Genomic DNA, 288358 nt, shown 5'->3' on the forward strand with positions numbered 1-288358 from the left:
AGCCTTTACTATGTCCCAAGTTGTGTGGTAAGCTTTCATGACCAAAACACGTTACTTCCCTCAAGAATTATTTAGCCAAAAGAAACAAAATCATTACCTTGAAAAAGAGATTGTGCCCATCCTTGTTCATTGTAGCATTAGTCACAAAAGCCAAGACATAGATACATGTCTTGTGTCTATCAACTGATGAATGGCTAAAGACAATGTGATATATGTATATATATATATATATATATATATATATATATATATATATAACACATAATATATACATATTATATATATTATGTAATATATGTACATATATAATATATATCTCCCATTTATCACATATATATGTATTGCTTTAGTGTTCTTCTTCCTGCATACATATATACAATAGAATATTATTCAGCTATAATGCGTAGGAAATTCTGCCATTTGTGAAAACATGGATGGACCTTGAAGGAATTATGCTAAATGAAATAAGTCAGACAGAGAAAGACAAATACTGTATGATCTCACTTATATATGGACTCTAAAAACATTGAACTCATAGAAACAGAGAGTAGAATGGTGATCATATGTGTGGATTCTGATTCTTCCAGGTTTTTTAAAGTTTCTCTTTTTTTGGTTGTTCTAATTATTATCATTCAAATTAGAGTGTTGACTTTAAGAAATGTTTGACTATGACTTTCAGTAAAGGAGAACTGACTCTGGGTGGTGAACATACAATTAGATATATAGATGATGTAATACAGAATTAAACACTTGAAACCTATGTAACTTTACTAACCATTTTCAAAGAGTACTTTTTATATCAGGACCCATTACAAATCACACTCATACAGAGCCACAGACACAAATACCCACTTTCACATGTCCAGGATTAGAAATTCATATAGTAGTACTTAACCTTACTTTGTGAACTATCAGACATCGGATAATCTATGGTTTAAAGACCTGATTGAGAGCTCTGCCTGCATAGGTAGGCGTTATTGACTGTGGGTTTCTCTAAATTGGCCTGGCTGGGCCATTCAGTTGATGATACTTCAATGTTGATATCATTATGTCTTTCCTCTTAGGCTGAGTAGATTCTTTGAGAGGTTGCTATGCATTTCCTGTCTGGAAGGTCAAGGCACTGGCCTAGTTGCCAGCATTGGGACTGAGTCAGGGAAGGGTACTCGGGGTCTCAGCATCCCAATGCATGTTTATTTCCTTTGCAATGCAGTATATCAAGCCTCAGTTCAATCTGGTCTGTCATTACAAAGACTCTGTTGTTACATTTCCAGAAAGTAAATTTTCAGTCTTTTGCCAGAGGAAAGGAGGGAGTAGTCACCTGGTTGCATGGTGTCCTGTAAGGGACATGATGTTTGATAACTGATTCCTAAACAGATTTTCCACCAGTCTTCCTGACTTAGCCCCTGTGTGCCCCGTTTCTCAGAGTACTGTTGTTTCCAGTTCCTGAGCCTTTTGAGGATTCTGCAGATTCAAGTTGATTAGGTTCTCAGCTTTAAAACTCCTGCCAGCCTATGACTCAGTATTCTCAACTCTCCTAAATTATTTAGCCCTCATCCATCTGCTTTTTAGATTCTATAATTTTGTTGCTGATGTCCCCTCTAATTTTCTCCCCATCCTTTGTGTTTAAGCTTAAAAAATCCTTTATTGTTAGTTCCATGGAGTTTTGGAAGGAGTTGAAAGTTAATATGTATGGTCATCTCACCATCTTTACTTGAAAATCGTGACTTCATTTTCTATTTTTATACTTTAGTAACTATGAGTCTTTGAGCAAGAACATACTGACAATGTTAAGACCCTGTGAAATAATGAGATAACTTCTTTGGATATGAAAAGCACCTTGCTGAGTTCCTGGAATAGTAAAGACAGAGGTGATATTCCAAACAATAAATATTACAGTGTGGACACTGGCGACCTAGCTTCTCCATGATTTTTGTTTCCTTTATTTCTAGACTGGTAAGGTCTTAGGCGTAAGGAATTTATTTTATGTTTCCTGTTTTTTCCCCTTCCTACAAGGCCAAATTTCAATACTTATATGAATCTCACAGATATATGACTTCTCACTAATGCTTCTTGATAATTCCTATAGATTTATACTTAAAAAAAATAGTATCCTAATTCAATTTGGACTCTGTCACCATGGTTGTGATTTTTTAAATGCCAGACTCCTACACTGCTACCCCATTAGGATGGGTGGCCGAGTTAGAAAGCAACAGAAACATTTTGGGATCACTGAGGTTTCTTCTCCCCAACTGGAGACCTGAGAGTGAGACTCTCCTTCCGTTGGGGCAGATGGAGATCACTCTTTCTCCAAATGAACTGAAGAAGTGAGTGAATTGGACCAGGAGGAAATGTGGCCACTTCTCTGCCCTTCCATAAAGAGTGCAAGTTTTAAAAGAGTGTTAATGAGAAATAAGAAAGAAACAGAAAAACATCTCAGGCAATGCTGGTCATCTACACCACAGCTTTGAGCTTTTCCTTAAAATCTTTTCTGGATAGAGCAGGATACTACCGTATTTCCCCAAAAATAAGACCAGGCCGGACCATCAGCTCTAATGCATCTTTTGGAGCAAAAATTAATATAAGACCGGTCTTATTTTAATATAATATAAGACTGGGTATAATATAATATAATATAATATAATATAATATAATATAATATAATATAATATAATATAATATAATATAATACTGGGTCTTATAATAAATTTTGCTCCAAACGACACATTAGAGCTGATGGTCCAGCTTGGTCTTATTTTCGGGGAAACACGGTGTATTCCCTTTAAGTGGTACTTTCTGGTCTAGTTATGTTTTTCTTTTTCTTTACCACATTCACAGTTGTACAAGTACCTTATGCATTTTGGTGAATTGTTGCTTAGTATAGATCAATAATATCAGTTTGAGTACTGAGTTTCTCTAAGCGCGTAGTCCTTTAAAACCACCTGGTGAACAATTCCATATAAGCCTTATTTAAGAGTCCCTTGAAACTTAAGTATTCTATAGGGATGGTGTCTAATCAGTTTTCTACAACAAATCAGCGCCCTCAGACGTTGGGCAAGTGTTGGAGCTTGCTATAATAATGTGAAATGTGAGCCCTTAGGGTAAATGGTTGTGGGTGGGAAGAAAGTTCAGAGGTGCTGACCTGAGTTGGAAAATGCTACCTAATTCATCCTCCCCAATAGTATGTCAGCATGGAAGCTCTCATAGTGGTAACAGAGATCATTGTAATGCTTGATTTCTTCTTTTGATGAAAACTCCAGAGCCTTTAATTCACATTTTCTTGATATTTTCTCTTCAAGAAGAGAATTCTAGTAGATATTTAAAGAAAATGTAAGCTATTTTTTTTTTCTTTACAACAAAAGTACATACTCATTATACTCATGAAAAAAAAAAAAAAAAAGATTGTAATGGCCAAAAGAAGTAGGGAAATCACCTTCCTTCCATGTTCTTAACCCAGAGAAATAATCATTGTTGTGTGTATGCATTTTTTGGTCTTTTTTTCCTCCAAATGTAATTTTTGAATATTTGAAAAAAACATAGCTATAATCCTGTTGTTTCTATAATTTAATTGCTTACTCCCCCCCCACATTTATTGTAAGATAAAAACATTTTTAATAATATTGCAATTAATTATAAATATCATATTTAATTACAGCTTTATATGATATTCAGTAGATGATTTAATTATCTTTTACTGTGGGATCTTCAAATTATTTCCAATTTCCAATTTAGAATATACCAAAGGCAGTTCTTTGTTGTACTGGGGAACAAAAAAGACTACTCTCAACACCATCCTCTCATAAGTCAGAGTGCACTTCCACCTTATTTCTAAATAAATTTCAGATGGATTGAAGAGTTAATATTTAAATGGTATAATAAAAGGACTAGGAGAATATAAGGGTGAAGATTTAAATAATCTTGGTGTAGAAGGATCTTTCTAAACAAGAAAACAAAGCAGAAACCACAGACAAATAATTGGTAGACATAAAGGAAAAATAAGAAAAAAAATTACCTAAAAATCTCTTAGAAATCAATGATAGGACAAAAAAAGTATAAAAATGGTCGAAATTTGATGTACAGATGATTCACTACAGGAAAAAAAGACAGATTTATTTAAAATATTCATATAGACTATTAATAAAAGATATGTAAGCTAAAATAATGATATATCATTTACCCTGTCATACTTAGAAATCTTAAAATATTTAGAACACCTTATGTCATCATGTACAGGCAAATAGGCACTTCCAAACACAGAGCGGAATTGTAAATTGGTACAACTTCCCTAGAAGATATTTTGACAATATGTCATGGATGCCAAAAAAAAAGTACACATTTTAAGAGATGTTATCTATGTATTACTTTTCGAAGTTGTATTGAATTGCATTAGCAATGTGTGGTATGATGTTCGCTCAAAAGATGGCATTAATCATATGAATGCTTGTGTCATTCATTGTATTATGACTTTAATAGTTTTTTTTCCCTTTCTTAAAATGTGCATAAATTTTTTGGCACCCTCGGTATATCAAAGACCCCAAATATTGAATACTTTCAAGAAATTCTTAGGATTTATTCTAAGGATATTATTAATTAAGTGTCCATAGATATGTGTGCATAAATATTCATTTCAGTGCTCTAAATAATAATGAACAATTGAAAGCAACCCAAATGTTAACAACAATGGGTTGTTAAAAACATTTTGGCATGATCATACAATAGAAAGCCATGTGATTCCCAAATAAAATGATGTAAATTTATACATAGTGTTATAGAGTTGAGGACAATTATCTATTAAATGGAAAAGGCAATACTGAATAACATATATGGCATTCTGTTTTTGCATGTATGTATTTATGTTTCTGATTACTTGGGGGGAAAATCTGGAAGACTAGGCAAGAAAATGTTAGCAGTAGTTATTTCTGGGTCTATATTTCCTATTAGAATCATGTACTTCTTAGTCTGTACTTTTTAAATAATAAAACATGTAAATAATATTTTGATAAGTACTTAAATCCATATATCCTCACGTGCATTTATTATTTTTTCCCTTAGGGTATATGACTAGAAATAGGACAATTAGTTCAAAAGATGTATATATTTTTGAAACTCTTGACATAGCTTGCAAATTGCCTTGTATTAACATGACATCCCCGTGGGCATTAACATAAAGGTGCCATTTTTACCATATTCTAATCATCATTGGTGAAGTGATTACTTGTAAGAGTACATTTCTAAATTTTATATATTTGTTAATCTGTTGAATTTTCACTTTTGGAAATTTTTTCTTTGAGAGCATATTTTATTTGTTTGTTTGTTTATTGAGGGCAGATTTTTAAAAACATAACAACAGAGCTTGTATTGCAGGCAATGGGTTTTCAGATAATCATGGAAACAAACTGGCTTTTCACAGGCTACAAAAATGCTACAGGAGTACTATGACTGTTTTTTGCTAAGAGGACAGGTGGTACACATATTCACTAATATTGATCATTTTCTTATTGTCTGCTTTTTGCAGTTCAGCAGGGCCCATTGAAGGATCTTATGCCCTTTTGATCTTCAGTCCAAAGAATGAGTCAAGATAAAGGTAAAGCATATTTTACTGCATCCTATTTCTAGGGCATGGTGTTTTCACTGTACTAAAGAAAGGAGTTTAAGATTCTGGACACTGGAAGCAATTGTCTATTTTGTTCATTCTTTCCTCTTTAAATCACTCTCATACAGCCAGTGGAAGATATGGGAGGAATTATATGAGGTGTCTATTAGCTCTAGTCACTGAGACAAATGTTTTTTCTTCCTCTCCCTCCATCCACCTCCAGCCCCCCTTCTTCCCTTTCTCCCCCTCTCTCTGCAAAAGTTTCAAAGCCCTATAAAGCATGCATTTTACCAAGCCTTGTCTTTTGGGCAGGATACTTCACAGGAATCTTGGGATTATTGGGCTCTGCTGTTTTAGTAGAGAATTCTAGCTGCTTGCAAAGACTGGTACTCTTCTCTTCTTCTTGGGCACAAAGTTAGACTATACTTCCCAGCTTTCTTTATAGTGAGCGGTGGTCTTATGACTGAGTTCCAGCTACAGCAATGTGATTGGAGTGATTAGTGTCACTCCTAGGGCATGCCATAAAATACTCCTGTATATGATTCTTCCAGTTGTCAGGATTGGACACATCACTCATGGAGACACTGGGATCCATGAATTCATGGTGCTGTAACCTCTAAGTTAGATAAAGAGTGTTTATCAATGCAGGAACACTTTCACATGATATAAGATTTAATATCTGGTCATAGATCCTGGCGGATGTTTCTAACATGCTGCTAGGATGGCTCTTGAAAGTCTGGAGAAGGCAATGGCCTGCAGTAAGTGGAAAAGAAAGGCTGGTGGAAAGGGATATACAAAGTTTCAGTAAACTGTGCATGCCAGAGTGACTATAAGGTTGGAAGATCCACCAGCCAACCATGATGAGTGGGAGAGTCCAGAGTCTACTCCATTTATGCAGGTGAGAGGATCACCAACATCACTGAGCAACTCAGTGTTGCTTATTCTTCGAGGATGAAAACTGACCCCAGGAGAAGTTATTTCAGAACTGGCTTCTCTATAGCAGTGGAGATAATAGGACCTCAAAATAATAGAGACCAGGTGGAGGCATTTAATCATCAGATAAATCATCAATTATCATAATAATTGGATGGTCAGAGTAACATAGAAAGGGGCCCGATCTGCAAGGAGCTGTAGCAATGACTAATAGAACATGGCAACTCTAAGGGTAAATAGATGGGCTGTCAATAAAGGGGTTGCTCAATTTACTCAAACAAAAGAAATCAAGGATGGGTGATCAGGAGGCTGAAGTCACAATCTCGTGTATGTTTTCTGGACATGAACCTTCTTTTAAACCTGTAACTCAGTGACTGAAGGAGATTCTGAATCTCCAAGAAGAAGAACCCTGCAAAATCACAGATTTTCTCTGCCCTTCCTCAAAGTGACCTACTGTCATTTACTTAGGTATCCATATTCTGAGGCAAAGGGTAATATCTAGCCATTTCAAGAACTACTGGACATAGAGTCCAAGCTGATATTGGTACCTAGGTATACATGCCACTATGGGAATATATAGTGTCCAGGAAAAAAATGGACCCCTGGTCCAGGACCTGTTCACAGTGGATGCACTTGTTCCATAGATCCACATAGTGCTTAATTCTCTGTCCCAGAATGAATATCAGAATGAACATACTTAGTCGTTGGCAGAATTCCCACATTGTTTCTTGGCCTGTGGAGTAAGAGCTATTCTATAGGGGAAATTCAAATAGAAGGCTCTGGAACTCCCCCATTCCAAGGAAAGAATAAAAAAACAAACACAACTTCATCCTGCAGAAGAATGGTAGAAATAGTGCCTACTTTAAAGCCTTTATGGTTTGCAGGGATGGCGGTCCCATTATATTCACCAATTAGTTCACCGTTCTCACCATGATGATGCAGACAGGCCCTAGAGGATGCTAGTGAACTATCATAAATTTAAATAAGTACTAGTCTTAATTGCAGTTGCTGTGCCATATGTGGTATATTTGCGAGAGCAAAAATTAACACTGCCTAAAGATATGTAATGTGTCTACTGATCTTGCAAATACATTCTTTTCCACTTCTACTCAGATGAAGGAATAAAACCAATTTGCATTCACATGTGCTGGACAACATTTTACATTTATGATTTTTGTCCCAGGACTGTGCTAACTTACTGGATCTGACATAGTATAATCCAGTGGGAGCTGGAATGTCTGAACATTTCTCAGAATACCAATTTTAGCTGAACCAGTGTTATCATAGTTATAGGATCAGATAGGAAACATATGGGAAGTACATTAGAAGCATTGCTCTATGTAAGAAGAGGGTGGACGATAAATCTTATGAAGTTTTGTTGTCCTGCCAATCAGTGAAGTTTTTAGAGGTTCACTATTTTGTGGCATGCCAGAATATTCTCTATATATTAAGGACAAAATGTTTTATTTTGGACTTCCCACCACTAAGAAGGAAGTATAACACTTGGTAGATATCTCTGCATTATGGAAGCATGTATTCCACACATACAGCTGTAACCCATTTGCCGTGTGATTAGAAAGACTACTAGCTAAATGTTAATGAGCACAGAGCAGTAAAGCTTTCTGTATGCTATCCAGGCTACAATGGAGGCAGCCCTGGAATTTTGGCCATTATTGGACAGTTCCTATAGTGTGATAGATTCTCTGCATGGGAAAAAAAAAGATGCTGTGTGGAGTTTTTGGCAAGCTACAGTAGAAACATCACAACATAGACCTCCAGTGTTCTGAAGCAAGGTCAAGCTCTGTGTAGCAGTGAATTGCATACCATGTAATAAAGCGCTCGTGCCATGCTACTGGGCACTGATAAAGATGGTGCTCCACCATGAGCTATTAAGCAACCCTGTGGACAGAACTGCTCATTATAAGTTGGGTTCTGTCAGATCCATGAAGTTACATGTTTGGACAGATCTAACCAGGGATAGAGTCATTCTGATGAGTACCACGCAAGATCCCAGGAGTCACGTTGGAACACAAGACTAAGAAAGACTGGCCGGAGCTGGCCAGTTAACTGACTGAGTGGGGCCATTTTCTAGTCACGCTCCTTGTCCTCAAAGAGTTCTATTGTAAAATGAGTTGTACATTGTCCTGCAAATGTTTGGGAATTACTGCCAAACTTCTAATATTCAAATGGTTAGGGTCATGTTTCTGTAAGTGCTTTGAGACTCAATATTTTAAGTAACTGTATACATCATGAAACTGACTTTCAGTTAAATTCTAGAGCTTTCATAAATGCTAGAATGATGCTGACATTGAAAACATTAGCAACATTCCTCACCTCCAGTATTCTTTATCTACTTTCTTCTTTAATTTTTCCACCACAATTTTCATGTAACACATTATATAGTAATATTTTGTCTTGTTTATTGTCTCTTTCCTGCACTGGAATGTAAACTCAATAAGAATAGTAGTTTTTGTCTATTCTGGTCACTGCTATTCCTATCCCTAGATATCCCTAGAACATAAGACTGTGCCTGACATTTTATATATATATATATATATATATATATATATATATATATACATATATATACATATATATACATAGTTGTATATGCATATATATATACATATACAACTACTTTATATATATATATATATATATATATATATATATATATATATATATAAAGTAGTTGTCCAATAAATATTTTATGAATGAATGAATGATACATAGGAGTCTAGTGCAGTATCCTATTTCTGTTGTCTTTGGTTAGTGAAGGTACATTAGTACACTGAACTTGGAATGAAACAGAATGGCTACTCCAGTTATAGCAACAGTGAGGAGATGTGGGGAAGCCACTTTATAAAGCTGGGATTATTTCCTGACTATTCCTTTGTACCCTACCTTGTGAGGGAATATCAGCCGTACTAGTTAACCATACACCCAGCTCTAAAAAATTTGTCTAAATAGAAGGAAAAAAACAAACATAGGAAAATGCTGGTCTCTAGGGATATTTTTAAATTGTTCATTTGGTGAAGGCATACCTGTGAAGAGGATATACCTAATGGCTTGTGGGCTGCCCCTTTGAAAAACTTGGATGGACAGCCCAGACTTGCTCCACTCTGGGTATTGTGAAATTCTCTCTTACTCTTGCTTCTTCTTCCCTTGTGTTTCTATCTTCTTTGAACTAGAATAGCCTTGCCCTCAGAGTGATAGTTTCAGTGGGTCAACGTTTATGGTGGATAAATAGGAATTTATAGTTTGGTTAGCCTATGAGCATGCCAAAAACAGCATGTGGATTTAACTCAACCCACTAGCAGATACAATGCAGAATGGGAATGAGGAAATTAGCTTTTATGTCCAACAGCATGCCTAACGGCAAAATAGTTTATTTTGATGGTGAGACTATAAATGTCTCAGAGAACAGGGAGTTAACATTGATGCCTCTGTACTCTTAGAATCAGACTTGAATTCAGTGGTTCCTGAAGATTCCAACAGCCACTTCTCATCAACATTCAAATTGAATTCATATCTGCATCAAGATAAGAAAAAGTATATCTGACAATTTATTCCTACAAACTATCACATATCTACTTTCTATCTTAGGGAATTTATCACCTAAAACTCCCATGTAACACATGGCAAGTCATACAACGCAAGAATCAGAGAACCCTTGCCTTGGCACAGCAGTGGAAGCATATTTAGGAGAATTTTGAGCTAATGTTGTGTTCCAGTCCCAAGTGAAAAAAAAATAATAATTTAAATTGACCCAAGTTCTTGATAACCTCTTCAATGTGCTTGCATAAACCTCTGTACTGTTCCATTAGAGTATAATCACTTGAAATTCATTTTCTGTTGAGGGTTCATTATAAATGATGAAATTATGCCCAAGTACTATCACTAGAGTGAACTATAAAATGAATTTCTGAAGCTTCAGTGTCTACAATAAATATATTTTTTTCAAATCTGTCAAAATGACAGGGGTTTATAGAATAACACTTGAAGGAGGCTGTCTTGCATCCTTTGGATTTTAGCTGAATGTGCAGAGTGCCTTAAGGAAGTCCCATGTGCTCTGAATTGCACTGCATTCCATCCCAGTTCCAGCTACCTTTGCTTACTGAGTGACCTGACGCCAGTAACCACATTGACACATTGACAACAATAGCTGCTACAGGACTGATGGCTATTTATTGAAAGTCAGGAACTTAATGAGGTGATATATATATATATATATATATATATATATATATATATATATACAAATTAATTAATTTATTCCTCATAAATTCTACTATGGATACACCTATGGACTGTTGCTATTGGAATCTCCATGTTACAGGTGAGAGAACTAAGGCTCAATGAATTTAAATAATTTTATCCCAAATGTTATGCAGTTAGTAAGTGTGATTGGCACATATTCCAAAGCAGATTTTCTCAACCACAAAGCCCATGCTTACCGCCGTTATGTTGGCTGAATATTGCTATCGTTGGGATATCTTCTGACATCCATACCATTGTTTAATGTTTACCTGGAACTATCTGAAAAGGTGGTAGAAAGATACCCAATTACTGTCCTGTTTCTTTTTTAACAAAGCCTCTCTCTATCCTATGAGCTAAATAGTTTTTTTTAAAGGTGTAAACGATGAAAGCAAGTATTTGTTTAAGATATACTATATACAAAGAAAGAACTATGTTCACTTGAGAGACAGCATAGCATATCAGAATACCAGGTCTAGATGTGACCTAGGAGGTATGCATGCCTGAGTGCCAATCATGGGTTTGCTACTTACTGGCTGAGCCCTTCGTTGGTATTCTGGTCAGTTGCCCATTTGCTCTTAGAGCCATTCCTCGTGGTTCCCTTGTTCCTTTCTGTATTGCAGGGCCCTAATTTCAACAAGTGCATTCTGCATGTTCTTTTGCCAGTTGGACTCTAGCTAAGACCAGCTAATGGAAGTCATTGGGAGAAGACTGGAACTGAGAGGAAGCAGGTTCTTTCTCTCCTGCTTTCTCTACTTTAGTAGGACATCATCGGTGGTTTCATCTCCTTTATAGTTCCCAGTTCCTGCAGGATAGTGGTTCTAGCTTATACTAGGCCACTCTGGTAACACCACCTACTCTTTATCCTGCGTGTCCTAGGGCTGGTGGTGGCCTCCTGCTATTCCTGAGCTCTGGATTTCTTCACTGTCCCCTGTTTGCCCTTTCAGATCCTCCGTCACCTTAGTGAATAGTTTTGCATGGTAATTATCCCTTATTGAACAACTTAATGTTCCGTTTGGTTAACTGAACATGACTCATATAGTATGACCAAATATTTAAATTCATGGGGATTCCATTTCCTTATTTACAAAACAAGGATGAAAATAACTACTTGCAAGTTATTTAAATTGTCAGTGCTCCAGTTTATCATTTGTGAAAAGTGGATAAGAATACTATTTACCTGGGAAATAAATAAGCTAATTGCTAAAAGAAATAAACCATTTAAATTCAGTAGGTTAGCCTACCAGGTGAGCAGTCTAAGGCAACACAGGGTAGAAATAGGGGTTGGGGTCAAGTCTGTAGTTCACAGTCATTCAGCATCTCAAGCTGGTGACAACTTTGGTGTCTCCAATACATAGCTTCCAAGGTTGCCTGGGAACATTCCAAGATGTTCATCCCACTAACCAGAACAATGAGAGAATCATAGGGTGACTCTTACGGGCTCAGCCTGGAAGTGGTTCTCATCACCTCCAGGGAGACGGGGAATCCAGTCATGGTAAGTGTCAAGGAGGGAAAGAAAATGGTTTTGATGATCAGCTAACAATTTCTGCCACAGCTTCATAGGGATCTTATGAGGATTGAATTAGTTAATAATCTAGACTATTTAGAACAGTGCTTAGCACATAACTAGCATTATGTAAGTATAAGGTATTACAGTTATTATCACTATTAAGTGAGATAATGTTTATACAGAGTTTAGCAGAGTCTGACACACATAAAATGATAAAGACATACAATAAACATAATATACCATCAGCAGCATCACCAATATAACCATCATCCTAGAATTGAGATCTGAAAATTAAATTTGGTTTACCACTATCTTGGGCAATAATTTTCTTTTTAATTTACAGTTTTGCATCTGCAAAATATAAATGTCAGTATTTTTATTGATGATGAAAAGGATGATAATAAATTATAGGTGGCTAGGACTATATTAAATGACTTTGGATATGAACTTGCCTACTGCAATATTTAGTACATGATTTATACTAAAAAAATGATTAAGTCTCATCTCCTTCCATAGATTCCAAGGATAAGAGGAAGGTGGAAAAGACCCAAAGATCAATAAAAATAGTTATTGTCCATAAAGCCAGATATAATCTGGAGGAAGAAAAGAAATATATCACACAATATTCTAGGTACTTTGGATTTCATGGATGATAACATTCTAGTTGTGAAACAAATGATAAAAAAGTAAATAAATAAATATGTGTACGTGTGTATGTGTACCCACTCATATGTTCAGATAGAAGTGCTACAAAAAAATAAAATAAAATAAAATAATATAAAAAAGGAGAGAGAAGATATATGGAGTACTGGTGGCAGTGGGTCTTATTTAAGGCTTTCTGTAAAGAGGTATTTGAGTAGAGATATAAAGTGTGTAATGGAGTTGGTAATGAGGGGAAAGGAAAGTGCAGTGTCAGCTAATATAACATATGGCCTCAGGATGAAAACTGGAATATAGGTTTGATGGGATGTCCTGATTTTAATTTTTAGACAACCAGTGTTTATTATCAGATAATCTTTCCCATGATTAGAGAAGGGAAAAGAGGCCAAATACAAGGAACTGTTGTAAAAATAACGTAAAGAGTTGGTCAGTAGTAGGGATCATTCTTGGGATTAGAGGGAGAGCAGTACTGAGAGATTCTACCCCAGGTTAGTCCCTTGGCGAGACTCTTCCTAGCATATGGGGAATGACAACACTGAGTCAACTGTACATGTTCTGGTGTAGACAATTTGAACCAAGGGCATCAAAAGGAAAAAATAAAAGAGATGGTGTATGGTGAGGTGTGTTCTGGAAATCTGCCTATATAGTGAATTGAAAAGAATCATGTCTTGGATCCCCTACTTGACATGAGCCAGTCAGAATTTTATATGAATTGTGAGGGCCATGTGGGAAAGAATGACAACGACGATAGACCTTATGTGGTGTAGTGCTCAAAGTCGTGGACCAAAAAGTGGACTGTGTCCTTGTCTCACCTCTTACTGGTTTAGTTGGTGATATTGTATTTCTCCATCTGCAAATACTTTCTGACCCACAGTGCTGACCTCTGGTGACGTGAAATTCAATTCAACAAATATTTGTTGACCTTTCTAATGTGCCAGGTGGTAGTATACTTCTGGGTATACAGCAAGGAGATTATGTTTTAGTGAGCAGTCAGACAATACAAAACACATATATGAGTAGCAAGAATAGTACATTAGATGGTGTTAAGAATTACATAAAAATAAATAAATAGGGAGTGTCAAGGAAGGGTCATATTTTAAGTAAGATGGTCAGGGAAGGCCTCAAAGAAAACATGAAATATATGTAGAGAAGCTAAGAAAATGAGGAAAGCAGTTGGCTTTCTAGGGATCGATTATTTTAACAGAGGAAGCAGGTTGAGTAAGTGTCCTGGTGAATGTATGTACTTGGCGTGTTTATGGAACAAGAAAGCCAGCATGTGAGTGAGGAGAGGATAGGGGATGATTCAGAGAAGTAATGGGATAGGATGGGTGGAGCAGACCAAGGGATGGAACCAGGTCTGTAGAACCTTGGAGACCACTGCTTTTAGTTAGAATGAAATTCAAAGCCATTCCAATGTATTGAAAAGAGGAATTATATAATCCGATCTATGTTTCAACATGACGCCTTAGTTATTATTCATTGATAGAATTAAATTGGGCAAGGGCAGGAGGAAGGAAACCATTTAGGAGTTCACACCGTCTGCTTACCAAATCCTGGGATGTCTGGGAAACAAATTAGAAGTAAGAAGACTGTTTATAAATATGAAATCAGAACAAAAGAAAATAGCTGGATACGGATGGCACAGGCCATGTGGACCCCAGAGCATGGTCATTATTGCAGAGTACACCAGTTTGGTGAGCCAAATGCAAATTTTCCATATAATATCTCTCTCTTCCACCCTCTTTTCTTCCCTCCATCCCATCTTTCCTCCCTCCCTCCCTCTCCTTTTCACTCTCTGTGTCTTCCTCTCTTTTTATGTGACTATATGCTCTGACAAATGTTGCCTTCTAGTCTCTGGTGTCTCATTTCTAAAAACACATGCTAATCAACATCTTATATCTAGTTACAAAATTTCTTTATGATAGGCATTTCAGGTTTTTGGGTTTGTTTCGTTTTAAATGGCTAGCTTTCTTTTTAGGAGCTCACATGTGTCCTTGCCAATCTGAAGAAAGCATCCCAACTTGTCAGGCATACACTTATGATCATATCTTATTTCTTGGAAAATCCTCTATTATTTCTCCTGGAAGGAAGATTAATGCTATTTACTTTGTCTTTCATTATATTACCTTACAGTCAGAAAGCATCATTTTCTGTCCTGCCTTTTGACTCCAGCAGTTTTCCTGATAAGAGTCCTGCTAACCTATATTACCTGCTTAAAAATCTCTGTTCTTTGGAAACTATTTAATGCTTTATCTTAGAAAAGGCCCACTAATGAACTAAAGATTGACATAGTAATTGTTGTTCCAAAGGGAAAACATTCAGGGAGTGAGGAGTATGGTATTCTTTGGTTTCATTTCAATGGTAGCAATCAAACTTCTAATTAAAATTAGTCACTCAATTGCTTTCTAAATGATTCTGGTGACTTCATTAATCTGCAGTGATGAGCTACCTCTGTAATATTTAATATCCTGACAAGACAAGCCACATATTATCAAGTACAAGTGAATTCTCAGTCAGCTTTCTGATATTTCTGAACACTGGGAATGTATTGCTTCTCTTGTATGATGAGGACATCTTTTCAGACATAGTGCGTGTCCTAAACTGACTGAACACTTGTCTAACATTGTAAACTCCCAGAGGGCAGACACGAGTGGCAGCTATAATGCATTTTAGCTCACTTGAAGGAGTACGAAGAAGAGGTGATAAAGCTGCTCGTCCACTCTCTCAGTCATCGGCTGGAACTCCCTTGGTATTGAGGGTGAAGAGGCGACTCTCAGAGGTGAACGATATCTCTGCTATCTCTGAGCCAGAGATGCACTCTTGTAAGCACGTAACATGTCCAGAAGTTGCTTTTCTTACATCACTCTGTCCCTAGTGCATACCCATCATGTTCCTCATCTTTATTTCCAGTCCCATCTCTTGTGATCCAGACTCAACTATCCAACTAATTTCTGTGTGTCACTTGCATAATTAAGAGTCAGAGCCACTTAACATGTTCGAAAGTTAACTTACTAGTTTTACTTCAAAATATGCTTGTCCTCCAGGGATCCCAGTTATCTGTGTCACAAAGTTGAGAATCCCTCCTCAATCCCTTTCTTCACTTCCCTTATTCAATCAATGACCAAATCTTAATCCTTCCATTTCTAACATTTTTCCATCCTCTCCTTTTCTTCATTCCTGACACTTCTTTTATTCAGGCCATCACTGCCCCAGGCTGGTCTGGATGGCTGCCTCCTAAACACTCTTCTCCCCTTCCTGATAGTAATCTAAATCTTGTTTATATATACATGCCACCTCTACGTGGTCTGAGTGATTCAGGGAAAGCTGATCCAATTCCCAGCTTCTGGGATAGGTCTGATTAGTCCAATGGTAATTCTATACTCTTACCCCAGTGATTGGTTTGGGAACCTAGGTTTCCACATTCTGTGGGTAAAAGGTTGAATCAATAGCACATGATCCATTTTGCTATTGAGATGCATGGGGATGATTTCTGGGGCGTTGTAGTGATGATATGAAATGAAGCCTGGATCCGTTTACCAGCATAAGGAAAACCAGCCAGAGGATGAAGCATAGCCAAGGGAAAAGAAAACAAATGGATGTGGAGAAACTGCATTAAGTCGTACTTGAAGCTCACCCCGCTTCATTAATTTCATTCCATGAGCCAATAAGTGTACATATTGATAAACTGAATTTGACTAGGAGCGTCTCTCATTTGCAACATAGAATTCCTAACTGACACATCTTCTCTTGCCAGACTTACCACAATGGTCTGGCAACTCATTTCTCTATCTATGGTATATACCACTCCAGTTCACCACCCACTTTCCTGACAGAGCAACCTTTCAAAAAAGCCCCATAGAGCTATGCATGTGCTTCCCATTTAATCACCTACCATGGTAACCTATTATCTTCAGAATAAATTAAACCTCATCAGCATGACACACAAGGTCCTACATTATTGGATTTTTTTTTTCCTGCCTCCCCAGCCTCATATCTCATTTCTTCCCAAAGTGAATTTTATGCACAACTCTGCTTAACTAATTTTGGCTCCTAGAATAGAAAGTCTTTACCACTCACCTCTCTGTCTCTGTGTGTGCAGCTTCCTCATGTTAGAATTCAGCTAATTCCAGTCTATTCAGCCACCACGTACTTCGAACCTACAGTGTACCTACATATGTGCAGTGTGCTGGCGAAGCTCCTCCCCTCGCTGTTTACCTGGGCAGGTTCTGCTGCAAAGCCTATCTGCTCTCTCCCTTGTTTTGTGTCTCCCTTCCTGCCTTCCTGTTAGCACACATCACTGTCTGTTTCACTGGTGTGCTATAATTGGTCTCTCCTTGGTTCCTCCCTTGAAGGCAAGAGCTATTTCTTAGTTATCTCCATATCCCCAGTTCCTAGTATTGAGGTTGGCATAATAACTTTTTCATGGATTTAAGTAAGCAGAAAGCCAGGTTATTCAAATTGTGTGGTATATTAAATATCAGCTAATCCTAAAGTTCAGTGAAGGAGGTGACCTATGATGAAGAACGGCAACTGATACTTGGTTTCCATGCAAGAAAGGTCATAGCAAGTAAAGGGGCCAAGAGTGACTGGCAAGCACATGCAGATGCAAGGGGCATCGTGTCTCAGCTCAGCCCATCGTCGTCCGGGAGAAAAATGGGGCCTGCATTGCTAACACTTCTGACATATGATCACGGAAGAAAAGAAACCTGCCATGCAGGCTAATACAGTAGGAGGATCTCGCATCTGTGAGCTAGATATGCCCATGCCTGGTAGTCAGCATTCTTGGATTTATTCCAACTCCTTAATTTTACAGGTGAGGAACCAAAAGCAGGACCAAAACAGTATCCCCTGAGAGATCCTTAATCCAGGGTATGCGCCTCTTCTGTATGCTCGCATGGCCCCCTTAGAGCATGCTATGTCTCCCTCCTCTGTTACAGTGCATGTTCTCTGAGTACAGAGAATGCCGTTTCATCCTTCATAGGACCAGGTACTGAGTAAGTGTTCAGTGGCTGCTCCTTGAAGGGACACTGAATGGAAACCATGGACAGCATTTGACTCTTGACGTCACCACCACCTTTAACAAGTAGATTTGTTGATTCACCTCACAGGATGTTGACTAAAGCTGTCTGTGCTGAGCCCTTGGACGTTGGTAGAGTTATGCAGATAACAGCTCTACTGCAAGACAAAGGTCAAATAGAAGGATGATGTGTTGTGTGAGGCAAAGAGGAAGGAGTGTTAGTAATGGAGGGGCGTGCGGGAAGCTGTCTAAATGGAATGACCAGAGATACGTAAGATTTTGACAGGTAGAGAATTAGCTGTTGGCCTGGGGAGTCGGTGTGCAGTCTCCAGCGATCCCTGGACATGCACGCACAGTGTCTGCCTCTATGAGCCCCTCTGTACTGGTGCCTTCATGAAGTGGCGTTCTTCAGGGTCTAGAGCAACACCTTAAAGCAAATGCTCTCCAGATAGAGCCAGTTTATTTCCTGTCTGTGGTTTTGGACCTGAGAGGATACAGTCAAAACAAAGCAAAAAATACAAATAAAACAAACAAAAATACTATCAACAAAATGAAAGTCCCTGGAGATTTTAGGGGAGTTTTGAAGCCACTTGCTGATTATGTGTAACCCAGTGGAATTGTGCCTCCAGGTGAATCCCAGACAATCGTAAAATGAGGCCACTCCTTTCCGTAGGCGCAGGTTCTTGTCATCGAATGGAGAATTCTGCCTGTTTGGAACTTCTGAAGAAGCTTGCTCTACTTGCATATTTGCCAAAAACTCTTTCAATGTAAGACTTGGTGCCATCCTTCCAGAGGTTATGCATCCAGCTGGTTTTTCATGCAATAATAACTGGATACCATTATTGTGCACCTACTGAGTGCCAGGATGCTTCTGTCGTGATCACTATTTCACCTAACAAGCTTTCAGAGTAGGTGTTCTTGCTTTCCATTTACAAATGAAAAACAAAGACTCAGAGAGGTTGAGCCACACAGCCAGAATGTGGAGGAGCTGCAAATTGAATCCAGCTGTAAATGACTTTTTAAAACTGGAGTTCTTTTTATTTCATTTGGTGTGGGGGATGTGTACAAAGACTCAAGGTCAAAATCTCAGGGCTTGAGAAGACTTTGTCATTTATTAAAAGTGAAACTTTGCTCACGACGCTTATTTTCTCTGATCCTAATACCTGAAATGGAGATAATAATAATAATAATCCTTCTGCTATCCACTTTACTTTGTTCTTGTTTTGCTCAAATAAGAACATATAATGTCAGATTAGCAACTTAAATATTAAGCATTTAGTTATTTGGAGGGAATGGACCTGGTGGAAATCATAACAACCATTCTTAGTCATTTCCTTTGGAAGATAAAGACCTGATATTTTTGCAGTAGTCTGGTATAACGTGATGGTTAAAAGTGCAGCTTTTAGAATCAGGTATATTGTGGTTCCAATTCATGCTGTATCCATTTCATATTAGCTGTGATAGGCAGAATAGCGGCCTTACAAGGATGTCCATATGCTAACCCCCAGAACCTGGAATATGTCAGATTACATGGCAAAGGGGAGTTAAGGTTGCAGATGAAATTATGTTTGGTAATTTGCTGATTTTCTTTTTTTTTTTTTCCAACTAATATGTTTACTCTATTCCTATCAGTAAAAATGATTAATTTTCTAATTTTCAATTACAGTTGACATTCAATATTATATTAGTTTCAGGTGTACAGCATTATGATTATACATTTATATATAACATACAAAGTGATCCCCCTGATGAATCTTGGACCCGTCTGACAACATATATAGTTATAACAATATTATTGACTATCTTCCATAGCTGTAGTTTATATCCCCATGACTGTTTTGTAACTGCCAATTTGTACTTTTTAATCCCTTTACCCTATTCACCCAGCCTCCCAACCTCCCTCCCATCTGGCAAGCATCTGTTTGTTCTCTGTATCTATGAGTTTGTTTTGTTTTGTTTGTTCATTTTTTTGTTTTTTAGATTCAATATATAAGTGAAATCGTATGGCATTTGTTTTTCTCTGTCTAACTTATTTCACTTAACATAATACCCTCTAGGTCCATCTTCGTTGTTACAAATGGTAAGATTCCATTGTATGTTTGTACCACTCCTTCTTTTGCCATTCACCTTTTGATTGGAGCATTTAATCCCTGTACATTTAAAGTAATTATTGATAGGTATGTAGTTATTGCCTTTTTATTGTTTTCTGATTGTTTTTGTAGCTCTTCTTTGTTCCTTTCTTATTGTCTTGCTCTCTTCTCTTGTATGTTGTTTTCTGTAGTGTTATGTTTGAATTCCTTCCTCTTTACTTCTTGTATCTCCCTTGTTGATTTTTGGTTTGTGTTTACCATGTGCTTCATATATACCAAGCTATGTTTATAGCAGTCTATTTTAAGTTGATCGTTGCTTAAGTTCAAACACATTCTAAAATCACTACCATTTTTACTCACCCACACCACGTTTATGTTTTTGTCATTTTTTTATTTCTTTTGTGTGTGTGTTTGTATGTGTCCCTTTATTTACTACTGTAATTACACATGATCTTCCTACTTTTTTTAAATTAAAGTTTATTGGGGTGACAATTGTTAGTAAAGTTACATAGATTTCAGGTATACAATTCTGTATTACATCATCTATAAATCCCATTGTGTGTTCACTACCCAGAGTCAGTTCTCTTTCCATCACCATATATTTGACCCGTTTACCCTCTTCTAGAGCCTCCCTCCCCCCTTACCCTCTGGTAACCACTAAACTATTGTCTGTGTCTATGAGTTTTTGTTCCTTCATTTGTTTGTCTTGTTCTTTCATTGTTTTCAGTTTTATATACCACATATCAGTGAAATCACATGGTTCTCTGCTTTTTCTGTCTGACTTATTTCGCTTAGCATTATACTCTCAAGATCTATCCATGTTATCACAAATGGTGCTATTTCATCCTTTCTTACTGTTGAATGGTATTACATTGAGTATATATATCACGACTTCTTTATCCATTCATCTACTGAAGGATATTTTATTTTTTTTCCATATCTTGGCCACCGTAAATAAAGCTGCAATGAACATTGGAGCACACATGTCTTTATGGATAAATGTTTTCATATTTTTTGGGGGTAAATACCCAGGAGAGGGGTTGCTGGGTCATATGGTAATTCTATTCTTAGTTTTTTGAGGAACCTCCTTGAGGAATGTGGAGAGCTTCTGAAGTTCCAAAGCTCTTCCTGCATCAGATTCAGTGCCCGTGTGTTTCAGCAGCTCTGTTCACTCCTGCAGGGATCTGCCCAGATATGTGGGTACAAAGGCGGGGTGGGTTGTGAGAGGTGGCCTAGAGCAATGGCGGTGACCATCACCACAGCCAGTCCTCCTTCCACAGCTCCCTCCTCTTTGCGGAACTAGTTGGGCTGCAAATCTGTCTGCGGACCACAGTTCTCAGAACTGCAAATATTCTGTTCTTTTGATCTGACTGCTACTGTTCCACTTCTAGCATTGAGCAGTGTTGCCACACAGCAGCTTAACCATTTGTTTCCTTTTATCTACCCCCAAAGAAAAGAGAGTCTGTAAGACGGATCCTTTCAGGGACTTTGCTAAACCTTTGTGTTTGCAACTTATATCTCCCTGTTTGGTCCCAGAAAGATGACTGGACAGTCAATGACGAGTAAGATTCCTCACAGAAGGACCAACTCAAACCAGGCACAGTAGTGTGGGGACCAACAGGAGAACCCACAGGGTTCACAGGGGTGGACACAGCCCCCCACTTTCCTCAGGCTAAGGAGAGCCTCAGCCTCTGTGGCTGCATTCCTTCCCAGAACCTGCAAGGGAAGTGATTTAGTGATGTGCTCTCCTTCTATTCCTATGCATATAGGTTTTTGTCTCTTGGGAAAGTTGAGACTTACAGTCCAGCTGCCTGCAGGCAAGGGTGATTGACTTAAATGGCTTCTTATGATGCATAAAATTCACAGATCTTGAGATTGTCACACTTTATCTCCTTTGCTTCCCCACTGAACTAATAAAAGCTTATGTGAGGCCTGATTTGGGGCATCCAGTCCTTGAGACTGGAGGTCCCTTGGTCTGCTTAAACTCTAATCATGACTACTGTCTTTTGTTAACCCTGCGCCGCCCTCCTCGCTCCCCACAACTCTCATCGCGTGGGACGCTACAGGGCCGGTGGTGGCAGGGTCTTTCATCTTCTTAAAGAAGTCCCTCCAACATTACTTATAATACTGGTTTGGTGGTGATGAAGTCTTTCAAGCTTTTTCTTGTCTGGGAAGCTATCTGTCCTTCAATTCTAAATGATAGCCTTACTGGGTAGAGTAATCTTGGTTGTAGATCTTTGCTTTTCATCACTTTGAATATTTTGTGCCATCCCTATTATAGCTTGCAAAGTTTCGGTTGAGAAATCAGCTGATTGATTTATGGGAGTTTCATTGTAGGTAACTAACTGCTTTTCTCTTGCTGCTTTTAAGATTCTCTCTTTGTCTTTAAGCTTTGGCATTTTAATTCTGTTGTGTCTTGGTATGGGCCTGTTTGGGTTCATCTTGTTTGGGACACTCTGTGCTTCCTATACTTATATGTCTATATCCTTTGCGAAGTTAGAGAAGTTTCCTGTCATTGTTTCTTCAAATAGGTTTTCAACCCCTTGCTCTCCCTCTTCTCCTTCTGATACTCCTATGATGCGAATGTTGTTATGCCTGATGTTGTCCCAGAACCCCCTTAAACTATCCTCATATTTTTTTTCCTTTTTCCTTTTTTGTTTTGTTTTGCTGTTCTGACTGGGTGTTTTCTGCTATCTTATCTTCCAAATTGCTGATTCAGTCCTCACTTTGTCTAATCTGCTCTTGATTCTATCTAATGTATTCTTCATTCCAGTTATTGTATTCTTCATTTCTGACTGGTTCTTTTTTATGTTTATCTCCATTTTTATGTTTCCTATCTCTTTCTTGAAGTTCTTACTGAGATCATCTGTTCTACCCCTAATTTCATTGAACATGCTTATAACTAGTGTTTTGAACTCTGCATCTGGTAGATTTCTTATCCCCATGTTGTTCTTTTTCTGAAGTTTTGTCCAATTCTTTCATTTGGAATATGTTTCTTTGTCTTCCCATTTTGGCTGAGCCCTGTATTTGTTTCTATGTATTTAGTAGATCTGCTGTATCTCCCAATTTTAGCAGAGTGGCCTTAGGTAGTAAGTGTCCTGTGGAACCCAGTTGTTCAGTCTCTTGTTCTCCTGAGCCAGTTGCTCCAGGTGTGTCCCTTGTGTGTGTTGTGTGTGCTCTCCTGTTGTAACTGAGCCTTGATTGCTGTTGTCATTTCAGTTTGTGGGATTGACCCTCAGGCTGACTGGCTGTGAGGACTGGCTCTGACTACAGCAGACAAGCTGTTGTGTGGGGATTGACCTCATGGAGCAGGATTCACTTTAGCCGGGCTCTGGTCCCCCCATGCCAAGTCTACCCTTTGGGTGTGTGATTTGTGGTGCTAATTGGGTGGTACTTTGGTGTGGTCTGAGGCTGTCCACCAGGTGTGTTAGTTCTGAGGCCCCTTGGGATGGCCTCCACTGCAGACTAAGGTCAGCTGCTACCTTTGTCCAGCGAGGGCCACTTGATAGAGCTACTAAGTGATCTGTGCTTCATAGCTGCCTGTGCTGGCCTTGGAGGCACCTGGGAGAGGCTGTGTTGCAAACTGAGGCTGGCTGCCACTAGCTCTAGGCTTAGAGCTACTTAGCAAGAGATATAAGGCATGCTGGGATAGCCGCTGCTTATTTGGGGTTTGTGGACCTTTGAGTGATTTCAGGAGAGTCCACAGCATGGGCCCAGGCTGGCCACTCGTGTGGATCAACCTCTGAAAGATGTTCCTGCCCTTGTGGGAATTGAGTGGGGCAGAGTGTCAGAGAATAACTAGGGTAGGGCAAGCAGTGTTAGCCTGTTTGATGAAGATTCAGATTTGGTGCCTGCCTATGCTTGCAGACTTGGTGTGGGGAGGATTCAACAAAGGAAAAATGGTCCCCACTGACACTTTAGTTGTGAAGAGCTGCCCCTCCAGCTCCTAAAACCAGAAAATTCAGTTGCTCCCCATATGTCCCTAGTGCTTTTCAAGCAGCTTCACTGGAGCTTATAACAAGTAAATGAGCTTGTGAATGAGTGAATCTGTGCTTGGCCCTTTAAGAGGACAGCCCTCTTAAAGCACTCTATAGCAGCCCTCTGTCTCGCCTGGACTAAGTCCTTGCTGATTTTTACAGCCAGCTGTTGTGGAGACTCTGCTTCCCAGCACTGGTGCTCTGGGCTGGGGAATCTGGTATGGGACAGGGACCCCTCATTCCTCCACAGCTGAGCTATCTCTCCCATCCACCATATGTGGATGTGGGACCAGCCCATTTCACGTCTCTGTCCCTCCTATCAGTCTTGACATAGCTTCTTCTTTATATCTTTAATTATAGGAGCTCTGATCAGCTAATCTTCAGGTGGTTTTCAACAGTGTTGTTCTATAATTTAGTTGTAGTTTTGATACGGTCGTGGAAGTAGGTGAGCCCAAATGTAGGCTGTTTATCGTAGCCACAGCCAGTTTACCTGCTTGGCCATCTAGTAGACCAGAAGTCCACTAACCTGCTGATTTTAAAATGCAGATGTTATCCTGGATTATCCAGGTAGGACCAATGTAATCATAAGGATCCTTATAAAGTGGAAGAAGGAGGCAGAAGAGCCAGAGTCAGAGAAAAAGATGTGACCACGAAAGCTGAGGTCAGAATGATGAAATTGCTGCCTTTGAAGACTGGGAAAGGTTAACATGAGCCAAGGTATATAGGCAGCCTCAAAAAGGTGGAAAAAACAAGGAAATGGGTTCCTAAAGTTTCCAGAAAGAAATACAACAGCCCTGTTGACTTCATGATTTTAACTATGAAACTTCCGGACTTCTCATCTCCAGATCGTTAAGAAAATAAATTAGTGTTGTTGTTGTTTTTATTGTTTTTTATCACATTGCTAAAACACATTACTACAAGGTTAGTAGCTTTTATCACAAAGGTATTAAGTTTGTTATTGCAGCCTTTGAAAACTAATACACTAGCTATGTTACTTTGGGCAAATTACCTACCTCTTTGAGCCTTACCTGTATGATAGAGTAGGTAACCAACAAATGACAAGTAACTTCACTATTATGCCTAATATATAGATCACACTACTGGAATAACAATAATTTTAACGGGGAATAAGACCCTGTCTTTATCATAATTATGGTCAACCTTGATTTTCCTTTTTACATGGCTTTATCAACCCTGAAAATCTCTGGGCAGAGAAATCTGGCTGACTCATCGCAAGCATAGCTGAACACCCACTGCACTGCACGTTGCCACATTAACTGACTGAGGTTTGTGCCAGAAATATCGGTTGCCTAGTTAAGGGAGTGTTCCTTTCTTTGGAAGCCTAGGCAACTGCATATGTGAAAGTTTCTGGTTTCCTGGGACTGCAAATTAAATGTCACAGAAGATAGAAATGCTGTAAAAGGATTCTAAGAAGCACTGCAATGAATTAGATAAGGAGAAAGAACCTTGTTTGGCTCAGGAAGCCCTTTCATAGAAGCCATTAATGGATAAGCTTTAGGTGACGGCATTCTCCTCAGCCCCAGTTCCTTACATATCATGATAAAATTGGAATTTGTGCTGGATGGAAGCCATGCACCCCTTCTCTCCTGCATAAGATCAGGTGTCAGAATAGCCTGAGTTTGTGCTGTTGGTGAGCTACTAACTTCTCTTTAAGATTTTATTTCCTCTTCTGTTCATTCATGGTGTGAGCAGAGTAATAAAAAGCCCTGTGAATTGTAAACATGCTAATGATAACAAATATTTATTGATTGCTTTCTATATTGAATTTATTGGTTGCTTTCTACAAGGAATTATTCTAAGTACTTTACATGTAAATCTCATTTAGCCTCCACAGCAACACTACACGATTATCCAATTTCATAGATGAGAAAGCTGAGGCATAGGGAGATTCATTTCCCAAGGTCACACAGCTAGTAAGTGGTGAAAGCACTTAGCCAATGTGCTCAAATGGCTCTCTAAGACTTGGTACATGACATGGTAATAGCTCAGTAAATGTGAACTGTTGTTAATATATATCTACCTTGCAGTATAATTGTTAGGATTAAAAAGAAGTCTTTAGAAATAAACAAAAAAATAGCATGTGAATAGGTTATATAAGTGATGTGCTATTGTTTCTTCCTCTTTCACAGACTGCTAAGTTGCCTTGGTTTTGGCCTCCTAACTATTCTTCCTCCAGTGTGTTCCCTGACCTCGCAGTGCCATGATAATGGGCCCTCTAAAACACCAACTGGAGGATGACATTACCTATCTGAAAACATATATGCAATGCGTTCAAGTCTTATACAGTATGTCATAAAAGCCTTTCAACATGATGCGGTAAATGCCCATCTTTCCAATCCCATCCAGAGCCCCAGGTGCACAAATCAAGGCTTTGTTGAAATATTTGCTGTTCCCTTGTCATGTCTCATTACCCATTAGCTGTGCACATTTGCACATGTTATACCTGGAATACCCTTATTCCTGTTTCCTGCCAGGTACATTCATGCTCACCTTCAAAATTTAGTGCCTGGACTGGTATACAATTTTAAATGAGTATTATATATACCTTGTAAAATTCCTGTTCTCCAAATAACATCTTTACAGAAAGGAAACATTTCAACTTTTGTTCAGTGTTCCTATTTAGTTCTCTGGATCATCCAAATTTCCTCACTCCACTCCTTGTCCCCTGCTTTATTCATGCAACCTCCCTTGGCCACTTCCTATGTCATCTTTATCTTTCTGCTTGGTACACAGTTCAGGTTCTCCTGACTCTGAGGTCCAGCTTCCTTCCCAGGTCCATCACTGTTCTCCTCATTCGTGGTCAATCATCATGATAACATCTTTCCAGGCGTCCCATGGCCTCAGGACCTTCCCTTCCCAAATGCTGGAGCTTAGGACCTGGCATCAAGGGTAACCTTCTTTGGAGAAGCCTTTTCTGACCTCCCCAACAGTCACTGTGCTCTCTTCTCCTACCTCCTATAGAGCTGGTTGACTACTTTTTTGTGGTGTCTGCCTTGTTGGGGTGACTATTATGCACTGAACTCATTTTTTTTAAATTTTAAAATTTTAGTTTCTTCTCCTTCTTCTTCTTCTTCTTCTTCTTCTTCTTCCTCTTCTCCTCCTCCTCCTCCTCCTCCTCCTCCTCCTCCTCCTCCTCCTCCTCCTCCTCCTCCTCCTCCTCCTCCTCCTCCTCCTCCTCCTCCTCCTCCTCCTCCTCCTCCTCCTCCTCCTCCTCCTCCTCCTCCTCCTTCTTCTTCTTCTTTTATCTAGAGTAAACTAGGCCTCTGGACAGTGGGAATAATGTTCCAGTTGCTCCTGTTCCAGGCCTTGCCAGACTGATGACAAGGAGTCAGATTCCTGAATGAACCATTTAACCCTCTCTTCATTTTACTTTTCTAAACTAACAATGGGTAAAATAATTATTCCGCAGAGTTATGCAGATCAGGGATAGAGTCTAAAAGGGGTCCAGCACAGTGTCTGGTACATAGTGAGAACAAATACTTGGTAGCAAATATTACTATCTCAACTGATAGAGAGACTGGACAATTTGCTCAAGTGGAGATGAAGAGGAGGAAAGCATCAGCTTTTGCTTTCTCCAGCTCATCCAGGGATTGCAACTAATTCAGCATTAGCTGTGGCATTGGCCCCAACTGCCATGGTAAGGGGTAAATGTTCAGGTTGTAAACCTGTGTCTTTGTCATTGAGTCCACTATCTGGTGTGTCTGGAGTGGGTCCTGGGCACCTATTGATCCATCCATGTTCGGCCTTCCCTAGTTCACATTTGTGGTGGTAACTGCTCACTCTTCTGTCTGATTGGCTCTCCCGGCCATCCACCAACCTCGTCTATGTTCTTACCTGTACCCCAGTTGATACGTGATTTGGAAATTGCCAACTTTCTTCTTTGAGGGCCAGATCTCTTCTTGGCAGAGGTCTCCCAAACATCTGTTTTTACTCTGTCCCTTGAACACCATTGGTTGGATGACTGCCTGTGGAGAACACAGCCCTACAACCCTCTTTGGTCTCCCAACCTGGGCTTCCTCCCACTACTCACCTATCAGCACTTCTAATATTCTGGAATTGCTTGCAACTCAGCGTTCCCATGAGTTAGGCAAGGGAATGACTCACATTTTTTTCAAGGGTAGAAAGACTGATGACAAGAAGCTAGAGTCTGATGTTATATTCTATTCTTTCTAAGCCAATTTATGAATGTGGGTGATGCACTTATTGGTAAAGATTCTACCCTCACTTTAATAAGCCTTTTTTTGTATGAGCTCAGAGACCATCACTAAACCTTGCAAGAAGGGAAACAGTTTGAGCTCCTCAGATTGCTTCGTTTCTTCAAATGTCTTTTAAACAATTTAGAGAAGAAAATGTGTTTTCTCTGAAACTTAGATATTGATACAAGTTATTAGTTTAAAAATAACTTATAACAAGTACTGTTCATTAATACCATCCTTAAAGTCCACCTGGCACCTAAATTCCTACTGTTAAATGAGGTTTTTTGGCAGAAAAATTTCTAAAAAGAGCCTTTATGTAATAGAAAGGGGTGTAACTATTAAATCAAAAGCAGTGAGTGTTCGCCCATGCCCGCCTTTTCTTTTTAAAGTTATCTTTGAATGAAACAGAAGAATTCACCTTTTACCATACTTTTCAATGCATAGATTACCCCTTTCCACTGTGCCAAATAGCAAACCTCAAGGCAGGGACCAGATCTCATCAGTAGAAATCACATTCCTCCTTCATTTGTAAGTCAGTTGAGAATGCAAAGGAAGTTTTTTTTTTTCTTTTCTTTCTGAGCACTGAATTCACAAAAGACTTTAAAAGCTAGCTCCTTGAAAGTCTTCCTAGTGAATTAAATTGGGAACTGGACTGTGTGACTTACCATTGTGCGAACAGTTCAACTTGTGTCCCTCTTGATAAGAACTAATGGAAGCTATGAATCATAAACAAAACAAAAGAACTGACTGAAGAATGAAGTATCCAAGTATAAGAACAGGGATGGGTAGTCATGCAGTCTTGTATGGATTTGTAAGACTGTAGCAGGGAACTCTTCCTCTATGCAGTGACCTTTTCACACTTATTCTGGTCTTTAAATATTGTTGGATGCTTTTTCCCCCTGAAACTTAATTCTCTTTTGGATGTTTGAACTCATGTTATCATTTCTCACCTTTAAACTAGTTTATCTTTCTTGATGCCCTTGATTTCCTGATTGCCGGGAAATCAGGATTATCTTCAACTCTTACTTTTTCTGTGTTTTACAGTCAATCAACAAGTCCTGACAGGTTTGCATTTGAAATGTTTTTCTGGTTTAGAGCCACCCGTACCATGGCAAGACGTGTAGGCTCTTCCAATGGCATTGCCAGTGTTGTAGTTTAGGGGTCAGGAAACAGCTGCCTGTGGGCCATATCCGGCCTGCCACCTCTTTTGATTGATATAAGTTTTATTGGAACATGGCTGTGTTCATTTCTTTATGCACGATCTGTGGCTGCTTTTGTGCTTCAGTGGCAGAGCTGAGTAGTTTCAGCGCCTAAAATATTTACTATCTGGTCTTTTACAGAAAATGTTTGCTGGCCCCTGTTCTTGCTCATGCTCACGTCATCTTTCACCGGAATAATTGTAAACAGCCCTCTAAGTGGTTTCCTTGCTGCTAGTCCTTCTATCACCAGTCAGTCTACTATGTTTATACCAAAGTCCCATTCAATCTCAAAGCCTAGCAAATGCTTCCTACTCCTTCAAGGCTTAGTTTACTTGTAACCAATCTTTTACTCTTGCACAACTTTAGGCCATGGAGATAAAATAATGAGCAAGATAAGCCAGATCCTTGCCCTTACAGCATTTGTTCTTTATTCTAGAAGAACAGATAGACAATTAACCAGCAATGATGTAACAGTGACATCAGCACTGTCACAGGTATGCTAATCTAAACAAACTGTCTAGATTTACATACTAGTTCCATTCCACACTACCTGTGTGACCATAATACACTTACTAATGTTCAGCCTCACTTTTTGTATCTCTGCTGTCTGGTGATCACATGAGATAACCCACGTCGAGCTCATGGCCTTGCATTAGGTTTGTACTCAATAATTTTAAATAATAATTCCTGAGAAAGTATAGCTCTTTGGGAGTATTGAGCAGGAAAATTTAAGCTAATCTTGAATATCAGGGATGGGCTGGTCTGTCTAATGTTTATACTGAGAGCTCAAGGCTGTTAACAATAAGAAGAGGGGCAGTTTCTGATATAGGGAATGATGGCACATTTAAAGAACTGGAGGGGGGCATTTTCCTAATTCCTGAATGCTCAACAGTCACTGTCATGTCTGTGTTTCCCAAAGTACTTTGTTTATACTGCTAATATAGCTATCGTCACAACATATTACACTTGTGTTCTTGAGGGTCGAAGCTATACTGATGTTTTCATCTTTACATTCCCAACACTTAGGAGCGGCCTAACACACTACAGAAGTGCTCAAAAAAGATTGTTTCATGGGAAACCACGTAGCTGAGTCAAGTAACATGATTTTTGGAATCAAAAAAAGCCGATGCTTAATGCCATTTATGCTATGAAAGAGGTGGATGATCTTGGACATGTTAAATTTCTTCTCTGACCCCCAATTTAGTTCTCAAATGTGGAAAAGAATACCTGCCATATAGATTTGTAAGGTTTCATTAGAGAGCATAAGTAAAACTGTTGTTGTGTCTATGTCGTAGCTTTTTGATAAATGACAGCTGTTATTGATACTGAGGCTTTTTATTAATTCTGACCCAGGGTATTATCACAAGTCTTTTAAGATAAATGAATTGAACAGCTGAGAAATAACACAAATCTTATTCCATGAGATCCAAGAAAAATATCCAGGTTTCATGCCTGCTCCTTATTATTTCATCCAACAAATATTTATTGAATTTCTACTATGTGATGGCTACTGAGCAAGATGCCAGAAAATTTACTTTGAGTAAGAGCCCAGCCTCTGCCTCTTGGTGCATATAATTTAAAACAACGTGATTGTTCAGCATATCATGCATTTTGTCCCACAGTATTTTTTCAGAGAGAATGTGTGTTGGTGAGTAGCTGCATATATTCCCTATAAAAGTAAGCTCTTTCTAAGTGTCTTTCATTTAGACCTTGGATGGAACCAGATCTGACATGTTTTATTAAACTGGGCCAACAAGAGTGAACATCTGTTTTGTTTTTTGCTTTTCCTGTTTATATTCCCAGGAGCAGCCCATTCTAATATGGTTATTACTAACTTCTGGCATCGTTCCCACCAAGTAACCTTATTGAAGGCAGCTTCTATTCCCATACATACGTTTCTATTTCTCTTTACCACTTTTTTCTACATCTGATAATCAACTATTTAATACATGTTTATTACTTAGTTAATATATGTCCTGGAAAAGAAGGTAGAGATCAAACAAAATAGCACATTATAACATTAAATAAGATTGATAATGGCTACTTGAGTTTCTTTCTACCATGATCGAGGCATTTTATATTACTTGTAGTCCTCAGGACAAATCTTACAAGTTAGGAATTATCAAATTTATTTTTCAATGGAAAACTAAGACTCAGAGAGGTTAAGCTATCTGTAGCCAAGCTCATTCAGTTGCTAAGAGGCTGTACTGGGATGCTAATATAGACCCACCCGACACTGAAGCCTACACTTTCCATTGTGCAATACTTTCTCTGGGAGGCAGAATAATGCACTACCCCCTACCCTCCACATACTAATTCCCAGGACTTGTACATATGTTACCATACATGGCAAAAGAGAATTAGTTTTTTTCAGATGAAATTATCTTGATTATCTGGGTAGCCTGGTAAATTCACACAGTCCTTTAATAGTGGACAAGGGAGACCGAAGAGTAGGTCAGAGTAATGTGCTGTGAGAAGGACGCAACCCAGTTTTGCTGCATTTGAAGATGGAAGGAAAAGCTGCAAGACAAGGAAAGCAGGCGGCCTGTAGAATTTGGAAAAGGCAAGGAAACAGAGTCCTCTCCACAGCCTCCTGAAAAGAACCCATCACTGCAGACACCTGGAGTTTAGCCAGTGAAATCCACGTCAGACATCTGGCCTATCGATGATATCAGATAATAAATTTATATTGTTTAAGTCACTAAACAGTAATACTGTATGACAGCAATAGAAAACTAATACATTACTTCTCTAGGCACAACATGACTTCAAAATTTATTCAAGTAAATGATTAAAGGATATATTTTATCATCCTACTGGAAAGCACTTTAGAATATCAGAACTTAGAACAAGATACATTCAGTGTCAATTTTGGTATATGAGTAAGACTTCATGTAAAAGTGAAACATTGTGATGGTGAATCTAATCGGGGCTTATTGTGATTGCATATTATGGCTGGGGGTTATCTCATGACTTAAAGAAGAAAGGGAAGGAGGAAAGAGATAAAAAAAGGAAAAGGAAGAAAAAAAACCCTTTAGACTGTGTATTATTAAAGAAGAAAGATCAGATTTAAATATTTTAGTTTTTTAATTATTGAGAAGGAAGCAGCCTGAAAACAAAAATAATCAAGCAGGAAGCGTCTTTTATCATTTCTTTCAATTCTCAATCTTTGCATTAAATTAATTCAATGGGGAAGTTTTTCTTCCCTCTGTGCCTTATCTAAGCAATCATTTCAGCTTTTTTAAAAAAATAAATAATACAAATATGCTTCATGGAGGTCTTGCATTCATTCATGAAAATAATAGACAGAACTGAATTATTTATAAAGCCAATTATTTTTACAAAGACATTGAATGACAAGTAATGGTGATGGAGTGCTTTACTGGTAATTTAATTTAGCAACAAAAAAAAATTGTGAAGAAATCTGTGCCAGGTTTGAAAATTTAACAATAAATCTGCAGTGGATTAACAGAAATTCTTAAAAAGAACCTGTCTGGTTGTGACTTTTATCAAACTTGAAAAGCTGCAGGCAAACCCAATATCACAAGATTACCTGCACGAGGCCATGTTTTATTGTTTGTTTGTCTGTTTTTTTCCAATGGAAATTTGGTGTGTAAAATCATTCATATCCTAGAAAGTTTAAGCAGGGACACATATTCTTTTCCTTGGAAAAGATGAAGTTCCACCAAACAACGAGAGTGGGTCGGGTAGAAAAGAGGTGAGTTTCTGTTGGCATCTTAATATTGGATCACAACAGGCAAAAAGCGAAAACGTGCTTCCCATGAGCTGGTCCTGCCTGGCCCACATTAGACAGATTAGCACTAATGTTCAAAAGAGGTCAGAGTAGCTAAGAAATTTGTAGCAACCTCCTCTTGCTCTTTCTCTTCTTCCTTTTCTTTACTAAAGAAAAAAAAATGCAAAAGACTTACTTAATAATTTTTCTCAAAATATACATCCTATGTGTATGACCATACTTACAGCGTAAATAATTCCAGATGAGGGGTTGAAGGTAGTAGAACGGTTTTTGTTGTTGTTGTTGTTTGTTTGTTTGTTTGTTTTTTGCCTGCAGCGGTTCCTTTTGGACTTTTGCATGAAAACCAGGAGAAGAGCTGAGTCCCAAAGCTCAGAGTTAGAAGACCTTACATAAGGTCACCAAACTCTTAAGGTTTACTGGTTTTCCAGAATTCCAAAGGGATAGAATTTCTCAGTTGAAACATTCCACAGGCTGTCTCATCTTTGTTAGAGACAATTCTTTCTGAATTTAAGAATAAAAGAATTTGATTACATTGTTTTGATAACAGCTTTTTTCACTCTCTATATCAATTGAAAACTTTGATTGATTGGGTGCTGATTTTTTTTTTTAATTCAAACTAAAGCAAGCACGGGGGAAGGGAACTATCAGTATAAAAGCATATGAGTATTCAGTGAAAATTAATTCTCTACCATTCCAGACTACTACCGGTAGCCCACCTTCTAGTGGCAACCACTATTACTAGTTTCTTAATCAGCCTCCTAGAAGTAGTGTGCTTATACTTGAACCACATATCCATTTTTTTACACATTATTTAAAAATGGTCAGTATTCTGAACCTTGCTTTTCTTATTTAACAATGCGCTTCAGAGATAGACATCAGCACCTATAGATTTTACCTTATACTTCTCAGCAGAGGCCAATTATTCCATTGACTAGATGTATCATAATATAGTTAACTGATTCTCTGTTGATGGGCATTTATATTATTTCCAGGCTTTTACGTCACAAACAATTCTGCAGTGAATGAACATACTTAAGCATGTGTTTCTGCACACATGTGAATATATCTGTCAAATACATTCTTAGAAGTAGATCAATATGATTAAGTGGGGAACATGTGTTTAAATTTTTAATAGAGATTTCAATATTGTTCTTCAATAAGAATACCAATTTACACTCCCTCCAATGGTAAATGAGGGTGTGGTTTTACGACTCTCTAACATAGTATTATCAATCTTTCTGATCATTGTCAATGTGATGGGGGTAGTGGAGACTCATTGTTTTAATATATGTTTGTTTAATTAGGCATTTATTCAACAAATGCTTTTGAACAAATATATTTTTCAAGAAAAACAATTAAGAGAGAGATTGTCCCGGGTATTTATTGCTGTGAACAAATTATCCCAAGAACTTAGTAGCTTAAAACATTTTATTTCTATTTTATCTCCTGATTCTGTGGGTTAGGAATTCTCACAGAACATAATGGGAATAGCCTGTCTCTCTGTTCCATGATCTCTGGGGCCTCAGCTGAATTAATGCTAATGGTTGGGGACTGAAATAATGAGTTGGCCAGAGAGTTCTTAGTATCTGTCTGTCTGTCTGTCTCTCTTTCCTCTTTTGCACACTAAAAAGCTCTCCATTTGGCTAGCTTGGGCTTTCATACAAAGTTGGAAAGAAGCAAAAAAGGTCTAGCGGTTAAGAACTTTCTCCATTGTGCTTCACAGAATATCTCTTTTGACAACATACATTTAAAAATCTTCATAAATTGTGTTAATTTCTAGATTTGTCAAACATTTTATTTATTGTATGGGGTCTTACTGTATGATTAGCAAATATAGAGGACTATGACAGTTCTCAAATGGAATCCTTTGTTTTCCACTGAGGTTTTAATGAATTAGAGTGACTAGTTTTTCCCAGATTCTTTCCTTTCCTCAAATTCTGTACAACCATTAGTAATAGAGAAAGTCATTTTTTGATGAAATGCAAGCCACAGTTTATATATCAAACTGAATTTAATATGATTTTTTTCCAGCAGATGCTAATACTTTACTTCCCAACAAATCCATTTCTTATCTTCACTGGATTTGTGTTCGGATAAGATCACAGAGATTAGTTAATAATTACATGAGACTTTGTAATTACAATTACAAACTGTGCTAAGTGCGATGAAATGGATAATATAAGATCCTTATGTGGTTTTGGGGCTTCGGGGAAGGTTTCCTTGAGGAAGTGAACTTTGAAATGAGATCAGAAAAAAGAAGAGGAATTAAATAGGTAAAGAGCACCATTATAGGAAGTGGGGCTACAGGAAGAGGGTGGAGTGGGAGCAGGGCATGCATTTCAGGAAAAGGCCAGAGCACTTAAAAATTCCTTGAAGTGGGAGGGAACATGATGGCTCAAGGACCTGAAACCAAGTCATATGGCTACAGGACAGAGCAGGGATAACAGGCACACCATCAGGCTGAATCGTAGCTTTTCTTATGGGCCGTATTAAGGACTTAGTTCTTTATCCTGAGATCAATAGATAATAAATAACCAGAAAATGCCTCTCCACACCAGGCTGCAGGTTCATTGCTGTGCCCAGATCCAGCCCCCAGGCTTTCTACAAATTCAGCCAGAGACCAGAAGGAGGAAAGAAAGCGACATTGTCCCTGGATGGAGTCTTTGGGGCTGGGAAAGAAAGTCTGGGGGTTTGAAAGAAAAGATTTTAGATCTGAAAGCTTGCACTTTCAACTGGTGATTGTATTCGGAGTTAGTGCAGGAAACAGAAACAATACTTTGTTTTGTCTAGAAGGAAGGGATTTTATGTAAGTAAAATTAGGTGCTTACAAAATGATTGTCAGAATGTAGAGGAATAAAAGTCAGGAATTCTACTGGACTACTGATTTCTAGATCTACCTCCTATTATTTATTGCAAACCAGACACCAGGATGCTCGCTGCCTATGACCATGGTCACGAGTACTTCATGTTCACGTAGCTGGTGACAAGACACTGAAACAAGGAGTCCAGCCACCTTAAACATGGACATCTGTTGGAACTTTAGGAAAATGGCCCCTACCTCCTTTGCACCTCCCAATTCTTGAATTAGTGCATCTTGTTGACAGAAACCAAACTGCATATATACCCCTGTTTGCAAGACAGCTGGGATGAAGTTGTGTTCAGGCTTATAATTGCTACAATATATAAAGGCAGTGGGAAAAGATGAGTTAATAGATAATATCCACTAACGGAACCTAACATTCTGAGAATCAGTGACAAATAAGCCAGGCATGAGAAGTGAAGAATAAGCCATAGCAAACTCTCAGAGATCCAACAATCATTGATGGCTATGATCTGAGGAGTTAAAAATACAAAATTTCTGAATCTGTGTTGGCCATTAAATATATATTTCTTGGATGGGTACCCCCAATAGACAGTACCTTGTTTCCCTAATCTATTGGTGAAGAAGTTGAAAAAAATTCTAAAGAGTAAATATGGAGGTTAAAATGTTTCACTCACTGATCATTAAATATGAACTTTTATGTGTAGGATATTTTTACAGTTTAAAGTGTGTTATGTATGACAGGTCTTTCAATAATGACCAGAGTTTTGATTCAATATTATCTTAAAAGTAATATAGGTTGCCTTACATGGTTTTAAGAACTGGTGTAAATTGCCTACAACTGGATATATCATAGTGGAGAAAACATGGTAATTAGCATTAAAAAATGTGTATTCTAGTTCTTGTTTCTCCTTGGAAAAGTTACAATGTCTTGGTGTCTCAGTTTCCTCAGATATAAAGTTAGGAGTTTGATATTAAGAAATTTACCAACTGCCTTATGCTCTAAAATTCTACTTTATTATTTTATACATGGACTAACTTCAGTTGTATGCAGATATAACCACACTGACCCTCAAAAAGATGATGTATCAAATGACTTATACTCTTCCGTTTAGTTTGAAGTCTAGAGATTGCTTAGAAACTTCGATGTATTTTTCTCTCGTTGCTTTAAAGAGACAAGCCTTTATGGGGCTGCTTTTCTCTCCACATCTCACCTCACAGATTCCTTTTCATTCCTGAGGTAAAAAAACAATCAGCACAATGTACCTATTTTTCAAGAAGAAAGTTTGCAGTCATGGAAACATCCCTTTAAATCACTCTCTGTGACCTTTTATGATGAGCAGAATGTCTAACAATTCAGCATCCACAGCACAATCTGTTGAAAATCTGTCACTGGTAGTTTCCAAATACCATGGGAGCAGCTGAGGGCCAGGTCCTCACTGGAGACTATGTAACCATTTTGACCTGCAGAGGACTCCATCCACTTCCATCCATTCAACATTCTCAGGAGCCCCTGTGCTGCTGCCAAGGGAGTGTGCTCTTCCCTGAGATGTGGGTCTTCTTATTAGAAAAACCAGTTTCATAAACAATACAATTTCACTTTTTTTTTTTTTTTTTGGTGCTTGCCGAATGCAATTGCTTGAGATTGATGCTGGGTTTTCATGAGCTGCTTTTTGAAATGTAAAGAACAAAAGCCTCCCAGCCTTTTCCGGAGATGCCAGCTGTAGCCTTGCTATGAGGACTTGTAAAATGCTGGCTTATTCCATAAAAGAAAGTGGAAAATTTGAATTTGTTTTGGGCATTTTCCCCTTCCAGCTGCAGAGTTATCTTATTTTTTTTTCTTTCCTAATGCAAAGACATTTTACTTACACCAATGCTTCTTCTATCCTTTTTTGGCCATTGGAGCAATTTATTGAATGCAAGCTTTCTAGAAAGATCTGTCTCTCCAGAATTAACATGCTGAGTCAGAAAATGCTCCATAAATCCACCAAGCAAAAGGATCAAAACTCCTGATTACATCAAGCTTGCCCTGTAAGAGGAAGATGTGGGCCTAGAATGCCTACCGATAGTCTTAACTCCCTTCAAAGAAACTAAGTGGGTATCTTATTTTTCGGCTTGATAGCATTACTGAAATAAGGAAACACAATGGGATCCAGGGATAGACTTGGAAGGGTTGAAGAGAGAGTGTTTCAGTTAAAGGGGAAGTAAAACCGATAAGAGAGAGAAGTAATCAGAGAGGCCATGGGACAAAGAGAGTTTCCTGTAGATATGGAAGGATGCATACTTTCCCTCTACGTTTCTCCTTCTACCTCCTCCTAACTCAATCCGTGTTTGACTTAGTACTTCTAGCAGTCCCCTGATTAAACCCCCTACTCAGATGTCTAAGGCCATATGGCATTACTAATCCCACCCTTAAAAACAGTTCCAAAGTAACTTACTAGGAAAGTGGAGGAGAACCTGAAGGAGTCAGACAGATTGGTGACTACTGAAAATATTCCCTAGAAACTGTTCATTTTTTTGATCTCATGTTCCATGTTATGCTCTACCTACACCAGAAGCTGGGATACAAAGATAAAGACTGACCTTCAGAAGCTCACCATGTAGTGGGCAAGTGAACAGGCTATTTCCGTAGAATGAAATAAGTGCTAAATTGGAGGGATGCACCAGGTGTTTGGGGAATAAGGAATGGTTGGCTTAAAGAATAAATAACAGGTGACATTTGTGCTGAATATTTGAAGGAGTACTGTTGGTTTATCAAGAGATCAAAAGCATAACAAAGGAAAGATGTGATGGGGTCAAGGATAGAGAATTCAGCTGAGGGGGGTAGGGTATGCAAAACTATGGAGAAGTACATCCTGGGAGAGCTATTATTGGTTTGGCATGGTAGAACACCCAGTTGAAGAGATGAGTGGTGTTTTTAGGATGAGTTATAGGATGAAGTAAATATGTATCAGAATAGTGGAATTTTCCCTCATTGCTTCAGTAGCTATAATGGTTCTTGTCTAATTGAAGGCTTTCCCTTTTTTCTTCCACTTATTTTTCTTCCCAAATCATTGATACAATCATAAGGTTCTTAGAAGTCCTCATGTTTAACGTTGATTTTCAAGTAGATCTTCAAAACCTTGGTTTGTTAAGGTGGATGAGGTGATGATAAGTGCTTTTAAAGGTAAGACAACACATGTCATTCTGACAGACTGTGGGGAAAAAGGCCCAGGTGGGGTGGAGTGGGTATTGAGAAAGAGTATCTAAAAAGGAGCCAGAAGTGAGTCTTTATGCAAAGTATGGAGGTGCCCTGGAGCTGCCTAAAATGCGCATAAGACTAATAGGGAAACAAACTAAGATCTTCTCTTCCTACTGGATGGTGATATTGTGCATTTGGAGCTATAGAGACAGAATAGGAAACATGTATGAGGATTGAGCATCGGTAGATTCATGGACTAAAGCAGAAGTTCATGCCTTCATGGAAGTAGGGAAGGGATAAATGGGGGAGGATTCGGAGCTGAGTAATGAATGAGTAAAGCTTAAGGAGAGGTTCAAGCTCAGGAGGAGATAAAGGTTGGAGTAAGGCCCAAAGTTGGTTAAGTGCTCAGAGATGGAGTGAGGAATAGGTATAAAAATCAGGGCTGTCTGTGTCCTGGCTTGGTAATATGGGGCTGTTGTAGTGTGTCCATAGCAAAATTGCTGCCTTCAAATGTTGCATTGGCATGTTCTTTGAGCTAAGAAATATCAGTGCTGAGGCAGGGGATGGTGTTGGGATCAGAGAATATTTTCAGCCTAGAATCAAAGTTCAATATATGTTTTCTGTGTGTGTGTGTGGGAAACATCAGTTACCTCAGAATTCTGGCAAAGGAAAGAATTTAGCATATGTACTGGAACCCTGGGAAACTAAAGGAAGTAGATCTCAAATTTCCATCTAAGAAAACATAAGTATTTTCAGGATAGATGATTAGTTTTATAGTCTGGGGATCATCAGGAATTCTTAACACCGAAATACAGTCTAAATATTGAGTGTTGATAAATGTGCTCTGGAGCATTTCTGCTAGTTAGATATAAATTTATGTTAAGAGTACTTACCAGGTATGTCCGATATTCCCAGGAGTTCTGGCAAATGATGAGATGGAATGCCATCCCCACTTACACATGAAAATACTTGCATAGAAAATTCATGAAGAATTTCATTATTGAAAATGCTATAGAACGTTAGTTTCATTGTGAGCAAGTATGCCCTATTCATATGGTTGTGAGCAGACAAGTGTTTTGTACAAGCAGGAAATCATGCAATAACAGTTGCAGAAAATTTATGTTTTAGTCCTACGAGATTTAGCAGAGTTCACGGCTAATGGATCAGTAATGGGAAATCTGAAGAAGAATTAGCACTATGGGTTACAAAAGGGTAACATGGAAACCAGAGTTCTTGGTAGAACGAACTTCTCATATCCCAGCAGAGCAAGAAAATACCTGAACTTAAGAGAAAGATACCTGAGTGGATACCTGAAAGCAGTTGGCATGGCTGATTCCAAGATAATAAAATTGAAGGCATAAACCAACATCCATTGCAGAGAAGAGCAGGACAAGAGGCATGAGCTTTGACCCATTCCGGCAAATGTGCTGTTATCATTCTAGCTTGATTTTAACGCCTCTGAAAGCAACTGAAATGTAGCACAGAGCTTTGTACTCCAAACTGTTTATGCCTTTATGCAGCCTTCTTGAAGGATCCATTCAACAAAGAGAACCAACCTTAGGCAAGTTCTCCATGGACATGCCTCTAGGTATCTTCATGGGTAACACGGAGGCAAGGCCAAAGATCTCTTGATCATAAACCTATGGATCACCCGCCAAATGGGCAAGGTGGCGTGTGCCCTGGAGAAGAACTAGGAAGAATGGGCACGCTGATTCTTAACTACAACCTGTCAATGTCAGATGAGCACAGATGAACTGAGAACTTCCATTTAAAATTTCATGGGGAACATAACGTGAAGCAATTCAGGTTTTATCTATTTTTTAAATGTTATCTCATCACATATGTATAAGGAGGAAAAACATTTCAGATGTAGTAAACAATAAAAATGTGACAGGCTCTTGAAGACATTAACCGGTCTCACATAGCAATAGCTCTTAAACATTAACACTGCAAATGCCTGGCCAAAAAGTACTTCATCACCTGGAGGAGGATTTTTAAGCTTGGCATCTCCACTGACACTCTGCTTTGATTAGGGCTTCTGCCAATAGAGTTGATCAATGTTCGGCTTGCCTGGTGGAACCTCCTAAATTCTCATTTCTGCTGTCACTTTTCAGGGACTTGCAAACTCTCAGATCATTAAAGAGTGTGCCACGTGACTCGGATTTGACAGACAATGGCTTACTAAAAATATCTGTCCCGATCAGTGCTGATGTTGTAAAGGGATATTTTCAGCTTCTTGTTCTCTCTCCCTCTCTGAGCTGACACTGTACCCAGAGAGTTGAAAGCAGCAGAAGAAATAGCATTATACAAGGCAGCAGGTATTGCGGTGTGCAGCCTGCCAATGGGATTTGGGTCAGAAGCAGGAACCCACGCAATCCTCCGAGGGTCGAATGTCTGCTGATCCCTGTAGAACATACATCTGTCACTGCACACTCCCATGCATCTCAGACATCCATAACTCTTCTCTCCAAATGCCCTTTAATTAGAACTGCTGTCCCTGTTGTGTGGTTCGGTAGGTTAGATCTGACTTTGTTCGAGGCCATTATTATTTCTCTCGGTTCATGCTCAATTGGTGTGTCAGAAATGAAGGCCTCGCATGATTTCTCACATTGACAAGTAGTGATGGTTATGGGCTAAGAAAGCTAGATACATTGTGAGAAATGGATCTCAAAAGACATAATTGCAAGGTTAATCTATGGTCGCCTCAATTCCTCTTTGCACACTCGTATGCCTTAAGTTTTTAAACAGGGTAACACACAGCAAGGGAGAAATTCGCCTTTTAAACGGCATTCTTTTGTGAATTCTGCCCACTCTGGGTTTTGGAATTTTACTGCAATTGCCATTGGGATTTATCCCCTCCAGTGGATATCTTCATTCCTGGAGAGGTTGCTTTATAAACATTCCTGACATTTCTGTTGAAAAATACCTCTTTTCCAGCTGAGTATCACCTCAATGAAGACTCCCCAGCTGAATAGAAATAAGTTGTTACTTTTCCTTATGTCACATTTTCAAAGATTCTTCTTTTTACTCCAACTGCAGATGCCGAAGTTTGTGCTGTAAATATTTCACCCTCGTTATGTGCGTGTTATATTTGCTGACAGTTGTTTTTACCAAATACTTATTGCAATTGAACAGAATGAAAATGTAATTGTTATTATTATTTTTTTCCTTCTGCCTGTGACTTCTCCAGGCTTCTAGAGTTGGACTGAATGATGAGCTCTACCAGTAAGTCAGGGCCCAAAGACCACCCAGATTTATGAGCTAATTGAGGCAGGGACAGAGAAAATATAATTAGAAGTATTGGTGTTGCAATATGATTGGGTTTGGATTGAAGGTTTGCTTTTCATTGACCCGCTACCTGATGGGTTACAGGTAAGGCCTATGAATCATCTCTTGAGTTAAAGAATCCTCCTACGTGCACTCCCTCTCTTCAGGTTCATGTCTAGGAGTGTAATTTCAAATTGGATTCTTTGCCCCGAACTCCACATGAACTAGAACACTTCCTGAAATCTCATGTCTGTGCATGGGAACTTCTGTGTGGCTCATGTCTACTCCTTTCCTTCAGGATTTGTATTCTGCTTTTGATTGCTCTATGACAGCTGAATCTTTACCCAAATAGTCTGTAAGTTCTCTCCACAATATCCTTTCATGAAATTAAGTTCCATCAACTCTCTCCTGCCACCGACAAAGGCCCAGTCCTATAGCCTGTTTACTCCAGCCCATCCAGTAATCTGTAGTGACTGAGGCTATATCTAACCCTAGAGTCCTCTGCTCCCCATTGGCTAGTTGTGCTAAGGTTCTAGGATGCTTCATAGGCAAACCTCCTGTCTTTATAATCTATTACTGGTAATACCAACAATGCTATAGGATTTGAGAAAAATGAAAGGGTTATTTAGTAGCATTCTGGAAAAGATGTTTAAAATTCTTTTGCAGAGCTGTATTAAAATCTATCTATCTATCTATCTATCTATCTATCTATCTATCTATCTATCTATCTATCTATATATACACACACACATATATATTTCAGCTTTCTGGTTTTCAAAGTTTTAAATTTTTATTTAAGTAATGCATGCGTATTATTAAAATATCAGTTAATTCTCTAAGGCTTATAATTGAAAATCAGGAGTTTCTTTCTGCAATTTGCCTTTCACCTGATTTTACAACCCCTTTAAGTTCCATTAGCTGTTTCTTCGGTATTTAATACCATATTTCTAAAATAATGTGTATATTATCATTTCTTGGGTTATTTTTTCAGTGTTTGCTATTATCAAACTTATGGAAGATAAGGCTTACCATTTTCACTCCTCTCCCCTCGCTGTATACCCATGCAAATTTTTTTCTACATATCCTCTGAATATATCTATATCACCATTTAGATTAGATAAAAATTTAGTGTTCATTTTATTTTTACTACTGACTCTGTTCATAGTTCAGCTATGGGGTATATTATGATTATGTTTTCTTTAACTTTTAATTTTCTCTGGAGTTATCAATTCTCCATTTTTTTTTTGTTCACTTTGTTTTCTGTTTATATATCACCTATTCATCTGTCAAATCTTCAGCACAGCTACGAAACTTCTCACAATACTGTCAAATCAGTTGAGAAATTTCTCCTTCTCCTTCTTCCTTCCTCTTTTCTCTTTCCTCCTTCCTCCTTCCTCCTCCTCCTTCCTCCTCCTCCTTCCTCCTCCTCCTTCCCTTTTTTTTTTTTTTTTTATGGCGATATCTCCCCAGGAGCCCTCTCTGCTCCTCTTCCAATCTATCTGGACCATTTTCTCTCTGGGTTTGCTGCAAAGCTGTCACCCTGAAATTTCCTTTAACCTTCCTTCTAGGATTCCCCTCACTAACTTCCTGTTTCCAGGATTCTATAGTTTCATCTTTTTTAGTTTAGTCCATTCGTTTTGATAAAACATATTTGTGGCGGGAGAATCTAAGGCTACCACTATGATCCCCACATCCTGGTATCCATGCCTGTATGTGGAGGGTTGGAGAGTAGTCTAACGGCTTGCTCTTAGGTAATAGAATATGGCAAGGGTAATGCGTTGTGGGTTCCGTGATTATATTACATAAGGTTGGGATTCTGGTCTTTCTAGGAAGACTCTTTCCCTTACTGGCTTTAAAAAAAACAACAAGCTGCCATATTGAGCTGTACTATAGAGAGGACCACATGGAAAGGAACTGAAAACAGCTTCTGGCTGATAGTCAGCAAGAAATTGCGGTCCTCATTTGGCATCCTGCAAGGAACTGAATGCTGCCAACAAACAAGTGAGCTTGAGAGGAAATCCTTCCCTAGCTAAACCTTCAGATGAAAAGCCAGTTCTGGCCATCACCTTGATTGTAGCCTTGCAGAAGACACAGCCACCTATGTCATGCCCTCAGATTCCTGACCTAAAGAACATGTGCATTAAATGTGTGCAGGTTTAAGCCACTCCATTTGTGATAATATTATTGCACAGTAATAGAAAATGAATATGCGTTTGGGTACCTGGAAATGAAATGCTGTTGTAACAAATACTTTAAAATGTGGGAACAACTTTGGAATGAGGCAGTGAATGACGCCCGGTAGAATTTTGAGGAGAATGATAGAGAAAGCTTAAATTGCCTGACAGACAGTTAGGAGAAACCTAGTCTTTAAGGACATTGCCATTGAGGACTCCAGGGTAATGAGTAACATCATTGGGAACTAGACGAAGGGGCATCTCTATGTGTAGCAGCAGAAAGCTTAGTGAAATTGTCACCTGCAGTTATGTGAAGAACAGAACACGTAAGTGATAATCTGATTTAGCTAAGGAGATTTCCAAGTGAAGTGTTGACTAAGGTTTGGCTTAGTTTCTTCTTGTTGCTTATGGAAAAATGTGTGAGAAGAGACACACATTGAGGGAAGAACTGTTAAACAAAGATGAACCGGAATTGATAATTTTGAAAAATGTCAGCCTCTCCACATGGAAAAAGACAGGAAAACTAGGAGATGGCTTTTGAGCACTGTCAGAAAAGTGTATGATCTAGAGAAAAAGTCAAGGGGTGTGACTGTACAAAATTTTGTTAAAAATTCGAAAAGATTAGAGACCAGAGTAGTATTTAGTGACACAGGGAGCCATTGAAAGATATGAAGAGTATGTTTCGTAGACTCTCTCAATCAAACTGTGGGGCCTCTAGGAAGAATAAGGGTGTTGTCCTTCAGCTTACTGACCCTTTGGATGTCCTTCAGCCAGAGCCCAAGGAGAGAAGAATTTATCTTAAAAAAAAAAAAAAAAAAAAAGGTTGCGTTTGTTTAGTGGAATGAACCATGAAAGAGCCACAAAGTTTTCGAGAAAGCTATTTCAACAAAAGCATGCATTATAGAATTGTACACTTGAAACCTTTGTAGTTTTGTTGACCATTGTCACCCCAATAAATTTTAATAATCAGAAAAAAAGCACCGTCAGCTTAAACTGAAAGGTATAGTGAGAATGTTCAATGAAGAGAGGATATCAGCCTTCAAATTTTACTGGCTGGAAATAGGCTGATATAACTACTCAGCAGCTAACACATATTACTTTTCATCACTCAGAGTGTGGAACCAAACAACAGCCAGGGAAAATTATTCCTAGATCTTGAAAGCTAATCAAGGAACTCTCAACATTTGCCCAGCTGGATTTTAGAATTGCTATGGACCAGTGATTTCTCTACACCTTCCATTTTTTCTTTTTCTTGAATGAAAATGTCCCTAGCTGGTGTCTCATACCTGTCCCACCATTGTATGTAGGTTTTATGTGGGCAGACACTTGTCTCTTTAGTTTTACAGATCAATGTATCAAGAGAAACTATCCATAAGGAACATCATCGATACCTGGACTTAATTTAGATGATGAGATACTGGACTTTGAATAGATGCTGTGATGAGAAGAGACTTTTAGAGACCTTGGGAGGGGGTGAAGGTATTTTTCACGTGGACGGGGAATAGACTCACTAGGTCCAGAAGGTGGAGAGTGGCAGACAGATTCTAAGATGGTCCAATGGTCCCCACCTCCTGAGATCCATGCCTTCTATAACCCCCTTCCCTTATCCAATAAAATACAACAAGAGGGACAAGGTGTCCCTTTTGTGATTATATTACAGAAGGTTGTAATGCCTGTCTTGCTAGCAGGCTCTCTTCTTTTCTGGCTTTAAAGAAAAATGCTATATAAGCTGTGAACTGTCCCATGAAGAGAGGCCTGTGATAATGAACTGAGGACAGCTTCTGGCCAAAAGTCAGCAAGAAATTAATGCCTTCAGTCTGGCATCCTGCAAGGAACTGAATGCTTCCAACAAAAATATGAGCTTGAAAGTAGATCCATCCCCAGTCAAGCCTCCAGAGAGGAAACCAGTCTTGGCCAAGACCTTGATTCTAGGCATACAGAGGACCAGCTCAATTATGCCTGGACTCTTGACTCACAAATTGTGAGATAATAAATGTGTGTGGTTTAAAGCTACTAAGTTTGCAGTAATATTATTATGCGGCAAAAAAGTTAACTAATGCATTGTCTTTCGATGCCTCACTGAGAAAGTGTGCACGTTTTATCTGTGTGCAAGTGCTTTTCTTTCCCCCCTCACCCTTGGTTTGATGTTCTATATAAAATTATACATTGGAAATATTTTTTATTTGAAATTTTGAAAGCTGCATTGTCTTCTAACCTATAATGCTTCTACTTAGAAATCTGATGTGTTGAAATGTTTGAACCTCTGTATTTGACCCTGTTTTTTTCCCTCTATACATACGTTTCTAGGATCTTTGCTTTATGCCAAATGTTTAAAAAGATACTGCTGACGTGCACTGATGTGAGTCTTTTGGGTTGGCCCTGCCAATTTGAAAACAGCTACCTATCAGTACTGGGAAATCACTTGAGATTTTTTCATGTTAATTTCATATGGGGTTCTTTTTTTCCAGTTGTTGTTTTTCTTTCTTTCTTTTTTTTTTTTCCTGGATCTCCTATTACCCACATTCCTGAATTAATTTTCTCAATCAATTTTCTTATTTTTTGTCTATTATGTTCCAAGACTTTTAATCTTTTCATTTTCTTGGACATTTTCTCAACTTTATGTGCCAATCCATTGTATTTCTATCACCCTTTTAATGACCAAACGTTCCTTATTGATTTATTTTTTTTACAGCATTTGTTTCTTTGTCTGTTTTCATGTCTTAGGACCAATGGCTTCTGTTGAAGTTGTCTTTTGTTTCCGGCTCTTCTTTGAATGGGCTCTATTACCTCCAAGTTGTTTGTGTGTTTATTTATTTAAATCTTTCTCTTTCATGTTAGAGTCATTCCTAAAATGTTTACTAGTATTTGTCCAGTCATATTTCACAGTGAGGCACTAAAAGAAGGAATAAAAGTCGTGGGTGGTAGGAGGCAGGTGCTTGTATTCTGGTGCGTTTCACCGTGAGGTGATATGTTTCTTCAAAATCAATCCCTAAGGATTTTTTCTGTTGGGCTATTTTGTTTTCCAAAATAGAATCCCTATAATCTCCAATTTGGGGTCATAAGCCCATCGGGCCACAGTCAGCGTGCTGGGTGAGGAAGGAGACCCTCATGCTCTCATGTCAGTATAGCTGCTCACCTTTGGCCTCAGCTGTGTCTGCTGCTCCCAAGTCTGGAAGCTTTCTCCTTTCTGGGCCAGTTTCTACACAATGATACTTCTGGCATCTGCTAGCACAGGGAAGAGGTAGTTGGCTACCCAGTATATTTTCTACATACATTTTGAGACAATTTCTCATAAGATGTATGGGAAATTAGTTTGGATAATCAAAAAGGATTGCTATAGGGTAAGATGTTATCATTTGAATGGTATTCAAGTTTCTCTGCTTCCCTGTCAGTTGCACTGACACACCCACATGCTGTGAATGGGTTACAGTATGGAAGCTACCCAACCACCTCAGCCCCTGAAGAGCCACCAGGCCTCCAACCAAGAGCAGCATAGCCCATTCACTCCTGTGTGGCATACAAAAGTAATCATTGCCTGTATAGTATATCATGACATGGAAAACATTGGAAAGTGCCATCCTCTGCAATCTCACCCAAACTACATTTCTAGTCTTGCCCTTCACAATGTCCCAGAATAAACCTCTCCTTTCTAGTCAATACCTGGAATCTCCCATTGCTATACTTTTTCCCCTCCTCTCCCCTTTTGCTTATTCTCCTGGTCTGCCCACCTACATCTCCCACTTAATTAACCTTTCAGTCTAATCTCAAATTTCAACCACTATATAAAGTTGTCCTGGATTATTGCAGTTGTATGTGATGTTTCTTCCTCTGAATTCTCATAGTATTAATTTTCCATAATATTCTTTTTCCTTATTCTGTTTTTTTATTGTACTGATTTATAAATACATATAAATGTATTTTTATGTAAATATATATGTTTCTCCCTCACTAGGTTGTGAGCTTACTGGATAGTCAAATCTTGTCTTATTTATTGTTTTGACTGCTCTACTATACCATCTCATTCCCTCAATAATCTTCTTTTGAATGAGTGAATGAATTAATCAGTTAAGCAATTAGTACAGTGTCATATTCTGACAACTTTTATTGCTAAACATAAAGTCAAATCTTTCACAAACTCAAGTGAACTTTCTATGGGTGCATGCTCAGTAGTGATTTCTTTATTTTGATGTAATGATAATGTACTGTCTGGATATGGGGTATGATTTTGCCCTGTGGTAAAACTTTTCTCAGCAGCACAAGTATTTATTTTTCCTTTCACTGTCCTCAGAATATAAATATCAACATGATTCTGTCGACTAAGTTTATAATTTCTTTAGAAGCACTTTCAATTTAAAAAAAAAAAAAAGATATGTGAAAAAGGAAAACCATAGAATTAAGCAGAACATATATCTGTGCCATGCAGAATTTCAACTTTTGTTTTCTCCTTCACTGGATTTGCATGTGTAATGAATTTTGAAAATACCAACCCACTTGTATTTTCCTCTGATGCTAGCCAAAGGGATTGCTGTTGTTGTTTTCCATAACAAGCACCTTTAAAACCACTTTCTCTAAACCTTGTCCATCCAGACGTGTTTATTTGCTTTGTTTCTTAGTTCCCCGAGTGTTACATTTCCACAGCTTTCATTCCAGAGTTCTTTGACAACTTCTTTTTGTTTTCCAACTTTCTAACATCTGTGCTCATCTGGCTCTACCCTTTGACCTACATGCTGTTAAGGGCAGAGGTGTACATTCTGTACTTGTTCTCTGGCTGCAAGTTAGTTTTTAAAGTAATGTGATGTTCTTGGAAAAGTAGGGCATAGGCTTCAAAGCTCTGAGTTTGGATTTTAATTCTACTAGAATTCAGTCAGTAACCTCTGGAAAATTATGTTCTCTCTCTGGGCATTTTCATTCATCTAGACAGCAAATGGGTTAGACCAAACCAGTGGTTTTCAAATTATAATTCTTAATAACCCAATATAGCAAGAGGATACATCCCTGGCTAGTGGAATTGAGAAGAGCAAGCTATAGCCACATATGCAAAATAGTTGTTCTAGCTAAAGCTAGAGTGGGGAAATTGGTCTTCCCAGCAGGATGAAATCATAATCACATTCTATACCAGATCCCTAATGTACAGAAGAGTAAAGAACTCATCATGAAGAGGAAAAGTCACTTAAATTTGTGGTGAGATCCTGCTTTAGAGTTTGCCAGTAAACGTTATCAAAGAACACGATATGATACTATCATCTTTCAGTTTTGTTTTATATATTGCAAATCTTTGCAAGAATTCATTTAAGTATTACATGGCTAAAAATTCAAAAGAGTTTATAAACTACTGGACCATCCAATGCTATGGCTCCTTTCAACCCTAGATGTTGTGCCTGACTCACAGACAATGCGATACTGACTAGCCCAATGGGGTCTATATTTGGTGTCTTTGGGTTGAAAGTGTCAAAAGGGCATTGGAAGAAGCAGATTAAGGGACAGCATATGACATCTCTAAACCTCTGTACTGTAAAGTTCTGTTGTATGGTCTCACATGCTTTCTCATCTCTGACTTCATTTGATCATAACAAGTGTTCTTCCAAGTCACCAAGGATAAAATCCTATTGGTTACAGGAATGGAGTTTAGAGTCAGTTGTATCTGGGCATAGGTCTTCATTGTGTAACTTACTCTGATGCCTTGGACAAGTTATTTATCTCCTTAATGGTTCACTTTTGTCATCTATCAAATGTGACCAATTACAAATTCTTCAGTTGGTTAGCATTAGGTTACAACTATATAATTAATATCAAGTTCTTAATATCGTGCCTGGTAAATGATCCATAAATGTATATATTATTGTTGGAGGTGCTTTGTTACAACCCTCTCTTTAAAATTAGCTGGAGGAATACTTCTTCTGCAAAGACTTCCTTGACTGTCTTCATCATACCTTAGGTGTTTGTCTCCCTGTGTTTCCACTTCACTAGCTCATGCCCACATCAGGTAACTTTGTTTTTGTTTTTTTTTTTTGTTTTTTTTGTATTCCAGTTGCATACTGGAAGCTCCTTGAAGGAAGACTGTATGCCTTTTCATTCATGTATCTCAGAGCCTAATGCAGTATCCATATTACACTGATGTTCAGCAAATATTTCTTGAATGAATGAATGATGTATCCTCAAAAGAAGTTTACATTTTTTGAACTGAAATTTGTTCTGTATCACTTTTTGCTCTGTGTTGCATCAACATTATCTGAGGCAGTAGAGACATTGTTTATATAAACTGCTTTTAGCAGCTTAATATGCTATAAGCCACACGGGAGAAAACTCTGAAGCCAAATTACATGCAAGCACACATTTCACTGGAAAATTGTTTCAACTCAAGGACATATTTTCTTTCTCTTCTTTGGATATGCAAAATTATAGACGAGGCACCAAGATAGCCCTTTATATTAAAAAAAAAAAAAATCATTGTTTTAGACCCATCTAAAACCCCACTTCTCCCAAAGGGACTTTCTTGGAGAAGCTGACTCAAAGAGATTTCCTTTCCTCCTTCGATCCCTCAATTCCTCCCCTGTTTACATCTTTTCTTTTGCATGTATTTATTGTGTATTTACCCACAGGATGCCAGCCATCATGACAGATGCTAGACATTAGCCATAAACTTGAGATACACATGGTCTCTGTCCTCATGGATCTCACTTTCTACTGAGGGGCTCAGACAAATGTCTGTCTGCACGCAGATCAGACTGAACTCTCATCGGCAAGCTTGTAGGTAGACCAGGACCCCACGAGAATTGTCAGTGTGCTCTGGGCAGACAAGCTTCCTGGTTTTCAGGGAATGTTTTGGACACTGAAAAAGAGTTCTGCCCATCCCTTGGTGTACATAGGACCCCACAGGTAGATTCATGTTCTACCGAGAGGCAGAACATGAATCTGGCGACATCGGGCTAGGCATATAGAGGGAGAGATAACAGTGAGGGAAACACACCTGTTACACAGGGCCTTCGCTGTCCCCTTACAACCTCTGCCTGCTGAAGTTTCTGAACAGCAAGGCCTGGAGGCAGTTGTGTGAGGCTGCTGGTTTTCTGGAACTCTCCTTCCCAGTGTCCAGGTGTTCAGGGAAGGAGAAAGCAGTGGTGTGAAATGAGCACCATATCACTAGTTACCTGAAGGAACTGGCCTCCAGAAGAAGAGGGCATCTGTTGCTTTCTAGCACAGGAGAAGAGCACCAGAGGTCAACAGTTCAGACATGGCTGCAGTGGGACGAGCACGAGCCACGTGTTAGGAGTGAGATGAGAGAGACCATGGAAGCCGCAGACATGAGAGCAGAAGGGACACAAAACCATTAGCGCAACCCTGATTGTCTGTGCAGAATCATACCTCTCCCCATGCCCAGACATTCCTGGTGAGGGTAATTAGGAAGAGAGATTATGGAAAAGGCATATCTTCCTATCATCTAAGACAGGGAGGTCCTAGACCATTGTGATTGGGGTATTACTGTAGTTTTCACAGTAATATGTGCTGTCCAATGCGACAAGGGGCCATGTGGGTTACACTATTAAATACACAATTGTGATAAAATATAAATGTAATAAAACCTAATGTTTAATTAATGCTTATGATATGGAAGGTATTTTTGTAAGCACGGTACATGAATTGTTTCATTTAATACTCATAAACATACGAAGTAGGTACTATTATGCCAAATTTATAAATGAGGAAATTGAGACTCAGGAAAGTTAAATGACCTGCCCAGGGTCACACAGGTTGGTTGTGGCAGAACAAGGCTGGGAACCCAGGTGATCTGATCCCAGAGTGTATGCTGTCTGTCCCACACTCACCACTTCTCTGATTATCGTGTTTATGGAAACTTGTCTTCTGATTAGATGTGAATACTTTAAGAGCTGAGTGCCTTATGCTCATTTTATACCAACCCCAAAGGGCATGGGGTGCCCCTCTGGGCAAGACTTTCAATACGTAACTTGTACTCTGTCACCCTAAGGTGCTACCTGCTATACTCCCCCTTCACCCCCAGGTACTCTCGCTCATGGTTACATTGCCTAGTACTTCTTCAAACTACTTGCCCTGGTTCGTTATCTACCTAGCCTGATCCCAATTGCCTCACATTCTAACGAGTTCCTTCTTGCATCCAAAGAAGGTTTCATCTGTTTAATACAAAACATTTTGGTTGAGTGTATGGAGAAAAGCAATCCAATTAAGATAACTCAAGCTTGAAATCATTCCATAATTATTTATTGAATGTTTATTTTTTCTAAGCACTACCATTGATAAGACTCAGTTTTTACCTTAATGATTTCATAAACTAGTCTAGCAGATGCAGTATTTGTAGTGAGAACTATAAAATTCAGCAGAAATGATTAAGTATCCAATTGTGGAATAACAGGAGAATTCAGAAAATGGAGAAATCACTTGGGATTTGGGATACCAAGGCAACAAGAAACTGGCATTTGAGATGGTCCTTGTCATATTGAAATAAAGAGAAAGGTTTATGTCTTGGGATGTTTCAATAAAGGAATGCTTTTATTCTTCCCAGTGTTACTTGAATTTTTTAAGTGAATGTCTTTTAACTCAAGTGGGTCTTTAATGGGTAAAACCGCTGTCAGTAAGAAAAGGAAATAAACTCTATGGACTTGCCATTATTGTTTGCATTTATAGATGAGAATATGTAGGCTAAGATGTTAAATAACTTGCCCAATGTTCCAAGTTAATAAATGGCTGAACTTGGAACAGGTTCAGATATGCTGGGTGTAGAACTGGGTTTTCCTCCACACAACTAGTTTGAAGTGTGTACCAATAGGCATTACTAATAAATAAGGGAAGGAAAAAATTTTAACTGGAGATGGAGAGTTAGTTCCATGCCTCGAATAAGACTGAGAAAGTCCTTTAAGGATCAGCAGGTCCCATTACTGTAGGCATTCTGAGAGTCTTACCATTAATAAACATTAAGACTCTCCAAGAGGGGTTATAGACTGCATTATTTCTCTAATTGGACCATGGAACTGGATTTTTGTGGAGCATCCCTGGAATGACTATTTATCAAATATATCTTGGAGAGTGCTGCAATGTAGCCCAGAAGACAGAGCAGAGTTCCAGGTGGTATGGAGGCAAAGGGGGATGGAGAGGCAGACATTTAGGACCCAGGAGCCTCCCTTGTTTTACTTGAAGCATAGCACGTACGCAGTCACTTTCTTTAGCTTCGAGTCAGGTCAGCCTTGGCTGAACACATCTTAGGAGCTCCGTCAATACTTATTGAAATGAATTGAATCAGAGAATGCAGCACATCCCTTCATTTCACCAGAGGAGCTACCAACAGCAGAACTATTCAGAGAGAGGAGCTGTGTGAAGAACTGCCCTGCGGCTTTGATTTGGCTGCTCTGGAGGCAACAGAAGGTCATGAATGGGGGTCCTCTCTCTATGCGTGTTCCAGTGGTCCATTTCAGAGTTTCTCTTCTTTTCTCATCTCCACTCCTTACACCCATCCCGAAATTGTGACTTAAAGCCTTACGGTGTGTTTTCTTAGAGTTTCAAAGGGAGACGAGTTTGCAGTTCTCTTCTCATCAATTATTTTTTTTTTTATAATGGTTCACATCAAAGACAAAAGTATTGTACTACAGTTCACTCAGAGATAACTGCAACATCACAGACGTTATTGCAGCTGTAAAACCCATAGCATTTTTGTGGAAAATGAAGCCACCAGACATTTGAGTCTACATGCATTCTTGAATTATCAGGTGGAGAGAAAATAGGAGTTCAAGAATAAAGAAGGAAGATATCTGACTGACAGGATTTTGAATTTTATCTAGTTGCCCTTTCAGTTTTAAAGGAATTGTGGCTTTTATTTTTCATTTATTTATTTTTTCCACAGAGTATGGTCGGGAAGAATAATGATATCTCCATTTATATTTTACTTCTAGCTTATTAGAAGTCTTAAAATATCCATTATCTCATTAGCCTTGATTGTTGCTACAATTCTGTAAAGTAAAAAAAGAAAAAAGTCAATTAATGATTCACCTCTATGTCATAGAGGAGAAAACTGAGACCTGAATGGATAGTGACTCTTAATGGCCACAAACCTATTTCACTTATTCAAATATATCTATTGTACAACTAATATGTGCTAAGCACTGTACCAGGACCCGGGGATATGAGGATGAAGGTAAGTAAGCTTCTGTCCCTATCCTCAAAGATCTAGCAGTTCAGGGAGAAAGACCAACATGGAAATGACAGATTAGAATCAGTGGAGATAGGGTCTGCTCATGGCCTTAGGAGCACCTGCTTTTTCAGCGATATATGGTAGACAAGCGTAGAGAGTGATTTAGAGCAGTGGTTCCCAAACCCTCTGGGTACCAGCATCACCAAGGACTGCTGAGTCCCTCCCCCAGAGCTCCTGACTCATTAAGTCTGGGATGGAGCCTGAGAATTTCTTTTAAGACATGTGATACTAATGCAGTTGGTCTAGGAACTTTGAGAGCCATTGATTTAGGGACTGGGTGATGCAAGATCTTGAAAGTGTGGCAAAAAATGGGATTCATTGTTAAAGGGACATGGAGAAGCTGTTCATTAAAGCTAAAAAAGAAGGTTGTCAAATTGTTTTAAGAGCCCAGAGATGGGAGATTATAAAGTTTTAGTGGGATAATGTAATGTTGCTACCAAAGCTTGGGAGGAAGAGAAGGGAAGTGGAAAAATAGTTAAGTTATGGATGGATCCTTGCTTAAGGCTGATCTAGGAGTAGAAAAATTGTAGATGCTGGTGACAGTGTTTTTGGACATATGGTTTTGTTTGGGTGGGAGGGAAATAAAGACGGGTTAAAGTCTTTAGTTCCCCACCATAGTTGTTTTCATACTGTGAAATAATGGGAATAATTCTTAAAGCAGATATCTGTGAAGTTTTCTTGAAGGGAATAGGCACGCTTTCTGCCTGCCACTGTTGCTTCAAATAGAGCAACTATGCTTTCGTTTTATATTGCATCTATTGGGATTCCTTGTGATAATTCATTTCCATAAAAAGTTCTACAACCAAAGGGAATTTGGCAATAACTGAACTAATATAAAAGGAAAAGGTCAAGGATTGGGGGGTCTTAATGGGTTTTGCTAAAATGAGGGTTCTTTGTATTTCCAATCAAACTCATGCTCCTTCTGGTTGTCAAGGTGAAATTTCCTTTCTGTAGCCGTGATTCTGGAATAATGTTTTCATGGAGAATACCCATGTGAGAGATCAACACAACTGTCTGCTAGTGAAAGGTTATACACAATTACTATCAAGGGCCTTGGCAAGGCAAGAAACGTGTAGCCCTTTTAGCTGGGTACTGTTTCCAGGAGTTATTTTATTGGGAATATAGGGTAATTAGTAATTCTCTGGCCCATTTGGCATTTGTCATATTGATCTCCTGATATTTTATAAATGTTTTCATTCATGTAATGCTATTTGCTTTCCTTATATAACCCTTTCTGGTATGTTTCTGGAGAAGGTGTTTGGGGAAAGATGAGACAATTATATGCAAAGCAATTTTTTTAATGTTAATGTACCCATCAAAACAAGGATGAAAAGGGGGCAAAGTAAAAGCCATGTCATAATTTAAGCCACTCTTTCTAAAGTTTGTATGGCTAACAAATCATATAAAATACTTGTTAAAAATAACATGTCTAGGCTTGAAACTACTAAATAAAAGTTCCTGGTGGAGCACCTTGAATCTGTGTTTTTAACAATTTCCAAAGTGATTCTATGCAGTCAACTCACTGTTGGGCATTTAAAAAACGTAGCTTTAGGCCACCAAGGCACCTATCATGTGTCCTTATTTGATGTCCTCAAACAGGGCCCGTCTACAGGGTGAGAAGCTGCGCACAGCCTGTGGGGCAGCCTGATCTTATCACCCGTCACTCAATCGCCACTGCCATTTTTATTTGCCTCTATGAGTCTTAACTTCCCACAGATAATATGTTCAAAGTAAATATTCTCTAATTATCCTCTGGGGAACAGATAGCAAAAAATGAAAAGAATATACTTTACAGAACTGCCCTCAGGGAAAAATGTAAACCAACTCCAGGCTTGTAAATGTTGCCTTATTCTTAACTATTCAAGAATGGGTTTCAGCACTTTGGTGCCATGAAAATAATGCAGTTGCTACAGCATTTGCAGAGCATATGGGAAGAGAGACTAATTTAATTGCATTATCTTTTTAGATCTTCGAAACAATTCTGCATTGTGGCTTTATGACCCCTCATATATAGATGGGAGAACTGAGGCTCGGCATACACAACTGCCTCATTGTCACACAGCTAAAAAGTGACAATGTCAGTGCTCAAACCCAGATCTTTGTCATTCCAAAATCTATGTTTTTTCACTAGATCATGGAACGCCTATGCAGCTTATCATGCTTTCTGCTACGATTAACTCTTATGAATGCCAAGATGCATTCTGAGGGGGTAGCTGTGTACCTGGGAAGGAGGACGGTTATGTGCATGGAAGAAGCTATGGTGCCCAGAGGATGAGAGCGTGTGCTCTAAGTTCTAGTTTAAGTTTAAATACCTTCACTAATCGTTTGTGTGATCTTAGGCAAGTTGTTTTCGGATCACTAAGCCTCAGTTTTCTCATCAGTGAAATGGACATGCTTATTTTACCACTCAGAGTGCTGTTGTAAAAATGCTAGGCTGTATTATATGTAAAGTACTCAGCACAGAGGCTGGAGAGTAGTACTAGGTGTTGAATACATCGAACAAGTTGGAGTCATGGTCATCCCCAGGTACGTAGGCCCACGTGACCCACATTCAGTACATTGAGATCATATTCTGGTTTCTTTTTATTGAAGAGCTTTCTCCTGTCATGTTACAGAATCATTTTTTCAGTGCAATTCTGCTTCCATATAATTTAATGGTTCTTGATATATGTGATTTTCACAAATAGTTTGAGTTTGTACTGTCATAAAGCAGAGTTTTAAATGGTAAGGGTTTGAATTTTGAATTCATACAGGATTGGGCCCAAATGTCTCCACCATCCTTCTCCAGTTGTGTGAACTTGGACAGATTCTCTGAGACTCAGTTCTCATTTGTAAAATGAAGATAATAATATTAATGCCAAATGGTCATTGTGAAGATTTAATGTTGAAAGGATCTAATAATATGTAAAATACCTGGCAGTTAATAAAAATATATTTAAGAATGTTTTCAGCAGCAAGTAACAGAAACCCAAAACACACATGTGGCTTAAACAAACAAGGTTCTATTTTCCTTCCTTCCTTCCTTCCTTCCTTCCTTCCTTCCTTCCTTCCTTCCTTCCTTCCTTCCTTCCCTTTCTCCTTCTTCTCCTTCTCCTTCTCCTTCTCTCTCCTTCTCTGTTTCCCTCCCTCTTTCTCTTTTCCTGAAACCAAAATGCCAGAGAGAGAGATAGACATAATTACAGACACTGGATTAGCTGCTCAGTAATGATGACATAAACTTCTTATTCTTTCTACCAGCCTTGGAGCATTCCCTTTTATCCTAAAGCTGTTACCTTGTGATCAAAGATGACATCCACAACCTCTGGATTCAGTTTCAAGAAAGAAGGGAAAAAAGTATTCAAGTCTTCTCTTCAGGAGACTTGGGCTTTGTATTCAGAAATAGAATCCTCCCCTAGCAGAGGGCCTTTTGTAGCTCATTGGCCAGAACTGAGTCACATCTTCCCCTTTAGCCCAATCAATGGCCAATGGTAATAAAATTACCATTATTTATCACCTGGGCTGGAGCAAGGAAGGGTCTGATTTATATGAGAAAAAGGGATCTCAAAATGATCCTTGACATAATAGACTTCTATCAGTCAAGTACAAGGAATGGGATAGGCAAAGGGGATGCTGGGTAGGCCACAAAGTATCTGCCACACTAGTCTTTCAACAAAGACTTAATTTTACTCTCTCCTTACTACTCAGTAAAATGAATAACCTCTGGCCAGATTATGTCCTGATAATTAGTGTATGAAAATATGACCTTTGAACCCAAATACTGTAGAATCCAGGAATTTGCCCTTAAAAAGAGACAGTCTTTTAAGATCAAAAGCTTAATAATTTGGATCAATTTATTTAGCCTGGGTTGCAAAGAGTGGATTTCAATCTAAATATTGGAGGAGATTAATAATAACCATTGGGCTACTTTCAAAGAATGCTGGTCTTGGCTGGAGACTTAGGCAATGGAACTGTCTGGTAGGGTAAGATTTGCATTGGACCTTTTCCCAGAATTGCATTAGTCAGGCATGGTAAACAGAGGAGGGAAGAGCTGGAGACACAGCTAAGAGTCAAGGACTGCTTCTTCCCATGTGGGAAGGTTTGACTGAAAAAGTCTGGACATCGTTTTATTATAGGTATATCCAAGCCAACATCTGACTCCTACTTATATTTCTAGCCTCAAATCTTACCACTCGCCTCCTGCCATCTCTTCATCTCTACCACAGCTCCTTGACTCCATTGACACCCCCCAAAAGGCTATATAGAGTCTGCCTATTACAAACTGCCTCAATGCCTGGTACTTTGCTTTGTATTATGTACCTCACTTATAAATAAGTGACTGGTTACTTGTGTAATTAATGGCTTACTGTCTCTTATTCAATAGACTATAAGTTCCTTGAGATGCTATATCCTCAACACCAACGATCTTTGGTATATGGTAAGTAATCCATAAATATTTATTTTTGAATATGTATATTTAGAATATGCCAATTAAGAAATTTATCTGAAAAACCCAAATATACTGACAGATTGTAAAGGAGGAAGTGAATTTTCACTTCATGAAGTAATTTCCCAGTGGAGTCCTTTAAACACAGAGCTTCTTTTAGGCATTTAAAATAGGATTTGATTTACCAGAATTTGATTCACATTACTTTTCAGGAACACACACACACACCTAGTGCAAAGCCATATGCTACAAACACGCCCTCTAAATTCCTCATTTCCAGGCATGATCCAAAGCCAGTTCTTTAAAAAAGAAGAAAGAAAAAGGAGAGGGACCAAAGGAGGTCAGTTCTAGAAAAGCAGTGCAGTAACTAACAGAATAGAATAATGAGAAAAATCAGATGTGTCTGGGGGGTGTTAGGAGTAACTGGCCCTACAACAGTCATCTCCCACTCCTCCTAATCGCGGGTTGGATTCAGAGTCAGTTCTGTGACATGAGTCTGTTTTGTGCTGGACTGCAATGGCTGTTCTCGTCGGAAACCAGCCAGGTGGGCTGCTGGCCGAGCACATTCGTGTTGGTGTGGGGTTGAGGGTGTGCTGGTAATGGAACACCGATATCGGGATAATAATGATGACGGTTACCAGTCACTGTGTACCACATGCTATGCTGGGCACTGGACACGATCATCTCTTTTAAACTCTGAACACCGATCTGCTGCTTACTTCATAATTTTTCAGAAAGCCATTTGATTTCTTATCATTCAGGGAGTGAAACAATGATACCTACTTTAACTTCCTCACAGAATAAATCTGAAAGCAAATGATGGATGTGAATACACTCTGTCACCTGTGAACCACTACAGAAATATAAGACATTTAACCATGGTGTGTGAGTGTGTGTGTGTGTGTGTGTGTGTGTACACACAACATATGTAATTACATTCATATATACTTACCTACTTTATATTTTGATTTGCATTTATTTTGTTTCAGCAAACATTGAGTTGGATCTATGCTCAGGTATAATGGTAGTGGAGAAGACATCTAGCTCATCAACCCTTGAAATTAAGAAAAGGTTTCTTAGAGAAACAGAGTCCAAATTTTCTCTTAAAGGATGAGGAGAAGTTGCTCAAGTGAAGTGGGGCAGAGAAGTCCTAGGTGTGCCAGACAGAGGCAATGGAATGAGAAAAACTAAAAAGGCATCCAACAGTATCGAACAGTCGGTACTGAGAAGAAAAGTAGTTTAGTATTACTAGATATATAGGACTTGAGTCAGAGTGTCAAACATGAAGCTGGAGAATTACATGAGGGGCAGGTCACCTGGGGCATTCCATGCCCTACTAATATGTTTGATTTATACTTATGGAGAACAAATGAACTGCTTTAAGCAGAGAGATGATATGGTTGTATTTATATGTTAGAAGGATCAATCTGCAGGTAACATGAAAGATAGATTGGTGAGGAGCCAAACTAGAAAAGGAAAGTTGAGTTAGGAGGCTAAAACAGTAATCCTCCCCTGAGGACAAGGCGTCGACTGGAGAAAGGGTAGCTGGGATGGAGAGAAGGAATGGATTCCCTAAATGTATGTATATGGGAAAAGAGTTTCATATTGGCAATATCTGGTTACTAATGAAATATGCCAATAAAGAAGAAAAAATAAAGTCAATGGTGAATCCAAATCCATAAATATTTTTCTGGATGGATGGATGGATGGATGGATGGATGGATGGATGGATGGATAAACAATTTGCATATATAAATGCTGAAAGAATTTGATTTGTTTCTGGACCTCATGATGTACCAGAGATTTGATTTTGATTTTACTCCAATAAGTGTGATTATTCAGTCAAATTATTCAGCCCCTCAAACACCAAAATCCCATGAATCCTACCACGTACCAAACACTGTGCTGGACTCCATTGGCATGCAAAAATGAATAATACTGGCCATTCCCTTCAAGAGGTTTACATTCTTAGTAGGAATACAAGACTTCTAGATAATCTAAGGTAATCTGGGGGCAAATGATATATGCAGAAGATCAGTGATTCAAGCCCTCAGACATGACAGAGAGGGGTAGGGTGGCATGGATGGCCTCATGTTACATGTGCAACCTTATCTGGGCTTTGGAGAAGGACAACCCAGTCAGTCAAAGGAGCAGGGAAGGAATTAGTAGCAGGGAGAATGGAAGAGGTTGAGGGGGAGGGGATTGGCCAGCTGTGTTTGAGGGTTGCAAATAGGCTAGTGTGTCTGGAGAAGCCCTCCCTCTGGTCTAACCACATATGAGATATTCTGGATGGTCCAGCTTTGCATGGTCCTCTTTGCTCTGTCATAGCAGATCTCTGCAGGGACCTTTGGGGTCTTCTAAATGTTTAAGCTGTCAAATCACTCCCCCTCCATATTGAACATTGAACCCAATATATAAAATAGATAACAGGAGAGCTGAGCTAATTGAAGTGAGGGTGAGGGACTGGGTCCTGTTCTATCAGCCACCTCAGAAATAACTCCCAAGACAGCCGTGAGGAAGTGTTAGTGTTTTAACAATCTCACAGTTTGGAAACCCTTAGGTTAGTCCATTCCCTTTATTTTACAGGTGGGAAAACTGGGACCTGGAGAGGGTATGAGAATTGCTCAAATCCACGTATACTAATATCTCCTGACTCAGTGGAATTAAGCTCCTATGTCCTGGGGCAAGGCTAAGCTGCAACTGTTTCCACATCCTTGATTGGAGACAGGCACCTTGTTAACTCATATGCTGTCCAGTTTTTGACCCTTTTTGGACATTTTGAAGTTGCCATTGCCTGGGTAAATCCAGAGTCTGCAAAAGGCTCACATGGTTTCTAATAAGGGTGGTCAGAAGCCACTCAGCAGGCTTCCCGTTTGAAAACATTGGGCAGAAAGAGGGAATATTAGCTTTTGGTAGTGGGCACATTCATGATATACCTTGTACTGCTTTAGAGAAGAGCTAATTTCCCCTGCTCTGTGTTCTGAGGAAGATATCCCCACTTTTGACAGACGTTCTAATTCAACAATTAGCAGTGACTAGGACATGCAAAAATTACCAGTTGCTAAAGCCTCACTTAGCCAAATGGGAGACAGAGTATTTTTATAACCGGCGGCCTTGGACTGTGTAGCTTGAAGCATACACTTGCCCAGCATTTCTTTGGCTTGTATGTGTTTCACCACTAACTGGAATTTATTTTTAACTATTCTAAAATTGTGCTCATCGCAACAGCTTCTGGGTTGTGGGAGGAGAAAAGAAAAGCATGCAATGCTGTAAGAAATGGCATCCACTAACGAGCTTGCTTTCCAGCCCTGTGTACCACTATCTCATGGGAAAGGCTGGCAACTCTTCAGCAAAAGGGCAGCTTTGTTAAGAAAGCCCCCAAATGGGATATTTCTGCTGCAGCAAGTGATTAGTCCCACTCTTGTCACTCAGGTGTTCTGGGTAAAACTAAGACAGGGGCTTTAGTTGGTTTCAGTTCTCCCAGCTCCTCTCTGCATTATTTCCAATAATAATATGCTTCCTCCATTTGTCCACTGCACACCAGGTTTCAGGTGTCCCCATATCTACATTTCCCCCCACAAAGTCTTCTCTCAAAGAAATTCAATCTCAGTGTTTTGAAATGACCACAGGGTCTCAGGGTTGAAAACTCATTGATAGCTGTGATTTCCAAACCTTTTAAATTATGCCTGTTTTGGTAAAATAAATGCATATGTACAAATGAGCAGGTGCTTGTGCTTACAATGTTAGTGTATTCATAAAATATATGCACAGCATACATCTAGGAAAATATTAATAACCATAGTGCCATAGTGGATACAAATAGTATTAATAATTTTGACCAACTTGTCAAATCTGGTTTGAATGTCATTCTTTACTTTTTGATGTGGTTCGTGAAGGCCTCATACCAGGAATAAGAGAAGGTTTACTTGTACCATTTTTTTGTATAGTTAGATATTACATCAGTTATTTGTATTGTCTTCACTATGAGGTTTTTCAGACTGTTGTAAACCCCAAGAGTTTTTTGTGAGTAGTGGCTTGTTTAATATCAGATAATCTACTCTGTACACCGACATTATCGTAAATGATAATATGTGGCAATGTCCCAAAAGTAATGTCCCAGTGCAGGTGCCACTGCCAACCTCTCCACCTGTGAAATCTGGCTCTTCCCACAGGTACTTCTTTCACTGTCATATGGACTCCAGACAAGAGGCTCATCTCAATCTGAATATTCAATATCAGTATTTTTTTCTTCAATTCCTTTTACATTAAAAAAATAAAAGTTCTCCTATTCATTCCCCATTCCTTGGTAGTTCATTTTGAACATTCCACTCTGCAGGCTATCGATGGGCCTTGGTGGGTGGGCCCCTCTCTCCTCATCTACACGTCTGGACTGTCTGAATGGTCTGTGTTGGTTGTGAGGCCACCGAGAGAAGCTGTGTACAATGGGGGGTAAATGTTCAGTGGTCAGAAACCTGGTTTCCAGGAGTTGAGGGTTATATACAATCCAATTCAAGTTCTGCAAATCTACATTTACAGGGGCCCTGCGTGCAGCCCAGGGAGGTACAGTTGTCTGGGTGTGAATAACCTAGCCAGGGTGTGTCCTGACCCGACCTCATAGGCACTATATTCTAAAGCAGGGGTGTCCAAACTTTTTTCAACGTTTTTTACCAAGGGCCCTATGCAGTAAAATACACAAACAGCTGGGCCACTCACTCGAGGTGAAATACGTATTGCCTCACCTGGTTTATTTAAGTAAACTAAATGTATTTTTCGAATTGGCTGCGGGCCAATTAAAAATGGATTGCGGACCGCAGTTTGGACACCCCTGTTCTAAAGGTCAGTGGGGCTCGCTTTCTGACTTGGTCCTCATTTCTCTCATAACAGTCTTCTCTCGCCCTTCCTAATTGTGTGATTCTTCACCACTTTCCGGCAATTGCGTTATATTCTGTTTTCTTCTGCTCACCGTTCTGGACACTCATGGTATTTCCAAGCAGAGCCTATCTTGCTTCCCACATCTAAATTCTTACCAATTTCTGTGGGTTCCATTCTACAGTTTTCTCTGTCTGAGAAACAATCCCCCACCTTCATGCTTTATGCCATTCATTCAACAACTACCTTTTGAGCACCTACTAAGATTTTCTAAAGCTCTCACGTGTAAAATGTCCACCTGTTCTTTCAGCTCTATATCAAATACAACCTTTTCCTTTATGCCTTTTGTGCCTTCTCACAAAGCAATGCACTTCTAAACTTTCTCAGTATTTTTTCTTACGGTACTTTTTTTCTTCGTCTTACACTTTGGCTAAAACCACTTAATAAATACCTAGTCTGTGCCAAGCTCTGCAATAGGTCATATATGATTATGGGTAATACTCCTTTCACCCTTGCTAAGTCTATAATCTTCATTTTGAAGATTAGGAATGTGAAGCTCAGAAGAAAAACTCACTTGCCCAAAGTGAAATCATTAATGAGTTTTAGAGTCCAGGACTTAAACCAAACCTGGTTGTATGGTGCCCTAATTATGATTATCATTTACTTTTTTCATCACCAATAATACACCACAAACTCCTGGAAGACATGGGCTGTGTCTTATTGACCTCAGTGCTAGCCACGTCAGTTATTAAGAACTGAACTGATTGAGTTTCATCCAATCAAACTGTACCTGAGGTACCTTGGGAAAGGGAAGTCAAAGGAATCGGTGGTTTTAACATACCTTTAGGTTGGCAACCACCCTAGTATGGTCCTTTTCACACATATATCAGAAAGGAACCTGAATGACACAGTCGTGTTCAGCCCACACAGGGCTTCATTTTCTAGCTTTCTAAAAGTCGCTACTGCCTATCTCCTGGCCGCCACACAATCTGGTGTAGCTTTAAATATTCACTATGTTAATGCTGATTACTGAAAAAGTGGCAATTAAGTTCTCATGGCATAATTTCTATGTTTCACTGCAACAGTTTTAATAGTACATTGTGTCTGTCCCTTCAAAGAACCCACCTGTTTTTTGGGGAGATGGCAGCCGGCCAGAGGTGTGGGATGCTCAGTGAAGTGCTGGTGTTAGTTAAAGGATTCCATTGTTGGCATTAAGTGCCACAGACTATCTGGACTATAGGACTGACCAAGGATGTATACCCTCCTTCAACTCTGCCCTGAGCCTGACCAGAGTCAAATTTGTCTTTCAACTCAAAGGAAACATTCCTGGAATTTGAAAAGGCTACAGGAGCAATGTTTCACAGGCTGGTTCCTTTCTGATCAACAGACAAGACCACAAGGCTTCCTTCCATACAACTGTCCGTGTGCTGTAAGGAATTTCTCTCTGTGACTTGTCTGTATTGCCACATTACAATCTCAACCTTCATTTCCCACTGCTGTTTCTCCACCTTTAGCTCATTTACTCTGCTCCATCCCTTTCGATCAGAACCCTCCTTCAAACTAATTCTTTATCTCCCGCACCCACTACTGTTACGCAGGAAGCTGACTTCTGTTCCTCTTTGCTCTGGCTTTAGGACCCAGAACTAAGAGCGAGCCCCCGCTTCTGGACCCTAGCCCTGTTCAGAGTCCTAAATACACCATTCTAGTAAGCTCTGCTACGACATGTGCTGGGAGCTGAGTGGCAGGCAGGATGGGGTAGAGCCGAAAAATGGGAATGGGAAGGACTCCAGCTGGAGGGGACTGGTCCGGCTATAGAAATGACCACGGAAGAAGAAGGCCATCAAGCCAAGTTTTACTTCCCACGGAGCCTGGGTGAGGAAGCCAACATGAAGCCCAGAAGGTTCTACCTGGTAGTCAGGACATGGAGGTTAGAGCCCAGTTAGTGGCCATATGCAAACTCCAACTGGTAGCAGCTTTGTCAGTGTGAGGGGTTTGCCTCATTCAGAGAGGTCTACCCTAGTCATAGGTGAGTTAGGCAAGTGAAAAGGAGTTTGGGCTTTGGAATGTAAAGGGCTTGGGGTCTGATTCCTAACTAGCTCTGTGATTTGGGGCAACTTAATTAATTTCTGTGAGCCTTGGTTTCCTCACATAGAAATAGGGGACATAGTAAAATAATTACCTCATAAGACTGTGATGTAATTTAAGTATGGTAATATATACCAAATACCTTACACAGAGGCTGAAAATAAGAGACAGTTCGTCATATTAGATATGAGGGTTGAGACCCAGGGAAGGTGAGGGGATATAGGCAGATAGTAGACAATGACTTGTGTTTAGGGTCTCAACAGTAAAAATGAAGTTGCAAATCAGGAAGCGTGGTCAGAACACCAGGAATACTGATGGGGCACAGTGAGCCAGGGCCAGGGTCAGACAATGTCAGGGCTCCCTGGTACACTTAACTCAGACATTTTAGACCTCACAAGTGGGGTAAGAGGCTGCTGATGTCATCCCTGCTTCCACCAGGTTTGGTTCAGGAACTGGGCAGGGGCCCCTTGGCACCTATGGGTTTGCAGGCAAGGGCATTGCAGAGCAGGCCAGCCTCAGGTAGATGATGAGAGCAGCTGCCTGAGAAATAATGGGAAAGGTACTACCTTGCCTCTGCCAGGAGCTGGTGCAGCCACCTGGTTTCCTGTCCCAGGAGCCAGGAACACAGGTTGCAATGGCACTGTACTTGGCTCTTGTGTTAGAGGACCTGAGTCGGGCAGGAGATGACTGGTGTTAGGGAAACAGCTTGGAACAGATTAGAGTCATCTGCCAAGGGGGGAAGCCGATTAGAAGTCAGGTACTGAGATATGCCCATGCAGAAGTCCTGGCTGCTCACTTCTCTGTTGCTTTTGCTGGGTTTTGACTAATTTATCTATACCTGATTTTCTTAGCTATTGTCACAGCCATGATGAGTGTGTGTGTGTGTGTGTGTGTGTGTGTGTGTGTGTGTGTGTGAATAAGACAAGAATGAACACTGGAAAATCAGTAGGTATACTAATTAAGTTGCCTACATATTTTAAGGGCCCCATTATTTCAATCTTTCTTCTTATATTATTCACAGTTTCTAGAAGCATCTCTACCCCTAACTTTAAACTTCATGAGGACAGGGAGACTTCCCAGTATCTGCCTAACACAGAATAAGTGCCTGGAAAATGTTAATTCATGAATCACCTGTATTTAAGTCTCTGTGGGGGACAGTTTGGTATATTATTTTTAAATTTTGTCATAATCTATGAAATATCATTAACCAAATTTTATAAACGACAAAATTGAGATACAAAGAAAGTCAGTACATAATGTATAAGTGGCAGAGTTGGGGAAAAACCCTCTGTGATTTAGAAATATGGTTATTTATCACTATAACTCTAAAGTAAAAGGGAGAACACTTAGGAATTCTGGGGTCCAATGGAGAGAATAAAGTGTCAGAAAGGGGATGAATAGGAATCTGACATAACTGAAATTAACATTCTTTGCCTAGTGTAGTATTGGCAGATTTAGCAAATAAAAATATAGGATTCCCAGGTAAATTTGAATTTCAAATAAACGGCATCTGTATCTATCTATCTATCTATCTATCTATCTATCTATCTATCTATCTATGGTCCAAAAGATATATATATATATATATACACACATATATATATATGTGTGTGTGTATATGTATATATATATATATATATATATGTATATGTATATGTATATGTATATGTATATGTATATGTATATGTATATATATGTCTCAGAGACAATGGTCAAGTTCGATGGGAATGGAATTCTGACTGAGGTGGTCATTGGCAACTGGAACAAGCTTGGGTGATTGTGTGTCCTTTCAGTCACTCAACAGGCATTTTGGGGGCAGTTGTCCCATGCTAGGCACTGTAAAGAAAGGAGAAATGTCTAGGTGCCAGTTAATCCTCCTTTAGTACTTGGAGCCCAGTAGAGAAACAGATGAATGTACACAAGTTACTGTGCTATGAGGCCATGGGAAGTATGTGACACATAGTTCGGGGAGACTTAGTGTGGCCCGGATACAGGGAAGGCTTCTTGGGGAAGAATTTACTCCAGCTAGGGATAACTCAGTCTCATTTCCCTGTTCCAACTCCACAATTTAAGCTCCATCTCCTGCTGAAATGATCTCCCAAAAGGCAAGTCTATATATATCCCTGCCTTTGCTCAAACTCTTTTAATGGTCCCCATAACCTTTTTAATTAAATAACTGAACCCTTCTGCTTGGACTAAATGTCCCTGTCTGGCAGAGACTGTACTGGCCCAGACTCATCTCTGCTCTGTCTTGGCTATGATGAAATGTCCTGTAGGATCAATCAGCTCTCCTTGACCTCATGCCTTCCGTTCAAGCTGGTCACCTCCCTCATATTGCTTCCGCTTTGCCTCACCTGCCTGAACCCTACTCTCTTATATATGGCTACTAGTCATGAAATACTTCTAGTTGGCCAGCTTTTTACTAGGGTCTTAAATTGTTGAATCTTCCAAAACTCTGCTGCCAGAGTCACACCTCCTGGAAGCACACCTCTCCCGGCCTGCGATCTTGCAGGCTCCTCTTATTAGCTTTCCTTTATCAGAGGACCTCCAAACAGTGTGGTCACTGTCATTTTGCTATCTGTCTTTACAACAAAGTGAGCTTTTTGAACAGAAAGATAACATATTATATTTATCATATATGTATCTTCAGGATCTAACACCATGCCATGCATGTGGGAAAGACTCAGACATTTGCTGGATGAATGAATACATATTTTAAGAAAATTAGGTAGTCCTCGTAATAATAACATTTCTACTAACAACAATAGCTGTCATTTATTAAGCCTGTTAAGTATTTTATATACATGGCTTTATTTAATACTCTCAGTGACTACGTGAAATAGAAATTTTTTGTAACCTCCATTTTATAGATGAGGAAACAAAGATTAAAAATGTGAGGGAATTTGCCAAACTAGAGGTGGAGCTGGCTTCAAACCCGGGTCTGATTGCTGCAGCACCCATGGTCTTAACCACTAGACAGGCCTGCCTTTCCAAAGTCCCCTAAAACTGTCAGCATCTTCCCAAAGCTTGTCTCTTACTCTTTTCCCAGTGTGTAAAATACACTTTTCACATCTGACTGCACAGGAAAACCCAGCTGGGCCAAAGAAAATGTCTCGGATGGGAGAATCAGGGCTTATGCAAATAACCAGACTGTAAGGAGGCCTGTGGTTTTCCTCTGTGACCTGCTTGTCATAAATAAGCTAGGGCAGCAGGCTTAGGTCATTAACAGAGAAAAATGGAGGCAGCCCAGTCATTGCTCTGCACTTGGGAAAATGGAAATGCTGCTTCCTCTTTGTGGAGCAGAGTGGTGGAGGGATTCCACAGCCGTTCTGTGCTGTGAGAGGATGGTTGCATATGGGAGGGGAAATAGGAGGTGGGAGATACCTCCAAAGGGATGTATTGGGAAAGTCATTACCACAGAAGGCAAATGAAGGGACTGGCAAGCACAGCACCTGAATAGTGAAGTTGGGGGTCTGTGCACAAGCCCCTGCATCCCCACGACCTCAGTGTTGTCTGTAAAGTGGGGTGGGGGATGTCACATTAGATCAGGAACTTTCCACAGTGTGTCCTGATGTACACTAGTTCTGTGCTGCGTTAGAAGGCATTATATGTTGAAAATCACTGTATTTAAAACAAAAAAGGAAATATCTGTTTACAAAACAGGTATTGTTGGTTGTTGTAGTGTTTTGTTGGTTATTTACTGCAGGATTTCTCAGGGCCTTCATGTGCTAATATAAATTACTAATATCCCAGAGGACACATGCTAGGTAGCATTTCCCAAACGTGATCAATCACCAAACCACATTTTTGAAGAGCTTATCATGGGATAGAGTTTCCCAGGACCTAGTTCAAAGGAGTGTTATATTAGATGGTGTCTGATGATTAGATGGTGTCTGATCATTTATCTGGAAGAGAGCTGGGCTGCCACTTCATTTGCTAGGGAAGAGCTGGGACAGTGTGGCAGAGCAGATTTAGCTTCTGGTGGGGGAGAGGACACACACCAATGTACTTTCTTGGTGTAAAAGCTCATTGCCCAGCCATGTCCCCAAAACGAACCTGCTTACTTAGTTTCTAAAATCCTGTCAGAAACAAATTGAGCTTTACAGTGTGCTTTGAAACATTGAGTTTATGCCAACATTGAACACTTACATGGCACCATATATTAAATATAAATTTTATATAAATGATCTCATTTAATTTTCACAAGACACCCGCCACACAACAATGGTTGTGCATATTGTGTAATAGATGACATTCACAGTCCTGCCAGAAATGTACATATTATTGTTCCCATTTAACAGATAATTAAACTGAGGTCTAGGAGCTCAAGTATTAGAATAGCTAGTAAGCAGTGGAACCAGGATTAAAACCTAAGTCTCTTTCTATTGAAATGCCAAGGATAATTTCAATTCTTTCCCATTTTTTTTCTTTTTTCAGTCAGGCTGACCTAGATAAGTAGTCAATTTATAAATGAAAGTTTAGATACCCTTTAAGGATTCAGCTTTTAGTACCTTCTTGGTCAGAGGAGGAACAAAGAAAGTTACTAAACTTTATGAAAATTTGTGTCAATTATCCATTTCCACATAATAAATCCACCCCAAGATATAGAAGCTTAAAATATAAACCATTTTATTTGCTCGCAGTACTTCTATTGAACTCATTTGAAGTCACATGGTAGCTCAAATGGGGCTGCGAGGTGCTTGTTTTCCTATCTGATGGTTATTGCTGGCTCACAGCACGACCTCATGTAGCCAAAGGCAAATGTGGGATTCATCACAGGGCGGTGGCAGGAAACTCAGGCCACATGAAAATAAGGCTTATGAACTCCCGCACTGTCAGTTCCCCCACATTCTGCTACTCGAAGCAAATCATAGAGCTAGCCCAGAATCCAGGTCCATGAAATGGACCTCATTCTTATGGGAGAAGTGGCAAAGTCCCATGGCAGAGGGTCTGTGGAGAGGAATCATTGTAGCCAAATTTGTCACCACTTGGCCACTATTTTAGCAGACATTAGTGGGATAGGGCTCCCTAGTAAGAGCTGATTAGACTAGAGATAGATCCTACCCAAGAGGGAGTCAGTCCACTGCCAAGTGAAGTCAATTCTTTCTTAAGAATTGAAACTGTAAAGCAGAGCTAGAAGTTAGTCATTTGTGCCGGAATCAAAAACTCTTCCATTGCAGCCATTTCTCCTCCATATTCATGGAGAAGCAGAGATGTGCCATTCATACATTCATTCCCTCAAAATACTTATAGCACACTCATTGTGTGCTGGGCACTATGCTAGGCAGTCGGTCCACTTGACTGACAGAGGACAATGAAACATTTCCATATGGATGAGTGAATAAACTCCACACGTTCTCAAAGGGACAGAGGCTCTGGCACTAGACCTGGACACGGACAATTACACATCCTGCCCTTGTCTGCTCTAAGCTGCCTCTGGAAGGGGACAATAGAAACCGTTTTTTCCTTCAGCTGGTTGAAGTGGGTTCTCTTACTTCTATCTACATGAGCCTGGATGGAGGATTCTCTTGAGAGAAGCTACCAGTTACTTTAGGCATTGGCAGAGAGAATATAACATTGGAACAAATTGTCTACTAGTCGGGGCCTTTTAGGAATTGGTACCTGGGTAACATGGTCATTTACATTTGGTAACAGCAGGGCCTCAAGATGTCAAGCAGATTCTTCTTTAGTTTTATACAGCAAGACCCTTCTAAATACGGCAAATCTCTACTTGCTTACTCGGCACAAAATGACTCAGGAGGAAATAATCCTCTTCCTGATAATAACTATTTATTCATCTTTCCAATGATTATTTTTTGAGTGCCTACTGTGTGCCAGGCACCACTCTAGGCACTTAAGAAACATCAACCAACCAAACTGACAAAGGTTCCTGCCCTTACTCCTAAAGCTTCCAGCTTAGCTCATTGTTCCCAAGTTACAAAAAGTGAGAAAAACAGAGATCATTTTCACTCTTTTGATCTGTTTAGAAATAGGTATTTTCTAAAATAGGTATTTTCCAGAATAGGTATTTTCTTATTGAGAAATCCAATGGCCAGTGATATAATTTTAGGATAAACATTGTAGAATTTGCAAGTACAATAGAATATGAAAAAAAACAAAAAAAACAAAGACAGTAGAAAGAATCCAGTAGTGTTGACATACTTGTTTCTGTGAAATAACTCACTGACTCTCTTACAAGTTGGAATCTACACTTTTGACTTGGTGAAGTGCTAAGCTGTACCCTTGGAATAGAACTGGTAACAGTGAGAATTATATATGTATGTTATAGCAGGATTTGAGACATTGTAACTCATCTGCTGTATTACTGTAAGAGCCTGATTTCATTCTCATTAATCCTGGGAAGCATTGGTTTCTCCTGTGGTAATTATCATTGCTAATACAGATTTAAATCAGTTGTGTCTTCTATCTTGCCCATGATCTTGTAGAAAAACAAAACAAAACTATTTCGTTTTTAAAGCATTTTTTAAAATGAAGAATTTCAATATTTTCTGAGTTGGTTTTACATGGAAAAAGCTTTGATTTTCATAAAAATGTGGCTTCTTTTATGATAGTCAAAATATTTCTTCTCAGATGGCTAGATCTGATTCTCGATTCTCAGAGTTCAAACACACCTTTTCTAAATATTCTACATAGGTTCACATAAGAATATTTATTAAACCAATTGTCATTACAAACTCTCCAGGATATTGCAGACACTTCTACAACAAAAGGATAAGGAAAATAAATGGATAGATAGATATGGATAGATGTAGATAAAGATATTATATAGATATATAGTTTCTGATGTTCTTGCTGTATTTTCAGCCTGGGGAATACTTTTCCTCCTGGTGGACACTTTGGAAGCTTAATCAAAGCAGTTGATGTTATGCATATACTTGGTACTGTTCCTTTTTGCTCAGCCCAAAGGAATACATCTGTACAATTAGCCAAGTTTATCAGAAAACATTACATAGAGAGAGATACCATGTGCTAACTGCTCAGAAGGAAAAGAGGTGACAGAGCATAGGAGCTAAGGGTACACATCTTGAAAATAAATAGGCAGGTTCAGATCTAAGCTTGGACGTTTACTGGCCACATAACCTGAAACAAATTGCTTAGCATTTCTAAATTTTGAGTTTTCTCATCTGTTTTGTGGTCACTTGACTAACATCTAGTTCACAAATTTATTGTAATAAATAAGTAAAATAATCCAAGCAAACCGCAATGGCACAAAGTAAAGCACTGTTATATTTAGTGTAAGGTGATAGAACAATAATGGGGTAAGGGGGTATGAGTTACCCCCTCTCTCATGAGTCTATGTGAGAACATAGAATCATGGAATCTTAAAGCAAGAAGGACCTTACCAATCAGCTCTTCCAAGTTCTTTATTTTGTGGACTGAGACTCAGAGACCAAAGAGGTGACGTGGCTCACATAGAGTCACCAAGCAATGTGGTAGAGATATGACTTATTCACTAGTCTACAGTCAGAGGTAAGATGCTTTTCAAATGGTCTGTTCTTTTCTTTTTCCTTCTCATAACTAGAAGGAAATACCTATGATCATTGGGGTCAGATTATCTGAGTGACTTTTGCAGTGACTTCAATCCAGGGAGTTACCTGAAACTCTACCACTTAAATGTGGCTTTTTCAAGAAAAGGAAACTTTTGTATCATCAGGATAAAAGGGAGCACGATGCTTAAAGTAGAGACTCCATCTCCGACTCTATTAACTCTATTTGTATGCTTTCAAAAGGAAATTCTCTTGGGTGATAAGCTGGCATGCTGAAAAGTAATACATAAATTTCCATGCTCAATAGTCAGGACTTGAGCAGGCTTGTCTGCCGTGCAGCCCACACCATCCAGAGCTTTCCTCCAGCCTCCCAGCTCTTGTGCGTCACTCATGGCTCCCAGCAACAGAGCAGGGAAGTGCTTATTGTTCAGTATACAAATGCATTATCTGAGGGGCTGTTCTGAATGGCAATCTATCCCCTTCTTCCCTCCCATATACCTCCCCCTCAAGATGCCTCACAGAATATGAGGAGGATGGGGAACCGTGGAGGAAGTGGCAGTTAGCACTGCATTGTGTGTACACCTGAGGCTTCCTGCTGGACCAGGATGCTGAGTTTCCCATGATGAGCATCCACGCCTTATAAATAGGTCCTTTAAAAAAGCACATTTGTAACTTTCCCCAGTGATACTCTCACGCAAACCTGAAAAGAGCTGGAAGTATGAAAAATCCATCTCAGTTTGGGATAGCAGCTCAGAAATGCCATAGTGATCAGCTGTTTAGTTCTATAGGTATGTCCTCCCATGGTCTCTGATGGGGAAATGCTTGTTAATCTCTTCTCAATTGCCAGGCCAGGCTGTTTTCAGGCAAAAGGTCAAACAAAGAAAATAATTATTTTATAATAAAGTAAAACTTAAATGCATATAATTGAGATCTATAAAGACACCACCCATAATTTGTTAGACTTTATTTTTTAATTTAAAGTCTAATGTTTTATAGATGCCTGTTGAATGAAATGGCAAAAGGCTCTTTTACTAACTCTGATTATTCAAATAAATGGAGAATGACTTTAGCTTTCTGGGCCCCAAGTTTCCAGTCTGGGTTCTTAGAAGAAGAAGAGAACCAATATAGATCTTTTATCTCTGATGTTCTAGGAATTACACATATTTCATCTTAATATTTACCTAGAGGAATTTCAATGAGTTTAAGTTGCAGAGGCCAAATAATGCCACTAAATAACATTCATTAATAATAGTCAAATGAATATTAATTATAATGTTCTAACTGGATTGGTATGAAGGGGCAGAAACTATTTGAATTTGAGCTCTGACCCCCACACACACTGGAGAGATAACATCATCTCCTGAGCAGAATAATTGTGAATGGCGCTAAATAGATTTATTGTTTCTTTGTTCCTTAGTTCCCCTAATCACTTAGAATACCTTAGCGAAAGCATCTTTGTTTGAGGCCAGTTAGAGCCATTTGTGAACACAATTGTAATCTGGGAAAGGTGTCTTTTTCTGCTGATGTAAAATAAAATAAATTTAGGTTACTTGGTATCTTTAAATCTCAAGCCTGGATATTCTTGTTGGTGCTGTGGATCTCGGAGTAGCTAAGGAGACAAAGCACTCCCATCCCTCTGGATAAGCATCAGCAACCTCTTCTCAAATCTGTTTTGTTATATACGTTGCCATGGTGTTGGAAGGCGGTGGCCTAGATAAAGAATTGCAATACTGGGACTCTTAGAATTGCTTTGTGAATATTCTGTCTCTTGGAAAGGCTTAGCCTCGCTGGGATCCTCCTCTGACACGCATGATCTGATATATGCAATGTCAATTTTATCAATACAATTTTCTGAAATCTCCTAAATGGTCTCTGCTGTCTTTTGTGTTTCTAAGGGTCCCAAAAGTGCGTTGGCTAATCTTTCTCTCTCTGTCTGTCTTCTCTATCTGCCCCCCACCACACACATATATACCCTTCTCTCTCCTTTACACATACTTGTTGAGTATCCTGGTAAAACGACCCTGCCCCACATGTATTATTTTCCTTTCCTTGTCCATGTTGTGCCTGAATGTTAGGGAGTTTGAGTGCCATGACCAAGGTCACACTGCCAGGAGGTTTGGCAGAGCCAAATTTCAAGGTAAGTTCTCTTTGACTTCATAGCCCCTGCACTTTTTATTGCACCTGGCTAATTCGGGGGTATAAAGTGGTCTGATCACTACAGATGCCCCCTAAGGCTTGACCAGTAGCTGACTTGTTAGTAATTTGTAGATCCCAAGATCTTATCAGTGAAGAAATTGATAATAAAATCTAAATGAAACACATACTAGAGGTGGTCCTATAAGAATCAAAAAATGCTCAAAAGATTTTATATGTCTATGTAAAAAATATTTAGTGTATCTTTATATATATGCCATTCATCCAATAAATATATATTTTTTTTTAGTACTGGAGTGTCTTTGTTATACCCTATTACTTAATTTTGAGTCTTGAAGGAATTACTCCAGAAGTCAAGTTCATCTAAATTTTGAAGATGGTAATTCAGAAAGCTCAGACACATTGTTGTATTATAAAAATATTTTAAAAGAAATAAAATAGTTTGCTCTAACCTTTTCGAAGACATTTGGGAAAAGTGATGGTGATTGGCAGTCTATCTTCTCTCTGGCTTATGGTGCAAGAAAGAAAAATCGTAGTTTCACATTATATGTTTGCTGTCTTGAAGGAGAAGGAGAAGGTAGGACCAGCATGTGTTGATATCCCATTAGGCGCCTAAGTTTTTGTTATGCATATTCATATATGAGCTTATTTAATGTTTATATTCTATAGATGAGAAAACAAAAAAGAAAACCGATATTCTTAGGTGAATAATTGGCAAATTTTTAAATGTAACTCATCAAATTTTCATCCTGATTTCTATCTATATCACTATTCTCCTGTACTCCCCACATATAGAATATTCTACTTTCCTACTTTTCTTCTTATCTAAAAAAATGAGCTCAAGTATCACTTCCTCCAGTAAGCCTTCCAAGACTAGCCCAGCCCACCCTGATCTGTCTTTCTTTCTCTTCAGAATTCCTATAGGACTACTTTTTAGAATTACAAATGTAGTTCATCTCATACTACTTTAAGTTTGTCTGTTTCATTAGAATACGTCTTGCCTCTCTGTCTAAGCTTGACTTTTCTGAGCTCCTTCAGAAGCTGACCTGCATCTTGTCCAATTACAGCTAAAGATAGCAAGCCATATACATACTTACCATATCAAATGGTTTTGAATATAGATAAGTTCAAAATACCAAAGAAGGACTGGACATTGTCACTGGATAACCATGTGTCTTTGAACAAGTCACCTAATTTTCAGGGGGGTTTCCACTGCTCACTTCGAAAATCAGGCTGCTTAATTAATCCAACTAATAATTAGTTAATCTATTGCAAGATTTCTCAGTTTTAGAAGTGTCATTCAGGGGACGCTTGTCAAAAAATTAGATTCTTTTTACAACAGCCCTTTGTTGAGATTTACTAGGACAGAAAGGGGGCCCAGGAATCTGAATTTTCAACAGTTTCCCTGGGTGATCCTGTGTAAGTGATTTGGAGACCGTACTTCAGTATTCACTGCTGGAAGGCAATGGTTACCAAAGTGGACGAGATTGGAATAACCTGGGATGCATGAAAATAATACAGATTTCCAAGCCCCACCTCAGGCCAATAGAATCAGAATCTTTGGAATGGGCAGGAGATAAGACCTGAGAATCCGTACTTCTTAAAAATTTCCACAGGTGATTTTTAAATAACCATCTTTTAATGTTTTTTCCTGCTGCAAAAAGCTTTATTGTTTCCATTTGGTCCATGGCCTTGGAGAGGGCTCCGGGATGGTTAAGAACTACTTAGTGGCTGCAGAGAGAGGCTCAGGCGCAAGTCCCAACACCTGGAGGGGGGTGCAGAGGGACCTCCTCAAAGGCCTCTGGGCTTTGGAGGCACCTAGTCATGCTTAGGGAAGGGGAACACCCTTTTGAAGAGACAATCACCCAGGCCCGCAGAGCTTGGTCACGTGGTCACTCACCTTCTTGTTGAGTTTCCCCTGGTCATGTGGGAAGCGGTTCTCCAGGAAATCACAGAGATGGGCGTCTGTGCGGGCAGAACCCATGGCGTGCAGACCTAGAAAGGCATGGTGTCGTGCGGGAGACCCTGCTCGCTGCGCCATTTGTCGTGTGGGAGACCCTGCTCACTGTGCCATTTGTCGTGCCGGGCGTCAGGCAGAGTCTCTGCTCCCACTCCCCATACAAGAACGCAGGATATGGTGAGGCCAAAAAGGAACACCCACGGAGCCATAGATGGGGGAGTCATACCACTATATTCTCTCTGGTGGCACTATACTCTCAATGGAGGCTGGATCCACACTGTCCGCAAACCGCCATCCACGCTTGCCAGCCCAGCCGCCATCTTCTTGCTAGCCCCCATTCTTTCTCTTCTTTTCTAGCGTAGCCACAGCAGTTATATTAGTGGCCAATGGCTCACTGGTTACAGCTGACGGCCAACTAGCCACAGCTGATGGCCATGCAATCACAGTTGATGGCCATTTACTGCCTGAGCCAGCACCTGTCTATGTGAGGCCTAGAGCCTGGAAACTACTTTCTGGGGCTCAGTCCCCACACATGGTCAGGTTCTTCTCCAGGGGCGCGCGGCTTTCACAGCATCCAGGGTTTTACCCTACTTGTCTTAGAACAGCTTCTGCACGTCCTGGAAGAGGGTCTCTCTTCAGAAGATTCTGGGTACCCTCCAGAGCTACCTCCTCATGGTCAAAACAGAAGCCCAGTGAGAGGTAGGTGCAGGAGGCCGGCAGATACAGTCGGTCAGGTGGTTGATGGCAGCCTCCACCTTGGTGGAATAATTCTGACGTATCTGGGATCTAATGGTTGGTTGGTAATAAGGAGCTAACAAACAAACAAACAAACAAACAAACAAACAAACAAAACCTGTGTTGGCTGGTACTAGAGATTGTGACTGGAGAGAAGTTTGAAGGGTGGTTGGAGGCTGAAAGAAGGGGAATTCTAGGTGTGTTCCCTCCAAACACTTTGAATTGAGAAAAATCCATGGCATGCTCTGAAATAACCAGTCTTATTATCATTATTCAAGGAAGTTCTTTTAAGTGCTTTTCCATCCTGTTTTATTAGCATCAGGTTCTTGGTTTTACATCTGCAATCTTGAAACCTTCTGCCAGGCCTCTGGCTGTATCCCATCACTGCTCTCTAAGGTGGTGAGAAAATGCCTAAAGCTAGACTGCCATTTAAAAAAAAAAATCTCCCCTCGGAGACAAGCACATTTCAAGTACCATTCTGAGCTCAACTCTTGATTCCAGCAATATCTCTTTAAAACTTATGAAGAAACATGGGTTAGTGAAACTACTGAAAATTCTATAAAATTTATCCTACATGACTAAGCTGTTGCAGCTTTTCGTATCCAGTTTAACCCCTATGGAAAATGTTAAATCTCCATATCAACAACACAATCCAGCATTAAATAGCATGGCAGTTACCATGGAAATGTGCCAAACACAGGTGGATTGGCAGTGTGTGTAGAGGGTATCAGAGGGGGGAATGTATTGTAGGTTACTTGAGAACTGCTATGCCCCATTTTCATATTTAAATTATTCATACAGTCAACTGATTTAAAGAGATGCAGCTGGGCTTTTCAAAGTATGGTTTCCTGTCTCCCTACCTGGTTAAACAGGTGGAGGGAATTCTTTAATTGCTATACAACTTATTCTTTTGGTGGAAACATGGTTATTTTTTCCCTCAGCTAGAATCTCTGATTTTTCATACAGAGTTTTCTAGATGTAATGGTAACAACAGCAACAACAACAACCCACAATGTAATATCCCAATACATTCCATGTACTGCAAGATCTTATATGAATGGAGCCCTGCCTACCTCTCTCATGTCATTTTGTACCAACATTTCCCTTTTACCCTGTTTCAACCACACCAGCTTGTCTGTTCTTCAAATAGGCCACGTCCATTTCTTCACATTAGGGGTTGTTATGGGCTGAATTGTATCACCCCCAAATTCATATGTTGAAGTCCTAAACCCTGGTGCCTAAGAATGCAACTGCATTTGGAGATAGGGTCTTTAAAGAGGTAATTAAATTAAAATGAGGTCATTAGAGTGGGACCTAATCCAATATAACTGGTGACCCTATAAGAAGAGGAGCTGTGAGTACCCTCCCCTGCGAGGTTTCACATTTGGAATGGAATGGAATGGAAGGTTTCCTCTTGCATGATGCTACCATCAAACCCTCTCAGCCTAGGGTAGTGCTTAATTTATTATTTACCATTTGATGTTATCCCAAGGCAAGGCTTGGCAACATAAACCAGTTGTGGTGGTTTTATTGGCGGCTAAAGAGCCCTGCGTTCAAATCTCGGGCCCATGATTGACTAATAGCATGCCGTGGCCAAATTCAAATTCATCTTTAAATTTCAGTGTTTTCATCCGCAAAAAAATGGGAGTCTCACCAACAAATACCTATTTCACAGGCTTACTTTGCATAATTAGTTATTCAGATAACTACCTAGGTTCTGACATATAGAATATGCTTTATAGGAAACGTGTTTAAAACTTATGTGGATGCCATTTGCCTTCTCTCCATCAGATATTTTGAAAGACCAGCTGGACTTAAGAATTAATAATAGTATATTAAGACCCAGTATTATATTATAGTAAAATAAGACCAGGTCTTACATTAATTTTTGCTCCAATAGATGCATTAGAGCTGGTTGTCCGGCTGGGTCTTATTTTTGGAGACACAGGGTATAACATCTTCATGCCAGGTAGAACATCCCTATTCATCTAGCCTTACTCTCCCCCCCCCCCCCAAGAAAACATTTGTTGAATTATTTTACATTTTTTTCTAAAAAATTTCCCAGGAGAGTGCTGGAAATATATTAGTTGTTCCAGTGGATTGGTTGAATCTGAATATATGTATATGTATACACACACACCAAAAACACACACCGCTAAGCTGTTATAACAAACATTTACATAATCACATAATCATTCTGTGCGTCTAATGTTAACCCTATGAGATAAGTATAGACTCTTCCACTCCAACGATGACAAACTAGCATTAATAGTGGTTAACTATCTTGCCAGCCATTCCACACCGTTAATAAGGGGCAGAACCAGAATTGTAGCTCAGAATCCCGGTATATAGCTGTCTTTCCATCATAAAACCCTCCTCAAAAAACTCTGATTAGTAATTAAATTATTATTATTTTTAACTGAGAAGGATGTTTAGGTGTTGGTGATAGATAAGGACTGCATCCAGATAGTGACACTGACCGTTTCGAATTAGAGCATTGCCAAAGTTCTCTCTGTGGGCTGCAGCTGAGAATCCTGCAGAGAAAAAAATCATGTGCTCAGCAGAGGCCAAGAAGGCTATGATGTGAGAAGCTGAGAAATTACTTAACTACCAAGGGGTTATTATTTAAACCTATACTAAAGAACTTGTGAATGGAGAGAAGAGGGACTATCTCCTGGAATGAAGCCCTAGAGCATCCTGGGTAGAGCTAACTATGGAATAGCGTACAGCTAGAACCTCAGAGCTTTCTAGAGGCTCTGGACCCAGTCAGTCGTCACAGGGCTCTTGATCCTCTGAAGTCCTGGCTGAGCTCCTGTTCCTTGGGAGTCAAATCACGTAGGAGCCACTATGGCAGTGGCCCTCAACCTTGGCTGCCTGTTAGGGTCATCTGGGAGAATTTAAAAATACTGTCATTCAAGCCACACCTAGATCAATTAGGATCAGAATCACTGGGGGTGGGACCAGCCCCGAGTATTTGTTAAAACTCTCCCTGGGTGATAACGTATAATTAGGTCAAAAGTCACTGTTCTGGAAGCTAAAATGTTTTCCTGTCTTTTTTCTTCTTTCTCTTTTATTCCTTCTTTTTTTTTTTTTTTTTTTTTTTTGCATTTCTTACCTTCTTTCCTCCCTCTCTTCTTCTCATTCATTGTTCTTTTACTTCTGTCTTAAAAACATGGCTGAGAACATGGTTGAGAACTCACGAGAAGCCATGTGCGATGAAGATAAATAAGATGTGATTTCTTTCCCTATATTTGTGTGCAGCAGTGTAACAAATGAACACAAATGTAGAGCTTTAAACCAACACCCATTTATTAGCTGACCGTTGTGCAGTTCAGACATCTGACACAACTTGAATGGGTTCCAGGCTCAGGATGTCACAAAGCCAAAATGGAAGTATCGGCCAGGCTGAGTTCTTATCTGGAGGTTCTGGGGAAAAAATCCACTTCCAAGCTCATTTAGGTTGTTGACTGATTTCAGTTCCTTCAGGCTGTAGGACTGAAGTCCCAGTTTCCTTCCTGGCTGTGAGTACCTGGAGGCCACTCACATCCCTTGTCATCTAGTACCTTCCATCAGGCCAGCAGTGATGCACTGGACCTTTCCCATGCTTTGAATCTATTAGGTTGGTGCAAAAGTGACTGTGGTTTTTGCAATTGTTTTTAATGTTTTAAACCTTTTGTACCAATCTAATAGCATTTACTCGTCTGTGACCAGCTGGCGTAAACTGTTTGCTTCCAGAATATTTACATGGTTAAGTCAGGACCACTTGGATAATTTCCCCATCTTAAAGCCAATTGATTTGGGATCTAAAATTACATTTACAAAACTCCCTTCAAAGCAACACCTTGATTAGTATTTGATTAATTAACTGGAAGAAGGTTTTTATGCACACGGGACAGGAATTTGGGGGCCATCTTAGAATTCTGCCTACCACAGTCCCCAAGAAGTTTGCATGTAGGGAAACAGACTTGGAACCCCATGTAAACCAATAGAGGATGGTAACAGATACAAAGAATAGTGATGATACTAATGAATTATTAGAAGAGTGATTAACTCCAGGGTATAATGCAGAGGGTCATAATAGGTTTCTTAGAGGTGACATCTGAGACCATTTAGACATTGGATAATTACTTATTGAGCACCTACTGTGTGTGTTTTGAGAGGTCCATAGTTATTTTGCAGATGAATAGGAGAATGGATGAACTTTCCAGAGTGGAGACACCATGTGAAAAAGCATGTGTCCAACTAGTGAAAAAGAAGAGAGGCATATAAAGGGTGATATACTGTTTGGTTCTGCTAGAACATAACGAATGTGGAAGAAATGGCTGGAGATGAGGCCAGAGTGAGGCAGGGACCTAATTTATAAAAACCCTGTGACACAGATTTTACTTTGCTTTTTGGTGACAGGTAACCAATAAAGGTTTCACTGAAACTTTGTTGAGGACTATTTAAAGTACAATAAATTGCATATATGTAAAGCATGTAATTTGATTAATTTTGACATTTAGGTACCTGTGAAATTATCACCACAGTCAAGAAAACAAACATTTTCTCTCTCTCCAGTTGTTTTCCCTTGCTGTTTTATAATCCATCTTTCCTTGTGCTCTGCTCCAGCAACCACGGATTTGCTTTCTGACACTATATATTAGTTTCCATTTTGTAGAGTTTTATCTAAATGGATTCATACAGTACGTACTCATTTGTGCTTGGCTTCTTTCACTCAGCATAATGATTTTGAGGTTCATCTATGTTGTTGCAAGGACCAATAGGTCATTATATCTGACAAACATTTGCCTATCACTAGGTCACAAAGGCTTCTATGCTTTCTTCTAGATGTTGTATGGCTTTAGGTTTTATATTTAGGTCTATGATTCATTTTGAGTTACTTTTTTTTGTGTAAGGTATAAAATAAGGGTCAGTGTTCATTTTTTTTTTTTTTTTTAAATGTGTTTATCCACTTGATCCAGGATGATTTGTTATAAGATCTTTTCATTTCTCATTAAATTGCTTTGGTAACTTAAAAATTAATTGACCATATAAACATGGGCTACAGAGGAATTTTATGTAGGAGAAAGATGATAATCCATCCATTTAAAAAAATCATCCATTTATTTTTTTATTTACTCCATAAATGTTTCTGAAAACCCTACTATAGGCCAAATGTTGTGCCAGAGACTGATTCTTTTTTTGTTTTTTTTTGTCTTTAACAAGAGCAACAAAGAAGCATGTTTATTTTAGAAAGAGCATTCAAGATTCTACAATACTCTCTTTTTCTTCCAATATTTTAGACCTATGTTTTATTTTTATTTTTTCATTTTTTCATTTAACTTGTGTTTCTTTTCCCAGCTAGAACAGAGTCCGGTACACAATAGGCCCTTAGAAGTGTTTGCTTAACAAAAAAGAAAAGAAAAAAAACCCACAAAAAACAAATAAGATAGAGCCTCTGCCTTTAGGGTTCTTAGAGTCTAGAGTAGAGGAAAGATCCTTGAGGAGAGTGGGTGAAACTACAGGCAAGGAGCTGATTGAAAGTGAATGCAGCCCTCTAGGTAAAGAAAAGATGGGAGGGCATTGAGCTAGGGCAGTAATGGTGAAAGGAAATAGTGGGTTCAAGAAATACAAATAATGGTAACTGACAAGGGAGTTTAAGACGCTTCTCAGGTTTGCCTCTTAGAGGATATAAAAGGTATAGTTGATTCAGTGGGAACAGAAGCTGGCAGCCATGCCACCATCTGAACGTCCTTAGGCAGAAAAATGAGTGCATGGTGACTCCTGCCTTCTAAGAGTTTATACACATGTGCCAGTAAAGAATGGAGACCAGTGTAGAGAATGCATGATGTATGTGGAAAGGATGGAGTCAACATGAGATTATGGGAAAGCAAGGAGGAGACGGTGTGGAGGAAGCTGCATTTAAGTACGCTCTCAGAGAAAGATGAAGATTTTTGTTGTTTGAAATGATCTGAGAACATTTCAGGAAGACTGAACACTGTGAGTGAAAGCAGAAGGGTGTGGCTGTACATGAAATGTTTGCAGGTCAGTGAGTTGTGTGGTGTGGCTAAAGCCGTGCAGCGTGGGTAAGTGAGGGACTGGTGGGTTCAGTGTGATATGAGGCTGGAAAGAAAGGTTGGGGCCAGATGATGTGTGATTTTTAGGTGCCTGGATATGCAACACATTATTTGTCAGGTCTTATGTTAGACACGTCTGATAGATTAGCAAGACATGATCCTGGCCTCCAAGAAACTCATTCTCCAATGAATAAAGTAACCCAATAAATAATTATAAAGAGGTTAAAATGGGCGAAAAGGACATATCTTTGGAAGCTATAAAGTAAGGAGTAAGTTTGTCTGTGGAAATCAGGGTTATCGTCACTCAGGAAAAATTTAAAGGACAAATAGACATTTCTGGAGGGTGTGGGGTGACACAGTGTTTAAAGAAGTCTTTCCAAACAGAGGCAGCAGCATGAACAGATGTGTGGAAGTACATTTGCTCAGATTCCATACATCTTCCTTATTTCTTTTTCCCTTGCTTCTAGCTAGAAGAAACACAACCCTAAAATCAGAGTTTGGGCTTAAGATGGAAATGGAGATACAGCTTTGGCTTCCAGTCCAGTCTCAGTGGCGTCATTTTAATCCACCAACACCAGAGAGAACTTTTTGGGTGCCTGCCCATCTTTAATGATAAAGCAGTACTTTATTTCTCTTCTTGGTATTGATGCTTGTGTAAATCTGTCTCAGAAATCTGATGTGAGGAAGCGGTGATTACACATCAAGATTCAGGTTTTCCTGCATCCCCATGAAAACCTTACCCACCCCCAATAATCTGAAGTACAGGACCTAGATACGGCTTTGATGAGAAATGCTAAATTTGCAGAGGCTCGTACAGAGTTAGTGCTGTTTTCTTGGCTCAGTGGGCTCTCCTTATCTCCTGTCTTGGGGCTCTGCGATGTCTTGAATCCTCATGGTAAGAAGCCTTTGGGAATAGAGTGTAGGTGTTTGGAATTTTAAGTGATTCAACACCACTGGGGACATGACGTATTGAAAGTGACAGTCTATCCATTTCCACCTGTCAGAAACTTGGGGGGGCAGTAGCAGCCTCTCCTCAAGTCATGGATATGATGAATAGCTTTGTGCTCACCAGGTCGTTATCTTCTTAGAATAATTCAGGCTGAGAAGACACTGTCTAAATAGAAACCTTGAGTTTCAACTTGGAAAGCACTTAAGCATATTGCAGTCTTTATTATAGCATATATTTCATTGGGTTCTATCATTGTCATTTGAGTCCAAGGAATTGTGATTGCATAGTCAGTGGTGGTGCAAAGGGGTGCTGTCGCAGATTAGGTTTCCTGGGAAGTGGAGGCTGAGGTGGAGTGTGTGCATCTGCTGAGACCGCCATAGCAAAGTGCTGTAGACTCAGGACAGAAGTTTATTCTTTTGGAGTTCTAGAGGCTTGAAGCCTGAGATCAGGGTGCAGAATGGCAAGGTTGCTGTGAGGATTCTCTTCCTGGCTTGCAAATGTCCACCTTCTCACGGTGTGTTCAGGAGACTACTTCTTTGTGCGTGCACATGGGAAGATCTCTCTCTCTCTCTCTCTCTCTCTCTCTCTCTCTCTCTCTCTCTCTCTCTCTCTCTCTCTCTCTCCTGTCTTGTGTTTCTCTTCTTCTAAGGCCCCTAATCCTACTGGTTCAGGACTTCATCCTTATGTCCTCATGTAACCTTGATTGCCTCCTAAAAGTCCCATCTCCAAATTCAGTAACATTGTGGGTTAGGACTTCAACATAGGGATTTGGGGGCAACACAATTCAGTCCATAGCATGGAGATGTTCCTGCAGGAGGTTTGTGAAGGGTATTTTGGTTCACCACTTCTGGAAGGGAGTAAAAGGAAACAGGGTTGGCACAGGGAGAAGTTGGGCTATGAGGTAGTCTCACTAAAGACATCAGTGGACCCTACAGGGAGCTCTAAAGCTGGAGAAGACCTTTCAGAATTGTCCCAAACTGAAGTATTTTTATTGTCATGTCAACCAGTTCTGGATGTGGATTGGCCCTAGTGAGAGTTTTCTTATTCTCTCCTTGTTGAACTCTATGTATTGTAAGGATGTGTGGATAGATTTTTAGACAGCTGTCATTATTCCACGGGAATGCAGGAAGCCCTTTTTAGACTTTTCCTGTAGATGATGGTTTAGATGACTCATTGGAAGGGGAGAGTCGGGGCGGGGGGGGGGGGGGGAGGAGCAGTGTGAATTCAGACAAAAGGATTGTACTTTTGAAGTCAGCCTAAGAAGAAGACACTAAAAATCTTCTAGACTTGGGTGAAAATATAGAAGATACCAGCATCAAAAATATAAATCACATTGGGTGACTCAATTTCTAAGTAACCTATTCATTGGTCTTTATTTTCTTAAAATCTAGGCTGACTCGCTCTAGTTAGCTAAATTGATCACTTCAGATCCTAGCCTCTCATTTAGAAAATATTTTCATTAGAAAATATTTACCATTTCTACACCCTCATATGTTTAGCCACGACAAACCTTTTGGGCTTTAGCATTCCCTGATCTCACAGGGTTAACACTTCCCATTATGATCTTCTTAGCATGCCTGTGCTATGTCCTTTGTAGTAATTGCCACAGTGTAATTACTTGGCTAATCCCTGTTTTTCTGTTAGTCCCATTCAGCTAGGTAGCCATGCTTGTCTTACGCATCATTGTATCATCACCATTTAGCACACTGCCTGGCACTTAGTCAGTGTTCAGATATTATTTGTTGAATAAATAAATGGATAAGTCCATGAATGTTAACAAAGCAAATGTATCAGTCAGAATGGTTGGGGTCATTTGGAGTCCAGGGTCTGTAATCTGGAGTCCAGTTTCTCTGTCTACATACGAGTATAAAATGTGCCATTTTTTTAATAATTCATTTTAAAAATGAATTGCCCAAATTCTACATTGTCATTCCTTTTCCCTAGACCATCACTTCGGGGGAAAAATGTCTTAAGATCTGTCTTCATGATATAAATCAACAGCAATCTGTAATTTTTAAACAGTCAGTGATTTTAATTTGTTCTTCATGGTCCCTGACAACATGTTAGGGGGTTCTCAAAGTTAGATGCACACATCTAGTCACATCCCTTTACTGAAGAGCAGTCCTTTGTTGGGGGAAGTCTTCCTCTTTGGCTGGAGTAATATGGGGGGTACTTACCTCATTGCCCAGAGCACCAGAGTTCACTTGCTTTTCACTGAGTTCACAGTTAGATTCCCCTAACATCCAACACTCCTTTTCTATTAAAAAAAAAACATCTTAAATGACCTCCAGAACTTACTAAATTCATGCAAAGAGGCCATAGTACCATTAATTACCCTTGAAAATACTCAGTCAGGTTGGTCTTGGCCAGGTAGGAGAGCATGATGTTAAGTAATATAAATCTTTTTTGTAACTGTGTTGGTCTTTGAGTTGACAAGAAATATCTAGTTGATTGGAATAACTGTTTTGAGTTTTAAGGAAGCTATTACAAATGTGTGGCATGGCCGCTTGTATTCCCATCTTGGTCCCTGTGGGAGATATCGTTAGTTATTAACAATGTTTATTCCTATGAAACCTAATACTTCTTCAGAATCCTGCCCAACATAGCATTTTAGGCAGCCACTATATCTTACTGTATTGATATGTGAGATGAAACCTCTTCTGTCTTTACTCTAAGACAAGGCATGATTTAATTGGACAAAGCTATAACTTAGGAACATATCATAAAAGTGAATTGTGGACTCAAGGGGTAGTGTAAATCCACAGTTGGATAGATCAAACACATTTACATACATTCTAATTGCCAGGACTTTCATGCATATTCTTTCATTTGATGTTCATTATATCCCTGTAGAATAGGCAAATCAGACATTTTCTTTCCATATTGTATATTGAAAAATCAAGACTGAGAGATGGTTAGGGGTTCACTTGGGACCAGAAACCCAATAAATAAATAAAATAATTGATCTTCTGATTTCAAATTTTTTTTTATATTCTATAGAAATTATTTCTATAGAATTATTTATATTTAGAATTATTTCCTATTATACTATAGAATTATTTTTCTATATAATTAGAATTATTTTTATTTTCTATAGTTTTTTCTCATGACCTTAGTGATTGATATATAAAGAGTATGAGAAGGAAATTTGTAAGGTTAAAAACTATATACTGTGGCAAGCCTCCCTCTCCCTGAATAAGAGACCAATTAAAGACATAAGGTATAAAAATATGATTCTAGTATGAAATTTACTCAAGGTCTGAAAAGGTCTTCTGACTCAGAGAGGAAAACCGGTCGTTTTCCAGCACAACTGGCAAAATACTGGCCGATTATAATCTCTCTGGCTGCTTAAAAACCAGTATAGGGTACTCATGTTAAGCCTGCCACTAAGCAAGAAAGCAGGAAATATTACTATGCTTACTTAGCATAGGTATAGCCCCTCTGGAAAGGAAGACACATTGAGAATCCATTTCTGGTTGTACTTCTAATATTTTCCCCAGATAGTACCTCTCCCATCACCAGTCTCAAAGTGTTCTAGACAGGTTCAATATCAGTCAGTGGGTCTCTGATTTGTTTTTGCAGCTACTTGAACAACTGGAATTTTACCAGTGTAAAAAATAACTGTATGGAAGCCAGGGGCTGGGAAGTAGGGGTCAGGGTATGAGGGGTTTCTAAAGAAAATGTGTGTGTGTATGAGTGTGTGTGTGTGTTAATGTTTAAAAATAAGGCATGAAATTTACTAAAGTTAGAGGGCCTTACAAATTTATATGTGATATATTCAAAAAAATGTGTTGCAAAAAATAAAACCATTCAAGAATAACAAACAACATTTATTTAATAATGAGAACTACATGTATCCAATATTCAAACCAAACATATAGGGTAGTTAATTAGATAAATTAATTATTTTAGGTATATTGATCAACCAAAGAAATACAGACCTATGAGTGTGAACATCAGTGGTCCTATTTATTCATTTTCAAATTTTGTGGTATTCACTATTTTATATTAGTTTCAGATAAGCAGTCCTATTTAAAAGTATAAAAATATAAAATATATAGAGATAGATGTTAATTTTAGTTTTCCATTAATTAATTAAGTCTCATTTGCTTTGGTTTTGTGATCAGTACATGCTCTGTAGTTCCTGTCTCTGCTCCACAAAATGAAGAGCCTTAATCTGCAGACACAGTCCATCCAGACTGAGCCAGTCACAATGAAGGCCTGTGCAATATCCAAATTTTTGAGAACCAGGTAGTAGGCCCTAGATGATGAAAGGCTAGCATTGATTGTGCTTAGGCTGAGCCCTGAGTAACATTCCCAGGACAGTAATTTTTCCTGTGTCTGTTTATCCTTGGCGTAATAAAACCATAAAGAAAGAGTGCCTAGTATAATGCCTCTTGCATAGATGCATTTTCTGTGGCTACTTTTGTTATCACAGAAGAGCCAAACATTGATAACATACCCAAGTAAAATCCAGTGTTGTCAATTTGATTATCTGTGTCCTCCATACTTTTAAAAAATATGAACTATTTCTTTGCAGTTGTATTTGCATATGATGCACAGAGATTTTTGGTTTCCAGGCATTTCTACCTCATGTCATAGCATCATTATTACACAGTGGTATTTGGAAACTCAGAGCAAATGAAAATTCCCTAAATGTGGTTAAAGAATCTGTGTGGTAAAATGACATGAATTCTGAATTTGGGGTCAATGGTTCTTGTTTAGACTCTGATCATGTACCAGGCAGAACAAGGCATTATTGCGTAGGGGAACATGTATGTACTTAAAATCAGAGGTAGCTATTAAGGTTAAAAAGAAATGGTTTGAATTGTGAGATCTCACTCATAGAAATCAGACAGCATACTCAGTCCTGAACTTTACTGGTAAGTCAAAGGATATGAGTGATAATAAAACACAGGCAATGTTTTACTTCTCTCTTGGAAAAGTTTGAAATGACCAGTGAAGCTCCCTAGGTTCATCAGAACCCATTCTGGTTTTGATTAAGTATGTGAGGTTCTAAGCAAAACATGCAGGACATCACTTGTTACAGAAAACATCATTTTGGTTACGGTTCATTTTTATACTTCAGTATTGTTTATGCAATACTGAAGTACAAAAATGGGCCATGTCCTATATTCCTGTGAATTCCTAGGGTATGTACAATAAGCATCCTTGACAGATCAGATATGTTCTGGTAAAAGCATTTCACATATAAGGACTCTCTCTGTTACCTTTCTGCTATCATTAGCAAGGGACTTTGACCTGGGAGTTTGACACAGGTGTCCTGGGTAAAGAAAGCAAATATTTCACAGATATTGTAGGCTTGCTGCCAACCCTTCCTTTCTCTCATGAGTTCAATCCCTTACTTCATTACCTGCTTACTGAGTGTGATTATTCTGGGAAACCTTGGCCATTTTCTACCATCTAGGTCTAAAACTCCAGGCATTCACTGTTCAGATTATGATTTTTCCTCTTTCTTAGGTAAACAATGAGAATAACAAAATGTAACTGTTAAGTATTGTTCTCAAGGATCTCACACCAAGAAGTATGTGCAGCTTTCCAAGTAGCACGTATTTCACTTCATTGCAACAAATGAAGCAAGAAATACTTTTACAGTTTTTGTAAGAACTCTGTGTTAAAAAGCAAACAAAAACCCCATAATTTTAATGCTAGTACTAATGACTGCCAAAACTATCTAAAGTGAAGTAATAGAGTTACATTTCAGTATTACCCCTGCCAACACTGCTGATTATTCCTGACCCTGCGCCTGGATCACCAGTGGCAGACATACAAGCCGGTAGGAAGAAATCTGCAAAAATGTTAATGGATGGCTAAAAGCCACGTGTGGGCTGGTATTATAGTACAGCCATGCCCCACATAACTATGTTTTGGTCAACAATGGACCATATAGACAATGGTGGTACACCACGTAGCCTAGGTGTGTAGCAGGCTATACCATCTAGGTTTGTGTCAATGTACTTGATGTCCGCACAAAAATGAAATTGCTTAATGACACATTTCTGAGAATGTGTCCCCCTCATTAAGGGAGGCAGGACTGTACAGAAACACTGGGAGTCCTAGCTGCAAAGGGAATTTGCATTCACTCCTAGATTAGGAGCAGGTTGGTAGTCCAGAGAGAGCTTCCCTCAGTGGTAGGAGGGAATCTCCCATCACTAGAGGAAGGGCCTGAAGCCCCCTATCCTGCATAGACCCTTCTCTGAAATGAGGGAAAAAAAGACTTGAATAGGGGAAGAGCAGCAATCCCTGTCACCACCAAGGCCCATTGCTGCTGAAGGAAGAAGTATGGAAAAGCACCCTCTACTTATGAAGAAGCAATAGATGAGAGTCCTCTGCCCAAAATGTTATAAAATTGTTAAAGATTCCCTACCACTGGAGGAGGAGCAAAAAACTCACCTGCACATGACCCACCCCAGATATTAGCAGAGTTTGGTGGCATGAACACTGAGGAGGCCCCACCCCCAAAGCCCAGGCACACAGATCCTGCCTACATTGATCTGGACTAGGCAGCACAGAACCTTCCCATTAGTGTAGGAAGTACTGGGGAATAAGTAACTGCAGCTGACACACAGAAAGGGCAAAAGCATGAAGAGATCTGTTATGTGGTATAAACATACTGGGATGGCAGGGACTGAATGAAGGTGGAGCACAAACACTGACAAAGTAAACCACAGATGAAATCCCTGGTATAATTGAGAGACAAATAGAGAGAGATGTTAAGTGGGAAGGCAGCAGGTAATGTATTTAAAATGCACATATGTTTGTCTAGGGGGAAACAACATGATAGAATTTCATTCTTTTTTTTTTTTTTTTTTTTTTTTTTTGCGATTAGCATCTAAAATATATATGTGGACATACTATACTGGAAGGCAGTCAGTTGGCTAATAATTATGTTATTCCTGATGCTAGTTTAGAAAAGAAATTCTGGAAGTTCCAAGTTTCTTGTTACCTTGGCAACCACAGGTAGAGCACAGCAGTGATGGGATTGACTCCCTAAATCCCTTTCTAACTCCTCTTAAAGATTTAACTTGGTTAGCTTAGCAAGTCTATCTCTGGAATTTTGCTCCTCTGAAAGACGTAGAAAAACCCTTTGATTAAGATCCAAAATGATTTCTATGTATCACTGATGAACTTTTCATAAAACCTGATCTTTTGAACACTTATCAAACTAAAATTTGAGCTTTTTTCTACAATGGCAAATCACAGCTTCCAAACCATGTTTTAGATATTTATGATGTGTAGATGTGATCCACCAAAGTAGAAAAGTTCACAGGATTTCAGGCAAAGAGAGGTTCACCTAGCTTTAGTGTTTATATTCAGTACCTACTAAATATTTTAAGACAAATATGTGTGTTATTAAATAATAATCAGACAAACATAACAGGCTGTGGGAACAGAGCCAGGAGTGCAATTTCCAGGCTCTTGGCCTCATGTGGAAAGGTGCTGGCTCAGGTAGTAAAATGGCCATCAACTGTGATTGGATGGCCATCAGCTGTGGCTAGTTGGCCGTCAGCTGTAACCAGTGAGCCATTGGCCAATAATATAACTGCCATGGCTATGCTAGCAGAAAAATGGGGGCTAGCAAGAAGATGGTGGCTGAGCTAGCAAGCACCGATTGCGAGAGGTGGATGCCGCCAGCGAGAATATAGTGGTATGACTCCCCCATCTATGGCTCCATGGGTGTTCCTTTTTGGCCTCACAGTATCCTGCGTTCTTATGTGGGGAGTGGGAGCAGAAGCCATTAAATTTTCTTCTGTACTTACCATATTTACTAATATCCAATGTTCTTGCTGAGTCTCTCCTACTCTTCGTATTGTCCAGCCATTGAGCAAATAAATGGGTCAGCTTTTTAGGACCAAAAGCATGTGGTGTTCAGTCCCCCAATATGTCACCACCCATGCATTTGATAAATAAAAATAACTATCACAACATAATGACAACACAAAATAGTATTTATCTTGCATTTCCGTAGAATCTTGCAGCCTAAAGAGAATTTCAGTATCACATCTCTTAAACTTCAGGACAACTGAAAAGAATATTACTATCTTCTTTGTATGAGAAAAGTAAAACAGAGAATCCAAGTGATTTTCCCCAAGATCATAAAAGTAGAAAGGCTAGTATTTAATACCACATTTGCTGAGACTTCTGTTACATCAATTTAATTTCCACATTTATGAAAAATAAGATTTTGGTTTGGCTGAGATGGTCGCTATATTACAAGGAAGGGCAGAGAAGGCTGGAAAAGTATCTAAGGATCAGATGATAAAAGTCCTTGAGTATTTCCAAGAGGTTGAAGTCCATCCTGTAAATTTTAGGGAAACACTGAAAGTCATTAAGCATCAGGAATATCATTATATTTGTATTTTGGAATAGTAACTCTGGAGTCACTAAGGCATAAAGATTTAAGTGATGCAGGACAATAGACAGAGAAGTTAGCTAGGATGTTACTCCTATTGAAATGGCAGACACAACTCACAATTATAAATGAAACAAATGGGTAGACGAGGAATCCACCTACTAGTGAGCCAGACTTTGCACTAGATGCTTTGCAAACACTAACTTTAACCCTCAAAATAAGTCCTATTATGCACTATTATTTTTATGCCCTAGAGAAATTATGTATTTCATTTTTCACAACCAGCAAATGGCATAACCAGGATTTAAAATTAGGGTTTGTTTGGCTCTAAATCTCTTAATTTTTCATCAGCATAATTCAAGTGCCATCAGATGGAGAGGAAGGAAGGTATTCAGGTCCTTTTTACGAAACAAAATGTAACATCTGATGGGATTAGACTAGGGAGTGAAGGACAGAAGAGTCCAGAATACGTTTTAGTTTTATGGCTTGAATGCCTGGGTGAATTTTTGTACCCTTAAGATAAATGAGAAATTGGAAATGAAAAGCAGATTTGGTGGCAGAAAAATAAAAATTTCATTTGCATCTCTCAAAATTGTACACTAGAATCACTCAGTTTTAATTGCCTGATTTTCCCATTAAATGTAAACAGCATGAGGACAAGAATCAAACTATTTTTGAATGCATAATTGCACCTAAAATCTTAGTGCTTGGCATATTGTAGGTGCTTAAAAGTTAAATAAAATTCCTGAATTATCAAGGACGCTGAAGCCCAGAATACTTATTTTAGGTTGAACCAGTCAGGGTTTGCCTAAGTAAACAGAAACCATGCTAAGTATTTCAAGTAAGAAGGAATTGAATACAGGGAATTAGAGGAGTATACAAATTTTGGAAGTTCTAGAAGAATGAAGGCATTAGAACCATCACTTTTTTTTTTTAATTCATAAGAGAAAGAATTGCAGAGAAGATGTTGTTAATAACCTCTACTTCTTGCAAAGTCTAGGTGAGTGTTTTAAGGACAGCTGGAACCCGCTAGCAAAATTCCACATTTGCCATCTTTCAAATTCATTTGTCTTGCCCATTGCTGCTGCAGAAAAATAATGGTGTCTCCTTTTCTTCTGCCTTCCAAATATCAAATAAATTCCCTAAGATTATTCAAGAAAAGTAGTATCTAACCTTTTAGCCACTGTAGTAAAAGGGGAAATTTTGAAAGATGGGTGTGACATCATCATCAAACGATACTTGGTAGGTAGGTCATGTGTTTTATTCACTGGCTCTTTCAAAGATGGAAGTTAACCTCCTTTGTACTGTTTCTGCCTTTTCTCCTCTCAACCATGCAGAATTTATGGGCCACTTTTGTTCAATATAAATATTTAGTGTAATATACTGATACATTGATTTTTTTCATGTAATTCTATTGTGTTGAATATCCTCTAGTGTGTTTCCACATCGGTGTTGTTACAGATTATATATACTCTTAAAGAGAAAGGGTATGACTGCTTTACTAGTTTGGAATATGTTATTCACAAATTGTACTCAACAAAAATTGAAGCAGGTCTTAAAATCATGGAAGTGTAAAAACACTGTTTGACGGAATCCAATATCACCTTGTCCAATTTCTCACTCAATGTGGAAAACCCTTTCATAACATTTCAAAAAACTACTAGCTATAAGGGTCTTACTTTATGGTAATGTGGTCCTTGCTATTTTTTTTTCTTTCCTCTCAGAACAAATATTCAATCATTCCATGTGTAGAATTTGTTTCCTTGTAATATGTAGCCAATTAAACATTCTTTATCAAATGAATAGCATGAAGTCATGACCCTACTAGCCTTTACTCAGGTAATCAATTATTGCTTTTGCCTGCAAATCAAGACTTAATCTCTCTAAACCGTCCCCTGTTTATTTTAGTCACATAATAATCTTTTCTGTCTCAATTCTATCATCCAACACACAAGACAAATCTCTCAGCTGTGGTCTGTTCAGATAATAAGAGGAAGCATTCTATGTATTAATTCAAAACACTATTAAAAATATGGAAAAATAATTAAAACAGGACTATTGGGCAAGTCACTACAACCTTTGATTCAATGGCACCCCAATCAATTAATTACTCAATGTTTTTAAGTTTAATTAGCTACAAACCCACACAATAGCACCATAGTTTACATATATCAGTTTTGTTTAGGAAACATTATCAAATGTCTTGCTAAAGTTAATTTTTTAAAAATATTTTATTGAAATATAATTGACATACAATGAAATAAACAGATCTTAGATGTTACTGTTTTATGAATTTTGACACATGCACCCTTCCAGGTAATGTTCACCCCAATCAAGATATAGATACTATCATCACCCACTCCCCAAAAATTCCTTTATATACTCCATCCCAGTCAAATCATACTCTGCCCTTTCAAAAGTAGCCAATATTCTGATTGATTTCACTATAACTTTGTTTTTCCATTCTGGAACTTCATATAAAAGAAATCAAATTGTATGCTTTCATGTATCGCTTTTCTCCAACTTTCTTTCTAATGTCATGTTTTCCTCCACTAAAGAATTTATTTTAATATTTTGTTTAGTACAGTTTGTCTTATGGAGACAAATTCTACCCTTTTATTTTTCTTTTTTAGTCTTAAAAATTCCATATTTTGCCTTGTTTTGTTTTGCTTGTTTTTTGGGTGTTTTTTTTTTAATAATGTTTTTGCAGGACATTTTGTTCTAGGTTGGGAGTTATTTTTATCTTACCTTTTGAAATTCTCTTTTTATCATTGGCTTTCAGCAATTTTACTCTTGTTTGTCTAGATGTGGTGTTCTTTCTGTTTATCCTGCTTGGGATTCAGTTAACTGATTGTATCTTTTGTTTGATATTCTTCCTTGAAATGTGTTAATGGCCATTTTTCTTCAAATATTTTTTTGTGTACCAATCTTTGTCTCTTCTGGAACTCCAAGTCCATGTATGTTAATCTGCTTGAAATCGCTCTGTTAATTTTTTCTTATTTCTTTTCTATTGTGTGCTTCCTTTTAGATGATTTATATTTTATTGTCTCTAAGTTTACAGACCTTTCTTTTGTATCACCCAATCGGCTCTAAAACTAATCTAATGAATTTCTTATTTAAAATATTCTTTAATTTTAGAATTTCTATTTTTTTATGGTGCAAATTTGTTTTCTGAAATATCCTAGCTCTTCACGTATTTTGTTTATCCTTTTATATTTTAAAAAATATTTCTAATAGCTCTCTTAAAATGATTATCTGTTAATTCCAACATTTCTGTTAGCTCTGTGTCTGTTTCTATCAGATGCTACTTTTTTCTTGGTTATAGGTAACGTATTCCTACTTCTTTGCCTGAGTAGTAATTTTTTTATTGTTTGCTGAATTGTTGATAGCATGGTATACGGAATCTCAATTATGTTAAAGAATGCTGTGTTTTATCCTGGTAGGCAGTTAATTTACTGGATCAGTTTAATCCTTTTGAAGCTTTTTAGTCCTTTTAAATTTTTTAAATAGGGTGAGTCACAGTAACCCTTACCATAGGACTAGAGTAGCCCTACTTTACTGCTTTTCAACACAATGACTTGAATTTTCAAGGTGTTCACTGAGGTCTATATTTTGGTTGGAACGCCTACTTTTCTCTGTATTATATGATCTCAAGAATTTCCATTCAACTTGCATTTCCTCAGTAGTTGCTCTCTGCTAGGCCTCAGGGAGATTTTCCCAGCTTATGTTCAACTTAATATTTGGCCAAAGACATTAGAGTACCACTGTAGGTTTTGTGGTGCTCCTGTTCTGCAAAACACTTTTCTTTCCAGTACCATATCAAACACATTCTATCTGCCTCTGCATCCCCGAGCTCTGATCTCGGCCTCGTTTTATTTGGTTAGTGAGAATTCTCAGCTTAGCGAGAATATCATGCTTTGCTTGGACTCTCTCTCTCCACATGCTGTAGTACAGCCAGTGCCTGCAGAAAGCCAGGGTGACTGTGAGTCTTACCTCATACATTTCCTTGAATCAGGGATCACAGTCCTGTGCTACTTCTTATTGAATATCTGGTAATTCTCATTTTCTTTATTTTGTCTAGTTTCACAGTTGTTCACAGTGGGAAGGCTAATCCAGTAGTTATTCAATTATGTCCAGAAGGAGAAACCTTTACAATAAAATGTTACTACCATTATCTTGATTTTTCAAACAAGTAAAAGAAGTTTACCCCTACTTCTAGAGTCAAAATAATAGTCTTAGAATCAATCTGCAGCAGAGACTTGACATTATGTGAGGTTAAGAGAGAAGACAGAGCAGATACTGGTTTGCCCACTTCAGGGTGATTGGCAGTTTAGGCCAGTTGTCCTGACAGCACATATTACGAACAAAATTTCAATTGGGAGAAATCTCCCATCAGGAGAGTAATTAAAGCATGATGTGAATTACCACGGGTGGGAAAAGCCTACCTATGTATTTGTCCTCTGCTGGCAGAGAATAGATTGCTACATTCTTTGTACCGTTTTATAATTGCAGAGGTCACAGCCCCAATCACTAAATCTTATTTTGAGGTGTCTTTCTTTTCCACCTAGCATATTCAGAACTTCTTAATTTTCATTTTACCTTTGGCCCTGTGTTTCTGGAACCAGTATGGAAGTGACTATAGGCTCTGTTTAGTGGCAGCTCCCTTATTACATTTGAGCAGGCATTTTCGGTTTTCAGCTATGGTAGCTACTGGTAGTCTTGCTATGGAATTGCTAACATCTGAGAAACCTGCTTCCCTGGGAAGATACCTGCCATCTTCACATTTGTTCCATCTGGATAATCATTCTCAATGGATTCCAGACGAAAGCCCCTGTTGATTTTTCTGAAGCTTTTTCCCCCAAGGACCCAGTGATGCCCATGAACTTTCCCTTGTACTCGTCTAGTCACTTCCTTAGTTTTGGAATATTTTAGTCCTTTCCTTTTGCTGTTAGTGAGTTAGTGAATTCTGGGTATAATAAAAGCAACCCGTGAAGAAATAAATCTTGTCAGTGTTAGCTTTCTGAGCTGGATAATTTCACCCAGGGATTACTGTCCCATTGGACCCATATTTTTGTCCAGGCCTGAACTCTATTTATTATTGTCCTTTTGTCTCCCCTTTCATCTACCTTGTCTTAGAGTCTACCTACAGAGTAATAAGTCAAAATTTTGCAGGTCAAAAATTCTCAGGACACACTCCGTGACTACATGTCCCATGCAATGGGTGTCACCTTGAAGCTCACCAGAAATTCTTCAAGTCTGTGTTCTTATGGGACTTTCTGATATTTTCATCTCAAAGCTATACAATTTTTAACTTTCTAGTTCAGTTGTAAGGGGTGAAGGGCATTTGCTGTTGCTCTTACTGTGAAATCTCCAACTGCAGCTTTAAGAGGATATTCCTCAACAGCTTAGTGGGACCTCATTCTTTCTGGGCAGCCTGTCTGCTCTCTGAGAATTTGCCATTTTTCTTTTGTTTGTTACTTTGTGCCCTATCCCCCTTTTCTGGTTATAACAACACCTCCCTTTTTTTCTAACACCCTCTTTCAAGAAGAGCTAGATACGGGTCACTGTCCTTTCCCCCTTCACATGTTAGTCTCTTTTAATCTTTAAGATCTCATTTTCCTTTTCACTTGTGAATAGTCTGTCCTCTAAAATCTTTATCATTTCTCTTCAAGAAATGGTATTTTTTTTCTGCTAGCTCATTAGTTTGTCTTCATTTGTTCCCCTTCATGTATGCATTTGCATTCCTTTGCTTTAGTTCTATTATATTTGAAAATCTGAAGAGTATTTTTAAATATGCCTGTTCTGCACTTATTTTCCAGGCAATTGAGATGCTTGGAAACAAAATTCATTAAAAATACTGTTTGGTCCTTTAGAATTGTCATAATTTCTTTGATTTGTTTCTCTACATTAACGAAATAAAATATTTTCTTTAAAATTAGGAACCCCATTTATTGTTTACTTGTTTATGAACACAGTCCGTCACTCTTCTTGGGGATGTGCCACTTTGGTTGTCTGAAATCAAGTTTAGAACTTGTGTAATGGGCAAACTCCAATCTGAGTTGTAACCATGTGGTGATAAGTGATTTTTGCATTTGGTAAAGTTGTTACAGCTACTTCTACCTACTAAGGCTGTAACTAAAGATTTAGAGCTAGAACCTCTGAAGGGCTCTGCAGTAGGGGGAATCTCAGCAGTTTTTACAGTTTCGGTCCCAATCTTATAACCAGATATCTGATTGAAAAAAGTAAAAGCAGCAATTATTTTTTTCATAAACTTCCCTGGCAAGTAAGCCTTTCTGGGGCAGGGGAGTGGGTAGAGGGGAAGATTGCATTCACGTTACTCTATATTTAAAAAGCTCAAACCTAAGAGAGGGGATAAAAAAACCTCAAGAATATTTCAAAATATTTCAAAGGAAGACACACACACACAGACACACACACACAGACACACACACACAGACACACATACACAGACACACACACACACACACACGCACACACCCTTTATCTAGGTTTACCCATTGTTAATATTTTGCCATATTTGTTTTCTCCTCTTTTCTCTCTTTCTCTCTCTCCCCACATACATACACATACATATCTATATACATCTATATTATATATACAATATAGATATACGTATAAGATAGAATAGATTATGTAAATGTATAATATACACATTATTTTATTTGATAAAAAAGTATAAAAATCATGACCTTTCACTTGTAAAAATTGAAGCATAGATAATGTATGTCCTTACAAGGATACACATAGAATATACAAGAATACAAGGGTATTCTCTTACATAACCATAGTGAAATGATCAAATTCAGGAAATTCAGCATCTAGAACTATTATCTAATATATAGTCCATACTCAGATTTTTATGATTATACCAATACTATCCTTTATAGAATTTTTTTCCCATTACAAGATCCATTCCAAGATCAAGCACTATATTAAGTTGTCATATCTCTAATATCCTTTAATCTGGTAAATAAGCGCAGCTTTCTTTTATCTTTTATAACGTTGACATTTTTGAAGAGTAGAGGCCCAATGTTTTTCAGAATGTCCCTCAATTTTAGCTTGTCTGATGTCTCCTTATGTATGTTTCCTCATCCTCATTTTGTGATTTTATTCCTATTTGTCTTTGCCTCTAATACCAACCTAGGCAGTACTATGTAGTTCAAGCTCAGTTCTAATTGGCCAGTGCATGAAGATCCCTGCAGCTGCCATTGGCTAAAGCTGCCCTCTTTGAAAATGGTACTTAGCTGAGCAAAGTGGACAAATATTACAATCACCCACTAAGATTAAAATCGTATATGTCTACTGAAGCCAAGCCTGAGGCTTAAAGCCACTTACTCAAGCCATGTGAATGTAAAACCGTCTGCATAATTGTAAATGATGATCTAACACAATATAAAGTGCCACAAACCGGGATAATAAAAATAAAAACACTTAGATGGATTATGCTTACTAATGTGCCACAGAAGTCTAAAGTCAGCTACCCTAGCCAGGTTAAGATCTCCAATTTTTCTGTGTTACCTGTATCTTCAAATTGAACCATTTTCTTATTTCCCAAGACTTCCAGTCCATGTGTACACAGGCCTGTCACTGGTGAGACCTCAATATATGGCTGCTATGTTAAATTCGATAGCACTAGATTAGACTGATGTTTGAGTCAAAAACAAGATGTCCTTTTGCATAGTAAGAGCATAATTGTCTGACTAGTATGGTAACAAGCTACCTACCTTTTCCAGTTAGATTATCCACCCACATAGTCGAAGTCAAATTTTATATTTCAGTAAGACTTTACCACAAATTCAGCTAACCTAAACCTTGGACATGGGGAACAGAAGCACTCTGTAGTAAGTGATAGGTTTAGCCTCAAGGGCATTCATCAGAGCTGGATTTTGACATTCATGAAAAAGAATAGCAGGCACAGAGAGTACAGATGTGTTGTTGCTGTTGACAGAAAAAGACCCTGCAGTACTGGAAAAGAGAAATGGAAATAATGAACAAATCAACCCAAAGAACAGGTGCTGATATGTGGCTTCGTATCAGATGAAACACTTCCTTCACTTGTGTGACAAGGAAATTGAGGACAGAACGCCCAGTAACATTACACAAAAACAAAATCTCAAAAAGGAACCCAGAGAGGCATAAAATGATAGATGAAGGGGCACGGGAAGGAACCTGATCAAACGATTTGGAAACTATTGTGATTGAAGGCTGTGTGGCACTTCACTTCTGGCTTCGTTTGGCCTCCGGTGCCATCACCTCAGCTGGCTTTTGCATTGAAAGATGGTTGTAATGTAGAGATATTTTTGGTGGACCAAAAAGGATCTTTCAGTTTAAATGTGGATTTGAAGAGGCCTGGATTCCTAACCATGAAAAAAGGGAAAAACTAGGACCAGGAAACCTATTTTAGCACATCATAATGCAACATTTTCTAACCCACAGAGAGGATGTCAGCCAACAATTCTCAAAGTTAGGACTGGGAGCTTCTAGAAGCTCCTGAGACCCGTTAAGGAAGGATTTGAATGCTGTTCAAACTATTTTCATAATAATGCTAAGATGTTATTTGCCCTTTTCACTCTTATTCTCTTATGAGGGTACAGTGGAATTTTCCAGAGGCTACTGGAAGCGTGATGACATCCTCACTTTGATAGCTAATTGGATGTGTACTTAATGTATTTTGGATTTTCTAAGGATTGCATTGACTATTTGGGGTCTCTTGTGATTCCATAGAATTCTGATGATTTTTTTGTTGTTGTTCTATTTCTTTAAAAAAATGTCATTGGGATTTTTATGAGGGTTGCATTAAATCTGTATATTGCTTTGGGAAATATGAACATTTTAACTATGTTGATTCTTCCAATCGTGAACATGGGCTATCTTTCCATTTCTTTGTGTCTTCTTCAGTTTCTTTTAATAATGTCTTACAGTTTTCAGTGTTAGGTCCTTCACATCCTTTGTTGAGTTTATTTCTAGGTATTTTATTCTTTTAGTTGCAATTTCAAAAGGAATTATTTTTTATCCATTTCTTTTTCTGAGATTTCATTGTTAGCATATAGGAATGCAATGGACTTTTGTACATTGATTTTGTATCCTGCAACTTTACTGTATTCATTTATTGTTTCTAATAGTTTTTTGATGAAGTCTTTAGGGTTTCCTACATAGAGAATCAAGCCATCTGCAAAAACTGACAGCTTCTTCATTCCCAATTTGGGTGCCTTTTCTGTCTTTCTCTTGCCTGATTGGTCTGGCTATTGGTCAGCACTATGTTGAATAACAGTAGTAAGAGGGGGCATCCCTGTGTTTTTCTTGTTCTTAGAGGAAATGCTTTCAGTTTTTCACCATTATCTCTTCTCGGCCTTTTGGCTAAGATCAAGTGTAGTATCAGTTTTTCACCATTAAGTGTGATATTAGCTGAGGGTTTGACATATATCGCCTTTATTATGGTGAGGTACTTTCCTTCTTTACCCATTTTATTAAGTGTTTTAATCATAAATGGATGTTATACCTTCTCAAATGCTTTTCCTGCATCTATTGATATGATCATATGATTTTTACACTTTATGTTGTTTATGTGGTCTATCACATTGATTGATTTACATGTGTTAAATCATCCTGGTGACCCTGAAATAAACCCTATTTGATTGTGATGTATAATCTTTTTAATGTATTATTGTATTTGATTTGCTAGTATTTTGTTTAGGATTTTTGCATCTGTATTCATCAGAGCTATTGGTCTGTAGTTTTCTTATGTTATCATTACCAGGTTTTGGTATCTGGATAATGTTGGTCTCATAAAATGAGTTAGGAAGTATTGCCTCTTCAGTTTTTGGAAGAGTTTGACAAGGACAGGTATTAAATAATCTTTGAATATTCGGTAGAATTCACTAGTGAAGCCATCTGGTCCTGGACTTTTGCTTTTGTGGAGGTTTAGGATGATTGTTTCAATTTCCTTACTGCTGATCGGTGTATTCATATTTTCCAGTTCTTCATGATTCAGTCTAAGAAGGTTATATATTTCTAAGAACTTGTCCATTTCTTCTAGGTTATTGAATTTGGTGGCATATAGTCCTTCATAGTATTCTTGGATGATCCTTTGTATTTCTGTGGTATCTGTTATAACTTTTCTTTCATTTCTGATTTTGTTTTTATGTCTTTTCTCTTTTTTTCCTTAGTGAGGGGTTTGTCAATTTTATTAATATTTTTAAATAACCAGCTCTTTGTTGCATCAATTTTTCTTTTTGTCTTTTTGTTCTCCATTTCATTTACTTCTGCTCTAATATTTATTATTTCCTTTCTTCTGCTGACTTTGGGTTTTATTTGTTTGTTTTTTTTTAATTTTTTTATTTCCTAGTTCTTTAAGATGTAATATTAGGTTATTGATTTGGCGTTTTTCTTGTTTCTTGAGATAGGCCTGTAATTATATAAATTTCCCTGTTAATACTGCTTTTGCTGTATTCCAATAATTTTGATACGATGTAGTTTCATTCTCATTTGTTTTTGTGCATCTTTTGATCTCTCCTTTTATTTCTTCTTTGACCCAGTCGTTTTTTAGTAGCATGTTGTTTAATCTCCACATATTTATGGTTTTTCACATTTTCTATAAGCAGTTGATCTCCAGTTTCAAAGAATTGTAATCAGAGAATATGCTTGATATCATTTCAATCTTCTTAAATTTGCTTAGGCTAGTTTTGTGTCCCAGCATATGGTCTATCCTTGAGAATGTTCCATGTACACTAGAAAAGAATGTATAATCTGAAAGGCTCTGTAAATGTCAATTGTGTCCATTTGGTCTAATGTGTCATTTAAGGCTGATATTTCCTTATTGTTTTTCTGTTTGGATGATGTATTCATGGCTGTCAATAGGGTTTTTAGGTCCCCTACTATAATCGTGTTTTTGTCAGTTTTTCCCTTTAGTTCTGCTTTATATATTTTGGTGGTTTCTGATTGGGAACATATATTTAGATAAGTGTATGTCCTCTTGTTGTATTGTCCCCTTTATCATGATGAAATGCCCATCTTTTTCTCTTGTTATCAGGTTTATCCTGAAGTCTGTTTTATCAGATATAAGTATGCATACATCTGATTTTCTCTGAATGCCATTTGCTTGGAGTATCGTTTTCTCCCCTTTCACTTTGAATCTATATTTGTCCTCGCAGCTGAGATATGTCTTTTGAAGGCAGCATGTGGTTGAGTTTTGTTTTTTGATCCAATCTTCTCTCTGTGCCTTTTATTGGTGAGTTCAGTCCGCTGACATTTAGAGTCATTATTGATATATGAGGAATTCCTGTATCCATTTTATCTTTTGTTTTCTGGTAGCTTGGTGTCTCCATTGTTTCTTTGCCTTTTTGTTTCTGTCCGTTATTTTAATTTGGTGGTATTCTATGAGGTTTTCTTCCCTCTTTCTTTACGTTATATATCTCAGTTCTGGATTTTTTTTATTTTTGAGTGGTTACCATTAAGTTTATGTTAAAGAAAGTTTCATATATACAATAGTCATTTTTCTTCAGCATGCCTCTGATCTCGATTCCTCTTTGCAAATTCAGACCTTTACCCCCTCTTGTTTTATGTTTTTTGCTGTCACAAATTATCCCTATTTATGCAGTGAGTTCATTTCTGAGTTGCAGCAGCAAGCTATCTTCTTTTTCTTTCTCTTTTTTTAATGTTCTTATCTCCTTTATCCTTTATATTATGTTTAAGTATATTGTTCCCTATTGATATAGTTCCCTATTCTGTGTAGGGGTTGTCATTTCCTGTTTCTGTCTGTCTGTTAGTAATATTACTCCTGGCTTTGTACTCTTTTGTTTCAGGTAGAATATCCTTCAATATTTCCTGTAATGCAGGCCTTGTGGTAGAAAATTCCCTCAGCTTCTGTATACCTGGAAAGGTCTTTATTTCTCCTTCATATCTAAAAGATAACTTTGCTGGATTTATTATTCTTGGCTGGTAATTGCTCTCTTTCAATAGTTTCAATATTCATTTGATTCCACCCTGCTCCTGGCTTGTAGTGTTTCTGCTAAAAAATCTGATGACAATCTAATGGACTTTCCTTTGTAGGTTACCATATTCTTTTCCCTGACTGCCTTGAGAATTCTTTCTTTGTCATTAATTTTTGACAGCTTCAATGTAATGTGCCTTGGAGAAGGCTTGTTAGGATAGAGGTAATTAGGTGTTCTGTTTGCTACTTGGATTAGAAGATCAAGTTCTTTCCACAGGTTTGGGAAGTTCTCGTGGACTATTTGTTTGAGTAGATTCTCTGTTCCCTTCTCCTTCTCTTCTCCTTCTGTTATATCCATTATTCTTATGTTGCTCTTTCTGATGGAGTTAGATAGTTCTTGTAGAGTTCTTTCATTACTTTTAACTCCCAAGTCTCCCTCTTCTTCCATCTGTGTCATTTCCAGATTTCTATCTTCAATATCACAATTTTGTTTTCTCCATCTGGTCAGCTTTATTTCCTAGGCTTGCTATTTCATTCTTCATCTCTTTCAATGAGTTCTTCAGCTCCGGAATTTCTATTTGGTTCCTTTTTAAAATTTCATCATCTTTGGTAAAGTATTAATTTCTTAATTGATTTTATGTCTGATTTTATTAAACTGCCTATCAGAGTTTTCTTGCATCTTGTTGAATTTTTTCAGAACTGCAATTTTGAATTATCTGTCATTTAAGTCACATATTTCCATGTCTTTAAGTTTATTTTCTGGAGATTTTTCATTTTCTTTCTGAGCTGACTTGTTGCCTTGGCTATTCACGGTACTTGACGAACTGTTTTTCTTCCTGGGCATTTACAGAAATGGATTCTGCAGCAAGTTGATATGAAGAGGTCTTTCATTTTTTTCCCACTAGATAATGCTAGAATATTTTATTTTAATTTGCCCTGTTCCAGCTTCACACAGTGGAAGATTTCCTGGGGAAGTGGGAATCTTTTCTGTGACCTGGGAAGTGAGCATCTTTTCTGTGACCTGGTTGCCTCAGTCTAAGGGCACCACCCCTATGGGAAGATGTGGTGGGTGACGGGGTCCTGAGCCTCTGACATCTTAGTGCTGCCCCTGCAGCCAGATTCAGAGCTGTGGTCCTCAGCAGCCCTGGGTGCCCCTGCTGAAATCAGCTGCAAAAAGTGGGAGTGGGGTGGGCCAGGAGAGGTAGCTTTGTGGCTTTGTTCTCCTCTGAGTAAGGGCAACAGCCAGACACAGCTGCCTCAACCCTATATCTTCTCCCTTGTCAATGAAATTAGCCACAGTGTATGGCTGCCACTCAGGAATTGTCTCTCCAAAGATCAAAGGGGACCCCCTCACACCATCATGTTTCTGATGTCACTCTGCAATTTGTGCTTCTTAATCCCTTCTCCTTTTTCACTCAACTCCCCAACCCCATTCCATCTGGCAACCATCAGTTTGTTCTCTATATCTATGAATCTGTTTATGTTTTCTTTATTCATTTATTTTGTTCTTTAAATTCCACATATAAGTGAAATCACATGTTATTTGTCTTCATTTGTCTGACTTATTTCACTTAGCATAATACCCTCTAGGTCCATCCATGTTGCTGCAAATGATAAAATTTCATTTTTTATGGCCAAGTAATATTCCATTGTACATATGTACCACATCTTCTTTATCCAGTTGTCTATTGATGGACACTTCTTTTGCTTCAATATCTTGGCTATTGTAAATAATGCTGCAGTGAACATATGGATGCATATATCTTTTTGAATTAGTGTTTTGGATTTCTTCAGATAAATACCCAGAAGTGGAATTGCTGGTGTCGCGGCCTGCGCGACCAGGAGGGTTCTACCTGAGGGGGAAGGGTGAGGAGATTGAGAAAAGATACAGAGACAGGAAAGCTGGGATCAGGAGGTCCACCGTCCACAGACGGCAGAGCAGTGGCCCAGTCTTTATTTCACACACAGTCTTTATACAGTCTTAGAATAGTTATCTATACAAACAAGTATAAGCAGAACAAGCAGGCTTCCCATAGGGATGACCTTGCAGCTGCAAGGCCCTTATCAGCTCACAGCCCACTCCCTACATCGAACATTGCTGAGGTGAGGGTTTCCATGGGAATGACCTTGCAGGTGCAAGACCTTTGTCAGCTCATAGCCCGCTCCCCACAGCTAGTTTGTAAGGCAGTTCTATTTTTAATTTTTTGAGGAACCTCCAAACCATTTCCCATAGTGACTGCACCAATTTTCAGTCCCACCAACAGTGCACAAAGATTCCCTTTTTGCCACATTATCGTCAACACTTATTGTTTGCTGATATATTAATTATAGCCATTCTGACAGGTGCGAGGTTATGTCCCATGGTTTTTATTTGCATTTCTCTAATGATTAGTGGCATTGAGCATCTTTTCACATGTCTCTTTACCATCTGTATGTCCTCTTTGGAGAAATGTCTATTCAGGTCCTTTGCCCAATTTTTAATCTGAGTGTTTTTTTTTTTACTGGTGTTAAGTAATTTGAGTTCTGTATATATTTTGGTTAGTAGCCCCTTATCAGATAATCATTGGTGAATATCTTCTCCCAATCAGTAGGTTGTCTTTTTGTTTTGTTGCTGGTTTCCTTTGATGTGTAAAAATTTCTTAGTTTGATGTAAAAGAAAACAATAAATGTAAATGTGTCCTTTTAATATATGTTTTCCTTTAATTTTTTTAGTTTTTGTATTCAAAATACTTACATTATGTATATTTTGAAATCTTTTCAGTCATTTTCTAATTGCTTTTATCCTAAGAATGTTATTTCAGAAACTGTCACCCAACTATTCCCCTACTTATGTTAATTTTTTATAACTTCGTAATTTACATGTTGCTCTTCAAGCCATCAAGAATTTACTGTCATGAAAGCTAATAGTATGATCTGATTATTTTCTAATACTTTGGCAATCTTTCTAACAATGTTTGGCTTGTTACAGTAAGTGTTGTTAATTTTAGAGTGTTATTGTACTGTGATCAGAGAATAACAGTCTTACAAATTTTACCTCTGAAAATTGAGCCTATTTTTTTATCTGATTTAAATATTCCATGCAAGCTTGATATCAGGTAATTATGTTCAATATGCGTATAAAATTAAATTAGCATAATTATTAAGGTTATTCAAATAGTCTATATCATTTATTTTGGTTTTAGTTATCCCATAACAATTTTGGGAAACGGCATCAGGGACTTCTATTTAAATGACATTTTAAACTTAAATTTTTGGAGAGGTTATATCAAGACTAGGTTGGACAATGTATGAAACAGAGAACTGATTTTGAGATGATATAAAAATTTAAATTCAACCACAAATAATAGAATTTAAATAAAAGAATGTGGGAGATAGACAGGATGATTAATGAGACAGGACTGGGTAACATGGGGACTTGCACTTCATGGTAAGTAAACGAGACTTTATGCTTTTGGCTAGCCACTCTGAAACACTGGTTTTATTTCAGCTGCATAAAAATAAACTGGAGATATTGACAAATATACACTGAAATCATATTTAAATGATAATTAGGTTCTAAAAGCATCTTTAAAGGCAAAAATCATGTATTATCAAAATAATTTTAGATAATCTCTTAAGCAATGAATTGAAGTATACATGATGTGTGTGCACCTTATACGTAAATATTTACAAATGCTAACGTTTTAGGATTACCAAAGAAGGAACAGCAAAGAAGAATAATTGATATGAAGATTGGGCAATAAAACCTTTCTATATTTAAGATAATTATCAATCTATATTAGTGAAGGCAGACTGGATTCATATACTGGTTCTGGCCCAATCTTTCTCTCCTTTCCTTCTGGAAATCCAATTACTTCTGTGGTAGTCCTTATTAATCTGGCCCCTATTTCTCCTATGCTCTTTAAAAAAAAAATTCAGTTTTCTTGTGTCTTAGTGCTTTAGTCTAGATATATCCTTCTGAACTACCTTCTAGTTCACTAACTCTTTCTTCATTTATATCTACACTTAAGGCCATCAGTCAAGTTTTTAATTTCAGTCATTACATGTTTTAGTACAAGAATTTCTATTTGATCTTTTATATATTTCCAGTCTTCTGCTTAAATTCGCCCCCTTGTATTTTAATTGTCGAAGGATATTTATTACGTTTGTTTTAATGACCAGATTTGAAAATTTAATTATGTTTATCTCTGGTGGATCCATTTTCATCTTTTGCTCATTTTCTTAGTTTCTTTTTTTCTTAAATCTGTTCTCTTTGTATGCTTAGTTATTTTTTATTTTTTATTTTTTTACTGAATGCTAGACATTCAATATAACAATTGTAAAAATAATTTGAGACTATATATGTTTCTTTTTCTAGAAAGGATTTTTTTCTCGCATGCATCTAGGCTAGAGACAAGGGAATACCAGATTGGCTTAATATAATGAAGGCCTGAGATAATTTGAGATTTAGTTCTTCTCATGGCTGTCACCCTTTTTCCGGTGTCTAACCCTTTGGAGTCACAATTAGAAACCCTTGGTATGCGCTAGGGTCCTTTCTGCTTGGTGAGTCCTGAAGTCCAGTTCTGGTTCTCCCAGCCCAAGTCAGCCCAAAACTCTGCCTACCTTCTGAAAACCTCCAATAATACTTTTAGAATTAGTAAATTCCTTAACAGTAAAAGTAGTAGTAATTTTCAAGTTTACCTTTTCTTAAAGTTTTCTTTCCTCTCCCATATTCTGGCCCCCCCAATTTTGTTGTTGGTAACTTTCAATGCCTTTAGATTTTTTTTAAAAGACTGTTGGCCAACTTTTATAGTTGTTATCAATAGGAAATTATGTCTGAAATAACCCAGTCTACCATTGCAGGCTTTTGAACTCAATTTTAATTTTTTTATATTTACTCTGATGAATGGCAGTTGTGAAGTAGAAAAAGTATAGAACTAGGGGTAAACTAAGAGATTAATGCAATAGTGTAAAGGAATAAGGAAAAGATAATGCGGATTTAAAGTCAGGTCAAAATGGTAAGTAGAAAAGACCTGAGGGATTTTAGAAACATTTAGAAACAGTGTCACTTAGGAAGTAACATTGGCATGCCAAGTGAAAGAGCTCTGAGGTCTTTTCAGAGCTCCTCCTCTGTTGTAGGTTTGAACTACTGATTGTTTGGATGTGGCCTAAAAGGTATTGACACTAGGTTTCTGCTTTAAATGACACTGGATGGTGGTGCTTTTAACTGAGATAGGAACAGAGAGAGTAGTAATACTGGATAAGGAGTTGGGGGAAAAATTAAATCAGCTTTGGACATACTGCCTTTAGGGTATCTTGAACCATACACATAATGATAAGCAGAATTCTAAAGATGATCCTCCCAAGATTCTTGTCTCTTGGTGATTCCATGAAACACTAATCTATGCACTGTTGTGAAGGGACTTTGCAAATATAGTTAAGATTACTAATCAGATGACATTAAGATAGACTGTTTAACCTTGGTTCTCCAAGTGGGCTGAATATAATCATATGAACTCTTAAAAGCAGAAGAGGATGGCAGAAGAGTCAGTTACAGAGATGCAGCAGAAAGAGACACTAAGTGTGAGAAGGATTACTGGTACCATTGTTGGCTTTGAGATGTGGATGCCCATGTGCAAGGATTGGAGTGAAGTTGCTAGGAGCTAAGGGCAGCCCCCAGTTCACAGCCAGCAAGGAAGGGGGATTTCAGTCCTACAACCACAAGGATCTGGATTCTGCCGACAATCCGAAGGAATCTGTGAGTGGAATCTTCCCCCAGAGCCTCCAGATAGGAACACAGCCTGCCAACTCCTTGATTTCAGTTTTGTGAGACCCAGAATAGAGGAACCATGTGGGGCCCCAAATCCTGACCCATGGAAACTGTGAGCTAATAAATGGCTGTTGTAAAAGTTTGCAGTAATTTTTACAACAGCGATAGAAAGCATATATATTATACACACGTACATATACACACAAACATCCCAAATTCAGGGTATAAGAAGAGGATGTTGTTATGCAGAGAGAGAAAAATAGGTCAATAATACATACTTGGGAAATAATAGTGTTTAAAGGGTAGATAAGAGCACAAGAGCATCCCAAAAAAGTGTAAAATCATGTGTTCTGGGAGCCAAAAACAGAAAATATCAAGAATAGAGGCATGGACAGCAAAACAGAAGTGTGAAATGCCACAGAAGGGAAAAATTCTTGACAAGGAATGTTACTACACTATACCCCTTTTTCACTCTATCATTTTGTGAATTATTATGGGTTTTCTTTTTTCTCATAATATGCCTCTGTTAGATCATGGTATGAATTCATACTGTGAATTTTGTCACATGCTATCGTTTTCCCCCTCTTCAATAGTGCTGAGAAGCTCCGAACCAAAAAATGGAATCCACCTGTAGGAAGTAGAAGGAATTGGTGTCAGTTAGGGTCTTCCAAGAAGCAGAGGCCAAAATAAAATTACCCATGTAAGACATTTACTGGGAGCAATGCCTGTAATGATAAAAGGGAGGAGAAGAAGGAGGAGGCAAAAACATAATGTGGGTCTGAACACTGTGAAAGGGGAGAAGGAAGGAAGAAGGATTGGTGAATAAGAGCCTCAGAAGTGCCATGCAGTGCTGAGAAGGGCTCAGCCCAGGAAAGGGGAGCCAGAGAGCAAAGATCATCAGGAGTCTTAAGTTGGCAGAAATGGTGCAGCTATTGCACCCCCACCATGCTCAGTCATTAGCTTTGAGCAACGCAGGGTCAGTGTGGGTTTGGTGGAAACATGAGGTGGGTCCAAAGATGTGATCAGCTGGAAGCTGTCTGCCAAGTATGCCCTATACTGCAGGTTCTCTTAAAGGGATATCGGAGCAGTACAAACCCAGGGCCACCACAAACCATGTAGCGTACATTTACTGCTTAAATGTTACCAAGAAAGCATTATCTAACCCCATTCACTTTTTCTTATTTTGTTATTCTGTTGGCATGCATTTTGGTAAGTTTGCTTCAAACTATTAATGGCATAAAGCAGATTGTAATATGTTTTTAACTGGACAACTAAACTAAAATGTGAGATTCTAAAAAAAAATGTTGGAATATATTAGAAATAGAGTGGATATTGTTCTGATTTATTGAATAGGTTGTTACCACACTTAAACTTTTGATTATACTTGTTTCTATCCATGTCTTCTATTTTCAGAGTCAGTTTTTACCTGTATATTTCATTCACATAATTTGAAGCAGTGAGGAACCCCCAAATGTGTTTCCTCTTCTTTCCATCTATTACCTGATGCCTGAAATTACACAGTCAGATTAGTGATACAGTCTCTTGCACTTCATGTTTCTCTTCCCTCTCCCTGGAGTTTCCTCCAATCCTTCCAGCTCTGCATATCTATCAGGGATCAGTTCCGGCTGCATCTTCTCCAGAGAGCACCCCCCCCCCCCCCATGTATCCTCTGTCGGCTTCTTATCCCACTGTGCTGTCACGATTGTTGGAGCTCCTTGAGCAGAGACCTTCTGTTTTGTCATTGCATTCTTAATAATGAACACTTTGCATAGCATATAATAGGTGCTCAGTAAATGTATGTTAGAGGAAAAGCTTAAATTCCACTAAAATATACATAACCACAGGTGTGTTTAGCACTCCATTTAGTCATTTGCACTTGAAGGTGATTAAAAGACAGAAGTATGTTTTGATCCAAGTGGGGAGTGATCTGGGGGCTAGGGATAGGGGTACTGCTACTGAAGAAGGTTTGAAAAAAAAAAGGCCATCCTCTAAGATCATAGAAAGTGTGCGGAATTGGAAACCGGAAACTGCGTTCCTTACTCAAAAGCAACTCACAATTTTTCACAAAGCTGGCCCTGGGATAGGTTCATTTTAATTTCAATATGTTAGTTAAGCCCAATTGGATTGGTTTGGTAACTGAGTTTTTCAGCCATTAGTAAAGGTAGATGGCACTCATACACCTGTTTGAGGGGAAAAATGTTTTCTTCGTTTCCTACAGTGTCCTCAAGAATGGCATGTTAGTTAAATCCAGGAGCAAGTAAATCAATAGCAAATGTGAAGTGGCATTTAAAGGCTTATCTCATTGCCAGTTTTCTTTTAGACCTGGCTTGATTTCTTTCAGCAACAAACCCTCTGGGACTCGCCTGATTTGCGTGGTTGTCTTAGTTGTTTCTCTTCTGGAACACTCACTGACCTTTGGAGAATATTCCTAATGCCTCTTGCTGCTACAGTGTCTGTCTCTGGGATTCTGATCAGGTAAATGAGAACTAGGCTTCAGGAACAAAGTCTCTTCACCTAATGCGACACTACACAAGCAGTCAGCGGCATAATCATCATGTTTTAAACATTAGTGATGGGAATTATGACATGCTAGAGATTTTATAAGTATGCTTATTCTGAGTGATAATTGTGAACATGATTTTTTTTTTCTTTTCTCTTTTTTCTTATAGTTAGCTTAAGTTAGTTAACTGTTCAAAACTTCTCATAAAGGGGAAAAACAGAGCTTTTTTTTTTTTTTAAGCTTAGTGGGTATCACCCCTCTTCCAATGGCTTTACACTGCAAATAGAATCAACTTTAAATGTCATTATCTGTAAGACCTTATGTAATTTGGACATAGTCTATCTTTAGGAATTCTTCTCTTAACATTCCACTGTGGTTCCCTGGCCCCAGTCGACTTCCTTTTGACACTCAAACATGTCTAGGCCCTTCCTGCCTTGAGAATTTTGCATGGGATGAATTTCTCTGGTCTTTGTGTACCTGCTTCCTTTTCATTCGATCTCAGCTCAAATGTCATCTTCTTAGAAAGGTCTTCTCAGACCATCACAGAAAGTAGACCCATCCCCACTTGCATGTATTCCTTTTATTTATTTTATTTTATATTTTATTTTATTTACTTTAAAGCACTCTGAAGCTGCTTTAGTCTGTTGACTATGTGAGAGCGTGGGCTTCATCTGCTCGGTCACAAAGAAGAGAACACATGGCTGCAAAGATCCACAGTCTTGTATATAATCCTGTCACCTTCAAGTGCAGTTCTTTAAAAGTATCAAGGTTAGCTCTCATTGGGCTGACATGGATCAAAGTACCACACCTGAACCAAATAGGCCAAGAGGTTAGAACACATATTATTCAAGCAGGGGTTACACGCCACTGCACGTAAGGGTAGGACAAGCCCAGATAGTGATACCAAGAATGCAAACAAGGGTGATTTCCTGAAAAAAAAAAAGCACAATTTTCCTGAAACAAGATAAATGGAGACTAGGAAGTGTAAAGCAACAGCTTCTCACTTTATAGTGAGAAATAGAAATCGATATGGTCATTTTAAAGGATGTGGATATATCCTAATTTAGTCAACCAGTTCCCTCTGGATAGACATTTTATGTTGTTTGCAAAATGGTGTTTTGGACATTATTGTACATGCATTTGATTATATCAGAATAATTCCTAAAAGTGAAATTGTTGTCTCCTAGTGTATACATTAAATGTTTGATTTAGGAAACTGCTATTAAATGAGAACAGATTTCCTTGTGAAAACTCATTGCCTTTGTTAAGTCCTGTTCTATATAAACAATGTGAGCAACAATATAATTTTAAATTTTCTAATAGCTATATTAAACAAGTAAAAGCAAGTGAAATTAATTTTAAAAAATGTATTTTAATCCATTATATCAACATAGTATCATTTCGACATTTAATCAGTATAAAATATATTCTATTTTACATTTTTTTCTCATACAACACATCTCAATTAGAACTAATGTTCAGTAGCCACATGGAATTAGTGACTATTGTATCTTATTAGTGACAGCATAGCTCTAGAGTGTCCTAATTCTAGTTAGTACATCAGGAATTTTACATACCCAAGTGCTCTCAGAGACTAGCTTCTGGGTGATTGTTTAGCTCTAAGTTCAACCAAGTACAAATCATGCATTAATCAAAAGATCTCACTCTAGGTGATGGGTAGTAATTACATATAGTGATAAGACAAAGTGTTTGAGTGGGACTAGTTCAAGGACAATTGGCATGAAGCTGTGGTTTGACCCACAAATTTTGGGCATTGACCATAACAGAGGCCAGGTCGAGTGGATAAGAGGGTTGTTTGGTTTAGGTGTCCCGGGATGGCGTCCGTTTTTAGGCCTAGGGAAGGTACAGCTCATGAGTGTAGGACATCCTCGGATGAGATTAGCATGGAATAGTAGAACAGACTTGGTAAGATCTGAAACCAATTATGAAAATAAGGGTAGAATCACCTGGAGGATGCTTGATAGGAAAGCTGAGGTCTAGAGTGATGAAAAGTGTGTTAGTCAGTGTGGTGACAAAGGGTAAGAATCTGGTGAACTAAGGTTATCTAGTTACTACCAGTAAACTCCACTGTGATCAAAGACAGTTCATCAGACTTCGGGGAGATTGAATAAAATATGTTTTTAGACTATGAAAATCTTTTTACTTTGATTACAGAACAATGTCTAATATGTATTGTATTCTGTATCTACTTGTTCCACCCATAACACACAAATTAGATACTATTGTTACACGCATTTAGCAGATAAAAAAACTGAGATGCAAAGTAATTAGCTTCATAGATAGCAACTGGCAGAGCTAAAATTTAAACTTTTGACATCCAACTCCAATGTCCATGTCCATGAGCTCTGTTCTCTATTATTCTAACTACGCTATACATGCTTAGACAATAGCCCTTTGACTAAAAATGTAATTTCTTGTGTACACTGACATTGCAAGTAGTTTCCCTAACATCTTAGACAGAAATAATCAGTACAAAGTTATGTTCCTTTCAAAAATTAATATTTAGGAATTTAACTTACATGTTAATGTTTTATGACATGGTTGAGTCAGTCCAAAGACCCTGATCAACTCTGGGTGTGCTGGGTATGTACCTCCTCCCCGGCCCAAAAAGAAAAAAAAAAGTTATCTAAAGTTAAAGATCAAATACTGAGTCCTGGGCATCCCATTAGACCCTAGCTGAACAGCCAGCCTCCTCACTTCCTTCATAGTCTCTCCATCTCATATTTCAGAAAATTCTATGTAGCTGTTTAGGAAAAAAATTGCCCTGGGATAAATAAGAAAGTGCTCATCATCTTAATGTGACGGATAGAAAAGTAAAGAAAGTGCTCATCATCTTAATGTGACGGATAGAAAAGTAGCACAGGACCAGAACAATACTCATGTAATTGTTCTTGATTGCTTTGGGAGTTGCCACTGAGCTTGAAAGAAGTGCCTGGGGGGAGTATGTGATTAAAATGTTGGTGTCAAAGTATGCGTTATCTGATTCCCATTCCAAAATCTAGTTGGAGACACAATATTCTGACCAAAAAAAAAAAAAAAAAGTCAATAACTGAGAAACTGAGAATGCCAAGGTTTTTATATTTCTTTGCTCTTAGTGACTGTGAGGCTTCCTAAGCAGACAGATTTGACCTGGAGAAATGTATATCTTTTTCATTGGTCACCTCAGCAATTTTCAAAAACGTGCCAATGTACTTATTAAAGTCCATGTGTAAAAATTTGGAGCTTGTCTTTGTAGTAGAAGTATTAAATAAGTTCAACAGTGGGACTATTAGACTTAGGTGGTTCTAATGCCTTTACAGCTTAGTAAATAAATCAAAACCTACACCTGTAAATGCCTCAAGGTTAAGAAGTTGAAACCAAAGGTCAGCCAATCACAAAGAGCAACTAGGCTTTCCCATATAAGGCAACTGCTTAAACTATAGCCAATCAAATCATTTCCTTGCTGTGATCCTGTGTCTTCTCTATAAGAACCTTGCCCCTGGCTCCCATCAGTGGAGGTCTCTTAACCACTTCTGGTTTAGGACTGCCTGATTTGAATGGATTTTTGTTCAAATAAATTCTTAAAAATTTTAATATGTCTCAGTTTATCTCTTAACCTAAGCATGGAGAGGGTTTGTATTATTTGCTCACAAAGCACATAAGTAAGGGGCACTTAAAGACCTTTAGCGAATGTGTTTATGTGCCTGCTTGTGATTCCAGGCTTGGATCAGTGGAAAGAAAGCAACAAGCACTCTGCCTCCCCATAACCCAGGAAAGGAGTACTGTTAGGCACAGTACAAACAACCCATACACTGATTACCAATTTCAAAGACAGTTTATATAATAGGGAAACACAAGTTTGAGCAAAGTTCAAATTGCAAAGAAAATGGCTCTTCCTTCCAAGGGGATGTTTTGTTGAAATGCTTGAAATATGTTTACCAAAAGTGAAAAATCACAACAAAACAAAAACAGTTTAGTAGACTTTCACAGCATCTCAGAGGTGGTGCTTGGGAAAGCTGATTTTAAACTTCCTCAACCTGCTTTGGAGTCCTCCTAACAGCACTGGAGGGAGAGGTGTGGCAAAGCTGCCTGAGGCTGAGACTGGGTTCCTCTGGTTTGTCACTCTCTTCAGGGTGTGTCACGGGCAAGGCATTATGCAAATGTTGCTGAAAAATGAGAGACTTTGTCTCTTTGCTCAGTTGTTACTTTCATCAATGGCAATTTGGCTACACAGTTGGCGATAGGGGTAAGCTAGTTGACCTCTTGGTAGGCTGCCGTAGAGGAAATTTAGGAAGAGTGAAAGCAGATGACCTTGATGGCATTTTTAATTTTGAGAGGCTATGATTTTAAGATCTTTCAAAGAATCACAGTTGGATGGGCATGATAGAGCCGCATGCCTAGTGCCTTAGTCCCGAAGCACAACCTCTGTAACAGAATTTGGTGATCTAGTGATGAAAATAAACATTTCCAAGAAGGACTGTTCTAACCCTTTAGATACAGGCTGTAACACAGGGTTTGTCTAACAGTTTAAAATCAGAGCCTCCAAGCAATTTTGGGAAAATCTGTATCTTTTTATCTTGCTAGACTCAGCAATGGCCTCATCAAAGTGCGAGGGGACTTCTCTCAAGGCCCAGAAGCTCCGTGGGGAGCATTTGAGTCTGGGGGAGGCATGCGGGAGCCCTGAACTTAATTGGCTCCTTTCTTTGGCTCCTCTGAGACCCTCACTGCTCTCCACATGGAGGTAATGACACGTGCCACCTTACATTCATTAGTATAATAGCTTTTATGATTTGATTTGCTCCTAAAAAAGTGTTATGCAAATGCAAATGATCACCAAGGCTGATAATTAACAGTCTTTACCTGCAAATCACTCACACCGAATGTCTGTCTGTATGTCAGAGAATGAAAAATTTGAACCATTCTTTAAGAAAATTCTCCCCTCTTTGTGCTAAATATGGTGACAGTCATTTATAAAAGCTGTGCCTTTCTCTGGTTCTGTAGCCTGAGTGTTTTTGCTGACTGAGGGAGATACTGATATAATTCATCTTTCAGAAGTGTTAAATGCTAGGATGGCAAGATGCTGCATCAAATATGGAGGGAAGGGAGAGGAGCGGGCAGCATGGAGTCTATTTCCACGGGGGTGAAAACGCAAAGTCCCCAAACCTTGTGTATTTAATAGAGAGAGATTTGTCATGATTTGTACACTGTCAGCAGCACACACAAAGAGCTTTACAGGATGAGAAAAGTGCCAAATGCAGGCCCTAAACATCTCAGACGACATGTAGCTCAGCCCCATGCACACTGTTTTTTCTGCCCTGTCCAGGTATTGGATACCTCTTACTGACAGCATTGGTTATCTCCATGAAACAAATAATCTGATTAGATAGCAAAATCTTCAAGTTCAAACCTGAAAGGAAGAGAGAATTTTTATTTCTAGAAATGTACTTCATTTGCCCATTAAGTTAATCTGCCCATTCTACTGTTATATTATTTAAAAAAAAAAAAAAAAAAAAAAAAAAAAAAGCTGAAATGAAGGATAAAGGTGGCCAGGCTTTCATTCCCTTATCAGGTTGACTCCATTTTTTTTAAGGATACCTTTCATGAGGGTGTTTTGTTTGTTTTATATATATATATATATATATATATATATATATATATATATATATATATATTTTTTTTTTCAATTACAGCTGACATACAATATTACATTAGTTTCAGGTGTACAGCATAGTGATTAGACACTTACATAACTTGCAAAGTGATCACTCCTATAAATTTAGTACCCATCTGAAATCACACATAATTATTACAATATTATTGACTATATTCCCTATGCTATAGTCTACATCCCTATAACTATTTTGTAATTCCCGATTTGTACTTCTTAATCCCTTCCCCTTTTTCACCAGTCCCCCAAACACGCTCCCATCTGGCAACCCTCAAAATGTTCTCTGTATCTATGTTTGTTTCTGTTTTGTTTGTTTATCTTGTTTTTTATATTCCACATGTAAGTGAAATTATGTGGCATTTGTCTTTGACTTACTCCACTCAGCATAATACCTTCTAGGTCCATCCATATTGTAGATGGCAGGATTTTATTCTTTTTTATGGCCGAGTAATATTCTATTGTATACGAGTATATGTAACACCACTTCCTTATCCATTCATCTGTTGATGGACACCCAGGTTGCCCCCATATCTTGGCTATTGTAAACAGTGCTAATGAACATACGAATGCATATGTCTCTTCCAAATAGTGTTTTAGGTTTCTTTGAATAAATACCTAGAATGGGATTACTGGGTCCTTCCTTGTCTTTTGTTATAGTCTTTGTTTTAAAGTCTATTTTGTCTGGTATAATCTTTCCCCCAGCCTTGTTTGTTTGTTTGTTTGTTTGTTTGTTTCTATTTTCATGAATTTCCTTTTTCCATCACTTTCCCAATACCTTTTTCAGTTTGCGTGTACCTTTGGATCTGAAGTGAGTCTCACATAGGCAGCATATTCAAGGGACTTGTCTTCTTACCCATTCAGCCCTCCTATGCCTTTTGATTGGAGCATTTAATCCATTTACATTTAAAGTAATTGTTGATAACATGTAGTTACTGCCAAAATTTCATGAGATTTTGATTTGTTTTACTATGTGAATTGGAGCACAGCCTTTGTTTTTCTTGTTAACTGATGTCTTCCTTTAATGACCCTAATACTGACGAATATGTGGCAAAACCCTCTCCTCACTCATCACAGTACTTAATTATGGAGCATTAATTATGAATAAGGAAGCTTTACCATTAGCTTAGGGCCCTTTATCTTCCTTGGTTTGCTTGGGACTGTTCTTTTGACATTCCTTGCGGATTTTTCATTGACTTCTTATAGTGTCACAACTTGATCTGATCTTAAATGCTTGCCTTCTCTGTGTAGCCCATTATAATTTTACATCTTGGCTCTTTCATCTGTTTCTTGATCCAAGGTCAGGATTTTCATTTGTTTATAGATAATTTACTTCTACCAGTTATTTGGGATTTTCAAGCTCAAAATGCCAATTGAAGTGAGGAGTTCAGAAAAGAAAAGAGACTCAAGTACTTAGGAGTCTAAGTCACTTAAGGTTCATCCCTGGAAGTTAGTTCTCCAATTCGAGGTGAGAAATTTTATACAGTGAGAGAGGCTGGTAACTCATGAATTGACTTCTAAAGTCTCATGTAATTTACTTTTTAAAAAGAAGCAAAATATTAATGATTTGGGTTCAAACTAACGTGCACACAACCAGAGAATTAGTCCTGAACTTTTTCTGTGTTTTTCCATTCAAACAGGGAAATTGGTGTGGAAAATAGGAGAAATTGACCCTGTAGCCAGCTGATGGTAAATCTTAATATACAAGTGGGAATATTTTAAAAGCGTGTTTTAAAGTAGTCCAACCTCGATTACAGGATTGGAATCATTTGAATCCTCAGCAAATTTTCAAAATTTGCTAGTGGTTTATGTTTCCTTCTCTCTTTTCATTTTTCACTTCTCTTTTTTTCTCCTGGTGCTACTCTGCTTCACATATTTTAACTGTGCGAATTCAGCTGGCGGCTGACCCCTCATGCCCCCTCTTTCTCCATACTACTCAGAATTCCTTTCCTTGTAAGGTGATTTCTGCTAGGTGTTAGGAGAAAATAATTTGAATAAATAAACTCCACTTTACTAGACTATTTGAAAAACGTACATAGATACATAGAAGAAGATGACATTTGTAAAACAACAACATTCTAAAAGTGGTGTTGTGGCTACTTACTGGTTTTGCCCACTCTGAACAAGAGAATCTTGATTTCAATGGTTAGAGTCTCCCCAATGAAGGAATTCAGGTATAACAGAAATGGCAACCAAATTCATCTTATGAGGCTAATTCAGGTTGACAGTGACTGTTTGCAGTTCTGTATTAAGAAGGTCCGTAATGCAAAGTTTAGGTACAGTAGAAAAGAACAGGACATCCCCCAGAGCTATCTTCTATAGTTTAGGAACATGAGGATGGGGGTCTCAAGGTCAAACTTCTACCATTCCTAACACATTGAACCATGCTAAGAGATCCTATCCTGTCAAGCAATTGAAACTGTTAAATGAAATAATGTTTAGGAAGTATTTAGCATGATGGTTCTCGATTGTAGCTGTTCATCCAAACCACTGTGTCATACTGAGACTTTGATGCAGTGCGTCTTAAGTGATTAAAACAACACAGCAACATCATCAACAATAATGACAACAGTGACCAACTAGATCAAAGTGATTTTCCACTGGGATTGAGACCCACTGACAGTAGACCATCAGAATACTTTAGCTGTTGCTGTTGTTACTTTGTTACTATTATCATGGAAAAGCATTTCCCAAATGGTGTACGGTGAATACCAGAGCACTAAATGATCTATCAGAATGAAAATTGTGATCACATATGTGCAGGAAATGCTGTGTGATCTACCCCCTTCTTCAAAACTAAGAGGCACACTTACTTATTGAAAGAGTTGAGAAGTCCTTTAGTAAATACATTTATTTCCCAAATTTTTGTGAATTCCGAACTCTATCCCTGAACATCCATTGACATTCTTTGATAGTAAAATTCGGAAGAATATATTCTGAGTATAGTTCTTAAAAATTTAGCTTAAGTAGGAGTACATAAAACAAACTACACATACGGTACTATGTAATTCTATTTTGTATAATTTCTTATTTTGCAAATTAAGTAACTGTTCCTCTTTCCAAATAAATTGCAGCAGAATGCAACATCATGCAGTCATTTCTGGCATAAAAGATGACAACAGAAAACTTCTTTTTTGAATGAATCCAATTGCCATCCCAATTTTCTGTCCCCCTGTACCACATTCTCCTCAAGAGTTGCCTATATGTGTTGTGGTAGGAATTGAATTGTGCCCCCCACCCCAAAAAATCCCTATGTTGTAGTCCTAACCCCCAGTATCTCAGAATGTGACTCTATTTGGAAATGGGGGCCTTTAAGGATGTGAGTAAATTCCTATGAGGTCATTAGGTAGGTGCTAATCCAATCTGACTGGTGTCCTTATAAGAAGATTTCAAAGACATAAACAGACACCAAGTGTGCAGCACACACAGGAGAGACAGTGTGAGGACAGTGAAAAGGTGGCCATCTGCAAGCCAAAGACAGAAGCTTCAGAAGAAATCAACCCTGCTGATACCTTGATCTTGGGCTTCCAGCCTCCAGAACTGTGAAAAAATACATTTCTGTTGTTTAAGCCGCCCGGTCTGTGGTCTTTTATTATGACAGTCCTGGCAAACATGCAGCTTCCAATCTGTCTCCTCCATTTTCTTTTCAACCGGCCCCATTCAGGCTTTTGCCCAGGCCATTCTTCCGCAACGGCACATATCAGGATGCTGTAGCCTTTGGCACAGCTGATTACTCCCTCCTCCCTGGAAATATGTTTTCCACTTCACTGCTAGGACGTCAGATTCTCCTTTGCTTCCTCCTGTTTAATTGAGCGGGTCTTCTCAGTGTTCATTCTGGTGTCTCCTCATCTCTCTGATCTCACTTATCTTATGTATCTATCATTTTCGTCTGATTCCCTCCACGGGAATATGAGAGATTTTTGTCTCTGTTATCCACTAATACAGAGTCAGCATAGAACAATGCCTGACACTGAGTAAGTTCAACAAATGCTTTTTGAGTGAATAAATAGGATAAAACCATTCATTGCACTTAGGGAAACGGTCTCTTGTCTGGTCTAGAGTCTTCCTTTCCTGATTATATCAATTTCTAGTGAACTCTTCTTGTGTTCCACTCTGTTTGGATGCAGTAAAAGTTCATTTCAGCAGCACTTAAGTGTGTTCTTGCATAGTCTAGCAGTCAACAAGAGGTTCCAGATCTGGACTCTATGCCTTCACTGGTTGTCATAACAGAGGCACAGTTCTTTAATCTTTCTGTGCCTGTGGCCTCAAGTTCAAACAAAAGCTAATGATTATTTCACTTTGTGGGGTTATTGAGGTGATAAGGAAGAGAATGCACTGTTAAGTACTTAGCACAGGGCTTGGCACCTTGTAAATACTCTGTTAGCTTCCAACTTTATGATCTGAATCTCTATAGTAGAGCTACATAGGTTACTTGAATGCAGAGACCTTGGCTTTTGTTCTATTGTCTTTACCAGTTCTAGTGCTGTAATCTGCATAATAAAGGTACTCAGAAATGCCTCCCACTAGTAGAAGCAACACCCTAACTAGCTACATGGGCTTTGGAAGCTACATCAGAGTCGCAAGGATGAACTGGACTTTCTGGGTGGAAGAGTAGTAGCATTCATTTTTTTTTCTCTTCTGTTCAAGTGTCAGAATGTCCAATGTATCTCTCATAATTCTGTTGGAAAAAAACTAAAGAGAATCTGAGAGTTTCATATTTAAGAGTTATGAGTCAATAAAATGCTTTTTTGGATATGGAAATGAGCACAAAATAGGTAAGTAACCAGAGCATATAACAGGAATTGTGGTGGTGTCTGTATCTCTGTTCAATTGAGGAGGGGCATAGTATAGGTAGGAAGGGAGCTGTTTTAAGCTTACAGTATGAAAAGCACTTTAAAGAATCCTTTATTTTCTGTGCTCCCTCCTGTTTGCAGCAGAAAGCAAGGAGTTATTTCACACGGCTATGGGCCAGAGAGCATGGAGAATCCTGAGAGAACAAGCTTCAGCGTTAAATGCATAGACAAGAGAACCCAAACACCGGATGTTCACACGTGCAGGAGGCCTCCATTTGGCAGAGGGCTTGGGAGAAAGCAAACCTTCTTAGCAACAGTGATAATAAGATGCACATCAAGTGTTAGAATAAGGAAAGCCTGGACATTTTGTAAATTTTAAGGAGGGAATTATAGGTAAATAGAAAAGCAAGTGTAAAACAGGGCACAGTGAGAATAAGTGGTTTAATATGGTCAGAACATAGTGTGGGGCTGAGGTTTTCAACACATTTGTATTTACAAGGTAATTTTTAGATGGTTGCTTTTACTGGCTTTCCCCAACCATTTAAACTCAAAGTACACTTTCCTTCTCTGGGTATTACATGAGGGACTTGGGTCACTACAGTGTAAAACTCTAACAAGGAAATGGGTTAGAGTTGCTGGAGCAGTTAACACTCAGCCTTGCTAAGAGTGGTATATATAGTATAATACCTACAAGATGGGCTTTGAGTTCAAGCAGACTAGGCTCAAATTCAAACCCTGTGGCTTGCTAACTGGGTGATCATGGGCGAGTTAATTAATGTCCTTGAGCCTAAATTCTATTATGTATAATGTGGGGATAATGTTTTCTCTCTCACCAGGTGGTTGTGAGAATTCAATGCAAATATATAGAGACAGCATTTAGCACAGTGTCTGCCTCTCAGTGTTTGGTAAGAGTAAATGATGGCGTGGAGGTTGATAACAATGATTGCAAATGGCTTAGGAGGGATATCTTAGGAAGGAAGTTTTTAGTAGCAGAAAATGGATATAACAGACCCACATTCCGATAAATAAACACACCTCTGTCCCTAGAGGATAGTGGGGAAAAGGGAGAACATCAGAGCTTCACAAGAGAGAATTTGCTGCGATATTGAAACTTCTTATATAACTGGAACTTAGAGGAGTAAGGAAGTGTACTCCACTTTGTCCCTCTGTACTGTAGACCTAGTTCACTTGAGCCCTCTGCTCTCATTGTCTGGCCACCTAATGTCAGAAGCTCAATCATAAACTCAATAAGCTCCGATAAAGTTGATTCTGGAACTTTAGGAAAAAACTAGATAAGCCCAATAACAGCGAAATGATCTTATTGGATTGTCAGTGATAGAAAAAATATATGCAATTAAAAAAATATATCCTTTTGGACTGTAAGAGATGGTATTTCTTTTGCAGTGGTGTTCCACAGATCAGTGGGGCTAGCCAGCTCTTATACTAGAAAGGTTGTGCAAGTGGTGCCCAAGGAACATGCCTTCTGCTCTTTGTTCTAAGTTTCCCCATGCTGCCCTTTGGGACATGCTCCCCAGGTAAATGTTATATAAGGCTCTCTGAATTGTTTGTCAAAACCATTTTTGAAATGGTGAAGATTTTTATCTATGCTACCATCATCCGCGGTGTAGGGACATTTTCCTGCTGATCCTCTTAAGCTCTAAAGGAAGACTTCTTGCTATTCCATAATATGCCCTGACTCCTGAGATGATTACATTTTATGTTTGCTCATGACATAAACTTTCAGAACCGCCAGCTGAGTTGTCATTATAGTACAACTGATTCCTTGATCAACGTGTAGTATCTGAGATGTCTTTGTTCCCCTGACTTCCCACTGGTTATCAGATTATAGATAAGAAGAAAAGAAAAGAGTGTAACAATCAGAGCAACACAGGGGTCTCTAATGATATTAGAGGTTACCTTCTCTTTAAGAGAGCATTTGTTATTTTAAAATGATTGGATTATCTAGATATGTCATGCTGGGCGAGTCAACTCAACCATAGACAGGGGCCTTTGGAAAGCTTTCTTCCTGATCCCAGAGTTCATCTCATTTTTGGCTGCAGGAAATCTATGGCCTGAGAAATTAGATGTCTGGAACAATCTCTAATCTCAGAGGATGGCTTTTTTGTTGAAGTGCTGCCCGACTGTGAGGAAAAACACAATTTTCCTTACTTTAAAAAAAATGTATTTAAAGGAAAGTACTTAATGCCAGCCTATTACTTTGCAGAAAGGAGATAATACTTTCCACTTGCTCTGAGAAAACTTCAGCTATTTTATTTTCTTTTTTTCCCAAAATGAAGGAAAATTGACCTATTGAGACATTCTTTGGAAAGCTTATAAGACATTTAGAGTTGGCTTGTAGTCTGTAGGTATTCAGCCTATCAAAAGATTTAGAAATAAGCCTTGATTAATCAATTTTGCTATTTTGAAAACTTCCCTGAATCCGTTATTATGTAAATCAAATACAACTGGTTTTCCTTTCAAAGGTGCTGTCTACATAATATCCACTGTGCTTCAGTCTTGTCAGAATTGCCACTTCCTACTGTGTTTCCCCGAGAATACGACCTGACCAGAAAATAAACCCCAGCATGATTTTTCAGGATGACATGCCCTGAACATAAGCCCTAATGCATTTTTTGGAGCAAAAATTAATATAAGACCTGGTCTTATTTTTGGGGAAACACGGTATACGCAGATACCCTTCTTCTTACAGAAATGGGGATTCTGCCTCCTCCCTACACCCCGTTTCTCTGTGGTGCAAAGCCAGGTGAGTGTGACTGGGTAAACCACTTTGTGTTTAAAATATCTTTGCTGAATCATAGCTGTCAGGCTTTAATCCTAATGGAATACATGCACAGATCTTACATGCCTATGTCATGCATCAGCTACTTGGTGAAGGAAATTGGCATGCATGCAAATGTGATCTCCAACAAGGAAAACTCAGACGGACCATAGTAAATTGTGTGGAAATCGCTGGAGCTAGTGATCACCACAGAGAGAATGTACAGTGTGTAATTCAAGTGGCCAAGGCTGATTATTTAAAACAAAAATCATTAAGCTGAAAAGTGTTCTGCTCAGCTGTAAAATTTGAGGTATCCTTTCATCCCCTCAAACAGTCTCATCTTGGCCTACTCAGCTCCAGTACACCAGGCTTAGGGGCTCCGGTCACAGTTTGCAGCTAATCCATTTCTCCTGTGTTGCTACTGTGTTTCCCCGAAAATAAGACCTAGCCAGACCATCAGCTCTAATATGTCTTTTGGAGCAAAAATTAATGTAATACCCGGTCTTATATTAAAATAAGACCAGATAATATAATACAATACAATACAATACAATACAATACAATATAATATCGGGTATAATATAATATAATACCGGGTCTCATATTAATTTTTGCCCCAAAAGACGCATTAGAGCTGATGGTCTGGCTAGGTCTTGTTTTCGGGGAAACATGGTAGCAGGTAAGGTTGTTCACGCAGAAATTGCTGATGACAGTGGAAAGCTCTCTGCTTTCTTACAAGCAGACCCAGAAGCCTCTGACTTTTTCAGATAGCTCAGGCTGAAGTCCTGGTCTGATTAGTCAGTGGGAGCAGTGTTGACCTGATCCCTCTGATTAATCTCACCCCCAGTGCAAAGACTGAGTGGCTGGAATTGTCATAACTTCTACTTTGTGACCAAAAAATTGCTCAGAGCTAATGGGCAAATGGGCTCTGACAGATAGCCCATTAGGTAGGAGATTGGGGAGCCAGCATGTGGATATTTCAGAATAGCAGCTCTAGCTGAGAGAAGGGCAAGGCACAGATAAAGTGAGGTTGGAGAAGGGATTTCCAGTAAGAAGAGACTTCCCTTGGGTGTCCTGGTTCCCACGGGATCAGATTCCTGTGCTGAGTCATAGGCTGTGTTAATGCTTCTGCCCTGGGTCTCTCATGTAAATGACTGAATGTCCAGCTGTGTACCAGGCACTGCATAGTACATGAATTTAAAGTTAATTCTGTCAGGTATTAGTACTAAATACTTCCTGTTATACAAATGACGGAAATGAGGCTCCAAAGATTAAATAACTTGCCTCAATTCACACAGGTAGTGCACAGGTATTAGGATTCAACCCCACAGATATCCAATTCTTGTGTTTTAATTACAATACACGTGAAGGCCTCATTTCTTCTCTGCTCTTTGCAGTCTCTTTCCTACCCTGGACAGTCTTATTTTATTGTGAAGTTACGATCCTAGCGCAGGATTCTGCCTGAAGCATCCTTCCTGAAGGAGTTCCCTCGACTGGTGGGTCATCAGGACAAGGACAGCCACTGGGGCTACCATTTAATTACCTGATTACAAGGTTCCAATGCAAAGGGCGCAATGCTGGGTGGACCTCTGCAGAAACAGAGTTAGGAAAAAGTCACTTGACAAACAAATGGCATCAACTATGTGACACTCACTGAGTGTCCCCATGTATGTCAAGTTGAATGAAAAATAGAGGCACAGAGATTTTATTTTTTTTTCTGTTTGAGGTAGACCCACTGCTGGATCTACATTAGGTCCAGACACACACTTGCTTTTATGATACAGTATTATATACTGTAATAGAGCTTAAATTACCGATATTTAATAAAGACACTTATTCCCAGCCTCATGGGTCTTAGGGGAAAACATTGATGCCTACGATGCTATTCCTAACAAGAAATTCAGATGTTTTCTGATTCCAGACCCTCAAATTATTAATAATAATGAAAGGATCCTAAGGAGAGCGGCGAGGGAGAAGAGTCGAGGGTGTTCTTCTAGCTGAGAAGCGATGGCAGCTGTGAAGCCTGCTTCCAGCCCTGAGTCCTCAGTCTGCCATCCTCAGTACTACCATTCTGAGCCTGGCAAAGGGCAGAGCCTATGCTAGGAAAGCAGGACATCAGCCTTACTGAATTTCTTTTTTTTTTTTTTTAATTTCCTTTTTCTTTTTTTGATTAAATGGTATTGGGGTGACAGTGGTTAATAGACTTACATAAGTTTCAGGTGTACAATTCTGTGATCCATCATCTATATCTCACATTGTGTGTTCACCACCCGGAGTCAGTTCTCCTTCCATCACCATATATTTGATCCCAAAACAAAGTCTGGTGGCTTTTATTTGATTAGCAACAGTCTTTTTGACTTGCTGAGGGCAAGGCATTGATGGAGAGGTGGGTTTAAAGAAGTTTAGGATATGAACCCTAATTCAAGAAGCACAGTCAAGGGAGGCAGTGGGTACTCAGGGAGGGCAGGGTGTGAGGTAGGCATAGTACTCAGCAGCTTCTTGAAAAACGTGAAGTGCCAGAATTGTGTCCTGGAAGAGTTGTGTCCTGGCAGTTTAGAGGAAGGGGAAAGCTTGTACATTCCAACCACAATAAGAGCTCAGAGTTACAGGTACGTTTTTGAGAGACCCTGTGAATATTTTTTTTAATATCTGTATTCTTTATTTTTGCTCAATGCCCTGGAGTCAAGCTGTCTGGTTTTGACACCCACCTTCACTACCTAGAGATTGTGTGATGGTATCCAAATTACTCTCTTTCTGTGCCTCTATCTCCTTATCCATTAAACAACAACACTATTATTAACAACAAATACTTCATTGAATTAAATAATTCATATAAAGCACTCAGTGCATAGCTTGGCTCATGGGAGAGTAAGTGAAAAATAATACTATAACAGAAATTGTTGATTGCCTACTTAATATCCATTCTCTCCGTCCTTGCTGACCAAACCCCAACTGAGTTGAACGGCAGCATGCCCAGATAAATGTTCCCTTTCCAGCCTCCCTCGAACCGGAGGTAGCCACACAGTGCAGTTTTAGTCAATTTGTTGTAGGGAGTCTCCTGGAAGTTTCTGGGAAAGGTTCCACTTCCCTATTCAAAGGGAACACATCTGCCTTTTTCCTTCCTTGAATATGGGTCTCAGGTCAGGAGTCAAAGCCACCATTTGTGATGGAAGCAGCAGGCAAAGGGATGTTCGAAGAGAACTGCAGAAATGCCAGCCCAAACACCACCAACCTACTCAGCCAACACCAGCAGGCACTTATATCCAGGTTTCTTTTTATGTGAGGAAAAAAACTCCATGTTATTTATTTTTGTTTTTATATTGACTCTGCGAGATGCTCTTCTGTTATTTGCAGGTGAAAACTTTCCTAATCAGGTTATCTATGATTTTTTAATTTTATTTTTTAAAGCCAGGGATTATTTTATTTATTCTTTTTAAAAATTCAGGAAGCTCAGTATTGTTATTCTCAGTGTTTTTTTTTTTTTTTTTTTTTTTTTCAGTTGAGACTTAAATAGGGACTTAATAATAAAAATAACATTTTAATATGAAAAATAGTAATAATGATAATAATATAAATAATGAATTCTAATAAAATAATACAATACTAATGTAATAATAGCTGCCAGTTTTTGAGTGCTTATTATGTGCCACTTGCATTATATGTGTTTAATCCTAACAACTCCATATTGTAGGTATTGTTATCTCCATTTTACAGATGAGGAAATTGAGGCACAGAAGAGTTAGGTAACTTGCCCAAAGTCACAGAATTGAGATTTAAATCATATCTTTTTGACCACCACACTTACCTAATTAACTACCTAACCCTACCTGCCTTTCTACAGTACTAAAATGCTTTCTCTCTCCTCCATGTTTTTTAACATGCTGTTTCTTGTATCTAGACCAATTTTCTCTCTACTATCTTTTCTTGGCTAAATCTCATTTATATTAGAAAGCTCAGCTTAAATAACTCTTCTTGGAAGACTTCCTGACACTCCCTTCCCTCTGTGTGATTCCACCTTCTATGTGTTTACTCTTATCATAGCACTTAGTCCACTCTTCAGTAAGTTCTTTTTTTTTTTTTTTTTCTTTCTTGCTAACCCATCAGAAAGTTCTCTTCCCAAACACTGGCTCTATGCCTTATGTCTCGCTGTTCTGTTAGGATCTGGCTTATAGGAGACATTCAGTTAAAGGTGTCAGAATTGATTGACCTTTTGTTTCAGTTGGAAGCTTGAGGGGACTGATGGTACCTGGAAGGCTGGAACAAAAGCAGGTTTGGGGGAAGCAGAAATGATGGGCTCAATCCCTGGGTACCCAACAGCACTTGCATGCAGGTCAGTTCACATAGTGCCAGGGAAATCATGCTCACTATTTTAGCATTTACTGCAGTCAACTCTAGGAGGGCTACTCAGCCCATGGTCAAAATAAAAGAAGAAAGAAAAGTGCTCTGAAAAGGTGGCAGTGTGTGTCTCTAGAAGGCAAGCCTAGACATGTGGTAGGAGTTAAAGAAATGCAGAACTACAAAAAAGAATCCCTCCCACGGATGTCTAAAAATGATGTTCCTAGCAGCTTTAGGTATCACAGTTGTGCGGGCAGAAAAGTATTTGATTAACTCACTGGCATTATCTCTAAGGTGTGGGTGTGTTGGAAATTTGCATGTGCAGGGCTCCTTTCAGATAAGCTGTTGGACATTGTTCTATAATACATATGCTGCATCACTGCTCTTCAGCCCTGTGTCCATGGCTGAAGTCATACACTTTAAAAATTGTCCCTTCCAAGGTTAGGAGAGCTGTGCTGTGGCCATTTCGTGCCTGGCATTTAGGAACTAGATAATGAGATTTAAAGTTGACTTGAAATAGAATTTCTGAATGTACCGAAATGAGACATACACCCCACCCCACCCACCCTCTTCATTCTCTATATACTGCTTTCTCCTGAAGGTTTTCAGATGGCTTTTTCTCATCTGCATTTTTCGTTCTGTATTTATTTAGGTATATGGTGAATCAGACTTGGTTCATTTAAGTGGCAGAGTTAGTCATAGTGCGATATTGAAGTCTGAAGGGGCCACGTCCAGGAGGATCTCCAGAAATAAAGGGGTGGGGATGTGGTGTACACAGCATCCTCACTACGCTGCCCCCTTCTCACTCCTGGGTCAGACATGCTCTTTAGCTGAGTGATTCCCATGGTTAGAGAAGAGAGCTTTCCACCCCAAGTTTCAGAAGGACAAGCCCAGGTAAAAAGAAAACTGAGTTCCCAAATGTGACTAGGTATTCCTGATTTTACCTGAGTTCATTGATTTATTGGTGATTCACTTTTTCTATCTGATTTATTAGTAATGATAATTGATATTTTTAGATCACAGTAATTCCTAATAGGTTTATTTCTTTGTCGAATTTCAGTTAACTGGTAGTTGGATCCCAGGAGCAATTTGTTGGTAACGGCTCTGAGACTTAGTGTTGGTTAGTAGAAAATTTTACTCTAATTCAGGGGTTGGCGATATTTTTTTCTGTATGGAGCCAGATAGCAAATATTTTAATCTTTGCAGGCCATGTGACCTCTGTTGCCATGACTCAACTCTGCCATTGCAGCCCCAAAGCAGCCAAGACAATACAGGAACAAATAGGGGTGGCTGTGTTCTAATACAACTTCATTCACAAAAACAGGTGGAAGGATCTAGTCCAGTGCAGGGCCATAGTTTGCTGACCCTTTAATTATTGACGTCTTCAGTGGACAGAGGGAGATTGGTGACACAGGTACCATACATTTCCCTTCCCTGATGTGGAGAATCACAGCACCCAGACCCTTTCACGTTTATGGTTTCATTGGTTCCTCCCCACAAACACATGAGGCAGGGAGCTGCAGGCTTTTTTAGGGCAGTGGTGCATTCTGTTTAGGACCACAAGCTTTGGAGAAAGAGCAGGGCTGGAATCCAGCTCTGTATTTATAAGCTGAATGAACAGGCAGACTGTTACCCTCAGGTACTGAATCTGTTAAGAGAACATAATAGCATCTTCCTCAAGTATAAGGGCCCTTCGTGGATGCTCATGATAAATTTAATTATTGTCTTCTCCATTTATGAACTGGGTCGAACCTCATGGCATTACTGAGTATTAAATGTGATAGACTATGTAAAGCTTATAGCACAATGGTTAGTACATAGTGATGCTTAATAAATGTTAATTAGTATTCATTTTCCCATTTTACCAATAAAGGAAATTTAAAATGATCAAATAATTTTGCCAAAGCAGAAGTGGGACTGAAACCTAGTCCTTACGACACCAGAAATCATGCTGTGCCCACTAAAAATGAACAAATGTGTGTTAAAACTCCCTGAAAAGGTACCAAGTGAAACTCAAATGGAAATAGTTTTCATTAGAAGTGGTAGGATATAGACAAACCCTAACTTTCCATTAGTTTCATTTATTTGTTTGTTTATTTGTTTTCAGTCATATCTTTCTCTGTACAATTCCTTAATTTGAGATATATTTTCTTTATATGCCAGTCAGGAGGCAAGTTGTCCCTGGGGATAGAACTTAAGCTTGAGAACTGTGAGGGTTAAAAGATGTCATATTACCTCTTCTTCTACATATGTTCCACTTGCTTTAAATGCCTGTGTTTTATTTCATGTTGGTACCATCATCTTGACCTCAGCTGAGTAGAGAAAATGGTGGACTTATAAACCAAAGTGGGAGGAGGCTAGAGACCTCTGATGTGTGTGCTCCTGTGGCTCAAGAAGATGACCTGGGCCAGTTAGATGAATTTCCACCCCTCCCTCCTGTGGCAAGTGACAGAGCAGTGAAGGGCTTCGGAGAGGGGATGGAATGTCATTAACAGTGAATAAAAATTCAGCCAGAGCCAAAGGGGGAAGTTATTACTGGCAGAAAGCACAGGCTAAGCAAAGCAGGGCTGATTGGAAAGGAGAGAGACCCTAAAGAGAACTGCCAGGAAGCCGCTGAGACTGTTGCTTGGTAACCACCTATGTAGCAGTTTGGTGGCTCTTCGTTGAATCATTCAAATAACTCGTGGCTGCCCAATCCTGTTTTCCACCCCCATAAGGGTGAGCACTTGGAGTGGAATCTAATTCTAAATCAGCAGCTGATCTCGACAGCAGTGATGGGGAGTAAGTTATGTCAGGAATATCTCTTCTTAAGTCAGGGGGTAAGTTTTTGCCTCCTCTCCTAAGAACCCTGCAGACTCCCCTAACCTTGGGCAAGAAGGCCCTGGGACTAAGCAAACTGTGACTGACTTGAATGACACTCACCGCTGCAAATACTGTTTCCACAAATAATGCCCAATTCTAGAAGAAGTGAAACTTAGAAGGGGGATGAGGAAGAAAAAGCACAGGGGAGGATGGAAATGAACATCTTCATTTATTAAAAAGGAAATGTAAACACTTTCAAAAGATGGCCCTTTCAGTACTGGCAGGCGATGGAGAAAGATTTGTCAAGATCACGTGTGTTTTCTTGACGATACTCCTCCTCCCTCCATGAATAAATTGATAAAATATCAAGAGCTGTTTTGGAGAAAACAGGCACCCAAGAATTTACAGTAGCTGTTGCACACTGCAGCAGTGACGGTGTGTATTTGATTCTAGCCCAAACAATCTCCTTCTCTCCTGCACAGAAGGGTGGAGATTCTGGTCATGACTCACAAGAGGGGTAGCCAGAAGAATGGGGAGACCAGGATGAGCATCTCGGGCTTGAGTGGGCCTTGTGTGCCCTTACCAGCCTGGGGAATTGTAAGAGCAGCCCTTCCCCCCATCTGCCTCCATTTGCTTTTCATTTATCTTCTTTTTCACTTTCCACCCCCACAAACATATGCACACATTGAAGAGAAGAGGCTGTTTCTGGCTTGCTAGCAAATCACACCCAGACACGAAAAAGCTAGGAGAGAATACTGCTGAGAGAGCGGACCACATTTTTGAATAGCTGAGTTAAGGACCCTTTAGCAGGAAAGTGACTTGTAGGTGTCATGTGGTTCTTCCCATTTTATCGACTTGTTTTGCTTCAGTGGTAAAAATTCTTGTGAATTTTTGTAATTAGCAACTTCTGTGACGGTTTCTGAATGACAGAGTGGCCCCATCAAACAGAATTCCTTCTCTGCAATACATTTAAATGTTTAATGTATATTTCTTTAACTTCCTGGAAGAATGGCATTACCCAGCTAAAGCCTGGGGGTCTGGTCATGTTCTATTCTTTTTTGATTCATATATTGGGGAAGAAATGAGTCACACTTGATTGAGGTATTAAGACCACCTACTCATGCAAATTATGTGTGTGTGTGGGGACAGCGTGAAGGAAGTGTCGTAGGGTGGACAGTGTTCCTTCCCGGACTTGAGACCACGACTTGCAGCATCATGAGCCGTTGGGTCTGCAGCCAACTCTGCAGAGAAGTGGGGTGTGTGTGCATGTGTCCCGACACTCTGGTTCATCATGGAATGTCAGACTTTTACATTGATGTGATCCTTATTGCCTCTGTGGGAGAGACTGTTTGCCAAATCAGACTGCCAGGCACAAATTAGGGTAATAATAATAATGGTTATTTATTGTTTGTTTTGTGCTTGGCAGTGTGCTAGGTGTATCACCTCATTTAATCCTCCCAACATTCCATGAGTAGATATTTATAACCTCTACTATAATAACCTCAGGGAGGTTAAATGAGAGTACTCAACCTCAGGTCTGCTTATCTCTGAAATTTGTGCTATTTTATAGCTTTTCTGATCTGATTCTGGAATTGCGCTGTGAAACCCACCATCTTTTAAAATCATTCCCATAAAATGCAAGGCAGTGAGAATATTTTATTCATAATGTATGACAAAGTCAGAAATTTAAAATGCTTCAATATCTGTGCTACTCAATTTAGCACATCATTTTATGTTCTCACAAATTGTTCTGTTTCCTTTATAGAGACCAATCCTGGAAGGAAGATTTATTTATTTATTTATGTATTTTTTACTTTATGTGTGAGTGTGTGTGTGTGTGTGTGTGTGTGTGTGTGTGTGTGTGTGGTATTCTTTTCTCTGGGCCTAATATAAGATTAGAAATCCAATTACAGCAAAGACAAGGGAGCAGATAAGACATTACATGTGTATGACCAATGCAAGGTGAAATATTTTTACCTGGTTCCTGTGGAATCACATTTTATGTGAGGATTAGATTCTGAAGTCAGCACACGTGGTGATTATCTGTTAGTCTTTTCCCCAGCACCAATTGCCTATCTAACACAACCCCTCATTTCTCAGCCATGTGGAATTTAGACGGGATATTCTCATCACAACTGCAGAATGCGCCCTTACTGAATTAAATTAATCAGGAATGCCATCTCCTTGGCTACAGTTGTTGATTCAGGGATGTCACATCACCCAAGTAAAAACAATCAAAATGTTGTTTCTGGTCTTTGGTGTGATCTATAAGAAAAGTAAACTTTCTTCTTTCCGTAGCTTCTTGTGAGGACCAAGAAGGCCAGATCTTCATATGAACCCGCCCACCACTGAAAATGCAGAGCTATGAAATGATGAGAGAGACCTGCATCTCAGGAACATTGTTTTAAGTCCTGAGTTATCCCTACCCCAGCACTAGGAAGCAGTAGATTTTCTTATTGCTTAAGGATTTTGAGTTGCTTCTTCTGTTCCTAACAACATGAGTCCTACTTGATTCTCCAGGAAAGATAAAACAAAAACAAACAAACCTCATATGTTATTACATTATAGATAGTCACAAAATCTCAAGATCAATATGACCATTTATTTTGAGGTTTTTGTTTGTTTGTTTTGTTGTTCTTCTTTATCATGGAAGCAGATTGCTATTTCTTGGTTCTTGGTTTGGGCAAGTGTAGAAGTGACTGACATTGATTTAAGGGCTATATTAGGAAAAAAATGTACTTCTTTCAATTCTAGAATAACAGCCAGTATAAGGAGATGCTTAAAATGAGTAAGGCAAGTGGAAACTGAGTTTATCCCAGAAAGTAGCAGATTTGTGTGCTGCTTTAGGACATGTGTTCATTGAGTAGATGTCAAGTAATATCACTGTCTTTGTCAGTTGGGGCTGCTATGACAAGAATACCATAATCTAGATGGCTTGAACAACCAACATTTATTCCTGAGTGCTGGAAATGGAGAAGTTTGAGATCAGGTTGCCAGTGTGGTCAGGTTCTGGTGAGGACCCTCCTCCAGGTTTCCTTACGTGGCAGAGAAAGGGAGCTCAGGTCTCCTTGTAAGCGCTCCAACCCTATGACCTCATCCAAACCTAATTCCCTCCCAAAGATTCCCACCTCTAAATATAATCACATTGGTGAGTAAGGCTTCAACATATGAATTTGTAAGGGAGCACAAACATTCTACCCATAGAAATTACTGACACTGTTTAAAATTCTCTCTCTCCCTCCCTCCCTCCCTTAGTCCCTTTCTTCTCCCTCCTTCCCCCTTCACCTTCTCTCTCCTACTCTACCAAGTATATGTATTTGAAATTACATAAGAAAAATAAATATATCTAGACTGTGACTCCATAGAGTTATCTAACTTTATTCTCGCAGTATCACTTTAAGGAAGAAGTCAGTATTTCAGTATTCTCCATATAAGGGCATTGAGACTCAAGAAAATTTAGAACTTTCAGCACTGTATTTAAAGCCAGGATTTATAGCCAGTCCTATAAGACACAAGCTACATGACATGGGGGATCAATAAATTATTTTTTGATTGATTAAAACTCTTATTGGACTGCAACTTAATGAAAGTTATAAATATGGTGGCAAATTGCTACCAGTTAGGAATCAATAACCCCGTTTAATAATGTGGTATTTAAAGTCTTGGCCTATCCCCTTGCCTACCTGAGTTTTTCCTGCTATATTTTAGTTTTAGAGTCCTGTAAATGTCTAAATTGCAGACTACATGGGGATCATGTAGTAGCATGTCCCTCAAGTAGATCTAAATGGCTAAAGCATGATAATTTCTCATGAAACAAGGAAGTCGCACATGTAATGTGTCAGAAAACAGTTACTAGAATTCGGAAGAATATTTTAATGATTTACTGAAAGAAAACAACAACAACTAGAAATAGAAGTCAATTTAACATTAACATAAAAAAAATCAAAATAGTATTTTATCCATGCAAAAAGGCTATAGATGATGCAAGTAGAAGGATACATGTGAGGCTTAAGGTACCAAATATTTTTACCCCCAGGAATTTTCAGTATGGGAATGCAATAGTGGGAATAGAGCGAGGCTGTGATTTTCTTAGAACCTTACCCTCAGTAGAGTTTCTTTTCACATTTTCCTTATTGGCAGAGTAGAAAGAAGGAACTCACATTTATCAGGGGCCGACATTGTACTAGTCTCTTTGACATGGTGACATTATTTAAATTAATCACTTTAAGCTCTTTGAGATAGACTTTCATTTTAGAGCAAACAAACATCTGGAAATTTGAAGAGTTTTGCCAAAACGAATACCACATAATAGAAAACCCAGTTCTCTAACTTCACAAGTCTAGAACAGAATGCACTAGAGCACATGTGTTTGCAAGTCTCCTAAATATCAAAGTGATCCCCACAGAGTCGTCTAAAGCTTTCTCTAAAACTAAACCTTGATGGTTGGAAGAGTTTTTCAATTTGTTTGTTTTTTAGTTAGAGCCATTAGTTCTCTGCAACTTCCTTCAAATTTCTCTGCTAGCGGAGACTTTATCCTTTTTTTGCCCCTGGTATTGCGTATACTCTATAGAGGAACTATTGAATGGCAGCACGTATTGCAGGAGGATGGAAAGTGAGTGAAATGAGATCATTTCGAGGTGGTGTAGTGTCAGGAAGACCTGGGTCTCATTATTGGATCTTAAAATTTCTCATTGTGGGATCTCAGAAGGTTACCTAACCACTATGGCCACTCCCCCCTTTTGTAATCTCATCTGTAAAATGGAGATAATGACCTTTCATAAGATTGTTAGTCATAATTAAATAGTACATGTAAAGAAGCTTACAGAGCTTTCTTTCAATCCTCCATGCCCCACCTCCTTCTATGGCTAAGTTTGGGATAAGGGAGTAGGAGTCAAGTAGTCATTAGATAATACTCTGAATGTCCAATATATTCCAGCAGATGTTCTCCATCGTAGGTCACCATTCTAGCGGAGAATCATTTAGTAGTCTGTTGTGCTTTAATGCTTTCAGCAGCTTGTTGGCTTTAATTTTTTTTAGTGATTCTTCATCCTAACTGTGCATCAGAATAATTGATAGAGTGTCTTAAAATGCCCACATGCCTAAGCTTGACTCTGACCCTGACTCATAGAGGTTCTGCTTCAATAGGCTAGCCGTTGGGAGAGAAGCTCAGTAATGTGTACTTTTATAATCTCTATGGGGAATTTTGTTGCATATGTCAGGTTGAGAATTATGACAATTTAGACCACGTGCTCTCGAATGCCAATGGTAGACCAATCTTGGAAGCAGGTGGGAAGGTTGCATTCCCAGTAGATAAACTATGCTGAGCCCATCCTAATCCCCATAGCTTTTTTTCTTAAAGTATAGTCTTTAAACTACCTACATCAGTAATACTTGGTATTGTTATAAGTACAACTACCTAGGCCTGCCCTGGTATCATAATCCTTATTTATGAGGCCCCAGGAATCTGTATTTAATAAGTTGTCCAAGTGGTTGTTCTGTACACTGAAGTTGGAGTATTATTGCCAGAGAGATTTCAGACTAGAGATATATGTTGAAGACAAATCTGAGAATAAGACACAAACCTGCAGGGGTTTCATTTGAGAACTGTGCTGACTTCTGTAAGCACAATGGCTCTTGACTCATTGTGAACTGAACCTGTGCTTGTTTCTTCAGTGAATTGATTTTACATACTAGGCATTTAATTTTGACCCAGTCTCCTGTTTTCTTGCTCTTGCATAACTCCACTATGGACTTTCAGGTATGCCAAGATCTTGAAGAAAATCAAGCTCTATTCAGACCAACTTCAGAATAAAAATGAAATTTTTTCCTTCCTCCTTAGAAAATTTGACTTAATTAGTATAGGCTCTGTTTAGCGTAGAAACAAAATAATAGGTATTCTTTGAATTCCTTGATTTTGTATCACTTTGGTGAAAGCCCATAGCTTTGAGTTTATGTTGCATTTGAGTGAATCCAATAAACAAGGATGAAATATCACTTGTTTTTATAAATCAGAAGGGGAACTACTTGGTAAAACATGCAATTCAATGCCCTAGTTTTTGACAGCCTATCTAGGAAAATGTCATGCTGCAATGCCAAGTAAATTGCCAATCTTCTACAAAAGAAGGCTTTCTTTTTCTTTTGGTAGCTATGGAAGTTTAGTGTGCTTGGATCTTCTGTAGAAATATCTAAGCTGTGTTACCCCACTCTATGCCCACATCAATCAAGTGCAGTTTTGTCAAAGTGGCTTTAATTTAGTCCCTAAATAATCGTGACTCCTGCTGAAGTTTTGGTCACATGGACAGGGCTTGGGAATAAAATAATAGTGGTTTTAGAGGCTTTCTTCTTAATATTTGTTTCACATGTTCTGATTAAAATGAATTAAGCTTCAGCTATTTTAACAACCTTTACAATAAATTCATCAGACCCCTGAAAACACGGGGAAACATAAAATAGTAGCTGCATCCACATGTTAAACGTCTGGTCTTTAGTATTCTGTGATTTATAAGTTTTTTGGCAACTGTTCTGTGGAGTACCCTCCCTTTCTTTAGTGGTGGGAGGACCAGGAAGAATAACAATTACCTTATAATTTTCTCAATTATTTTACTGTAATTAATCCTTTCACAGTCTTTAGATTTGTTTTTTTTTATTGAAAGGGTAAGAAATGGTACCTTACTTAGAGCAGAGTGCCTTGCCCATATATTATACATCTAAATGTTGGCCACCAATTTTTTATAAAGTAGCAAGAGTCAAGAAACATTTTGAGGGGAGATAATTTATCTAGACACTAATCTCTAGTGATTTGCATTCTTCTTTTGATTCTCTTGTTTATGTCTTCATCATCTCAAGGTGGGAGAACAGGTTCTAAGATTCACATCTCCCTAACCCTGTCTGAGGTCCATCTCATTACATTGCATTGCCATCCTTTTGTATATTTCCTTCCTGTTTTCTGCTTTGAGTCTATAGGTATGAATCACAATCACATCTCCTAAGAAATATTTCAATTGCCTAGGGTGGGAACTAGTTTTGTTGCCCAAAGGAAATACACAGTCTATGCTTCTAAAAGACATGGAAAACTATCTTGTCATTAGGAAGTAAGGATTCACATTGTGTCAAATAACTCAATACCATGATGAGGTCTCAGAAAGAAAGAAAGAAAAAAAAAACCTAAGAGTATTTGAATTCAGGAAATGTTACTTAACAGGATTAATTTCATAGCTTGCATCTGAGGTCCTTCCTCATCAACCTGCTTCCTACTTTTCCAGCTCATTTCCTGTTACCATCTTATACTGAATATTCCAAAAACACTAAACTGTTGAAATTTTTTAGACGCGGTATGTTAGAAGGAAACAAGGAACAGGTGGTTTCCTAAAGACTCGGAGCAGGAATTGTCCTGCAAGAGCTACAACCATGGTATGGGCTGCCATGTGGGACCTGAGGCCACAAAGCACTGTTCCTTGTGAGCAGAACTAGAGAAGACACAGCCGCTGCTGGAAACGCCATCACACAGAATGAAGGAAATACGAATAGCCTGGCTTCTCCTCTCTTCTGGCTTTTTAGTCTTTCACCATTGACTTCCATTGCACAAACTAATAGAAGTCAGTTGGTAAGGGAGCTTGGGAAATATAGTTCCATGAGATATTAATACAAAGCAGAGTGGGAAGGAGGCAGAAAATGGGTCTTAGAACAAAATTCAAATGAATTTTACAACCTATCTTTAGTTTAACTTACGCAGAAGTACTCTAAAATGAGGACTTGAGGTCAAGAGGGTTATTTGGGAGGTGAATGCAGGATGCACAGGAACAAAGGTGGGAAAATGATATATAGAAGTTAAGGAAACGGCGTATTATTGTGTATTAATAATAATATACATGTTACCACTGTGGGCAGCTGGGGATCAATAATGTTGGGAACCTCTGAAAAACAGTATAGAAAATGCATCAGCTATCCCACCTGCAAGTTGAGGAAACTGGGGTTTGAATGTACCAACTCTCTTCTCTCACTGGTGGAGAACTGATCTTGGGAGGGGCGGGGCCGTTATACTGGTGGCACATCCAGCCTGCCCTGAGCATGAGTGAAAATTCTCAGAGAAAGCTGTTCAAAGAAAGCTCACAAACAGGGAATCACAGGGGCTTACAATAAGAACTTGTCACAGGTACAGGAACAGTGAGAGTATCGAAGGGGCAATGACAGCACCTGATACATTGTCAAGATGGAATCAGGTGCTTCTTTATTCTGGATTTTTTGTACTTTGTTCATATCTATCATTCTGTTTATTACATATCTGTTTCTAATCTATCTCATCTAGATGTTTGCTCCTTAAACCAGAAGCTGTTTCTTATTCTTTATCTAGTCCTACCAATGAGCCACAGAAATCTTATATATATACATATATATACATACATACATATATATATATATAAATTCAATCATACCTAACTTCTTCTTTCTTATAACAAATAATTTAAAATATCCCATTTACTGTACTGAAATTTAAATAGTATGTCCTAACTCCATACATTAAAAAAACAACAACAATATTATGTCCTAACTCTGATATAAAGGAAAAATAAGAAACTGACTTATTATTTTTTTTAAATTAAATTTATTGGGGTGACAATTGTTAGTAAAATTACATAGATTTCAGGTGTACAATTCTGTATTACATCATCTATAAATCCCATTGTGTGTTCATCACCCAGAGTCAGTTCTCCTTCCATCACCATATATTCGATCCCCCTTACCCTCATCTCCCACCCCCCACCCCCCACCCCCCTTACCCTCTGGCAACCACCAAACCATTGTCTGTGTCTATGAGTTTCTGTTTCTCATTTGTTTGTCTTGTTCTTTTGTTGCTTTTGGTTTATATACCACATATCAGTGAAATCATATGGTTCTCTGCTTTTTCTGTCTGACTTATTTCGCTCAGCATTACTCTCTCAAGATCCATCCATGTTGTCACAAATGTTCCTATATCATCTTTTCTTACCGCCGAATAGTATTCCATTGTGTATATATACCACAACTTCTTCATCCATTCATCTATCGAAGGACATTTTGGTTGTTTCCATGTCTTGGCCACCGTAAACCAAGCTGCAATGAACATTGGAGCACACGTGTCTTTATCTCTAAATGTTTTCAGATTTTTTGGGTAGATACCCAGGAGAGGGATTGCTGGGTCATATGGCAATTCTATTCGTAATTTTTTGAGGAACCTCCACACTGCCTTCCATAACGGCTGCACCAGTCTGCATTCCCACCAACAGTGTATGAGGGTTCCTTTTTCTCCACAGCCTCTCCAACATTTGTTACTATTTGTCTTGTTGATGATCGCCATTCTGACTGGGGTGAGGTGATATCTCATTGTGGTTTTGATTTGCATTGCTCTGATGATTAGTGATGTTGAGCATTTTTTCATATGTCTATTTGCCATTTGTATGTCCTCTTTGGAGAAATGTCTCTTCAAGTCCTCTGCCCATTTTTCAATTGGGTTGTTTGTTTTTTTGTTGTTGAGTTGCATGAGTTCCTTGTATATTCTGGATACTAGCCCCTTATCGGAGGCACTGTTTGCAAAAATCTTCTCCCATTCAGTTGGTGGCCTCTTTATTTTGTCAATGGTTTCTTTTGCTGTGCAGAAGCTTTTAAGTTTCATATAGTCCCATTCGTTTATTTTAGCTTTTACTTCCATTGCCTTTGGAGTCAAATTCATAAAATGCTCTTTGAACCCAAGGTCCATAAGTTTAGTACCTATGTTTTCTTCTATGCAGTTTATTGTGTCAGGTCTTATGCTTAAGTCTTTGATCCATTTTGAATTAACTTTGGTACATGGTGACAAATAGCAGTCCAGTTTCATTCTTTTGCACGTGGCTATCCAATTCTCCCAGCACCATTTATTGAAGAGGCTGTCTTTGCTCCATTGTATGTTTTTAGCTTCTTTGTCAAAAATTATCTGTCCATATTTATGTGGTTTTATTTCTGGGTTCTCAATTCTATTCCATTGGTCTATGTGTCTGTTTTTCTGCCAATACCATGCTGTTTTGATTATTGTGGCCCTGTAGTACAAGCCAAAGTCAGGAAGTGTGATACCTCCATTATAGTTCTTTTTTCTTAAGATTGCTTTGGCTATTCGGGGTCTTTTGTGGTTCCAAACAAATCTGATGATTTTTTGTTCTATTTCTTTAAAATATGCCATTGGGATTTTGATGGGGATTGCATTGAATCTGTATATTGCTTTGGGTAATATGGCCATTTTAACTATGTTGATTCTTCCAATCCATGAGCACGGAATGTCTTTCCATTTCTTTGTGTCTTCTTCAACTTCCTTCAAAAAAGTCTTATAGTTTTCAGCATATAGGTCTTTCACATCCTTGGTTAAGTTTATTCCTAGGTATTTTATTTTTTTTGTTGCAATTGCAAAAGGGATTGTTTTTTGTATTTCTTTTTCTGAGATTTCAGTGTTGGTATATAGGAAGGCAATGGACTTTTGCACGTTGATTTTGTAGCCAGCAACTTTACTGTATTCGTTGATTGTTTCTAATAGCTTTTTGGTGGAGTCTTTAGGGTAAGAAATTGACTTATAATAAAATATAATAACATGCATATCATGATGTATAGGATAAGGGATGGATATAGTAGATGACATAGTGGTTAGATAATTGCATTTACTCATAAAAATATGAGTAGTATTTCATTTCATTTAGCTTTAATGAAGAAAATATTAATCTGAATATTATTTACAGTTTTTATCTTCATTAACTGAAATAAGCTAATACATGACTCAGTGCCTATATGCGTAGACTTAGTGTAAATGCAACAACTGAAATGCAGAGCGACACAGGAGTGTTGTACGACACAGGCCATTTAAGTGTCATCAGATTTGTTGTGACTTATGACATGCTTTTCCAAAAGGGTAAACAAATCTTGTTAGATTTACTAAGAAGGTATTTTTTGTTGAATAGCATAATGGCATTTCTGAAAACTTCTATGTAATTAAAACAGAATGTGTGTGTGTGTGTGTGTGTGTGTGTGTGTGTGTGTGTGTGTGTATTTATATGCAAAGTAAAGTTAGGATCTCTGCTCAGATATTATATAGAGATTATTCATCTATACGAATTTCCCACAGGAGATTTTGTGATAGTTGCCAGACATGAAACAATTCTCTAATGTGCAGGATAGGTCTATATATAGCTTTCCTGGTTATCCATACACCCTAAATTGCAAGAGGACCTCCTAATCATTGTGAAAACCAAAATATACTCTCAAATTTCTAATAGATCCCTTTGAACATGGGACTGCCCCTTGAGAACTGCTCTGTTAAATGTTTGTTGAATGCGTTTGCTTCTGGAGTAGATCAGCCCTGAATATTGTATTAGTTACAGATAGGTGAACAAGAGGTGGAAATTGCCTAGTGATATAAAAAGTGGAAATTTACCGATGTATTAAAATCAGTTCCAGACTATAAACATGGTTGATGGCTGCTTTGGAAACATATGTTTAAAAAGTCTGGATATTTAAAAATGTTCTCCAGAAGAAAATATAATGGACTTTGCCATTTCAGTCCAGCGTTTTGAAAGTGGCTTGGAAAGAGATATGAGAGCCATGTTTATCAGATTTGGAAATAATGCAAAATTGGGAGGAATAGTTAATGTGATGGGTGACACCCATGGTAAAACAATGAGTTAAATACAATGAAATTCAAACTCAGTTTCCAGAACATGATTGCATCAGTATATAATGAAGGCATTGCACTCACTTGTATTCATTCATTAGCTCATTAATATCTTAATAAGTAGACATACTGGTTTCACTTGTTTCCATATGATCTTTAAGGACAACAGATGTCTAGTGTTCAAGGCTATTACCCCGCTCTATTAGATTTGCTTATGGTAATATATTTAATTCTGAATGGTGCTCTTTAAGCACTGACCAAACTGAGAGCTTTTAGAAAATACAAAGATAATGAAAGATCTAAAAACTTCTCCATTTAAAGAATGATGGACAGAATTGGGAATGTTCAGAGTGGAGAAGAAAATATTTAGAGAAGATGTTGTTCACAAATGAGTGAATTAAGATCAGAGGGGCCCAGTAATTTACCCACAGGAACAAAATTAAAACTGTTTGAAGTTTAATTTATTAAACGTGCCTTACCAAGTGACGAACTCTGCATCCTTCGCGATGTTCATAATAAGAACATGTATTGGTAATGAAAATACAAACCACTATCTGCATAATCCCCCAAATTTAGTGGCTTACTAATTCAATGACTTAAAATTAGTTTATTTCCATGTATCTAACTGTCCAATCCTTGATCCTGTTAAGTGATGTTCTTTCCTCCAGGTGGTGATTCTATAACTCATACTTTCTGCATCCTTTAGGGCTTTAGCACCTACCACATTTACCCTGCCAGGAGGGACAAAAGAGCATGTGTTGTAGCACAAATACTTCCTAAAAGCTGCCTTGCAAATGGCAAAGACATACTCCACTAGACAGAAGAACTCACATGGGAGGTGGTTTGGGAGGAGGAGCAAGCAGTGAGGAGGACTGTGAGTAATACAGGCCTCAGTAGGCAGTTGTCTGCCTAAGATTCTGGGCTATGAAAAGAGCATGAATATGTTGATGGGCAACTAACCTTTTCAGCTACAACTAGCACGATAATTTTTTTCCCCCTCATTTTGCAGTTGAGGACACCAAAACTCATCAAGATTCAGCAAACTTTTCCAAGGTCTCACAGCTTTTAAGTGACTGCTGAATGTTTGTCAAATTTAAAGTCTAGGTTCTTATTCATATTATGTTCTTACGTCATATTATACTATCTCTAGGGAGAGACAGTTCTTCCAATACTACACTTTGCTCTTTTCCTCAAATGAGTTCAATCTCTCTGTTCTTACTGTCTTTTATTGATCAGCCAGTGGAATCTTATCCACTTCTAACTTTTCTTGAACCAAGAGTTATATCTTCTTTCTAGACAAATTCTTTTTCTAAATGCTCAACATCACTAATCATCAGAGAAATGCAAATCAAAACCACAATGAGATATCACCTCACCCCAGTCAGAATGGCTATCATCAACAAGACAAATAGTAACAAGTGTTGGAGAGGCTGTGGAGAAAAATCAACCCTCATACACTGTTGGTGGGAATGCAGACTGGTGCAGCCGCTATGGAAGGCAGTGTGGAGGTTCCTCAAAAAATTACGAATAGAATTACCATATGACCCAGCAATCCCTCTCCTGGGTATCTACCCAAAAACCTGAAAACATTTATACATAAGGACACGTGTGCTCCAATGTTCATTGCAGCTTTGTTTACAGTGGCCAAGACATGGAAACAACCAAAATGTCCTTCGATAGATGAATGGATGAAGAAGTTGTGGTATATATACACAATGGAATACTATTCGGCGGTAAGAAAAGATGATACAGGAACATTTGTGACAACATGGATGGAGCTTGAGAGTGTAATGCTCAGCGAAATAAGTCAGACAGAAAAAGCAGAGAACCATATGATTTCACTGATATGTGGTATATAAACCAAAAACAACAAAAGAACAAGACAAACAAATGAGAAACAGAAACTCACAGACACAGACAATAGTTTAGTGATTACCAGAGGGTAAGGGGGGTGGGGGGGTGGGAGATGAGGGTAAGGGGGATCAAATATATGGTGATGGAAGGAGAACTGACTCTGGGTGGTGAACACACAATGGGATTTATAGATGATGTAATACAGAATTGTACACCTGAAATCTATGTAATTTTACTAACAATTATCACCCCAATAAATTTAAAAAATGAATTAAAAAAAAATATTTTTCTGTTTGTCTCCCTGAGGCATGCCACCAATCATCTTTCTTCAGGGAGTGGTTAGAACACACACACACACACACACACACACACAAACACACACGTGCTTGCGCACACTTGGACACGCCCTTTCTCTGATCTTTTCTAACTCATGCATTTTTCTCCTTTAGGGGATGAAACTACTCCTTGCTCCACTCTCTGGTATTTAAATAAGTTCTGCATAAAAATCTTTCAGGCTATGCTCAGTCTCCTTAGCAACCTCTTTAGCAACAGACTTCTTTAGAAAGGAATCTCAAAAAAGTTACACAGGACCATATTCCTTATAATTATACTAAAACTTGAAATTAAAAAAAAAACCAAAAAACCTGTCATCACAACTTATACCATCTTCCCTTGCATTGATTCATTCAGTAGCCCCCTACTATTGACTTGCTTCTGCTCCCGCTGTTACTGTCCATTCTCCACACTGCAGTTAGAGCCATTTCTAATCATAAACCAGTATGTATTATTTTCCTATTAAAATCCTTCTTTCCAGTGACTTCTGTTTACATTCTGATACAGTTCAAATTTTGACCAGGGCCTAGAAAAGCTTACAAAGTCCCCCATCTCTGGAACTTACTCTCTCGTGTTCTTCTTTGCTCCTGCCATCCTGCATTGCTGTTTCTCCAGTCTGCCAATCTCATTTCTTCTTCAAGCCCTTTACATTTGCTGTGCTTCCTGCCCTAAGATTTTTACATGATTCATACCATCTCATACTCACTGACCACCTTAGTTATTTATTAATAGCATTTGACACTATCTGAAAATACAATCTCTATTTGTTAATGCATTTATTATGCATTCATTTCCGTGAGAGGAAGACTTTGTCTTCTTCACTACTTTATTCCTCATCTCTTGGCACAGCGTTGGCAATGAGTAGTCACTCAGCATTGGATAAATTAAATAATTAATGATAAATGTTTGTTTAGTGCTTCCATGTACCAGGATGTCTTGAGTAATTTGTTTTTTGTTTCAGAATGTTGATAAAGTGACTGACATTTGTTACAAACAAAGCCTAGTACTGTGCCCCTATCCATCCTGGAAGTAAATGCTGATGCATTAGGGACATTCTACTCCAGGTTTAGATTAAGAGCAGAATTGGGATTCTGTCAGGCAGCCACAGCTGACCATATTTAGTTTGCAGAATTGACAAAGGCACTGTCTCTCTGGTTTGGCTCCCTGCATTGATCTAGACTGCTATGTGAATAAAAATCATACATCATCATCACGTGGGACTTATTCCTGGGATGCAAGTTTGGTTCAATATCTATGAATCAATTAATGTGATACACCACATAAACAAAATTAAAGATAAAAATGATATGATCATATTAATATATGCAGAAAAAGCGTTTAACAAAATCCAACATCCATTTATGATAAAAACTCTCAGCAAAATGGGAATAGAGAGAACATACCTCAGCATAATAAAGGTCATATATGACAAACCCACAGCGAGCGTCATACTCAACAGGAAAAAGCTAAAAGCATTCTCCTTAAGATCAGGAGCAAGACAAGGATGCCCACTTTCACCAGTTTCATTCAACATAATATTGGAAGTCCTAACCACAGCAATTAGACAAGAAAAGTAAATAAAACCCATCCAAATTGGAAAGGAAGAAGTAAAACTGTCATTATTTGCAGATGATATAATACTATATAGAGAGAATCCAGAAGATTACCCCCAAAAATTATTAGAACTGATAAATTCAGTAAAGTAGAAGGATACAAAATTAATATTCAGAAATTGGTTGCATTGTTTATACACCAATAATGAACAGTCAGAAAGAGCTATTAAGAAAATAGTCTCATTTACAATTGCATAAAAAAAAAAAACAACTGTGAATAAATTTAACCAAGGAAATAAAAGACCTGTACTCAGAAAACGATAAGACACTGAAGAAATCGAAGATACAAATAAATGAAAGCATATACTGTGCTCATGGTTAGGAAGAATTAACATCATTAAAATGTCCATACTACCCCAAACAATCTACAGATTCAATGTAATCCCTATCAAAATACCAATGGAATTTTTCACAGACTAGGACAAATAATCTTAAAATTTATGTGGAACCATAAAAGACCAAATAGCCACACCAATCTTGAGAAAGAAGAACAAAACTGGAGGGATCACACTACCTGATATCAAACTATACTACAAGGCTATAGTAATCAAAATAACATGGTATTGGCATAAAATAGACACATCAATCAATAGAACAGAATAGAGAGCCCAGAAGCAAACCCACACCTATGTCATTTAATCTATGACAAAGAAGGCAAGAATATACAGTGGGGTAAAGATAGTCTATTCAATAAATGGTATTGAAAAAACTGGGCAAATACATGCAAAAAAAAGGAAACAAACAAAAAAAGAAACCAGATGACCTTCCTACACCATATACCAGAATAAACTCAAAATGTATTAAAGACTTAAATGTAAGACCTGAAATCATAGAAACTCCTGGAAAAAAACATTGGCGGTAAAGTCTCTGATATTACTCTTAGTAATATTTTTTCTTCTCTATCTCCTCGGGCAAGGGAAACAAAAGATAAAAAAAAGTAAATAAACAAATGGGACTACATCAAACTAAAAATTTTTTGTACAGCAAAGGAAACCACCAACAAAATGAAAAGAAAGCCTACTGAATGGTAGAAGATATTTGCCAATGATAATGTCTTTGCCAAATTTGCCAAATGTTAATATCCAAACTTTGTAAAGAACTCATAACACACACACACACACACACACACACACACACACACACACCAAAAAACAACAACAAAAAGCCAAGCAGAGGACCTGAATAGTCATTTCTCCTAAGAGGACATACAAATGGCCAATAGACACATGAAAAGATGATCAACATCACTAACATCAGAGAAATGCAAATTAAAACCACAATGAGCTATCACCTCACACTTGTCAGAATGGCAATCATCAATAAATCAACAAACAACAAGAGTGGGAAAGATGTGGAGAAAAGGGAACCCTCATGCACTGTTGATGGGATTGCAAATTGGTGCAGCCACTATGGAAAATAGTTCGGAGGGTCCTCAAAACAGTTTAAAATAATTAAAAGTATAAAAATAAATTTTCTCCATCCCTTAAAATAAAAATTTCTATAATAAAAAATAGAACTACTCTATGATCCAGTAATTCTACTGGAATTTAGAAATCCAAAACACTAATTCAAAAAGATATATGCACCCCTACCCTCACTATAGCACTATTTACAATAGCCAAGATATGGAAACAATCTAAGTGCCCATCAGGAGATTACTGGATAAAGAAGATGTGGTACATATAAATAATGGAGTATTACTCGGCCATAAAAATGAATGAAATCTTACCATTTGCAACAACATGGATGGACCCAGAGTGCATTATGCTAAGTGAAATAAGCCATACAAAGAAAGACCAATACCATATAATCTCACTTAAATGTGGAATCTGAAGAACAAAAGAAACAAAACAAACAGATTCATAGATACAGAGAACAAACTGATGGTTGTCAGAGGGTAGGGGGTTTGCAGAGCTGAGTGTAAAAGGTGAAAAAAACACAAATTGGTAGTTACAAAATAGTCCTACGGTTGTAAAGTACAGCATAGAGAATATAGTTAGTAATTTTGCAACAACTATGTATAGTGCCAGGTGGGTACTAGACTAATCGGGGGGATCACTGCATAAATTATATAAATCTCTCACCGCTATGCTGATCACTGTACACATGGAACCAATATAAATTAATATTAATGTAACTGAAAAAATAAAAATTTAAAAAATAAAAACAAAACAGAAACAGACAAATAAGAAAGGTTTGCTTAAAGGGGAGAAAGGATTCCTTAGTACTTTTTATTCCTGCCCCCGCAGATTATTCCAGAGGAAATTAATGCAGTGTATGAGTTAATAAAAAGAATTTCTCCTGCATTAACTTTCCCCTTTAGCTCTTAATTAGCTGTTCAAGAGCAGCACTTCTATACATGTCTAAAAATAGAAAGAAGCTTGGTCAGGAGAAAAGTAAGGCAACCTGTTTTCTCTGTATTTCCATAGTTGTTCAGATTTGCACATTATTTTCAGGGGACTGATAGGTTTTGTATATTTTTTCTTTTAAAATTGTGCATCTATAATTGGGAAATCATGCCCAGAGGTTTATTCATTTTAAAAGCATAGTATTACATTACTTTGGCATAGAGCTCTGTAGTTTTCAAAGCGCTTTAATATAAAGAATTTAACTTTTATTCCTTGGATACAAAAAAGTGATGTTAACATTATAAACCACTTGTGGTGGCATCTTGCCTTCGCTTGCACATAAGCCAGCAGCCCCTCCTACCTTGCTGTTTCTGGTAGTCCCAAGGAGATGTCTGACCTTGTCTTAAAATACTGTGTGCCAACCATTACTACCCTGTTTCCCCGAAAATAAGACCTAGCCGGACAATCAGCTCCAATGCGTCTTTTGGAGCAAAATTAATATGAGACCCAGTATTATATTATTATATTATACTATATTATATATATATATATATATATATATATATATATATATTTATATTATATTATATTATACTATACTATACTATACTATACTATACTATACTATACTATACTATACTATACTATATTGACCCAGTCTTATTTTGCTATAAGACCGGGTCTATATCTTATAGTAAAATAAGACTGGGTCTTATTTTACTATAAGACCGGGTCTTATGTTCATTTTTGCTCCAAAAGATGCATTAGAGCTGATTGTCCAGCTAGGTATTATTTCAGGGAAACACAGCATTACAAGTTGTCCATTGTTTTCTTTCTCATGTGTACCAAGTTCTTTGTTAATGTTCTCTGTTCTCCAAATTATTTTCAAAAATGTAAAGTGCTCACTAGTGCCCCTGTTTACCATAAGAATGCTAATATCCTTTTGGACCTTGAAGGTGCCAGAGGGGTGCTGTGAGCTCCATGGAAGCGGAGAGAGTGCTTTGGTTTAACATACAGAGGGTGCCAAAAAAAAAAAATGTATACACATTTTAAGAAAGGAAAAAACTGTATTAAAATTGTAATACTCAATATGTACCGATAACAAAAGATGAATATAAGTCATGTGTATACATTTTTTTGGCACTCCCGGTATTTTATGCTACATTTTCCTCTCTTCTTCCATCTACAGGGGTGTTTATGCCAAGTACATGGATTTTTTGAGTAGATTCCATCCCCTATCCACTCACAAGGTGTGCTCACACTAACTCTAGCACTGGCCCAATTTAGGCCGAAGTGGGAGTCTGCTATATGTTATTTCATTAAGTTTCCATGACAACTCTACCAGGTAGTCAGGGAAAGGCATTATTGGTCCCATTTTATATATTAGAGACAAAAATAAAAGAACTTGATTCATTTTTTTAATAAAAAAAATAATTATAAAGAATTATCAGGTTAAACTGGGGAATCGGATGCCTTTCTACTTATATTAACCCAGAAACTTTTTGTAATTTCTTTGCCTAAACATGTTTCCTTTTTTTAGCTCTTCATTCAAGGACTTTTTCTTTTCCAGCCTTAGTGAGGTATAACTGACAAAAAGGACTTTCTAATTACCTCTAACTAGAGGTTTGGAACAGACCCTGGCAGGTGCATTGGGGTGATCAGACACCAGATGGAGAATATGGGCTAGATAATCTCTAAAATCCCTTTCCAATCCTTTTGTGGTCAGTATTCCCATAGCTAAACCCAAAACAGAACTAACAACAACGTGACTCTGCTCAATGAAAGGGAGGAGGTCTGTGCTTTTATTAACAGAGGGGTGAGGCATACTCAAAGCGAAATGGTCGATGGATCCAAGAGAAAAAGCAGAGGAAAAGCAGAGGGAGGACATTTTAGGTTTAGGCAAGAGCTGAGTCTGGTAAAGCAGTTTTTGATTTACCGACTCCATCCATTTCAAGGGTAGAATGGTGCTGACCTGACCTGAGGTCTTCCATGGCTGTAGGAGTTTGAAGGGGGGAAGAAGAAGATTGCCAGAGGGTAGGACCTGAGTGGGAGCAAAACGTTGAGTTCAGAAACAGCTCGGTGTTGCAGAACCCTTTCCCATTTGTTTTTGGCTCCTTTTCCAAGTCTAGGAACAGCACAACCCTAAAAGATACTTGGGCGATAGTGGTGGAACAGAACTCTCTGGTATATAAGAGCCAGTTAGGGGAAACTAGCCTCCCAGGAAAGAAGAAAGACCATTGATGATTGTGAGATATTGAGAAAGTCCCTCTTCTCGGCCTTTGAGTAACCGTGACTCAAGAATTCTGGGCCAAAGAATTGTGAACTGACCACTGACACAGGCTGACTGTCTGGGAGAACTGTCTCACTTTCCCTACATCTAATTAGCCCTTTCCCACAGTTTACTGCTTATTTATCTTACTAAATGTTTTCCAGCACGTAGGCTTTCTGTATCTGTGCTCTTCCCCGGAACACTGAGGCTCATCACCTTGTGGGTGTGAGTTGGTGGGGAAGAGGGGACTTTATTTCTTTATTTGGTCATCCATCATCTTTCTCCTGAAATGGACTCTGTGTATTAGCTTTGACCCATGGACTTGGAGCACTTTGCTAAATTCTTGAACCATTAGAATGTGATACTCTGGCAACCCATATAGATGGCTTTGCATCATTTATCTCAGCCTTGGAAACTGAGCATTCTGACCCAAAACACCTTTATGAATAGATGTAGTATTTATTTTTTGATTGTGTATCATTTTATATATGGAAAGAAGTGAGTTCCAACGGCTTTAATAATCTAGTTAAGGTTCACATCAGAAAGGAAAAGCAGGTTTTCTTTCCATATGGGTAAACTGAGACAGGGTAAATGTTTTTCTCATGGTAACACAAAAAGTAACAGTTTTGGGACTATAACTGCAATCCTGATTCCTTGTTCCCTGTTTTATTCATCAATAAAACACACTCAGCACCCTGTTCTCTTGCTCTGATTGTGGTATTTACATGCCCCAATTCTCCCATTAAATCTAAATTGCATTTGTATTTAAATCTAAATTGTACTTTGCATCTCCAGCAGAAAGCGTTAATTTTTAAATTATTTATGAATTAGAGGAGAGGTTATTGGAATTCTGTCTTGAGAGCACAGGTGAAAGTGTAAAGGTTAAATGACTGGTAAATTAGGGATGTTTTCCTTAACCTTGGAGGATGTCTTCTGAGAGAGGACGTGCACTTATGGCTTCAACGGCATAATCTGGAACAATGAAGTAAGGAAGAACTTTCTCATAAATTTCACTGTGCCAAATAAGGTAGTTTGGTTAGGCAGAAACAAATTTCCAGACGCTGAAACTGTGTCTGACATACAGAAAGCACACAGCAAACATTTGTTAATGAATAAGACCGATCACTTTGCTGAGAGTTGTACATCATAATGAAATATTATTGAATGAGGAGCACTTCGAAATGTCCTCTAAAGTTTATTTCTATCCAGTTTTATGACTCTAAGACTTTACATTAAATAGTTCTTACCACTTTTTGAAATTTTAAACATAGGGGCTCATCTGAAGATAAAATTTCCCTATATACAGCTCCATAAAATTAGCTTATCACCCTTTTGTGAGAAAGTAATGCATCTAAGTGCATTTGAGTTTACTTCACAAAACATAATCTGCAAATCTAAGAAGACTTTTGCACAGCACTGTCACTTTGCCAATATCTTTACTTTGAACACGATTGGTTTCCTTAAATATTCTTTTCAAAGACTTGATTTTTAGAACAATTTTAGGTTTACAGTAAAACTGAGAAGAAAATACAGAGCACCCTCTACGCCCACACATGCACAGCCTCCTCCAATATCAACACCACTTACTAGAAGGGTGCATTTGTTACCAAGGATGAACCTATACTCACATATTATAATCACTGTAGTCCATTGATATTTTAGGGTTTACTATTGGTGTTGTACATTCTGTGGGTCTGGACAAATGTATAATGACGTATATCCATCATTATAATAGCACACAGAGTATTTTCACTGCCCTTAAAATCCTCTGTATCCTGATGATTCATCTTCTCCCCTTCACACACCCCAGGCAAACACTGATCATTTTACTGTCTCCGTAGTTTTATCTTTTGCAAAATGTCATACAGTTGAAATTGCGCAGTATGTAGCCTACTTAGATTGGGTGATTTCACGTCAAAATATATATTTAAGGTTCTTCCATGTCATTTCATTTCTTGATAGATCATTTCTTTTTAGGGCTGAATAATATTTCATTGTCTGGATTTCCCACAGTTTATTTGTTCACTTATTGAAGGACATTTGGTAGTGTCCAAGTTCTGGCAGTTATGAATAAAGCTGCTATAAGCATCTGTGTGCAGGTTTTTGTGTGGACAAACATAAGTTTTCAAGTCCTTTGAAAAATACCAAGGAGTGTGAACGCTGGATCATATGGTAACAGTATGTTTAGTTTGTGAGAAGTTCTGTACTGTCTTCCAAAGAGGCTGTACCATTTTGCATTCCCATCAGCAATGCAGGTTTCCTCAATATTTTAAAGTTGTGTTTGTTTCATTCCAGTTTCTCCTTTACCATCTTGTATACATGTAGAATCACAGCGCTGAACATGAGTAGAATGGTCATTGATTAGTTTATCTCCATGGATTTTGGCAGAATAATGATTAATTTTGGACTAATAGGTTGCTAATTTTTTTTAATCACAGCAATTCCATGTCTTTTTATTTCCATAATTTGTAAGTTATATAAACATTTGAACATTTGAAGTACATAGAAACATGTATTTACTTTGTTTTTCTGTGACCCAGTCTTTAACCTGTATGGTTTAAAATTTTTTTAAAAAGTACTAGATTGCTATTACCTAGAACTCAAAACATATGTGTGCAGTATCTCCTAATATTTACCTGTATGTATCATTCCAAAATTTGTCTTCTTTTCATTCACTTTTTTCCTTACTGGTGATCTAATGTACACTCATTTTTTATTTTATTCTACATTAAAATGCATTCAATTTTAGATTCCACACATTTGTCTTTATTCAGTTTTCAATGCCACTGTAATGTTTCTGAATTAGGATAATATTTATCATTCTCAAAAGACCTGTTTCCTTGTATTCCACCTCTAGGTTCTCTGAAACGCAGTATTAATATGTGAAACACATTCTTTTCATTGCTCTACAGAACTCTCTTTATCTTTAAACCATAGTATAACCTTACTATGTTTCCTGGATGCAGTTAGGACAGAATTAATGAAAAATGTCAACAAGAATAGCAGTTGAGTGTTTGACAGTGAACATGTGCCACAGTCATTTTGGGGACAAGTCTAAATTAGACATTCTAATTAAATAAAGGTCAGCTTTCCTAAGCAGATGAGTCAATAAAGAAGCAATAGATTTTTTTCATAATATTGATACTATAGCTAACATATTTAATTTACTTTTTTCTTTGAGTTCTATGTGAAACTTTCTGTATCTCAACTTACATACTAATGGAAAAATAGAAATAGCATATATCCCATTAGATTCTGCACAGCACAAATTATACAGGCTCCTTCATCCCAATCATTCAGTTTGATTGTGGGAATACATGCCTTTTTGTTCTGTCCATATAGATCCAAATATTTATCAACAAGTTATTGCTAAGTATTTATTTTGCGCTTGGAATTTTCACGTTTGTGCTGAAAGTCTGATATCATCCATTAGGATTATAAAGTTGATCTGGCCAGACAAAGGTACTAAAGAGATAGTCAGTCCAGCTTTTGATTTAACATATATTTAACATTATACCAGTGGGACAATTAGATTTGTGAATTTTCCACAATGTAAGCGCACAGTGGAAAGTTCGCGAACTTAATTGTCCGATGTTCGTATGTATTAAGCGTTTTCTATATACTGTGTACATGAAGAAGAAAAAAATTACAACGTTAGTGTATCCCAAACTATGAGCTGTGTGTTAGAGGTGTTTCTAGGTAGTATGTTGAGATGGTGTTAAATGACAAGGAATCATACAATGGGCAAGCTCTTTTCCTGTCTCTCCCCACCTTCTGATTATCGTCAAAGAGAATTTTTCAGTTTCATGCCCCCATATCAGCAGCTGCTCTCTAGTACTGACAAATATCTCTTTCCTTCTTCTTCTTTTTTTTTTTTAATGAATGGGAGTGGCATCAGTCTAAGAGTTTGAGGTAGACAACATTATCATTACAATTTAATAGTATGATTATTATTTTTGTTGTTTTTGTCTGGTGCTTTCTCTCTAATTGGAGTAAGAGATAAATTTTCCTTTAAGATAAGTTGATTTAAGCTAAAAAGTAAAAAGTGTAAGTTGAAGGAATATTAACAATACAGGTGACACACCAATATGGCAAAACTTGTACATTGTTACACATATGCCCAAATCAGGATATTAACAATACAGGTGAATATTAACAGTACAGGTGATAAAACAACATGGCAAATTTTGTACATTGTTACGCATATGCCCAAATCAGGAAATGGCAATAAACAAAACAAAACAAGAACAAAAAAACCAAGCACTTAACAAATCAGGCCTCCATGGATGTTTACTGATTATGGTTTTTCTCCTCTCCATAATAGAAAAATACAGTGGCCTTTTGTCTTTGCTGTAAAGGCAAGCATGGCAAAAATAAGAATCAAACTCAGGAACCATGATACCTGGAGAACTGATCTTTCCCGCAGCAGCAGCATGCATACCCCCAGACCACGGCTGCCATTAGAATATAAGAAGCAGAAGAGAAATCCCTGGACTCATAGGAGGCTAAGCAACTCATTGAACTTGTTGGAACTTCAGATTTCCCAACTCGCAATAAAAATGTAATATCTTTCTTGTTTGTCTTACAGGTTTGCTTTGAGGCTTAAAGACAAGCTGTGTATGAGAGAGATGTGAAATTCTGACCTACTGTGCAATGTAAGACATTATTATAATTATATATTACCAGTCTTCCTTTTGTGGTATGGGTCATTGTTCTCTATGCTGATCCTTTGCCCATAATCCCTCATATTTGTTCTCCTAAGTCTGTGCTTCCTATTTCCTAACAGATATAGAAGATATCTGCCATGGGGACATTGGTATTTGGCAGAGAGTCCACTTCTATCTCTACTGGGACTACCTCGTAGGGACCTTCCAATGGATTTACTGCATTGGGCAGTTTCCTGTCAACATCATCTGTTCTCCTGTTCTCATGGCATAAGGGAAGCTGAAGTTTGACAAGGATCAGAGTCAAGACCTTAAAGGCATCTGGTGAGTCCTTCTTCCTTGCCTTGACACGTGGATGGAAATAGGGGTTTCTCACTTCACTTTGAGTAAACCTCTGTTATGGCACATACTGCATTGTACCAATTTCATATGTTAGGCTTATCTTTTGCAACTGATCTCCTAAGTGGAAGAAATTTATTTTATTTCTATCACCTCAGCACCCTACTCTATGTCTGCTATATAATAAGCAGTCACATTTTGAGAGGAATAAAAGTGCAGGAAAGAAGGAAGAAATCATGAAAGATGGGCAGGGAGGAAGGAAGGAAGAAGAATGAGTGAATTATCCTTATTCTCTGGAGTGGATGATTTTGTTTTATCATCTCTGAAGGTAGAGCTGTAATTTAAAACTAGATTTAGCTTCCTTAGTATCCATTTTACTGCAGGTTTTTTCCTTTGGTTTAAAAGCCAAAGAATTTTTTTTCTTACGTGAGTGCTGTTTTTATGACATGGTAAATATATATAAATAGCAATCTCAAAATGTTTTAATCAATTTTTCTTTTGCCTATGGGATTATTTTGTTTTCTAGTTCCTAAATGCCAAAAGAAAAAAAAATGTAATTCAATTTTTAAAAATGTAGATAATTTTGCCTTTTGATTTTAGATCTGGGCACTCATCCTTGTACTGCAATTAGAATCAAGAAAATCATTAAGCATTTCTAAGAGGACATCCTATGTGAATTTAAATAGCTTATATTTTTAGTTCACTTTTTCCAATTTTAAGCCACTGCACCACACATAAAAAGGCATTTTCTAGGTGAAATGTTTACCTAAAAAATTTCTTGCTACACCTTGTACAGTTCTCCTTTATCCTCAGGTAGCTGCATTTTAAATTCCATATGATTATGAAAGAAAAAAAAGGAAGGAAAAGAGGGAGACAGTAAAAGAGGAATAAAATAGAGAAGAAACTTTTACTTAGATTCTTAGAACAGCAAACAGGAAATATTTTGGAGACAACGCTACAGTTGAGAGAAAAATAATCACAGTGTGAGAAAATGTTGCACAAACATAAAAATCTAAGTGGAATATTTGTTTTTTTTCTGTTATACTCTAAGAACCTTTTTCTTTATTGTACAACATTCACCATCAGGTATCTCCATTGCATTTGATGTTTAAAAGTTGCGTATCTTCCTCTAAAGATTTTTGTTCAGTTCATTAAAACTGCTGTTATCAACACTGAATGATGGTCTTCGTAAGAGAACTATCTATAAACACTGGTATTTCACTGAGGTCAAGAACCATGTATTTTTCATCTTTTTATCTTAGGGCTTTGGAAAAAAGTATGGAAAGTAGTAGATACATGATGCAATATTTGATGAAAAATAATTAAATGATTGAATGATGTATGAATGACAAAGATCAAATTGAAAACAAAAGAAAATAAAACAGTAGCCTAAGTATTTTATTTAGATGTTTACTGTATGCCCTCCATGGTTTGTACACTAAATTTAACACTGTAAGTTACATAAAATTAATAAGTTTGTGAAAACAGTTTTAATATCAGCCACAGATTATATCATGGTATCTTTAATCAGCATCAATTTTTGCTTAATTGATATAATTGTGACATACATTAATTACTAAGAATGTCACGATTAACCTCACTAACTAGTTTTCCGACTTTTTATGCAGTTTGTAGAAATTCATAGAAGAAAAAGTCTTTATGTGTAAAACTTTGTACCTGAACAATATAACCTCCTTTCTACTTCATGCTCCGTATGTAAATTTTAGTTACATATGGAGCTTGAAGCATTTTCATTGTAGTTTGAAGATGGTTAATTTTTCAGGCCCTGATTGTTGAGGAACCAGCTGTCAAGGTGGTAAATTAGGACAATGGGACAAATTGGAAATAACATTCAAGCCTTTATTCACATGCTGTGACAGAGCAAGCAAGAGACGAAAAGTGGCACTGGTTCCTCAGCATTTCATTTCTTTCCATTGAACTGCACCAGGCAAGGTCAGGTGGATTAGTGCAGAAGGGGCTGGGGGCTAGGGGAGTCTTCTTACTGTTGAGGAGCCCAGAACAAAAAGCTCCTGCCTTTTATAGACCTGGGGGGTGGATGTGTAAGGAATAGGACTGGAAAGTTACTGAGTTAAAAAAGTACAGAAATTACCTCGGCCAAGGCCATCACTAAGGAGGCCTCTGAATAGAGGTGCCTAAATTAGGAATGCAGATATGTAATATGTAAGCGTGGCTGGCTGGCCCAGGGGCGGATGGGGGGGGGCGCTTGACTCCTTCACTATAGCTCCCTCTAGGAAACGACAGTGCGCTGGCTGTGTGCCAAGTCTGGGGTGGGGAGGGCAGCTTCTCTCCACAAGACCTGCCAGGCAAAGCTTTGTAATCGCCTATAGCTTGGTCAGACACAGCACATATAGGCTTCTGGCCTGGAGCCAGACTCCTCGCTGTCACACCATCTTCCCTCAGCTTTGCAGCACTGGGGATTATGCCGTGCAGCTCACTTCTGTTAGTGTCCCTCTGCCTGGAATTCTACAGCATCTGGTTCAAAAATATCCTTCTTTTCCATGCCCATACTATCTTTCAGACACTTTATCTCATGGTCAATTAACCCGTCTCTGTTAACCTTCATTTCCACTTACTATCGGCCTTGTGCCACAGATAACGGAATAAAGAACTATCCCTGAGTTCCCTCAGTACTGTCCAAAATCAAAATATCCTCTCCCATCATCTCTTGCTTTCCTTCTTCTCATGCATAAAAAATGGTCTTCCATCCATATTTATATTTTAGAATATTGTTCTGTTAAATTATTAAATGAGGCCCCTTGTGGCCAAATGGAACTTTTTTTCCAAAACTCGCTACCTGAATTATATTACTTCAATTGCTGACATCCTTCCTTGCCCCGACCCACCCGTCTTGGCATTTTAGTACCAAGCCCTACATTAGCCTCACATTTTGCTTTCTCTGCTTTGTTCCTGCTTCTGGGCCGACAGTATTTGCTAGAGCCATCAAACTTGGCTTGCTAGAGGTGTGTGCTGTCCAACCACAACTTGGCTGTGGATGTTTGCTTGGCAACCCTCCTGTTCATCCCTCATTGGATTTCTGGCTCCCTTTCTTCAGAGCCAGATTCAGGCTTTAGCTTTACATCACTTATCTTTTCCCCACTTCTCTTTACAGCTGACAACTTTCTCTGTTCCTTCAGTGAGATGTGAGCTCTCCATCTACTCCTCAGTACCTCTTGTATATCTTTTGTAATTCCCTGTAAGAGAAAAAGTGATGTCTCTTTTTCTCTCTAAAGGCAACACGGCTTCTTCAATATTATAATATAGCATAATCATAAAGAACATGGACGTTTTAGATTTAAAAAAATGCCTGAATTTGGAGCCTATATTCACATCTAAATTAAAATCTAATATAAGAGGGGAAACAGGACCTGGATTTACACTCAATCCTGAAACAATCCAGAAAAAAGATTAAAAAAAAAAAGAAGACAGACAATATATGGAACAATTGTTTTTAAGACACTAGAATTAGGTTATAAAAGATGACCCATGGAAAACAAGAAACAAATGTGAACTATTCTTAGATTCTTATACTATGCATGAAGTAGTATAATATCACTTAGAGGTATACTGCATTAAGTTAAGGATGCATACTATAAATTGTAATGCAACCACTAAAATAAAAAAGAAAGCTAAAGCTAAGAAAGTAATGAGAGAAATAAAAGGGAATCATAAAAACAAAAAAAACAAAAAAAAAGAAAACTCTCAGTGAGTCCAGAAGAAGCAAAAAAGAGAAGAAAAAGGGAACAAGATGAAATTGGACAAATTGAAAATAAATAGCAAGATGTTAAACTTAATTATCTCAATAATTACATTGAATGTAAATGATCTAAATACCCAGCTTGAGGTTAAAGATTATTATATATGGAAAAAGGAAAAACAGACTCAACTATATGCTATCTATAAGAAACTCGTTTAAAATTAAAAATTTATGTCAAAGCCACAGGCCCAGATGATTTCACTGGTAAATATTTTTAAGGAAAAAATAATATCAACTCAACACAAACTTTTCTGGAAAATTGAAGAGGAAATACTTTCAAACTCATTGAATGAATAAGGCCAGCGATAGATGTTATTAATGCTATACATATGAGGGATTTATCAAATCTATCTCGGATGATTAGGAAAGCCTTAACTTGTCTTCCAGTAAAACCTTGTTGATTTTACATTTCTTTTAATTGATAACACAATACTGTATCTTTAAATAATGCCTAATTTATTTCCTGTTAGTGCTATAAGCAGTAGTGTAACAACAACAACAAGAAAATGCATCATAAGAACAAATATTAAAATGCAGCATGAATAGAATATCAGTTATGATCGATGAAATACCAGGTCATACAATTAAGTTTGCAAACTCATCCTAGAAAAAGTGCTATATATGTCATTGCTGAATATCACTATGGTCACATTTGAAGTACTCCCTTTGGAAAGTATGCACCTGTGCCAGTGCCTAGTCCACCCTTCAAAGCAATTTTGGAACTTTCTGGAATGGCCATCAGAGCTGTCATTGTATTACCCTTGATGTCCTGAATGGCATCAAAATGTCTTCCTTCCAATATTTTCTTTATCTTCGGGTAAAGAAAGAAGTCAGTGGGGGCCAGATCAGGTGAGTAGGGAGGGTGTTCCAATACAGTTATTTGTTTACTGGCTAAAAACTCCCTCACAGACAGTGCCATGTGAGCTGGTGCATTGTCGTGATGCAAGAGCCATGAATTGTTGGCAAAAAGTTCAGGTCATTTTCGATTAACTTTCACATAGCATTTTCAGCACTTTCAAATAGTAAACTTGGATAACTGTTCAGTTGGTACAAATTCATAATGAATCATCCCTCTGATCTCAAAAAAGGTTAGAAACATCGTTGAAAACAACTTCACAAACTTAATTGTCAGATCTTGTATCCATAAAATAAGTGTAAAAATCTTTATCATTCACTGAGAAGCCTTGTAAAGGTTATTGTAAAAATGAAGTGATTTTTTTCTTGATAGAAATTTTGTATATCATTTCTTTAATGCAAGTTACTCCAATTACCATTTGGCTAATGAACTCTTCAAATATCATTTGCATAATTGGTGCCAATTTTGAAAAGGGGAATTTGTCCTGCTGTGATAAAAGCATCATTGGACTCACCGATAGTGATTATTTAGTTTGAAATCAGCACGGACACACCACTGAACAGACAGCCTTGTCATTTTGGAAACACTGTTTTGTCATTCTAGGTTTCTAAAGTGCTAGCTTGCTTTCTGGTTACAGGGTCTGGGACTCAAGACGTGATTGATTATACTCAGAGTTAAGGTTACAACTAGTGGTGAAGCTTTCATTTCAGTGGCATCTTCAGATGAACTGAATATTCTGGTCTTCAAAACGAACTATCTCTTTTCAAAATTTGAGGGCATTTTTATATGTTACTGTTTATACTTGTATATCAGTGAATCTCAAGTCTCTATCTCCATAACTCCAACTTTGCTCCTGAGATCCGTAGTCACGTAGTAAATTGCCTACTAGACAGCTTCACCTGAGGGTCTTGTACTAGCTAGCCTCTGTGCTAAGTACTTTCCAGAATGTACATTGATGGCTTGGGGGATTAAAGCACTCTGTAGGTGAAACAGATTATTAGACAAAATTAATCTAAAATGGATCACTTTCTGAGACCTGGAGATGTACTTGACAATTAGTACAGACCCCTACATTACAACGATGGTGATGCAGAATGATTATGCAGGTATGAAAAACAGAGCTAGATCAGCTGTTCTTCTGTATCTTGAACTGTCTTGTGTAGACACAATTAGATTCATGTACTTTATAAAATGCACAGGTCCATTAAATATCACTGAGTTTGATTATTAAGGTGGGGAGTCAGGGTAAAGCCAAGCTAATATTTTTTGCTTCTCAATAAATGATATGAACACCAGTTTCCTCCTGGAGTTGTTATGTGGATTAAATGTGGTGTGGCACAAGCAGTGATAACACTGTTTCCTGTATAGCGCACTTAATCATGTATTTCAGTAAAGCAGAGTTTCTCTCTCTTTTTTGTTGATTTAGATCCATTAATCTGAGTCCCAACTACTACTGCATGGAAAGTAGCCATTACTACAAACTGGAGGGATATGGAAAATAAATAAAAAATATACATTTGAAAAAGAATCAGGAACTTACTAGCAATCAGAGCTGCAGTAGTCAGGGGAGTTTGGGGAATTTGACATTTATTAGGTACCGATGATGTGCTGGGCTGGGTGTGCAGAGAGCTTAATATGCTTTGTTACATTTGTCCCACAAGGGTTTGCTGAATGCTTACTGGGCTTACACATTGTGTTCCAGGCATGATGCTAGTTAAGAAGCCTGCAATATCAGTGCTATTCTGTCAATTTTTCTCCCTTGCAAATAAACTGAATATTGGAACTTTAAGTAACTTGCCTGGGCTTGTGCAGCCTATGTTAGTCAAAAATTGAACCTGGGTTTATTTGGCTTTGAAATGTGTGTTCTCTATTCTAGTATAGTGCTGTCTTCTGCGTTCATTGATGGTTTCCTACCAAGCAGTGAAATGAAACTAAAAAGGATGATCTTTAGGAGGGGGGTGTGATTTGGGTTTAAATTCTGGTTCCATAAATTATTAACTTTATAATCATTGGCAAACCCAGCCTCCTAGCCCTCAGTTTCTTCACCAGTGTAATGAGTAATACAACTCCCGTTTATCTGGCTTGCAGCAATGATTACATGAAACAATGTCTGCAAAGTGTATGGTTTATTATCTTGTACTCAGAGAAAAAGTTATTTATTATATATTTTAAAAGATTGGTGCCTTCTTCATTCTTCATTCCCAGCATCTAGCACAAGTATCTATTATGTTATAGAAACTTAAGAAACGCTTATAGACTAAATAATGTATAAATGAGTGAATGGATGTATATAAGGCGTTCAAAGGGAAATGCACCTTTCACAACAGTGTTCTCATTCAAATAACCAAGATACGCTCCCACATTGTTAGTGTTCTTGCTTATCATTTTGCTTTTGAATGATTCCTGCTGCCAGGTAACATTACTAATGCTTCATCTTGTATTTTGAGAAGTATATCAGACCAGAGCATGCGGCGAGAACTGAGGGAGCACAAACCACATCCAAAGTAGCGCAGGAGAAAATGATCCATTAAGCCAGAGTGAAACAGCTCGGTTAGTAGATCAAAATTACCAGAGATGTTTGAGTGGGCTCTGATTTTATAAAATAATCCATAGAAAAACATACTTAAAAAGAAACTTCTCAGTGCTTTCCAACTCGATCTATACACGCAATGCAATCCCAGGCAAAATCTCAGCAAGTTACTTTGTGGATACCGACAAACTGGTTGTAAAGTTCATAGTGGTTCTAAAGAGAGGCAAAGGACCCAGAATAGTCAAGTCAATATTGAAGGAGAAGAACAAAGTTGGAGGAGTGACATTCCCTGACTTTAAGACTTACTATTAAGCTTACTATTAAGCTACAGTAATCAAGACAACATGGTATCGGCAAATGAATAGACAAATAGATCAATAGTACAGAATAGAGAGCCCAGAAATAGACTCACTTTAAATAGTCAATTGATCTTTGACAAAGGAGCAAAGGTAATACAATGGAGCAAAGATAGTCTTTTCAACAAATGGTGCTGGAACAGCTGAAAAGCCACATGCGAACTAAGTAAGTAAGTAAATAAATAAATAAATAAGAATCTAGAAGCAGACTTTATACCTTTCACAAAGCTTACCTCAAAATAGACTCGGGCCTAAATGTAAACTGAAAACCTACAAAACATCTAGAATATAAAGTGGATGAAACCCAGATGACCTTGGGTATGGTTATACTTTTTTAGATACAACATTAAAGGCACAATCTATAAGATAAATAATGGATAAGCTGGACTTCGTTAAACTTAAAAGAAAAAAACACTCATGTGCTATGAAAGATAGTGTCAAGAGCATGAGAAGAAAGCTATAGCCTGGGAGAAAATATTTGCAAAAGACACATCTGACATAGGGCTGTTATCTAAAATATACAAAGACCTCCTAAAAACAAACAATCCAATTAAAAAAATGGGCAAAAATTTTAACAGATATCTCACTAAAGACGATATACAGATGTCAAAGATGCTCATATCATATGTCATCAGGGAAATGCACATGAAAACAACACATCTATTAGAATGGCCAAAATCTGATGATGCCAAATGCTGGTGAGGATGTGGAACAAGAGGAACTCTCATTCATCACTGGTGAGAATGTAAAAGGATACAGCCATTTTAGAAGACAGTTTGACAATTTCTTAGAAAATTAAACATATTCTTACCATAGGATCTAGCAGTCATACCCCTTGATATTTACCCAAAGGAGTTGAAAACTTACGTCCCCACAGAATCCTGCACATGGATATTTATGACAGCTTAATTTCTAATTGCCAGAACTTGGAAGCAACTGAGATGCTCTTCAGTAAGTGAATGGATAAATAAACTGTGCAACATCCAGACAATGGCATATTGTTCAACACTAAAGGAAATGAACGTGCAAGTAGTGAAAAACATGGAGGAAACTTAAACTCATTTTACTAAGTGAACAAAGCCAATGTGAAATGATTATATACTGTATGATCCAACTATACGACATTCTGGAAAAGACAAAAAAAAGATCAGTGGTTGCAAAGATACCGATTTTATGGCCTATGGAACATACAATGTCATTTTATACTACTGACACGTTATACATGGGTTTTTCAAAACTAAGTAAAAGAAACAAGTCTAAAATATCTAACATGTTCTATTAACTAACAAGACACTAATATTTATTTAGTGCCTTGTTAGTTTTTGTAAGGACTGACAAATTTTGGTAGATTAGATTGTTGTTCAAAATATTCACTCTCTCCTTTCCAGGGCATGTATGCACCTGCCCCCTTACTTTGGGCTCTGCCGTGCGGCTTTCTTTGGCCAATGAAATTTGAATAGAAGCAATAATATGCCAGTTCCACACCTATGGCTTAAGATTAGGGTTGCCAGATTTACCAAATAAAAATACAGGATATCTAGTTAAATTTGAAATTCAGATGAACAATGACTATATCTTAGTATATATGTATGTCCCAAATATTGCATGAGGTGTACATATGCTTAAAAAAAAAAGTTGTTTATCTGGATTTCAAATTTAACTGTGCATTCTGTATTTTATCTGTCAACTCTTTGTAAGAGCCATTAAACGCTTTTGCTTGTCTTGCTAATGCCATGGAAAAAATATGCCCTGGCTAGCCCACCAGTCCCAGGAAGAGGGTGTGAGGGTCATTGATCAGATCTAGTTTAACCTGCAGATTAGAGCTGCTCGGCTGACATTTGTCTACATCATCTGAGCCACAGCCCGCACATTCAAAACACAGATGTGTCAGCAAAATAAATGCCTAAGGTTGTTTTTCACTGAAATTTTTGTGGTTGTTTGTTATACAATAATAGGTGACAGGCCATCTTTCCTAGCTGCCAGCATCTAGAATAAAGGACACTTTTTCTCCTCACCAATCCTTGTCCCTCTCGTGTTTTGGACTCTTTGGCAAGCTGCACTGAACCTGGAGGGAAGTTGGCACACTGTCAACTGGGCCGGGCCACGCTGAGTTTCAGTTTCCTTTGCTCTTATTCTAAAGACTCGAGGTTGCTGAAGAATTTTCTGCTATCATTTTATGCCTGCCTAGCTATCCAGGTAGAGCAGCTACCCTCAGCTTCAGCCCTCATACAGATTCTACAAACAGGTTGAGAAATATGGCAATGGCAACTTCTTTGACATGGATACAAGAAAAGAAACTGCAGATCGTTGTGGGAGGAAAGCAGTTTAGCCTTCTCTCTAAGGCTAGTGTCCATGAATTCTCCACTAGGGATTTGTTTGAGATATGCTGTAATCAAGGGCCTACTCTAATAGTGATTTATGGTGATCATGTTACTGGGTATATATGTCAGAGAATTACCAGAGAGAAAAGCCAGTTTCCATCCTGCTGTTTGCCTTTCAAGAGACTGAAATTTCAGGATATAAAATAGGACCATATAGACCAATTAAATTGTTTGCTGAAAATCCATGTCACTATAAGAATTTGGAATTCCACATAAATCTACAGAAAAAAGAGGTGACTATGAACTTAAAAATAATTTAAAAATTAAAACTACCTGAATTGCACAATATTTCCTTCCAAGAATATGAAGTTTTTCGATGTGAAGATTTATTGGACACAAAGAAGATAAAAGGGGTCACTGAGCTCGGGGAGAGCTTATTGTCTGCCATAAGAACTTCCAAACCATATAGAGACCTAGTTCACCTAGTTCATTCTGCTCCTGGGTCCAATTGGAGCTGGGTAGTCTAGCTTTTTCAACTCAGTCAAATCTATTTTCCGAGGCCATGTAACCCACCAGGCTTTGGTGGGCTCTGATACAACTGGGATAACTGAGCAGTACAGGACATATTCCATTGAAGATGGGAAGGATGGCAAGTCCCTGCCATTTATTCTGTGTAACTCAATGGGGCTGGATGAAGAAGAAGGAATCTGCATGGGTGACATACTCTACATCTTAAACGGCCACATTTCTGACACATACCAGTTTAATTTCACCAAACCAATCACACCAGGTCATGGTAACTATAATGACTTCCCATTGCTGCAGGACAGAATCCATTGTGTGGCAATTGTGTTTGATGCTAACTCTGTTGAAGAGGTCTCTAGTGAGATGGTGGCAAAGATCAAAAGAATTTGAAGAGAGATGATAAAGCGTGGTATAGCACGTGTGGTTTTGCTCACTCATGTGGGTAACATGGATCTGATTAGGAAAAGCGACCTTATAGACGTATACAGAGGTGTGCCTGTGAAGCTCAAGCTAGAGGCAGCCCACAGAGAACTTGGATTTGCTCTTTCTGACATCTTGGTGGTTAGTAATTACACCTCGGAGTGGATCTGGACCCTGTAAAGGACGTTCTGACCCTCTCTGCACTGAGACAGGTGCTGTGGGCTGCAGATGACTTAGAGGATTTGCCTCTTGAGAAAATAGCTCTCCTACCTCTGAGTCCCTCTTAATGCGTGTGGTCAGTGATATGTAGAGATATCAGAGGCAAGTAACTTGCCAGGTGTGCAAGAGAAGAAAATGACTATGTGAACCCTTCACACATTAATAATTTTTATCTCATCATAGAAGAGCAAAAATTGAAAAATGAGAAAACACACGATAAAGAGAAGGAGCTGGAAATGAAGGGTGTATTTTACTTATGGCTGGGATGAAGATTCACAAAAGATTATAATATCTATAAATGGTTAGGAATAAAGGGATATAAAGATTATAAAAACAATCATAATTTTTTGGATTTATGTTCTGTATCTGTGAAAAATTAAAGTTTCTTCTTATAAAAAAATAGGTGACAGACACATAAGTTTTCAGAAAATAAAGGGAATAAAGAGCACATTGGCATTATCATAAACACATGATCAGTAACTGCAGTGACTTTTTCTAAGTTGATCAAAGGTCTCATGTAGATGCACTCTGTAGTAAACATTTTACTTTTAATTTATGCCCAGATAAAGTTTGTTCCTTTCGGTAACACAGAACAGTACCATTTCTGCGAGAGTTACAAATCACCATTGATTAATTACTGGACCTGAACCTTTTCCAGTTCACACCTTTCTCCTGCTGTTACCTAGTTTCTGCCACACATAGACCAAGTAACTATTCACATTTATAAGTCTTGTTCATTTATCACTTTATTCAATGAATATTTACTTAGTGCCTTGTTAGTTATTTGTCACTTCCTACCTAGCAAATTATCTCAAAACTTAGTGTTTTAAACCAACGTTTCTCATCTCACAGTGAGTCAGGAATCTGGGAATGGCTGAACAGAGTGCTTTGCTGCAGGGTGTCTTACGGACTGTAATCAACATGTTAGCTAGAGTGTATTCATCAAGATTCAACTAGGGAAGGATTCTGTGTCCAAGCATATTCATGTAGGTGTTGGAAAATCCCGTTCTTCATGGACTGTTTATTGTACAAAGTCTCAGGTTCTCAATGGCTATTGGTCACAGTTCTCCCTCAGTTCCTTGCCGCATAGACCGATCCAATAGGACAGCTTATTTCCTCAAAGAATGTAAGCCAAGGCAGCAATGGAAAGAGAAGACCAGCAAGATGGATATCTCTGTTTTATAAACCTAATCACAGAAGTGGCATCACATCACTTTTGTTATAATCTCTTTATTAGAAGCAAATTCCTAGATCCAGCCCCCATTCAGGGGAGGATATAACACATGAGTATGACCACCAGGATGTGGGGGGCCATTGGGATCCTTAGAACCTGTAAGCATTACCTGATATGGCAAAATAAGAGTCTTTGCAGATGTCATTAAGGATCTTGAAATGCAGAGATTGTCCTGGATTATCTCGGTGGACCCTAAAAACAATACATGTATTCTTATAAAAGCGAGCCAGAGGGAGATTTTATACAGAGAGGAAAAGGAGATATGAAGGGGGAACACAGAGAGATTTGAAAATGCTGGCCTTTAAAATTGGGATGATGCAGCCTTAACCCAAGGAATATCAACAGCCGACAGAAGCTGGAGGAGGCAAAGGACCTGTTCTCCCCGGCAGCCTCCAGAGGGAGGAAGGCACGGCCAGCATTTTGATTTTGGCCCAGTGGTACTGATTTTGGACTTCTAGCGTCCAGAACTATGAAAGAATAAATATTTGTTGTTTTAAGCCACCAAGTTTGTGGTAATTTGTTACAGCAGCTGTAGGAAAATAATATATGACCATGTCAGAATCTGCTTACCATAGTAACGTGTGTGTGTGTGTGTGTGTGTGTGTGTGTGTGTGTGTGTATCAGTGTATTGTTCAGGAGTCTTTCATATTCAGCTAACAGAAAGTCATTCTTAAACTTGCCTAAACAAGAAACATTTGTATTAACTCACATAAGTGAAAACTCCCAGGTCAATTTAGTTTCAATTACTATCCACACTTGGGACTCAAGTAATGTCATATATCTTTCGTTATTGTTTTTTTTATACTTAGGCAGAATACAAATTGTTGCCAAAATGCATCTGAAAAATGACTGACAATAGCTCCTGCCTTACATACTATTCTGAGCAGAAAGCGTAATTATTTCTCCCCAAGTATACCCCCATAAACCCCAAAAGCAATTCTCATTGGCTATGATTGAGTCACATGCCATTTATGAAGCCGATCTCTGTTTAGAGGTATATGGTAGTCTTAATTCAGGCTGGTTGCTATATCCCCATTGGAGGTAATGTTAGCTTCACCAAACTCACGGATTAAGAGAAGAGGAGTGATTTCTTAATACAAATTAGAAGATGTTCTTGGCACAAGAATGGATAGATCCTGGATAGGTTAAAAAAAGGGAGCGGGGAGAGTGTTATATTTCATTCAGTGCTAGTGAGAAGTAGAGATGAAAAAGTCAATTTCTTTTTCAAGTAGTTTAGAGTCTAATGTTTGGTGAAAAGCACTAAAAACAATTATTATAGTGTGTCTAAAATAATTTCTCAGAAACCAAGGTTAAACAATATGATAGATACAGATAACATACATACATACAGATTTATGTACATTCTACTTTAAGCAAGTACCTCATTGACTTTCTTGGAAACATCATGCTGTTTTACATCTCAGAACCTTTGGGAAGGAGTATAATATATTGTTTAAAAGCATTGGTTCTGGGGTCATACTCTCTTGATTTAAATCATGGCATTACCATTTTCTAATTCTGTGATCTTTGGCAAGTTATTTAACCTATCTGAGATTTAGCATCCTAGTTTTTACAATTGAAAACTGATTGCCTACTGTTTAAGATTTTTTTCTAAATTGAGATTTAATGAGCTGGTTCATGCTTAGAATTTTAGTAAAATGCCCAGCAGTTACTCCATAAGTATTATCTATCATTATCTCTCAGCTTTGCTGGGCCTGAAATTTCTTCCTGTTTTCTCTCCTGCCAGTGAATTCCTTTATCTTAAAGGAGTAGATTAACTCAGCTCTTCTTTGAAATCTTGTCTCACAACTTTTCTTAACTGTTTCCCTTGGTTTTACATCTATTATTATACTCACCATATAATCTTATAAACACATGCTTTTTCAACTTTTCTTCTCTTGGTAAACATTCAGAGCTTGACAGTGGGTCCTCAGTAGGTGTTCATTAAAATTTTCATGAAATATTATCTTAAGAAAAGGGTAGTGAAGCCATTGCTCACATTGCAAATTCCTGGGAATCAGAATATATTTATTCTCCTTTGACTATACCAGAAGTTCACATAATGGTCTCTACAGTGTAATTAATTAATATGTTTCTTAATCGAATTCATGTATGTCTAATATAACAGAGCATTGTTGCATATCAGAATATTAGTAAGAAATAATATTGTTTGCAAAGTACATGAAGTGTTTTAGTGACTAAAAGTTATTTTCACTGTTGTTCAATGATGTAATTCTTCTCAACTGACATTTTTGTTTTTGAAAAAAAAAACATCAAACCATGGAAATATTTACCCTCATGATATGTTTGATTTCCCTTTGTAAATAAGATTGATAACTAAAAGGTAAGCTCTGTGTTTGTGGGGTGGGGGGAGACAGAGAGAGAGAGAGAGAGAGAGAGAGAGTGAATATGAGAGAATGAGAATGAATGAGAATCTGAAGAAAAAAAAAAAGTCCTGGACTTGTCAGATGTTTGTTTTGTCCCAGATACTTGTTTGAAAGGTCATATCCAGGGTTAATTAATCTGTGGCTGTATGCAACAATATGTATTATACTAAAGAAGAATATCACATTTGTATTTACCCCTAGTGGGGGATCGTGAATCAATATTTGTTGAATTAAATTGAACTGAGTTGGAAATCCTTCTTCTGTAGCTTTTATGGAGATCCCCTATGTTGTTTCTCATATCTAAGAGATCTAAGTTTGAAAAGCCTAATGAATAGTAACAACTGTATCTTCAAGTGCTTTTTTATCTTCCCTTTCTGTGCCTGCCTTTCCACTGCTCTTATAAACACTCTTCTAACTTTGTTTATTAATCTCCCAAGTAGCAATATTAGCAAATGGGGCCAACTCACAGATGGAAAGTTAGAACTTGGGCCAGACAGCTAACATATTCATCTACTGCAGTTCAGAGTTAGTCAAGTGTGTCCAGCTGGTTTAGCATAATAGGAGGCCTATTAATACAGCATAGCATCATAATCAGTGAATTGAGACTACATTTTCTTTCAACAGCAATGAAACTGCACAGTCATAGTGAATGTTCACAGACTCTATGGGGAAAAGCACAGACCGGTCTAAATTCAGGATTCCTCAACATCTAACAGAAGGATTTTCACTGTGGTAAGTAGAATGTGTGTCTGCCTCGCAGTGCATCTTACATTCCATTTCCCTTGAAGACCATTCAATCAATAGCTAATACGAGCTATGTCGGGTAGATTGTTAAGACAATTGTAAATAGATGACCTACAGTATTCATATCTAATTTTTTTGCAAGTGACTCAAATTCCAGGATGCTACAAGGTAAAAAGCCAAGGATGCAAAATTCACATAGTGGCACTGAATAAAAAAGAAAGATTTACATAAGAGCTAACCAACTTGCCACATATTTTACACTGAATATCTTAGGCATTATTATTGTCTAATTATGACGAGAACTCTCCTTCATATCATGCCTACCTATACACGTGCTCAGTGAAATGGAGAAGTGAGACAATTCCAAAGCTGTATTGAACAAGTAAACAAAAAACACGTATGCTGAAATTATCTAAAGAAGTCCAGAACTGAATTTGTGTGGACATATTTTTCAATTTTCAAATTTATCTCTCTGGCTTTGGACTTCACCATTTTGAGCTTCATTAATCTTAGCTCTTTGCATAATTTATTAAAAGTACAAAAATCTAGACATGATCTGAGAATGAGAAAATTGACAATGATGCTATTATTGTTGGTGAATGTCAATCAACCTGCAAGAAGAAAACTGCCGTAATGGAAAGAGCTTTGTCTTTGGGGGCAGCAGGTTTGAATGTTGCATTTCCTAAATACTAGCTTAATTTAGTTATTTAAATTGTATTTTACATTCTAATTACTAAACTCTAATTAGGATAATTATAATAGTACTTCATAGAATTCTTGTAAGGATTATATGATACAATGCGAAGCACTTAGAATCCTGACATGTAACAAAAACTCAACAAGCCTTAGTCATTATTATGACTACAGTTATTATATTAGTAATATTGTTATTCACATCCTGAAAGAAATGTATTTAAATCGCAAGTTTGTCACTTAGTAGCTTTGTAAATATGAGAAAGTTATTTAGCTGCTTTGACTCTTAGTTTTTTGGTATATCATAAGGGGATCATATCATCTACCTCATAGATATGCTGTATAGTTTAACCAAAGTATTCCTTGGCAGCTTGTACTATATTGTAAATCACCAATGTCATTTCTGGCATAGAATTTGATAAGTAATAGCTATTTTTATTGTTGCCTATTATTCTTATATATTCAACAATATCCTAAAGTCTTTGAGGGGAACTACAAAAAAATGCATGTGCCCCAAGGCTCTTTAAACCTAATTAGACAGTCAGGACTTAGAGAGTAGACTAAGAAATAAACCGTCTAAGCATTCAAGCATTTTTGATAATTCACATGTATCAGTAAAGAAATTGGACCTTCCCAATGTATGATTACTTTTTTAAAAAAACTACATATCTCATGGTAGTAATATATAATGAATATTATGATACATACAAATGATCATATAATATCGATCATAATGATACATACAAATGATCATAAATGATACATACAAATAGACACTTTAAGGGAATAAGGTAAAATATTATTAAAGATATAAAATCATTTTTACTTTCAATAAATATTATCAATTCATAAATAGATTATAATTTGGGGGAGCAATGTAATTGAATATGCCTCATTGATTTTTAATTCTGTGACATAGCAATGTAAAGTTCTAATTCTGGTTTCATTTTTTTTATTCCTCATTTTTCTTGCTGTCGTAGTTGGAAAAGATTTATAAATCCAAATGGCAGAAAGGCATCATCAAATGTACTTGAAAATTATTGCACAGGATATTTAAGTTTCTTGACCAATTATGAAGTTTGTTGTTTCATCTTATACATTTCCTTCTTCTCTGATTCAATTGGTTGTTTTTCAACTTAATTGTAAAATGTGGTACTCTTAAATTTTTAAAAATGGGTTTCAAAAATGGTTAAAAAATTATATTTTGGTGGTTGTAGAGTCTGCAGATAGGAGCGTTTTTATGGGTGATAGACATTTTTGGCAGCAACACCAAAGATGGATGGAAACATTATTAAGTATCTATTTTCCAAATACTACCTCCACAGCAAGAATTTCTTTCGAAAGTAATTGTTTTCTTGTTTATTGTTGAGACATTACGTTTACCTTGAAAGTATGTATTCAAAGAGTTTATTTATTAAAGATCTGATAGGTAGCTGCTACCGGACAGCCACTTGTCATACCAGAAAAAATATCAGCAAACTTGGAACTGTTGCCTTTTGTAAAATAAAAACACATAATTCACCTTTAGGGTCAACAGCTCTTTTCACCATATTGCCGAAAGATAGCCAACAAAATTTTGTGAGTAAGAAAGATTTTACAGCTAATTCCCATTTTATCACATAGTATGGTAAAGATTTTGCTCTTTTAAAAATCTTTAGTTTTAAATGCAATTAACCATATGATGTCATCCCATAGAATGAAAAATGTGATGTGTTAGTACACCAACCACCCAGTAAGAATGGCACTGTCAACACTTCTGTCCTGTGGTGTTTTTATTCTTTTCAGGGATGATTTTCTGAAATAGCTCGGGCAGCGTGAAAACTGATAAGGCAGAGATAGAGTAAGGCAAGGTGAGGCAGAGGTTGGCCCATCTACTAAATGTTACAAAAGTTAATTTCTTCCTCACATCGATATTAAAACTAAATATCATGTACTCTATTTTCTCCCTGCCCTTGGTGAATGGTGTTGTACATTTCTTGGTTTGTGTCTCCTACTTTGGAGACTACTGCAAAGACTGCGGACTTTAGATGTAATCTGTGTAGGAAAATCAGCAAAAGCTTCGGTGGTAAGAAAAGTTTCGTCCTTTGAGTTTGGGTCAGGGAGAAATAGCCTTTAGTTAAGGAACTTCTTTGTGACAAGTCTTTTAGTAAGTGCTTTCACATCAATTCTCCCTTTTCCTTATGGTATTTAAATAGTAAAGTGATATTCTCAGGGGTCTATACCTGTGCTGTCCAATAAAGTATCTACTAGCCATCTGTGGCTCTTTAAATCAATTAACATGATATAAAATTAAAAGTTTTGGTTCTTCAGTTGTACTAGTCACGTGTCAAACCACATGGCTAGTGGATACCATATTGAATGGCATAGATTATAGAACATTTCCATCATTTCAAAGAATGCTATTGGATAGAGCTGGTTTGGAAAGAAACCACGAGGCCTAACACAGAGATTTTCTTTATTGCCACAGGTACTATCTAAAAATCTAAAACGCCAAACATGAAAACACTAGCTCATATGTATTGAGAACTGAATTTGTACCAGTATGGTACTGTTTCATAAGGATTCTTTACTTAATTCTCAAAACAGGTCTATGAAAGAAGTTTTTATAGAGGCGAAGGAAGTAATCCAAACTTATTGGATTGTTAATGAGTAAAGCTGTGATATGAGTCTCAGCAGTTAGAAGTGGTACCGCATTTGCTGACATCACATACTCTGAGTCAAGAACACAAGTGGAGTGAGGAGACTCAGGCACATGCCTTGGGCACAAAATTTAAGAGAAGGGAATGTGACCAAAAACTCAGTAATCAAGATAAATAACTTTTTAATGCACTATTTTTTAAAAGTGAAACTAATGTAAAAAAAATCATGGGGAAGACAATATCAACATTTTAAAATAAAAACAGAATTATTAATACTGATTTTTCCTTTTGCCTCAGGTTCCATTGTGGTTCTGTATGGCACTTTATTTAAAATTTTGATAGTGTGTCATCTTGTCTTTTTTTTTTTTTTTGCACTAATTTGGTTTTTAAAATATTTCCTTCATAAACTTTGAATCACTTCTTTTGGTTCTTGCTGTACCCATGACTGATACAACTTATTAATCAGAATCTCTGAGGGTGTGAACCAGGAAGCTAAAATTTTTTCAAGCTCCCTAAAATAGATTTGGTAAATAATGATCCATGGTTCTCTCCTCTGCTTTGTTTACTGGTGGTGTATCCAGATAAATTAGCCATCTGGGCACAGTGATTTCATTACCATAGGCTTTTACAGTCACATGACCTATCTTGCTGCTTGCTGTCTGTCTTGATTTTTAGGGCAATTCTCTCTTCCCATGTCACCCTAGTAACAATAAGTGATATAAGTCATTAGATATAGAAATTATTATATATAAATTTCTTAGATATAGAATTGTTGGGAGCACATAGTAAACACTAAGTGAAAGGTAGCAATATTTTTATTAGATGACATTTGTTTTTCCCACTCCTTGATGTGTTTTTTTCTTGAGAGATGAGTAAGCTGGCCTAGGATAATTAAGAATTGAGCCATTGTACTGGAACTTCCAATGTTACAGAAAATGAAGGCAACCATAACAAGTGATTAATAATGAAAAGTGATAGTATGCTCTGTAAGAGACTAGTACCTTCTAGAGTTACGTTAGACGATGGCTACTGTAAAAAACTACTCACCTTTCACCAGTGTCTGTTCAATGTTATATTCTGAGGTTTCATACTTTACAGAGTACCTCCATTTCTAGGAGATACTGTGGTACACATAGGGAAAGAAAAGGAGAAATGCATGGAATTCTGGTACAGACAGAATTGGATGCAATCTTGGAAAAGATACCTGATCTCCCTGAAACTCAGTTTCCTCGTAGGAAAAGCATATGATTATCTGAGTATGTTTATATTTGATTGTGGATAGGGATTATATTTTCTTAACTTATAGTTTGTAGAGCTTTGTTAGTTATATAATTTTTATGTCTAAAACATAACCTCTGCTTGGTTATTATTAACTGTTTTTTCAGCTAATGAAGATAGATCCTAATGAGAAAAATAAATAAATAGGAGGGCAATTTAATCTGAGCTTTCCCTAAGCATACTAGTCCAGCCTCCATTCTAATACCGTGTTTCCCCGAAAATAAGACCTAGCCAGACCATCAGTTCTAATGCATCTTTTGGAGCAAAAATTAATATAAGATCCCATCTTATTTTACTATAATGTAAGACCGGCTTTTATCTAGCATAATATAAGACCAGTTCTTATATTAATTTTTGCTCCAAGAGACAAATTAGAGTTGATCGCCCGGCTAGGTCTTATTTTCGTGGAAACACGGTATGTGAATAAATTATATGAATAAAAGTATAACAAGTAGGTACATTATTAGTGTTTGATATCAGTCACCTAACCTTTTGGTATGTATTTGTTGAGAAATGTACAACTGCCTTATAACAAACAGGATATTACGTAATCAATTACTACACATTTATGAAGCCCTGATATAGTTCTTACTGAGTCTTTGGTCTTGACTCATTCTAATCAAATATGTTTAATGAATCCCTAACTACTTGAAGAAACTATTTTAAATCCCACCTTATTCCGATACTTTATTTTGATGTCTACAAGTAACTGTGTTAGTGGTGTGATTATATATAAGGCAGAACTATGCATGAGGGAACCACAGTTTTAACTGACGTGTAGTATAACTGTTGCATGTGATGGCTTGGTCAAGATTTGTGTCAGGGATCTGTTGCTGCCTTTTAAAAACCACTCTAAAACTTAGTGATATATTGCATAATGTATTATTTCTCACAAGTCAGTGCATTGACTGGGTTAAACTGGGTAGCTTTTGTGTGTTATATGGGACGAGTGAGGCTGCATTCAACTGAGAAGTCAGCTGGGCCTGAAATGATTGCAAAAGCATCTTATCCTCTAGGGTGTGGCCTCTTGACATATATTAGTTTAATGACTGTCTTCCAAGAGGTTGAAAGCAGGAGATGCCAGTCTTCTTAACACTTGGGCCCAGGATGTCATTTCAGCTGCATTCCAGCAAGTTCTGAGACCAGGGTTTCATGACAGAGGAAAAAGACTCCACCTTTGATGGCAAGGGTGGCATATGTGTACAGGGGTGGAAGGAAGTGTTGATAATGACACATGGCGTCCATCCATCTCTGGACTCGGCCACCACAATTCACACCTCCCCCACCTGCAAAAATGCATTTATTTCTTCCCCAAAAGTCACATCCCATTATGAAATCAGCTCCAAGTTTAGGACCCTATCTCCTCGATTGATCCCAGTTGGGGATAAAGCTCCTCAGGGGCAGTTGTTCAGATGCTGGAACTTTGGTGCAGTTTCCAAAATAAAGTATATGGCATTGGCATTGTGACCAGGTAGCTGGCAGAAGCCTGAATGGTGAGCCAATCATTAATCAAAGAAGAATGAAAACTGGGGAAATTGCTATGGGAGACTAGAAAAAAGGTAGGCCATTTAAATATTGGCAGAAAGATTGAGAGTGCCAGTAAAGTTACTTGAAAGATAGAAAAAGTTCCTGAATAACCCTGGATCTGGCTGGGGAGATTTCTAGGCAATTGTTTATTCCAATCACAGTTGACATTCAATATTATTTTATATTAGTTTCAGGTGTACAGCATAGTGGTTAGACATTTATACAATTTATGAAGTGATCTCCCTGATTAGTCTAGTGCCCACCTGGCCCTATGTACAGTTATTATATTATTATTGACTATATTCCTTATGCTGTACTTTACATGACTATTTTGTAACTACCAATTTGTACTTTTAATTCCTTCACCTTTTGCACCTAGTCTCTCAAACCCCTCCCATCTGGCAACCATCAGTTTGTTCTCTGTATCTATAAGTCTGTTTCTGTTTTGTTGTTGTTTGTTGTTCATTTACTTATTTTGTTCTTTAGATTCCACATGTAAGTGAGATGATATGATATTTTTAGTTCTCTGTCTGATTTATCTCACTTAGCATAATACCCTCTAGGTCCATCCATGTTGTTGCAAATGGTAAGATTTCATTTTTTATGGCCAAGTACTATTCTGTTGTGTGTGTTTGTGCATATATATACATATAGTGCTCTAGTGAACATAGGAGTACATACATCTTTTCCAATTAGTTTTTTGGATTTCTTTGGATAAATACCTAGAAGTGGAATTGGTAGGTCATAAGGTAGTTTTTAAAAATTTTTTGAGGAACCTCCAAACTGTTTTCCACAGTGGCTGCACCAATCTGCAATCCCACCAATAGTGCACGAGGGTTCCCTTTTCTCCACATCTTCATCAACACTTGTTGTTTGTTGATTTATTGATGGTAGCCATTCTGACAGGTGTGAGGTGATACCTCACTGTGGTTTATATTTGCATTTCTCTGCTGATTAGTGACGTTGGGCATCTTTTTATATATCTGTTAGCCATCTGTATGTCCTCTTTGGAGAAATATCTATTCAGGTACTCTGCCCATTTTTTAATTGGATTGTTTGTTTTTTTGGTGTTGAGTTGTATGAGTTATTTGTAAATTTTGGATATGAACCTTTATCAGTTGTATCATTGGTGAATATCTTCTCCAATTCAGTAGGCTCTCTTTTCATTTTGTTGATGATTTCCTTTACTATACAAACAAATTTTTAGTTTGATGTGGTCCCAATTGTTAATTTTTTGTTTCCCTTGCTTGAGGAGATATATCAGAAAAAAAAATTACTAAGAGCAATGTCAGAGAGTTTACTACCTACGTTTTCTTCTAGGAGTTCTATGGTTTGGGGACTTACATTTAAGTCTTTAATCCATTTTCAGTTTATTGTTATATATGGAATAAGAAGGTGGTCCAGTTTCCCTTCCTTCTTTCCTTCCTTTCCCTTTCCTTTTTTTTTTTTTTTTTTTTTGCATGTATCTCTCCAGGTTTTCTGATACCACTTATTGAATAGACTTTCTTTACCCCATTGTGTATTCTTGCCTCCTTTGTCATAAATTAAATGACCATATAGATGTGGGTTTATTTCTAAACTCTCTATTCTGTTCCATTGATCCATGTGTCTGTTTTTATGTGAATGTCACGCTGTTTTGATTACTATAGCCTTGCAGTATAGTTTCACGTCAGGTAGTGTGATGCCTCCAGTTTTATTCTTCTTTCTCAGATCGTCTCATTCTCATTTGGAGACTCCTCTAGGGAAGGATTTAAGGTCATTCAAGTTGTTGGAAGAATTTATTTCCTTATATCACTGTGGGCCCCAAACTTTTGCTGGATGTTGGCTGGATACTGTATTTGGGTCCTAGAGGCCACCCATACTTCCAAGGCTATTTCCAACTCGTTGCCATGTGGGCTTCTCCAATATGGCTGCTTACTTCATCGAGCTCATGTAGAGCTCAAGCCCCACTTTGTCAAGACAGAGTCTTAAATAGTGTAACATAATCACCAGACTGACATCTCATTACCTTTGTCATATACCATTGGTTAGAAGCAAGTCACAGCTTGCTTCTACATAATTGTGAACATGAGGAGATAGGCATCATGGGGGGGGTCACTTTAGGCATATGCATAACAACACTCTAAGGGAGGGACTATTATTATCCCCATCTTGCAAATGAGAAAACAGAAGCATTTGGCCAAGTTCACATGTTCTGGTGGGTTGTGGCAATTGCCTACAAATATTCTCCCATTCTAGGCTGTTCATGATGCTCCCATATTAAGAAGTGGAAAATATTTTCTCTGTCTTGAAACTGGAATAGCCTATGACTTGCCTTTCCCAACAAAGTATGACGGAAGGGAGGTTCTAAGACTTCTAAGTCCAAGCCTTAAGAGAATTGGCAACTTACACTCCTCTCTTTGATCTCTGAGCCCCATGAAAGAAGTCCAATCTTTCTGTTGGAGAAACATGTGAAAAAGAGTAGAGGGGATATGTGAGACCATCCCATATGTTCCATCTAGGCTCCCAGCTGAAAGCACCCACATGATTACCCCAGCTGACACCACATGAGCCCCCCCCCAAAAAAAAAAAAAAAAACCCATGAAGAATAACAAATCATTTTTATTTCAAGCCACAGTATTAATTTTTATTGCTATGTAACAAATTACCACAAACAGCAGCAGCTTAAAACAACACACATTTATTCTCTCTCAGTTGCCCTGGGTCAGGAGTCAGGTAATAGCCTAGGTGGGTCTTCTGCACAGGATCTCAAAATACTTCAGTGAAGGTGTTACACAAGTTGCCATCTCATCCAAACCTTGACTAGAGAAGAATCCACTTCCAAGCTCATTCAGTTCATTGGCAGAATCCATTTCCAAGCAGCTCTGTACCTCGGCCTTGGCTTCTTACTCACTGATGGCTGAAGACTTCTCTCAGGTCTGTAGGCCACCGACAGTTCCCAGCCACATGGTCTTTTCCATAGCACGTCACATGTGACTGTTTTCTTCTTGCTCAAATCTGCTAAGACAGAAGCACATATAATATAACATAATCAAAGGTGACATCCTATCACCTTTGCCATGTAATAAACCTAACCAATGGAATGAAAGCTCATTGTTTTTGCCATATATTATTGGTCAGAAGGAAGTCACAAATTCCACCTGTATTTAAGGGTTATTTTGCTCACATCAGTATGTGTCTGACAGGGCCATTGTTGTAGCTGGCTTATTAAGCAGCTATAGATAATTAAAGTGTCTTCCTTTGAGCAGAAGCTCTTTGCCATTTTTAGCCATTAAAGAGCCTAATCAGATACACCACTTTATTAAGTATTTAAAAATTAACGGAGCATCATTTAAATAGAAATCTTGACCACAGTACTTAAGTAGAGAGTGCTTCCCATCTATGTCAGCAGGTAAGAAGCTCTAACTTCAGAAAATCTTTAGGCCACTACAAATGCTGAGCTCAGTCTGAGCAGTGTTGTATCCATATTCTACTTTCAGATTCAAGATTTTAGACGCAAATGTAATTTTATTTGGAGGCAGAGTCGTATTGGGGGAATATGTCATTTCATATCTCAAGAATTAAGTTCAGAAAAAAATTACAATAATCACATCACCTGACATCAGATAATCTTGAAAGCTGAAGGCCAAGGGTTGTGATATGTCATGTAGCAGGAGCCTTTGAATGTTAGTTATAATCTCCTCACTAATACTCTGACCACCATAAGTGAAGATGGGTAAAGTTTGGATCATGTTGATACCCCAACCTGCACAGATAGCTCCCAGGGTATGCTTTAGCCAAAGGGCCATTTACAAAGATTACCAGGATCAACATGTATCATTCAGATTGAGATTATTTAACAGGATATTATTGCTCTAAACTCTGCTACAGGTGTTGCTTCATTGCAAACAGGAACTGTAACTTAACTCAAACTGTCCACAATAACAAATTGTGTGAAAGACACTTCATATGCATCCTCAATAAACGCTCAAATTAACCCTATTGTAGGTACTATGGTAAACCACTTCAATAAATAATTGGGGGAAATGAGTCTTAGAGAGTTTAGTAAAATGACAACATTTACACAGCGAGGAAGTCACAGAGCCATGACTCTAACTTCTCTCATTCCCATTGCACTCCAAAGCCCGTATGTTTCTCAGACGATGATGACCTGTCCATTTATCAGTCCTCAAAAGTGGATGATGCCAAAACTTTTGGGAAGTAAATATTTGGTTTTACCCTCTGAAATCTAAGCATTCCTCTCATTGGAGACTGATAATCGAGATAAAGAACAGATTGTTCAGGGTTTTCTTCAAAGAACGGAGATTATAGATGGCAGTGATAGTGTCATCCCATGTGTCAAATCATTGATGTCTAGACAAGCACTTTTTGGTTGTTTTTTTAAATCAAAAAGAGAAGTTTGAAAATCTAAACTAAATACAAAGACTTTGACCCAGGCAGCATAGCTGGCTGGTTTTACCAACTGTAGTGGTAATAAAAACCAGGGGCATTCAGAGAACTGAATAGAAGAATCAAAGAAATAGAGTTTTAGAAAAGTAATTCTAAGCTTATGAAAAAATAAAATCAATCAGTTGAAGAAGGAATTTGCAGTGAAAGAATCAGCACTTCTAGTCTCATAAATAAAGTATGAAAAAGTCTCTTACTGCTGAGGAGAGTTGCTGTACTTCACAGCACAGAACTTCATGGCGCTGCTGAACTTCAAACAAACTAGATATAGACAGCTATGAAAACTCAGGCATGTGGCAGTTCTTCCAAGGTCACCACAGAGACCGGAATAGACAAGAAAGGATTTTACACCCACCAGTTTGACCCAGATACAGCTTCAAAATAGGCTCAAAAAGCCACCTCATTTGCTCATTCATTTTTGTCATGCACAGGTACTGCCATTCCTACTGTGTGCAGCAGGTATTGAGATAAGCACTGCGGATATAATGGTGAGCAAGATACACCTGGTTTCCACTTTCATAGAGCTCCCAATATAATGGAGCAGAAAAGGAAGGCAAGTGAACAGGCATTTGCAATAAAGTGAAATCGGTCAACTGTTGTATAATGTAAGTCACGGGGCGAGGGCATGTCAGGGAAGGCTTCCTGGAGGAAATCACACAGATGGTGAAACCTGGGTAATGAATAGTAGATAGCCAGGTTAAGAAGGCTTGGGAAGCCTGTTTTAGACAAGGAAATGGCTTGTGTGAAGACTCAGTAGTGAGAAAGAGCAAGATATACAAGAGGAACAGAATGAATTATGACCTGGTGGAGCCCAGAGTTTAATGGTGGGAGTGGCCAGCAGTGATAGTGGAGTGTTGGGCCGGAGCACAGCCTGTGAGTCTTGTGAGCCTGTTTGGGCAGTGAAAAGGAGTCAGCACAGGGGAAGCACTGAATGAGGGGAAGAGAAGTGGTCAGATTATTCCTGGCTGCTGTTTAGAGAATCAATGAGAGTTGGCAAGATGAGATGTAGGAAGACTAGTGTAGCAGTTATCGCATTAAAGAATCAACAAGGTTGATGATTGGCTGTAGGGGCTAAGGTAAGGAGGCATTAAGAATGTTTCCCAGGTTACTGATTGGCCAGGGTATAAATGGCAGTGCTATTCAGTAGATAGGAGAGCCAATAGGAGGGGCAGGCTGGAGGGAGTTTACAATGAGTTCCATTTGGGGCAGGAAGACGTATATGTGTGTTTACTGAGAACCACTCTAATGAAAGTTCAATAACACACACACACACACACACACACACACACACACCCATTTTAAAGGGTTTGGTGCAGAAAGTAAAATTGATGGTAATGCTGTATCTTCATTCTTCATCTAGTCGCTATGATTGTAAGTTGATAAAAAGTGGATAACTCATACTTTATGTTTAAAATGAGAGACCTTTTACAAACAGTGGTCATTCTATAACTTTATAACATTTGTGATTATCTCCCATTTCATACCTTTTCTGTCATTCATAAGTAATGTTAGTCATTGTGTTAGTCTGGGTTCTCCAGAGAAACAGTACCAACAGGACATGTGTATGTATATATAGAGAGATTTATTTTAAGGAATGGGCATATACAATTGTGGGGGCTGGCAAGCCATAAAAACTGCAGATCAGGCCAGCAGGCTGGAGACCCAGGGCAGTGAATGTTGCAGCTTGGGTTCAAAGACGGTCTGGAGATAAGAATCCCCTCCTTCTTGGGAGACCCTTAGTCTTTTTCTCTTAAGACCTTTAACTGATTGTATGAGGCCCACCCACATAATGGAGGGTAATCTGCTTTACTTAAAGTCTACTAATTTAAAGGACTATCTCATCTTTAAAAATAACTTCACAGAAACCTCCAGACTGGCATTTGAACAAATTTCTGAGTCCCACAGTCTAGCCCAGTTTGCACATAGAATTAACCATCACCATCATACCTAGTCACTAACATATGGATTATAGTCATATGTGTATCACTACAAAACCTTGTTCAAAATATATTTTAAAAGTTCACAAGTACTTCTTCAATTTAAAATTCGCTTTTTAAAAAGCTAATTTTTCCCATGTCATACATTAGTCAATTCCAAAATTACAACTGATTACAACAATTGACTTTCAACAATCCCCAGTGGGCCAGCCTCAAGATTGCTATAATATTCTCAACAGTAGTAATTGGTACTGTAGAGGAGGTTGCTGTTGTTTATTGTCATTGCTTTCAAATTTCTATTTAAAACCAAGTCATCTTTGGTGGATGACTTAGACAGTATTTTTGTCCCAAGTCTTCACGATCTCCTTATAATACAACTTTTGTCCATATATTTTGCCTTCCAAGAGAGTAGGTAGAGAATATATCTCCTCCTCATTGACATTGAACTTGGCTCTGTGCCTTGTTTGGAGTAATAAAATGTGCACAGATACACAAACAAGGTACAGTTACATGGTATGACTTACCACCTTGTGCTTCTATTGCTCAGCATGAAGAGAGAATTCACTGAATAGCCATTGTCTCAGAATGAGAACCATGTGGGCAGACCTAAACTGGACGTATAGTTAGAAATAGACCCATGCCAGCTGTCCAATAGACCTATGAGTAAGGAAATTTATTAATTTTCTAAGCCATTGCAATTCTGGGGTTGTTTCTTATATAATTCATTTATAGAAAGACCTGAATCATACTGTAGAAAAAGGACCAATTTACATATCACTGGAACTTAATTAATTGGCATCATATTTTATTCATTCATCCCACAAATATTTATTAAGTGACTACTGCATGCCTGGGATCATTCTGGGCAGTGTTAGTACTTTTCTACTGCCAGTGATATTTCTTCTCCTTTCTTATACAGGGCACAAGAAACCTGCCTTGCTGGCTTCTTGTTTAATGTGGATCCAGATAGACCTGCTGTAAAAGAAAATAAACTTGCATATTATTTTTGACAAAACAATCAGTGTCAATCATTATATGGCCTGAAGGAAGGAAGTCAGACACAGAATATGATACTTTCTGATTAACAAAGTAACAATGGGATTTTAAACATCTTATATACAAATGAAGTTACAGATTGCAGGTGGGAATGCTGAGTGAAAACAGGTGAAGGTAGACTGCAGTGACGAATGACTGAAATCTTAGGGCTCTGCAGCAGCAAAGATTTATTTACCACTAATGCGACGCTCCTGGCATAGGATGGTCTATGACTCCTCTTCATGTTATCTTCCCTCTGGCCCTTTGGAATATCTAATGTGTAAAATATTGTTGAACTCATAACAAAGGGAAAGTATGGGATGGCTCTTAAAATTTCTATTTGAAATGCAGTTCAGTCATTTCTAGTCTAATCTAGTTGGCTGATTCTGTCATCCATGGGTCATGAAGTTATAACCGCCCTCCAGGTAGAGGCACCAAACAATTGTGAATCATGATATAGTCATGCTGCACGTAATGATGTTTTGGTCTATAATGGACCACATATACCAGTGGTGGTCCCATAAAATTATCATAGAGCTGAAAAATTCCTGTCGTGATGTCATAGGCATCATAACATACGTAGTAGTGCAATACGTTACTCATGGGTTTGTGGAGATGCTGGTGTAAACGAACCTAATGTGCCACCAGTCGTATAAAAACATAGCACGTACAATTAGGTACAGTACATTACACTTGATAATGAAAATAAATGACTTACTAGTTTATGTATTTAGTATACTATACTTTTTATCATTATTTTAGAGTGTACTCTTTTTACTTACATAACAGTGTTTGCTGTAAAATAGTATGCTCTGTTAGGCTGGCAGCAGCCTTAAAAAAACAGAAGAACCCCCAAGAAAATTCACAGTGAAGGGTTTAGCAGAGGCTTTTGCAGACCTCAACAACCTCTTTAAAAATTTTGAAAACATGGACCTCCACACGGAAAGGTTTTCATTAAGAGAGAGGAATATTCATGGTACATTAACTGCTTACAAGCAAATCAATGATGAAAAAAGAAACAAACCAAGCAAAGCAGCCTGGACACATTTCTGAAAAGAGTGACACATCCTCAAGAAGAGCCTCAGCAGGCCCTTCAGGAGCTCTTCCAGGGGAAGGCACTGGTATCCTAGGAGATGACAGCTCCATGGGAGTTACTGCCCCTGAAGACCTCCCTGTGGGACAAGGTGTGCAGGTGGACGACAGTGCTATTGGTGATGCTGACCCTGTGTAGACCAGCTCATGTGTGTTTGTGTCTCAGTTTTTAACAAAAATTTTTAAAAAGTAAAAAATTTAAAAAATTTAAAATGGAATGAAGCTCATAGAATAAGGATATAAAGAAAAATTATTGTATAGCTCTACATGGTTTGTGTTTTATGCAAAGTGATATTACAAAAGAGATGAAAAAAATTAAAAGTTTATATTATAAAGTTACAGTAAGCTAAGGTTAATTCATTATTAGCTAAAGAAAAATATATTTTTAAAATAAATTTAGTGTAGTCTAAACTTACAGTGTTTAGAAAGTCTGCCGCAGTGTACAGTCATGTCCTAGCCTTCACATTCATCCCCCACTCACTCACTCACCCAGAGCAACTTCCAGTCCTGCAAGCTCCAGTCATAGTAAGTGCCCAATGCAGTTGGGCCATTTTTTAAACCTTTTATATTGTATTTTTACTGTATCCTTTCAATGTTTCGATATACAAATATTTACCATTGTGTTACGATTACCTACAGTGTTCTGTACAGTAACATTTACAAGCCTGGGAGCAATAGGCCATACCAGCTAGCCTAGGTGTGGAATAGGCTGTCCCATCTAGCTCGGTACAAGTGCACAATGACGAAATCGCCAAAGGACACATTTCTCAGAATGTATCCCTATCACTAAGTGATGCATGACTGTATGCTTTTTCTATGCAAACAACTAAAATGTATAGCCTCAGAATTATTGGTTACATTCTGTAGGAGAAGACTTTAAACTTTTGAAGTCCATAGCCTTAAGGGAAATTCTTCGAAAACAGCTGAGGCATTTTATGATGAGGAGATACCTGAACAGGTATAAATCTGTCATAAATCTTACCCTAACAAGAAATAGAGTATATATTTGTAATAATTCTAGGTCAAATGCCTTGCAAACATTCCAACATTTTATCTTTATCAATGAGTAGAAAATGACTTCGGAGTTCAGAATTTTGCTTCCTGCAATGTACCTGAGTCCACAATCTTTTATCCTCTGCCAATTTTTTCATTAACATTTGCTAATAAGATGCCTCATAGTCCCTGGTGTCAGCATGATTTTTATTAGATAGGACTGAATCAAAGAATATAGGGCTTATAGGTTTTCTGTTCTGACATTAAAGATTAGAGGGCTTAATATTTATATTTTTATCTTCTCAATAAAGCAACTAGCAAAATCCCTGGCATAAAGTAGGACTAAGAAAATCCTACTCCTTTGCCTACAAATATACTTCCAGCTGCCTTTAAGGATTATTTAACCTTTATGAAACCTAAAAGTAATGCTTTACCATTTATAAAGCGCATTTTAAAAATTCAATTAATTCTCATTACAAGCCTATGAAATATGTATTAGTCTGTTCCCTTCTTTATGGATGAATATGTTGAGACTAGAGGAAGTTAAACAACTTTTGAAACTTCAAATACTTTAGCAAGTATTTGCTAAAGGGACCTTTATTCAAATCCTATATTTTTACCAGCATACTTGTTGTATAATGCCTAAAATTCACTTGAAAATATGTCAGCCTAGTTAATGTGATAGTGTGTGTGTGCGGGTTACTTAAATTATAGCTCTAGAGGTGGTTTGATGGTACCATCCTGTCGGGACTTTAGAGGTGGTCAGCTAGCAAAATGATAAGGGCTACATTCCAGAGGTAGCAAAAAGGCACATCCTTCAGCTATTGATACCTAATCAACAACTGATACTTTACTAAGTAGACAATCAGTGTAAAAAATGGGCTTTTATTGGTGAAATTAAGGTTATTATCATCATTTATTTTTAAAACGATCTTTATGTGAAAAATTGAAAATATTCAATATATGTGCTGTGGCTAAACCAGCCTTGCTTGTTATCTGCATCTCTCAGAGATGGCATCTGTACTCTGAATTCACTTATTGACCCTGTGTCTACTTATTGGTTTTGGGAGACTATCTGGGTTGCATGATGTCAATTTCACAGATTCCTTATGACAGGAATTTTGCTGTGTCCTTATCAAAACCCCTTTAAGGATTGAAACACCTAAACGACATGGACCTGGGGATTCTTCAAGTGTAGAAAACAGGCTGTATGAAGCCATTCTGTACCAGCTTTGCTAATAAGTAGTCATCTAATAAATGCCCACGTAAGGGACAGAATTGAGGAATAAACTGTGACTTGCTGTCTTTATAACCTGGCAGCTAGTAGGTTATGGAGAATAACAAAGACCAGTCACCTTCCATTTGACCAGCAGCTACTTTTATCTATAACCAGATTGGCTTAGGTTAGTTCTCAGCCATGCTGTGTATCCTCTTATAAACACCATGCAGTGCTCCTTTGTGAATGCTGGACTCTGTAACCAGAGGTCACCTGTGTGCTAATATTGGGGACATTGACTTAGTGACTAGAGCATGATTTTCTCAGGGCCTTGAAACGCTTTGACTATATATCCCTGCTCTGCAGATAATTGTGTAAGCCAGAAAGTAACTCCTTAAGAATATTTCTTCGGATGCTCCAGAGCTCCTTGATTCTTTCCATACAGCTATGTAGAATGAGAGATTCTACTGCAGTATACAAAAATTATTGTTGTTTGTATGCAGCAGGCACACAGAGAAAATAGTGATACTTTGTAATAAAAAAGTATTTAGCATTTATACAAAGCCTATCTTTATACAGCTTTACAAATACCAGCTAATTAAAATTTACTAAAGACAATTTATTTATAACCTAATAAACACATGGTGGAAGTAAGTAAAACAAAGCATAGCTATAGAAAATAACATCCACATCAAATGCTAATTGATTGAAATTATTTTTCCTCCTAATAAGGTACATGCCCCCACTGTCTACTGTATTTTTATTATTGTTTCAAGAAAGCTGTGTAAACTTATTCTGAATATCACATTTGTACCATGCCTTTGAGATGGCCCTCAATTACCATAGCCATCATCTTAAGGAAAAAGAATCCATTAGCTATTATAGTAAAATTCAATTTATGAATAAAAAATCAAGTTGTGTTGTTATTGAAATCTGGCATCAAACATAATTTCCTTTGGTTTTCCACTTTAAATTCATTGATGCTCTGATTACCACTGATTTTTGTCTTTCTTCTTGTGCTTTCCAAGCTGGTACTATTATTTTGATGGTGAGCCTTTGTTGATAACAGAAAATAGTCAATTCTGCAACCCTAATCATTAAAAAAAAAATTTTATACTGTGTTATTTGTTTGAAATCAAGACTATATGAAGAAATTTGGAAAATTTGATTTGGCCATACTACCTTAATTGCTAATTTCTGCATCAGGAAGTCCCCAGAATTGTATGGATGGGAATAATGGTATTATCATATTTTTGGCATTTTATGATATAAGAAGCTTTTCCTTGTTTTTAACTCTTCCAAGACTTCATGACTTCCTAAGATTATAATCCTCTCTTAAAACCCATTGGGGCAGACTTGCCCATCTAAATTAGAAGAGGAAAACTAACCACTGATACCTCATCACCTGTAGGACCACACTCAAACTTCTTAGCATGATGCTTCTTATGACTGTCATTTTTTGATCCTTATTGCTTTTTTCAGCCCAATTTCTCAATGCTGTACCACTTGGATCTTGAACTCCACTTCCACAAGGAATTTTTGTGCTATTTCGTATTTTGGTTCTTTTGTACAGTTTCCTCTTTTGCATAAGGTAAACTTTGTTGTACTGAGCAAATTCCTAACCTTTTAAGATGACTTTGAGAGTCCACTTCAACATTACCTCCACTGGGAGATCGCTATACAACCTCCCAGGCTGAGTTCATGATGCTCTCCTCTAGATCCCATATCGTCTTGAAAAAGCTGACACTGTATTTCTATTGGTCTGGATTATCCGCCTGATTTCTCTACTAGTCCCTGAGCTCTTTGACTACTAAGATTATTTTTTATTTGTGCTTTTGCCTCCTTATCCCTTTAGCAACTGGTGTAGGTCTTTAGAGGAAAAGAAGGATCTGGCTTTTCTCCCAGTTCCAAGGATGGTTTCTTCATTGTCTGGATACCTTGCTCATTAATGTTGAAGAAGGTATTATTAACCTGATTGATTAGATATAGCATGATGACATACCTCATTAGCTAGTGGACAGTCTGTTCTCCTTTCTGCTTCTTTCTATCATGAAGCTAGAGCAGGAAGTGGGCCAGAGTCCCCCTTTCAAGGTAAGCTTATTCATTTCTCTCTCTTTTTTGGTAATCCTTTCCACAGTGTCAGTGACCTGGAGGACAATGAGATTTGACTGTTGGGTTAGCGATAAGAGACTTACTAAACATATTGTTTAGTAAGTCTCTTACTAAATTGTTTAGATGGATCTTGAAGAATCCCTTTGTTGACCATTCAGAGCACCATCAATCCAGGCTACCTTCTACACACTGTCAGCACACAGGGGTAGAAAATGTTTTGCCTCACGTAGTTTGTGCACCTATCACTACTTAGGTAATTTTAGAGGCTAGAACTTGACTCTACTGAGCTGACAAAAAAAAAAAAAATCATATTAAAGGGGGTCCCACATGTGAAGAGAGAGAACAATCAGAAATCAGGTGGCTGTCAAATTATAGCTGCTAGAGGAGAAAAATGTCAACTTGAACAGGAAAGTGATATGAACAGTTAATAAGATTCAAATGAAACACAAAAACGACTTTTTGGAAATAAAAAAAAAATCACCAACAAAACATGATTTACAACTAAACAATTTTATAAGTAAACTGAAAAAATTTTGACCATTGTTGAGACCTGAATTAGTAGTATCCTAGAAGAAATAAAGAGAAGTTCAGAGCAAATATTTTGATTGAAATATATTGATTGAAAAGAGATTTTGAGGTTAGATCCAGGACACAACATACCAAAAGAGAATTTCCAGAAAAAGAGAAAGGAACAGATGTAGGGGTTACACTAATTTAACAACCATTCCACAAAAATATCCCTAAGTTGAAGAAAGACCAGATTTTATCATTTGAAAGCATGCACTGGGTTCCTGGTATGAGTGATAAAAATAAAAAAAGGACGTGTACCTAGGTATAAAAATTTCTAAATTTAAAGATAAAGAGGAAAAAAATTCTTAAAGCTTCAGGAAGAAAGATCAAAGTACCTACAGAAGTCAAATAAGCTAGAAGATAGTGAGCTAATACATTTAAAAGAATGAGAGAGAAGAATTATAACTCCAGAAACCTGTAGCTGTCTAAGGTATTAACATGTAAGAGCAAGAAAGATAGATAGATAGATACAGATAATCCAGAATTCAGAATGTGTGTCCCCTTACATAGGGTGGTATATAATTTATCATTTTAATTGAGAGTGAAAGGTGCCACTATTAATAATTATATCACAACAACAGATATAAACTAGGATTTGCTAGGAAAACTGGACTGGCACATAATTTATCATCCTAACTGAATGTGAAAGATGCCACTATTAATACTTACATCAAAACAAGTATGACTACCTAGGAAAACAGGGATGAATGATCACTACCCATATACCACATTCAAGGAAAATTCTGAAGTACTTGAACCATTAAGGAAAAAAAATGAATCAAGGGAAAGAACTAAGAACTCAAGATGAGAAAAAATGAACTGGGAGGAACAAGTATTGAGGAATAAAACTTACTGTTAAATTTAAATGAATAGTGACAAATCATTTGGGAGTAGCAATGCAATAAAGTTTCCTGAGATATAGAAAGCATATTCAAGATAAATTTTAATAATAGTCAAAAATTAAGAGTAATAAACTCTTTCAACAAGAGTTGGGGTAAGAAAAGAAAAAAAGAGACGATCTTATCACTTCATCTGGAGGGGGAGAGATTGTTCAGAGAGAGGATAGTTGAAGTATCCTTGTGGTCTTTATTTGTGTGGGTAGTGGAGATGTAGTGCAATAGGGTACCCAGAATTAGCCACACTCAAGTTTAAGGGGACAGTCCTCCAAGACGTCCAAGTCTGCCCAAGATACCAAGTCTGACACCAACCACAAGTTTGGGTGTCTCACGGGCCATCCTCACTTTAGACCAGCTTGCTACACATCTGAGCATCTCCACAGATTTCCTCAGATTCAGTATTTGCTAGAATAACTCAGAGAACTCAAGAAAACACTATACTTATGATTGCTGTTTTATTGTAGCAAAAGGATACAAATCAGAACCAGCCAAAGGAGGAGATACATAGGGCAGAACTGGGGACTAGGAGGGTTTCAAACATGAAGACTCCATGTCCTCAGGGATGTGTTACCCTTCTAGCATTAACATATAGCAATACGTGTACTGAGTATTGGCAACCTAGGAAGCTCATCTGAGGTTTGTGTACAGATTTTATTGAGACTGAATCATGTAGGCATGACTGATTGAGTTATTGTCCAAATGGTTGAATTTAATCTCAATTACTGCAAACCTTCCCTGGAGGTCAGGCTAGCATCATGTGGCTCAAAGTCCCAACCTGCTAATCACATGGTTGGTCTTTCTGATGTGACCAATGGCTATTCTGAGTCATCTTGTTAGCATAAACTACCTAGGGGCCTGCCAGGAAGCAATGATCAAGTGTTATCCAAGAGAACAACCAAGAATAACAAAGTTACTGTTATAACTTGAGAAATTCCCAGGGCTTAGAAATTAGCCCAGGTAAACTGGAGATAGAGGCCACACCTCTCTTTGGGCTAAGACCAAATTCTTTATTTCTCGAAGTCATCTTTGTGGAGAAATTATTTTGTAACTTCTCAATTTATATTATAGAGGATATGTATCTGAAAAAGGAATACAAATATATAGCACAACTTATAAATTATCCGGGGGGGGGGGGGATTGATGAATCGCTGAGCTAAATCAGCAAAAATAAGGATAAGTTAAAAGATGAAACATTGATCAGTGGATAAAAGTGGAAGTGATGTTTATAACTTGCAAATAATTCCCTGAAAAGGGAAGGTCCTGCCCACCCATTGTTCTTTTCTCCTTTCAATGTGGATGTAACTGAAGAAGATAGATAGCTGTTTTGGAACACAAGATGGAATCTGTGATTTGAGAAGATGGAAGCCCTGAACTTCAGCACCATTGAGCCACGGACTCAACTATGAGATATCTGTGAGATAGGAATAACTACATTTTTAGAGGAGCCTAACCCATATCCTAAGGCATACAGCTAGGTGCAGGCATACTAACAAACCGTTAGAAATAGATCCCCGTAATGGAAGTAATAATACTATCAGACAAGATGGCATTTAATGTTAAAACACAAAACATGGCTAAAATAGGTCACTGTGTAATAATAAGAAACAAATTCAACATGAGGACATAATAGTCGTAAACTTGTATGCTCCAAACAATACAGCACCTAACTACATAGACATAACTATTAAAAATATAAGAAAATATTGAAAAGGTAGAATTACAAATTTGTAACAGAAGACTTCAAAAAACACCTCTTCAGAACTGAAAAGATTTAATGAATAAAATTAAAGACTGAAGACCATAGAGACTTCGATGATGCAATCAATAAGTTTGCTTTAATAAACACCTAAAATATTATAATCATCATATTAAAATATCTAGAATTTTATTTAATGTACGTCTGCATAAAAAAGTCATAAGATTTTTAAAAATTCAAGATTTTTTCAGGGAATATTCTGTGATTATGATCCAATCAAATTAAAATAACATTAGGGTGTTAAAAATCTTATAATTTCAGACACTAATAGATATAAAACCCAAAAGCGAAATTAAAAGTCATCTATAAAGCAAAAAGCAGGATAACATCTTATATCAAAACATATATAGGATACAGAAAAAGCAATACACGTAGGAAAATGTATAGCTTTGAAGATGCAAAATGAAGCAACTTGGTATTTATGTGAAGGGATTTGACATGAACAATAAACAAAAATAGTTTAGGAGGATGAAATTAAAAGGGAAAATGATATTAAGATAATGGAAAAGTAGTAGAATGAATTTCTAAAAATCTAAACCCTAATACTGTAAAAGTTTTTTGATTACTTTATAAATATTACATGGGCTTGGAAACTTTATAGTAGAATAAATGCTATATTAGCATGGATCAAAAGAGGTTGATTGCTTCCATGGCAGAATGTTTTCAATTTTATTAGAAATTCCCCACATTTTTATTGTGGTAACTAATTTTTTAAATTAACAATACGGGTAAATTTTGTGATAGGTAAATGCCATCTGAAAACTGAATTCAACCTGTATGTCACCAGTTTGTAGCTTCTAGTTTATAATATCCCTTGGTGTAGCAGTTCCAATTTTTTAGCACACTATCTGTATGTTAGCCAAAATATGCACATCCTTATATAATAATAATCAGCCACTCTTTTACTCTTATTTGTGTTATAAGTATACATGTTAATATTATTTGGAGCCCAGTATTCCTATTTATACTTCAAGGAGAATGACATTGCATTGACTATAAAAGTGAGAGAAATAATAAAGTAAAATAAAATAAAATAAAACTCATCATAAAAAACACGGGTAGTTTCATAATAAAGAAAAGAATGAACAAGGACAATTTTACTTGATGACTGTCCAATCTATACACCCTAATTGTAGTTTTTGACCCATTTTGTGGGTTTAGCAAGCCATGGTCTCTTCTCTACACGTCATGAGATGTTCAATAGTTTGATCCAACTGTCCTTTTCCTCTTAAAACAAAAGTCATCACAGAAAACCAGAAATCAGTATCCTTTTTTTTTTTTTTTTTTTTTTTCCAGGTAGAATAGAGACAGGGTTCATAGCCATGGCTTTCATGCCAAAGACACTCATCTTTCTCATGAATTCCAGATAAAATTCAGAATTGCCCAGGATTACCGCAGATTATTCAGCAATGTGAATTAGTCACACAAATCTTCTTAAATCAGTTCTGTGAAAATGGTAAATGGCTAAAACCCTGTGCCAAAAGAAAGAAAAGGACAATGCAATCTGTGAACCCAAATTCAGGCTTTTTGGGGTTTAACTGTAACTGTGTCCAAATGCTTTGCCAGAGGAGAGGAAGGGCTTGGAAGTTAAATAATGAGTCTAGAGATTTCAGCCCCATCTGTTCAGACAGGCCGAAGCTCGCTGGATGATAGTGTTTATGCTTGGCATTGATTGATGTCATCTCAATTAGATCTTGACATGAGAGATAGTTGAGGATATCCGAATTAGAAATTGGTCCCAGGATCCAGAACATGAGCCAAGAGTAGTGGTTATAAAAACACTATAGTAAAAGAAAGTTAGTGTTCTCTTCCCACGGTCCACCCCCCTCTCAAAAAGGAAAGAAGAGATAAAAGGAGAGAAAAAATAGTAAAAGGAAAGACAAAAGAAAAGAAGAAAAAAAAAGGGAAGAAAATGTAGAATGCTACCAAGGATAGAAAATGGTAAAAATACCAGCTGCTTATTTTTAAATAATAATTATTTGCATATATATTGGCCCATGTGTTCCTGTCACATTTATTTTCTTTATTATTCTTAAATGTTAATTTTCTCTTGCATTATAAAAATTAATTTGTAATCAATATTTACAGTTTCTGATCATTTAATTCATTAAATTAATAAATTAATTCATTTTGTTTTCAATAATGTGGCAAACAACATAGTATTTCATTATTATTTTATTTTATAATACTTAAGTTACTTGTGCAATCAAGCAGAGTTTAATGTTTAATTTCCATATATTTGTTAATCTGTTATTTACTCTCCGATGATTTGGTAGTCCAAGTTTTGTTTTGTATGTGTCTTAACATATTAGGCACTGCTATCTGACCTATCCAATCTCTGCCACCTATAAATTGTTTGGTCTTTGACAGTTTTTTTAATTCCTCTTATTTTAAGTAGTATTAAATGGGAATAATATGGGTATGGTATTAACCTTTTGATTCATTTCTGAGTTCTAGATCAATATATTCAATTATCTCTTAGATACATTCATTTTGTGTCTCAAAGTTATCTCAAATTCAATGCAGCCAATATTGAATCCATGTAACCCTCTTGCTCTCCTAAATATTCCCTGATCTGGTGAACAGTATTACCATTCAACCATTTGACCATACCAGGAACTTAAGAGTCGTCTTTCTCCTTTGTTTTCCATAATCAACAAGTCATGAGTTTTGTTGGTTGAATCTCATAATATCCTTTTATCATATTTCAATGAGTCTAAAATCCCATCAATGGTAATATTCACTATTACTTTATTCATTTAAAAAAAAATGTTGCCAGTGCATGCATTGATATGTTACTTAAGAGTCTTAGAGGACCAGAGTTTTTCACACAGTATTGTCATTGTGCCACCATGAACTTTGGCTATATGCCATTTCTATGAGTGTTGCTCCACTATCTTTCAGATTTTGCAAATTTCGATGCACTTGCACGGGCAAAGGAAATTGGACAATCAATACAGCACAGAGACTATAAGAAGCATTCTGACATCAGAGATGTTAAACATTTTTAAATGTGTATTAGAATTTCAAAATATGGTATTTCTCTTTATCTCCACTGACATCTCAATAGTCCAAGCTATAATCATTTCTGTTTAGACAACTGCAAACGTTACTGCAGTTGTCTGTCTGCTTTCATCCTGCCCACCTTCTATCCAGTCCTGTGTCCACTTAGCAGCTAGACAGTTTGAAAATCTGATGTCACTTGTACCCAATCTTCTTTCTCTGGCTCCTTTCAACGATGTCCCATTGTGCTTAGAATAAAGATAAAACTTTTTCTCTATTAGTCTGTTCTTGCATGGTCTGGCCTCCATCTCTTCTCCAACCTCATCCTTTTCTGTTTTTTCTTACTCTGCATTCCACAGGACAGAGCTCCTCCACTACCCTGCCTCATCTTTACATATATGCTGCGTTCCCTCTGTCCAAAGGCTCTTTTCCCCCATAATTAAATCATCCTTGTCCTTCAAATCTCAACTCAAATTCCTCAGAGAAGCATTCCTCGAACTCTTCAACCAGGTCAGATTACTGATTAAATTGATCTATATAGCACTTGACATAGTTGCAGTAGTAATTATTTTGTGATTATTCTTTTAAACTACAAGCCCTATAACAGTGGTGACAATGCTTACTTTTGTTCCTCACTATATTGCCAGCAACCAGCACAGGGTCTGATAAAGAACAGATGGTCACTATGGGTTTATTGAATATATGAAATAATAAAGTGTTCTTATTAGGGCTGAATGTGATAACACAGATTATAATAGTGCAGTGTCATCAACTGTTTCACAGTAAACATTTTATGTTAGCTTTTATTGTGATTGTTGACTGACAGTATTCATATGCCATCTCAGGCTTCTCACATTCTTCTAAAGAGTTAACTTTTCTGTATATCTTTACTAGTTTCAATGTGTTTGAAGTGCAGTGGACCCAAATGATCTCTCTTAGTTATACAGGAATTGTACCAGTCATGAAACATTTGTTTCCTTGCCATCAATTATACTGAAAACTACTATGTTGAGAGCATATCAAGTTAACATTGTCTGGTATAAGCCCCAGATTTACATCTCTTAGAAGAATGAGAAATGAAGCTTCAAATTTGCCCCCATTTGAACAGTACAAGTCTATAATCATGGTTTAGCTGTTCTTTTGTTGTTTTTTTCCTCCTAGTAAAATTTGAGGATAACAGGTTTGCTAAATTGCTTGTTTTAATGATCCTACTTAAGGAATGCCAACATTTCATTTTAATAATCTCGCTCCCTTAAAAATATATTATTTCTTTGCTCAAAGGCCACCTTTACTTTTGCATTACTCATTAAAATTCCTTTATATAAACACCATTAGTATAGAAAATGAGCCTATAAAAATGTCCCATTCAACACTATCACTGCTATGTGTCTACCTCTATTTTAATTTGAATCCTTGATGGCTAGTTCTTGATTATCTTGCATTTATTAACCATGTATGGTGGATAGGGAATACAATTAGGTACTGTAAAGGACATAAAGAAAGATTACAGGCATACACCATAAGCTCTCTCAAGCTCCTTCTGTTTTCTTCTTTAACATCTCCAAATACTGAAAAGCCCTTTTTGTTTGATAATAGGCAGAAAAAGCATATACTTTCAGCTGGAGCTAGTTAACCAAAATCAAGTTTGCTAAGCAACCTCCCTCTCTAACTCTTTACCTATAACAATTTTGTAGATACCCGTGGTAGATTTATTTCATTATTGTGACCAACTCTTTATCTTTTTAGTATCCACATTCTTTGTCATGTGCCCTTGCAGTTGCTCCCACCAAGGGCAAGTATATTTCCCCACTCCATGGATGTTGGCCTTGGCCAAGTAACTTCCTTCGGTCAAGGAATTTTATTGGGTCTGACGAGAAAGCTTGTCATTTGCTTGCATAGGTGGGCTTGCTCCCTTGTGCTTCTGTCATAATGATGAAAAACACATGCTCAAGTTAGCTGGATGGTCCAAAGGGAATGAAAGGCATGGGGAGCATATCTGGATAATCTGTGGCTTGGAGCCAGCTTGCCCTGAAAACCCATGAATAAGAAAACAATGCTTATTGTTATTTGTCGTTGACTTTTGAGATGGTTTGTTATTTACCAATAGCTGACTAATACAGTCCTCATCTGTTTTTTTGTTTTGTTTTGTTTTCTTGTTTTTTGTTTTGTTTGTTTTTTTAATAATTAAGAGAGATATGCTATGTAAGATGTCTAAATGTGCTAGGATGCTGAATCGATGATATTATCTAGAATAGGTGATGAAGAAAAAGGTCATAATCCAGTAAAAACAGAGGACATTGACAAAGCACTTTAGAACTCTGAAATCAATGTAATAGCATTTGTTATTCATCTCTACCAATTATGTGTCCTTGGGGGAAGATACTGAACTTCAATAAGCCTTGGTTTCTTCATCTATAAATCGAGGATGGTAATGGCACATAACTCATAGTGCTTTAAGAATTCAATGAGATTATGCTTTTGAAGGACTTAGCAAAAATATGATACATAGTAAAAACATAGTAAGTTTTTAATAAATGTTAGTGATTTTATCATCATTATTATAATTATTATTATGTGTTAATAATTATTGTTATCAATGCTATTTCAATATGTTCTTTAGGGGCAGAAGACTAGTGTTCAATTTCAGAAATATCAGCCAATTACACTTCCCGTTCCTCAACTTACTTCAAAAACATTACCAATTTGAGAATCATCAACCTTCTTTTTAATAGGTCCAAATTTCCCTATTGTTCAGTGTGTTGGTTTTAACAGGGATTTCAGAATTCACAATATTTGGAAGTTCTAACAGTTTGACTTCCAGTGTGCTCTTTAACCTCAAGTTTCTTTGTGCCAAGTCTGATTGGTTAATGAGACAAGATCATGAGTGACACTGTTAGGATCCTTCCATTTTGTCTTCTAAGCCTGGTAATTCCTCTTAGCCAGGACATTTTATTAACATAATATGGCTTTTCATTGAAGAGCTCTACTCAAATGAATATTTTTCTTCACAGGAAAGATCAATTCCAAATAGTATAACTTAAGTTTATTTATTCCTTTTTAACATTTGTGTCTCTCACTAATAAATGAGCTTTCTTAAGGGATGGATCTTATCTCTTACTCATTGCTGCTGCATCCCCAAAGCCTAGAACAATGCCTTATAGATAGGCTTACTCATGAAGAACTTGCTGAATGAATGAATTTATATTGATAAAAAAGGGTTAGAACTTCAAGCATTTTTATATGAATTATTTTCTTTAATTCTTATAGCAGCCCTAAGAGATAAGTACTAATGTCCTCATTCCACAGATAAGAAACCTTAATTTTCTAGCTATTTGCCTAATGTTACATAGCTTTGGAAATAAAACCAAACCAACTCTAAAGCCCAACTGCTAATGATTACCCACTAGTTGCATCATTTTATTGTTATTTAAGCAATTTCTTGTATAAGTTCCCTGGATTAAACCCATTTGTAAAGAACCAAAGAAGAAAAAAAGAAAGATTTTCTCCATCAGCATATATGGGGAAAATCTCTCCACTCTAATTACTCATTCAAAGAAGATTTTTTTCTGCAGACAATATTTTAAACGCAGCAATAGGAAAATAGTTCATGAATCATTCATCTCAGTGGATGGCTTTCTTCTTCATTCAGGTGCAGGTTTTCTTTCTTGTTTTCATACATTTATCTTCTGGGATCATAGAATCATAGCTGTTCGAGATAGAAAACAGCTTCAAGAGTCTGGTTCATTTACAGTCATGCATTTTTTTTTCTTTTCTTTTACAATCTCTCAGTTTGGAAGGGAAATTGGTTTTCCCTGGATCACTGAACCAGTCACATGGCTTTTATTTGCCTGGGCAGTATCACCTGAAATTCAAGGGCTGTGACTCCGAAATATGACTTATTCAATGAAGGTAAAAGAATGAATTAACAAATAAGAAGGCATTGATTTATTTCTGGGTAGAAATGTAGACTCAAAAAATACAAATTTCCCAGGGGAGGTTACCTTGTTTTGGATCCTTAACCAGATCACCCAGCAGTATATACACAATCACACTTAAAATGAATTGAACTGAATGAATTAATAGCAGCTAGTAGCTGAAGACAAATTACTGAACTCTGGTTCAAGGCATGTGATTATATATCTCAGAGATTTTTCTGAAACCCACATAAGGTTAGTGGAGTGTGTGTTGAATTAATTTTAAGAAGTGATTTTTTCCGTCTCATTGACCTGTTGTGGAAATGCAACCTGCGCTATGAAAAGGGCTTGTAGGTGCTAGCTGCTTAGTGTATCAGTTGGCAAAGGAGTCCTGGAGCTAATCAAATGGATTTCCCAGAGAAGCTGAACTTTTCATCTTAGGGCAAGTGTTCATTTTTTTTCTTTCCCAGAGTTGGAGGCTTAATGCTCAAAAAAGAGAATATGTTTTCCCCCCAAAGGATTCACTATCTGAATTGGTTACTCTAATCATAGTTAGAATGTGTTAGTTTCAAGTGAAATAAACCCATTTGAACTAGCTTTACCAACACAGAATCTATGATGAGATTCTAGAGGTAGTTAGTTCAAAGAAACTGAGAGTATGCAGTCTAGTGGAACTCAAGAGTGACGTAGGTTGTAATGCAGCTGCTGTTATCAACCAGTCCGAATGAGAGTGCATTGCTGAACTTGCTAACCTCTAGCAATTCTCTGAGCTGGCCACTAATCCCAGTTCTTCAGCACCATGCCATTCTTTTTCTAGCAGGCTAACACCTTTGTTTTCCCTTCAGTGCAAAGTGTTTGAAGCATTCTTGAAAGGGAAGTGACAGAGGAAGCTCTGCTAGCTGATAAGGATCTTTTCTCTCTTTCCTATAAGTTCCAGGAGGCAGGATATTTGCTTTCTTCAAATTATGGACAGTTATACTTGCGAATAAATGGATTAATTAACCCTCTCATTACTGTCCTCAGACTGAGAGAGGAGAGCAGTTTTAGCCTTGAAGTAGGTTCTGGGCAGCAGAAAAACACTTCAGCAGAGGAAGCTATGACACCACCCAGTCCCAGAAGCCATTACTTGCCTGTCACTTAGAGTGACTTGTTATTGGCTCCACTTATAATTATTCCAGATTGGCATTTTTATGTGTGTTGGGGAAGATTAAGAAAAATGAATATGTCAGGAATTCACATCTTGAGAAAGAATGATATGTGTAAACAACCAGTTAATGCCAATATAACTTAAAAAGGTATTGAAAATTTTGTGACATTGAAGTAATACACTGATGATCAATATCTTTTGTTGATGCTTTACATGAAACTGTTGAAAAATAAATGACATCAGTGCTTTTTATTATCAACCTGGCTGGAAATACTTATTGCATAAATCGGTGGCCAACTGAAAATAACTTAAATATTCTTTTTGTGTCTGATTTCAGTCAAAGTCCAAAAGGTGGATGATACCTAGCAAAATAATTCCCAAATTTCATCTGCAAGAGCAATTGGTATTAGCTATAGCTTAACAATTTGAATTCACTAGGACATTTTAGCTCCATTTTTTATATTTTAAGTAGAAGAAGGTTAGGTTTTGGAGTGGGCATGCAGAAGTTTGAATCTTTACTGTATTTTAGTTAAGTGATATTTGGCATATTTTTTAATATCTCTGAACCTCATTTGTAAAGTGAATTATTATGAGGAATAAATGGAGTATTGCATACATATCAATGAGTAGAGTGACACACACCAGATTCAATAAATAGTAGTGATTATTTGTAATACTATTACATTAGAAAATAATATAGCACATAACAGCTCTATACTATAAAGAAAGAGTTGTGCTTACAATATGTCACATCCTGGAAAACCCTGATTTCCAGTAATATCAATATACTTATTTTTCTTTCCTACATTATACACAAAATAATTTCAAAACTACACGTGTATAACTATCAAGAACAAAATTATTAAAGAGAAAACCCAGAAGAAAAATCAAATATATAAATACTGAAAAAACACATAAGAATTAGAGTTTCAAAATGCACACAAAAAGTCATTCATCCAACATTAACGAGTTAGAAAACATAATTGAAAATTTTCACACATACTTGTACACACAGACTCACACATCTATGAATAAATTTAATAAATTTGCAAAACTTACCTTACAGATCAGGGTTTCTCAGTCTTGGCACAATCCCCCTCTGGACTGGATAATCCTTTGTTGTAGGGAAGTTTCCTGTACAGTGTCGGATGTTTAGCATCATCCCTATGCTTCATTCACTAGATTCTAAAAGTATCCCCTGCTCCCCTCACCTATCCCCCTGAAGTCATGATAATCAAAGCTCCTGACACTGCCAAATATCCCAGGGGACAAATTTGTCACGACTTGAGAACCACTGGTATAGATTATATCATAAAAGTATTGTCTTAAATGGAAAGCATGATTGACATCTTTCATGTAAACCTCAGTACTATAAACATTTCAATTCTCTTCAGTTTTCAATGAGCTTCATAAAAAACTATGAAGAAAAACCTAGAACAACAAAAAATTATGTGGACAGATAATTCAAAAGAAAAAAAATAGTATTGGCTAATAAATATATAAATAACTTTTCTAACTCACTAATAATAAAGGGAAATAAAAACATAACTGATTAACTAGCAAATATATGCTTTTAAACATCAGTATTGGCACGTATACTTTGAAATAGGTTTTCACCTTCCCTGCTGGTTGGCGTGTGTATTGGTACATGCCTTTTCAGAGGGCAATTTGACAAAAAGCTTTAAAAATATGTACCTTCTTTTGCTCAATAATCACACTCCTTGATATTTATCCTTCACAAATCACCTATGTGCCAAAATATTTGTAAACAAGGGTGTGATATTTAAAATAGCAAGAATTAGAAATACCATGAATTTCTAAAACTAGGAGTTAGAGTAATTATGGACTTACCTTGAATACAATATTATTCTTCTGTTATCATACTATCTCTTTCATAAAATGTGGTTATTATAGAAATTATCTTTAATAATAATGATGTGAGTATATTTGCATATATGAATGTGATAGGTTAAGCTTCTCAGGAAGCAGATTGAGCAGACTCAGAGATGGAATTTGTGTATTGGGTGTTCCTTAAGGAGAGAACAACAGCTGTCGAACAGTCGAACAGAGAGAAAGGATGCATTTGTAAACAGTAGAAGACGTTAAGCTGTGACTTATGCCACTGATGACCTTTTTAGACTCTCAGGGGAATTGGAGCTAGAATATTCATTGAATATCCCAAAAGATGGGCCAGGACTTTATACCCCTGAATCAATCAGTTATTGGATGTGGGCTTCTATAGAAAGGGACATGGCCATTGATGAGGATGCTCTTTGCACCTGAGGTGGTCCCTGCATAGGCTGACAGCCCTGCGCTGGTGGTGCTAGTCCCAGCAAGTGGGACAACAAGCCTTTATGGAAGGGCCTTCCAGGTGGTACATCATAGCATCCATCATAGAGTATGTGTTTAGGTCTCTGTAGGAGAAATAAAGTAGCATCCTTCTTTCCTGTCCAGGTTCTGAACAAATTTAAAAATAAGATTTAAAAGAATCCTTCAAAAAAAGTGCTGCTATTAAAGAAATTGGCAAGTGGGTCTTCTTATACTTACTCCAAAATTAGACAGTTTCCCATTCAGTCTTCAGCAAAGTTGGCCCGGAAAAGCCTTCTCACTGGGTAGATACCCACCTCACTAAGACTTACCATGTGGATGAGCAGAACAGAAAGTGTGCTCCTTTGAAGGCAGCTGGGTCCCAAGAAAATGAAAAGAGGAAGGGGCTGGGCAACTCAGGAGCCAGTGTTCATTTCCAAACTCACCAATCTGATTTCTCCTACTTTGACAAGGAGTGAGAACAGGTGCTCAAAGCAACAAAATACTAGAGTGATGCACTGATGGGCTTCCTCCCCAATGAAGGGAAAAAAATATGAACAATTCAGAAAAAAAAATTACCTAGTAATGATAAACATGTGGGGAAAAAAAGATTGTAAGTAAGCACAGTATGCAAAAATGTTACATCTGAGTTGTACTTTGCGGTGATGCGAAACTAATGTTCTAATTTATATTTTTTGAACTTTTACAAATGCCTTCTATTGAACATGTATTGCTTCATGTTCTAAAAGTATTATTGTAAAAAATAATAATAAAGCCTGTTTTTTTCCTGATAAAATAGGTAGTATACAGGGCAAGGAATGGCGCAGTAGGAGAAAATTGAAATAAATAGAGAAGAAGAGTAGAAATGATAGGGCAACAAGAATAGCAAGTTCAGGGCACTGGGAGATGAGTTGAAAAGATGGTGGGCAGGACACTGTTCCTACTGAATGAAAGCCAAGTACACAGAGCTAACAGTACCAGCCACAGTGATGGGGGAAGGGTGGTGCTATGGTAGGAAACAGGCTTCTTTTACTTACCCTTAGAAATCTGAGTGCTTAGAGAACCGCATGGCGGTTCTCTGGCTGCATCCCAGTTCAGATGACAAAACTTCAAAACTGGCCCTTGGATCCATCAGTCAGATTTGAAACATAGTTGAATTCACATGCCTTCAAATCTATTTCATTTTTTTCTCTCTCCCCAACAGTAGAATGTACACTTTATTAACAGGACTTTATTTTCTGTACACATTGCTATTTCCCAACACCTATAAGAAAATTCATAGCAGATCATCAAGCAATATTTTTTAAATGCTTGGAAATGAGCTAGGTGTGGCTATTAGCCTGTAAAAAATAACCCAAACAATCTGTAATTCATAAATTGTAACAGTTATATAAACACCATTTTTGGGACATATATTATAAAATAGGATTTTAGGGTGAAATGCCTACTTTACACCAACATCTTTTTATTAACATGAAAGATAGTCTAAAAATGGAAGTGTTTTTTCTTTTTCCTTTTTTTGATAATGAACCCATAGGCTAGTTTCTATAGCAATGAAGCAGCTTTAATTAAAGGTTTTGTGATTTCAAATGAAAAAGGGCATGCATCACTGTCATTTATTTCTATGTGAGTGGTCCACACCAAATGCATAAACATAAACACATCCACTACTCATTAGCATTTATAACATGCTAACCAGAAGAAGCAGCTTTCTGCATATGCCCTTGCTATTAATCATTATGGCCATTGTCTTTCACTTTATTGCTTCCATCTTATAACCTTCTCAGGAGGAAAGAATTTTATGATTTGCACTACTCTTTGGGAATAATGCAATTAATGTGCGTGTTGAAAAGACCAGCAGAAATCGACTTGATTCTTAGTTGTGGTTTGAAGAGGTGGATTTAAAGAATCTGTATATTTTAACTTTAGCATTCCTCCTTAATACAGTCTCTGTGAAACACAGAAGTATAGAAAAGTGCTTTTGTTGTACACATGGATTCTTATGTGTATTTCTTCATAATAACAATTTACATGTATTAAGTGCTTACTATATGCAAATTCTCAAGCATTTTAAAAATATTTTGTAAATCTTCATAATGACACTATGAAAAAAAATGCTGCTTTCTCACTTTTAATTTATATAGAAACTGAGGGAGAAGGGTTCATTAAGTTTTGAAAGGTTTGCACACTTCATCACTTATTCACTCATTTAACAAATGTTATTAAATGTCCTTTTCATGTTATGTTTTATTGTTCTGGGGATTAGGAAACCTTCGAGCAAGAAGACAAGTTTACTGCTCTTACAATGCTTAAGTTCCTGTTAGTGATATAAGCAACAAATAAAAAGAAATACCAAATAAACAAGATAATTTCCATTACTGAAATATGCTATGAAAAACAAATTAAATATAGTGATAAATATAGTAAGTATGGTAATAGAGTGTGACTTTTGATAGAAAAATCAAAGAAGTTTTAAAAAGGTGAAGTGTAGCTGAAGCTCAGTATTGAGACAGACCAGGCATAAGATCTAGGGAAAGAGCATTCCCGCCAGGGAGAAGAGTGTGCGGGAACTTAAAGAAGTCCAGTGTACTTGGGGAATAGTGCAAGAGAGAGAACAAAAAATACAGATCCACGGGGTAAACCCCAATACTCTGATTCTACAACCTATGCTTTCATATAATAGCTAATATTTAGCATACTTTTCAGCCACAGAACATTTCAGTTCAGGACTGGACCACAAGAGTTCTGAGACTTAGGCCAACGTAGCTGCTACTCCAAAGTGTGACATCTCTGAGAGCTCTCCAGCATTCCTAAAACTTACATAAATTTTGCATTCTGTTCCCAGTATTTCTTTGTTTTAACATGAGAAGGATATTTTTGAAAAACTTGAATTTCTGGATAGATGAGCCATATTTCTTTTGAGACTCTGCCTGGGAAACCCATGCAGCACTTCTGAGCACATCTGGTGTATGTACAACATATTTTGAGAAGCACGATTAACAGCACATAGGTAACATAGGTAAATGCTTAATGAACAGATAGGTGAACTCATTCAGTGTGTTCCTCATCGCCGAGCTCATGGGGCTATCACAACATAACCTTCAATATCTTGTTGGGAGGTGGCAATGCATAGTGTAAAGTACACTTCCCAGTGTTTAGGTTTATCTAGGTTTGAAACTTGACTCTAGCATTTGCTGGTGTGTGACCTAGGGCAGATCATTTAAGCTCTATGTGCCTGTTTCCACACCTGTAAGAGCTGGGGTAATAAAATACTCTGGTACTTTCAAAGGATGAGAACTGGATATGATGATGTATAGAATGAGGACCTGAGCTAGCATGGTTCCTAGGATATTGTGAGTGAAGTACCATATAAGGGCATAGAAAATCCCACTTTTTGCCAGTGACTAAAGAGGAGCTGCTTTCAGGGACATATGAATGAGTATTTTAACACAGAGAACAGTAAAACTCAGAATATGCTAATATCTTAAAGTGGTATCAGGGGACAGTATTCAACTGTAGTATCTTGGTACACTAGTGTGTTGCTTTGTAAGTTCTTGAATAGTTATTGAATAAGTATATCAATAAGTGAAAGAATAATCAGTAGGGCGATATGCCATATGTAATCAGCAAGTAAAATACTTGATAACTTAATTTTTAATTAATTTAGTTTTTCTTATAGTTTATAAGGGATTCAGTTTTATCCTGACATACATAGCATTGCTGCTAAAAGTACTTCATGGCCAAATATCTTAAACATTGTGGGTATTATCATTTAAAGAATCTCTCAGAAGTCCTGTAATAAAGAAATTATCATGCAGAGGTATGCTGATAAACTGTTCTCTGGAAAAAAAAAATTCTAATCTGTAGTGTTTGAAGATTTCTGTGGTGTCAATACTCTACGATGGCCTATTTCAAAGTACCCGTGTGACATCACTGGATACAGTGAAAGAAAGAAGTGAGTGAAATTAGTTCTTGTGAGCTGGTATGAACTAGCTCTAGCAAACCACTACTTTATCATAGTATCAGGATTTTCTAAACTTATATTTTATTTAACAGCATGCCTACTAATAAAGTGTGCAAATGTTTTCTTTGGACCTTCTTTGTGACAGGCTGCCCTAGCTTTGCACTAGGTTGTAATGCTCTCTTATTTTTATTTTTATACACTTTCTTGAGTGACTAACAAAGGGGAAAGGTTATAGCTACTGCATATTTCCTGAGGACGGTACTTGCAGTACACGAACTTGTCCTGTCCTGCGTGTCCTACATAAATGGGTTGAGACCTGATGATGTAAGACGGCCCATGTAGTCTGGTTCTCCCCTTTGAAGGCACAGCGATTCACTCATGTCAGCACTCAGAGGAGGTCGAGTCCTGAGAGTCTGACAAACTTGAGCTAGCTGAAGTTAATGTGACACTGAGACAGACATAAAAAAGTCACATTGGCATGACTAGAATATTCTTTGATTCTAATCATGCCCTATGGGAAAGTAAGTATGAATCTGATGCTACCAACTGACTTACTATCAGAAAATAAAGTAACACGGACTGAAAGAACTTGAAGTCCATTGATTAAGCCATTTTTTTTCTCTATGTTAATAGCCCCACAAGAGGTAGATGGTTATGTAATTTAATAAGATCAAGGCAAAATCATCGAATGCTGCCATTTCATTTTAGGGATTCTTTTGCCATGGGCACTGCTGGCTAAAGCTGCCTTTACCAATATGATTGATAACAGGATGGGCTCTGCCAGATTTGCCTCTGTTGTCTTTTTTCAATCATCCCATAACCACACCCCACCCCTAAACATCACTGTATTATTTTCTTATGCATATATTTTATATATTTAATGAAGTTATAGTCTAGTCTTAGGTTTTAGAATATTCTCTCTTACAGGTTTTGAATATCTTTACTCTGATCCATTATATTTTGTTCTCACTAGTTCATAGTTAGATAATAAGCTTTTCCCCCAATATCCTAGCTATTGTGGGTACCTAAATATAACTCTAAATTGCTAGAAATTTAGCAGCAAATATAATACTAGAAGGAGCCTGGGCTTTAGGTTTTTATTTAGTTACCCCAAAACACTAAGTGGGCCTTTTCTGTGTGCCAAATTTTGTGGGACACTGGGGATACAATTGTCAGCAAGGCAGACACAATCCCAAATGTCATGAATTTAAAGATCCAGTAGTTCTACAACATAATATGTTGTAGATTTGGATAGGCAAATCACTTCAGCTCTTGGAGCCTCAGTTTCCTGACCTGTAAAATGAGTATGATGATATTTACCTTTCAGATTGTGTTGGGGAAATATAATTAAGACAAAAACCTCCTAATTCAGGAATCCTCTCTACAAATGTAGTATGGAAAGAAAACAGTTTTATTATTAAATAAATATTAAACCAGGAAATTTTGACACCACAGACAATCCCCTAAGAGTTTGCAAAGACAGAAAGAAATCTTATCCTTTTATTGATTAAAGCTGATACAACCCGTTACATACATGTTGTCAAGATAAACGATAATTAGTGCTTAAGTAAGAGAACTTGATAATCGCATTTGTCATACATAGTTCATCCTAATTTCACTTGGTAGTTGGGATGACCATCTGTGTTAGCTAGTTGGCTTTATCCAGAGGAAAAACAAACTTTTCCTACCTTTATGATAGGAAGCAGGTATATAACTGGGAGGGTGGTATCCATGGAAGGTAGCCTCCTGCCCTCCCACAGAAATTGGCACATAGAGGGGCTATCTCCCTTGACGTTTATATTTCAAAGAAGTGGCTCCCAGGTGTTTAAGAAAGACACTCCTGGGTCATAAAGCTGACCAAAGGTCTATCTAATTTTCCAAAGAGTTTTTATGCATTTCACAGAGAAGAAAAAGTACTTACAAGTTTTGAGTTTTCTAAAATAAATAGTCTAAGAAAAAGGAGGGAGGGGTATCTTTACCCTTCTTTTCAACAGGGAGAATTAAGCCCATTTTATTTTTATTCTCACCTGCTCTTAACATTGTTATAAGAATTGAACAGTGTAAACTCTTAAATGTTTTTACAAGCTGAAACTATCATTGTATCTGTAGTAGACATCTTGATTCCTTGAATTGGAGGTATCTTGAGGACAGATGGGTATTGGGGGACACTGTTAGAGAGAGTCCAAAATTGTAAGAACAGAGATGGGAAAGTAGGAAGGAGCAAGCCTCTTGCGGTCATGATGTAGTACTTTACATAATTAGAACAAATGCTGTCTGTTGGGAAAATGTTTACGGTAATATTGTACGCAGAGTATGTTGGAATTTGTGTGTCACTAGAACAGCATAGCATTTTTCTGATAGGCAGAAGGCAAGAGGAAGCAATTGTAATTGTGCTAACAGAGGAATAACATGAGATAATAATAATATGCAGAGAATTCAATCTATTAGCATTTAGATGGATTAAAATGTGGATAGAATGGCAGTTGAGAGTGCAGGTATTGATATCTAGTAGACCTGGATTTCAATCCAAGCTTCAATACATACTAACAGGACACACTTGGACAAGTTTCTTAATTTCCCTACAGCTCATTTCCTCCTCATCTTTAAAATTGGGATCGTGGTATCCACTCAGTAGAAGCATTGTAAGATTTAAAAATGTTCAGTCTGTGTCTGGCATATAGTAAATGTCAATAAATGGTGTCTGCCACCAATGCCACTTTCATTATTAATAAAAATAATAAGTAAGTTGAGAAGGTTTTGAAACAATTAAAGGATCTATGAAGGACTCTTGAGAGTCTGGTTTGCTTTCTAGTTTTTAGTTTGTGTAGAAAAGTATGTCAAATGTTAAATCAATGGAGCAGGGACAGCAATTTGGTGAAATAAATAGACAATAGTAAGCCTTTGTCATCTGTGGAGACTGATTGTTTTAATGAGCCACTTGTCATAGGACTTTGGAGCTCCTCTTGTCAAGAGGTAGAGTATATTTTCTGTATATATTGCCAGTGAGGTGTTAATAGAAATGAGCTAACAGAGACTTGCAAGAGCAACTATATATTTCCACTGGTCCTCCTATAGCTTTAATATTGCTGTGAGAAGGACATGTCTGAGGCAGTCTGAGACCATTAAGAGGCATGTGGAACACAGCCAAATGGCTCCAGTAACCTCAGAAGACAACCAGACAACCTGCACACCTGGGAGAAAACCCAGCCAAGATCAGGAGAGCTGATTCTGGATGCTATCAACTTTCTGTTGTTTATGACAAAGGTTTGTTGTTGTTTGTTACTCAGCAATAGCTAAGTGTCACATCATCAGACAGATATAACATCAAGCTCTATCTGGGGAGGAAAAAAAAGCAATAGCTACCTCACAAGTGTGTTGTAAGGATTAAAACACACAAGGTGTGCAAAATGCCTGGCATTAAAGAAGCATTTAGTGAGGGCTGGTTTCTGAGACTGAAAAAAGGCAACTTGCAAAGAATGTCTCTAAACTTTTCACAATGCAACATATTTTAAAGTTTGTGATTACTATTTATTAGACTGAACAAAATAAGAAAATGGAAATGCTATATTAGAACCCTTAATGATACATCTCTGTACGTTTATAATTCCAAAATAGGCTTCTTTTCTAAAATGTTATGTATTGCTTTTAAAAGACCCATTTTATATGACAGACATTAAAATAAGTCTCTCTTTAAACAATGAACTAACTGCTCAAGGTAAGACTTTATTTTTTCCCATTAATAAATGGCCTTATTTTCTATTTACATAATGGACTCAAGCCGTCAATGATTGGTTAAATTGCTCATTCTGCCTCTTGCCTGCAAGGCTTTTGTGTGAGCAAACATCTAGCACAAAATCTGACTGCCATGGAACATTAAACAGGTATTCTCCTTTTAAAACTTCGTGATCTCAATTTCCTGCAGCTATCCAATAGAAAACAGATGCAAATTAAGAGCCCAATTCGCAAAAATAAGGTAGCATTTATACTGGCTTCCTATGGAGATGGCTCAGAAAAAGTGTGGAAAGCACAGCTAGCACTTCCAAATGAAATGTGTGTTCCTACAGTTTCATAAATATCCTTCTGATTCTCTTCCAAATATTGACCTTTCTGTGCTAAATGCAAAGGTAAGCACAGGCACAAACAGGTAGAATCACAACAGAAAGCTGCCTCTTTTTAGAACATGTTTTGATGGGTTTTACTGTTTCTTTTTTAGACATACTGGAGAAAGAGGAATAGGTTTATGCAATCTGACTTATGCCTGCTGAATAGTGCACCAGAGGGACAGGAAGCTGATAGGTTTCTGGCCCTCTCTCAACATTACTAGCAAAAAATCTCTAGCATTCAAGAGAACGTTATTAAGGGTGAGGTTCGTTGTTTTTTGTGTGTAGTGTGTATGTGTGTGGTTTTTTTTTATGTTTTTTGTTCATTTGCTTTACTTTTGCTTTATGAGAGAAAGGAAGAAAAATAAAGACTTGTAAAAGATAAATGGCTTTTCTATATGTTGATGCATTTATGGCAATCCTTAAAAGAGTTGAGAGCATATTTCACCTCCTTTAATTGTGAAAGTCTTCACACAGATTTTGCTTTCTTCTAGAAAGTTTGTAACCTTTGGTCAAAGGCAATAATGGAAAAGGAAATAGAAAAGTGTATCCAAAGTTGTTGCTTGTATTTAGAGAAATAGAATCAACATGAAGATTGGCAGAGCATCAGCTTCTACACTGAAATGAACTCTGTTGTGGATGGTCATTTGGTCTGAACAATTTGTAGAATCACATCAAGTTTATTGACAGTTTTCACCAAGGAAATCTATGATACCTATTTAACATAACTAGGCACTCAATAAGTACTTATTGAAATGAAGTGAAGCTGGTCTAGGCATATACTAAGGCCAAGAATTGGTCACTTGCATGGTAGACCAATATGGAGATAAATAGTTGGGTTCTTAGAAATATCCAGGTATCTGGCATATAATAGATAGCATAGCTGCTGGTAGTTGACTTTTCCTGTGATTATTTTGGAAAGAGAAAATCATTAATAAAAAGATCTTGGCTATAAGGAAGGTGTCGACTTCCACCCCATTTTCACATCTCAGTTGTCTGTGTTGATGCCAAAATGGACTCATTTGTAAATGCAAGAAGTGGACATTGATACCTGTTCTGACAAATTGCCCGAGACCATTTTCCATTTATATTTAATCATCCATCCCTGCTCTCATTTCCACAGCTCTCATTTTCCAGAATTTTGCTGTTGTTCAGAAGTGGCCTCTGCCAAATTGTCCGCATACAGTTGTTAGATTATTTGTGGTAGAATTTCATAGCTGCTGTAGTTAGAGGCGATGAGCAGTGGCTACCCCTGACAACATCAATACCCAGATGTCAGATTATAACAAAACAAGTGTCACAGCAAATTCAGCCACACTTTTTTTTCTTAGATATTTTTTAGAAATTATATTTATTTAAATAGCTATAATAATAACAGCTCAATTGCCTATTCTGTACCTTCAAAGATGTACCAGTTCTCTGTTTTTTAGGTGCTCTGTATATAACATGCCATCTCTAGGTTCACTAGAGATGATATAAAATGTGTAAATAGGATTCAATTAACCTTACAGTTATCATCAGGCAAATAGAATAGTCTGCTCTCATAGTTAGATATAGGATCATTCCAGAACCTAGCCCCCATTGTTATCTTGAAGAGTGAGGGGTGGAGGTCTCACTGAACTTCCTATTTATGATAGGGTAAAGAGTGTCTCCAGAATACAGAAAGCACATAGATCTTGGCTACCACTACTTTGTCACCATTGGAAATCCATTCTTAATATTTAGTAAATTAATTAGGAAAGCCTCTGATATTGATTGGAGAGAAATATAGCTGACTCATATATAACAACCAACCCTGCAGCTGGGCCTTTGTACTCCAGAACTATGAATTACTGAAAGGACTACCTTTAAATTATTAATTCAAACACACACACACACACACACACACACACACACACACACACACCATGTTGTCCACATGTTGACAACAGTTTTCAAAATCTTCTTTTGGCCCTCTCAGCTTGTTCATATTCACAAAGTTTTGAGCCTTCCTGTTTTGAATATTGCATTTTGGTGTTCTCTTTGGGACCTGTTATGTTTCACAATTTGATTTCAGCACCTATACCTCCGCCTCTCTCACCCTTCACTACAGCTTTCCCTGTCTCTAGCCACATCAAACCCTCTTGACTATGCCAACCTTCCGTCCTCTAATAGAGGAGGAGAGTTTGAAGAGAGTAACCGTCCTAATTGCTTCCAGAATGTTGAAGAACAATGTATGTGTGATTATTAGCAAGAGGAAATGGTGCTGCATGGAAAAACAAGAAAAAAAAAAAAATCCTCCAGTAGAGTACAATAGAAAGAACATGCATATGTTTGGGATTCTGTTCTCTTTGTATTTGAAATCTGACTTTGCCACGTATGCCTCTATGACCTTGTGCACGTTGCCTAATCTCTTTGATTCTGTTTCCTTATCTGTGAAGCGGGGATAATTTTCACTTCCTAAGCTTTATGACGTATATAAAGTGCAGTGCCTGGCATATCCTATCTCAATAATAGCACTGCATTAGTGGCTGTGCTAGTTGTGGTAGTGGTCTTTTGCAGCTCCTACTGTTGTTATTATTACCGTTTATCCTACAGACTGGATGCGAAATTGTAAGAATTTACTGAGACTCATCAAATGAAAAAGGCCTTTAGTGAGCACATGGGAGGAGGTACTACCGTGTATGAATTACTTTTGAACAGACAGCAGACTCTGCTAGCAATAATGTAGTAGAAATGGGAGCTTCTGTGTGCAGAGATTGCTTATCATCTATTGGTCTTTAAAACTGTATCTGTATGCTGTGACTGTCTTCAGTAGTGCTTTCATACATGAAAGACAATAAATACAGATTTATATGTGCACATGTAGTGTACTATGTTTTCATGTGTACAGACCTCAAAGATAGGAATGCCAGCAAGGGTCTTAGTAGGAATCTGTATTATAATCCTAAAAAGAATCAATTCCTCATTTTCCTAATAGGCATTCCAGTACATTGGTTAAGAGCTTTAAGCTTTGTATAAGACAATTCTGGGTTATAATCCTGGCTCTATTGCTTACAAGCTGTGAAACCTCACTTATAACATCAATAAAATTAAATCCATTTGACAGCCAAGGAGAAAAACAGAAAAATCTCAGATATTCTACTGATACATTCTATTAAAATTTATAGCTACAAGGCATACGATGTGTGACAGTTAGGTTCCCGAACTTTTTGCAAAGATGTTGCTGAACTTTTTTGATATCAGAGGAATTATTCATGATGAATGTGTACCAACCAGACAAACAGTTAACCAGGTTTACTATTTGGAAGTGCTGAAAAGCCTACATGAAAAAGTTAGACAAAAACAACCTGAACTTTTCCCCAACAATTCATGGCCCTTGTGTCACGACAACGCACCAGCTCACACAGCACTGTCTGTGAGGGAGTTTTGAACCAGTAAACAAATAACTGTATTGGAACACCCTCCCTACTCACCTGCTCTGACTCCCAATGACTTCTTTCTTTACTCGGAGATAAAGGAAATATTGAAAGGAAGACATTTGGATGACATTCAGGACATCAAGGGTAATACGATGACAGCTCTGATGGCCACTCCAGAAAAAGAGTTCCAAAATTACTTTCAAGCATGGACTAGGCACTGGTGTTGGTGCATAGCTTCCCAAGGGGAGTACTTCAAAGGTGATCATAGCGATACTCAGCAGTGAGGTGTGTAGCATTTTTTCTAGGATGAGTTCACGAACTTAATCGTCTGACCTCGCACTTGGCTCCATAAAAAAAGTCTAAATATTTTGATCATCAGGAAAATGTTTGAATGTAGGCATGTGATTTCATCAGACACAATGAAGGATGTTTGGGGAGTTCTCAGGTCGATGTGCAGAGAGCCATGATGCCATGTTCCAGGATGGTCCCAGTGGGGACCGAGCTCAGGACCATCTGACCCTGCTTGAACACTCCCTCCACTTTAGTTTCTCATATCGCCATGAACTAGTTTCTCAGATTGCCGTGAACACAAAGCTTCATTCCTCTTGTTAGGCAGGTCCTGATAACTGATTGTGAAAGGGTACGGAGAATCTAGGATGCCTGTTGAGACCTGGTGGATGGGATGCAGTGTCAATGGGCCACTGAGCTCCAGCCAAACCAAAGACCTGTTCTACGTAGATGCCCAACTCCTAATGCTGGGAGCTTCTCACCTTTTGCAGTCCTGGCACATTGTAGTTATTCGATAGGTATGTTACATGCTCAAGAAGCTATGGAAGTCACTTATAAAAAATATAATGATGAAAGCAAATGTGTTTGCTTTTCTACGTATGTTGCAGTCACTGGGCTAAACACTCCTGTAATCTTCCCAATTACCATAAGACATTGGTACTGTTATTTGCCTCATTTTTACAGATGAAGACACTGAGACTTAAGAAGTCAAATAACTGCTCCAAGTTATAGAGCTCACTGATATTTTCGATTCAGGCTGTCTGACTCCAGAAAGTAGATTTTTAACCTCCAAGCTGTAGCGCCTTTTCTTCACAAGTCTTCCTACCCATTAAGTAACAGGCCACAACCACCATCAAATCCTGCAAACAGGTGCAGTTCAAGCCCTGAACAAATGTATTGTAAAGCCAGAGCTGCTCAGCCCATTGCAATCTAGGCATTGCCCCAACTGAAAATGGTTAAGACATTCCGAAGCCACCTTTAAAATCACAGAAAGCCCATCACAGTCTTGCTTCCAGTTTACTTTCTGGTCCTATCTCTCCACTAGCCCCTCACACTTTTGCTCCTAGTCTAATCTTTAATTTCACAAGCGGAGCCTGCCTTCACTCTGCAAAGTGCCGCCCACTGGCTGAAGTCACTCCCCACCCTCTTTCCTGTCCTCAGCACCCAGGTGTTCCGGCTAGTTTCCCCTGTGCCCTGAGCCCTCCTAGCCAGTGGCCTGACTGTCTGACTAGGGACTTTCTCCAATAACCAAGCTTTGATGTTTGCCCCTGATGTTAGAGGCATACGTCCTCTTAATTACATTTCCCATGATTTCCCATCTTTTTGGAAATAGCTCATTTGTGAAGGAACAGGAGCAGAAAGTGGCTGGTGTATGCAAACCTATAAGAGTTCCTGAATTTAAGAGGACTAAACTAAGCATCAGGCGACTTACTTAGATCACGGGGCTTCAGCGTCAGTCAGTTTCCTAAGCATCTGAATCCAGACTGTGCAATCACGGGTATGTATCTGCCACAGTCAGCATTGAAGATCCTCTACCTAGAAACTGTGGAGGAATGAAAACATTTGAAGCTTATTCACATTTTCTTTACAGTTATGCATTGTTCATCTTGTGTGCCTGTCATCCTCAAAGCTACTGAGTTCTATTTAGATGGCACCTGCAGACCAATGATCACTTTGAACAAGCAGTCTGAAAGCCACTAAGAAAAGGACAAGTGAAGATAGAGCAGCAGCCTATCCAAGAAGCCAGATCCTCATTGTGTGTATGTGTTTGAACGTTTACAACTGAGCATGACTTCAGCATTTCATGGGGGAAATGAGCAATAAAAGCATAACACAAAAGTTATCTTTTTTATTGTGAGCTTTTAATTTTCGCATACTGAATGGTTTACTTATCATCTAGAAAAATCTCCTGAAGGGGATATTTAATAATGGAAATCGCTTTACAGTTGTCAAACTATTTTGATTGCTCTTTTAATTCTCCCACACCTGGTAGCTGACAGGACAGGGTTTATAACCCTTACTTTACAAGTGAGGGAAAAAAGGGACGGGGAAGTTGAGTGATGTAGAGCATTGAACCTTTAAAACTCTTCATCTTCTAACTTTTCTAACGTTCTCCGAATCTTTCTCTGTGCTCTCTTACATATCCTTAGTCATCAGAACTTGACCCTCAAAAATCTGGGCTTTATTAGGAAAAAAAAATAAGCCACTTAGCAATGGGTCTTACATTGTGGAAAATCAGTCTCCCTTAGTGAAAGATTATTTTGCCAGTTCTTCTCTCTCTCTGCTTCTTCCTTGCAAGTTTTTGTTCACAATTGTAATCGTCCTTCTTTATAAAAAGATACAAGGCTTCAGAAGCCAGAGGGCGTAATGGGTGATAACATCCCCACTGGTTCTTGGCCTGCTTCCAGGCCCACGAAGGATATCATTTTCAGTGTCATGCTGCCAATTTGCCTGGACAGCTCTCACCTCTTTTCCTACTTCCCAGCCCTCCCTAATCTTGCAAGCTCCTGTCTGAATTGCCTCTGCTTGTCTATGCCTTTTCAAAAAGCCTAGGTGCTTATCTCAGATATACCATTACAAGCTCCTCATCTTTTCTACTTTTGTCACTGATACCAACCCCTGCTGTCAGGGTTGATTATCAAGATTGTAATCTTTTTTATATATACGCCTCTGCTCTTTGAATGAGAGTTAAGTTTAGATGTTAGCCTTGAAGGATATTTTATTATGATCTTTATTTGTCGTCCTTGCTTCCTTTCAGAATATACAGGCAGCATGTTGATGTTTACTATAGATGTTCTAATCCCAACAGGATTTGCATAATGGAATAAATTTCACTATCATCACCTTAGACTAGATACACAGTGTACTATGATAATTGTCTCCTAACTGGCCTTCCTGCCTCTTTTTAAAGCATGTTTCTCAGTATTGGCAAATGGTATTATCTTTTTAAAATGAAAATCTTCTCATGCTGTTCTGTTTAAAACCTTTCAGAGTCTCCCAGTAGACTTTAGGATTAGAGTTTACATGCTACAGAATTATCTCCCAAGCCCTTCATCCTGTGGTCCCTACTTACCACTTCTGTCTCACGCCTCTCCTTGCAGCCTTCTTTTCATCCATATTTCTTCCAATTCCCTAAACATGCTGTGCTCTCTCTTGATTCTAGGGGTTTGCACTTGTCATCTTACTGTTTAGGTTGTCGGTTTTGGTTTTGTCTGTGTGTTTGTTTTTCTTCCTGGCCACCGTTTCCTTATTCTGCAAGACTTACCAGACATCATCCTCCTTGACCACACACACATGAGGGTCTTGGAAAATTCCTTGCCTGGGCTCCAACAACACCACCTTTATCTGATAATTTCCTTGTAGTTTGAGGGCAGGGCCTCTATGTTATTTATGTCTGTGACCCAGTGCCTGGCACAAAGTGGGCGCTCAGCCATGGTTATTGAATAAATTATTAAGTTCTACAGTCAGTATATGAGTGTTCACAGGGCCCTTTCTGTAATCCCATCTTGTCAGAGATTGGGGTTTTCGTCTACTAATGTTCTGGCAGGATAACACTAAACTGGAAGTCAAAAGGTCCAGTTCCTATTACTGGCTGTCCAAGCTCCTGTCTGAGCTTCTATGTCATTCATATATTTTAAAATATACATAACATGTATTTATTGAATCTCTCCTAGAGGCTGACACAGGATGCAGTGGAATACAAAACAGGCAGAGTCCCTTTCTCATCGAATTCACATTGTATTTGAGCGACAAAGAACAGACAGACTGTAAGAGTAACTGTAAGAGTTATAAAAACTTAAAACAGGATAAAGAGATTAAAGTAGCAAGGGGGTGCAATTTTAAATAGGGTGGTCAGGGAGGCACTTCTGATAAGGTGATATTTGAGCCGAGACTTAAAGGAAACAAAGATGAGCAAGTACATTTTTAGAGAAAGAGTAGTCCAGGCAAAGGGAACAGAAAGGTCATAGAGCCAAGGCCATGTGTAGCATGTTTCAGAAATACTGAGGCTGCCACTGTAGTCTGAACACAACGAAGGAGGAACAAGTGGTCAATGACCGGGTCGAGGAATTGGGAGGGCCAAGTCATTAGGGTCTGTAGGTCATGGTGAGGTGCATCCTTTTTACTCTAAGTTACAAGGGAACCTACTGAGGGATGTTGAGCAGATTTGAGGCATGATCTGATTATTCCTTTAAAGCAACACTCTGACTCTTCCATGGAGTAGATATTGTTGGGGGGCAAGTGTAGAAGCAGATCAGTTAGGAACCACTACTGATGACTTGGGCTAGGGTGGTGGCAGGGATAGCAGTGAGAAAGAGTTAGGTTCTAGATATATTTTGAAGGTAGATTTCAAAGCGTGACATGTTTTGCTAACGATTTACATGTGAGATGTATGAGAAATGGAGGCATCAGTGAGAACTCTCGCATTTCAGGCCATTCACTGAGATGAGAAAGAGCAGATTTGGGTTGAGTAGAGGAGAATCAAAGGATCAGAATTAGATGTTTAAATATATAGCTATAGGTATAAATATTGATATAGATATATTGATATAGATATAGGTGTAGTTGTAGATGGAGATATCGATGTAGAAGTAGATATAGATGTACAGGGGGGGCCAAAAATTGTATACACATTTTAAGCAATGTTAACACTTTGGTCAACGTTGCTCAAGCAGTAGTTCACCATAATCAGAAGTGTCTAGATGCTGATGATAACCACTTTGAGTACCTCTTGTAATTGCAGAAGTCAAACATGACTTGCATTCATCTTTTGTTATTTGTATGTATTAATACAGTTTTTTCCTTTCTTAAAATGTGTATACATTTTTTTGGCACCCTCTGTATACAAGTGAGAATCTTGAGTCAACAGTAAGATAAATGAGTCTAGAGAGGGGGTGTGCTCAGAGTTTGAAATCAAAATTTGAGAATCCCCTAAACATGGGTAGATTTATAGCCATAGAATTGGAAGTTGCCACCAAGGGAGTGAATGGAGGCAAAGATTAGGGACATGAGCACAGGTTTAGAAGCCAAGGAAAAACCATCAGAGGAGACTGAGAAGGTGGGACCCATGGAATAAGAGTAAAACCAGGAGAACACTTTGTCTTGGAAAACCAGTTGAAGAAGTAGTTTTTTAAAAAAGAGTGTTTCAAAAGCTGCTAATAAGTTGACTACGATGAGGACTGTGAATTTACTCTGGATCCTAGTAATGTGCAGGTTATTGATAACCCTGACAAATACAGTTTGGGGGAGTAATGGAAACAAACGTGATAGAAATGAGTTCATGAATGATCAAAGAGTAAGTAGACATAGGGAATATAGACAATTCATAAACTAAGGCTGTTGGGCTAAGTTATTTTTTAAATTATCTTTTTCACCTTGAATTTCTATTATTTAAAACATTATATCCATGGCATATACCTCAGTACTTACTTGGGTTGCCAATTCAGAACATTCGAGTTCAACCTGATATCCTGAACATTGAATTACCTTGAATGCACTTTACTTTTCCTTGAGAATTCAGAAGGCACTTTAGCTTTTTCAGAGTCTTGGGGCCCCTTCGAGCTGCATCAGTTATTGCTGTGTTGCAGAACTTGTCAGTTAACAGAATTCTGGGGAACAGAGAATTTCTTGCATTTATAGTCACCTTGTCTTTTCTTCATCCTTACCTTTCTTCTGCATATCTTATCAATTGACCCTTCTTTTCTTCCTTCCTTCCTTCCTTCCTTCCTTCCTTCCTTCCTTCCTTCCTTCCTTCTTTCCTTCCTTCCTTCCTTCCACCCTTTACTTATTCATCAAGCATGGGAGATAGCGATATATCAGAGTGTTGTCTCTTTTTTATTTGGGGACACATATATGGAATATCTTCTGATCCATAGAGCAGTCTCCCGGTACAGATTGCACTGAGCAGTCCCTGCAGATGAGGATGTCCAGAGCTATAAAAAGAAGGGGAAAATATAAAAAGAAGCTGAAACATTATATCCAGAAAACTCTTTTAATCATAATCTTGGAATGAACCTTGGGTTGAAACTATGGCTATCGTGCTAAGCATCAGATGCAAAAATGAGTATCTGGAGAAAGTTAGGTGTGGTGTGCAGCCTGAGTCAGGAAAAACAGTTTAAGATGGAGTTCTTATGAGAGGTACTGGAAATCCACTTTCATGTTATGAAGATTTATGCAATATGGGCAAGACTGATAGTAAAAGGTAATATGCAGTACCACAATAAAAACATAATTAGCGTAATGAAGACCTTGAAGTATTTAGTTTTTCATTCTTTACTTCCTCTTTTCCTATTCTTCTTCTTTTTCTGAGTCTATCCTTTTTTTCCCCTCTAACACAGTGCAAACTTCAGAATAAATCATTTTTTTAAAACACACAATTGAGTTTCAATATAAATTACCCACCCCTTTTAATTTAACTTAATTTCTTAAGTTCTACATCTATTTTCTTTTTCAGAAGAAAGGTATTTTCCAGAAGTGACATTCTTTACACTTTCTTAATGGGCAGAAAACATTACATTATATGATATTTTTAAGTACAACCTTCAACAGAGCAACCTGGGTTAGATTCATTCTGGGTAAGCAGAATGAATATAAGATAGAAAATCAGAAACGTGATCTACATTTTTTTCTTTTTTTAACTTTTTGCTTCTTCAGCAGGACAGGAAAATAATAATTTGGGCTTATGCGTAGGGGTTCAGAATCAAAGCCAATGAAGCAGAATGAAGCCAAGCTAGCAGATGAAGAGGTACACGGCTACTGCCGGAATGAACTTTCCCAGGCAGAGAAAGACGATCCTGACACACCTACCTCTTTATCGGGCACTTGGATAGTTGGAGCAGTGGAGCAGCTGTTCCTAGAGATATCAAGTAGGTTCACTTGATAGGGGGAGCATAGAGCAAGATAGCTTCCAGTTCTGGAGGAAACTCGGGTGCAGCAATCGAGGGGGGTGAGAAGGCTCATTACATGAGGTGCTCTGTGGGATGTGGATCTTCCTGAGGGAATTCTCTGCCAGAGTCATGAGGACTTTTACCCTACTCGGGCAGATTCTGGGTCTTGAAATGGATTTCTCATTCCAAAATAGGTTAAGCTGTTCCTCCTACCTTTGAAAGAGAAGTTGCCAGTAATTATGGCAGAGAAAAAAAAGACAGATGTAGTCAACCCCAGAACCCACCTCTGAATTAAAGGAGTAAGTGTGACTTTCTGGTCGATCCTAAGACTAGTTACTGAAGGGTGAGCCCCAATAAGTTCTAGGGTTCTTGAACCTTTCCCTGTGGAGCACAATCCAATCATGTGGCTATACTAACCAAAGGACTGGAGTGCAGTCACCTTGAAAGAAAAGAAGGAGCTCCCTAGCACCCTGCTGTGTTATCGGGGCCCTGAAGTGTCCGTCACTCTGGAGTGATCCTGCCAGGTGCTATCCTTGAGCCCCACGCTTCCTCTCAGTGTTGGGGAAAGGCATTTCTGAACTCAGTTGCCCTCCTCTAAAACACTCTGGGCTTTCTACTTAGCTCACAGTTTGTTAGATAGATTGACACCTGCATAACTATAGTTAAACTGTAACTTGTTATGTGATGTTTATAAATCTAGTAATTCCATGTTGGCTCCTAAGCTACTCAAGGACAGGAACATTCACAATTGAATTCCCAGCACCTGGCACATTTTTAATACCAAATAAGTGCTTCTTAAAATATAATGAGGGGGGATTGTACTACTCTTCTCCTTATGGATTATTTTATGTGCTCCTGTATCCATGTGTCCCTGCTGGTCCTAGTACCTGCTGTACTAGTCTAGTTTATCTACAACTAGCTGACCTGGCCCTCAGCAGCTAATATACTCTAGAATCTGTGCTGTCCAATATGGTAGCCAATAGCCACATGTACAACCGAGAGACAAAATTTCTAATTAAATTTGAAAACTGACACTAAATTTAGTTATGGGAAAACTTTAAGCATGTTTGGGACAATATGGATGGATATGTGAATCTACTTGTTCTCGAAATTTTATGAATTCTAAATACAGATAACTATTTCTGACAAAAATTTGGCATCTTAATTGAGATAGGATAAAATGTAACATATATACCAGATTTTGAAGACTTAATACAAAAAAAAAAGATTATAAAAGTCTTATTAATGGTTTTTGTAATGATCATATACTGAGAGGATAATAGTTTGGATACCTTAGATTACATAAAATATAGATTACAAAAAATTAATTTCACCAGTTCCTTTTTAACATTTTAAAATGTGGCTGCTGGAAAATGTTAAATTACATATATATCTTATGTTTCTAATGGACTGTGCTGCTCAAGAGAATCCCCACCGAATGCCAGTTACGCCCCAGTTTTGATTAATATGCTGAAGTTAAAACTCAACTTAAGTTTATTTGAGGTGATGATAATGATGGTGATAGCTGCGACAACAAAAATGGCAGTTTAGTCTTGCTACTTATATGAAATGTTAGTGTTTACAAAGCACTCTTACCTAGAACATTATATTAAACTCTATAAATCACTGTGATGTGCTATAAAAATCATGGAAGCTCAGAGACGCAAAGTGACTTTCCCAGAGTTATCTTGCCCATTGCTGGCGGGACTGAGATGGGAACCCACGAGTCCTGATTCCAAAGGGCTTTTTCCGCCTGCCTCGCTGGCCTTCCCTTTTGTTGTATTGCCTATGAGTTCATCTAAAATACATCATTTTGATTATAGTAATGTATTAAGCATAATCACATACGTTTATAAACTCTATTAAGCTCAATAGTTGTGCCCTATAGGAGAGTACTGAGGGTTCACATTCATTAGTAGTCCTTTGTTAGGCTATTTTTTCAATGATTTTTCCCCCCACAAGTCTACAGCAATAGCTTGAGAATCCTGCCAATGGAATTTTTCATAACTTTCTGGAGTGACTCTTTAATTCAGATACTGTCAGAGTATCTAAAATGATAGAGACCTAAGACTTCCTTTAGCTTACCACACATGTTACAGGACCATCAGCATGTTTGCCTGCTGGTAAATGATTGTTTAATGTTGCAGGATTTAGTCTGAGACTTGTTTATGTGACTTGTTAATGTGTGTGCTTTTTTGGGAGGGGGCACGAGGAAAGCAAGCTTTCTTGAGAGCCTTTCCACATTATCACTAGCAATAATTTAATGACCAGACTCTGTAGCAGTCATCTCATTGACTGGTAAAAACGGAAAAGGAAAAGAATTGCTGTAAAGTAGGACAACAGATGATCAAAGCAGATTCCTTTATCTTGTGTCCAATATATTCCCTGTCTTACGAGCTTTCATCATCTCATTTAATTTAAAAGTAAAATAGCCTCATGAGAAATATATTTCCATTGTGTAAGTAGAGGCCCAGAGTGGCAAGTGGAAAGATGGATTCAATTCTGAGTCTATGGCTATGGCTCTTTATTTTTCCTTCTGTCTAAAAAGTGACAATTGCAGTTCAATGAATATAGGCACTAGATTTTGGATCCCAGTTGGATCGAAATTACAGGCATAATACTTAAGATTACATAATACTCAAGGTTTGAAAATTCATAATACTCAAGATTTAAAATAGAGGCACAATATTCAATTCCTGCCCAATGTCATTGTACATTTGTTCATTCATTAATTAATTTATTAATTTATTCATTCATCAATTGACTGCTGATTGTCAAGTCCTGTGTTAAATGGTTGGTGGCTGTAAAGATTAATATGATGCATCTATGAAACTACTTTATAAAGCAACTAATGCATAAAACTATTTTCTATTTTTAAATTAGTAATGATGCTGTAGTCTGTGATATGAGAAATGCTGCTACATATCCCAGCTACAAAGATTGTAGTAATAGACACTCATCAGCCACCTGGTTATCCGGGCCAGAATTCAATATCAGTTTAGGAAACTCCCCTTCCTCATCCTTGCATAATGTCTACAGCCTTAACTGTTTGACATCTGCAGGTTCCTCTCCATCCTCATTGCTATTGTTTGGTGTAGGCACTTTTTTTTTTTCTCTTTTCTAAATAGACTTTAATTTTTATAGCAGTTTTAGGTTCATAGCAAAATGTAGCAGAAGGTACAAAGATTTCCCATATGCCCCCAGCCCCCACATATGCATAGCCTCCCCCATTACTGATACTAATATTCTCCACCAGAGGGGTGCATTTGTTACAATTAAAGAACCTACATTGGCGCATCACAATCACTCAAAGTTTATAGTTTACATTATGGTTTACTCTTGGTGTTGTACGTTCTCTGAGCTTGGACATATGTATCATGACATGTAACCACCATTATAGTATCATACAAAGTAGTTTCATTGCCCTAAAAATCCTCTGTGCTCTGTCTATTTATCTGCCCCCCCACACACTATCATCATGTCATGTAGTTGGAATTACATACTATGTAGCCTTTTCAAGTTGACATCTTTAATTTAGTAAAATGCATTTAAGTTTCCTCTATGTGTTCTCATGGCTTGATAGCTCACTTCTTTTTAGCACTAAGTCATGTTTCTTTGTCTACATATAGTATAGGTTTTTATCCATTCACCTTCTGAAGGACATTCTTGGTTATTTCCAAGTTTTGGCAATTATGAATAAAGCTGCTTTAAACATTTGTGTGCAGGTTTTTGTATTGATGTAAGTTTTCAACCCCTTTGGGTAAAGGAGTGCAGTTGCTGAATCATATCGTAAGAGTATGTTCAGTTTTGTAAGAAACTGCCAAATGGTCTTCCAAAGTGACAGTTCCTTTTTCCACCCCCTACCAGCAATGAATGAGAGTTCCTGTTGCTCCATATCCTCACCAGCATTTGGTGTTGTCAGTGTTTTGGATTTTGGCCATTCTAATGGGTGTGCAGTGGTATCTTGTTGTTGTGATCCATGTTTCCCTGATGACATATGAGGTGGAACATCTTTTAGTACACTTATTTCCAATCGGTATATTTTCTTTAATGAGGTGTCTGTTAGGGTCTTTGGCCCACTTTTTATTCAGGTTGTTTTCTAATTGTTATGCTTTAAAAGCTGTTTGTATATTTTGAGTAACAATCCATTATTAGATGTATCTTTTACAAATATTTTCTCCTTGACCTATCTCGAATGATGATGGCTTAACTAGCCGATTGCCCCCCAACCTCACCCTATTCTCCACAACTGCCATCAGACCCAGAACCCCCCAGTGTGGACTCTGCAATGATTACCTGGCCGTCTAGCTACTTTCCACCCCACCCACTCACCCCTGCACTCCAGATGTGCGCAACTACTTACAGTTTCCCAGACAAGCCAGCTGACTGATGCCTTCATGCCCCTGAGCACGCGTCCGCTCTACTCCCAATATCCTTTTCCTGCTCTTTCAACTAATGAACTCTCACTAACCTTTCAAAAGTCATCTCATCAGCCTCTTTTTTTAGCTTGTTTTTCTTAAACCTCTTACTTAAATATTTAGATTAAATTGACCAATTCCTGATAACTCTTTCTTATCCCCTAATAAACATAAAATATGATGCTACTGTAGCACTACCAACACTGAATTACACTGATCTGTTTACGTAAGAGTGTTTCTCTACTAAACTCTTCACTACTTGGAGTTGATGGCTGTGTTTTGTTCATCTTCAATGCCTGGCCCACAGCAGGTACTCAGTATATGATTGCTGGGAAACTGAATAAGTAATTAATTTATCATTTCTTAAAATCTTTTAGTGGATGCCCTTTGTCCACAAAATAAAGTCTGAACTCATTTCAGTGGTATACCCAGCCTCTTCCCCATAAGTCCTGGCTAATCTAGTGTTTTGCTGTGTCCATACATTTATTCATGATCTCATTAGACTACAATATAAGCCATTCTTTCAATGAATTGTTAGGGTTTTAGGCTTCCAGGCCTTGACTCATCCAAGTTCACAGCCGAACTATTTCTGGGTCTGGTCAATCATGTCACCTGCATTAAGGCCAGAAGAGAAAGGGCTTTGTGGGAGCTCTTTGTTACCTGTGGATCTAAAGACAGTGGGTAGGCTGAAATGTAGGCCAACCTTTAAAGTGAAATCTAAAATGTTCCCAGCCCATTTTATATACCCCAGGCCTTGCCAATTTTGTTTCTCTTTAGCCTCTCTGCTCACCAGTCTTACATACTCCTAGATGCTCAGGTCTTTTTGTGGAATCTTGGGTTGCAAATTACACCCACTTTTACTGCCTCATCTTGAGTACCATCCTTCCTGGTGGAAGAAGTATGGATAGGTCACTTCATTTTCTATGAAATGAGAACAGTGCTTTCCAAGGGAAAACATTGGGAGTGAGCTTTCTGCAAATTCCTTACACTTAGTGAGTTCATATGACATACCCCACTCTATGTGGGCTAAAGCTGGCACACAGCAATGCTAGCATTTCCTCTGCTGCTAGCATGTAATTAAATGCTTTGTGAACCATTTGGGGACATGCAGTTATGTAAAGAATCATTAAAACAAAGGTTGCCTTTGTTCTGTAAGGCATCTTGTTTTTTACATCCATTCAATCATTCTTTCTTCAGGTACTTACTGATCCCAAAAAAGACTGAGTTGGACGTTTAGATAAGGAGATTTTGTATTTCAAATTGGGAGATCTCTAATAAATAATTGAAATATCAGCTGCAAAGGATGCTCCTTTAATTTTACAAGTGGAATAATAATGGCTATTTCTTCTCCTGCCTCTCATTTCTATCCTCAAATATTATCTGGTAGGTCAGTAACAGGCTACCGTTCCAAGTCAACCTAATTTCTAGCCAACTCTGCCTTTCCCAGCTCCTGTCTGCCTACTTCTCCCTGAGCCAATTATGGCAGAATCAGAGGCTATCTAAGAAGCTCTGTCTCTCATGTCGTAACTCTGGACTGGATTATGCAGCCTGTGGGCCCGGTGTCTCGTATGCCATGGATGAGCTCTTGGTTGAGGTCAAGCTTCTGAGGCACAGTGTTCTCGGGCTCCCCAACCCCTACACCATGTTGGCACTTTTATTTCCAGAAAACAAAGCAGGTCCCTTGGTTTCTTTACCTATTCCATTTGACTTACAACCTGAACTGCTCTGAAACCTGCCTAACTCTTACCAGCTGATTGTTACCCTCTCCTAGTGTCCGTGTGATTTTTTGTCCAAGACTAGGAAATTCATTGCATCATTCTGAGAAGACCACTTGCTGGATGATATTAGTTGCTCACCACTTGCACTTTGTCAGAGGCTCGCTGTGCCTCACAGGCCAGGTGTGACATCCTTCTTCCTCCTCGTTCCCCAGGCATAGAGAAGCGGATCTGCCCAAACTGTGCCCGGGCTTCCCCAGCCACCAGACTCAGTCCCACAGAGCCAGGCCCTGCCGCCTTTAATTCCACCTCCTTCCCTCTCCTCATCATTCTTGTTGCCATGGGCTACGTATGCTATAGAGTGAGGCCACTCCAGTTATGATTTAGAATAGTCATCTACATTTTTCATGGGAAAATCTATTCCCTTTTACATGTCACTTTTATCTTTGATATCAAAACCACAAGCTGAATGATCTTCAGATTTGCAGACCCGAGCATATTTATAACTGGGCTCAATCTTTTCTTATTCTATTTATTATTTATTATTTTATTGGCTTGTTTCTTTGAAAAGAGTACTTTAGATAGATACAGGCCCCAAACACACATTGAAAGCATATGGTAAATTTGCTTTAATAAATATAAATATTTATATGTAAAACATATAAATATAACATATTTATGTGTATATATATACATATATATAAATCTTCATTTTTTTATAAAATCAGAGGCAGAGCAGAAGAGCATTGATATTAATATTTCAGCCTTCACTATGCAACAATATACTTTCATAAAAGTAAGTTTAAATATTCCCCAATTACAGGATTATAGTATCATGGCCTGAGTATATCACAGTATATATGAAATATAAAGTATAGTCAATGATGTTCCAGTAATTCATAGAAAAAGAAGCAGAGAGACCAGCCTCTACTTTGCCACTGGAGGCACAGACAAAATTTGTAACAAAAATTCTTAATTATGCTCTTTGCATCAATTTACGCTAGATTACGTAATAACGGTGATGATCCCAACAAACAGACTACTTCATCTAGAAATAATATTCTACTCTACTCCCTAGGAGGTGCAATAGCTCCCTGCTTGTATAAGACAGCAAAGATAGCTCTTCCATTTGCCAGTAATCATATGCCCACTCCATTCTGAAAAATCAGATTGGAAGTTTTCAAGGACATCTTATGTTTCAGTTATTATGCTACATAGTAGTACATTATGTGCCATTTGATTCGGCAAAGAGATGACATTGTTCCATAAACACCACTGAATTGCAGTTAACAAGGGCAGATGTTCCAACTCACTATTTAATAACACGCTCCTTAGCAAAATGACTGTAGTTTTTAAAAATATATTACACTCACGCACACACACACACATACACACACACACACACACACACACACACACACACACACACACTTTACCTGAAGTATAAATTTCTGTTTTTAGAGTACAATACTAAAGATGCAGACATTTAACATCTCTGAATCTCAGTTTCTATGTCTATAATAAGAGGATAGGAATAGCCCACGTACCCACATGACTATTGTGAAGACTGAATGAGATAATATGTATGAAACACCTAATACGAATGTCATGAATAACAACCATTGAATAAGTGTTTTCTTTTCCCATTTTTCCCCCATGAAATTTGAGATGATCTTAACAGCGGTCATCACTACAAACAGTATTGTGCCTCAACAAGTCTGGTTTGGGTAGACATACCGCTGTATTGATGTCGTCATCTGGATTCATCCTCTAATCTGAATTGATTTGAAACAACTCTGGCTGTTTTCACATTAGCTAATATGCAATATTATACTAAAATGACAACGATGGCTCCCATTTATTGATAATGTTTCTCTGGGCTTTATTTCTGCACCTAAAATCTTCTTGGAAAGGTGGGAATTTACTCCCCACATTTTGCAGGTGAAAAGAACTCAGGCACCAGTAGATCAGGAGACACATCCAAGGCTGTACAAGCAGCAGGGACCAAAGCTGGTAAGTAAGCAGTTGTGCTAGTTTTCCGGTGTCTGCCTCTCCACCACACTGCTTGCACTTTCTTTTGTTTTCTCATCTATTTACCTCAGCTGTCTCTGAAACAAGGCCTATGTTATATGCATGCTATTATCTTTACTGCATAATACATACAGTTCAAGGCATGAGTAGATCCTAAATAATTTCATGAAAGAAAAAAAGACTGTTCAGCCCAACTAATCATGCAATTCAATTCAGTTCAATAAATACCTCCGAAGGTTTACGCAATAGGCCTAAAAAGTTCTGGTTGTAGGAGAACTACAATCTTAAATAAGAAAGAGTGTTGTAGTTGTAGTTTTCTAAAATCCGTCTGGGGTTTATTCCCTAAGGAACTTGCGATATACTAGGGGCTACATATGTATAGTACTCAGGTACTACATGACTAAGCAGAATGAGCCACAGGTGATGCAACATGCTGGGGTGTGTACATGGGATTCTGCTTCGGGTGGTCGAAAAAGTGCCCGTGGCAGGGGGGTGAGATTGTTGTGTCTGACATGGACTTTGAAAGAAGAGCAGAATTTCAATACGTGACAGTAGAGAAAATTGCATTTCGATCAGAAGATGTATCAGCAAGATGGAGTAGTTTGTATGCGTAAAGGTTGTACTTTGAGATAATTTAGGCTGAATCAAGGGCCTTCTAAAAATCCAGAAGTGACAAGCTTGCTTCATTTGAACTCAAAGTAACCGCAGAAGCTGAGAATTTATACTTCATTTTCAGGAATTAGAAACAGTGGCTGACTTTTATCAAAAAGTTTACCTTTGTTTCTGCCCTTGTAAGCCATGACAGGGAAAAGTCAGCTATTATCCTTGACTTCTGTAGAAGTAGCTGAGTATGAATTAAATGAAAGAAGAAGTAAAAGATGAGTCCAAGGAGGAAAGGAGCGAGATGAAAGAAATCCTTGAAGTGTTAATTGCAACCACTGAAAAGGACGTAATATGAAGCTGAAAGTAAGATGATCTGCTATAAATAGAATTTGAATACAGAATATTAGAAGGTCAGCAGATGGGCCTCTTAGAGGTGAAAATCACATATAAACTCAGACTGAGAAATAAGGCTATGTGATAAGTTCAGAAAAAGATGAGATAAGATGATTCCAAAACTAGGAGATAAGTCTTGACTTTGTGGGTTAAACCAGTTAAATACAAAGGGTACTGATAAAACCAGCTCTCTGCAGATGTAATTAGGAAATAAAAAGACTCTCAAAATAAAGGAGAAAGAGCAGAGAGTTTGTGGAAATAGAATCCACGAACCAGCATGTGGTCCTAGTAAGAACATATAAGGGAAAATGTAGGCACTCTGGTATAAAGGGGGTTGAAATTTGCATAGTGTCTGTAATTCTTACTGATTGTGTGACCTTGGATAAGTCACTTTGTCTTGCTGAGCCTCAGTTTCCACATCTGTATAATTTCTCTAATTATACTATCAGAGCATTATAAGAATGCAGGTTCCAGAATCAGATTGTCTGGGTTAAAATCTTAGTTTACAATTTACCATCTGTGAACCTTGGATAACACAATTCCCGTGCGTTATTTTCTTCATCTGTAATATATAAATGATTACCTATCTGTCACAACAGTCACAAAAATTATTTTTAGGAGGTAAAAGGCAAAACTATCGAAATGTTTGAAAGGAATAATATTATGATGTCAGGGTTGGGAAGAATTTTTTTAACAAGACATAAAAAGTGTAAATCATAAAGAGAGATAGATAAATTTGACTATGTTAAGATTAACAGATACAGTAAAGAGAGAAAAAAGAAGAAACATAAACTGGGAGAAGATAGCAAGAACTCATTAGAAGCATGAAATATTGATATTCAGGCTATACAGTCATAGGACACTTAACGATGGGAATATATTCTGAGAAATGTGTCATTAGGTGATTTTGTTATTATGTGAACATCACAGAGTACACTTCCACAAACCTAGGTGGTGTAGCCCATTACACACCAAAGCTATAGGTGTAGCCTGTTACTCCTAGGCTACAAGCCTGCACAGCGTGTCAGTGTATAAAACAACACAAGATTAAATGAAGCGCAAGAGAAAAATGATATAGTCAAGAGACGTAAACGCGAGGCAGCTGCTAGTGTAACATGGCACTGTTTTACAGCAAATCTTGTTTTATAAGAAAAAGTTTACATTAAAATAACAATAAAAAGTGTAGTATGGTAAATACATAAACCAGTAACGTGGTCATTTAGTATCATTATCAAGTATTATGTACTATGCATAATTGTATGTGCTATACTTTTATACAACTGGCAGCGCAGTAGGTTTGTTTACATTCGCAACAAACATGTAAGTACTGTGTTATGTCAGGAAGTCACTAGACAATAGGAATTTTTCAGCTGTATTATAAACTTAAGAGACCACTGTTGTATATGTGGTTCATTGTTGACCAAAGTGTGATTTGGCACACAGCTGTAGTAAAACTAAAATCTTACAAATCGACAAGGCAAAACACACTCTAATAAACCACTAGAGAAGAAAGGCAGCTAACACCTTTAAGATACTGGTTAATTGAGATAGAGTGGGAGAGGAAAGAGATGCATGTTCTATTTCTTAAGCTGGGTGAGGATATTTAGGTATTCATTTTATCATTCTCATTTTATACACTTTTTTTTTTTTGTAAAGAATATATATCAGTGCATTTTTTTAAAATGGAGATTGTAATAAGTACCTACTTCATAAGGTTGCTATGAGGGTAAACAAGTACTTTAGAACAGTGCCTGCAATATAGTAAATATTTAAGTGTTTATTACTATTATTAGCTTAAAACATTAGAAGCATTGTAAGTACTTAATATAAAGCAACTATTAGTTTATTAAATTTATTGGGGTGACAATGGTTAGTAAAATTAGATAGATTTCAAGTGCACAATTTTATAATACATCATCTATATATCACATTGTGTGTTTACCACCCTGAGTCAGTTCTCCTTTCATCACCATATATTTAACCCCCTTTTCCCTCTTTTACCACCCCCCCTTCCCCCTTTACCCTCTGGTAACCACTAAACTGTTGTCTGTGTCTATGAGTTTCTGTTTCTTTGTTTGTTTGTCTCCTTTGTTGCTTTCTGTTTTATATCCCACATGCCAGTGAAATCATATGGTTCTTTACTTTTTCTATCTAATTTATTTTGCTTAGCATAATAGTCTCAAAATCCATCCATGTTGTTGCAAATGGCACTATTGCATCTTATTTATGACAGAGTAGAATTCCATTATATATATATATATATATATATATATATATATATATATATATATACCACACCTTCTTTATCCAATCGTCTGTCAAGCAGCTATTATTTTTTAACTATTGTCTCATGAAAGAACATGTGAATAAAGAGAGAGTGGTCTTCATGGAGACTAGAACAGAGCAGAAGCAATCATCCGAGGGAAGGTCTGAATCTCGACTTGGCAGGATTGTTCCTACAGGTGGGGTGGTCCATAACAATACTGTAGGTCTATTATACCAGCCTTTATGATACCCTTGCTGTCATATCAAGTTCACAGAATAATGTACAGTTTCTTATCCAGCTTTGCTCGGAGAAATAAAATGTGCAAATCAAATAATATAAATATTCTGCTCTCTTGGTTAGTTTTATTGCATTTTATCTATTAATAGAGAAACATCCTATTTTACAATCTCTCGTGAGCTCAATTAGTGGAAGTTTTATCTTTGACAATTCAGAGAGCATCAATAAAATTGTGTTTATAGTCCAATGAAATGGAAGACTGGTTCCTGGGTCATGATCCAGTCTCAGTGGTGAACCCTGGCCAGAGCAGCCCAGCAGACCCCTCTTTCATTAGTCCCTAACAATGAAAGATTGAAGAAGAAAGTGAAAAATGTTGTGCTAAGAGACTGTGTTTAGGGTTCTTGACAATGATACTGAATAGCAAATAGATGTCATCTCTTGGAATCATTTTAACTATACTGGAATGGCTACCTAGCATTCTGCTTTCAGTAGAATTCTGAAGAATTCGTCAGAGTAAGTGAGGTTAAACACGGAGAAGGGAAGGCAAGTTTGCTATGAATCGATGGGCAAATGCTGATCACCAAACCAAAGAGGGGAGTGATATTTTATGTGCTTGTTTTGGAAAGACATAAAATGTCAGGACAAAAACCACAGCTGCTACTAAGAAAGGAAGAGGACCAGATTTGGGAGCATATATGCTCCTTATACATGCAGAAGAGAGAAGTTTCCTAGGGAATATTGCACTTGTTCTGTGTATAACATATAGCATGAAATGTGGAGTCAATTCTTCTACTTCTGGTGTCTAGGTTTAGAAATAAACAAAAGTGATTAGAAAAACTACATTTAATTTTATTTGTATGTGAAAATGACTACAGAATCTGGATTTGAATATCTGTGCTCGTAGGTTGGTCAGTATTATCAAAAGTGTGCATTAATTGCCAAGATAATTGATAGGGTCTGTATAGAGATTGTAATAAAGTGTGAGAGACATTGTGTTTTCTGACTATAATATGATAGTAAGTGAAATTAATTTCTCAAAAGCTAGAAAATTTGACAGAGGTAAATAAAAGGTCATAGTCCCATTAGAGCAGACGAATTGTTCTTAATGGTAAGCAGGCTGATAAACAGGAGAGAAGGTTCTCTCTCTTCCCAAGATATCCAAGAGTGGTATTAAAGAAAAAATTATCTTGACACTTGTTAAAATGGAAGGGCAGACTTTATTCAGGATATGTCGATAGGTATAGGGACTCCTGTGATGTGGTTTTGCAGTACGGGAGAGAGATGGGGCTCAACTCCAAACATAACACGGACAAGTGAGGATTCACAGCCAAGGAGCAGTGTAGGGGTCCACGGATGGAAAATTATTAAGAAGAAACATCAGAGGTTAGGGGGTGGGGCAATTCTGACTTAACTGCCTGGATGGGATTCTTGCTGAAGACAGGTCACAGTGATCAGATATCATCTGGGGGAATAATGGGAGATGAGGAATTTCAACAGATATTGAGGGTGGCAGATTCTGACTGAACTGACTTAGCAGGAGTCTTACTAAAATGGGCTCTTGGAGAATGCCTAAGGAAGGGGCCTAGTCAGGCTCAGGAGACTGTATAGAGTTTAGTCAATGAGAAAGTCTTTGTCAGTGGTAACCCTTGGTAATGCATGATGTAAAAAAAGCTCTCAGGAGAAGGCATAAAGCCCCAAACTCTAAGCCTATATGTAGAAATTATGGTGAGTCCTTGCATAGAATTTTTAAATGTGAAGAAATTGGAACAAAGGGTATATAGACCACCAAGAGTAAATAAAGCAAGTTTGACAACTCCAACTTGATGAGGAAAAAGAGAGAGAGAGAGAGAGAGAGAGAGAGAGAGAGAGAGAGAGATTGAGATAGTAGCACAGCCTACTATCATATAAGAGAAAAAATGGTCATAAAGGAGAACAAAGAACATATAGAAAGAAAACTGATGGATAAGAGAATAGTTCATTTTGGAATTGTTTTAGGAGAAAGATAAAGCACACACAAGAAATCATTCATTCATTCATTCATTCATTCATTCATTCATTCATTCATTCTTATAGTCTTATAGTCATCCTGCAGAAGGATAGATCCCATCCAAAATTTGTTTTGGATGTCAAACACACACCAAACACCCCACCCCAACACACACACACACACACCAAGTGAGTATGAAAAGGTTTATTCCTTATAAAATAAGACCTTTTGAAATAAAAGGGTTGCTTCCCAAGCTGGTCCAAAATGATTTGACAGAGCAAGGAAAGGAGAGTAATTTAGGGTTTTTCCTGCAGTTGGGGTGGCACTGGGTGAAGAGTTCGCACATGGGCAGGATATTGTGTGGTTTCAATCTTCCACCTGCACCAAAGGAATTCGTCTAGATATGGGGTAGAGGGTGATGTGCCTTAGATGTAGGCCATAAAATTAGATGAGATATTTTTCTGACTGTAATAAGAAAATAGTGGAGGATTTTGTGCAAAAAAATTACATGACTGGATTTACATGCTTAAAAGCTTGATTTCTTTGCTGCTACATTGAGAATGGAATGTAGGGAACAAGAGCAAACTTTGGAAGGGCTATGCAGCAATCCAGGTCATTTTTACTCGGCAAACGGCAGTGAAACTGGTAGGAAGATGTTAGATTTGGGATATATTTTGAGAATACAAGTAACAGGTTTGGTGACAGATTGCGTGTAAAGTGTAAGCAAAACAGAGGAGTATAAGACGATTCCTAAGGATAAAGCCTGGTCAACTGGGTTGAATAGTGGTTCCATTTTATGAAATGGGAAAGACAGCTGTGGGAAGCAGCATGCAGAGCTGTGTTTGGACACATTAATCTGCAGATACTGGTGACACATCTAAGGGGAGATACCAACTATGCATTTGGATGCACTACAGGCGATATACTCACAAGAGGTCCATACATTTTAAAGTTATTGAGTGAAAATCAATCAAAAACTAGTAAAGATTTGGCAACACATGTAAAAAGTCCAGTACTTCTATGCAATTTATTTCAGCAACATTAATCAACAAGCATCATGAATTTGTTCAAAAGAAAAAAGAAAAAAAACAACCTTAAGGTGAAGCTGAAATCTCTACTCAGGTCCAATAGCTAAGAAGTAGGGGCAAGCCGTTGTGATATTGTGACACTGCCCAACCTGATCGAGATCACTGCTGAGTTGTCTAAAACATCTGAGAATGGCTTCAAACCAATCTTTGGCTGTACTTTTAATGGCATATGGGCTGAAAATGTAATGACCTGCACCATGAAACACGAGACATGAACAATGATATTTAAACAGAGATGAGAGAGATTTTATAAAGTGAAAGCAACAAGCCATATTTATTATCTACCAAATGTTTTTTCAGTAGGACCTTGTTCACAGTCTGGAAAAACAACAACAGACGAGAAGAGAAAGATGAAGAGAGCCATAAACTTAAGGTAAATATATGTCAAGTGTTAAAGGGGTGACCTGGAAAAAATTTACATTTTGTGTAGCTTAGACAAACTCGAATTCTTTTTTTCTCTTTATGATTACGTTATGCTCTTCAAGGGGAGATGCTGGAATATGTGAGGAAATTATATTAGAATGACCACAATTTCAAGGCTCTTGGTCATGTAGAACAATCATGAACGTGGGAAGGGACATCATGTTCAGGCTGCCCTTGAAAAGCTGACTCGTAGAATCTCAACAGGAAATGTTGTTTGCTTTCCTCTGCACATACCACCCTTCACATGCTTCCAGAACTGCCTTCTGGAAGCACAAATTATGTTTTATTTCTCTCATTTCTCAAAAACTGAGTCAAAATCTTCCATTATCTGATATCAAACTGTTTTTCACACTAAGCATTCTGCTCGCTATGTCTCATGGTGCATTTTTCTCTGTTGTCTTTCTCTTATGTTCTGCCTTAACCTTTAGAAAATATGTTCCTACAAAATTCTTCTCAGCCTTCAAAACCCAGGTCAAATGTCTTCTCCTCTGAGAAGCTTTCCTTGATCATCATCTAAACATAGTGCATCTTTGCTTCCTCTTTGTTTCTCTTCATTAATTAACCTTGACTTCATGAGCAAGTAATACAGTGGTTGTGTACTCATAGTTATTAATGTCGGTTTTCCCGGTTAGACCTTGAGAACCCAGACATCGTGTTTCATTTCATGTGTTGGTATTTTCACAGCCTTTAGCAGAAGGCCATGGTCATTATGTGCGAGACAGCCTTGAAATCATGAATTTTAAAATGTTGTACTAGTGCCTGATATAGAGATAGGATTCAATTAATCTTAGTTCTTCATATTATGTTAACATTAGGAAGTTGAACATACTTAAACGTATAGGAGCTTAGATATATTTTTTTTCTTAATTCTGTTTTTTTCCTGTTACCTACCTATGGATTGAGGTGGGATCCAGAAGTTTGGGGTAAGGTTCGGTCCTAAGTCTTTCCCATTTATGTAGCATATTCAAAGGGTGAGCAGAACATAGGTGTCCAGACATGGATCCGTGGATTTTTGAAGACCTTTTGTTTCTTTCCTTTTGTTCCATAGTCAGATCTGAAAATTTTAGATTTGAATGCAGGGGTGATTTTTCAAGGTTGCAGGGCATCAAATAACCTAACTAATGAACATTTAGGAAGTTTATGATTTGTCCATGGAAAGGTGTTATGAAAGAACAAATGATTTTTCTTCATGGCTTCATTTAATTTCATTTATAGTTATTTATTCTAAAGCTAACAGGCTTTATCTTTTTCCTTACTCTCTGTGTTCAGCTTTATTAAAACAAACTGTTCTCCAGGAGGAAATTATTTTAATGTGATTCGAGAACCCCATGTCACATAGAAATATAATAAAATAAATCTTTGTTAAAGTGTAATCCTTCCTCTTTCAAAAAATAAATTATCCTTTCATTTTTTTTGGCATTTCTGGAATGATTGCCACTTTGGAACATTTTGAACTCGCCAAAATTGAATATATTCATCAAGAAACTAGGTGGTAAGTGGTCTTTTTCAGATAGACTTGGCAATTCCTCATTTCGTTTCTGTACATCATGGATACTATAAGCTATCGGCTGCAGGTTTGCCCCATGTTGTGAAGGCAGTTTAGCTCCTAAAAGAGCTAAGTGGAAAGATTTTGTTTTTATTTTTTTTTTCAATGAAGGAAAGGAAGAAGAAAGTTACAGAAGTATTAATTACAGTGCAAAATTTATAGTTCTTACTGTGCTATTATGGGGAACATTTATTGTTACAGGCTTAATTGTGTTCTTCCGAAATCAGTCATGTTGAAGTGTTCACCTTCAGTAGCTCCACATATGACTGTATTTGGAGATAGGGCCTTTAAAGAGATGATTAAATTCAAATGAGGCTATTAGGATGGGCCCCAATCCAGTCTTACTGTGGTTCATATAAGAAGAGGGAATTTGTACACACGAAGAGACACCAGGGGTTCAAGCACACAGGAAAGAGCCCGTGGGAAGTTCCAGTGAGAAGGTGACCTCTGCTAGTCAAACACAGAGGGGTCTCAGAAGAAACCAAACATGTTTCTATACCTTGTTCTTGGACTTCCAGCCTCCAGAACTGTGAGAAAATAAATTTCTGTTGCTTAAGCCACCCAGTCTGTGGTACTTTGTTATGGCATCTCTACCAAACTAATATACTTATTCTCTACTAAGGTGGAGGGTCCATTGATAGGAGTGACACTTCTGGCCTCTCCACTACCTCAGTCACTCCTCTTCATACAATTGGTGATTTGGGGTGTAAGAAACTGGGAATGCTGCCCCATCTTCTTCCTTTTCAGGTGTGCTGCCTCGAGAGAGCATGTGCTGCAGTGTGCTGTTGGCCAGAACAGACAGGCATCGCAGTTGTTCTCTCCTTTCTTTGTCTTGGGAACCTGCCTGCCTGTCTGCTGTGAGCGTGCATTCTCTTCTCACCCATGCCACAGTTTACAGTGGGAATCTCTGCTTCTAGTGAGGGACGTCTGATCTTTTCCAGTGCTTCTCATGCCTGGGTGTTTGCATGTATCTCTTTCCAGGGTGCAGCTTTGAAAAACCCCACCATTAATCCAACCTAAGCTATATTCTTAAAAGCTAATTAGGTAAGTCATTAATTAAACTGGTTTTTTTTTCCTCCATCTTATTTACCATTTTGTCTATTTACTTTGATTCCATTTCAGGTGGATTGGGAAGGGATATAATTAATTTACAGCTTTAAAACTCAGCATGTAAGAACTTAAAGAGCAAGTTAGAACAATCATAGACGGGATCGCTTGAGGATAAATATTTTATTATAGACTAATTTGTTGTGGTGCAAAAGCTACACAAGCTAGTGACTGGACCGCTGATAGACACATTTTAACTCTTCCTAACTACAGATAACTGGCTGGTGTGTTTTGCTTAACTTGCCACATACGAGTAAAATTTCCAGTTTGTGCACAGTCTTCATATTTTCAGCTCCTCCTATCCTTCAGTTGTTGGACATTTTATTAATTATAATCCACTTTTCAAGAAGATGAACAGCTAGCTCAGGGAAAAGAAGGAATGAGAATCTGCTAAGATGTTTGATTTTAGTAAAAAAGGAAATAATTGGCTTACCAGCATTGTCAGATCACCCAAGCTATAAAGTTAACATAATAATGATACTGATTAAAATTCATTGAGTGTGTGTATTAATGCCAGTACACACACACACACACACACACACACGCGCGCGCGCAGAAATCTGCTAACTTAGTGCATCAGTGTTAGCTGATGCTAAGCAGTGGAGCTCAGGATGGAATTGTGTTTCTGAGTCCAAAGCTGGTGCGTTTACCACAGAAGCTTGCTGTTTGTTCTGTATCAGGAATAGGCATTTAGAGCCACCCAGAACCTTTCAATAAGGGAAGACACAGAACCAACCAGACAACTGAACAAAGGTATTAACTCTGAACCAGGGACTTGCTTCAATTCACATTAAAAAAATAATAATTAGTTAAGAGTTTAAAATATAATTCAATCCAACCTTCTTTACTTTTTTCTCGAGTCCACCAAAATTCCCTTCTTTCGTGAAATAAAAGAAAATGGTAATATAGCCATTGCCATAATTACTTTAAATAAACTTGTGGCTTTTTAATCTCATTTTTTATAGCTCTTGGGGCAGGGTTCAGCAGGGGTGGGGGTGGGGGTTGGAAGGCCGACTGATTTTGCCAGCAACCTAATTTTTTAGTGTTTTAAGATTCCTAAGGAAACTGTCCTCAAAAAGAAACCCTAAAAATACACTATTTAGCAAAACTAAACTTACATATGAGAGCTAACCTAAAAGTTCCCTAGCAAAAGTGATCTGTTTCTGTTAAATTTTGTTTATAGAACAAAAATTCCCATTTGGTTTATTTTAATTGTAAATAAACTTCCTAAATATTAGCAGATTTCATTAATTGCCATTGCAATCATGTCCTTCTCCATTAAAATCTAAATCTGGATCATGCGAAATAACAGTGTAAGTAGAGTGAGTCTCATCGCGTGTGCTAGATGAGCTAAGTATAGTTCTACAAAATGCATATTCTCTGATGAGTTGGTCACTCACAAAAAAAAACAACAACCTCAAATGCAATGTGAAGATCCCCAAAACCATATGCAGAGAAATTTAATGAGTATTAATGATATTCTAAAAGAGATGCTAGACTTGTCAGTGGTGAGCAAGGATGCTTAGATCGTGCTAATGTTAAAGCCTAACAGATTCCCTAAATGCCTTTCATGTTGATGTGAGATTCCTGTTTCCATGGCAACCTGCAGTGAGTTAAGAAGAGTACTGTTAAACTGTACTGCAATTTTGCGTAGTCTCTCTGAAAGAAAAATGTCAGAAGAAACCATTTCTCTAGCCATGATTGTAATCAGAGATTCTCCACCTCCACCCACAAGCTTCTGTTGTTTCTCCTGAAGAAGAACTGAAAGGCAGTAAATCAGAAATCTGTTTAATGATCTACTGTGTTCTACATGAGCCACAGACCCTTTACTGGATCCAAGAATCACATTTGCAGCACATTAACATTGGAAAATCTGTAGGAAGGCATCAAAATAGATAAACGTGGCAAATAATGAGCAGGAGAACTAATGAACAAAGCATCTATGCCCTGATTCCTATTACAGTTTGTTTTTGTTAAAACAACTTCCTGTAGGGTAGTGCATTACTGTCCTGTTTTTGAAGCTTTGTCATTCTTTGCATTTTGAAAGGCATGAAAAGATAGTGAATAGTTCTGTAGTTCTGCAAGGAATCTAAATCAAAGCCCTGACAAGGGATATCCACCCACATGTTTGCATCAGCTTTCCTAATTCATTCATTATCCTGCTCAAAGCTCAAGCCAAAAGGTTCATCCAGAATGGCAGAGGCAGTATGTCCATTGGCAATTATCCCAGACCATTCAAGGGGGAAAGTGTCACTGAAAGTAAAAGATCCTGATATAGGTTATCTTTTGTATGAAATGGAGGGATAGGAACGCACAATTTTTTTTTTGTAAACCACATTTATTTTGGTATATCGTGGAACACATGTAGCTAACATTGTACTCCTACTGTGTTCTAGGTATTATATTTTATATGCATCAACGTATTGATTGCCATAAAAATGCAAAAGATAGGAATTATGAATATTATCTTCAGTTTTACAAATGGGAAAATTACCTAAGCAGATTGCCTGAGGCCATGCTTATCCTAGAAAAGTTTAAGGGAATCAGAGGTAGATTTTGAAGCCACCTACCTCCGCTTTATACATTCTTCTGCTGTTAATAATAATAATAATAATAATGATATCTGTCTATCTAGATTTAGATTGATAGCTCAGTAGACAGATAAACGCAAGTGTTTTCAGGAGTCATGCCGGGGGTTTAGCTGAGTAAAGCAGGCTGGTGGGAGTGGAGAGACAATAGAGATTAGTGGTGACTGCAGCCAGTTGAAGTTGGAGTTCATGTGCCTCTAAACCAAGCACATGCTCAGCTCCCACTGGTGTTTGTCATGTGTGAATGTGGGCTCAGTGTGGTCAGATTTTCTTACTTTTCAAGACCACCCACTAGTCCCAATTTTCATGGGTAAACTATGCATTTTGAAATGTGGGTACAAAGGGGAAGTGTGAGAACCAAGAAAAAGATGTGCCCCAGGCTCTCTTATTGTTTTCTCCAAGTTAGAAATTAGTCATCCTTCATTCCAAAAACAGAAGTAATTTCAAAGGAGTCCCCACCCCCACAAAAAAACAACAACAATAAAAAAAAAAAATACCAAGGACAAAATTTAACAAGGAAGAAAAAGTGATAGAATTTTAGGCATTGGTGAGACTTTCTGGTAAATAAAGTGGAAAGAACAGTTGCATAAATACCGTCTAAAAGTAATTAATGCCCAGTTCTGATTTTGACTTCACTTGCTGAACTTCTGATAGAAAATTAATGCTTTCCCATGTTTTTCAGTGTTGTATTTTTCACATTAAACAATTGAAGCAGAAATAATTCTATTTGCTCCTTAATTAAATGAAATACATTTTAAAAAAAACTTGTTGTATAATTTTCTTCTGTGTGGTGGTACAAGTGGCAAGTTTAATTTCATTCAACTGAATGACAGCAATACACACGTAACAGAGATGAGTGATTTAGATTTTCAAAGCTCCTGCTCTTGAAGTTACCCAAGGTATCAAAGGCAGGGAAATCTTTAAGACACACACCTCCTAGCAGCACCTTTCAGACAGCAAGCAAGCATGAAGCTGAGGATTACACCAGAAAATGTTTACTATTGATTTTCTTAACACATTTCTTTTGATGTCAGAAGGTCAGATTACAAGACTTTCTATATATAGAAAAAAAAGGATCTAGTCCATTGTTTCAACTTAATTGTCTCATTAAATGAGCAGTAAAATTCTCTCTTGGGGGAGGATATGGATATGTATGTTCAAACATGCCTTAGAGGTTTTCTAAGGCACTATTAATGTTGCATTAACTATCAATAAATCATTTTGTTGGAATAGTGATATTAGACAATTTTCTCATATGTTTTTACAGTCATTAGTTGACCAAATAAAAAAAAAAACAAAGTTACATAAAGGTGAGCATGGTTATAAAAATAAATTTTTATTATTTTTTTAAACAATTTTTTTTTTTTTAAGATTTTATTGAGGAAGGGGAACAGGACTTTATTGGGGAACAGCACGTACTTCCAGGCCTTTGTTCCAAGTCAAGTTGTTGTCCTTTCAGTCTTAGTTGTGGAGGGCGCCGTTCAGCTTCAAGTTGTTGTCCTTTTAGTTTTACTTGTGGAGGGCGCAGCTCAGCTCCAGGTCCAGTTGCCGTTTTCTAGTTGCAGGGGGCACAACCCACCATCCCTTGCAGAAGTCGAACCGGCAACCTTGTGGTTGAGAGGACACGCTCCAACCAACTGAGCCATCCGGGAGCTCAGCGGCAGCTCAGCTCAAGGTGCCGTGTTCAATCTTAGTTGCAGGGGGTGTTGCCCACCATCCCTTGCGGGACTCGAGGAATTGAACTGGCAACCTTGTGATTGAGAGCCCACTGGCCCATGTGGGAATCAAACCGGCAGACTTCGGAATTAGGAGCATGGAGCTCTAACTGCCTGAGCCACCAGGCCGGCCCATAAAAATAAATTTGAGTGTTGACAGTGGTCCAGCAGCACATGTATTAATTCATGAATATGGCCACAATGATATTTCAGGAATTTTTTTTCTAACTTTACAAAACTGTGGGAGACTGTAAAGCAATCAAGCTCAAGGAACATTCTGTTATTAATAGGAGTCAATCAAACCTAGTGAATTTTGGAAAGGCAAGCTCATATGGATGGAACTGAAGTTTTGTTTTCTGGGAATCTGAGTTTTAAGGCCATGGCAGGGAATTAGAAAAATACCTGAATCTCGATTTCCATTTATTTGCACATTATATTTAGCACTATCCACTGTTACTTAATAATAATGATAATGGTAATATTAATCAGTGACATATTCAGCTCTTACTATATACCAGGTAAGAGTTTTTTATATATATTTTCTCATTTAATGCACACAACAACTCTGAGAAACAGGGGTTGTTATCTTTATGTTACTGGGTAGGAGACTTGAACCAAGGAGGTTATGTAATTCACCTCAGGGAATAACTGGTAAGGACAGAAGCAAAGATATGATGCCATCCTTTTTCATGCTTATGCCCTCATCACTCCAATGTCACAATCAAACTGTTATACTACTATTGCAGGACTGTGAATCTAGAATGCAAGTGAATTTCTCTGGATGACAAAATACAGAGTTCCAGAGAGCTGAATAGGCTGAGCAAGCCACCTGATAATTTGGGGTGCAGTCTTCTTTGTAAAATGGGAATTTTGCATGGCCAACTCCCTGGGATTAGTGTGAAGGTCAAAGGAGTGCTTGTATTTGAGAGCAATTTTAGCAACAGAGACTGCTATCAAATATAAAGTATTGTTAGTATGACTCCATTGGTTCATCCAGTCAGTTAAATGTAGGGATGTTTATTTTAGAGGGGCAATCAATAACATTCCTGTTTTCTTATGATTTGGCTCAATCCAGTGAAAAATAAAGAAGTAGGCACATAGAAATCAAAATGTGAACATGAAAAGCTAATGGCATGGAGGAGATGGCTGAGATGTGTGGTAAGGATGGAATGTCTAATCTTCCCACACCGTAGTCTGGATCTTCAAATACACAAACAGGGAAACTTGAGTTTATAGAATTCTTTTATTCTTTATCAGCAACATACTGGCCTGGGGAGAAGAGGGTAGAAAGAGAGGGGATCCCCCATATTGAGAACTTTTGAGTAGATAAGCTCTACCAGATAGAAAATCAGAGATAAAAATTTCTTCCCTACCAACTTTCCTACCCTGGGTAAAGTGAAGGACAAGACTAAAGGCCCAGAGGGTTTCGTGATAAGCTTTCCTAGTACAGATTAGATGAGTGGGTGAGAACCACCATCTTCAAATCGTAACCTAAATGTCAGTTGCTACAATTATTGTAGGATTATAGGCCACTCTTTCAGGCTAAATAAAAATGAATAATAAGCATTAAAATCTGACTAAAGCGAATTATGAGACCATTGTGTTTAGAACTGTAAAATATTCTGCTTAAGACAAAACTTCCCAGGCTTTATTGTATTGTTCAGTTTGCCCCCCAAGTCTTCATCAATTAAAAATATTGGTATTTGTTGTGTATTTTCCTTTAAACTGTTTTTTATCTTCCCTTAACAGAGCTAAAGAATATGTTACAAATAAGGATGAATGGAAACTTAGCTTTACTGGTGAAGGATAGCAGGACATGCTACGCCCAAATATGCCACTTTCGCCTGAGGGTTATTTTGACCTAAAGATAACTGAGAGGAAGCAAATATAAGAAAAGATCTCTGTCCTCCCTTAGTTTGCCTAAAAGTGGGACAGAAATTTGTAAAGGCACCCCCCTTTCCCCTCTCTACTAGGAAGAACAAAAGGTAATCATTGGTGACAATTCTAGGCCATTATCAGCCCAGCGATGCCACCAAGGGAATCAACGTAACAAATCTTGCTAAAACTAGACTGTGTGTACCATTAGTTTCCCCACACATTTGTCTTCCCACATTTGCTGCAACTAGAAGCTACAAGTCCTCTTCCTTTGTCTTGTCATATCTTCAGAATATATTATTATTTTGTTAAGATGCTATATAAGCCCAAGTTTTAACCATCTCTGTGAATTTCTCTTTTCTGAATGCTCCCGTGTGTGTGTATGATGTACAAGTTAATAAACTTCTGTTTGTTCTCTGCGTAATCTTTCTTTTGTTAGTCTAAATTATGAGACCCCAGTTTATGAACCTAAGATGGTTAGAAAATAGATTTTTTTTCCCCCTGTCCTACACTGAGAGCCACTTAGAAAATACTTGACTGAAAACAGCCTAGAATGGCAGCCACTCTGAATTTGGTCCTCTTTCTAGCCTCACTTCTCCAAACTGCCTCCCCACATACACACCCAATACACAACTTATTCCCCAGGCACATTACAATTCCTACTCACCCAAGAACTCCAAACTCTTTCATACGTTCAATCCTTTGTGTTTCCATGCCCAATGTGCCATAATGTCTCTTCATTGAACACTGAACTTCTGCTAATTTTTCGAGATTGAGCTTAAGTGTCACTGCTTTAACAAAGATTCCTAGAACTCCTGGAGAGAGTGGGCCTCTGTTCTCCTCAGCCACTTTGCTCATGTCTCTACTATAGCACTCACCATGTTCTGTGGGTAGCAGGGTGTCCTATTTGAGTCCAAACTTAGTCAGGCTATGCATATTCTTAATGGGCTGGTAGCTCCAATTTGCGTGACTACTATACATGTGACTTTTTTGTTGTTTTGTTTTGGCCTACGGATACGGGGCATGTTTATTTTGTTTGTGTTTTATCTATTTCTAGGTCTTGAGACAGAAAACACAATAACAAAACAAAAAACAAGGAAGCATATGGCACTGCCTAATCCTTTGGAATATGTTGTTGGCTTTCTTGAAAAAGGAGAGTCACAGCTGGAGACAGTTTTGTTTTGTTTTTTTAAGTCTGTGATCCCCTGGATACTGTTGGGCTCTGCTACAGAATAGCATATTCACCAAATGTAACTCAGAAAGTGAGAAAGGGTGATTTCCCCACCCCACTGTGGTACCGGGAAGAGGGGTAGCCTAGGCCCACCATCACCAGTGGCCACAGTGAAGTTCCCATAGGGGATTTTCTGTTCTTTCTCTCCTGTTGTGATTCTTCTAATCAGTGTGTCTGTCCTTGGAGCTGATGAATCAGCTCATGTCCCAGAAGAATCACCCATTGGTATTTCTAGAAATCTTTGGAAGTGTATTGTAGGAGGCAGGGAAGTCCTGAGTGAGCAGGAAGGGAAAGAGCAAGGCTGGGAGTCGGTGACATTGAGTTACAAGTTCTCTAGAGCAGTAAATGCCTTGCATTCAACAGGGTAGCTATTTCTGCCAATATGATGACCTTTCTAATTGTTTCCTTGCATGTCTATATGTGCCCATAAGTTGCGTGATTTTTCTGTTTAGAACAATGTCTTGATAATCAGTTTCAGTGCACCTCAACAATAGGCACTCCATTCCTGATTATTGAATGAAAGAATGAATGGACACAGATGAAATCTGTGCAGAATTGACTGTTTTGCTGTGCAAATACTGTTCACAACCACACATACTTTTCTTTGTATATCATAAATCCTAGATATTGAGGGAAACTGAGAAAACTGTTAGATGTGAACATCTTACCAAAGCAAAGCAACCCAGTTTAATATACATTCATATTTTGTAGGCCATGAAGTGTTCTTCACTATTAAAAGGTGTTTCATCCCCAGAATAAGAGTAATATAATGGTTAAAAGTAGAGCCTTGGAGTTAGACTTGCCTGGATTAAATCTTTGGTCTATCCCTCTTGAGCTGTGTATCTTTGTCTAATAACTTGTGCTCTGTATATTTCAATTCTCTCATTTGTATAATGGTAAGAATAATAATATCTACCTTATAGAATTATAGTTAGTATTAAATAGTTATCATTAAAGTGTTGATAATAATTCTTGGCACATGGTAAACATTCATCAACTGTTAGTCAGAGTTGATATTTATTTCATGAAATAAATTCTGTTTCACTTAGTATGGTCTTAGCTTGACCTAAAGAGTAATAATTTCAGCTACTTACTCAGGTTTGGATTTCCTATATTTCAGTTTCACTTTGCAATATTGAGGCAAAGACTGGACGGGCATGCTGAACATTAGCAATTGCATTTTTAATTTTTGTTTTGTTTTGTAGGGAGGTGTTTTAAAATGCCTACCATGTATTGCAGCCACATTCCTAGCCTTGTGAGAAAAAAAAAAAAAACTTTGCCCCCCCCATGCCTTTTTTTTCCCCTCTTCCATTTTAATGGAAGAGAAAAAATGCTCCTACCATTTACAGTTATTGACCTCCTGTGAAGAGATTGGTGATGCATGTGCTCACACCGTGGCAAGCCCATAAATTGACCGACTGGTAGGTAAGCACAACTCATTCCAATCTGGCCATTACTCCTGTACCAGAGAGCTGCAATTAGAATTCTAGCAATTGCTGTATGAAAGGACTCTTAGGGAAAAGGTTGCAAAGAAGGAGGGCAGAGGTACTTAGGAAACGCACGAAGTCATAATTAAAACTGAGAATCTGTGTTTAGAAAACAGATTTCAATCAGGAGAGCCGTTCCTGCTCCCTGGCGATGTGCCCATTTCTCCTGCAGGTAGCATGGGATGTTGTTGTTCCTCAGACGGATCGTGTTTTCATAATCACAGTGTCAGTCCATTAAAAACACCTTGCTGTGAATCAGACTGAAGTGGCCGTGAACTCCGCAGAAGTCACTGCATTCTGAAAAAGTCAGGCATGATAAACACAGGCTTTGTAGAGGGCTAGGGATGGGTGGAATCTTTCAATGGAGGCAAAATGAATGGGCTCAGTTTTGAAAGTGAAATCACTGTGTTCCTCAGTCATTTTTGTGTGCTGCTTCTTACTCTGCGGAACATGAATGCTAAGAGATAAAATCCAAATTCCCATTTTTGTTATAAGTCAGGCTTATTTGCCATATTACAGATACTGTAATTTATTTTCATCAGGCTGTTATTTATAATATCATGAGTCGCAGGTTATAGCCAGATCCCGTTCCTATTGGTTTTACAGTGAGGCCCTTTTGAAAGGGGCCCAAAGAAACTTGAGAACATTTGTAAAGAGGTGTTTGTCTTTTGGTGCACGACTAGTTTTCTTTCTCTCTGATTTCTGATCATATCATTTCAATGTTTTAAGACTTCAGTAGTTTGCCATTTCCCTTAGAATAAATTTGCAGATAAAATACAGAACACTTAGTTAAATTTGAATTTCAGATAAACAATGAATACTATTTTAGTATAAGTATACCCATATATATTGTAAATGTTGCATAGGACGTACTCATACTAATATTTATATATATATATATATATATATATATATATATATATATACACATATATATATATATACACATATGTGTGTGTGTGTGTATATATTTAAATCTGAAATTCAAATGAAAGTAGGAGTCATATTTTTATTTGCTTAATCTAACCTACTTTAGGACAAAAATCTCAACTCCATAACCAAGCTCTACAGAATATTTTTCTTGCATACAGATCTGCGTTTTGTGTTCCCATCATATTGAACTTATTTCAACTTGTTAAATATATTATCTCCTCTCTCAGTGCCATGCCTTTGCAGAGCTATTCCTTTTAGCCTAGAAAATCTCTTCTCCTGTCACCAACTATCAATGCTATTTCTTTGCTCAGCCCAACCACTTCAAATCTTGGAAGGGTGTATATTTTTGTCCTTGTTAGGGTTTCAGTGGAGGCAATAAATAAAAAACATGCATTGATCTCTTGAGCTAGCAGCTGATTGACAAATAAGGTGGAGAGGACAAACAGAATGAAAGGCAAACTGACTAAAGAATATGATTATAAATTTACAGTACGATGGACTTCTACAACTCTCCCTGAATTGGACTTAATCTCCCAATTTTAGGGGTTGTGAAGAGCCAGCCAGAGTGCTGCTGCTTCCAAAGGAGAGGAAAAGGGGAGGGACTGAGCTAAGTCTCTTCTCACAAACCGATGAGTCAGATAAGTCACTCTTTGTCTCTTGGGGCTGGAGAGAAACTGGGAGTCTTCCTTCTAAAACTTTCCTTCCCAGGAAGGTGAGTAGAAATTCTCTCCTCTCTCCATCTACCTCCCCTTTGAAAAATTAAGAATGTGGATTAAGTGTCTGTCTCTCATGTCCTTTTTATTCCTTTAACTCACTGAGTTTGTTCATTAAGTCAATGCTCAGTTATTGGTGTTGCTAGTTTACTAGTGAGAAGAGGTTAGGATGATCATGAGTTACCTTCCCGAGGCCACCTGACCATATCCTGTAAAGTCCCACCGGGCAGTTTAGCTTTTGTCTTCCAAATGTTCTGAAATGGACCAGGATAGAACTCACTTCAAAGTCCTTTTGAATCCTGGGTAGAAAAACCATTATTTATTTAGTTTTCCATCCTGATTTACAACTAGATATGTTGTCTAAAAGCAATTGTAAAGTCCCAAAGTTGAATAAAACTTTGAAGAACATGGATGTGAAAGGAAGTCCAAAAGTTGCATCCCTTTTTCTTTACAAGTTAAGACCAAATAAAATGAAAAATTTCTTAGTGATGTTCATCCAATTTCATATTTTACTCAGTATGACCCTCAGAGATTCCCCAGTCTGATGGTTGGATAAAGGTGGGAGTAAGTAAGCAGCTACCTGGACTGTCTTCTAATAAAGAGCATAGTTTCTAAGTCATGTTCAGGGTGGAATTAATCCAATCTAAACAATCTTATGTGTCATACTTTTTTCTAATATTTGGACACAAAAGGATATCGCAACATCAATTCCACTGTACAAAATTTTTAAATTCAAGTCAATCTCTAGCCTCTACAGAAATATTGTTTCTAGAACCAGCACTCTGTACAATCCAGACCCATGTTTTTGTTGCCAGAAATGAGAACAGAAACTTAGTAGCTGAGGAAAAGAGGAGATAAAGGGAAGTCTTGGTTTTAGACTTTTGCCAGGATGCTTGTTAATTCATGTCAGTTACCTGAAGGCTACAGCCTGTGAAATTAAACGATTCCAAGAAAAATCTCTCGAAAGTTTAATTGTCGCACTATGTTTGTCCTTTGCAGGGAGAGAATGGGGAGGAAGGATCCCCTTAGGCACCATCTCCCCTCACAGAGAACAACATATGAGACATTCTCGCCCTCTTTCAAAGACATTGAAACTGAACACGAGTTGCAGCTTCAGTCACCAAATCTTATGAGACATGCTCTTCCTTCCCATCTGGCATGTGCAAAAACCTCTTATTTCTGCTTTCCCCTCTACATTCCAGGCATTCGGGGCCTTGTTGTATATTTTCTCTGGTGACGTAAGCTCCACCCATTTCTTGTGAGCAGGCATTTTAGTCTTGTGTCGTTGCCACGGCTTCTTGTGACAAAAGTTCTTTGAAGCTTGCAATCTCTTCTCCACATATGTTGATGCTGGAAAATTTCCCTGTGGTTCCCTGCATTGTAATTGCTATCGATGCATCTGAAGCCTGAGCTATGCGCCTGCTCTTCAACACCATGACTTTCCAGGCATTCCTTAGACAAGAAACCCTAGCCTCCTAAAACTTCTCTCTGTTTCTATTCTTTGCACTTCTTCATCCTTATTGATTCAGAAATAATGCAACTATCATGTCCTTAATTTTTATCTTTTTGAATTTTCATTTTTTTTACTGTTAGCATTCTGATGGTACTAAATAAGCATATTTTATCATTATCTGTCTCTCCTCGATTTGCTCAGCAAGCTTGACTTCTAAAGGCTGAGTCACCTAGGTACATTTCTTCTTAGCTCACAGATTTGCAAAAAGTTCATGGAGTTGTTTCTCTGTCCCAGCCCAAGAAGAAGCTAGCTCCCCCATTGCCTTTCAAGGTGATAATTAATTGCTAATTAGTAAAAACTAACACACTTTCATGATTCATACCAAGGTATGAATCTGTGCAATCTAAAGCCATGATATGCTCAAGGCTTATGTAACCAGTAAATCAGAACACTAACCTGAGAAGACTTATTAGAGGGGAAGATGACCCAGGATCCTAGAAACAAATGACATGAATCCCACAGTTTAGCCAGTTTGTTCTCCATTTAGCCCTGAACAATGCCGTGCATAAAGAAAAACAAATTTTGGAATATGTGAGTTTTAATTTCTTCTGTATGCCTGGCACAAAATACACACCAGTATTCAGTAGGTCTCACTGAACTTAGCTGCCTTTAGAGTGTAAAAGTTCAGTCTCTAGTCTTCACTGATAAATTCAATAAACGTAGGAAAGAAAATCATTCCGCCGAGCAAGACCTGAAAAAGCCAGTGTATTGAAGCTCTGCCTCTCTTAAGGTGAGGTTTAGACAGGACGCGTGTACTCTCTTTCCTCTATGATCTGATCCCTTACGTGTGTGTCTCTTTAAATCACATCAAGGTCAGTCACAAAGGCCTGCACAGTCCCTGGTTGTTACAATACCCCAAGTGTCACCTCCTCAGTCTCGAAAGGCAACACTCGAAAGACTGTCACACAGCTAAACTTAGTAAAGTACTGCTGAATTTCAAAGTTTACTCAGTTTAAACCAAAAACTTCCATCTCTCTATTTGCCAATGGATTAATTTGATCCCTAAATGCCAGTTTCTTGCATCTACTTTACAGGTATCTGGCAAAGACACCAAGATGATAGAGTGTAAGGGACGCCAACAAGTAACATATTTATTTTCTCTTCTAAGTTTAGAATCTACTGAGAAATTAGGTCTGGGACAGCTGGATCAATATAAAAAGATTAGCTCAGGTTTATTTCCATAAAGCTGACTGAAGAATGTGATTTAACTCTGATGCTGAAGACTGAATTGAACAACACTTCCCCATTTCTGGATTGCCCCTGGCTGGAGGCCAGAGTCCCTCTGCTGCACTATCTTCTTGGGGACAGGAAGATGATAGTGCACGACCCAGCAAGGTTCTTCATGCAAAAGAAAGAAACCAGAGGGGTTGACTATGCTAAATTCCCTTCCCCACCCATCTCACCATTCAGTCAAGCACTCCATCTTAGGGGAGAAGTGAGTGAGGGGACAGAGAGCAGAAAAAAGCTAGAGGAGTGGGAAATTAATGTCCTCCTCCCCAGTTTCTCTGCCTAAGTCGGTGCTTCTTGTCGTAGGCTTTCTAGCAACTCTCCTCATTTTGTCTGTATTCTGATATGTAACAGCTTTGAAGGCAGGGATTCTGTTTTCTTTGCTTTTCAATATATCCTTGACATCTGGCACAGTGCTGGGACTCAGTAAATATGTGCTGAATGATTGCATGGGGTCACTAGTGTGGGATCCTGGGATAGCACATTGCTCAGTAAACCTGGTCTTAGCAACTGGCCATGGGACCACCTGAAGATCCAGATAGAGAGCATTTCTCCTCTCTTTCCATAGCACAGGAATCAATAGCATGGCTCTGATATAAAGATATCCGCCATGTCACTGTCCCCTTGTGCCCTATTTCTGGCAGTGCAGAGTATCACTGAATAGCCCCAGGGACCCATCAGTCATTCTTCTCTTCTCATCTTATACAATGGCAGCAGGATAATATTCCAGGTAACTGTCCCCTGAGATTACTGAGTTGTTCTCAGATACATCATCTTCCCATAGAACGATAGAGATTCTCAATTAAAGAACACTGTATACAATAAGCATTTTATTTTTCCTAAGTTCTATGTTAATGTAAATTTGTAACTCAGTTTGGTGACCACAAGGTCTTGACACAAGTTTTCCAATAAGCATAAACATTTTTTAGGGAAATGGAATTGATCACAAGCCCTCCCTCTTTGCTCTAATTTCATGTGGATGTGCTGGCATCAAAGATATATGGGAAGAAAAATTGAATAGAGGCTGCCTTAGAAGAGAACTTCTTATATCCTTTCAAAGATGGAAAGCAAAGTTTTTAGTAGGAAAATTAAATAGATCAAACAGAAAATTGGATGAAGGTCTTTCATTCTATCCTATCTGGCATCTAGCATGATCTGACTGAGGTTTAGTGAGGAATGAACTAGTCTGCATAAAAGTTACTGTCACTTATAAAGTACTTAGTATATATGGCAGCCATAGTGCGTTATGCTCACTGCCCACGATCCTATTACCCATTATAACCTATGAAGCAGGTATTCTCATTCATATTGTACCAACGAGGAAACTGATGCTTAAAGAAATTACCTAGTGCACTCAAGATTATAAAGCCAGTATTATGTGGCAGAATTGGAACACAGGTCTGTCTGTTTCTGGACGCCATGTTCATTACCAGTGCACTCCAAAGAGGAAAGGATGTATAGAGTGTTTGGAATTGACTCTAGGGTTTAAGGTAAAAAGCAGAAAGAAAGGTCCCCAAAAGTTCATACATTATCCTGTCCAGCTTACTCAGTACTGATGAGTTCCAGAAGAAATAGGGTATGCAATGGCTCAATAAAGTTATCTCTGCAATAAGACCCTCAAGAAAAAATCATGGAGCCAGTGGAAAGTTGTACAACTATATATTTGGAGTAGAGCCTAATATACTAATAGCCTGGAGTAGAGCCTAATCCCATCAGGACTGGATGAAATGAGAGCCAAAGGCTCTAAGTGGAAAAACCCAAATGAAACTGTCCACCCTGTAGCAGGTGGCCAGTGCAGGGGGCTCCTGCTTCAGTCATGGCCTGATACTGTGGGCCTTCCTTGGTGCTCAAATGGCACTCTGACAGTGGGGAGGGTTGAGAGGGTCAGCTAGATTGAGAGGCTGATGAATTTAAAATATAAATTTGTCTTATTAGGGAGACCGCTTCATGGACGGTGTAGGTGCCTGGCCAGCAGTGTACACCTGAAGCTGAAGCTGAATAATAATGAATGTCAACTATAACCATATATACGTATATGGTTATAGTTGTATAGAGTCATATAACTATAGTCATATATGGTTATATATATAGTCACAGGATGTGGAGTGCAGCATAAGGAATAAAGTCAGTGGAACTGTAACAGCTATATACAATGTCAGAGGGGTAGTACATTGGAGGAGGGAGGTTATCACTTTGTGAGGGCTATGAATGTCTAACTGTTACATTGTTGTTGTTTTTTTTAAAGAGTATGTTTGAGGTCCCATCATAAATACTACAAGCTAATGGAGTCATGTACACACTACTACCTAGCAATAGCACATCTAATTTCTACAAGATAAAAGTTGTCCTTTTTTACATTTTTTTCCTTTCTTGATATTCCTTAGTTCTTGAGGATGTTTGGAGCACACAGTACCCTGCCTGTAGTTTTTAAATACTTTTGCCGAGTTTCATTTTTAAGCCTGAGTTGCAATTTAGCTACTTATGTGGCCATAGAAGGCAGACTGGATTCAGGTAAATGCATTTGACAACAGCAACCAGAGATCTATCCCAAGGAGGCACAGAGCTGGCAAAAGTTTGGGTTTTTCTTGTTCAATGGCTGGCTTCTGGGAGGATCGCACGGATTTGTTTTATTTTTCCTTTTTTTTTTTTTTTTTTTTAAGAGTCATCTTCAGAGTCAAGGCAGGCATTAATATAGCCTCTGATCAAATTTAGAAGTATTTTGTACAGTGTCTTGGAAAGTGGTCATGTCGATCTTTATAAATGGAAAGCGTTGTTGATGGGGAGATAACCAGTTCCTCTAACAGCCATTTTGTTTGGAGACTGAGTTAAGCACTATGAAGTTCTTCATACTAATTCAAAACATGCCCATTGTAATGTAGGATAATGGAACTGAAAAAGACTTTAAAATTTATTTTGCAAAACACCTCTTTTTATACTAAGAGGCCCATCCATTTACTCCACGAAGAAACAGAGTGACTCCACCATGTGTGAAGAGCCATCGGAGCATTTTGCGTGGAAGCATGATAAGACATGACTTAGATTTTAACAGCCTCTCTCTGGATATTCCATTGAGAAGAGTCTGTAGGAGGCCATGGAAAATAGAAAAGAGAGCAATTAAGAGGTTATTGTAATAATCCCGTAAAGAGATGCATGATGGTGTGAGATAGCCATGGAGGTTCTAAGAAGTGGTTGACTTCATTTACTGAACGTAAAGTCAATAGAATTTGCTATTTGGGGGTGGCATGTGATAGACAGGTACCAAGGATGATTTTAAGATTTTAGACCTGGATGACTGAAAAAATGGAATTGCCCTCCAGTAAGATTTAGAATGTCATCGATGGAGGAGATTGGGGAGGAGGATGAGGAAGCAGCAGCTTGGGATATACGTTTGGATTGGGATACTTACTTGGCATCCAATCAGAGATACCATGTAAGCAGTTGGATGCACAGGAGAAAGCTTGAGGGACAGAGTGATAAGGGAGGAGATGACCTTAGCTGTCTGTGTGTGCATGTGTGTTTATGTATGTGTGCGTGTAGTATCCATGCATATGTAATATTAAAAGCCATGAGACTGGATGAGATTACCAAGAAGGAAGGTGTAAGCTGGAAATAACAAAGAGAGAATGAAGAAGAGCGGTTGTTGTTGTGGTATTAAAGAAAGAGAGGAAGGTGTGAAATGGTCATTTAGGAGAATGGGGACAGGGAATAGAATAAGACAACATAGTATGATTCCCTGGCAGCATTAAGGGCACACCTGAAGTTCATGGTCACACATCTAAAGTAAGACCAGTCAGCATGGTTTATGTTTCCCTCCAGACATGTTCAGTTTCACAGGTGCAGGTAAAGTATAGCTGGAAAGTTAGGTTTACCATTTTAGACAACATTAAATACATCCTGCATGGAATGTAGCTGTTTGGGAAAATATATCTATAACGAGCATCAGACTTTTTTCTTCTTTTTTTCAGTTTGGCACTGTTTTCGGTTTATTATACACTTCCAAAACAGCATAAACTTGCAACTATGTGCAAATATTGTGGTCCACTTGTAGTACTGCTTGGTCATCCTCCTCCTCTTCTTTAAAGCTATTTTCAAAATCCCTGCTGTCCTCCTGGTCGTCACCCGCCTCTACTGCCGAGTCCCACTGTGGGTGATTTTCTGGCACAAGCCTCATGAAGTTCCAATGTCAACAGTTTTGTCTGATCCAAACACATACAGGAACATGATCTCAGAAACACTGTGTCCTGAACATTTCCAGGCTTACCTGGTGCAGGACTTCAGTTCTACTTCGCTGTGTCTTTGAGTATACACACATTATACGGCATAGATATCAACGTTTGCTCCTTCCTATCTGTGATATAAAACCACCATCATTCTTGTTTTTCCTCAGGCAAGTAAAGACTACAAACAGGATGTGTGGTCTGATTTGGTTTCCAGTAATACTCTTTCCTTTCACTGTATACTTTGTTGTAATTCTTGCCATTCTGCTTCATCATCTTTGTTTTGCTTTTCATCTTGCTCTCCATCACAGTCTCTGTCACTGCCCTTCTCTTCTTCATTTTGGGAGTCTCTGTTGGTTTCTTCTTCAGAATCACTGCCTTCATCAGCAACTTCATCTTTCCTTACTGCAGCTTTATGTGAAAGAAGAGAATTCTCTATGTGTCAGAATATATATTGGTTAGTCTTTTGAATGTAGCAGGTAGGACTCCAAGCGAGTAAGTTAAAAGGATACAATTAATACACACAGGATTAAAAAAGGTACTCTGCATCAGAAATTACCAAAATTTGTAATGGAGAAAGTAGGGAGTGAAGAGGGTGCTAGAGACGGACCAGATCTGTAGCACAGCAGAATTCCAGAGGCTGAGGAAGCACATAACTAAGGAGGAATGTCTGGTGACCAGGCAGCCAAGATTTTATGAACAAAAGTGACTAGTTTATATTATTTTTAACATTTTAGGGTAATAAAATCCAGTGACTCTGAACATTCAGTAAGGTCTGCCATTGAGGTAAAAAACAAAGTGAATGTGGGGGGAAATCAGAGACAAGAAAATGGAAAATGAGACATGAGTCAAAGCTCAAGAGAAGCAATAATGGGAAATGTGGACTATCAGGGAGCACATAAACCCACAGGAATGTGCAGAAGCATTACCAAGGCATTGGACGTGACACAACGTTTGGGTTCAGATCAATTTTTTATGAATTTTTTTATTCAGATCAATTTTTTATTAAATTTTAAATAATATCAAGGTATCAGGTGATATTTCAGTTGAATAGCAATAATAGCTACCATTTTTGAATGCTACAGATGTGCCTACTATGATAAAACTTCAAGACCTTGCAAGATAAGCATTAAGTTTTCATGATATTAAGCACTTACTTGTTTATACAGTTTATAATTGATATGTGCATTGCAAGTGTGCAAAGTGTTTTATTGACTAGCTGACATGTCTTGTGTTTGATATTATCTTAAACTTAAGGAAATGTGGTAGTATTCCCACTATATAAGTGATAAAACTAAGATTCAGAATAATTCAGCTTTCCTAATTTCCTATCAATGACTGAGTTGAGGATTCAACATCTAGGTCTCTAGGACTCCAACGTTCTGGTGATTTCCTCCTGTAAATTCTGGTTATTTCTTCCACTACATTAAAAACAAGCTCTGATTTAGCCTAGCAAGCCTGATTCCATTTGAATACCCACGGATACACATTCATGTCATGAAAGCAAAACATTTTTACACAGCAACAACTCATCAGACCCAAAAATCTTGGTGTCAGCAGTGAGCGTCAGCAGTGAGCGTCAACAGAAAGTGTCTCAGTGCTAGTGACAAAAGCAAGTAATGTATCTGATTTACCAAAAACAAAAAAAAAGCAAGGGTCACACAGAATACAATAAATTCTGAAGAATGGAAAGAAATCTAGTTTTCTTAGTGAAGTGGATAAATGAAAAGATATCAGCCTGAAGTAAATGCTGGATTTGAAACACTAGGGTGAAACAATCAGTTGACAACAACAAACATTTCAACCAAAGTGGATTTCATGTGGTGGAACATGTAGTTGCAAAACCATTAATCTACTCAAGTCACTGATCATGTAACCCTACCACACCTTTCGAGAAGATGTTCTTTTATGGATCTAAGCTATTCCTCAACCACCCCAGGATTCTCATGTTTTCCCAAAATACACTGCGTATTTTGAGTCCTAGGCTCAAGAACTGGTGGCCCAGGTCCAATGCTGTGGCAGAAGAGGCCAGGAATTGACTAAAACTGGCATTAGATGCGAGATGAAGGAAATAGGAGGAATGGCTAAGTCACAGGAGACAGAGAATTCCGAGGAGAGATATACTGGGAGAGCCAAAAAAAGTATGTACATTTTCAGAGATGTTATCTATGCTCAAGCAGTAGTTCACAGTAATCAGAAGTGTCTGGACACTGATGGTAACCACTGTGAGCACCTCTTGTAATTGCACAAGTCAAATGTGACTTGTATTCATCTTTTGTTATCGGTGTATATTAAGTATTACAATTAATACAGTGTTTTCCTTTTTAAAAATGTGTATACATTTTTTGGCACCCTTTGTATATTGTATCCAGGCTGTGAGTATGAATATATATGTGCTGTAAATTATAACCGTCGGTGTAGGGAAGTTCCAAGTAATGCAACCAAAGGCACTGGGGAAGAGCTGTTATTAGAAATATTATGCCAGGGGAATAAAACAAAATAGTTAGTAGCCTAAGACAATTCAGCGCAAGCATGCAAAAAAGAGTTTCATGGTAGGACAATAGTGAAGGGCGCATAAGGTTCACTGAAATATATTTATTTTTTAATTTATTGGGGTGACAATTGTTAGTAAAATTACATAGCTTTCAGGTGTACAATTCTGTATTACATCATCTATAAATCACTGAAATATTTTTAACCCTTTACATTCTACCTCTTTTGCTTCCACACATCTTCTCTGTTTAAGTGATCAACTTCAGGAACCACTCACTACTACTTCTGTGGCTCGATGCCTTAGATGTTTTATTGTTAAATTCCTATCCATATTTCACCAGTCTTTGTCTAAAATGTCAATGCCCTAAACAGCTTTCTCCCAAATCACTGGTTAAGCCACCAGGACTCCCCTACCTCTGAGTACAAACCATTCTCAATTTACACTCCCAATTTCCTGCATCCTGCACAACAGTGGGTGTTAGCAGATTTTCAGTTTTATGAATCGGATGGGTGTGAAAATTTAAGATTAGATGTCCTTTCATATCTTTATGTCTTTCAACTTTTAGCTCTGTTCATATCCTTTATTCATTTTTCTAATGGGTTGTTTGTCTCTTTATTACTGATTTGTAGACTCTCTATGTACTGACTACTAATCTTGTATTAGTACAAGTATTGCAAATATCTTCTCTGAGTGTATGCTTTGTCTTTTACCTTTGTTTATGGGATCAACTTATTGATACTTTAATTTATGGTTTGTTTGTTTGTTTCCACCTCATTTAAGAAATCCTTATCAATCGGGACATGATTATAGTCTCCTACATTCTTTTAAAAGTTCAGTTTTGCTGATCATATTTTTGTCTTTAGTCAATCTCAAATTTACTTTTATAGATGGTATAGGGTAGGATACCAATATTATTTTTTCCACATGTAAGCCAATTATCCTAGTACAATTTAATTAATATCTCACCATTTCCCATTGATTTCTAATGCTACCTAAGACATTTACAAGGTCCCATATATAAGAATCTATTTTACCTTGTGTATCATGATGAACTCTTTCTGACTTTCAAATTCTTATATAATCAAATACTACAGACCTTAGGTGTGTTTCCTATAGTGTAACAATAGCACTAAACCCACAGAATCAGAGTATCTTAGAGCTTGCAGGTAATATGGTTTTAAAAATCTGATTATAGAATTGTATAGATACAAACTCTCAAGCCCAGAAAAGCTAAATGAGCTACCTAGGGTACCAGTCAGCGTAGACCCAGTTCTAGAAATATATTCACAGTGCATCCATTGCAGTGCCACGTCCGCAGAACAATCGCTCAGCCCATATTAGACTGATTTACTGTTTTACTCAAATGACAGAATCAAATTAAATTAAATGAGGGAATTGTGAGTTGTTGAGTGCCTTCCATGTGTTGGGCACTGTGCTAATATTTCCCTAAAATTTGAGAGTGACTTGCCTTTGCACTTTGGCCCATGAATTCTGGCATGTGTGCTCTTTCCTCTGCCTCATGGCTGATTATTCTGAAAGTTCTCTTAGTTTAAGAAAAGGGTTCTGTGCAAATTTGAGTCCTACATTTCTAATGGGTCCTACATTTCTAATTTTCTCCAACATGCAGAAGAGTGTTGCAAATCTCCTGAATTATACACACCTGTACATGTATATTATACAGGAACTATAAATATAGGATTTCTCTTTAGAAATCCAAACTGAAACTGTTACCTACTTCTCTTGCTTCCATTTACTTATTCCACAAACATATGTTAAGGACCCACATTGACAGAGATGACCATCGTGAGAAACATTCCTGTCCAATAGGGTCTTACAGTCTAATTGTGGAATCAGCTCATAAAATATTATTATTTGATTGTAGTAGTGTCATAAAAATTATTATTCAATTGTAGATAAAAACAACAAAGTTATAGAAAAGCACAAGATAAGAACTGATGATTCCACATGGTGGAGTCCAGGAAATTCTTACCAGTGGGAACATTTGAACGGAACTGAAAGTATAGGAAGGGAAACAAATGTTTGCACGTAGACATAGATGTTGATGTGCAACATTATGACACAAAAAGCAAAGAACATTGAAATTTTGTGTTAGTTGGTAATGTGTCAAACTCTTCTTCCCAAGATCTCACATTGTGATCAGCATCACATAATATGTATTAAGCAGTCAATTATTTTACAGGCACTTTGAAGGCCCAGGAAATACAGAGCAGACAATATGGACTTGACTCCTGCTTTCAGAGATAAGGTATGCATATAATTTAACATTCAAATGAGTACACTTGGAGACTGCAAGGAGTATTATTCATAATTACAGTGTGGACATAAATGTGGATTGGATCTGTGCTGAGCTAAGGAGAATCTATGTCACCACATACAAAGGAAAATATCTGTTTGTAATGCGGTCATGCAAGAGGGTTCACACCCCTCTCTGAGGTGTCAGAGAAGACTTGTGAATGAAATTTCTCCATAGAATCAGGGCTGGATTTATCAGTGTGCAGCCCTGCAGTTGCTCAGGGTCCTGCACCTAGAAAAGCCCTGCAGTTGATTTAAAGCTCTGTTGTCGCTCTCTTGAAATTATGAATATTTTTTAACAAAGGGCTCCGTGTTTTCATGTTGTACTTAGATCCACAAATGATGTAGACAACACTATGTAGAAAATGCAATTTAATCTGATTTAGCAAGAAGACAATCAGACTGTCAGAGGATTCAAGAACCATATTGGATGAGACTGGTGGAAAGAGCTGGAAATACTTAGCTGGATAAAAAATATCCAAGGATGAATTAGTAACTGCCTTAAGATAGTGAAGGTTCAGTTGGTCCAAAGGAGAAGTAGCATTCCCGGTGCAATTCTAGAAGGGGGCACAAGAACAATTCTTGGAAGTTATAGAAACACTGAGAAAAGGCAGAATCTCACTACAGTGGAAGGCAAGGCATGATTTCATGTTAACGCCTCAGCATCAGAAGTATTAATGCTGAAGCTTGGTGATCATCAAGCCATGATTGTTGCAAACAATTTTTTGTGTTAAGAGGAGAAAGAATGAGATGACTACATGGTCTGAACCAATCCTAAGGTTTCATATTATGAAATGCATTGAAATTTCCCTGTCAAAAAGACCCACATTTAGAACGAACTAATCAGAAACAGTCTCAGAGATAAAGAGGAAAAACTGAGGGTTGCTAGATGGGAGGGGTTGGAGATGAGGGAGAAACCACAATATTGCCACGAGGATACGAAAGTCAGTTTGGGGAATATAAGCAATAATGTTGTAAAGATTTTGTAGGGTATCCGATGGACACTTGTCTCATTAGGGAGACTACTTCAGGGATGGTGTAGATGCCTGATCACTGCACTGTACACCTGAAGCTGAATGTCAGCTATAATTTCATATATATATATTCACATATATATATGTTCACAAGAAGTGGAGTACAGCATTAGGAATAGAGATAGTGGAAATGTAATGGCTGTATGCGATATCAGAGGGGTAGTAGATTGGGGGAGGGGGTTATCACTTTGTGAGAGATATAAATAATAAACGTCTAACTATTGCATTGTTTTGTATACCTGAAACTAATAAAAATAAATAAACAAATATACAAAAAACCCACATTTAAGAATACCAGAAAGTGAAAACAAGAACGTGAAACATAATCTACTTTCAATTATCTGTATACTTTTGTTTTTTTACCTATGTGCAAACAGTTTTTCTTTTTTTATTATTATTATTAGTTTCAGGTATACGTATACATTTTTTTCGAGCAGAGAAAATGAAGAGAAATTATAGAAAACTGGCAGTGTGCTCACTTAAATTGTCTCACTAATCAGCACACAAATCATTCTGATCTTAGTTGTGTTATGACTCCCAAGACATGACTGTAAAATTAGCAAATAATAATAACTCAACATTCAACCAGTAAAGTCTAACTTAGTTGTTTAAGACTCACAAAGAACTTGTGAGTTGATACTTGTTATGCTATTTTATAGATGAGGAAACTGAAGCTCAAAGAGTTGACTTTTTTTTTTTTTGATGTCACATAGCCAGTTAACAGACGATTAGTTAATTGACTTATTTCTTCATTGAGGAACTATTTATTGAGTACCTAGTATGTGCAGGCACTGTGATGTGTGCTAAGAATGCAAATGTGAACAAGACAGAGTGGAGTCTATCCACACTTTAACAGACTAGCCAGGATATGGCAAACTTTCTGCTATATTACATTCTAAAGGAAAGTCTTGGGCAACTTGTCTCTGTCGCGAGCAATTGTTATTTTGGGTAATTCTGACTGGCGTGGGCCATGCATATTTAGCCTTTATTTCAAGCCTGTATGCACCTGGCACTGAGATATCAGGAAGAGAATAAGATATATACACCTGTCTTTTGAGAGGGATAGCAGAGACAGACCTGGATAAACAACTGATTACAAATACAAAGCAGAATGAAATAAGTAATACGTTGATTTTAAAATATGAGATGGCAGGGGAAGAGAGAGAGTTATGTGTGACTGTATTATCAGGAAAGGTTTCATGGAGAAGGTGAGCTGAGAACCATGATGTTCGGATAAAAGTTCAAAATCATAAGAACAAGTTTCGAAAGAGGACACACTGTGATGTATCGTTTCACATACCCACAGCACAACACAGTAACTAGCAGATGTCCAGTTAATGGACAGTAAGGGTTTATTAATGAATACAAAAATGGTGTATTTTATACAAATGTTGTAATTTATTGATATGTATTTAATATTGAAAAAGGAGAAAAATCAAAATTACAGTTATGACTCTCCATGGAATATTTGGGTATTGAACAGGCTGAGGAGTATGAACAGTAAGTGGCATGACAGAATTTATGGATAAGTACAAATGGAAGAAAGACAAAATGATACTTAGAAAGACATCAATATGTCTTTGGAAATTTAAGTGCAAAGACTCTGAGTTTAGATGAAGATTGAAGCGAACACAGTAGGCAATCTCAAAAGTAACTTTTAGCACCTATCACCATGACTTAAACAATGCTATACAATATGTGTTTGCTGAATGAATGAATGAAAAATGAGGAAAGGCGTGCCATTCATCAGTTTATTCAACAAATATTTACTGAGCACTGTTCTGTGCTAAGTACTACGCTACCAGAGCAAGAAAGAAATTATTTGTGTCCTCAGATAGCGCACTGGCTAATGTGTGTGTAGATGTCAGCAAGCAAAGATACAAGATGAGTACTGTGATGGGGAACGAGAAGGTCCTTTGGAACACAAGAGGGAGAGGTATCCTAACCCAGCTTCTGTGGATTTTCAGATTCATTTTATTTTTGCTTTTTCAGGATAGAGTGGTAGTAAAGCCATTTGACTTAGAAATCATGCTTGTTTATCTTTTTTTGTTTGTGCTTAAATAAATAACTTGTAGGAAAATATGTCCCTTTGAATATTAAATAAAGCAAAATAAATTATGCTTGGATGTCTTTTTAATTTCTGCACAAGGAGGATAATGAAAGAAATCAGAACAACCCTTTCTCCCCTGAGAAAAGAGTTGCCCATAAGCATTTGCCTTTAGACTACTAGCAAGGATCCTTCTAGAACCACTCTTTTCACTAAACTCTGCCTGCGAAGACATCTTAGAACACTGACAAATTCCACCTTTGACAAAGACCTGAATATAGTATTTCTTGGCATTTGTTTGATGGAGCATTAAGGAAAATTAAAAACATTTCACTGGATTTGGTATATTGATGTCTTGCAATATCGTTCCAATTGCAACCAGAAAACAAAATATAGTTTAGCCCAGAGCAGAGGCATCCATTATTTGAGGACTATTAGACATTTATAGAGACAGATACAGCATTTGAGTCTGAGCGTCATCTGGAAAAATACAGTATTTGAGTCCACGAGAAAGAATAAAAGAAGAGAGACAGAGACAGAGAGGGAGAAAAGGGAGTGAGAGAAGAGGTGGGGTGTGGTCATGGGAAGAAGGGTAGGAGAGAAGAGGGAAGAAAGAAGAGAGAAAAGGCTGAGATACACAATCTAAACTGAATATTCTGAAGAAACAGAATTTTAGGAGTGAAGAAAAGTGAAACAAGTTCAATGTCAGGTGACAAGAAATTGTTGAAAGTATGAAGATAGAGATGAGACCACTGGATCTGACCTCCCAGAGTTCTTCGGTAGTTCTGAGTGAACCACTTTTACAAACATTCCAACTTGGATGAAATGGAAAGGAAATTGCTAAGTTTAGAGACAATACTTATGATAGTAGTGATAAATGTGAGAAAAGACACAGAGTGTATGGGGAGATGAAATATTATAACATTTAAGATAAAATCAGATTTTTACATCATGGCATATTCCTTTTAGCCTGATTTCTGTACTCAGCCTTAAGAGCTGTGATACTGTCTGGTGGGAAGCCAAAATGAGCCTCTTGTGAAGAGTATTTCTCACTGAGTCTATACCTCAGTATTTTGAGTAGACAATAGAAATCAAATACATAAGTTCAGTACATTTCAGTCATACAGGTTAATTCTTTTAATACAGATATATTGGCCAGGTAGATGACACTTATGTTTAATCATTTTTCAAGTCTGGTTAGTCCTTAATCCTAATTATGCCTGACCTGATTTAAAGTGATGTGTTTTCAACTAAGTAAACAGGAACCATCGAGCTTTTGTTATTTGTTAGAACACGCCTTGTTAAATAGAAAGTATCTGCTTTCCATTCCAGTTATTATTTGTAGGTTTTAAGGGTCTAGGTTAAGTAGTTGTCAGATTTCACTTTGTTGGATAATGAAGTCAGAAAAATGAATTAATAACAGCAGCTCGAATCTGTTGTGTTTTGCAGTTCGCTAGTGCATCCATTAGCTCATTTGATTCTGATAATGCTAGGAGAAAAGTAACGTCTGACTCTTCGTCTGTACGATGGGGATAAGAATTATATTCTTTTCATAGCGTTGTGGTAAAGATTAAATGAGTTAATAAATGCAGGGAGCTTAAAACTGTGCCAGGCACATAGCAACTAGTCAATAAATGTTAGCCAATTTTTGTTGATGCTGTTATGATTATTAAATTCACTGTGCTTTGAACAATCTGTGTCACACTGAAAGAAGGAGAGGAAAAGAAATGAGAGATGGAGGGAGGACAGGGAGATAAACGAAAAGAGGAAGCAGGAAGTAATATCAGACATATAGTTGCGAGAACCTGAACCTTGCCTATTGGAAAAGGCTATTCAGAGTAGTGCCATGTCATTAAGTAGAGTGGATTGAAGCAGATACATTAAACTGGTATTGATTAGTTTTGTAAATATCCATTTTCTTGCAGTCAGTAATAGGAGATCATTTAGATTAGAAGGAAGTGTGAGGAGACAAGGCTTGCCAGGGATTAAACTGCAGAACTAAGACCCAATGACCATCTTTATGACCTTGTGTGCTTGTAATTAATCTGTCAGGACCTGAGCCACTTTCTCTACAAAGGGGAGTAAAATAACAGTTTCTTTTATTTATCTTACAATGAGGCTACCAGAGTAAAGTCAGAAAGGCATTTGAAGCTGTTCACATAGGAGGAATACGATAATGAAGCATCTCAGCAAATTGTTCTCTGCAGTTGTTTTGTTTCTTTTGTTTTATCTAGACTCAGTTCACATTCTTACCATGCCTCATCTGGATGATTTCATAACTTGTCCCTTTTCACATCCTTCTCCCCTCAGTCCATGTGCCATGATACATACCAGACACACATCTGATCAAGTTAATACTGTTGCCAAATGAATAATTAAGTCAATCAGGATAGCCTGGATTTCACAGTCTGAGACTAGAAACATTATTAAAGCTTATTCATTATGTCCTCATTTTTACTTGACATTATTCATTATATCCTTGTCTTTATAGGGGTGATGCAAACTAATTTCCCATTGCTGTTCTACATCATCTGCTGTGTGACCTTGAAAAAATTGCTTCACCTCTCTCAGCCTCACTTTCCTGACTTTAGCAGTAATTCTCAGTGGGGGTGACTATTCATCCCAGGGAACATTTGTCAATGTCTGTAGACTTTTTCTTTTACAGGTGAGGGGAGGGGTGCTAATGGCATTGAGTGGGTAGAAGCTAGGGACATGCTCAACATCCTGCAATGCACAGACAGCCCCCCATTGTAAATAATTTTCCATCCTCAAATGGCAGTAGTGTCGAGATTGAGAAGCTCTGCATTATGGAGATCATAAACCTACTGACTCATTTCACTGCGACAGTTAAAAGTTTAGTACCATACGGTGCCTGGCATTCAAAAACATTGAACAAATGTTCATTTTTATTGCCTGTCCAATCTTATTTCCTGCCTTTCCTGATTCCTATTTTTATTTATTTAACAAAACATTCTTTAGTGCTCACTATGTGCCAACTGCTTTAAAAATATTAATCCATTTAATCCTCAGACTAGCCCTGTAAGGTAAGTTCATGCCCATTTTACAGATGAGCAAACTAACACAAAGTCAGGTTGAATATCTTTGCTAAAGTTACATAGCCCATAAGTTGCAGCTATGGAATTGGAACATTGGCCATCTGACACCAGCGTCTGTGTTCTAATTACTGTTGTGTGCTGTTTCCATACCCTGCTGTCCTATATACCAGTCATTTCAGACTTCTCTTTAGTTTCATGATATTGCGAGCATTTGCATTCCACTGAACAAGAAGCAATAAGCTTTTTAAAGACAGGAACACATTGTGGTTCCTTGTAGAATCCCCTGTAACTGGCAGAGTGCTTAGCATGAAGTAGACCACTCCTGAATAAATGAACCAGTCCATCAATCTATCAGCCAGAGTTTTCTCGTGGTTTTCCTTCCAGTCACTAGTGCAGGATCAGGGAGACAGTGCTTGATCCTAGAGCAGAATAAAGTCCCCTATCCTCCCAGGCGCTTTGTCTTAGCCTTCCACCATGGCTTCCTTACCCTGAGCTCCAACCACCTAAACTAACTAAAATGACCCTAAGTAATTTCATGGGTACTGAGTCCTCTAGAGATGCCAGGTGGCTCAATGAAAACACTTTTGCAAAAACAGATGCAATTATATCCCCATCATTCGGCAACTAGACAAGTACTCATAGGAGCATATTTTGGTTCTTAGCAAGCATTAAACAAACAAGCATGTGTATCTTTTGTGTACCTAGGTAGGAAAATTATTAAAGCCTTCCATAGATTTTTTGTGATATAATCCTGACACATGAAAATAAAAAAAAAAAATAACATCTTCCATATGGATAATGTTCTAATATAAATATTGTTTGAAGAGCCAGGATTGGATTCAGAAGCCTCAGATTTAAGTCCCTGCTCTGCTACTTCCAAACTGCGTGACCTTGGCCAAGCCCGTTAACCTCTCTGTGTTTCTGTTTCTTCAATCTGAAAGAAAGGACGTTAATATAAACACAAGCATACACACACACACACACACACACACACACACACAACCATGCATGACTAAGGCAAGAATCATATATACCAGGGGTGTCAAAACTTTTTTGAACGTTTTTTACCAAGGGCCATATGCGGTAAAATACACAAACAGCTGCGCCACTCACTCAAGGTGAAGTACGTATTGCGTCACCTGGTTTATTTAACTAAACTAAATATATTTTTGGAATTTGCTGAGGAACAATTAACAATGGATTACAGACCGCAGTTGGCCCGTGGGCCGCAGTTTTGACATCCCTGATATATACGAAGATGAAATATATGACATAAGGCAAAGATGAAGTATTTGAAAGTACTTCAATAAGTTTCAGGAAAAATACATTATTTAGGTAATATTAGGAAGGTACTGATCATCCGTTTCATCCTCAGAAAGGGAATAGGCTAAAAGAACGATTTAGGAGTGTTCACAAAACACAGCTATAGTAGCTTTAAAAAATTGACTGAAAAAACCAGACTGGGCTAAGGACAGCCAAAAGTCTCGCATTTGAGAACAGTTTTCACTTAATCTTTTCATCTCTAGTAGAATTCCTAGCTTCATAGAGCCTTCATTTTAGGAGTAACTCACCACTATGCTCAATCCTGTGCCCTTCTCCAAGTTGCCCTTACTTGAGCTTCATGACAGACAGTGGGCACCACATATAAAGGAAACGCCACTAACCACTCTGTGTGCATGCAGGGGCTTGTCCTCAGCCCCTCTTCACTTCTGGATCTGTGGTGTTCCTGGATGAAAACTTAGGTTTTGTAAACCGTTTCCTCATTGTCTTTGCCCTTCACAAAAACTTTCTCCTTAACCGAATTTTAGTCGGCCTCATCTGGACTCTTTTTTTGACTTGACCCTGTCCACAGAGCAAGAATCTTGCAAGGTCAGTGTAGTGAGAAACCCACACCTTATATGTCTGATCATCTGTGTATCGGATCAAATTCCTCATCCCCATCATCCCTCAGGTGATGTTGCTCGCCTGCCATCAGCAAAAATCCTGTCCAATTTTTTTTTAACCATAACTCCCCCCTTACTCTACTGATATTTCCTCTTAGTAATTTTTCACCCACAGATCCCTACCCCGCTCCATGGCTATAAACCCCCACCTTTCTTTGTATTCATAGCTGCGCATACTCTCTCTCCCCTACTGCAAAACCCCATTGCAGCAGTCCCTTCAATGAGTCGTCATTACCATATTTAACAAGTGTCAGAATCATTTTCTCTTTACCACTCTTTGAATTGGATTCCCCAAATCGGCTCTTTTTAACAGTAATTCTGGTTCAGGTCATGGTTATGCCGCCTCATGCCACCCTTGGAGAAATCCCTCCCACCTCTATGTTTGTCAAGCTTGGTAGTACATGTGGTATTCTCCAAGTATGTATTCTCATTTAGGAAACTCATGTACCCACATGAGAACCTTAAGATTATATGATAACATTCACTTACTGAGAAATCCTGTCATGACTCCACTTCTTCTACCCAACAAAAATTTTAAAATAAGAACTGGTTGAAGCCAAAGCAGCTCATGCAGCAGATGCTTTGCAAATACAGTGTTTTCAAACTGGAGTTTATAAAAGTCACTACCTTCCTTTGGCATCAACTGCTAATATACTTCACTAATAATACCTGCAGAGTTGCTGCACAAAGCTTCGACTCAGTCCCCAGTCTCAGTCATCTGGATATAGGTTGCTAAGAAAAGTGAAACAGCCAGGCTAATCAGAGGGAGCCATTAAGACCCTTCCAGGACGGGTCACCAATGAAATGGTTTCACGTCTGCAGCCTTCTTAACTAATTGACTTGTACTTGTAAAAGTCGTCATAACTCAAATTCAGTTCTTGAGCTCTCATTCCTTATATTCTAATTTGTAGCAAATTGAGCCAAGAGGTTTCATCAGAGATCAATTTTCAGACTCAGAAAGGGCAAGCCATATCAAAGAAGTCTATGCAGACATAGCGTAAGTCTTCACTACTCACAACTAATCAGAAAAAGGAGAGTAAAAGTGTGAATTTTCGGCAATATTAAAAGGATTTAAAATAAATATGTTCTTAAGAGTACAGTAATGTGAACTTCGTGATGATAGCGTACAGTTCAAGGAGGATATCTGTTCTCACAAAGGAGATTAGTTTGTACACAGGGACATCACCTTGCTTACAGTGCTTCAAACAGTGTTCTTTTAGCTGATTAAAAACTTCCCCTTTTAATCTTGTTAACCCAATACGATTTAAGGGAAATCATGTAGCTATAAGTAAAACAAAAGGAAAAATCTCAGTATTTCAAATCCTAAACTCTAAAAATGCACACATTCGGTTTTCTTGTGTAATCTGTGTAATGTAGTACAAAGAGGATTGGACTAGAAGTAAGAAGACTTGGGTTCTCTTCTCAGCTCCAAATATTGTTTCCAAGTCAATTGTTTCAGTAATTTAATCATTCAACAACATTCATTTGTCTAGTGTTACTGTGCCGTGTACTGTTTCAGACATTAGTGATACAGTGGTAACAAAAAGAGCACACAGCATTACAGATCTTAGTTTATAGTTGGAAGAGACAGAACAACAACAAAAAGTAAACATATAAATATATGTAATTTCACACAGTGGTTAGCTATGCATTAAAAAATAGCACTGTAAAGGGATAGAATGTGAGATGGGAGGATATGGGAAGTTGGGATTTAACTTGATACAGGGTGATTAGAAAAGCTATTTAATTAGCTGACATTTGAGCTGAGCCTTAAATATAAGAAACAGTCTATAAGCTTCAGTCTGCTTATCTGCAAAATGAGGATAAAGATAATATACACGTATTAATATATTCCATAAGGTTGTTAAAAGTATTAATATCTTGCACTGAAGATATTTACCAATTGTTAATACTCAATGAATGACAATTATTGTTATTATGTTAGACATTGCAATGCTGACAAGTGTGGTATATTTAAATAATACAAATAGTAAATGTTCTCTAGAAAGGATGAAATCAGGTAGTATCACTGTTGAAAATGCACAATTAAGTTAAAAAAAACTAATTAGGTAGAATTATTATAAGAGACCAAGGGAAAAAAAAGCTATATCATCATCTATCACAGTTCCATTACCACTTATAGTCATATTAGATTAAAAATACTGCTGTTTATTTATGTAACACCTTATATCTGAGCACCTTAGCATGCTTCAGTCATACGTGGGCGTAAAAGCTATTCATCATTGTTGATGTTTAATCAAAACCATTTTTGTCAGTTACAGTACTACAAGGGGTAATCAGAATTACAGGTGAACTAATCTTGTATCTTATACAGAACACGATCTTCTACCCTTTTTAGAACTCCAATAGCAGCAAGATATTGTACAATGTGCATTTGCCGAAGAGTCACAGATCTCTGAGTACCAATCATTTCTTGATACTACGGTGAACTTCTAAGAGGATACTTAACATGTTAAAGGCTTAGTTATCCTATCAGTAAAAGGAAGATAGTAGTTTCTAATCATAGGCTGCTTTAATGTTTACGTGACACAATATTTACAAAATCAACTGGCATAATCTTGGTTATAAAGTGGTGAACAGAGCAAATATGGTCCCTCTCTTGTGGAACTTAATCTAGTGGGAAAACAGACACCAGGAAATATGATTATTAATGGGCAAAATACCAGGAAAAATGAAATGATATAAAAATGGTGAAATAATAAGGAAAATGTCATAAAGAATGCCAAGGACTATTTTTTTGTAGCAGTGCCCATTTGGGAAATAAATTTGAAGAGGGAGAGTCATCTTTCCTTAAGTTATTTGGTGGAGGACCCAACACAACAAAAATGTCTATGTAAAATTGATTAGATAAAGGTGATTGATTATTGCAGTTCCATAGAATAAGTAGATGAGGAAAATATAGCTATGCAAAAATAAAAAGATAAGTAAGACAGAGTGTGTGTTCCATGTTCCAGTGAGTCTAAAACCTGGTAGAGATACAAAGCAAGAAATACCCTTGGCCAAAAAATGGTACTCCTCTATCTGGAAAGATCACCCTCTTAAACAGCTTTTAGAGGAAAAAACAAAGACAAAAGGACTCCAGGGAGAAAGGGAAAAAAACCTGCCTTGCCAATAGATGAGCCCATTCAACTTTGTCAACCAAAGTGTTTAATTCTTGTCAGAACCCCCTCCTACTCAATGGCCACAAGAGCATGTCAGAATGCTACAACTGAATTGCAAGAGTCACAAAAAAGTTGGCTTTACCCCCAAAAGAGATGAAAAAAGAGATCCATGCTGATCCTTTGGATTTGGAAAGTCAAGGTTTCAGAAGTTCATATTCATTGTAAACTATTTGCAAAGTATTCCAATTTACTTGACAAGTTTAGATCAATACAAAGATTTTGCTTACATTACTTCAACAAATGCATGCCAAAGAGTAAAAAAGACCACAGGGCCCTAGAACATTGCACGTTTCTCACACACAGTAGGAGCTTAAAGATCATTGTTGCATAATCCTATTTCATGAGACTATTTGTCAAAAGGGTATGTTTACACACTGTCTGCAGCCTGTTTATTTTTCTGCCACTGCCATTGTGAAAACCAAAAGAAAATGGCAGCTAGGAGTGGGAATTTTTCTGTTTCTCTTTCTTCTTCTTTTTTTTTTAAGCACTACAGTTTTCACACATACATGTAAATTGCATTTCCTTCAAGAAACTTCAGTAACCTCTGCCTCTTAAATGCCTGCCCTGGTTTTTTTCTGAAAACTCAAGCTACCTGTCTTACTGGAAATGGTAGTTTCCTTGCAACATTATACAAAATATTTTGACAAAGAGGAACCTCAGAAAGAGAAAGAAAAAAAAAAAAGTACATGCCAAATGCTTCATTAATACCCTATTCTTATCCTTGTGCTAGAAAGCTATCTGGAAAAAAAAAAAAAAAAAAAAAACGGAAACAAAAACCAACTGTTCCATCAACTTCATTATTTTAATAAAATAAAGAGTCAGGCAGATATGTGAACCAGGAGTCCTGAGATTCTTTTGAAAATAGATTCCACTCAAACATTATCGAATGATGTGCCTTCTATTTTTCTGAGGATGAATGAGATTGAGAAAAGTGGAGTGACATAGTCAAGTTCACACAGTATGTCAAGAGTAGAGAAATCAGATATTCTGACTACCAGCAAAATGCCCTGTCCTTCTAAACGCCTTAAATGCAGACTTATCGGATCTTTCCCAGACATATCAGTGTAGGAGAATATTCTCTGAAGCTGGCAATAACAATAACAGCATATTCATAAAGGCTAAGGAGAAGTTCTCAGTCTCAGAAAATCACTGTTTGAATCTTAGCAGTACATAAGAACATAAGGTACATAAATATCTCAAAGAACCTAATGATGTGGGTGATGTTGGATCTGTCGACAGTTTCTAGGTGTGGGCCGGGATCCTGTCTCGTGAAGCTGAAGAATGGAAACACGGACGAGGAGAGGCAAAAAGTTTTAAAAAGAGGATAGTTTATTAGAGGCAGGAGAAGATGTTGCAGCTCCTGAGTGGGAGGGGGTCCAGAATGGAGGGTGCCCCATGACTGAGACAAAAGCTCTTTTATACCTTCCCTTGCCTGCTTGGGGAAGGGGAGCTGTTTGAAGAAGGTAACTTGTTTGAAGAAGGGAACTGGCGCCTTCTAATGAAATTCATCTACCAGGTTCTGCTTGTCCATCCTAAAGGAATTGGCAATGTATCCCACTCTTATCTATCAGATCTGTTCCATTTGTCAGGCCAAAATGAATTTTATGATTAGCCTCAAGGCCTTGTTACATTATGTCCTGGAGGAAAGGAGTGATTTCAAAATCTGAAGTTTTAGGATATGACTGTCTTTGTTTATTCCACCAGGGACCTCCCTGTCTACCTAGGGATATGCTAGCTAACCTGCATCACTAAGGCAGGTGGGATAGCATTAGCAGTATTTGCCACTCTACGTCCAATTTGTCAGGCAAAGGACTGGGGCTCCTATTACTGGCATCTTTGTGTTCCCTGCACTCCCTTTGGCAGAGGAGTGATGTCACCCAGCTCTTCTCTGGGTATGCTGAATACGGAATGAAGTCAGATACATTTTGACAATTATGGACGACTATCCCGGAACCTTAAAGGTACCTAGAGAATCTGGCAGAAATTCCCGAAGTAAATATGTAGGCTTTTAAATTATAGATTGCAAGGGCTATACAATTATAGCAATAACATCAAAAGAATCAGCCTCCCTCTACATCACAGCATGCTGGGATTTAAACACAGACTATTTCAAAGGAACCACATTTTCTGGCTTGGCATAATTTACATGAAGTGTTAGCAACTCACGTTTTTTATCCACATCAAAAGTGTATATAGTGCATGAATAACTGTAATAAGTTAATAACTTTGAAGAAAGGAAAGATGATGTCTACTAGTTTTTTCCATTTTCTAGTACCTTGCTTTTGGGAAGATTTTTCCAGTTAAAACACATAAACTAATGCCCCCAAAAAGCTGCATTTGGAAATATAAAACATCAATGGGGACAATGGAGAATAGTGTTTAAGTGTCAGGCTTTGCAGACAAGTCAACCTGAGTCGTACTCTCAACTGCACTGATTACTGGCTCCGTGTTATGTCAGAGACATTTATTATCTGTGTTGAATATAGTTGATTTGGTTGGCACTCCTCATCTATTCTTACCTTCTAGAATGTCTTTCTTTACTGAAGGACTGGAAAACTGAAAACTATATTTCTCAGACTTCTTTGTAGCTAGGATCTAGCATCACATTAGATTCACCAATTCGATGCACTCACAGATTTTTGAAAGGTGGAGGAGAGATCTTGTAGATTTGTATTCTCATTGCACTTAGGTTTTTTTGTTTTGTTTTGTTTTTTACTGGCTGAAAAATTTAGGATATTTTGGAAATAAGGGCTTTCCTGTAACAGGGTATTAGTGTGTCTAAGCTTTTAAGTATCAAGAGGGGGTCACAATGGCTTTGAGAGCCTCCGCACCTTTCTTCTAGCTCCATGCTTGGCTGCTGCAGATGGATGTTCTGACCTTCAGTGGTTCACCAGAGACTTCCGGATCGCCCACCTTTTCTCTCAGAGGTCAGTCCTGCCCTGTTTGTTTGTCCTGTATGTTTGTTGGACGTCGTCCCTAGAAGCCCAGCCTGGCGCCTACTCCTTTCACTCTTCAGTGATTTTTATAAACACCCAAGTCCATGTGTTAATTCTGTTTTTGCTTAAACTTCCTAAAGCCTTAGTGTCCTTATCTACAAAGTGGGTGTTTACTTAATCAAAGTGCTATGAGAATGAAGATGGCTTATGTAACTACTTGACACACAGTAAGCACCAGGTCTATACTAGATATTATTAATTTAAATATCAATGTAATGCTGCTCGACCCATTGATGTACTCTCTCTAAATCTCACACTTATTCAACGATGGTCATAGGAACAATTGAGAAAAAAAATTAATAGCAACAATTGAGATAAAAGAAAACACTTCTAGGATCTCCTGATTGTATCAATAACAAAGGCTGTAAAGCAGGCATATTTCATAAAGAGAAATATAGGTGGGAGAACTATCTGGAATGAAAGACTTCAAGAAAAAACAGGAAATGTGCCTCTGACCAGTAAAGAAAATGTTAAAAGGATGCTATAAGAACAAGGGAACAACTGAAAGTGAATGGGGTAAGGGGATATTTTAGGCCAGATCTGTCACAAAACAATTAACCGTGAAACTATAGTAAGAATGTCCCCATGCTGGTGTTACAACCCAGAATGTAAAACTTTTAACGCTGTGTAGCTAAAAATGTCTTGGGGTAAAAACACTTCTTTTGCCTCCAGTACCTGAAATGCCTGCTGCCTTGTTCACTGTCCCCTTGACCTGGAATTATTTTAGTCGTATTTAATCCCTGAGCTAAGAAAATTACACTGAGGGGGTTAATTTTTAGAACCAGTAGAAATAAGGATTATGAGAGTATTTATAGTACAGATTTTAATCATTTTCACCATCTTTTGCATGTGCTTCAAATGAGCAATTGCTCCCCCACCTTTGCCAGGTTCAGTCAATCAATCCTGTTTCTAAGTTTAAGTAGCATCTCTCTTATGCAAATTGGAGGTCACAGTTTAGGAGATAAAATTAGAAGAGACTCTAGAAAGAAACTGTAATGGGAGCTATTGATCTTCAGAAAAGCCTCATTAGTATAGCGAGTATGCACTAGCATGAGAAATGTATAAAGGTAAAATCAGGTATCAGAACTCTTTAGACACGTATAAAGGATGCCCGGTGCTTCTGAAAGAGCAGTGGAAAGCCTCCCTAAAAGCAGCTCTCCTTTCACAACCCGGTTCCCCTGGCAAAGATGTTGTTATAAATTCAGATCCAGACACAACTTTAAAAAGGGATCCATATCTTTCTGTTCAACCCTTTGAACCTTAGAGATTACAAAAATGAATGTATAGAATTTATGACCCAATTAGAGGTAGAGCCCAAATTTCCTGATGGCCCACTGAAGTGAGTTTTCTGCCATATCATGCTTTGTTACTTCCAATTCATATGATTTATGTCCTGAACTGACTTATTTCTTTCTGAATTATCTCGTAAGGCTGAGCACACACTCTAAATTAATTGTTTTATTTTTGACATCCCATTCCATTATTTACTGGGTACATCTAGTTTAAAAGAGATTCACAAATCTTCATATGAATGTCATTCTCAACATTTCACTTTATTGTATACAGGGTAGATCTACTTTTAGAGAAATCCATAAATTTTCACAGAATGTGACAGTCATCATGGAAACTAGGATTTGAGAAATATAATTTACAAAGTTCAAACTAGAGGCCTTAAATTCAGAGCTATTCATAGACATATTGGTGGGCTCTGAGAAGAAAAAAAAAAATCTCATAAAACAGAAGAAAACTGTGAGGAAGGTGAAAAGGTGGAGAGTACTATTTTTCTTATCTTACCCAGTCAAAAAATGTCTTTGAAATAAGGGAGAATAAATGAGAATTTAAATGTGATGGAGAAAATGCATAATTTGTATCTAAGCTACCTATCCCAAACTCATTAGGAAAGATCCTTAAGAAAGTTTGGCTCTTCTCCTGGTCTTGTCAAAAATTCTATGATATCTGGCCCAAATCATTTCACCTCTCAGGGCTTTAGTGTTCCTTGTCAGTGAAATAAAAAAGATGGCTCGGTGGTTTTCAGCCTGGGTTCCACAGAGCCCCAGGCTTCCTCTCGAAGGTCTGCTGAGTTCAAGGGGGGTATCACATGAGTGAGGCTTAGAGAAAAATAGAGCCGCTGTGCTTTTTTCTCTTTTATGAATTTCATTGATGGTTTTGTTTAAAACTTAAGGATTCACTATGGGAAAAAGGAAGCCCTGATGCTTTGAGTGCATTTCTGAAATTCTAAGATTCCAAATGGCTAACGATTGTCAGGTGTCACTTTTGGTACCAGGATCTAGACAGTGTAGGAGAGGAAAACCATCATTTTCCGTTCCCCTTCTAAGTTCTCAACTGGGATTCTTATAACAAAAGACAGTCTAACACGAGAAAAGCCTACTCATTTATTTAATATAAGTTTTATGTGGCATAGGAGACTTCCTAAGGAAATGAAGCCCCGAAGAAACGGTTACATTGGAGTGTTTTATGCTCGGTTTGATGTAGGGTGGACAGGTGTGGGAAAATGTGATAGGAGAAAGATGAGCTGCGTGTAGTAAACTGGGAAAACTTAACAAGGCCTGTTTGTTTAGATTTCTCTCTTTGTCCCTTCATCTTCAAAGGCAAGAATGTTCTTTCTTCTGGGTATAGGGAGAATACCTCTCACATGGGGGTTTTATGACCTGCTTCATGGGAAGGTCAGAAAGTCCTTCCTGCGCCTGCCATTTCTCAAATTCCTTCAGCTTGAAATACTCAATAGGGCAAGGTGACATATTTTGGGGTAGCGTATCCTGAACCCCATCAGCATGTCAGAGGAATTTACATGAGAAATAGAAATAAAGGAATGCGACCAATGGAAGCAGAAGGTACATGTTATTTTTCTTATGAGAAAGTTGCTTAGTTAGGTCTCACATTGTGCCTAAGGTGTCTTGAGTTTACCCAAGTGTGGGTATAAATCCTGTTAGAGTTAGCAAGTTATCGGACAAGCACTCAGCAGGCAATGATATGTATTATGTCAACAATCATTTCCTGAGCTCTTACCAGGAATTCTTACAGTTCTAGGCCCCAGGAATGAAGAGATATGTAGTCGTGTTCGTCAGCCTCTCGGAGTTTCCAGTATCACGGGGGAGGCAGACATTACACAACCCTATACCTAATAAATACTTTCAGTCCCTTCCAAAATGTTTTATTGTGAAATAATTTTAGATTTCACAAAAGATGGAGGGATAAGACAGAGAATCCCAATACACTACTCACCCAGTTCTCCCTGATGTTAACATCTTATATAAATATAACACATTTGTCAAAAGTAAGAAATGAACATTGGTAAATACTATTACCTGAACTAGAGACTCTATTTGGGTTTTGCCGGTTTTTCCACTAGTGTCTTTTCTCTGTTCCAAATCCTGTCTAGGATACCATGGTGCATTTAATCAGCGTGTTTCCTTAGTCTCCTTCAATCTGTGACAATGTCTCAGTTTTTCCTTACTTTTCATGATCTTGATACTTTTGGAAAATGCTTTAAGGGGTTTTGTCGAATGTCCCTCATTTTGAGTTTGTATGATATTTTTCTCACAATTAGACTGGGGTTATAGGTTTGGTGAACTTTCATCATGTTTTATTAAGGGGTACATGCTATCAGCATGAGTTATCGTTGGTGATGTTAACCTCGATCACCTGGCCAAGAAGTAGAGCTAGGTTTCTCCACTGTAGTTACTATATTTACCTTCTCATACTCTTCATTAGAAAGGAGTCCCTGAGTCCAGCCTAGTCAAAGGGATAATTCAGCTTCACTTCCTAGAGGGAAAGTGTCTACATTTATTATTTGAAATTGTTATCTAAGGAAGAGTTATCTCTTCATCCCATTTCCAATAAATAGCTTTATAAATGAATATAAGTGCTATATAGGAAACTGAAAGGGAGATGTGGGAGAAATAACAGGAGAGGTTTACTTAGAAAGCTCTGTAAATAAGACATCAAACTTCAGGTGTCCTGGAATGATGTCCCTAAAGAAATGGGAAAAGCAAAAGAGAAAGTGACAGGAGAAAACGTACCAGTACTCATTTCCTTTCTTTCCCTGTCACCCACAGCAGGAATTACCTGCAGATACTAAGGATTAGTGGTACTAGAAGATAACATCAGAAAAAAAAAAAAATACTGTAAAACTTTATCTGGGGTATGAACAGAATTCTTGTACTACAATGATGTCTTCAACTGAAAAAAAAAGTGTCTTGACAGAATTCTTGAAGAAATGGCTAACTTAAGTTAAAGGAAAAAAGTCACAAGTTGATTTTGCTGTCTGAGATATTACTTGAGAGGTCACATCCCTTTATTTCCTCTTTTAAAATATTTGTTAAGCACAGTTGGTATACAAAAGACAAGAATTATAATACGCACCATCACAGGATCTCAGTCTGATACATTTGGAGTATATAAATAAGGAGAGCAATTGAGGCAAGCATATGCGGGGAGATAGACTGGAGTTGGCAGTAAAACTAGTTGTAATGAAAAGAGTTAAATGAAAGGAGGCAGATGTGTTCACATCCTAGCTTAAATCTGTGCAACCTCGGTTCATGGGGAAAATAAGAAAATGGCAGATATAAATGTCTGGCTTTAGACTCTTTCCTCAAAAGGATGTGGAAACACAAACTCCTTGTGAGTTTGCAAGCACTAGCCTGAGAAAAAAATACAAAAATGCAGGAAAAACAAATATTGCAAATAAAATTCCAAAAAGACAACTACAGAATGAGATTAAAGAGAAAATAGATTTGTTAGTTCACTGAAAGTCTTCTTCCGCAGGAAAAGCAGATGAAATAAGCAGATAAAAGTGCTAAGTTTCAATGGCCTTGTTTTGTACGTTTTTAACATTCCACAGCTCTCATCCTTGTGCCCTAGTTCAGAGACTTTTTTCCACTCATCTTGGGAACCTTAGGACACTGAGGAAATTTGATGTTCAGACGTTTTATTTTTAGGCTATCACATTATGTAATATCTTAGGCTGGTGTCATTCATTCCAAAAACTGCTGTTTTGAACAAGAACTGAGAAAAATGTACCCAGTAGATATGAACCTTTTACATTCAACCTGTCTTGAAAACACCTTATAAAAACTCAGCAGTCCCTCCTGAAAGCATTTTTCTTCTGTTATCCATTAACAAATCCAGGTTTATTTTCAAAGTCTAGTGCCTGCATTTCTGTTTCTGGCTGTATTTCTCAATTAATTAACATTCCTGAGAGCACAGTTAGGCACAATATTGAAAAAGAAAACTTTTATTTATTTGGTTTCCCTGCTGTGTAAAGGATGTTGCACTTCCAGTATGTTTCACCCTTTGAAAAATATCCTCTTGTTCTCCCATCAAGGGTACCCATGAAAGCAAGATGTAGAGAAGGAAAAGGAGAAAAGCTACAAAGATAAAGAATAACACATAATATTGTATATGTACTGAGGCTCATAAGTCTGTCTGCCACACAAAGACCCCTCAGTGGTGTCTGCTCACCATTCAAAGTGCTCTTTTCATCTCGAAGGAAAAAAAAATAATTTGCAGGATATCACTGACAACAAGATCAATGAATGTCAATTTTGAAGTTCTGCATGGAAAACAATAGTGAGCTTCTGACCAGCACTTATCATAAACTCAAAGCATTTTACAGTTTTATGTTGAATTAGTAGAGTTGTTTTGACATGGTATTTAGTTGAAAGGCTTTTCATCAGCTCCATCAAGCATTTGATCCATGCATCCTGCTAATGTAGCTCATCTGATGTTTAAAGAGATTTCTGCAGGAGTAAAGTAGGGCAGCGATCCTAGAATGCTGCTGAAATGCCCATGGATGAGCCAGCCTAGTCATTAGCTTTATTGCTAACAAAGAGGAAAATAGTGCATATAATTATACGGATTGCAGAGCCAGCAATGAGAGTTGTCACCAGGGAATTATTTCCCTGTCACCATCACTTCATCAGGATCAGAAAGTTGCCTGTGGGTCTTCAAAGGAACACGGGGTTGGGAACCAAATAAACATGTGTCTTCTTTTTGCCATAGATTATTTTTCACCCCTAAGCAACCCTTTCTCTAGTCTCTGCCAGTTAAGCTATTTTTAGAAGTCAAGGAACACAATGAGTCAGTGACTTTAGGCTTCTGATGATTACTCTAATGTCAATTCAACATGATTAGTAAGAACAACAATATCAATGAGAATATGACATAACGAGAACTGAAGTCCAGAGAAGTTTGAGTTATTCAGTTACAAGGCTGTGTGTGTGTGTGTGTGTGTGTGTGTGTGTGTGTGTGTGTGTGTGTAGAGGAGCTGGAGCTAGAACCTGGGTCGTTTTCCCAGGCTAGCGTCTTCTGCACATATCTCTTCATTGTCATCACTATAATAAAAGACATGCCAACATTTTGAGGTTCAGTCACAGACAGCATGGCTCTAAGTGCCACAAGCAGACCTGAACATGGGACCAGATGATCTACTACTTGGAACTAGTATGGGAATTCTTATATTCTTATTCTGTAAGGTTCCTTCGGATATCAACTTAGTCATCCTTGCACCACATTTACTTCTCCTGTGCAATCAAATAGGATAAAATTCATAATTCACCAGTATAGTTCCTGACTCAGAGCAGATATTCTCCCTTCTCTAGATACATTCCTATTCCTCTTTCCCTTTGTAGTAGAAGAGCCCTTACTTTGGAATTCAAAGGACTCTTACTGAAAATGATCTTGAGCCATTCAGATTTCTCTCTATAAAATGAAGATTTTAACACCTGCCCTACTTTTCCCAAAGGGCTGATGTCAAAATCAGAGGAGAGAATGCATATGAAATTGTTTTGTTTATGATTGATTGGTTGGCTGATTTTATTTCAAAGTTCTACATATTTTTCATGAAGCCTCATTGTTTGATGCCATTGAGATTTCTTTCCTCTAGGAAATCAGACTTTTTCATTACCCTTGATTTTGTTTGGCAAATCATATCTATTGATTAAAAAAAAGGCCCTGGAAGCTTGCCAATATAGGGATATTGGTAAGATGAAATATTACCATGTAGAATAAAGATAAATGACAGTTACAAATGGCCTTATGGTTGGAGGCCTCCCAGTGACCCAGCTCAGCTCACAGATGCAGCTGCTGCAGATAATAGCCAGGGAGCCATAATCAGTGTGATTTCAGTCCATTATTACCAGAAGCCTGATATACATAAAATGTAGGTCAAAACATTCTGTTTAATGTTACATTTATCTTTAGAATATGAAGCGTGAGAATGTTGTCTCAGCACTAAAGAAACAGGTGATAAATTAATAGTCTCCAAGGTGCTGTTTAAAATGACCACATTCAATTTCTATTTCCTCAATGCAATATAAATTCTGCAAGGGAGAGATCCATACTTACTTTGTTTTCTACCATCTCTCAGGGTTAAGCCTCATATAGACCCTCAATCGAATATATGTGAGGGGTTATTTAATTAACTGTTTGAGACCTATTGCTTATTGCACTTATTTATTTACAACTTGTCCTTACTAGACTGTGCCCTTATGGGGAAAGGTTATACTATGTTCATCTTTAGTCACCCTCCATCTAAATAGGTGCTTATTCAGTAAACAAGTAAATATAAGAAGGATGCTATGTAGGAAGGTGCTGCCAGCTACAGCTTTCTCCTCTGCGTCTTCATACGTAAGAGAATACAAGTTCTGTAACGGGAAGAGTTGTTTTCCAGTATTAAACTAGCAAGAGGAACTGATCCATTAAATAAGACAGAAACTATTATAGATAGAAAAAGTTAGGGGAAAGACAAGAAAATTAAAGGG

General features: G+C 37.8%; 1 long non-coding RNA gene and 2 pseudogenes across 1 annotated transcript; all 3 read left to right on the top strand.

Moving 5' to 3' along the window:
- The first annotated feature begins 5512 nt into the window (after positions 1-5512).
- On the top strand, positions 5513-241563 carry LOC141572377 (uncharacterized). Its single transcript, XR_012497740.2, has 6 exons — positions 5513-5581; positions 159220-159286; positions 159418-159619; positions 174882-174989; positions 234274-234345; positions 241238-241563. It is a non-coding gene; the product is annotated as an uncharacterized LOC141572377 (long non-coding RNA).
- On the top strand, positions 103335-103494 carry LOC141572606 (U2 spliceosomal RNA; annotated as a pseudogene).
- Positions 169407-170905, top strand: LOC109460853 (interferon-induced protein 44 pseudogene; annotated as a pseudogene).
- Positions 241564-288358: the final 46795 nt, after the last annotated feature.

The sequence above is a fragment of the Rhinolophus sinicus genome, chromosome 14, assembly GCF_057876585.1.
Source record: "Rhinolophus sinicus isolate RSI-liver-muscle chromosome 14, RSI-T2T, whole genome shotgun sequence".
NCBI lineage: Eukaryota > Metazoa > Chordata > Mammalia > Chiroptera > Rhinolophidae > Rhinolophus > Rhinolophus sinicus.